We start from the raw sequence: 217,538 nt of genomic DNA, 5'->3' as shown, positions 1-217,538 counted from the left end.
TTTAATTTGCAAAGTAGATTTTCACTTAGCTTAGTGAATAAGGTGAAGCTGTGCTGACCTCAAACACTCAATCACCTGCAAGGAAAACTCTTTGCATGTAATTGAGCATTCTTTGCAAAGTGGATTTTCTCTTAGCTTCATCTGATTCACAAAGCCAAGTGAAAATTCATTTTGCAAAGTGAACTTGCTCTACTCCTTTAGTAAATAAAAAAACAATGTGTGGTTTAACAAAGCTGTTATACATTTTATGTTGTGAGCAAACCCTAAGTTATGTGGGGCTGGAATGTTCCTAAACATAGCAGACTTTTTTCAGCAATTCCACTGAGCCTGTAACCTGCCCAAAAAATGACGATTTTTTTGAAGTATGTACCGTTTGTGCAGTTGGTTACAAAGGAAAAGCTGGTAAAGTGGGGACTATTTTGAAATCTAGAAAAGCATTGGACTAGTTTAAGAGTTAACATTTTCTAACATTCTATCCTATTTAAATGAAGACATATTCTTCTGAAATGTAGGAAATATTGCTATAAATATTGTGTGTAAACTGAATTTTTAAATGACATTGTTCCCACAGCCCATGCTTTTACAAGAATAGTTCTTGGTTCATGTTATAATTAAAAGATTCCATCTGTAACAAGAATAAACAGGTAACCTTACTGAAATGCTTTTGAATGTAAAGTAACAGCTGCACAGCCTTTTTCCTCTTACAAAAACAGAACAACTCATCTATATGGCAGCCTGACCTCTCACTGCATCATACAACTTGTACTGGGTAAAAAGTCCTGTAGGTAACTGGCCACGGCTTTGGTCAAGTAAGTCATTGTACCAAAGGCCCCACTGGGAGCACTGTCATAGAAAAAGTTGCAGATCCCCGTTGCTGGATCTTGCTCAAGGTAAAAATCTCCAGCTCCATAAGCTTTCTGAAAAAGAGAAAATTGAGAAAATAACGGAAGGTTTTGAAGAAATGTATACATGGGAGTAGTATATTTAAGGAATATAATATAGACAGCCTAAAGATTATTTACTTGGAGTTTAGAATTAACAAGGACCTGGAAAAAAGGTTATATGATGCTACTCCTTGATTAAGGGTGTGAAAAAGGTCCCATGACATCTACAGCTGCAAGAAAAAGTATGTAAACCCTTTGGAATGATATGGATTTCTGCACAAATTGGTCATAAAACGTGATCTGATCATCATATAAGTCACAACAATAGAAAATCACATTCTGCTTAAACTAATAACACACAAAGAAAGAAATGTTGCCATGTTTTTATTGAACACACCATGTAAACATTCACAGTGCAGGTGGAAAAAGTATGTGAAGCCTTGCATTTATTAACTGGTTGAACCTCCTTTGGCAGCAATAACTTCAACCAAACGTTTCCTGTAGTTGCAGATCAGACGTACACAACGGTTAGGAGTTAGGACCATTCCTCTTTACAGAACTGTTTCAGTTCAGCAATATTCTTGGGATGTCTGGTGTGAATCGCTTTCTTGAGGTCATGCCACAGCATCTCAATCGGGTTGAGGTCAGGACTCTGACTGGGCCACTTCAGAAGGCGTATTTTCTTCTGTTTAAGCTATTCTGTTGTTGATTTACTTCTATGCTTTGGGTCATTGTCCTGTTGCAACACCCATCTTCTGTTGAGCTTCAGCTGGTAGACAGATGGCCTTAAGTTCTCCTGCAAAATGTCTTGATAAACGTGGGAATTAATTTTCCTTCGATGATAGCAATCTGTCCAGGCCCTGACGCAGCAAAGCAGCCCCAAACCATGATGCCCCCACCACCATACTTCACAGTTGGGATGAGGTTTTGATGTTGGTGTTCTGTGCGTCTTTTTCACCACACATGGTGTTGTGTGTTTCTTCCAAACAACTCAACTTTGGTTTCATCTGTCCACAGAATATTTTGCCAGTACTGCTGTGGATCATCCAGGTGCTCTTGTGCAAACTGTAAATGTGCAGCAATGTTTTGTTTGGCTTCCTCTGTGGTATCCTCCCATGAAATCCATTCTTGTTTAGTGTTTTAGATTCGCTAACAGGGATGTTAGCATTTGCCAGTGACTTTTGTAAGTCTTTAGCTGACACTCTAGGATTCTTCTTCACCTCATTGAGCAGTCTGCGCTGTGCTCTTGCAGTCATCTTTACAGGACAGACACTCCTAGGGAGAGTAGCAGCAGTGCTGAACTTTTCTCCATTTATAGACAATTTGTCTTACAGTGGACTGATGAACAGCATGGCTTTTGGAGATACTTTTATAACCCTTTCCAGCTTTATGCAAGTCAACAATTCTTAATTGTAGGTCTTCTGAGAGCTCTTTTGTGCGAGGCATCATTCACATCAGGCAATGCTTCTTTTGAAAAGCAAACCCAGAACTGGTGTGTGTTTTTTTATAGGGCAGGGCAGCTGTAACAAACACCTCCAATCTCATCTCATTGATTGGACTCCAGTTGGCTGACATCTCACTCCATCTAGCTCTTGGAGATGTCATTAGTCTAGGGGTTTACATACTTTTTACACCAGAACTGTGAATGTTTACATGGTGTGTTCAATAAAAACATGGCAACATTTCATTATTTGTGTGTTATTAGTTTAAGCAGACTGTGATTGTCTATTGTTGTGACTTAAGATGATGATCAGATCACATTTTATGACCAATTTGTGCAGAAATCCATATCATTCCAAAGGGTTCACATACTTTTTCTTGCTGCTGTATTTGGTAATAATATCTGACATATACCAAAACTCATTCAGAAGCTGGTGATAGCTTCCAGAGATCAACTGAGCTAGACAAAATTCCTACGTAGAGTGTACTTTACTCCATAGAGGTTGCACAAAAATCTATCCACAACTGTCCTCTAACTGTATGGCTACTCTACGGCTGAAGTTACTTATTTTCACATGTTCTGGACATGCCCATGGGTGGCACAGTTTTGGACGGAAGTTTTTGATTTTATCAACACCCGTTTACAACTGTACCTCCCTTGTACTCCAGAATTTGCACTGTTGGGCGTACATGATGATGAGCAAAGATCCAGGTATACCAAGCTGCTGATATATTTACTTACATATATACTTCCCCCTCCCTTCCCACGTTATCTTCTTGGAAATCTATCATAAATGTGTGATATGTATATATGAAAGTGAAACAATAATGTGTCAGCACCACAAAAAACTTAAATACAGCAGCATGCAAACAGTGTATATATACTAACACTAACAGTGAACAATAAAAGAAGGTTGCAGCGCTGTGATACAATAATAAAGTGCAATCGACCATATCCCAAGGCTAAATGAGACATGAACAGGCTATATATATATAAAATCTAAAAGACCAAATATCAAAATACAAGTGAAAATAAATTGTGGTAGTTCCCGGTGTTCAATGATAATTCCAATGTGTCACCACGGTGATATCCTCCACCAAGTAGTAGGATTGCGAACTCACCGGAACCATATACTGTCTAGATTATAGGACAGCAAACACGCCATGGTATAAATAATATCTCTCTCTGGAAGTGGTCTCAGTAACCAAAATATATGCGCCCCTGCGCTTTTAAATGATGTCCTCATACAGGGTATACGAACCGATCATAAAGGATGAATCACCAAACATGAGAAATAAAATCTCATAGTGTAGTATTTATTAAAATAGTATGAAATATAATATAATAAAAAAAAAAAAAAAAACAGTGACTCACTGTGCAATATCAGTGGTCAGAATAAAATGTAGGCACAATATTATTACAGATCCAAATACAAGGTCCATAAAGTGCAATGCAGCTGAAGCAGAAAAAAATGCACTCACTATGAAAGCCGCCAAACTAAAAATAGGATGGTGGCTAGGGACATTCAGACATGTGTCTCTGCTCTACGGCCTTTTCACATCACACGCTTCTTCAGAAGCTTCAGACCTTCATGAGCGCTTATCCATTATTTTTCCTTTCTACTGATTTGTATGTCGTGACACTACAGGGATTGGCTGCTGTTTGCTGGGTCTACCTTGTTATTATTTGGATCCCCCTCTTTCTTTATTCAAATTTTTGGAACCGGCTTTTTCTCACAGTGGCTCGGTGGATAGCCTAAAATGCCTGTAGCCAGAAGCTGGGTTTGTTGAAAAAAGACCTATGTCACTACGTGACGTACTTTTGAAAAGTCGCGGTTGGACCAGGAGTTACAACTAATTGGTGAATATGGTCTGCGTAACAAGCGTGAGGTTTGGCGGGTGAAGTTCACCCTTGCAAAGATCCGTAAGGCTGCCAGAGAACTGCTTACGCTAGACGAGAAAGATCCAAAATGTTTGTTTGAAGGAAATGCCCTGCTTAGACGACTGGTGCGTATTGGTGTGTTGGATGAGGGGAAGATGAAGCTCGATTATATTCTGGGCTTAAAAATTGAAGACTTCTTGGAACGGCGTCTCCAAACACAGGTCTTTAAGTTGGGTTTGGCAAAGTCCATTCACCATGCCCAGGTTCTCATCAGACAGAGGCATATCCGGGTTCGAAAGCAAGTAGTGAACATCCCATCGTTCATTGTGCGTCTGGATTCTCAGAAGCATATTGACTTCTCCCTACGTTCACCTTACGGAGGTGAACGTCCTGGCCGCGTGAAGAGAAAGAATGCAAAGAAAGGACAGGGAGGGGCTGGAGGAGGAGATGATGAGGAGGAAGATTAAAATTTGAAAAAATATTCCTTTCATCCCTTGATGAAAACATGAATAAAACAGTTGTGTTCACTTAAAAAAAAATTAAAAATTTGGAACCGCATTGGTTTTCTGTACCAACCTCATGACTATACTGTATATTACCAATGGGAGAAATCCAGAGAAGGTACATTAGCTGCAGCGGGAAGTCACTCACTTTGGGGAACAATGTGAATCAACATATTGTTGGATTCCTCTAAAAGTAAACAAGTCAAATATTATAGTATATTCTACTTTCATCTGTCACCTGCTGTTGCTTCTGCCTCTCCACTTACTTGTTTCCAAATGCATAACAATAAATGTTTCAGATTTGGAGATGGGATAGAATGAGGTTTTGTATAATGTATATAGGCTTGAGGTGAGTCTAGGTGGTGGTAGGGTGGCTCATGGTGTCCTACATTTTCCTAGGATCAGAGCTAAGAAAAAATGTAGATATCAATCTGTGCTATATACCAAACTATAGTTAAGGAGAGGGACACATCTAATTTTACACTGAAGACTCTGAAACAGGCAATACGGGGAATTATGGCATAAAAATAAAGAGAAGAAGGAAGAGAAGAACAGATTTTGTTTCAAAGCCCAAGAGAAAGTATTCCATACCTGGTCCTGAAGGAACAGATCACTGGCCATGTGGACAATACGATCCACATGGATGATGCCTCCAATGTTATTCACGTCCATGTCTGACACTAGAGTGAGAACATGTATGGCCTCCACTAGCAGCTGCCTGTACTCAGGCTGAGGAACATGATTGAGGACAGACTCCACATGGACAGCAAACTTTATTTCACAAGCTGTCATCTATAAAAAAATAAAAATAAAGCCATTCTAAGGTGTTTGTACAAATAAATACCGTATTTTCCGGCGTATAAGACGACTGGGCGTATAAAACGACCCCCCTATTACATGATCTACTCGTAAAACTTATACTTAGGTTACCTTGGAGATATTATACTCGGCGTATAAGACGACCTCCCATTTTCGGGGGATTTTTTTGAGGTTCAAAAGTAGTCTTATACGCCAGAAAATACAGTAATGCAAATATCTAACAAAAACAACTGGTAGCTTTTAACAATATGGGTATAAAAAATGTCAACTTCTTTAGACTTTGCAAATATAGCAGGTGGGACTATAGAATAATTTATAATTATTAGCTGCCATGAGCAATAAAATGATTTTGATTATTCCAACATAACGTAATCAACGTCTTTGATCCAATTTTGGAGCTCCAATCAATAATGTGCTCAGATAATAAAGTGATCTGCAACCTCACTCGTGCTCCCCCCTCCTGAGTGAAGGCTCACCTCAAGAGATGTGACCCCACAAATAAGCTAAGTTAGAATGCGCTTGTGAACCTCCCTGAGTACAATCAATATGATGTAGATCTCATGTTCGCTTGTGCTCACACATACCCCGATCTCCCAGTCAGATTTGATGATACAAAAATTGAGAGGGCTCCAATAGTGCTTATATCGTTTAAAATCCTGCCTTTATTTATTCAAACAATTGAGTTCTCACATGTTCATGGTGTTTCCAGCACACCAGTCTATGTCGAACAAATGTTAAAAGTCTCCAAAGCCGCACAACCATTAGGATAATCAGACTCCTCAACCTCATACGAGTCTGACTGCCTTCATCATCCTTGCCCCTCCCCTACGCGTGTCGACACAGGGTCACGCGCCTTCCTCAGGGGATTCCTCAGAGGAATTCACTTTTGATGTCATTGAATATTCCAGAGGGATCTGGGGACAGTTGTATATGTTGAAGCGCTGGAAAGTTCAGGCCTGAGCAACAAAGATAACCTAAAACTGTTGGCATATGCAGAATGTCTGGTCTATAATCTGATGAAATGCCCAGGATGATACAGGCACTTCCAGTGCTTCAACATATACAACTGTCCCCAGATCCCTCTGGAATATTCAAAGACATCAAAAGTGGATTCCTCTGAGGAATCCCCTTGAGGAAAACGCGTGACCCTGTGTCGACACGCAAAAGGGAGGGGCAAGGACGGTGAAGGCAGTCGGACTCGTATGAGGTTGAGGAGTCTGATTATGGGATTATGCGCTGGAAGCACCATGAGCATGTGAGTACTCAATTGTTTAAATAAATAAAGACATTTTTTTAAAGGGTATAAGCACTATTGGAGCCCTCTCAATTTTTTGTATCAACACGTCTGACTGGGAGATTGGTGTATGTGTGAGCAGAAGCGGCCATAAGATCTACATCATACTGATTGATCCCAGGGAGGTTCACAAGCGCATTCTGAACTAGCTTAATTGTGGGGTCATATCTCTTGAGGTGAGCCTTCACTCAGGAGGGGGGGGGGGGGGGAACACAAGTGAGGTGGCAGATCACTTTATTATCAGAGCACATTATTCATTGGAGCACCAAAACTGGATTAAAGACGTTGATCACGTTATGTTGGAATAATCACAGCATAGGGGAATATATGAACTGTGGATTACATAACACTTATACTATACTGCATGTTTATTACACATAATTTAAGCTACATTATATTTTATGCACAATTTTATGTTTTATTAATTGTTGTTTATGTTTGCACATCATTGATAATGTAGCGCGGCATTTATATAGTTTTGGATTAAGTAAGCAAAATAATAAGAGTGTGATCAGTGTCAGCATCTGGTTCCGTAGGTTATTCTTACTTCTACTACTAGTGAATTTACATGGTAGCTTGTGAGACTCTCTTTGCATAATGTTTTTGTTTGCTTACATCTATGTATTTTTTCAATTCAACATCGTAATTTTATTGTATTTTGTACATTTAGGTGTTTAGTATACCTCTCTTGTGCTTGATGATGGAAGAACATATCCATCAATTGACAATCCATGACACTGTAAAAAAAAAAAAAAAAATAATCACACAGTTAAAAGGAAAGGGTATAGGAATATTAAGTATAATATTAAAGTATGAATTCAAACTAGATGTATTATCTTTATCTCACTTTTATTGTCTACATAACCATGCATTGGTTTGACAGGATTTATTACATAATATACTATGAGAGACCATTTTTCATACAAAAACTGCAAGATGTACCCACTAACACAATCAAACAAGCAGAATGCCAGCACATTCATCTCCAGAATCACTCTCATAAAGGAAGATGTATGGCCATTGAAGGTTGACTAACTTTATTTAATCTGAGTTCTCTGTGAACCACTGCCAACAGAATTCAGATCTCTATGGTTTATAGTGACTGTACTTGCTGAAACCTATGATGTCTATCTTCCATTTTCTGCTTTGAGTATCATCAATTAGCATCCAATGCAAGTCTAAATCTGATTGGTGGCTGTAAAGAGGCGTTAAAATGTTTTATATCAGGCTTTCCATATGTAAAAGACAGCTAAGAGCCTGCAGTGTTTTTTTTTGGGGAATAGCTCTCCAGTATAACAATGGGTTCTCAGATCACCAAATTACTGGCAAAAGGGAGTGGATGGTCTGGAGCACTAGAGCAGTGATTGGATTAAAAACTACAGTATTAAGGTACACAAAAGTGTACCTTTAATGCCCAAAGGTCAGCACCGGTCTTCACGTCTGTCCACCTGATACCAACAATCAAAACATACAATGATAAAAGTCTGCAGTATAATGAATACTTTTTCAAGTAGACCCTATGTTTCACACACATTGAATAGAGAAGGATCTTATTTTTTTTTTTTCTGATATCTTTTTTGGCACCTCTGGCATAAGCTGGCAATACACAGTCATTATTTTTTTTTGTTTGTTTAGCTTTTAAACCCGTCTAAAATTTACATTGCATGTGGCCAGCTTCACAAAGCTGTCAAGATAGCAGAACTTTACTTTCCATGTTAATTCTACTCAAGATAATTGGCTCATCTGCTTCATCTTCACACATGCCCTTTGATTTTTTTAGATTAATTTGTAAAGCTGAAGTTTAGTGAAAAACAAAAAACAAAAAAACAAAAAAAAAAAAAATGGCAACAGGAACGCTACTTATCATGAATAAGGAGCGTTCCATGTACTGGTGGCTGCTGTGTTAGGTTAAAATCCTATGTCTCCTACCCCTAGATACCCCCAAAATGGTGCTTTTCTAGTGCTGTTGGTGTTAATAACAGCTGCAGCTGTAATAGTCACTCGTCAAGAGCTGACTTTGCCCATCCTTTCTGCCCCCATGATATACATAAACACTGTACTATTAGTTCCCACAAAGAAAAGCACTCTATGAATAGAGGATGGGTAGATGAATGAAAGATCTACGTCCTCCATTTAAGGTCTTTAAAATAGTCCTAAAGACCTCAATGACCTCCTTTCTTCTATTCGTTTAATGGCTTATTTATGACATCATCCAAGATACACAGGATGAGCATTAGAGATATTAAACATACCTGCCTGATGCAGAAAAGGACAGCAAAGGACTCAAATATATTCCTCTTATGTTCTACATATGTTTTATATATTTCTTTCATGAGAAGAATTTAAAATGAACACAAGCTTGGCTACTATTGCATTCAAATGCTTTCTCATAGTCCAAAAACTGAATATTTTGGGTTGTACTGTACAGAAATGGCAGAAATTACAACAGTGTAATAATGCATCTGCAGCTTTCACTGTCCCTAAATTGCCCTTTGTGGAGTATTATCAATAATTCTTTCTTCCATTCACCAGCATATATTCCTCTTACTAAATTCATGAGAAGATAGGAGGGAGAACAGTCAATAAACGATTGGCTTCAATAATACATGAGGCTCTGAAGGCAGGGGAAGCTCCTTGGCTCTGACAATCTCTTTATCTTTTTAGAAGGTGGGCTTGTGTGGAGGTTATAGGTGGCAATTTTAATGTTTGTTTTCTGCGGTTGTCCAATTTTTCCCTTTAGGACCAGCAGAGAGTAGCGTACTGGTAATTGTAAACTGGATTTCTGCATAGGAATGTGGTGATTGCTTAATTTTCTTCTTATGGTAACGCGAACTTGCATGTTGATGGGTCCAATATTAGTGCATCTTTCATTAATTTAATCTGCCTTTGTACGTTTCCATTCCCAATCCTCCTTAGCCGTTGTACTTCTCCCGCCTTGGTAATAGGCCTGTTTGTGCATTTCAGCATTAGTAATTATTTGTAGAAACTCTCCATGCAGCATTGTACATAGTACCCCTACTCATTCACCAATAAAAAAATAAATGTGTAGTTAATAAAAGACATTAGACAGTTTCTGACAAGTCCTCTATTTAAAAAATAAAAAAACAATGTCCCTGGTGTAGATCCATCGGTAATCACGATGCCTGCCAGCACCACAAACACAAAAAAAAAGGTCAACTCATGCCGAAGGCTTCTGCTGTCTGTCAGCTCTGACAGTTTTAAAATAACTAAGAGGCAGCGCCACCGAAGGATCCTACACCCTTGCAACGTCATCAGCAGGGGCATGCTGGGTTGATGACGTCACAAGGGGGTGGGGTCACCAGGTGATGTCACCAGGTGTGCCGACCCTTAGATATTTAAGAACTGTCAGACGGCGGAGCTTGCAGATGGCGGGGGCCTTCGGCACAAGCCAACCTTTTCCTTTTATTCAGGTCGGCAGTGGCAGCGGGTGTCATGATTGATGATAGATCACCGGGAATATTTTTTACATTTTTCTTTAATAAAGGACTTGCCAAAAACTGTCTAATGTCTTTTTTACACTACACATTTTTTTTTTTTTTTTTTGGTGAATGAGTATGGGGTACTATGTACACTATACTCATTCACATAAGGGGGGGGGGGGTTGTGATAAGCCCCTTGCCTACAGATCCCCACAATCACTGTCCATGGATGTGGTGAAGAGGCCCTTGTCTCCATCAACATGAGGACATGAGGATAAGGTGCTCTGGGGCAGCCCCTGCCCTAAACCACCCCCCTCCCACATTGAGGGCATGTTGCCTGGTATGGTACGGGGGGGAAGCGTTTGCTCATCCCCTCACTTTTCTGTACTGCCAAGCTGCATAAGGTTCCGTTATGGATTTTGGGAGGGGCCCCATGCCAGTTTTTTTTACATTTTGGCATGGGGTTTCCCTTTAAAATCTATACAAAGGTATGGATTTTGGGGGGGGGGGCTCAAAAACATTTTTCCCGATGTTGTAATTGGTGGAAATTTTTCTTTGCTTTCAGTTGTCACCAGGGGACCCTGCTGACAGCTGATGACTCATTAGTTGTTAAGGACGTGGCGGCCACCCACTCCTTAACAACCATAACAGTTACTGGTTGTTAAGGACCCCAAGGGCCTTCTGCTCCTTAACAACCAGTTAGTGACAGTTTGTAGTAAAGATTACCACAGGGTTTCACTTCTAAAATACCACATAACTTCCTAAAATAACTCATGCGATATTTTAGTAGCGTTTTTTAGTGAATGCTAAAAAACCTTTTGAAAAACGTTATGCAGTATCTTACTGCATACTCGGATGCCTTAAAATACCACTTTGTGAATGGAGTCCAATGACTCTTCATGTGCTATTGTAAGTATATCTAAAATGATTTTAGCTCAGTATGAGGCTTTTCATTGCAGACCATCACCTTGATGAATCTATGCCATGAAGAATTAACACACTTCTGAAGGCAGAAGGGGGTCCAGCCTGGTACAAGCAAGGTGTACCTAATAAAGTGGCCAGGGAGTATATATATATATATATATATATATATATATATAATCTCACAAAAGTGAGTACACCCCTCACATTTTTGTAAATGTTTCATTATATCTTTTCATATGACAACACTTAAGAAATTACACTTTGCTACAATGTAAAGTAGTGAGTGTACAGCTTGTATAACAGTGTAAATTTGCTGCCCCCTCAAAAAAACTGAACACATAGCCATTAATGTCTTATCCGCTGGCAACAAAAGTGAGTACACCCTTAAGTGAAAATGTCCTAATTGGGCCCAATTAGCCATTCCCCCCCGGTGTCATGGAACTCCTTAGTATTACAAGGTTTCAGGTGTAAATGGGGAGCAGGTATGTTAAATTTGGTGTTATCGCTCTCAGTGGTTTAACAGGACAGGTTCCACTCAGAACAGGCCTCGCCATGGTCGACCAAAGAAGTTGAGTGCACGTATTCAGCGTCATATCCAGAGGTTATCTTTGGCAAATAGATGTATGAGTCTTGCCAGAATTGCTGCAGAGGTTGAAGGGGTAGGGGGTCAGCCTACCATTGCTCAGACCACATGCCACACACTACATCAAATTGGTCTGCATGGCTGTTGTCCCAGAAGGAAGCCTCTTCTAAATATGATGTACAAGAAAGCCCGCAAACAGTTTGCTGAAGACAAGCAGACTAAGGACATGGATTAATGGAACCATGTCCTGTGGTCTGATGAGAGCAAGATAAACCTATTTGGTTCAGGTGGTGTCAAGCGTGTGTGGCGGCAACCAGGTGAGGAGTACAAAGACAAGTATGTCTTACCTACAGTCAAGCATGGTGGTGGGAGTGTCATGGTCTGGGGCTGAATGAGTTCTGCCGGAACTGGGGAGCTACATTTCATTGAGGGAACCATGAATGCCAAAATGTACTGTGACAAACTGAAGCAGAGTATGATCCCCTCCCTTCGGAGACTGGGCCACAGGGCAGTGTTCCAACATGATAACGACCCCAAACACACCTCCAAGATAATCACTGCCTTGCTAAAGAAGCTGAGGGTAAAGGTGATAAATATGCCAAGCATGTCTCCAGACCTAAACCCTTATGAGCATCTGTTGGGCATCCTCAAACAGAAGGTGGATTAGCGCACGGTCTCTAACATCTACCAGCTCCCTGATGTTGTCATGGAGGAGTGGAAGAGGACTCTAGTGGCAATCTGTGAAGCTCTGGTGAACTCGATGTCAAAGAGGGTTAAGGCAGTGCTAGAAAATAATGGTGGCCAAACAAAATATTGACACATTTGGACATTTTCACTTAGGGGTGTACTCACTTTTGTTGCCAGTGGTTTAGACATTAATGGCGGTGTGTTGAGTTATTTTGAGGAGACAGCAAATTTACACTGTTATACAAGCTGTGCACTCACTACTTTACATTGTAGCAAAGTGTAATTTCTTCAGTGTTGTCACATGAAAAGATATAATAAACTAATTACATAAATGTGAGGGGTGTACTCACTTTTGTGAGATAATATATATATATATATATATATATATATATATATATATATACGGCTACAGAAAAAAGAACTGATAACAGAGGATATATGGCCTGGCCTTCCAATATCACAAATGGTGCTGTGTATGTGTTTATTCACTTTTTCAAAACATACCATCATCATACGTGAAGACTTAACTTGCTGCTTAGGTTTGATGATCTTTAGTCTACAAAATAAGAGATCCTCAAAAGAGCTTGGAACGCACAGAGGTTTATTGAAATGTAAAGCACAGATACATTGGGAAAAAAACAGCTAAAGCTTGATGCATTTTGTACCAGCAGGTGCTTAGTCATATGGCCATATGATTAAGCATTATGATTAAGGACTTGCTGATGCGAAAAGCACTAAAACATTAGTTGGTTTTCCTGGATGTATCCGTGCTTTACATTTCAATAAACCCCTGTGCGTTGCATTGCTGATCCCAGAATCTCTTTCTTTTGTGGATTTGTGAGGACAGCCTAGGCAAGTCTAAGATATACAGGAATGGTTACTTATGGCACTTTTCCACTGCAAGTACCGGCTCGGCCCTGCTTGGCCCGGTTTGCTTTTCCACTGCTGGTACTGCATGGTGCGGTGTTGGAACGGTTCGGTACGGTACGGTATGGTTTGCTTTTCCACTAAAGTAGTACTAAAGTTAAGTGGGTGGGATAACAACGGGGTGGGTGGGATTCTCTGACCAATCAGTGGCTAGTAGTGACTGCATGCAAAGGATTGTGGGATATGGTACCGGGTATGGTACCTCTTGGAACCACAATCGAGGTGGTACTGTTTTTGAGAGCCGTACCGTTCGGTTCCATGCAGTGGAAAAGCGCCGCCATACCGTACCGAACCATTCCTACACCATACCATGCGGTACCAACAGTCGAAAAGCACAAAAGCGAGCCGAACCGTTCGGTTCCATGCAGTGGAAAAGCGCCATATGTGTTTTTATAGTTTGATGATTTTTATTTGAGAGTTGTTGATAAACTGCAAAATAGTGATATGGCCAAAATGAATAAGTAACCATTGCCATGTACTGTATAAAGTAGTTTAATAAAAAGTCTCTAGCCAATTTCTTTTCTATTATATAATATTGTACTGTCCTGGTAAGCTCGCAGAAAACAGATTTATTTTTATTTCTTACCTTTTGAAGGAGGCTCCACACTTTCTGGTAAAAACCCATTGGTACCCTATTAATGGCTCCATCGAGTCTTCTCCTTCTTAGCCACTGGCCTTGGTGATCATCCCATATAAGCTGGGGTCCACTAGATGCTGTTGGAGACAAAGTTCCAGTAGGAGATGAAGGACTGCTACATCTCTGAAACAAAACGTGAAAGCCCCATCAGTTATCAGCTTACATATAGACATTAAATCTAAAGTTTGGGGTTAGTAGGATCATCCAAGATTAGTAATTCCATGAAGAAAAGTAATAACTGTGATTTTCTGCAATATAAAAAGAATTAACACACTGAAAAAGATGAACAAGAGAAAAGTATCATGAATAGTCAACTAGTGGCTTCCCAGTACTATGGAACTACAAATCCCAGCATATCAAGTTAGGTAACATATAGCACTTTAGACTCTGGAAGGCCAAATGCCAGCATGTCCTGACATTTGGAAGCTCACATGATTATTTCCTCTGTAAACACTGCATACCATGCACTGCCTCTATGTACACAGTTACACATTAAATTGAAACAGTTAATGTCAGCTTCCTCTACAAAAGTCATCACTGAACCATACACTAAATCACACTTTGTAGCCAATTTTATATTAATTACAGTTTTATAATATCAATGGTATAAGCATATGTTCTGGGTTCAATTCCCAAACCTGTCTTTCTCTTGTTCAGCTGTCATTTCTTTGATACCACACCTTGGTTACTTCATATCCCTCAGATATCAATTCACAAACACATACTGTTTTAAAACTTTAGTTTTGTAAGAAGTTGTATTTTGCTGCTACTCTTGCTATCGCCATAAGTAATATTTTATCATCTCATGTCACTGGCATATGGCATACGTCAACACCAACGGGGGGTGGGTGGGGATGGGGGTTCAATGTGTGTAAACCTGACAAGCCAACTGTCAGGTGGACATCCGTGGTCCATTCACCCCCCTCGCCCCCCCACGCATACCTCTGTCATGTATCCTGGGCTCTATGTTCCAACCTGCAGGTCTGGGAACCCAATGGTGGATGCTGCTGGGTAGAGAGGAAATAGACCAGCAAACATCACTGATCTCCCTAACCTAGGAAGAACCCAGAAACTATGTGTATTACATCACTGCTGGGTTTGGCTGTTTATTTTTCCGGCTGCTGTGACCAGGAAGAAGCTAACTGGTCCCAATCTGTGCTCCATTAGCTTTAATGGAGGCCAGGTGAGACATTAGGGGTCGAAAAAATGTATCTTTAACCACTTGCCGACTGCTCACAGTATATTTACTGCGGCAGTCAGCCCCTCACAGGCAGAGCGACGTAGGTCTACGTCGCTAGCCTGTGAGGCTCTGGGGAGCGAGCGCGCGCCCGCGGAGGCGCGCTCCCGGACCCCCCCGCGCGTGTGACCGGCGGACCCGATGTCCGCCGGTCACTCGGCGATCGTCGGGGGAGAGGGAGAAAGTCAGGCGGCTTGTGTAAACAAGCCACCTGTCATTCTCCTCGGTGTAAAAACACTGATCACACGGATCTACTATGTAGAACCGTTGATCAGTGTCCTTACAGCTCAAGCCACAGCCAATCACAGTAGAAAGCATGCCCCTAGGGACACACACAGCCCCTCCCTCCCAAATAAAGTTAACCCCTTCACTACCAGTGTATTTTTACAGTAACAGTGCATATGTATAGCACTGATTACTGTAGAAATGTCACTGGTAACCCCAAAAGTGTCAAAAATGTCAGTCAAGGGTCCGATCTGTCCGCCCCAATGTCGCAGTACCGCAAAAAAAATCGCAGATCGCCGCCATTACACGTTAAAAAAAAAAACAACAAAAATGACAGAAATCTTTCCCTTTGTTCGTAAACGCGATAACTTTTGCGCAAACCAATAAAAATACGCTTTTTGCGATTTTTTTTACCAAACATATGTAGCATAAAACAAATTGGCCGAAAATGTTAAAAAATTTTGATTTTTAAATTTTTTTTTGGGGAATTTCATATAAAAAAATGTGAAAAATATTGTTATTTTTGCAAAATTTACGATCTTTTTTTGTTTATAGCGCAAAAAGTAAAAAGCGCACAGGTGATCAAATACCACCAAAAGAAAGCTCTGTTTGTGGGAAAAAAGGACGTCAAATTCGTTTAGGTACAGCGTCGCACGACCGCGCAATTGTCCGTTAAAGTCACGCAGTACCGAATCGCAAAATACCCCCTGGTCGTTTAGCAGGAAAATCCTCCGGGGCTAAAGTGGTTAAAGAGAACCTTTGACAAAAAAATCACATCACTAAAGTTAAACTAAGGGCACATCCATTACCCAATTTGTTTTTTAAATATACAAGATGAGGTTACACTGAGTAAATTGATACTTAACATCTCAAGCCTTAAAACCACGTGTGTGCCCATGAAATGGTGACAACTTTAAGCACCCTAAATTATCCGCTCCTGCTCCTTTTTTGGGCAAAAAACTTCACGCGATGCTATTTGCGGCGATTGCTGCATGATAAATCGCACGACAATCGCAGCATAACCGCACAGCGCTTTAGGTGCCTTTGAAAATAATGAACATGCATTTTGCAATTGTAGTGGGTTTTCAGATTGCAGGCATAATCGCAGCGATTCTGCCGCAAGCCCAAAACTCCCAGGTTTGTCTGGGGTGTTAAAGGGTCAGTTTGTCACCATTTCATGAGCACACATGTGGTTTTAAGGCTTAAGATGTTAGGTATCAATTTACTCAGTGTAACCTCATCTTGTGTATTAAAAAAAAATTAAAAATTGGGTAATGGATTACTTTTGTTTGCCCTTTATTTACTGTAACTTTAAGTGTATTTTCTACTTAGTCTGTCTTAACTGATTTTCTTGAGCTTGATTCAAGAAGAAAGTAATCAGCGAGGATAAAACGATTTGACATAGGTGTGCGCAGCCTATTGCATTAGGGTGAGCACCCCAAAACTCAAATACACATGCATGTGTGTGTGTGTATGTATATATATATATATATATATATATATATATACACACACACAAATACACACATACATACACACACACACATATGCACACAGTATATATACTGTATACACACACAAACCACCCATTTATGTGCCTGCCTGACCCAAGTGCCTTCTCTGACACTCTTGTTCATAATAAAAAATATATCCTTGCAGTAGGGCCCCCCATACTGCATGGCTTAAATGCTCATAATAATAATACCTAAAGGATAGGTTCACCTTTTTATTAAAAAATAATAAATGCAAATTTTTTGCTGGTGCATTATTATTTATTAAAACCGGAGATTGCAAAGTATTGTGCCTGCAATCAGCTACAGGTGTGCTGATCTATGTGCTTGCAGCTTTTTTAAACTGCAAGTCTGTCTGCTGCAGTGGAGGATTGAACTTGTAGTTTATACATTCACAGATTCCTATGAATTAAAAGAGAAGTATAGGCTTCTCTTTGTTTCCCCAGTTATACCTACCTAGGTGGATGCAGCATTGGTCCGATTCTGCATCTGTCCCCCTGGCGCACCATTGAGATTTGAGCGATCAAACACCGCCGACTGACAGCTCCCCAAGAAGAGAGCTGCTGACTGTCAGTCACCAGCTCTCTGCTCTGCCCCCTCCCTGCTCACTGGAGTGCTGAGGTGTGGAGAGCAGGGAGCTGAGAGGCTGAGCCGGGTGCCAGTCTAGGCACCTGGTGGATCCCGATTCCGTGGTCGGGATGACGCGGTGCCTGGGCTGACTTCTGTGATGCCAGCAGAGAGCACACTTCAGACCACTCTCTACTGAAAACTTCACTCCTGTGATCCATAGGAGATGTACAACCAAACAAGCTTTGGCTGTACATCTCCTTTAATGATGAGGCTGCGTGGGTGGGAGTGCAGGGGAGGGGAGAGGGCAACTAAAACATGTTACACCCTGTATATAGGTGTAACATGTTCTAAAAGGTGAAGTCATCCTTTAGGCCTGGATCACACCTATGCGGGTTGCAATTGATGCATATTCTAGGTGCATTTTGCGTTTTTCAATACATGTTTTTGATCCATTGATGTCTATGGAACCAAAAATACAACTTGCTGGTCCCTTGCCCTTATCATACAATGCACAGATAACTTGACCCTTAGGAAACCATGTTAAATGTACTGTAGTGTGTTTCTGCAAAACTGAAAACTCACAACAAAATGCATAGATGTAAACCAGGCCTGAAGTGGTCATACAGGCACAGTTTTTTTTTTTTTTTGCTTAGATCAATAGTTGACAGGCTCTTGCATCTACACAAGCTATGTGAATGCAGGAATTCCCCCTGCTGTATTCTGACAGCGGGGACTCCACATTGTCCTTATACACTGATACACTGATTAGTGCTGCAGGTCAAGGTTTTCAGCAGTATGATATGCAATGATGTCAAGGCTTTGGGTGAAGGAAGAGAGCTTGGAATCAGGTAAGTGAAAGAGGATATCCCCCCCAACACTCATACACTGCAAGGATTTACTTTTTCTATTCTTCCTTGAGTTTGGACTGTATTATGCGAATTATTTTGGATTAGGTTAGGAATTACTGGGGCTTCTGAGGTGCTACATAGATGTGTTTTGTTTTTCATTTACGTCCACTATATCTTCTTACTAAAAAAGAATGATTTTAATAAGATATAATGGGTATGTGAAATGCACCCCAGAAGCCCCAGAAATTCATAACCTGTTCAAGAATGTTTTCTCTTTCAGTAAACTTGCCCTGCAAAGTGCAGATCAGGTTTACAGCACAGACTTTTATAGTGAAAAAAGGCAGAGAAGTTCAGGACTCAAATGTAAAAGCTGCAATCTTTCCTGTAAAATGTTCAGTCAGCCCCAGGGGGCGCTCTGGAGTGTGCTGGGCAGGAAGCAGTAATCGGGGGAGGGACTGCACTGTGATGATCTCTTCCTGCTCCGCCCCCCTGTACTGGAGCTGTAAAAGCTCTGACTCAGCCAGACAGGAACCCAAGGAGAGACAGAGTTTTTCCCTGACTGCTCCCTGAGAGAGGAATCCGGCAAGCTATCTAATAGCAACATGGGGCATAGGGTGGTGGGTAACTCCTGTAAGCTTTGCATCCACGGCTATGGAGTAGGCAGTCAGGAATAGTCTGATGCTGCCTCTGTAGTTCACATGCTACAGCATCCCTGACAGCAGGCGGGGGAGTGATATTCAGCTGTCAGGGATGCTATAGCCGGAACTATTGAGTCAGCATCGGAAGATGCGGCAGACTGCCTGCTTACTCCGCAGCCAGTGGCTGCAATGCTCACAGGAGGTAAACATCCACATGACAAATAGTCCCACTTGCAGCCACCAGTGTCAATTAGCAGAAGTGCCGAAAAAGAGTTCACACACCTTTTGACATCAAAAAAGCCCTGGGGTGTGCGCACGCCTATGCGATTTGATCATTTGCAGCACGGCATATTGATGATTGTATTACATCTTACTGTTTTAAAATTATTATTTGGTCATAATTATGGAGGGAATTTGGATAAAAAAGCAAATGTGGGCGGAAGGGTGAAAGTGGAGAGTGAGCAGTTTTTTGGCCTTTTTTTAATTCCTTTTCTCTCTTTTTTTGAGGCTTTTCTATTTCTTTGGAAATACATGGATACCTATCCTCTGTTGTAAAACACGCTTTTCCTGTCATCAGACCATGCAGACAAATCAGATCCATGCCAACTCAACCTAACCATGTTCCTAAACATACACGTCTTCTTATTCTCCTAACTCATATCCATTCGAATACTCGACAGCCAGGCTATCATGATGAGGGCTGTCTTGCCCTATAAAATACCATGTTCTAGGTCGCTAGGTCTTACACAAATAGGAAAGAATGATATGGTCAGGGATCCTGAAAACGGCCCTCTTCAACCATATACTGGCTTTGGATCCCTTATCTTTATCACTTGGATATATCCTATTGTTAAAATGTACTTCACCCTGTTATGACCACTATGTAACCATTCAATTTGTATTTTAATAACTATAAATCTGTATATGAAGATAGAAATTTGATCTGTGAAGTTTCAATAAAAACTTTAAAGAAAAAAAAAAGCAAACGCGTGTTAGAGCCGGTTCACACTGCCACGACCATAAAGTCGCCCCATGTCGGAGCGACTTTTTACAGCGATTTTACCGCGACTTTACCGCGATTTTACCGCGATTTACCGTGATTTTACTGCGACTTGTGAATTATTTTGCAGGACTTATATGACAGACGACTTTGTGTTTGGCCAATCAGAATATGATGTGTTGTGACCTAATTCCCCTTTTCTGTTTTTATTTTTACTCATTTCCTCATTGCCCACCAGTGCCACGTATCAGTGCCATGAATCAGTGTCCACCAGTGCCACGTAACAGTGCCACGTATCAGTGCCACTAATCAGTGTCCACCAGTGCCACGTATCATTGCCACGTATCATTGCCACGTATCAGTGCCACGTATCAGTGTCCACCAGTGCCACCTATCAGTGCCACGAATCAGTGTCCACCAGTGCCACGTATCAGTGCCACATATCAGTGTCCACCAGTGCCACGTATCATTGCCACGTATCAGTGCCACGTATCATTGTCCACCAGTGCCACCTATCAGTGCCACGAATCAGTGTCCACCAGTGCCACGTATCAGTGCCATGTATCAGTGCCACGTATCAGTGCCACCTATCAGTGCCACATATCAGTGCCACAAATCAGTGACCACCAGTGCCACGAATCAGTGCCCACCAGTGCCATGTATCAGTGTCCACCAGTGCCACGTATCAGTGCCATGAATCAGTGTCCACCAGTGCCACTTATCTGTGTCCACCAGTGCCACTCACACAGACCAAGCAGAGATAATGGAATATATATACCAATATATATATATATATATATATATATATATATATATATATATATATATATATATATATGTAATGGTATATATATTCCATTATAGGCATGGCTGCAATGTGGGGAATGCCTGGCTAATCTCTTTCTTCTTCCTGGAAAGTCTGATAACAAGTCGTGTCAATTAAGATAAGGAGGCGACTCCCATTGAAGTATATGGGACAGGTCGGATCACAGGTCGCCTCAAAGTAGTACAGGACCCTTTTCTGAAGTCGGAGCAACTTCAGTAGTGCCAATTAAGACGGCACTGATTGATTAACATTGCTTTTGTTATGTCAAGCTACCTGGGGCGACCTGGGGCAACACAAGTTGCCTCACAAGTCGCGCTAGTGTGAATGGGCTCTTACAATGAAAATGTCTAAACAAAATTAAATGTTTTCTTTAATTTCTAAGAAACACTCGATACAAAATTCATATATGTGTACCCTTAAGAGCCGGTTCACATTAGAGCGATCCGACTCGCCGGGGCGACCTCACAAGTCGCGGTGCGCTGCTTGCGCCGCGACCTCGGAGCGGCCGGCACAGACCTCATAACATTGAAGTCTATGCAGGTGGCTCCGGGTCGCCCCAAAGAAGCTCCGGACCCTTTTTCTAAGTCGGAGCGACTTGTGTCGCTCCTATTAGAACGGGTCCACAGCTTCTCTATGGAAGGCGACCTACGGCGACCTGTCAGGCGACCAGGTCGCCTGACAGGTCGCCCCAGTGTGAACCGGCTCTTAGACTGAAGTACACACACTCAGAAATCAGACCTTTACTCTCTGGGAGAAATGTCAGTCAAATATACAGTATATAGTGTATTCTGTATATATATTCAGACTTTCTAGTAAGGAGATGTCACTATTAAGGATTCCAAGGGACCTGGGGAAAGTACCCTAATTAGCTCACCTATGAGGAATATATCAACTTTGAATTGACTGAGAAGGAGGCACATCCAATGGTCATTTGATGTGGATGCCCCCTTGATGTCTTTCGTCAGCTCTAATTTGTAGGAAGCCCACAGACATTAGGCAATAGGGGGTGGTCAGTTGTTAGACATGATCCATCTACCCTCAGTGGAATCTGTCTTTGCAAAGCTGAGTGCCCTAAATACCTATAAACTGAACTTGCCCAAGCTTACAAGTACTGTCAGCGCTGAAGGAAGAAGGTGTCAATGATGAGAAAGGGAGGCGGTGTCAATAATCAGTGGGACGTACAATAGGTACCGGGGCAGATCAATTTATTGAACAGCCATAGCATCTTCCTACAAGGACTCCCCATATATGAGCTTGTCATCTCTTGTTTATGGGTAGCTCTAGTCAAATATGGCCCCTCTGAAGGAGACATATATGAATATGAATAGACAATGTAAATATAAAATAAATGCAAGTCCAGGTATCTTTTTGCAGGAACATGAAAGAAGAGGAAAACTTCAAAGGTGCATCTGGCTCTTTGATGTTTGGTTATTGCCAAGAAAGATCTCCATATTCAGTGATGTGTAGTCTTATTAATTTCCTTCATTGAGATTCAGTGCAGATACTGCCAACCGCCTTATTATAGATTTCGAGGGAAAGGGATGTCATACAACTCACACATAATCCTGTCGTTGGTCAGATTAGCCCACTGTACATTGATTATGCCAATAAATGGTCAATATATAAGAGGCCAACACCTCCGGATTTGTATAAAATCTATGTGTATATTGAATAGGCATGTGAAAACAGTATTGTGATGATCACAAATGGCACAAAAGCACACAATGAACATTTATTTATTCATTCTGGCCATTGAAATGAATTAACACTCATGAGCTATAGACGTGTTTACACATGTCAAACGTTTTTCTGCCAAAATGCTGCTGCTCCTGGATTCCTTGACAATGGGTTTTTTGTTCTGCCTCTAAATGCCCCTGCCTCTAAACTCCTCTGTGTGCATGGATACATAGGCCCACATGCAAGGGCATTTAGAGGCCAAAAAGAAATGCCAGACGCCCCTAACAGTCACGTTAAAAACATTTAGTGTGCATGGGGCCTAAATATGTACAATGCCTTTCATTTTTTGTCCAGAGAGCCAAAGTTGTCTCAATATTGCTCAATGTATTTACCTCTTTGATTACAAGAGCACTGCAGCTGCTGAAAACGCATGAACTGCCTAGAAGGGCAAGGAAGGCTCAGTTACAATAAGCTACTTGAGTTAATTCATCTTCATTATTAAAGCATGTCTACAATGTAATCTCCTATCAACTATTCCTAATGACAGATCAGAAGTTTTGGCTGGCTGCTAAACATCCAGACCTCATAATATAACTATGAATGAGAGTATCACGCAATTTAAATGTCTACAGATATAATTTCATTGGCAGTGTGTGAGTCAGAGCTGTTTCTTCTCACTGTTGTGCTATAAGCTGCATTCCTGAATGTCATATTAGCAGCCTTATTAAGAATGAAGCCTATTTATTTCAGGTTCTTATATAGCGCTGTCAATTTACGCAGCGCTTTACATATACATTGCACATTCACATCAGTCCCTGCCCTCAAGGAGCTTACAATCTAAGGTCCCTAACTGACATACATACCTAGTAGGGCCAATTTTATACAGGATCCAATTAACCTACCAGCATGTCTTTGGAGTGTGGGAGGAAACCGGAGTACCCAGAGGAAACCCACGCAGGCACAGGGAGAACATGCAAACTCCAGGCAGGTAGTGTTGTGGTTGGGATTTGAACCAGCGACCCTTCTTGCTGCTAGGTGAAAGTGCTAACCACTACACCACTGTGCCGCCTATTAAAAGTATTTTTTGTGTAAAAAGTCAGAAATGAATACATAGCCCATGATGGTTATGCTGTATATTGTACAAGCGACAGAGAAAGACAAGGCAGGAGAAACATAAAGAATTTACCGTAGATTTTGATGAATGGATGCTGCTCACAGAATGCCCAAACAAGAACTACAGAGGAACGCAAAAATAAAGGGTGTAAACAATAATACTACTAGACATGCCATTGAAGCCAATGGAAAGCAGACAGTAAATGGATATATAGACAGTAAGTAAGCGTCAGTATGTTAGCACAAAGACTAATATGATATTCATGCACTTGAGATTAAAGAATAACTTCAGCTCTCGTTATTATTATCTTACTACTAAGGATAATTGCATATGGGTAATCCAATGTTATTGAAAGCACAATTGTATTAATGGTAGAGTCCATGGGCGCTGCTGAGCAAAGGGTGATAAAAGTGAATGGAACAAGTGGTATTCTTTTTCATTGTCTAGTTTTCAGCAAAACATTTATATGGAGAAAGCATGGTGTCTGTCAATGAAATATATACAATATCAAACAGCGCTATGATGATCTTGATGCTAGCAAATCTAAAGAGAACCTGTTAGGAATAATCATTTGTAAGAATCTGAATCAACAATGCTGCTGTAATAGCACAGTGTTATTTCTCAGGGATAGGCATGTGTGCTGTTATTTAGTTGTGTTTTCTCCCTGTCAAGGCAGCTCAGTGACAAGCTTGTAAGGCTTTCATGGAGGTTGACTTGTCCCTAGCTGCAACGTAGGGCTGACAATAGACACTCTGGAGTTGATTTACTAAAACTGAAGATGGATTCAAATGACTAAGCTCCATGGATGTGGCGAAACATGTCAGGGGCATGGCCCAGACAGCGTCTAGGCCAGTCCTATCCAAAGTCAGGCCTGCGGGCCAGTTGCGGCCCGTCCTTTAGTTCCATACAGCCCCCAGAGCAGAGATGTATAGTAACTAAGTAGAACTACTTCACTACTGTACTTAAGTACCGAAAGGCGGTATCTGTACTTTCCTAGAGTAGAATTTTTTTCTCCTACTTCCACTTTTACTTCACTACATTTTTTCGATGATTTCAATACTTCTACTCTGATATTTTTTTTTGTGCTGCATAGTTACTCGTTACAATTATAAAAATTACCACTGCCAGAACAGTAGATGGCAGGTTTCACGAAGGTCAAAAAATGTGTATAATGCCATGTGTATTTTTGACTTCTTTTGACTTCTTTCTTTAATAACTTTAACTTTAATAACTTTAACTTTAATAAACTTTTGACTTCTTTTTTTAATAACTACATAACACAGTACTTGTACTTTTACTTTCAGTACTTGAGTAGCAAATGTTTTTAAAAACTACTGGTACTTTTACTTTCAGTACTTGAGTAGCAAGATTTTTAAAAAAACTACTTGCAATACTTAAGTACAAAAAATGTTGAATACTTTAGTACTTCTACTCAAGTCACTTTTTGATCGAGCACTTCTACTTCTACTCAAGTCACTTTTTGATCGAGCACTTGTACTTTTACTCAAGTATGGGTTTTGAGTACTTTATACAACTCTGCCCCAGAGACACCGCTGACTTTTGTCAATGTCTCTCTCTGAGACATCTCACATCCCCGCCCCGATGCCGATGCGATGGCTCGGGGACGGAGCCTCTGGCCTCCCTCGCCAGCTTGGCTGCTCCCGTGTCCCGCTCCACCCCCCGCTCTGCTCTATCTGGCTGGCGCCGCCCACGTCTGCGCGAGAGTGCAGAATGAATTTGAAAACTGCCTTCCTTCTCTCCTTCACCGCACACAGCCACCTGTACAAGCCGACCGAGGGTCTTGTGGAGCTGACCGAGGAGGTGTCATCTCTACAATTCTATTGCCTGTTTATGTAAGTGTGATTTTATTCATAAAGCACGGATGCTTTTTATTATATATATATATATATATATATATATACACATATATAGTTGGCCCTCAAGCATGTTCACTTCATCTAGTCTGGCCCCCTCAGTTTCTACAGTATGTATGGGTTCACAGGAATTAGGAAGGTTCTACTGCCAGGCACACACCCAGCCTGGCACTCTTGCTAGAGCAAGGAGAGCATACAGGAAAAAATAAAACAAGTTTTAAAGGCACTATTATAAAAGCTCAAGAATGAAGATTCAGTGTATTGCAAATGCCCAATGATGGTTGGTTCTTTTTAAAGAAGGGCTTTATTTCCTTCACACAAATCTGTGAAATTGGATTTGGTGCTGTTCTCCTTATATGCTGGATAACAAGGCCTCTTGAGCAAATCTGTACAGCACATTTACTAAGGGTATAGGTAAGAGAGCAGGTGCCTCTTATCACGTGGCTGCTATTAGTGGATGGTGTGTCAGGGGACACTAGTTTGACTCTTGGGATAACCTGAGAGTCCTCCGAGAGTACAGACTAAGAGTGTATCTCATACAGTAAACATGCTCAGGGAGAGCATTTTACTGTACATGAAAATCATTTCAGGCATAACTACCAAAGCCCACAGAGAAACAAAAGTTTTCACAGAGCCAGCAACTCTGACAAAAACACTGGTGGGCATACAAGATATCCAAGAACTAATAAATAGTCTTGGTAATGCACGTTCTACAATATCCTGACTGCAGACTGGTCACACATTGCTAAAACTTTTTCATCATGTTAACTGAAAAACAAATACTTTGATATTTACATATTGAACCATATAAGTGAAAATCTTCCTGGTTGTATTTGGCCACACAAAATGATGCCAATAATCTGTGTGGGAGGAATTACCTGTCTTAAAGGAGTTGTAAAGTCAGAAGGTTTTTTATCTTAATGCATTCTATGCATTACGTTAAAAAGCCTTCTGTGTGCAGCAGCCACCCTAATACTTACCTGAGGTCCCTCTCTGTCCAGCGATGTCCAAAGGGTCTCAGCCATCCAACATTGTCTCCCCTGAATGGCTGAGACACAGCAGTGCCGCCATTGGCTGCCGGTGCTGTCAATCAAAGTCGGCTAGCAAATCAGGGGAGAGAGGGTGGGGCCGGGTCGGGGCTCCATGTCTGAATGGACACTGTGACTCAGCTCGGGTGCCCACATAGCAAGCTGCTAGCTGTGGGGGCACTGAACAGGATGGAGAGGCCAGGGTCACAGAAGAGGGACCTGAGAAGAGGAAGACCTGGGCAGCTCTGTCAAATCCACTGCAACAGAGCAGGTAAAAGAAAGGAGACTTTACAATTGCTTGCTGGTCAGTTGACAATTCGAATCTGGGCCAGTTCACCAGGGACCTATTAAGATTTGAGATTGTATGGGCTGGGCAGGCTGAATGTTCACGAGGTGATCGACTGATCAACTTGGGAACAATCAACTTGTCAGATTTTACATGCGATTATTGCTATTGGCTATTATAGCCACTAGCAGTAATCACTGAGTTCTGTTGTTATCTTAAAGTATAACTAAAGGCAACATTTTTTTTTTTTTAGTTTTGGCAAAGAGATGAATTAGGTTTGTATTGCTGTCTGTGCCCCGTTAGGGAGATTCACCCTCTCTATTTGTCCTGTTTACCGTTATTATCAAAAGTGAAAGTAAAAGAAAATTCAAAACTTTGGGTGGTTCCCAGAACAGTAATAGAAGAGAAATCTTCCAATGGGGACACTAGTTCTTGAGACCTAGGGGCCCTCAATGGATTCCCTTACTTTGCAGGGATTTCCTCTCACTTCCTGTTTTGGCTTTGGGACAGGAAGTGCAGGGAAATCTCCCCAAAGGGACACAGACGGCAAAAAAAAAAAAAAAAAAACTGACAGGGGTAGAAACCTCCCTTACTCTATCCAAAATGAAGAAGAAAACATTTTGCCTCTAGTTCAACTTTAAGTTAAAAACAGCTTTGCTCTCTAGCAGAACTACAGCAGCCACTGGAAGCTTAGATGTGTTAATGGGGGAATTGAGCAATTTTGTATAACATTGTGCAAAATTACATGGCTTGCCTAAGGCCCCATTCACATTGCCGCGATCCGACTTGGGGGGGGCGACCTCCGAGGTCGCGGTGCGAGCAGCGCGCCGCGACCTCGGAGCGGCCGCCACGGACTTCATAACATTGAAGTCTATGGCGGTCGCCTCCGGGTCGCCCCAAAGAAGCTCCGGACCCTTTTTCTAAGTCGGAGCGACTTGTGTCGCTCCTATTAGAATGGGTCCGCAGCTTCCCTATGGAAGGCGACCTACGGCGACCTGTGAGGCGACCAGGTAGCCTCACAGGTCGCCTTAGTGTGAACGGGGACTAACACTAAGTATATAATAATAATAATAATATAATAATAATAATAAATAGTCAAACTGGGAAACTATACAATTATTAGGAATATAAAACACGTTAAAAATTATAAACAAGGGATGTTTTTGGAGACAAGCTTGTTAAATCTAAAAGCACAAAATTATGTTAAAAGTAAGAACTCCACACCACCAGAAGAAACAAAGAGCGGAAGGCAGGAATTAGGTTGGCCATACATGGGTCGAATTCCGAAAGAATTTTCTTTTGAAAATCTTTCCTAAGAATTTTCATTAGTATTTCGCACCAATAGTGGGCCACAGCAATGGGCAATTTTTTGCGTGGCCATTGAATATGAGCGATTAGGCACATTGGAAAATTTTTGAAAAACGAACGACTTTCTAATCAACGCTGGGAGAATCGTGTGAGAAATATATTTGAAGATAAATGCGTGTGAGCACAGGAAAAGAAAATCCATGGAAAGAAAATTCCCAGAAAGAAAAGAAAATTCCTGGCTACAAAACTCTTTTCTGTAGCAACAGGAGGTGAAATTGAAGGCTTAGTTGGTCGAATTTTAAAATCAATGGTGGCACAATCGAATCACAAAATGAACAAAATTTCTGATTTTGCAAAAACAATTTGTTTCGGAATTCAACCCATGTACGGCCTGCATTAGACCCAACAATAGATATTTAGAAATGTTCACGCTATTAGGAACACATCAAAAATACAAAGCGCCTCATCAGAATTCACCTGATCCTCAGCACTAAACCTCCTATCCATCTGAAAACAGAAAAAATTACACCTTCATTACAAGAACAAAATCAAGTAAACATGAAATAAGAAAAAAAAAACGTCATTATTTACATAAAATGGTAATTTTAGCATAAGCCCAATGACATTTTAGAAAAATATTTTTGTGAAAAAAGATGAATTCATTATTATTGTTTATGATGTCCACATATCCCTAACAATCAGACACATGTCAAACTATGAGAAGCTGTGTATGGCCACTAGGTGGCGAGCACAGTCAATGGGTTGATTTACTAAGGGAATAGGGGCCAGTGATGGTGAACCTTGGCACCCCAGATGTTTTGGAACTACATTTCCCATGATGCTCGTACACTCTGCAGTGTATTTGAGCATCATGGGAAATATAGTTCCAAAACCTCTGGGGTGCCAAGGTTCGCCATCACTGGCGGCAGTTCACTTTGCTTAGTGAATGAGATCAAGCTGTGCAGACTTCGGCAATCTTGTGCAAAAATCTAGTGTTATATTTTTCTCTGCATATAAATGGGTAGGTTTGCAAATTGAATTTTAAGCTTAGCCTTTAGCTCATTTACTAAGACAAAAGTAAGCATGCTTTGCTCCTTTAGTAAATCAACTCTAATGACTTCCAATAATCCTAAAGCAAAGTGACCAAACTGGAAACTATTTTAGGTGTTTGGTTTAGAGTGTTGACTGATTTGGGCAGCACAGTGCCTAAGTGGTTAGCACTTCCGCCTGGCAGCACTGGGGTGATCGGTTGGAATCCCAATCATGGCACTACTTGCCTGGAGTTTGCATGTTCTGCCTGTGTGGGTTTCCTCTGGGTACTCCAGTTTCCTTCCACACTTCTAAGACATGGGTAGGATAATTGGCTCTAGTATGTGTATGTATGAATGCGAGTTAGGGACCTTAGATTGTAAGCTCCTTGAGTGCAGGGACTGATGTGAATGTGCAATATATATTTCATATATATATATATATACACATATATAGTAAAGTTCTACATAAACTGATTGCGCTATATAAGTACATGTAATAAATACATTTGCTTATTCACTGCCCTTCATGCTTCAGAACATCATTTTTAATAGAGTATATTTTGGCAGTTTACTTCCTTGCAACTAGAACCTACAGCAAACATTTCATTTTCTGACGCAGGTCTGCTGTAATAAAGTATTTTATCTTTCTCTTTTCTCGCTGAGAAACTGCATGCACATATGTTCCATGCGAATGGGGACAAAATCTCCTCGCTAGGCCAAATGTTATTCTTCATAGAGCACACAGTGAATCAGTAAAATACCACATTATAGCGAATTAGATGGAGCTGATGATTATAGTAAATAAATACCTATTTACTATGATCATCAGCTCCATCTAGTGGCCATAATGTGGTATTTCCTGAATCACTGTATGCTCTATGAAGATTACATTTGACCTGGAGAAAAGAAATAGGCTACCGTATTTTCCGACATATAAGAGGACTTTTTAACCTTTAAAAACATCCCCCACAAATTGGGGGAATGTCTTATACTTGGAGTATAAAATGTGAGGCCCAAAACAAACGCCCCTATTAATCTCCAAGCAGGGTAAGTACACAGGGTGTAATCTCTCAACGTGCTAGATGTGCGGGAATCCATTACCGGTATGTACCGTAGCTTCGGCTACATACAGTATACTGCGTTGAGCCAATCACGGTGAGCGAAATATTCTATTAATAAATACAAAGCCCGCTCGGATTGGCTGAGTTAGAGAGAGTAACATTATTGGCCTGCTTCTCTGACTCTGCCAATCCGAGCAGGCTTTGTATTCAATAATAGAATACATCGCTCACCGTGATTGGCTCAACGCAGCATACTGTATGTAACCTAAGCTAGGGTACATACCGGTACAGTATTAGCCACTCAAGCCCCGGAAGATTTTACCCCCTTCCTGACCAGGGCCTATTTTGCGATTCGGCACTGCTTGACTTTAACTATTGCGCAGTCATGCGACGCTGTACCTAAACAAATTTGATGTCCTTTTTTCCCCACAAACAGAGCTTTCTTTTGGTGGTATTTGATCACCTGTGCGATTTTTTGATCACGCGCTATAAACAAAAAAAGAGCGACAATTTTGCAAAAATGACAATATTTTTCAAAATTTTTTATATGAAATTCCCCGAAAAAAATGTAAAAATCAAAATTTTTTAACATTTTTGGCCAATTTGTTTTCTGCTACATATGTTTGGTAAAAAAATTATAGCGTATTTTGATTGGTTTGCGCAAAAGGTATTGCGTTTACTAACTAAGGGAAAGATTTCTGTCATTTTTGGTGGTTTTTTTTAACGAGTAATGGCGGCGATCTGCGATTTTTTTTGCGGGACTGCGACATTGCGGCGGACAGATCGGACCCTTGACTGACATTTTTGACACTTTTGGGGGTACCAGTGACATTACTACAGTAATCAGTGCTATACATATGCACTGTTACTGTAAAAATGACACTGGCAGGGAAGGGGTTAACTTTATTAGTGATGCAGTGGCTAAGTGTGTCCCTAGGGGCGAGCTTCTTACTGTGATTGGATGTGTACATAGCAGGACCGTAGGATCTCTGCTGTTACACAAGGGAGAATGACAGGCGGCTTTGTTTACATTAGCCGCCTGCCTTTCTCCCTCTGTAACGGATGATCGCAAGTGACCGGCGGACATCGGGTCCGCCGGTCACTCGCACGGAGATGTCCCTGAACGAGCGGGGGCGAAAGCGCGCCTCCGGCGGTGCGCGCTCGCCCCCTATTAGCTCAAAGGCGAGTGACGTACCCATACGTCACTTTGCCTGGCCGGGGCTGACCGCCGCAGTATATGTACTTGCGGCGGTCGGCAAGCGGTTAGTATTACCACACATCCAGCGTGTTGAGAGATTACACTCTGTGTACTTACCCTGCTTGGAGATTAATAGGTATGTTCGTTTTGGGCCATGTAAAGTACCGTAGTCCTCAAATTTTTTACTTCGCTACGGTACATACATTATTAACGCACCTCCAGCGGGTTGAGAGATTAATAGGCACGTTTGTTTTGGGCCATGTAAAGTAGGCCTTACATTTTATACTCCGCTACGGTACAGAAGGGGGGTAGTCTTATATGGCAAATATAGCCCAAAACCTATGTTTTAACTTGAAAATTAGGGGGTCGTCTTATACGCCTAGTCGTTTTATATGCCGGCAAATATGGTAATAACATTTGTTTTTTGCCCCCATTCACACAGAGCAAATCCACATGTAGTGTCACAGGAGCTCCGAAATCTTTTTTTAACCACTTGCCGACCGCCGCACGACTATCTACGTCGGCGGTCAGCCCCTCACAGGCAAAGTGACGTAGGGCTACGTCACTAGCTTGTGAGGGTCTAGGGAGCGAGCGCGCGCCGCCGGAGGAGCGCTCCCGTGTGGTCACGGACCCCCCCGCGCGTGTGACCGGCGGACCCGATGTCTGCCGGTCACTCTGCGATCGGCGGGGGAGAGGGAGAAAGTCAGGCGGCTTGTGTAAACAAGTTGCCTGTCATTCTCCCCTGTGTATGAAGGATGACCATACGGTTCTACTATGTAGAACCGTTGATCACTCTTCATACATCTGAAGCCACAGCCAATCACAGTAGAAAGCACGCCCCTAGGGACACACATAGCCCCTCCCTTTAAAAAAAGTTAACCCCTTCACTGCCAGTGTATTTTTACAGTAACAGTGCATATATATAGCACTGATTACTGTAGAAATGTCACTGGTAACCCCAAAAGTGGCAAAAATGTCAGTCAAGGGTCCGATCTGTCCGCCGCAATGTCGCAGTACCGCAAAAAAAATCGCAGATCGCCGCCATTACGCGTTAAAAAAAAACAACAAAAATGACAAAAATCTTTCCCTTTGTTAGTAAACGTGATAACTTTTGCGCAAACCAATCAAAATACGCTTTTTGCGATTTTTTTTACCAAACATAGGTAGCATAAAACAAATTGGCCGAAAATGTTAAAAAATTTTGATTTTTACATTTTTTTGGGGGGGAATTTCATATAAAAAAATGTGAAAAATATTGCTATTTTTGCAAAATTTACGCTCTTTTTTTGTTTATAGCGCGTGATCAAAAAATCGCACAGGTGATCAAATACCACCAAAAGAAAGCTCTGTTTGTGGGAAAAAAAGGACGCCAAATTCATTTAGGTACAGCGTCGCACGACCGCGCAATTGTCCGTTAAAGTCACGCAGTGCCGAATCGCAAAATACCCCCTGGTCAGGAATGGGGTAAAATCTTCCGGGGCTTAAGTGGTTAAAAATGCACCCCTATATGTTGTAACTGATCACAAAACTGTAGCATAAGTATGATTAAACTAGGTAGCCAAACTATAGTAGATAAACAAAGCCTCCACAAAAAGAAAAAAATATATATTAGGCATATGACTATTGTTCTCTTCCTTTAGCAACGTTTCTTTGAAGGTCAAATTGAGACTAATATCATAGCCCATAAAAGTGGAAAAATGTATAGATAACTGGGAATGAATGAAACCTAGATTGTAAAACTGGTGAGCGCTGATAATTCAAATTAATTATCTGCCTGCATGTTAATCACAATGTGGAACAAATTTTTTTACCTCCTCCCAGTAAGAAACAGTACAACGCATGACCCATGTGAGAAGGCAAAGGGCATATATAAGGCCACCAAACAGTTGAGCTAAAAGCGTCTATTTCATCTCTATATTGCTCCCTCTGCTATATTATCAAATAAAGCCTAATGTTTTTTTTTTCACACCTTCACAAACTGCCCACAAATGCAACTTTATTTCTGTATTTGGTGTGTTTCTAGGGATACTAAACGTCTATGCTTTATGACAATTTAGCCTGACAATTCCGTTGCTAGGGAACACACAGGAGGAAATCCCATAGAGATCACTGATCCCTTTATGTATCCATGAAATGTGCCACATTTATTACATTTTTATGATTTATTAGAAGGAATAAATGGGGAAATATATAAACTCACTTGTTTCATTTCACTCCGTAGCTTAGTAATCCCGGATCTTTCAGTCTTGGTGACTCCTGTGTGTCCCATCTCATGGATTGAAATAGCTGGGCTGGTTGCACTTGAATCAATCGGACGCACTAGGGAGGTGGCAACAGAGAATTATTCTGACACAGCAAATGTTGCAGAACACTTTTTCAACTTTACTATCAAGTAGACCCAGAAATCCTTATAGAGTAACACTAATAAATTAGAATAGGGCACCTGGCATCAAAGTAGGCTGACGTTAAAATCAAACTCTATAATTTCCCCATTCCTCCCTTTCAGCAATATCTAACCCATCCTTCCAGTTATTCAATTTTCCTTACCTGGTAAAGCCAGCCATAGATGGTTAAAATCCTGACCAGTTTAGCAGGAAAGGGCCAAGATTCGAACCATCTATGTGCAGGCTGATTGTATCCAAGTCGATCCATCAACCGACTTGGGTACAACTAGTATGTCCAATTTTAACAGGCGATTATTGACGGCGGCTATAGCCACTAGCAATAATCAGTGTGTTCTCCTGGCAGGAATGACTTCTGCGACCTGTGGTTGTAGGAAAGAAGATTGCATCATCTATGGCCAGCCTAAGTCAGTTATTCTCATCTGAGCACCCCTATCCAAGTTTTGCAGTGACAACATTTATGTCTTCGGGTACTGCTATTCCAGTGCCACAAGTTAAGGCTCGCTATCCTATCCCCTTCACCCTTCTCGGACCCAGGGCAGCAGTTTTCTATATGTTGAGACCCCTCTTCTAGCTGGCCATTGAGAATTGTCCACGTCACACCAGTGAAGTGGACACCCCGCACGGAGTAAAAAGAGAGGAGAAGGACTTGGTACTGGAGAATTACGGGTAAGGGAAAAAGAAGTTTAGAAAGGGTTTTCTTTTTCAACTCAGCAATCAGATAGTAGGGTTGGAAGGGGAGTTAAATTCATACCAGAATTTGTCTTTTAACTGCTTAAAGTATATCTAAAGCCCAAACTTTGTTTATTTTCGTAGAGTTGGAAGTGCTTAAAATTCCTTTTTTTCTGTGTCCCATTTAAAGATTTACCTTCACTTTTGTTCCTGTAGAGACAACAGAAGGTGGCCAAAAGTCTCTCTAAAGTGAAGTAAATCCCTGTTCCTGTTCTGGTGACTCAAAATGTTTTGTTACGCTTCACTTTCAGTCCCAGGGGTCACCAAGACAAATAGGTGATTCTGCCTAATAGGGACACAGACAGCAACATAACCCTTAGGAAAACAAGAAGAGGAGCCCAGGAACCCTAGGGTTATTCTTTAATTATGGGAGAGGTGATGATATTTAGACAATGGGGGAGATTTACTAGAACTGGAGAGTGCACAGCTCTGCACAGAAACCAATCAGCTTCCAGGTTTCATTGTCAAAGCTTAATTGAACAAGCTGAAGTTAGATGCTGATTGGCTACCATGCAAAGCTGCACTAGATTCTGAGTACTCCTGTTTTAGTAAATCCCCCCCAAAGTATCTAGAGTATGTAGATTTTCTTTTCTGCAACCACCGGCTGAAGGAAAGAAAACTGAACTGACAGTGTTGATGGGGGAATCCCTCCCGCAGAGCCATTGTGTTCTCCCGGAGGGGCAGAGGAAGCCATCCCTGCTGGGAGAACACAGTAATTATTGTTAGCGGCTATATTAGATGCTAGCAATAATCACATGTAAAATCCGATAGGCTGGTTGTACCCAAGTCGATTGATTGATATATTTGGGTACATTTAGCCTGCCCATGCATGGTTCGAATATCGGCCAGTTCAGCAGGAACCGGACAAGATTCGAACCATCTATGGCCAGCTTTACTTTTGGTTTCCTTAGTCAAGGATTTACATTTTAGCATGTGACAATGCTTGAACTGGAAAACTAATGCAGAACTATACAAAACAAAAAACAGAAGTGGGTGGACTGGGCCTTACATCCATTCATCAATGGCCTGTTGGACCACCCAGTAGTCCATTTAGTGCATCACTACATAGTGACCATGGTGATTTATATCACTTTGTTTCAACATTGATGCAACATATTCACTTACCGCTCCGTTCCACACCAAACTCCTTTCCACTCAAGATGTGATAAAGAAGATTCTTCATGTCAAAAGGACTAAGACTCATCAGGCTTTCTGAGGCCTCCTCACCTGAAATCACATAATGCAGGACACATAATAAACAGATAACCTTGGGAAAGTGTATATTTTTACTGTTAACCACTTGCCGACCGCCGCAAGTACATATACTGCGGCGGTCAGCCCCTCATCGGCAAAGTGACGTATGGGTACGTCACTAGCCTGTGAGGCTCTGGGGAGCGAGCGCGCGCCGCTGGAGGCACGCACCTGCTCGGTCACGGACCCCCCCGCGCGTGTGCCTGGCGGACACGATGTCCGCCGGGCACTCGCGATCGTCCGTGACAGCAGGAGAAGGCAGGCGGCTGTCATTCTCCCCTGTGTAAGAACAGTGATCATACGGTTCTACTATGTAGGACCGTTGATCACTGTTCCTACACCTCAAGCCACATCCAATCACAGTAAGAATCACGCCCCTAGGGACACACACCACCCCTCCCTCTCAAATAAAGTTAACCCCTTCACTACCAGTGTCATTTTACAGTAACAGTGCATATGTATAGCACTGATTACTGTAGTAATGTCACTGGTAACCCCAAAAGTGTCAAAAATGTCAGTCAAGGGTCCGATCTGTGCGCCACAATGTCGCAGTCCCGCAAAAAAAAAATCGCAGATCGCCGCCATTACGTGTTAAAAAAAAAAAAACAACAAAAATGACAAAAATCTTTCCCTTAGTTAGTAAACGCAATAACTTTTGCGTAAACCAATCAAAATACGCTTTTTGCGATTTTTTTTACCAAACATATGTAGCATAAAACAAATTGGCCTAAAATGTTAAAAAATTTTGATTTTTACATTTTTTTTGGGGGAATTTCATATAAAAAAATTTGAAAAATATTGTTATGTTTTGCAAAATTGACACTCTTTTTTGTTTATAGCGCATGATCAAAAAATCGCACAGGTGATAAAATACCACCAAAAGAAAGCTCTGTTTGTGGGAAAAAAAGGACGTCAAATTCGTTTAAGTACAGCATCACACGACCGCGCAATTGTCCGTTAAAGTCACGCAGTGCCGAATCGCAAAATACCCCCTGGTGAGGAAGGGGGTAAAATCTTCCGGGGCTTAAGTGGTTTTAATGCACATCTAATTAGTGAAATGTTTAGTTAATGTATGTAACTTGTTAATGAGTTCTTTTCATAATACCAGCAATAAAACTGAATTCCAGCAAACAGGAGATTAAAGGCATGTGACTAACCTGAGCAGTTTAAGCTGCGGGCTAGCTCCGTGGCCATCACCTGGATGATTAGACCAATCCGAAGTCTAAGCATTTCTCCAAAAAGAAGGGGCTGGGAACGGACATACATGGCCAGATACAGCATGATCTCCTGTAAAATGCACATATTAGAGTCTGTTGGCTTTCAAAATACTTCAATGTCTCCTCTATTAAGAGTGTCATTAAAAATACACATCCCTATAATGAGTAGAACGTATCTATATTTTTATGTAAATAGTTGACATTTAAGTTATTCTCTTTAATGTAAAGTGCAATCTTTCAGTTATTGCAGTAAAGATTTTTTGGGCCCCCCAAAAAAATTATAGGTGAGGTCAGAAGAAGTAATAATTAATAATTTAGTAAACAAAATCACCATCTTGCTTATTTTTAAATGACAAATAAATACCTACTATTTTAAGAAATGATTTCTAAGCATCTATTTCAAATATGGGGCACCTCTGTTGATCTTATCTCCAATTTTTGGGGGGATCAAAAATCTGTATTTTTCTTATACCCAGAACAAACAACTGCACTGTGCAGGATCATTCAAACCACCCTGAAGAGATGGTCATTTAGCATGACCACTTACTGTATCCAAAAGGAGACTTATTATTATACAGGTACTTATATAGCACTGACAAATTACACAGCACTTTACATATACAGTATCTCACAAAAGTGAGTACACCCTTCACATTTTTGTAAATATTTAATGCTTAGTATATCTTTTCATGTGAAAACACTGAAGAAATGATCCTTTGCTACAATGTAAAGTACTGGCCAAGCATGTACTCACTTTTGTTGCCAGCGGTTTAGACATTATTGGCTGTGTGTTGAGTTATTTTGAGGAGACATCAAATTTACACTGTTATACAAGCTGTACACTCACTACTTTACATTGTAGCAAAGTGTCATTTCTTCAGTGTTGTCACATGAAAAGATATAATAAAATATTTACAAAAATGTGAGGGGTGTACTTACTTTTGTGAGATACTACATATTGTACATTCACATCAGTCCCTGCCCTTAAGGAAATTACAATCTAAGGTCTCTAACTTGCGCCCATCCACAGGCCAATTTACAAACTAGCATGTCTTTGGTCATGGAGGAAACCCACGCAGGCACACGGAGAACATGCAAACTCCAGGCATGTTGTGCTGTGGTTGGGATCTGAAGCAACCACCCTAGTGTTGCCAGGCAGAAGTGCTAACCACTTAGCCACTGTGCTATCCATATCCTCTGCAAGAATAATATCAGGTTTGCTTTAATGTCCATTGGGCTTCTTGCAACTGAATATATGTATATAGAGTATAAACACCAGTATTTCTTTGATCACTTATTCCTTTTTTCCTTTTAAATATTACACTTGTACCAATCTCTTGCATGGCATTTTATCACCCTTTTTCTTCCTTTCCCTCATCTTCTGAAGGAATTCTGTATTTAGTTTTAGATATTGGTCTTCAAATATTGACTTCCTTTTCTAATACCTGAGTGGTACTTGTGCCCAGTGTGCAACCCCCTATGTTCAATTAGCAGCAGGGCAGCTGCTTGACACAGAACCCAGAAGCTAGAGGCAATCACTATAGACCCATGATGTATCTTTGTGTGCTGCTGAGGCTCAACTGATATGGCATATATGTACAGATTCTTCTGCACCCAACGCTGGGAGTGCTGGCGAGGGATGGAGCCTGTCCCGGCTCCTACTGTAGCACAAGGGAGAGGTGATCCCTGACGCCACACATCTGTGTGATCCTATGGTAGTAGTAAGTGTGGCAACCACAGCCTAGGATTTCGACCGGGCCGCACCTCCACCTCCCAGAGCTAAGTCATTTGCAATCACTTTAGAAGTGGTGCCTACTACAATATTGTGCAGATTCCACGGGGCTCCCACGTGTATGTATGGCACATACTGTACATACCTACATTGATCCAAGCTGGGCCAATCTTCCCTGCTGGCTACTGTATTCTGACAGCCACGGGAATAGTAGCTGTCATAATACAGTAGCTAGCAGGGGAGATTCCCCCATCCATGCTGTTTCTCTTATTTAGCCTGTGGATGTTAACAATATAAATCTTAATGTGTATGCCTAGTCTAGATCTGTAGAAAACTACCAAAATCTTCCTTTCAATATTTTAATATTTGATTTTATTTTAATACTGGGAGTGTTTTTTACACCTCACACATACAGTCAGGTCCATAAATATTGGGACATCGACACAATTCTATTCTTTTTGGCTCTATACACCACCACAATGGATTTGAAATGAAACAAATAAGATGTGCTTTAACTGCAGACTTTCAGCTTTGAGGGTATTTACATCCAAATCAGGTGAAAGGTGTAGGAATTACAACAGTTTGTATATGTCCCTCCCACTTTTTAAGGGACCAAAAGTAATGGGACAATTGGCTGCTCAGCTGTTCCATGGCCATGTGTGTGTTATTCCCTCATTATCCCATTTACAAGGAGCAGATAAAAGGTCCAGAGTTCATTTCAAGTGTGCTATTTGCATTTGGAATCTGTTGCTGTCAACTCTCAACATGAGATCCAAAGAGCTGTCACTATCAGTGAAGCAAGCCATCATTAGGCTGAATAAACAAAACTAACCCATCAGAGAGATAGCAAAAACATTAGGTGTGGCCAAATCAACTGTTTGTTACATCCTTAAAAAGAAAACGCACCGGTGAGCTCAGCAACACCAAAAGACCCAGAAGACCACGGAAAACAACTGTGGTGGATGGCCGAAGAATTCTTTCCCTGGTGAAGAAAACACCCTTCACAACAAGTGGCCAGATCAAGAACGCTCTCCAGGAGGTAGGTGTATGTGTGTCAAAGTCAACAATCAAGAGAAGACTTCACCAGAGTGAATACAGAGGGTTCACCACAAGATGTAAACCATTGGTGAGAATCAAAAAAAGGAAGGCCAGATTAGAGTTTGCCAAACAATATCTAAAAAAGCTTTCACAGTTCTGGAACAACATCCTATGGACAAATGAGACCAAGATCAACTTGTACCAGAGTGATGGGAAGAGAAGAGTATGGAGAAGGAAAGGAACTGCTCATGATCCAAAGCATACCACCTCATCAGTGAAGCATGGTGGTGGTAGTGTCATGGCGTGGGCATGTATGGCTGCCAACAATGAAACTGGCTCTTGTATTTATTGATGATGTGACTGCTGACAAAAGCAGCAGGATGAATTCTGAAGTGTTTCGGGCAATATTATCTGCTCACATTCAGCCAAATGCTTCAGAACTCATTGGACGGCGTTTCACAGTGCAGATGGACAATGACCCGAAGCATACTGCGAAAGCAACCAAATCGTTTTTTAGGGAAAGAAGTGGAATGTTAGGCAATGGCCAACTCAATCACCTGACCTGAATCTGATTGAGCATGCATTTCACTTGTTGAAGACAAAACTGAAGGGAAAATGCCCCAAGAACAAGCAGGAACTGTAGACAGTTGCAGTAGAGGCCTGGCAGAGCATCACCAGGGATGAAACCAAGCGTCTGGTGATGCCTATGCATTCCAGACTTCAGGCTGTAATCGACTGGAAAGGATTTGCAACCAAGTATTAAAAAGTGAAAGTTTGGTTTATGATTGTTAATCTGTCCCATTACTTTTGGTCCCTTAAAAAGTGGGAGGCACATATACAAACTGTTGTAATTCCTACACCGTTCACCTGATTTGGATTTAAATACCCTCAAATTAAAGCTGAAAGTCTGCAGTTAAAGCACATCTTGTTTGTTTAATTTCAAATCCATTGTGGTGGTGTATAGAGCCAAAAAGATTAGAATTCTGTCGGTGTCCCAATATTTATGGACCTGACTGTATGCTCTTTACTTTCTCGGTATGATCAAAATTACACTTGTCTTCAATACTTTTTTTTTTTTTTTGATCACTGATTGAATCTGATTGGATGAAGTCACTGCTCCCTCAAGAATTTTTAGATTTTTTTGATTTAAGGTGGTCGAGTCAGATGGTGCCGCATACGTCATTATATCACATACCAGCATTACTGAGACATCTTTTAGACAATTGTATAATGGGGTACTTGGTTTTCCTAGCACAATAGGAACTCTCCCATAATGTCCTACCTGTGTGAGTACAGCAATACTGATATCCTGTCCACTAGCTTCATAGATCAAGGCAGCCAGCTCTTCTGGAGGTAAAGGCCTATGTGGGGAAAAGTAACATGCACGTTTCCAAGACAATTTCCATCTCAACAGCATACTTTAGCTTTATACAATTTACAGTCCCAATGTATTATTCAGCTTACCTTTTCTTCTTTAATTAAGTTACTTTCACACTACTCTGTATGAAAAATTCGTAAAAAACACATATATACGTTTTAGCCATGTTTTTCCCACATTGCGTTAAAATTAAGGCAACGCATTATGCTTTTTTGATGCGGTATTGCCACGTTTGCGTTGCATTCTCCCCATATCACTTCCCACTATTCTAATGTGATTTCGGGTGGAACTCACATGAGAACTGAAGTTCTCAAACCTGGGTTCACAGGATTGCATAACAAGGGAAATCACATTATACTCTGACTTCAGTGCGATTTTAGCCCCATAGATTTTGATGTTACTTGGCAGAAGTGGCATCAGCATAGATAAGAAGCATTCATATGCGACTTTGATGGATCAGTGTTTTTATTTTTAACCCTCACCTCTCCCCCCCAGTCATCCTTGCTGCATAAAAGCTAGGTTCACTTTGAACCAGTTTTGATCCTTCCTTCAATCATTCGATCCTTCCTTCCTTCAATCCATCCTTTCTTTGTTCGATCAAACAACTAAAGGTAGGATAGAGCAATAGAATAACGCAAGGATCCATTGAAAGAATAAAGGATCGATCGACCAAAGGGATTTATCAAAGGAAGGAAGGATTGATTGATCAAAGGAAGGAAAATTGATCGAAGGAAGGAAGGAGGGATTGATCGAAGGAAGGATCAATCGATCAAAGGAAGGGTCAATCGATCGAAGAAAGGCTCCAAAATGGCAGCTGTATCACAATCAAGAAAGGATGACTAGGAAGGAGAAGTGACGGTTAAAAAAAAAAGAAACACTGAATCCATCAAAGTTTCATTGGAATGCTTATTATCTATGCTGATGCCACTTCTGTGAGATAACATAGAAGTCTATGGGGCTGAAATTGCACTGATGTCCACCAGGAACCTTTTTCAACTTTGCAATGTGATGAGCTGATTAGAAGGATACCATTGAATAGAATGTGATTTTCCTTGTCATGCGATTTTGTGAACCTAGGCTTGAGAACTTCCCACAGGTGGGTTGCATTTTTGATGCGGTTTCCATTCATTTCAATTGAGGCATACGTTTTTGGTGCATAAAAACCATAAAAAAATCCAGCAAGCAGAATTTTATTAACCACAACTGTAGTGCAATGGACCAGTGTGAAGAGCTACATAGGATTAAAGAAATGCAGTTTTTCTTTTTTAAATGAAAAGAAATAGATCAGAGTGAAAGCAGCCTTACGCAACTTGAATGATAAAATACGTGCACAAAACCAAACTTTTTTTTCCTGATCACACCCTTATATTTTCCTGGTGTGTGAAACAGCCTTTAACCACTTGCTGACCAGCTGCTGTACCTGTATGTCGCTTCGTGAGACAGCTAGTGGGGGCATGCACGCGCCGAGTGGCCACAGGGGGAGCCAATCAGCGGGTCCGGCGGACGCAATGTCGGCCGGCCACCTGCGATCGCTCCCCATGGAGACAGAAAGTCGGTCTGCCAAAGTAAACACGGCACACTGCTATTCTGTCAGTAATGAACACAGGGATCCTGTGTTCCCCCTGTTTCGGAACACAGGTCTCTGTGTTCATCCAGTGAGTCCATCCCCCACACAGTTAGAAAGCACCTCCTATGCACACATTAAACCCTTTGATCGCCCCTGGTGTTAACCCCTTTCCTGCTAGTGTCATTAGTACAGTAACAGTGCATATTTTTAGCACTGATTTCTGTAGTAATGTCACTGGTCGCCTCAAAAGTGTCAGTTAAGTGTCCAATCTGTCTGCCACAATGTCGCAGTCCCACTAAAAATCGCAGATCGCCGCCATTACTAGTAAAAAAATGAATAAATAAATAAAAATTACATAAATCTTTCCCCTAGTTTGTAGATGCGATAACTTTTGCGCAAACCAATCAATATACACTCATTGGGATTTTTCTTTACCAAAAATATGTAGCAGAATACATATTGGCCTAAACTGATGGAAAAATTTGATTTTTTTTATTTTTTTTATTGGGCATGTTTTATAGCAGAAAGTAAAAAACATTGTTTTTTTCTTTCTGAATTGTTGCTCTTTTTTTGTTAATAGCGCAAAAAAATAAAAAACGCAGAGGTGATCAAATACCACCAAAAGAAAGCCATATTTCTGGGAAAAAAAGGACATCAATTTTTTGGGTACAGCGTCTCACAACCTCGCAATTGTCAGTTAAAATAATGCAGAATGGCATAGTCATTAAGGGGGGTAAAACCTTCCAGTCCAGAAGTGGTTAAAATACTCCTGCACACTTAAAGTATAACTAAAAGCAAAACTTTTTTTTTCTATTAGTTTTTGATAGAGTTCAGTGGGATTAGAACACCTGTCAGTTTTTATTGCCGTCTGTGCCCGTTAAAGATATCCCCCCTCTCTATTTGTCCTGTTTACCATTATCATTAAAGTGAATGTAAAAGAAAATCCCAAATTTTGGGTTGTCCCCAGAAATGTAATAGAGGGGAAATCTTCCAATTGGGACACGAGTTCTGGTGATCTGGGGGGCCCCAAGGAATTCCCTTAATTTGCAGGGATTTCCTCTCACTTCCTGTTTGGCGATGGGACAGGAAGTGAAGGGAAATCTCCACAAGGGGACACAGATGGCAAAAATAAATCTGACAGGTTATAACCCTCTTTTGTTCTTTACTTTTTTCTTACTAAAAATGAAAACCCCTCTAGCAGGAACTTAACTTTATACCTTTATAACTACATAAATGTAAAGCATCACACAGATACACAGGCCTATAACAGCAGTATTGTGGTTCTGTAAATAGCTATTTCAGACACGTACCATGACTCCCATTGGTTTACATAAAGTCGTTAGAATGTTTTGGCAAAATGTAATCATTTATTAGGACTTCCAAGTTTATGTCTCATCAGAGGGAAGAACAGACAATATTCAGGGGAAAGGGGGAGCTAGCAGACAATATGAAATATGATTTGTGACTGGAGGAAGTTTTTGACAGGTGTCAATTGAAATAATTGGCCATTCACTAGCCTGGGAATTGTTTGTTTGTAGATCCCACTACGATGCATGCACAGTCATCCAATATGAGTACATGTAGCCCCCATTGCCTATTTCTGGCAGATTGTGCATGATATGATTGCTGAATTTTGATTTAAGGTGTCTAGAGAGGTCAGAAATTACTAATTATCTAGTACAGGGGTCTTCAAACTATGGCCCTCCAGTTGTTCAGGAACTACAATTCTCATCATGCCTAGGCATGTCTGTAAATGTCAGAGTTTTACAATGCCTCATGGGACGCGTAGTTCCGCTGTGTAGATAGAAGTAGATAACCGCACTCCGACTTGAAAGTGAAAATGAATAAAATGTGTTTATTGAAAATTCCAAAAATCCATAATGTACAAAAAATCAGAGACAGGGGACAGGCATAGTTGACGCGTTTCATGAAATTAGATTCGCTTAGTCATAACTATGAGAATACATGTGGAGATGCTGCATAAAAAGTAAACTGCAACCTGAAATCAATTCTCGTTAATTAACTGCAAGGTTGCCAGCCATGAAGGACTGATTCCCTACAACAGTGAAACTAGCAGTTTTCTATGATAGGAAAAAGAAAAGAAAGCTACACATGAATGAAAAATAAAAAGAAGAAAAAAGGAAAAGAAAAAGAAGAAAGAAAGAGAAAAAAGAGAAAAGAAAAAAGAAGAAAAGGAAGAAATAAAAAATGAAAAATGAAAAGGCAACAAAAATAATAATACAAATAAATAAAAATAAATATAAAAGAAAAAATAAATAAAAATAAATATAAAAATGAAAATAATAATAAATAATACAATAAAAATAAAACAAAATAAATTAAAAGTAAAAATAAGAAAAAATAAAAATAAACGAAGAAAAAAGCAAAAAGAGAAAGAAAAAGAAAAGAAAAAAATGTACCTGATGGTAAACACGGTCTGAATGAAGAATGTAGTTCTGCAACAGCTGGAGGGCCATAGTTTGAGGATCCCTGATCTAGTGAAATTCCACTCTTTGTCTAATCGGATTGAGATGGCAGCTGTCCTGAGATTCTCTACTGAGGATTTTCACCCACTGCCAAGAGGCGCTGGCAACTGGGCCGTGGGAAGTGTTTAGTTATTTCTATTTTCAATATACTTTGGGTCATGGGATGCATGCATGTTACTGGAGTACTGCCATTTTGTAACTAATCTGACCTGTACTATGCTGATTGACAAATGTGTTTGTGATTTATTAGGTCCACTGTATATACAAATTGTAAACTTTGGCTGTGAAAAATTAAAATAAAAGTTGACTTAACATTATCACTTACGCTGTAATGGTCTTTTCACGAGGTTCGGGGGGAAGTCCCACTGTTAGCTGCTTTTGGTGTGACAAGATATCAGTGCATGCCTAGCGGAAAGGAAAGTGGCGGTTATATTATCTTTACAATTACAGAAGCTGATCTGGTAATGTTTGGAGAGGTCATACAGTAGGAATAAAATAACAATGTTCTGATATACCTCAGCAAGCACTTCCACTTTCTTTTTTAGCAGCCCGGAGATGTAACGGATCAGACCCCACTCTCGGTTCAGTCCGGCTTTGTTGTAGAGCTCACTCAGTAGGCAGCGCACGGTCACTCCACATTGTCCATTCAGATTGGTATCCCAGTCTAGTCCTCTGTATAGCATTAAAACAGGCTACTGTTATAGGTGTATTATATGTGTTTTAACAAACATTCTACCAACATTGATTAGAAAAAAAAAAAAGAATTATTGCTTGCTTTTACCGTTGCTCCTTGCTAAAAACAAATTCCCCAATGTTGATTTAGAATTTAGTTAACAATGAATAATGAAAACCGATGGGTTGGAGCTTGTAATGATAACAATGGATAATGAAATCTGATGGGTTGGAGTAAGTAAGGAATTGTGAAATTGAAATAAATGACATGCCAGCTGAAGCACATAGAAAGCACCTTCAGGTTTCTGAATACTTACATAGTTGTCTTCTCCTCGGGATCCCCTAATTTTGGGGTTCTCTGACATGTAAATGCTGACCCAGTTACTTGTTCCAGCCTAGCGTTGCATACTCTTAAGCCTTACTATTAGCTATTACCAATTACTGCAAGGGTGACCTTACCAGCCAAAAGCAGGGGTGCCCGCTATGTATACCATCAGCACTTACAGTGATTGATGGTAAACGACCACCTTGTAAAACAACCCATTCAGTTTAAAATAGAAATGAAAGGCAAATGTTTTTTGTATAGATATATAAAAAAAATTACAAATACCTTTTTTCCCTTTTTTTTTTTTTAAAGTGATCATATTCCCTCTGTTCTCAGCTGCATAAGAGAAGGGGGGGAGAAGTAGCAGCACACTGAGCTACCCAGTGAAAGGCTGTGCAGTGGGGGGGGGGGGGTTGGACATGTCTGATCATTGGAGGAGAGCAGGCTGAGTTCCCAGCATAGTTAGAGAACTGACCACAGTGTGTTCTCCTGCTTAGTGTGGTCAGTTTTTAATAGGAAAGCAGGGGGACTAGCAGGAATTCCAGGGATTTCACACAATGGAAGCAATACAAGGAGAACAAGATACTTTTTCATACAAGTACATGGTACAGCAGGCACATATCAGGAACAGGAACTGTTGGGGTAGCCAACGCTTTAAAGCAGGAGTAAACACCGCTTGCTCACTTGTACCTATAGGTAAGCTGGTAAGCTTATAATAATGCTTACCTGTAGGTACAAGGGATATCTCCTAAACTTGCACGGTTAACCTCCCTGGCGGTATCCCAGAGCGTGACTCGGGGTGGATTTTTTAGTCCAGGATCGGTATCCCCGTGTCACGCTCGGGGTAGATGTGCAGAGCGCGCAGCGGTGTCTCTTACCTTCTCCTGGCGATCCAGCGATGATCTCTCATTGCTGTGACCGCCAGCCGAGAGTCCCGCCGCTCGTCCGTCGGTCTGATGACTTCCTAGTTCCATTCCCTGCAGCAGCAATGCTGCATGGGAGCGGAACTGGGAGGGAAATTCAAACGTTGCACAAAACACAAACACATAACACATTTTATATTATATATATATATATATATATATATATATATATATATGCATATATATATATACATATATATATATGCATATATATATATATATATATATATATATATATATATATACATATATATATATATATATATATATAAAATTATATTATTGATTTGATTATAATTCATGCGTTTGTGTTTCAAATTTATCACATCTGGGATGTCTACTAGACTCTTGTTTTGGTCAGGTTTAAGTCAGTAATTACTAAGAATTGTAGGCCTATAATACATAACGCCAAATTTCCATGAAAAAAATTGTACCGCTTTTGGTACATAATTCCTGACATAATCATACCGCCAGGAAGGTTAAGGAGATACTTACTACTACTTCTGCAGCCAGTGATGTCATTGGCACATGCACACTGTGCTTTGAAGGGACGGCATGTTGTCCCTTCAAAGTGCGCTGCTGCCACAGCTCCTGTGCACATGCGCGGGAATGACGTCATCGTAGTTTGGCCTTTGAAATGGCTGGAGCCTGGGAACTCAGAAGGAAGACTGGGTGAAGATGGAAGTCCGGTCAGTGGTGCCAGTGCACCGCTGGAGGGCTTTATTTTAAGGTAAGTCTCTCCTAATATGCTAGAAAACTATGCATACTAGCACATTATGCCATTACCTTAGAGGGGTAGGTTTTTTTCTTTACTTTACTACCGCTTTAAAGGGTATGTATAGCTAAAACATTTTATTTTAGTCTTGGATAGAACAGGCAAGGGTTACAGGAGCTGCTGGGATCCACAGCTGATGTGGGAGAATCTGTCCACAGGACAACTATTAGTCGTGCACTCCACAAAACTGTGGTATATAATAAAAGCCTTTATGGAAGAGTGGCAAGAAGAAAGCCATTGTTGAAAGAAAGCCATAAGAAGTCCAGTTTTCAGTTTGCGGGAAGCCATCTGGGGGACACAGCAAACTTGGAAGAAGGTGCTCTGGTCAGATAAGACCAAAATTTTACTTTTTGGCCTAAAAGCAAAACATGTGGAAGAAGGTGCTCTGGTCAGATAAGACCAAAATTTAACTTTTTGGCCTAAAAGCAAAACGCTATTTGTGGCGGAAAACTAACAATGCACATCAACCTGAACACACCATCCCCACTATGAAAGATGGTGGTGGCAGCATTATGTTGTGGGGATGTTTTTCTTCACCAGGGACAGGGAAGCTGGTCAGAGTTGATAGGAAGATGGATTGAGCCAAATACAAATCTTATAAGAGAACCTGAAAAAGACTTGAGACTTGGGCAGAGGTTCACCTTGCAGCAGGAAAACGACCCTAAACATACAGCTAGAGCTACAATGGAATGGTTTTATCCATGTGTTAGAATGGCCCACTCAAAGTGCAGACCTAAATCCATTTGAGAATCTGTGGCAAGACTTGAAATTGCTGTTCACAGACGCTCTCCATTCAATCTGTCAGAGCTTGAGCTATTTTGCAAAGAAGAATGTGCAAAATGTTTACTCTCTACAGTAGATGTACAAAGCTGATAGAGACATCCCCAAAAAGACTTGCAGCTGTAATTACAGCGAAAGGTGGTTCTACAAAGTATTGATTTGGGGGGCTGAATATAAATGCACTCCACACTTTTCAGATGCTTATTTGTAAATACGTTTGAAAACCATTTATCATTTCCCCTCCACTTCACAATTATGTGCCACTTTGTGTTAGTCTATCACATAAAATCCCAATAAAATACATTTACATTTTTGGTTGTAACATGACAAAATGTGGAAAATTTCAAGGGGTGTGAATACTTTTTCAAAGCACTGTATATGACAGACAGTGAAATCAGCATCCTTGCTAAATGAATGATGTATGAAAGCTAATTACATGATAATCCATCTACTGAATACACTGCTTAAATTACAATTTATTTTATTTTATTTTTTTCCATAAACTAATTTATTTTCAGACTTTTGACCAAAGACATGTAACTGAGGAAATTAACCTAAACATTTTTTTGGGTGTCATCTAATTTGTATATTGACAACCCTAATAATTTCTGAGCTGACAACCACATTTATAGGTAACATCTTTTTAAAAGAATCCACGGCTACCTACTAAGGCCCCTTTCACACATACGGTCTATTTAGTTCATCAGTTCAGTCACGTCAAAATGTATCAGTTTTTTATCCGTTTTTTCATCCGTTTTTTTCATCCATTTTTCATCTGTTTTTTTTTTTTACATCCACTACCAATGCAAAAACGGATGAAAAACTGACCGTTTTTCCGTCTACATCCATTTTTCCTCCGATCCGTTTTTTGACGTATGAAAAAAGGGCATTCATCAGTTCCAAAAAACGGACATTGACGGAAGCGGATGAAAATGGATGTTAACGGATGATCATCCGCTGTCATCCGTTTTTACATAGAGATGCATTGATGTCTGTTTTTCATCTGTCAACGGATGGATGAAAAATGGACAAACAGACCGTATGTGTGAAAGGGGCCTAAGGGTCCTTTCACACGGGCTGTCCGTTTTTTCTCCCATCCATTTGCGGATGAAAAACGGACATAATGCATGTCAATGGGATTGCGGATGTCAGCGGCTGACATCCGAACATCCGACTTGCATCCTTTCCGTTCAGTTCCGTTTTTTGGAACAGAAGAGAACCCTATTTTTCTTCCGTTTAAAAAAACGGAACGGACGCAAAAACGGATGTCAGCGGTGTCATCCGCTATCCCATAGACATACATTATGTCAGTTTATTATCCGCAAATGGATGGCATGATAAATGGACATACGTAACGGACACACAAAAGTGTCATCCGTGTCCGTTTAAAAAAAAAAATGCCTGAGCGGATGAAAAAACGGACCGTGCCGTGTGAAAGGGGCCTAATACTATTATCTCTTTTCTTTTTCAAAAGATAGCACCTGGCTAACCAGCTAATCTCATAAAAATCTCCAATTTCTTTTCTAATAATTTTTATCAACAATTAACAGAAAGGTACAATAAGTACAGCATCCATTTCTCGGTCATTCGCGCCATATAGGTTACATCTACAATGTAAATGGCAGTGTGTTGTAACTTACTTTATGACATAGAGTATGTACAGGATATCTGCCTGATCCTGAAGGGTAGGGCATTCTTTAAGTTGTTCCACCAGTTTCTGACAGTCGACATTACCATGCGAGTCCCTGGGTAAGTTTAGCTCAGGTTCTTTATTCTGTAGATTAATCACATAGTAAACTGTGTAAGCACTTTGATATTGGTACATGTATTGTTTAATAAACTAAACTCCAACCAGCTGCATGCTGATAGACTTGATGAGTATCACAATGAATTTTATAATATCTGCCCACCCTTTAAAGCGTACAGAGGCACGCTCTGCTGCAATAAGTAAGAAAATCACATTATAAGAGGTTCTGCAATTTTTTTGCCATAATGCAAATACAGAAGTTTCAGTAATGAAAAAAATACATTAGAGTTCAATGTAACTTTATATATATATCTTAGATTGTAAGCTCTATTGAGCAGGGCCCTCTGATTCCTACTGTATTAAAGTGTATTGTAATTGTACTGTCTACCCTCAATTTGTAAAAGCGCTGCATAAACTATTGGCGCTATATAAATCCTATATAATATTATATATATATATATATATATATATATATATATATATATATATATATATATCTTGTAAACATAGCCCCCTTGCAGATACAAAAAAGAATGCTTAATTACGACTCTTGCTAATTCTTTTAGTAAAAAAATGTACTGCGTAAAACAGTTCAGATATTTTCCATTATTTAATAACAATAAAAAGAAAAGGGCGCAACCTAGCACATTACCTCAATAAAATGTAGTTGAAGATAAAAACACTACCTAGGCTCTGATGAAGAGTGTTCACCCTTGAAATGCGTCAGCCATTTTCAGACGCCTCCAGGTCTTCCAGCAGTAGCGATGGATTTGATTAGACCTCCAGGCAGTCGACTGCAATTGCTATGACATGCGTTTACTTAATTCACGTTTGTGAGTAGATTTATTGCTGTTTTTATCCGGGAATACATTTTAATGCGGTAATGCAACCAACACCAGCAGATGACATGGCTCCCCAATACATCCCTGACTGTGGAAAATGTTGCATTTTATTTGGAAAATTAAGGTCCCAGAGTCTGGAGGAAGAGTGGAGAGGTAAATAATCCAAGTTGCATGAGGTCCAGTGGGAAGTTTCTACAGTTGGTGATGATTTGGGGAGCCATGTCATCTGCTGGTGTTGGTCCACTGTGTTTTATCAAGTCCAAAGTCAACGCAGCCCATTGCCAGAAAATCTAGCGCACTTCATGCTTCCCTCTGCTGACCAGCTTTTTGGAGATGCTGATTTCCTTTTCCAGCAGGACTTGGCACCTGTCCACACTACCAAAAGTACCAATACCTGGTTTAATGATCATGGTATCACTGTGCTTGATTGGCCAGCAAACTCTCCTGACCTAAACCCCATAGAGAATCTGTGGGGTATTGTCAAGAGGAAGATGAGAGATACCAGACCCAACAATGCAGACCAGCTGAAGGCCGCTATCAAAGCAGCCTGAGCTTCCATAACACCTCAGCAGCGCTACAGGCTGATCGCCTCCTCGCCACGCCGCATTGAGGCAGTAATTGCTGAAAAAGGGGCCCAAACCAAGTACTGAGTGCATATGCATGCTTATACTTTTCAGAGGTCTGATATTGTTCTATGTACACTTGATTGCATGTAATATTCTAATTTACTGAGCTTGTGGATTTTGGGTTTTCATGAGCTGTAAGCCATAATCATCACAATTATGACAAATCACGACTTGAACTATCTTGCTTTGCATGTAATGAGTTTATCTCATATATTAGTTTCCCCTTTTAAGTTACATTACTTTTCGAGTTTCACCTGTACATGCAACTAAATCTTCTGTCCCAAGGGAGAATGACTCACCTCCATGCCAGCACTGGTTTGTGGTCTATCACTTGCCTGTTCATCAGTTGGCACTCCTAAAGAAACAGAGCATACACTCTGGGGGGGATTTACTAAAACCTGGACAGTGCAAAATCTGGTGCAGCTGTGCATGGTAGCCAATAAGATTCTATCTTCAGCTTTTTCAATTAAGCTTTGACAAAAAACCTGAAAGCTGATTGGTTTGTGTCGTGTCTCGCCCATACAATTTAATCATAAAGCTGCCTATTGATTAAAGTGTAACTTCACTTTTGTTGAGAAAAAAACATTCCCCTCTGGGTGATCTCTGTACATTGCCAGGATTTTTAAAAACCTTTTGCAGATTCCTACCTTTTAATATTCAGAAAAAATCACGGTTTGTTCCTCAGTGCCCCTGTGCTGAGTGAGTCTAATGGGAGTGGTTTCATAATTATCAACCAGCTGCTGCAGAATCAGGATCACATGGGCTCTATGATCATTTCAGGGAGAAGAACAGTCGGCTGTGTTTACAACAGCCGACCGTCCTTCTCTCTCAGCGGGGAGCGATGGTGGGTGTCAGGCGGCAATTGGAGCTGCCTGACCCGTGCATTGGCTTTCCCGCTGCTGAGTGGGGGCAGGAGCGCGCCGCCGACAGCGCGCGCTCGCCCCCTAGCTTTACGCGTGCGACCGACATCAGTTTGCGCAGGGGAGCCACCCTGCCACAGTAAAAAGGTGGCGGGTGGTCGGGAAGTGGTTAAGCTTTGTATGGGTGAAACACATCAAAGCATTTTAATGTGATAGATCTATCTATGATCTGTTAGTATCTCCGAGCCCAGATATGCTACAGTATGTGCGGTCTGTTTCTTTTGGACTGTCAAGAAGAATCAGCGAATTAGTAAAGCTATACAGGAAAAGCTGCAAGTATACTAAAATGTGAAAAATGCGCTTAAATGACCTTAATCCTTGTAAACGACTGCAGCCAGAATCCTGAAAGTACCCCACATGTTTACTAGGAGTGTACTGTCTGAAGCCAGTGCATTGGGACTTTTTAAATTTGCGGGTTCTGTATGGGAATGACAGCAGAAGGTTCTGTCCTGTTAAAAGTCTGGCTAACACAACTGGCCTTACCTGAGATTTGTGCGTTTGGGGAACTTCTAAAAGATTTAGAGAGCGTCGGTGACCACTCAGATTTTTAGCAGGCAGGAACAAAGATGAATCTGAAATGATGAAATCATTATACAGATTGGTATTGTCATGCAATAAATACAACGCATAAATAATAAATATTACAGGCGGTCCCCAGGTTACAAACATCCTTCTTACAAACAGAGAGAGACAACAGGAAGTGAGAAGAAATCTACCTCTAGGGAAATTCACTCCTGTAAGAGTTCTCATGGGAAAAGGTGTCTCCAGTGAAGTTTTATCACTAATCCTTCTTTCCACAACAATGCAAAATTTTCAAAATCCAATTGTCACGGGGACAGAAAGTGAGGTGAGATCTTCTGAACAGGGGTGCAGACAGCAAAACAAATGTTAGAGGGGCGTTAACCCTTCTCTATGCTATCCAAAAACCTTAAAAATTGTTTTCTTGGCTCGAGCTACACTTAAAAAATGTACCGGTTCTGACTTACAAACAAATTCAACTTAGGCCCCTTTCACACTTGTGCGACTTGTCCTGTGATTTGGGACTGCAAAGTCGCATGACAAGTCGTATTCCATGATTTCCAATGAGTACCGTTCATATGTGTGCGACTTCAAGCCACAATGACTTCAAAGTAGTCTCTGCACTACTTTGGGGCGATTTTAGTGTGTTTTGAGGTCCAAAGATATAGGCATTGCTTCAAGTCCAGTAAAATTGCATCAAAATCGCGGCAACAAAATTATGGTAAAATCATGCGACTTTTAGGTGTGAAAGGGGCCGAAAGAACAAACCTACAGACCCCATCTTGTTTGTAACCTGGGGACTGCCTGTAGTATCTTAGTAAATAGTGACTATTTATCAATAAATTTTGATACTGTCATTAACATTTAAAAAATGTTGCCCCTCCTAACTAATCCTGTTTGTCAGTGTATGATAAAAGATATTTTACTCTTCCTGAATCAGATTCCTCCCATCATTTTCTTTTACAGTGAGCCTAGGTTTACACTGGTGCATGCAAAACACGCATTCCTGTGCACATCACATGTGATGACATTTTGTATGGCTCAAATCCCATCCGCACCAAAATAGTGCAGGATGCGATTCTGGCAATCGCACTGCGTTTTGTGATCTGTTTCGGTGTTGTTAACCTCCCTGGCGGTATGATGTCTGTCTGCAAATGGTCCCTTGGGTAGATCGATTCATATAGTGGGCCCAGTGGCCAGCGACCCTCGGAAGTAAAGTGCTTACAATAGTGCAATATTGCCAGAAAAATCTATTTTATTGCCAAAGATTAAAAAGACTTACATTTGTCTTTAAATAAAAGCGCCTTGTGTGTACAAACACTCAGAATCGCGGTCCTCACTTCCGCGTCCGTACGTCACTTCCGGTAGCGGCCCTACGCGTTACGCCACTTCCGCTCACGTGGCTTCTTCAGGGGAACTGGCCACTGGGCCCACTATATGAATCGATCTATCCAAGGAACCATTTGCAGACAGGCAAAGAGTGGAGAGGATCCCAGGGTCTGAGCTTAAAAGGCGTGTAATAAGATATTCGGAGGTGAGAGTTTAGTACACCTATAGGGGCACGAGGTGAAAAAGCACCCCACTTTTCTTTACACTGTTTGAGGTGGAGGGCATAAAACCCTATTTGCTATTTCTCTTTTTTTGGACACACTATTGGAGCACATCTCCCCCTTTCCCATTCTGGAACTGTTGGAGCTTTCTACATCATTTATAAAGGACTGTATAATAATATGCACATTTTAGTTGATGCACTTAATACTTCACCTGGCACTTGAATGTTTACACATTTGACCATTGTCATTAATGGTTTATGATCTGCACTGAGCACTTTATCTATTGATTACATTATTTTAATATATTTATTGAGATAAGAGTGTATATAATTTTTATTGAGTCACCCATTTTTACACGTTTATTATATGTTTCTATATGGTCCATTATAATTTATTGAAATCACTCATGCACTTTATATTAAGTTTATGGTTACACAAATGAGATACACAGTTTAATTTTATATCGATTATACCCCTATTAGAGTTTACCGTAGTTTTCTCTAATACTTCCAAGAAGCGCTGTACCCCCCAATCTTCACTACCAATGTCTTGAATGTAACTGTTTTGAGAATCAGTTAAATGGATGGGTTTAGTTCTGCCTAAGGCCCCTTTCACACTAGCGAACCGTTCAGATCCGCCTGTCAGTTTTTCAGGCAGATCTGAACGGATGCCCCATGCATCTCTATGGGGCATCGGATGTCAGCGGAGACATGTCCCCTGACATCCGATCCGGACCGTCAAATCTGAACGGATGGAAACCCTATTTTCCATCCGTCCAGTGGATCGGATCGGATGAGAACAGACAGACGGTCCGTTCCCATCTGATTCCCCCATAGAGAAGAATGGGGACCTGACAGCTGTGTCTCTGCACGCAGCGCGGAGACAGAGCTGCCATCCGCCTGCTCAGCGTGGGGATGAGCGGATCGATCCCCCGTTGAGAAAAACGGAGTCCGCTGATAGACTCCTATGTGTGAAAGGGGCCTAAATTTGAGTACTCTTTTTATACAGAACAGGAAAACCTAGAATGTCCTTTTGACTCTCTCAACGCAGCATCAGATAATGAAAGGGAGAATGAGTGACAGTTACTGTTTCAGACATAAGACCTTTAGGTCTTGCTCACACCATGGTGCAGAGATGTGATTTTTTCTGCACGTGTTCTGCAAGGAGACAATGAAAACAATTGTTCTCTATGTGCCCTGTTCTCACCACAACACTGGTATCACATGCAGAGTTTTTCTGCACAATGTATAAAACTCATTCAAATGTAAACTCCTGTCTCTGCAAGTGAAATCTGCGCATTTTTTCCATCAGTTTTTCTGCATGTATGGTGTAAACGAGGTCTAAGACTACATTTACACTGGCGATTAGGGCCAGTGCAAATTGTAGCGGCAGAAATCTTCTGTGGCTTTTAGCGGCTAGGTGCACACAAAGCGCATCCAGCAGCAATCAACAGATGTACGAATACCTGCAGCAGCCAGAGACCTGTCATTATAGTGAACAGGGCGCTGTCGGCCGCACCTAGCTGCTGTGAGTCGCAGCAGGAATCGCTGGTGTGAATGTAGCCTAAAACTCTACTGTACCTTTAAGAAACTGTAAGCAATAAACTGATGATAAATGGAAACGGTATGTTCTGAATATCTTCGTTTTTTTGTTTTAATGGCCCCTCATCCCAACTTAAAACTCTGTGCCAGTCTCAATGCTGCAGGTAAAGACCACTGTACTATGTGTGAGAGCAGAGGTCTCTGTCAAGTTTAACATGTCCGCTACTATGTTACTGCTACAATGCACCAGTCAGCAATGCTAACATTCCCTGCTAATTTACGCATTGTACTTGAGATAACATAAGGAGGGTGCATTGGATCTCTATACAAACACCACTTCTCTCACACAAAGCACAACTGCAGCCTCATGCCTGGCTTGGAATTTTTACCTGGGGTCGGGGAAATTGAGAAGGAAAAAAAAAAGTAGGAAATTAAAAGTGGTTAACCCACTATACTATGATGATGCCATCCACTCTGTTATATAACGCTATGTGTCCCTGTGCTATATAAAAAAGAATGCAGATCATACCTTATCTCAGAGCATCTCCCAACGCTCACGTGACTTCTTGGCCCTCTCCTCTGCCTGGCTGACAGTGGGGGGGGGGGGGGGGGGAGGGAGCACTCCCGCTGATGTCAGCTGGGGGGAGGGGAGGAGAGAGAGCTGAGGAGTCACGTGAGTGCCGGGAGATGTTCTGATGTAACGTATAATAGGCATTTGTGTTATATAGCTCAGGCACGGGGACACATAATGGTATATAACAGAGGGGATGGCATGATCATAATATAGATAGGAGAGCAGCAGGAGGGGAGGGGGAAGGAGGACACAGGAGAGCAGAGCAGCGGATGACGGAGGCAGGTAAACTGACCACAGTGTCAGGGCTCAGCAGCCACGATAAACCGTGGTGAGTTTACAGGGAAATGGTAAAGCCAGACAGGATCAGCCAGGTATTTCTACAGGGAGCCAAATTACACAGCAACAGGATCCATTTTTTTTTTTTTAACAAACACTTTAAAGCTTACTAATATCATGCACTCTCAATTTATTGCTAACAATATTTTTTAATGACAATTGGGCTTTTTGGATCCATTCACACTTGTGTGACTTACAAATCGTGCGATTTCCATTGTAATATTACCCTGCGACTTGATGCGACCTTGATGTGACTTTAATGCAACTTTGGACGAGTGCGACTTTGGCTACGACCAATGTGATAGTTTTGTTTGTGCTCCATATAGTGATTAGACGTGTGCAGAATAGAAAACATTTGTTTTTCATTTCGTTTGTTTTCTTTATTTTCAAACGGATCCTCAATTTGCAGAACAATTTGAATTCTGTGTGAAGAACAGCTGGTTGTGAAGGAGCGGGGCGGGAAGTTGGCCACCGCATCCTTAACAACCGATGATTTATCAACTGTCAGCGGGTTTCGCTCACCGACGGGTGAAAGGAATGCCGGCAGTACAAAAATAAATGAAAAAAACAGCGTGGGGTCTTCCCCCCCTAAAGCATACCAGGCCCTTGGCCCACGCCAACATGTAAAAAGAAAACGGCATGGGGTGCCCCCTAATATCCATACCAGACCCTTATCTGAACATGCAGCCCAGCAGGCCAGGAATGGGGGGGTTGAGTGAGCGCCATTCCCCTTCCTGAAGCATAATAGGTCACATGCCCTCAACATTAGGGGGTGCTTTGTGGAAGGGGGAGGGGGACCTGTTATCCAACTATACTGTTAAATACCTGTGTAATAAGATGAAGCTCTATTTTAGTGCAATTATGTTACCTCCTTCTCTTAATGTATTTATTATCATGAGGATTGTCTTGGGAATGTGAATGCACCTTTTTTGAACCATTTTTAGAACAACACTCAAATCACTTACTTGGTACTTCAATGCCTTTAGATTTGGCCATGATAGAGAGAATATCCCGGGTGGAGTGCAGGGCACTGAAGGCATGGTGATTTGCTGAATTAGCCACTATGGGGGGCAAATGAGTGGTAGAAGCCACACTTTGCTGTAGTTGATTTATGTACTGGTCCAGCTCATCTTGTGTTTCATCTGAAAAAAAAAAATTAGTCAACATTTACTTTTCCAAAAGGCAATACTGCTTTTGTGATGGGACTGACTGCAAAAATTATGCATTTTCTACAACAGTCTGCTGCTCCGAAACTCCCCAAATAGATGGCAGCAGCCCTAAATATACTTTGTTCTATTATAAATCAGTCCTGTTTGCATCTAATGCTGGTGATCCCATTATCTTCTCAGAAAAAGGCTGAAATAATTTTGGATGCCCCATTTACTCTTGAGGACCCGAAGGTAACGGAAAAAATCTTCTAATAATAAATCACTGGGCTCTAATGGCCTCCCAATAGAAATTAAAAAAAAAAAAAAGCAGTGTTCGTTCACGCGGTTCTCAGTCTTAGAGCCGGTGAGGGACAGATGCAACTTAGGTAAGTATGGTTCTACAAATATTGAATACCCTAATTATATATTTTATATGATGTTAAAAAAATTGAATACAAAACATTCCCACTGCCAATAATTAGCAAAGCTCCCCTCATCTACACTCCTGCATCCCCTCAAAACCACACTATACAAAAATAAGGAGGACGGAGGGCCTGTGTGCTCCACCTGGCAGCCATCCATGGTTCCTCTCATCCCTATCCAAAGAGAAAAAGTGACCACACTCAGAGGTAGATGAACTTGAAGTGTTTATTCCCAATCGTAGAAAACAACGGTGCATCGAACAGACATGGACACGGTTAACGCGTTTCACGACTCTATGGGTCGCTTACTTATAACTATATATATAATTGGTTATGAGTAAGCAACCCTTAGAGTCGTGAAATGCGTTAACCGTGTCCATGTCTGTTCGATGCACCGTTGTTTTCTACGATTGGAAATAAACACTTCAAGTTCATCTACCTCTGAGTGCGGTCACTTTTTCTCTTTGGAAATCTGATCACTGGACGGCGGATCCGACCAGCACCTGGGTGCCTTTGCCTCGCCTGAGCGGCTTTTCCTGTGCTGTTTGAATGTCCTCTCATCCCTAAACAAGGAATCAGTGTGGGATTCACTTTGCTTCTTTAATCATACTGAATATGATATATCATTTATATTGCTTCTCTTTCTCTGGATACCCCCTTTATATACATCAGTGGGATGAAGACTGGGAGGGCTTCCCCCCGTTCCTTCCTTTTCCCCACTCCCCTACCTTTCCCCCTCCTCCCCCTTCCTGCCCCCCCCCCAAAAAAAGAATTTCAATATACCATTATGTCACCATATGGTTGGGGACGGGTCCTGGACACCACGTTGGTTGGGAGTCTCGGTTCAATCCCCTCATTTTCTCCCTTTCATACAGCTATATCAACACTTTCGACTCCAATGAGCCCTGTTGATGAACTATCTATTATTCCCCCCTGACCTCAAGCCACGAGACTCGGACTATACCATGGACTATAGTGACAGCACCCACTTTGCAATGCCCCAATATCTTCCCTTCTCAACACATGTTAGCTCTGCACCCAAGATCTTCTTCTGCTTTTTTCTTTCTTTTACATATATACGGACCAACGCATGTGATCGATATGTTTCTGTACAGTATTGACAGTGTTTAACTGGTTTATAACCACACTCATTTGATTGCCTTCTTTTTTGGCTATAGAGTCTTGCACCGCCATGTGTATACTCTGTTTATCCTCTTTATTTTGTTGATGCAAATTTCATGCTCATCCTGTCTCACTGTATGAATTGTTTTATACTTTATAACTCAATAAACATATTTTGGCTGGCTTTACTGGCCCAACGAATAAAATTCAAAGTGTTAACAATAGTTTACAAAGCCATCCACAACTCTGCCCCCAGCTACATCACTAACCTGATCTCTAAATATCAACCAAGCCGCTCTCTTCGGTCCTCCCAAGACCTCCTGCTCTCTAGCTCCCTTGTCACCTCTTCCCATGCTCGCATCCAGGATTTCTCCAGAGCTTCTCCCATTCTTTGGAACTCTCTACCCCAATCTGTCCGACTGTCCCCTAATCTATCCATCTTTAGCCGATCCCTGAAAACCCTTCTCTTTAAAGAAGCCTACCCGGCTACTAATTAATAACACTGTTTCACTTGCTCCATCAGCTCATCCCCCACAGCTATGGCCTTTTGTATCTATTGACCCTCCATTTTAGATTGTAAGCTCTAACGAGCAGGGCCCTCTGATTCCTTTTGTTCCAAATTGTATTGTAACTGTAATGTCTGCCTTCATTTTGTTAAGAGCTGCGCAAACTGTTGGCGCTATATAAATCCTGTATAATAATAATAAATAATAATTTTGGAAAATAAAAATATTGAATACCCTACTTCTATACTTTATACAACTTCCCTGTTTGGATCTCCCATAAATGGTTTCTTAGAATCAACTCTCTATTCAGAGACCTTAAGGGAAAGGGAAAAGAGCAAATGGGAAGCAGATCTGGGGTCTCTAACTAATGACTAATGTTCAGCTATCTTGCAACCCCTTCTCCCTTTCTCTATCCTCAAGGTCACTACTTTGACTGGTTGATTTAGTCCATCAAGGCAAAAACCACACCAGCGCTGATGCCTTGCAGCACCAGAATCCTGGATTCAGTTCCCACACGAATTACACTACTTGCATGGAGCTTGAATTACTTTTCATCCTAGTTTTAAAAGCAATTTTAAAGAGGTTGTAAACCCACTCTTATAACTTGTACCTATAAGTAAGCCTATAATGAGACTTACCTATAGCTACTGTAAATATCTCCTAAACTTGCACTGTTTAGGAGATATTTACTTTTCATGCAGCCGATGACGTCATCGGTGCATGCGCTCTGAAGAAACGGCCACCTGTGCCCTTCCTTCAGAGCCCTGTTCCGTGAATGGCGGCTCCCGCACGCATGCGCGGGAGTGATGTCATCGTGCCTCCGGCCAATCAGGTGACCGGAGGACGCAAACTAGGAAGTAGAACGGCCGAACATGTCGGCCGTGTCATTGGTGAGCGGGCGGCACTGCAGGGGCTTCGTTCTAAGGTAAGTATTTATTAATTATGCCTTTGTCTTACAGGGTTTTTTTTTTTTTTTTTGGGTTCACAACCTCTTTAATTTTCTCCCATATCTACAAACATACCAACAAGGTTATCTGATTTTCAAACTAGCTCCAGATGTTTTTTTTGTGTTTGAATGGATGTATAAACATGCTGTAGCAATAGCAGCGAACTCTGCATCACAATGTGGGAAATTGCCGAAAGTATATTTTTTCATAGATTTAAAGTGTTGCTAAACCCAGGACCCTGCATTTACTATATCTGGTCCCCCCAGAGTACATGGAAATGCAATTATGTTAGTAATTATAAAGGCTAAATATCTTTTCTCATCAGCAGTATATAGCAGTATTGTGACTTCTATCAGTGTCTGCTTAAAGCTTGTAGGAGGAGTTTTCATTTTCCTCTGACTGTCCTATGAGACTGCATGACCCCTGACTGTCTGGACAGTGCTGATTGGCCCTGTGCTGATCACACGCACGCTCCCAAAAACAAAAAAAAACTCTCCAGCAATACACACTAAACTGAGGATGTGCAGAGTGCCCCCAAGGCTCTGTACTATGAGCAGATGGATTGGGGACAGTAAAAGAATAGGAGGATCAGAGAAGACAGGATCAAACAGCCTTTTTACACAATGCAGAGGATTAACCCCTTAGTTTCCACAATGAGTATAACAAGCATGCTTTACTGCATATACAGACTGATTTTACTGTTGTGGGTTTAGTAACACTTTAACTTCAAGGAAATGTCATCTGTGCTGCAGATTTTGTGATGTTGTGAATCTAAAACAATGGGAAATGTGTACAGATCCTGTATATCAGTGCTGATACCCCTTTACCTTTTTTACATTCAAAATTGTGTTGGAAATATTAGACCATAAGCTTCTTTGGGTCAGATGAACAGGGACAGAAGTGCCAGGTTAAATGATCATTGTAAAGTAATGAGAAAGATGTCAGCACAATCTTAATAAAAAATAAAAAAAAATGTAGCTCCAAGGCTGAATACACAGACCCACAATAAAAATGAGGCACTGTTTCTCATAACCGGGAATAAGTGTACCATTTGCCATTTCTTACCATTTTCTGTTGGCTCTGTTTGAAATCTAGCCAATTCATAGTCATAGTCATTGTCTGGACTATAATATCCCTCGCTATCTCCATCTAAAAGCTTTTCATCACAGTCAATATCCAGGAAACTCAGATGAGTGAAGAAGGAGGTAGTAAGGAAATCGGACAGTTTCCCCTGTTTTACCCTGAAATAAATATAAGTTTATGAGTTAGATCTGGAGAATCTTATACATGTGTGAAGGGAAAAAGACAAAAATAGGTTATGTCAACCGAAGCAAAAATATTTCTACGGCGCTATTCTGTCTACAGTATAGAGTCAATGAGGGGCTGCAATGGCTAACCCCCTCTGTTGCCTGGCTAGCTATGCAGACCCTCTGCCCTATACTTTATGACCACTGGCCTAGAATCAGTATGCAGACTGGGAAATTCTTAGAAAAGTCACTTTTAGATTTTTCTTGTTCAGCTTTCGAAAGAAACGTGCTTCTACCATCTATGCCAGGGATTCCCAAAATATGGCCCTCCAGTTGTTCTGGAACTACAATGCCCATCATGCCTAGTCATGTATGTGAATATCAGAGTTTTACAAAGCCTCATGGGATGTGTAGTTCTGCAACAGCTGCAGGGCCGTAGTTTGGGAATCCCTGATCTATGCTAAACAGCATGAATGGAGAGATCTCCTCTGCCAGTTATTGAATTCAAGCAGCCAGGACACATGTGAATGTCTGAATACATGAACATTGACTGCATCTGATAAGATGAATTCACTATTAACCACTTGCCGACTGCCGCACGACTATTTACGACGGCAGTCAGCTCCTCACAGGCAAAGTGACGTAGATCTATGTCGCTAGCCTGTGAGGGTCTAGGGAGCGAGCGCGCTCCCCCGGAGGCGCGCTCCCGCGTGGTCACGGACCCCCCCGCGCGTGTGACCGGCGGACCCGATTTCCCCCGGTCACTCTGCGATCATCGCTGCAGAGGGAGAAAGTCAGGCGGCTAGTGTAAACAAGCCGCCTGTCATTCTCCCCTGTGTAGAAACAGTGATCATACGGTTCTACTATGTAGGACCGTTGATCACTGTTTCTACAGCTCAAGCCACAGCCAATCACAGTTAGAATCACGCCCCTAGGGACACACATAGCCCCTCCCTCTCAAATAAAGTTAACCCCTTCACTACCAGTGTCATTTTGCAGTAACAGTGCATATGTATAGCACTGATTACTGCAGTAATGTCACTGGTAACCCCAAAAGTGTCAAAAATGTCAGTCAAGAGTCCGATCTGTCCGCCGCAATGTCGCAGTACCGCAAAAAAAAAATCGCAGATCGCCGCCATTACGCGTTAAAAAAAAAAACAACAAAAAAGACAAAAATCTTTCCCTTTGTTAGTAAACACGATAACTTTTGCGCAAACCAATCAAAATACGCTTTTTGCGATTTTTTTTACCAAACATATGTAGCATAAAACAAATTGGCCGAAAATGTTAAAAAAATTTGATTTTTACAGTTTTTTTTTGGGGAATTTCATATAAAAAAATGTGAAAAATATTGTTATTTTTGCAAAATTGACGCTCTTTTTTTGTTTATAGCGCATGATCAAAAAATCGCACAGGTGATCAAATACCACCAAAAGAAAGCTCTGTTTGTGGGAAAAAAAGGACGTCAAATTCGTTTAGGTACAGTGTCGCACGTCCGCGCAATTGTCCATTAAAGTCACGCAAAATAGGCCCTGGTCAGGAAGGGGTAAAATCTTCCGGGGCTTAAGTGGTTAAGTTGAGAATTTTCTACCCAGCTCAGTAGATTTTTGCCAACAGGGCCACCCATGTTTGCAATTTCAACCAATTTCACATCACTGAAAATTTGAACAGTGTATGGCTGAATTAATCCTCTGAAGCTTTGGCCTTATTTACAAAGGCTTCTAAAAGGAATCCGTTATTGCTTGTTACAGCAGCCAACAACGTTTTCCCTTTACATGCATTGGGAGATGGATAAAGAGATTCTGGTTGGTTGCTTGTAACGGCACAGTTACTTTCTAAACACATCATGACAAACAAGGCTTGACATCATGTTTATGTAAATACATCTTTAAATGTAGGTTACGTACCTTGCTCCTCCAAAATATCCATCATCAAGTTTTCTAATAGTTGAAAGAATAGCAGGGTCTATGTCAGAGCCATCCTCATCTAAGGAAATAGTATAAAATGATATTTTTTGGTCATTAAAAAAATAAACTTGTCAATAAACAAGATTCACAACAAATGTGCCTAAAAAACACACTTGACTTACTGGAGGATGTACTAACACTGGTGCACACAGAATATGGTGCAGATGTGCATAGTAACCAATCAGCTTCTAACTACAACTTGTTCAATTAACTGCTTGCCGACCATCCTACACAGATATATCCCAAATAATCACGGACTGTAGAACATTTTGCATTTCATTGGTGGCACTTTTCCACTGCAAGTACTGGCTCGGCTCTACTCGGCCCTGCTTGGCCCGGTTTGCTTTTCCACTGCTGGTACCGCATTGTACGGTGTTGGAACGGTTCGGTACGGTTTGGTATGGTTTGCTTTTCCACTAAAGTAGTACTAAAGTTAAGTGGGTGGGATAACAACGATTCTCTGACCAATCAGTGGCTAGTAGTGACTGCATGCAAAGGATTGTGGGATATGGTACCGGTATGGTACCTCTTGGAACCACAATGGAGGTGGTACCGTTTTAGAGAGACGAACCGTTCGGTTCCATGCAGTGGAAAAGCACCGCCGTACCGTACCGTACCAAACCGTTCCTACACTGTACCATGCGGTGGAAAAGCACAAAATCGAGCCAAACCATTCGGTTACATGCAGTGGAAAAGCGCCTTTGGAAATCAAGGTCCCAGAGTCTGGAGGAAGAGTGGAGAGGCACAGAATCCAAAGTTGCATGAGGTCCAGTGTGAAGTTTCCACAGTCAGTGATGATTTGGGGAGCCATGTCATCTACTGGTGTTGATCCATTTTATTTTATCCAAAGTCCAAAGTCAGCGCAGTCCTCTACCAGGAATTTCTAGGTCACTTAATGCTTCCATCTGCTGACCAGCTTTATGGAGATGCTGATTTCATTTTCCAGCAGAACTTGGCACCTGCCAAAAGTACCAATACCTGGTTTAATGCTCATGGTATCTCTGGGCTTGATTGGCCAGCAAACCCGCCTGACCTAAACCCCATAGAGAATCTGTGGAGTATTGCCAAGAGCAAGATGAGAGACACCAGACCTAACAATGCAGATGAGCTGAAAAAAGCCGCTATCAAAGAAACCTGGGCTTCCATAACACCTCACCAGTGCCACAGGCTGATCGACTCCATGTCATGCTGCACTGATGCAGTAATTCATGCAAAAGGAGCCCCGACCAAGTATTGAGTGCATACTATACTGTACATGGACATACTTTTCAGTAAACCAGCATTTCTGTATTAAAAATCCTTTTTCTATTGGTCTTATGTAATATTCTAATTTTCTGAGACACTGAATTTTGTGTTTTCACTAGCTGTAAGCCATAATCATCAAAATTAAAAGAAAGAAATGCTTGAAATATATCACTCTGTGTGTAACACATCTATATAAAAAATTTGAATTTTACTTTATGAATTGAATTACTGAAATAAATTAACTTTTTGATGATATTCTAATTTTATGAGATGTACCTGTATAATCTGAATAGAGAATCCAGGAGCATGAGTGAGAATCCTTTGTAATGCTTGAAGCCATTGTGAATGGTAATCTTACTGTAGAATCCATGAAGCATTAGTAGAAGCCAGGAGGCAATTCAATGTACTTCATCCATTTAAATATATGTATATATATATATATATATATATATATATATATATATATATATATACATAAACACACACACAACAGTTATCAGTATTAATACCAGTTTTGTTAAAAAATATTTATGAGAGTAATTACTGAGCATGGAGTGGGTAACGGGAAACGTGAGGGTAGGTCTTCCAGTCATTCTCCAGCAAGAGGTCAGATAAGCCAATTCAGTTCGGAGCATCTCAACAACCATTTTGCTGTCCAGAGCCAGGTAGAAATGGTGCTGGTCTGTAAACTGTGGAAGGAAAGAAATGTCATGGAATGCAAACAATGTACATCCTAGTTCATGATGGATATAAAATGACCAATCTTGGTAGACCCCACCTGCTAATGCAGTCATATCACAACCACTTTAACATTTATAATACCACCTGCATGATACTAATTCATCCCCATCAGGAAATACCCGTGTATAACAAAACCTGATAAAGAGTCTACAGCCTGGTAATAAGGAGGAAAGTACAATGCCATTGATGTATTGACATCAGCCTCATTCAAATCACAGAACCCAGTTTCCCCATTAAAAACGCAAAATTACAAAACTGAACACAGATTTGGCATTAGTAAAGCCAGCAATACATGGATCAAAATTCTGCTGAACTGGCCAAATTATGATCCATGTAGAGGCAGGCTGGTGGTACAGAAGTCTATCAAGTCAACTAGTCACCACAATCACCTGTATATACAGCTCTAATGTGTCATCATAAAGCCTCGTACACACGCATCGAAAATCGGCAGGGAATTTTCATCCGACGACCGATCTGCCGATTTTCGGCTTATTAGTATGATGCTTCCGACAACCGACTTTTTGTCTGCCGTCAAAACACAGCCGATTTTCGTGCAGTCAGTACAGATTTCGACAGGGAAAAATCTAATGAGCAAGACTGGGCATGCTCAGTGAAGAAAGAACACAAAGAAAGCAAACCAACACATGACATCACTTCTGAAGTAGAATTTTGTTGGGCGAGAAAATTCGTGTGCAGTCTAGGCACATTCCAACCAACAAAACACAACTCTGGACAAAAGACGGACGATCGGTCGGCCGATAATCGTTGCGTGTGTACTAGGCTTTAGGTTAAAGGGGAGCTAACCAATTAACCACTTTCCGACCGCCCACCGTAATATTACTGCGGCAGGGCGGCTCAACTGCGTCCATGTCACCTAGTACTAGGTGACTGGAGTGCATGTGTTTTTTTCCCGATCAATCAGCGCCACCGGCTATGCCAGCAGCGCTGATCAGTGTATTCTGATGGCAGGGAAGTCCCCCCACCATATACAATACAACAACTCAGCAGCAAGGATTCCCCAATCCACATTGAGTGTGTCAATGGGATAATCGGGTAATTTTTTTTTTTTTTTTTTGTTCCGGTCTTTTTTTTTTGTAACTTTTGATTTGGTTAACATAAAAAAAAAATCTAATTACACAGATATACTTGTTTTCTTACACCCACCTGAGGAGTAAAAGCGAAGATCTGATTTCTAATTGTGTACAGTTTAGATGTTCCCAAGACTCCAATGTGGCGGTAAGGACGTCCACTCAGTTTCATGGCCCTATTAATGCCTGTAAACATGGGCAGAGTAAGATTTTTACTACATGCACAATATTGCTTGGTTTACGACAATTGGCAAATTCATTTATCAAAGGTCCATTAAACTAAAAAATAACGCAAAGCTGCTTTAGTACTTATTTCTGTCAATTGACATGAATCAACCGGCATATATAGAGGCTCATTTACTAAAGGAATTGAGAAGCTTCACACAATAAACTGTGTTTATGTTTTCTTCAGTTATCCAATCAGATAAAAAGCACATTCCTCTTTACCTATTTCATGTGCACATGAATGGAGTGAATATTCAGACAATTTATTGTGTGACGATTCTCAGTTCCTTTAGTAAATCAGCCATATGCAGAGATGAGCATTTTCTCTGTGTTTATTGAAAAGTTGCTTATGATGTCTACTTTGTGGTAGAAAAGTGTTTAACCACAGAAGGAGGAAGGAGGGAGGGTGTTCCCATTAGACCATTTGTACTAATCGTACATTTTGTTAAACTTCAGCTTCAATGCAGCTCTGTATTTAATAATAAATCTTTAAGTGGAATACCAGCTTCATCCTAACTACTCCTAAAACTGTCCTGTCCCCACTCCTAACACCTATGCTAACTACGCTGTATAAGAACGATACATTTACTTACCTATATTCAGGCTGCTCCGGTCATGTAATCCCGCTCCCCTGTATCAGCCAGTGTTGCTGCAGGGGAGAAGAGGGAGTGCCGACAAAGGATGGGCCATTGAAGCCTATGGGTGATGTCACCGCCTTAGGCTTTACTAGCTTGTCGGCTCTCTACTCACCCCTGAAGTTACCAATGGCAGACTGGACCAGAGCTGGTTGCAAATAGGTAAGTATATATTTTTTCAGATTAGTTAGCATAGGTGATAGGAGTGTGTGTGTGTAAGTGTGGGGAGAGGGGAGAGGTGATAGGTGATGGGTGATGGGGGCAGTTTTAGAGCTAGTTAGGATAACACTGGAGTTACACTTTTTGAAAAAAATAAAAAAATAAATGTACATTTTTTTGCAGGTACAAAAATGTGCATTTATTATATTTTGTAGTAGGAGCCGGGAGAGACAGACGCTAAGTATGTCGGGACTTGTAGTTCATTCAGACACACAGAGGTGTGGCTGAATGAAGCGCCGTGTGAGCGGAGTCCTGCACGGCGGCATTGTTTTTTAAATAGTGACAGCTAGTATGGGTAACGTCTCCCAATACTGCTGCCACGGATTGGGTGAGGGGGTGGGCAGCAGGCAGCTGCTGCAGATTGGTAACATGTTACATGTTCCCGCCTAAAATCAGGTGAAACATGTAACATGTTCTCAAAGGTGAACTTATCCTTTAACCACTTCCCGACCAGCCACCGCCTTTTTACTGTGGCATGGTGGCTCTCCTGCGCAAACCGACGTAAACCTACGTTGGTCGCGCGCGGGAAGCTAGGGGGCGGTGCGCTCCCTCCCCAGCTCATCAGCGGGGATTCCGATACACGGGTCAGACGGCTCCGATTGCCGCCTGACACCCGTGATAGTTCCCCGGTGAGAGAGAACGGTGAGCAGTTGTAAACACAGCTGACCGTTCTTCTCCCTGAAATGATCATAGAGCCCCTGTGATCCTTCTATATAGGATCACATGTCTCTATGGTGATTTCACAAGCCACACACCCCCACAGTTAGAATCACTACCCTAGGCTCACACTTAACCCCTTGATCACCCACAGGGTTAACCCCTTCCCTGCCAGTGTCATTATTACAGTAACAGTGCATATTTTTTGCACTGATTACTGTAGTAATGTCACTGGCACCCCCAAAAGTGTAAAAAATGTCAGTTAGGGGTCCGATCTGTCCGCCGCAATGTCGCAGTACCGCAAAAAAAATCGCAGGTCGCCGCCATTACGCGTTAAAAAAAAATAAACAACAAAAATCTTTCCCGTAGCTAGAAGGCGTGATAACTTTTGCGCAAACCAATCAAAATATGCTTATTGTGATTTTTTTTACCAAAAACATGTAGCAGAAACCAAATTGGCCTAAAATGTTAAAAACGTTTGATTTTTTAATTTTTTTTTTTTTGAGAATGTCATATAGCAGAATGTGAAAAATATTGTTTTTTTTTTTTTTTTTCAAAATTGGTGCTCTTTTTGTGTTTATAGCGCAAAAATTAAAAATCGCACAGGTGATCAAATACCACCAAAAGAAATCTCTATTTGTGGGAAAAAAAGGACATCAATTTTATTTGGGTACAGCGTCGCACGATTGTGCAATTGTCCGTTAATGTAACGCAGTGCCAAATCGCAAAATAGGGCCTGGTCAGGAAGGGGGCAAATCCTTCCGGTCTTAAAGTGGTTAAAGAAGAACTATGGGCAAAACTTTTTTTTCATTTTTGTTAGAGTAACAGAGGGTTATAACCCTTATCAGATTTTTTTTTTAATGCCATCTGTGTCCTATTGGGGTGATTTGCCTTCACTTCCTGCCCCACAGAGAAAACAGAAAATGAGAGGAAATCCCTGCAAATTAAGGAATCCTTTGGGGTCCCTGGGTCACCAGAACTAGAAGTGCTTGATTTATTCTCCCTGGAGAAGAGACGCCTGAGAGGGGACATGATAGCAATTTATAAATACCTCAACGGTGATCAGAGCATAGAAAAAAACTATTCAGTCGCAAGGAATGCATGAGGACACGAGGGCATACAATGCGATTAGAGGAGAAGCGTTTTAACCTCAGGCAACACAGGGGGTCCTTTACTGTAAGGGCTACACGACTGTGGAATTCTCTACCACAAATGGTAGTAACTGCGGGGAGTATGGCTACCTTTAAAAGACTTTTGGACATACATCTCAAGGATAAAAACATTCAGGGGTATGGGAAATGATCACACCTACACCGGTTGAACTGAAAGGACTATTGTCTTTATTCAACCTCAATTACTATGTAACTATGTAACTAGTATCCCCATTGGAAGATTTCCCCTCTATTACTTTTCTGAGGGCATTCCACAATTTGTTATTTTCTATTATTTTACTTTCAATGAAAATGGTAAACAGGACAAATAGAGAGGGTCAATCTGCCTAACAGGGACATACACAGCAATAAAAACTGTCAGGGGTTCTAATCAATCACCACTCTATCCAAAACGAAAACAAACAAAAAAAAAATGGTTTATCTTTAGTTATACTTTAAGTGAATTATTTTAAAATAAAACCCGGGATTTTCACTAGAGAGCTGCTGCTTGCAATCTACTATATGGCAACCCATGAGCTGGAAGAGCAATGGGCAGCACTGGGAGCCAATCAAGTATGTTGCATGCAATTGTGCTGACAAGGAACATGCTGATAGGAAAAGAGAGCACAGTGGGGGTTGAGGTTACATATTAAGCCTCCTGCTTCTTCTTCCTGCTTCTGCAGCTCCTGGTGTGTGACACAGCTGTGCTGTGTGGCAAAGCTGTGCAAATTTGAATAATGGATGGACAGAAATACAGATTCTTTGCCAGGTAAAACGGCTCCATTTTTATAGCATCTGTATATTAGGCTGCTTGCCTGGAGTTCAGCTTTAGGTTCCTATAAGCGTTTCTTATGTTATCCTGGCTTAGTAGCAGTTCAAAGGAGAACTGTCCTGAAAGAAATATGGTGGCCGCCATTCCACTCCTTTCCGGAAATACTAGTTGCCCAGCTATCACAATCTTCAAAAATAATCACAATCACAAATCACAATAGCTTTAAAACTTCAACCACCTAATCAGGTGCAAGAAAAAAAAAAACAAATGTATTGTTGTATTTATTTGCACTTGTGATACTAATAAAATTAGGAAATATTTTGTACTGTGTTACTCTGTCCCATGAATTACATCTTTTTGTACCACACACACACACGCTGAAAGTTTGTAAGATGCTGATATTGCAGGGCCCTCTGATTTCTTCTCTATTGAATTGTATTATAACTAGGGTTGAGCGAACACCTAGATGTCCGTGTTCGACGGGTTCGGCCGAACTTTAAAAAAAAGTCCGGGTCCGTGTCCCGGACTTTTACCGAACTTTTCCCGGACACCGAACCCCATTGAAGTCAATGGGGACCCGAACTTTAAGGCACTAAAATGGCTCTAAAACACCAAAGGAAAGGGCTAGAGTGCTGCAAAGGGCAGCAAAACGTAATTAAGAGCATGGCAAGTGCTCTGCAAACAAATGTGGATAGGGAAATAACTTAAAACAACAAAAAAAAACAGAAAAATAAAACAATGTTCTTCTTCATCTCTGAAGGACGAGGCCCATATGGAGTAGGAGGGAGGTTGAGGTGGTGGTGGATGTGGCGGTGACTAGACATATGCCGGTTTTCGGTAATTCGATAGCCACGGTATTGTTATTGTGGCATTTTTAAAATACCGAGTTTCTCTGTCAAGTCTGCCTGACTTGTGAATTGATACATTTCAGTGAGCTGGATGACTCATTCACTCACTCAGCTAACACCTTTCAGCATTAAGTCTCCTAACTATAAACAAAAATGATTACATTTGTATCTTTTCCTTCCCTCTGCCAGGGAGAAAGGAAGTTTAACCTCTTAAAGACTGGATCTTTTTCTGACACTTGCTGTTTGCAAGTTAAAATCAGTTTTTTTTTTGCTAGAAAAGTACTTAGAACCCCCAAACATTTTATATATTTTTTTAGCAGAGACCCTACAGAATAAAATGGCGATTGTTGTAATATTTTATGTCACACTGTATTTGCGCAGCAGTCTTTCAAACGCAATGATTAGACTTTAATGAATAAAAAAAAAAAAAAAAAACGTAACAGTAAAGTTATCCCAATTTTTTTTTTTTTTGTTACACAGAGAATCGTGAGAGAATCGTGATCTTTATTCCAAGCTAAAAAATCGTGATTCTCATTTTGGCCAGAATCGTGCAGCTCTAATAAATATATATATACACACACACACGCCTAGCAGCCCACATTACATTATTATATAGCCATCAAGCAGTGTCTGGCCTACCTGGTGATGACTGGTCCTGGCGCTCTGATCCGATGGCCTGGTCTTTAAAGGGGCAAATCCTTGCGATCCAGAAGTGGTTAAACCTGCAGGAGGACCGGTGTTTTTATCTATTAATGACTTTACTATTGCTTTAGGCCTGGTTCACATGTATGCGGGTTGGTGGTTCACATGTATGCGGGTTGGCGGTTCACATGTATGCGGGTTGGCGGCCCACATTTGCACAGGCATAGCAGCCCATTGATTTGAACGGGCTGCTATGCCCTCATTTTCCGCAGAAAAAAGGTGCATGCAGCATTTTTTTTAAATTCAGTGGCCTTGAAATCCATCCTGCTTTTGCACCATGCGACTAACCTGCAGTTCCTGCTCTGGCAAGCTTTCTGCATTTTTTGTATACGTGGGCACGGCATTTAAAAATAAACAGTTTGCGTGTGCAGCAACGGCAGGTAAGTCGCATGGTGCAAAAGAAGGATGGATTTCATGGCCACTGCATTTTTTTAAATTCTGCATGCACCTTTTTTCAGCTGAAAACGCAGGCATAGCAGCTCAAGCCCATTCACATCAATGGGCTGCTATGCCTGTGCAAATGTGGGCCCCCAACCCGCATACATGTGAACCAGGCCTAAAGCAATAGTAAAGTCATTAATAGATAAAAACACCGGTCCTCCTGCAGGTTTAACCAATTAATGACTTTACTATTGCTTTAGGCCTGGTTCACATGTATGCGGGTTGGGGGCCCACATTTGCACAGGCATAGCAGCCCATTGATGTGAATGGGCTTGAGCTGCTATGCCTGCGTTTTCAGCTGAAAAAAGGTGCATGCAGAATTTAAAAAAATGCAGTGGCCATGAAATCCATCCTTCTTTTGCACCATGCGACTTACCTGCCGTTGCTGCACACGCAAACTGTTTATTTTTAAATGCCGTGCCCACGTATACAAAAAATGCAGAAAGCTTGCCAGAGCAGGAACTGCAGGTTAGTCGCATGGTGCAAAAGCAGGATGGATTTCAAGGCCACTGAATTTTAAAAAAATGCTGCATGCACCTTTTTTCTGCGGAAAATGAGGGCATAGCAGCCCATTCAAATCAATGGGCTGCTATGCCTGTGCAAATGTGAACCACCAACCCGCATACATGTGAACCAGGCCTAAAGCAATAGTAAAGTAATTTATAAACAACACCTCCTTCAGGTTTAACCACTTCTTGACCACAAGGATTTGCCCTCTTAATGACCAGGCCATCGGATCGGAGCCGAGCGCCAGAACCAGTTATCACCAGTTAGGCCAGACACTGCTTGATGACCTATTTTAGGCCTGGTTCACAGAGTCTGTACTGACTGACTATATAATAATGTGCATAAGTGAACCAAAGCCCCTAAATTCAGCAATGAAATTGAAGTGAGGTGGAAATTTAATAATTTAAATTTAATAATAGAATACCGTGATAATACCGTATACCGTGGCAAAACCTTAATCAATTAATCGCAGCATGAAAATCTGATACCGTCACAAGCCTAGCGGTGACATAGGCGTGCGCACAGGGTGTGCTGGGTGTGCCTGGGCACACCCTAATCACCTAGGGCACATAGCATTGCCAGTGAGGAGATGGGAAAGATCTCCCTGGGACCTGCTCTGCTCTATTTCTCCTTGCCTACAGGTACATGGCCCCGATACATTACTCTCCCTGCTGGCAAACACATGCATGTGTATTTCAACTTTGGGGTGCACACCTTAATGCAATAGGCTGCGCACACCTATGGGCGGTGTAGGTGGAAGCGGCGGTGGAGGAGGACCAGGGCCGGATTAACAGCATCATGGGCTTGGTGCTGAGGATTTTGAAGGGCCTTAAGGGCCGTGCCTTGCCATGCACCCAGAGGAGGAAGGGTGCAGCCATGCATGCCTAATTCAACATGGGATGCTGTCTCTGAAGCCCATAAACACATCCATGCATCGCCAACTGTCCCTCCTTGTCCGGCCTTCACGCTGTGTGGGGAGGTTCTGAGGGTGCTGCCTGGGGAAGCGAGCATAGAAGCCAGACTTCTGTGTTTACAAGTGACAGAAGAGCGGTAACAGTGAATATGGCCAACCCGGGGCCTATATAAAAGGTAGGGGCCTGGAGCTGCAGCTCCAATAGCCCCTACATTAATCTGGCCCTGAGGAGGAGGACGAGGTAGCCAACACTGCTTCTTTTCAAAAATTTTAAATGAGGGTACACCCCAAAAGAGTGAGAAAGAGCAAAAATGGAACAATGGGTGGGTAAGGTCGGTATCCATTGCTATTCTGCATAAGGTACGGAAAAGTCCCGTGGGATCCATGCCTGGTTCATTTTAATGAACGTGAGCTTGTCCACATTGTCTCTGGACAGGCGGCTGCGCTTGTCTGTTATAACGCCCCCAGCCGTGCTAAATACCCGTTCAGATAATACACTGGCTGCAGGGCACGCCAGCACCTCCAAGGCGTAAAGGGCAAGCTCAAGCCATGTGCCCAATTTGGAGACCCAGAAGTTGAAGGGGGCAGACCCGTCATTCACTACATGTAGGCGTGTGCACACATACTGCTCCACCATGTTGGTAAAATGCTGCCTCCTGCTAAGACGTTCCATCTGAGCTGCTGGTGCTGCTGTTTGTTGTGGCGTGCTGACAAAGCTTTTCCACATTTCGGCCATGCTAACCCTGCCTTCTGAGGTGCTGGCGGTGCCCTGGTTGCGTTGGCGACCTCCTCCTCCTCCTCCTCTGCCTTGTGCTTCCACTGTGGCCCCGCTGTCAGATGGGAATGCCAGCAGCATGGCGTCTACCAGCGTGCGCTTGTACTCGCGCATCTTGCGATCGCGCTCCAGTGAGTGAATTAAGGACGGTACGTTGTCCTTGTAACGGGGATCCAGCAGCGTGGCCACCCAGTAATCAGCACAAGTTAGAATGTGGGCAACTCGGCGGTCGTTGTGGAGACACTGCAGCATGTAATCGCTCATGTGTGCCAGGCTGCCCAGAGGCAACGAAAGGCTGTCCTCTGTGGGAGGTGTATCGTCCGTGTCCTCTGTATCCCCCCAGCCACGCACCAGTGATGGCCATGAGCTGGCCTGGGTGCCACCCTGCTGTGAACATGGTTCCATCTCCTCCTCCAGCTCCTCCTCCTCCTCATCCTCCTCATCCTCCAGAACTGTGCCCCTGCTGGACAATTGCGTCCCTGGCGTTTGCGTGTGCAGGAACCCACCCTCGGAGCCCCTTGCGAATGACTGCCCTGAAAGCCTTGGAAATGTTACCTCTTCATCCTCCTCCTCCTCCTCATCCTGTGCCACATCCTCTTCCATCATCGCCCGAATTGTTTTTTCAAGGAGGCATGGAAGTGGGATAGTTAAGCTGAGAACGGCGTCATTGCCACTGGCCATGTTGGTGGAGTACTCAAAACAGCGCAACAAGGCACACAGGTCTCGCATGGAGGCCCAGTTAAATTAAATAGCGGAATAGAAAATATGATCCAAAAAAAGTGTATGTATATCACACGTACACAACCACACTGGGCCCCAATTACTATTGTTTGTACCCCTAAAAGGCTAGATGAGGAGTAGGGGGAGTATGGAACAGGCAGCACCCTCAAACCTTCAGAAGTATGAGATGAACCCCAACAACTTGGAAAGGTGGATCTCTCTCACACGTACCGACACAGACTATCCCGCAATTCAATTGATCCTCAAAGGTTTTTATTGAATAGCGGAATAGGAAATATGATCAAAAAAAGTGTATGTATCTCGCACGTACACAACCACACTAGGCCCCAATTACTATTGTTTGTACCCCTAAAAGGCTAGATGAGGAGTAGGGGGGGTATGGAACAGGCAGCACCCTCAAACCTTCAGAAGTATGAGATGAACCCCAACAACTTGGAAAGGTGGATCTCTCTCACACGTACCAACACAGACTATCCCCCAATTTAACTGATCCCCAGAGGTTTTTGATTAAATAGCGGAATAGAAAATATGATCCCAAAAAAGTGTATGTATATCACACGTACACAACCACACTAGGCCCCAATTACTATTGTTTGTACCCCTAAAAGGCTAGGAGTAGGGGGAGTATGGAACAGGCAGCACCCTCAAACCTTCAGAAGTATGAGATGAACCTCAACAACTTGGAAAGGTGGATCTCTCTCACACGTACCAACACAGACTATCCCCCAATTTAACTGATCCCCAAAGGTTTTTGATTAAATAGCGGAATAGAAAATATGATCCCAAAAAAGTGTATGTATATCACACGTACACAACCACACTAGGCCCCAATTACTATTGTTTGTACCCCTAAAAGGCTAGGAGTAGGGGGAGTATGGAACAGGCAGCACCCTCAAACCTTCAGAAGTATGAGATGAACCCCAACAACTTGGAAAGGTGGATCTCTCTCACACGTACCAACACAGACTATCCCCCAATTTAACTGATCCCCAGAGGTTTTTGATTAAATAGCGGAATAGAAAATATGATCCCAAAAAAGTGTATGTATATCACACGTACACAACCACACTAGGCCCCAATTACTATTGTTTGTACCCCTAAAAGGCTAGGAGTAGGGGGAGTATGGAACAGGCAGCACCCTCAAACCTTCAGAAGTATGAGATGAACCCCAACAACTTGGAAAGGTGGATCTCTCTCACACGTACCAACACAGACTATCCCCCAATTTAACTGATCCCCAAAGGTTTTTGATTAAATAGCGGAATAGAAAATATGATCCCAAAAAAGTGTATGTATATCACACGTACACAACCACACTAGGCCCCAATTACTATTGTTTGTACCCCTAAAAGGCTAGATGAGGAGTAGGGGGAGTATGGAACAGGCAGCACCCTCAAACCTTCAGTATGAGATTGTGTTCACTGTACCCCACAAAGATTGAGTTCACTGCACCCCACAATGATTGTGTTCACTGCACCCCACAAAGATTGTGTTCACTGCACCTCACAAAGATTGTGTTCACTGTACCCCCCAAAGATTGTGTTCACTGCACCCCACAAAGATTCTGTTCACTGTACCCCACAAAGATTGTGTTCACTGCACCCCAAAAAGATTGTGTTCACTGCACCCCAAAAAGGATGTTGTTCACTGCACCCCAAAAAGGATGTTGTTCACTCCACCCCAAAAAGATTGTGTTCACTGCACCCCACAAAGATTGTGTTCACTGCACCCCAAAAAGATTGTGTTCACTGCACCCCAAAAATGATTTTGTTCACTGCACCCCAAAAAGGATTTTGTTCACTGCACCCCAAAAAGGATGTTGTTCACTCCACCCCAAAAAGATTGTGTTCACTGCACCCCAAAAAGATTGTGTTCACTGCACCCCACAAAGGATTTTGTTCACTGCACCCCAAAAAGATTGTGTTCACTGCACCCCAAAAAGGATGTTGTTCACTGCACCCCAAAAAGGATTTTGTTCACTGCACCCCAAAAAGATTGTGTTCACTGCACCCCACAAAGGATTTTGTTCACTGCACCCCACAAAGATTGTGTTCACTGCACACCAAAAAGGATTGTGTTCACTGCACCCCAAAAAGATTTTGTTCACTGCACCCCAAAAAGATTGTGTTCACTGCAGCCCAAAAAGATTGTGTTCACTGCAGCCCAAAAAGATTGTGTTCACTGCAGCCCAAAAAGATTGTGTTCACTGCAGCCCAAAAAGATTGTGTTCACTGCAGCCCAAAAAGATTGTGTTCACTGCAGCTCACACACAGAAAAATGGATGTGGATCACTGACACCTGCCTATCTCCAATCCCACACCACACAGCAATATCGATTGTAGTTTGTAGAACACAGTTTCCCTAAAATTCAGCAGACTCTGTCCCTAACAGGATTGAGAAGAGATCGTAGATCAGGATTGAGTGCAGACCCCACCCCCCACACAGCAATATCGATTGTAGTTTGTAGAAGACACTGACCCTATATAATTCAGCAGACTCTATCCCTAAAATGCCTACAACTCGCCCTGCCTAAACACTCCGACCTGTCCCTCAATTCTATCCGGACACAAATGGTTTTTTCCTGCCTATCTTTCCCTAATCAGCAGCCAGCACGTTGATGTGTGCTCTGTCCCTGAATCTAAGCAGCATAATGACGCCGCTGCGGCTGCCTCGAACTTATAAAGACTTGGTCACATGCTTCAGACGGCCAATCACAGCTACTGAGACATTTGCAGGCATGGCTGGGATGGCTTAAGGCACACCAGTTAAACGATTGTTGATTGGCTGTTGAAAGCCCGCCATGAAAAGAGCGCCAAAGCATGCAAAACCCGGAAATAAAACGACCGAACACGGATTTTTACCCGAACATACAGTAAAGTGTCCGTGTCCGTGTTCGGGTACAAAAAATCCAATTATTCGGTACGAACACGAATAATACAGTCCGTGTTCGCTCAACACTAATTATAACTGTACTTTCTGCCCTCATGTTGGAAAGCATAGCGCAAACTGTTGGCGCTATATAAATCGTATATGTAGCACCCTCCTAGGTAGGTGCTAGTGAGAGAGTATAGTTTTGAGCTCTGTCTGCTTACCAGAAAGGGATGCAGGTAAATCTATATTGTTCTCTGCCTTCCAGAAAACAGGAACTGTTAGTGAGGTCTGCTCATTATGTTCAGTATGCAACTCATTCAGTCTAGAGAGTGTTTCCCGCTGGTCCAATAGGGAGGCATGTTGGACAGTGGGAGGAAACCTGACGAATGGGTGCATGGGTTTTTGATACAGTTCTGATGATTGGCAGAGGGCAGGTCGCACTGGTGCATGTTGGGATACTGTATAAAAGCCAGGAGTACATGTGCTCGGGGTCTTAGGTTGGAGAGCGGAGTCCCGGAGGGAGGGGGCGGGTGCCTCTTCCTCTGTAGAGATGCCATGTGGCCTCAGGAGGTCATTCTGAGGGCCGAATGAGTGGTCAAGAGGGTAGCTGACTGAGAGGGGAAACACTGGAGGTCCTGTTTCGGCAGTATCGTGAGTACAGGAACTCGTGTCAAGGGGCCTGACCTGAGGGGGACCACTCCTGCTCTTAGGATAGTCAGTGGACGGGTGTCAGCTGATAGGGGATGCTAGTGAGAGGTGAGAGTGTCCTGAAGATAAATTATAAATCCAAAGTCATCTTGTCAGAGTGTGAAGAGAGCAAGAGACTTAATCCCATCTATACTTGTGGCAGTGTGGATTAACGGCCTGGCCGTTCCATGAAATTCTGAAGGTAAAAGCCCTCGTGTATGTGAATAGTTCAGTTGGAGTATCCCAGTATTCCCTTCTCCTATCCCAATTACAAAATAAACAACAAACAAAACCAACACACCTAGACTGTTTATTTCTGTGAAGAGCCAACAGGAGCAAGGAGGGATTCAGGAACTTTATCTACTTATAATCGTGTGTTGGTAACCAGGGGAGCCGGCAGAGTCAATATCCAGCAGTCCCTGCGGGGGCAGTGCTACATATATAATAATAAAAATTAAAAGCAAGACACTGTGTTGCTCCAGGACAAAAAGCCTCTGTTCAAAGTTCAGCCTCAGAGAAGAAATTCAGGAGCACGCCCTGGTTGCAGAAGAAGCATATGAAAGAAATGGACTGGATGGCAGCACTCCAAAAAATGAGTCCTTTATTGAAGAAAACAAAAATGCAAAAATACATGAAGGATAATCAGCGGAAACACAGCGGAGATGATGACACTGGCAGCTAACGCGCTTCGCACCCAAGCTGGGGCTTAGTCATAGTCAGTTATGACTAAGCACCAGCTTGGGTGCGAAACGCGTTAGCTTCCAGTGTCATCATCTCCGCTGTGGTATGATTATCCTTCATGTACTTTTGTTTTCTTCAATAAAGGACTCATTTTTTGTAATGCTGCCATCCACTCCATTTCTTCAATAACAAAAATGACATGATTGCCGGTGTGACTGTGAACTGCACTGCATGTAGAATGTTTGCTGGGCCAATAAAGGGTACTATAAATATATTCCCTACCACTTACCCAATTTAGCATAGAGATGACTCAGAATTCTTGCAGGCTGCACTCGGAATGGCCGGATATCGCTGAAACTTTGAACACTAAGATCATGTTTCTTTAGCATTTTCTTTATTTCATTGGATTCAGCCAGAACGGAAACTATAAAGTTAGAAAGATAAACAAAAATGAGAAGCAGAGATATTTAAATTAATCATATTGCGCAAAAAAAGCTTACTTAGAACTCACAGGTATGTGAAATTATCTGCATCCCTTATACTCTGCCCGTTGGTTGTCAGTTCCCTCTAAATGTGTGTATACGGGTCCCCAAATAGTCTGCCTTAAGAAAATATGTAAAATATGGGGGCTGCTGTTACTGGCTACCTTCTGAAATAATTAAAAAAACATTTCCTTTAAAAAAAATATATATATATATATATATATATATATATATATATATATATATATTTATTCTCATTTTTAGTGCCCAAGCAGCACTTCCTGCTTTCTTGCCTAGGCAAGAATGTTATAAGGCCCCCATTGTTTCCTGGGATGTCGACGTCACATCCTAGGAGGCAGCGCTGGCGGGCTAACGGGTGCCACAAGATTCTTCACATGCGTAGACATGCTATAGGTCTCTAAGACCTGACCGAGACCTACAGTACAATCTTTGCAAGTGCAGGGAATAACCACGAATGCATACACATAGCTAGTGTCTAAAAGGTCCCAGATACCAGAACCCAGCGCCGTGTGTGCGCATGTGTGGGAATTCCCTGCAAATGCACAGATTTGCTGCCAGGTCCCAAAAGGCGCTTTTCCGCTGCATGGAACCGAACGGTTCGGCTCGCTTTTGTGCTTTTCCACTACATGGTACCGCATGGTACGGTGTTGGAACGGTTCGGTACGGTACGGCGGCAATTTTCCACTACATGGAACCGAACGGTACGGCTCGCTTAAACAATACCACCTAGGTTGTGGTTCCAAGAGGGCCGTACCGGTACCATATCCCACAATGCTTTGCATGCAGCCTTGACTGTTTGTCACTACTAGCCACTGATTGGTCAGAGAATCATTGTAATCCCACCCACTTACTTTAGTACTACTTAAGTGGAAAAGCAAACCATACCAAACCGTACCGAACCGTTCCAACACCGCACCATGCGGTACCATGCAGTGGAAAACCAAACCGGGCCAAGCAGGGCCGAGTAGAGCCGAGCCGGTACTTGCAGTGGAAAAGTGCCAAAAGACCTGCCAGAGACCTATCGCACAACTGCTCATGCTCAGAATACGTAAAAAAGGCGGCATGGGAAAGGAAAAGTATGAAAGGTCATTGCAGAAGTGCAGTTCCTCTTTAAAGTACTGAAGCAAAACAGTCAGCATAACAACCAGGCAACTAACAGCTTTTTTGAGTAAAAATCGAATTAATTGGATTCATTCCAGATTATTTTTTGTGCAGATTATGCAAAGCATAAAAAAGGTGCAGACTGTAAAATATAAACATCCTTACTAATAAATCTTTAAACCAGCACATATCTTTTAGATTGTAAGCTCTAACGAGCGGGGCCCTCCAATTCCTTCTGTATTGAATTATATTGTAACTGTATTGTTTGCCTTCAAGTTGTAAAGCACTGTGCAAACTGTTGGTGCTATATAAATCTTGTATAATAATAATAATAATATTAATAATAAGAAGAAGAATACCTTGCACTACAACATCAGGCTTAAAACCAGTTGAAAATCTTCTATTTAGAGGGTCGATTTCTCCAGGAGCTACAAATCCCTGAAAACCAAGAGCACAAACAGACCTTAACAAATGAACTGAATATTTTATATATATATATATATATATATATATATATATATATATATATATATTTATTTATTTATTTATTTATTTATTTTTTCTTTTTGTGGGGTACCTCAGCAAGAAGAGATCCCAGAATATAAAGAGACTGTCCCCACAAATGTGGCGTCTTCCCCAAGGGAATACGATCAACTGTATGGGGGTTGTGATGCTCCTCTTCTATCTAAAGAGACAAATTAAAAGTGGAACATCATCTGCAGTGAATTATGCTGTTTTTTTTTAAATTATAATTCCATTAAAAAAGACTTGAATATTTTCTATAAAACAGTAAAGTTCTCTGTTTATTAAACAGATTGATTAATGAACATTAAACTTTATACAGTATGTGATCATGTTTATTACCTTATCATATGGGACTGCATACAGTTCAGGCACCAGGTGAATTCCATGTTTACCTCGAATTATTATCCCTTCTAGGGCCTCTCTGTATTCCTGCACCTTTAAAGCATAAGAGAGAAAACATACATATTTCACATAATCATAATTATATCTTTATATTTTATTTATGTGGCTCTTGGCAAATAAACAGTCTCTGTACAAATAAATACACGTGGGTGGGTGTGTTTTACATTGCATAATATCGCTTGTTAAATTGTAACACCTACTCAGCATTTTATAGTTAGCTTTGTCCCTATGTACTATGTTACATTCAGCACCATCTGCTGTTTAGTTTTATTACTACTTTTATGGTGGTGGTGGTTTTGTAACATACAGTAAATATATATATATATATATATATATATATATATACATATATATATATATATATATATATATATATATATATATATATTAGTGATCGACCAATATAGTTTTTTTATTGCCGATACCGATATTATGGTCATCGCGTATCGGTATTGGCCGATATTGGCCGATATTTTCGTACATTTAAAAAAATGTTCATTTATTATTTTTTTTTTTTTTACTTCACAGGTACTCTTGTGGGGGGATCTGGGGGTCTAAAAGACCCCAAACCCCTCCTATGCACTTAACCTCCCTGGCGGTATGATTCTTTCCGATTTTAGGTGCTGAAAGCGGTACCATTATTTTGCATGTAATTCTTAAGAATGAGCAGCCCAAACCAACTATTTACATATTATTTTCTTTTACTGTGCTTTCTTCTTTATAACATCTCGGGTATGATAAAGTTTGAAACACAAAATAATAAATTATAATATAATAAATAACTATAAATAAGTTAAAGTATGTATGTATATATATATATATACTGTATATATATATATATATATATATATATATATATACATAAAAAGTACAGTAAAACTGCAGGAAAGGGCACTGGGGGGCAAACAAATGTGAATTTATTTTATTTTGTAAAGTATCAGTGTGTTTGGTGTGTTTTACTTTTTGAATTTGCTGCCGGTTCCACCCCCCTGCGAGCGTCACGTCGCCGGAGACGGAAGCCGGGGGCACACAGAGCATCAGGAGGAAGATCTGCCGCCGCACACTGCCAGGATACATCGCTGGATCCCGGGGACAAGGTGAGTACCCTCTCTTCCAGGATCCAGCGATCTTCCTAGCGGTACCCCGAGTGTGGCTCGGGGTTACCACTTTTGGCACTAAAATTTAACCCCGAGCCACACTCTGGAAAACCGCTAGGAAGGTTAAAAGCATTCAAAATGCCAAGTTTGGCTCTTTTGAATGCTGTCATTTTTTTGAATCTGGCGCCGAGTACCTGGAAGTGATGTAATGACATAATTTCCGGGTTTTGCATGGAGACCCGATCACAGCCAAATTCAGCTTTGATCGGGTCTTCGGCGACCGTGCAGGCTGGTTGCCCGGGTCTCCCGGTGGGTGGACTTCCCCTCCCGCTCCTTGTAATGACAGTTGAGCGGCTTCTCAGCCGCATCGGTTGTCATTGCAAGACAGCCGACCGTGGGCTATGGATCCAGATACCAGGGTGGTGCCTCTAGCTGCAGGCATCACTCCGGTACATGCACTTTTGGAAATATCGGCAATATCGGTAACCTCAAGGGCCGATTCGGATATATTGGAGAAAGTACATATCGGCCCTCGATATATCGGCTTTGCCGATAATTGGTCGATACCTAATATATATATATATATATATATATATATATATATATATATATATACACATATACACACATACAGTACTGTGCAAAAGTTTTAGGTAGGTGTGAAAAAATGCTTTAAATTAAGAATGCTTTCAGAGATAGAAGTGTTATAAGTTTATTTTTACAAAAAGGGAAGTAAACAAACAGAATGGAAATTCAAAGCAAATCAATATTTGGTGTACCTACCTTTTTCCTTTTAAACAACCTCAATTCTACACTTGCACACAGTTTGCAAAGGAACTCAGCAGGTAGGTTGTTCCAAACATCTTGGAGAACTCACCAAAAGATCTTCTGTGGATGTAGGCTGCCTCAAATCCTTCTGTCTCTTCATGTAATCCCATACAGACTCGATAAGGATGAGATCAGGGCTCTGTGGGGGCCAAACCATCACTTCCAGGACTCCCTGTTCTTCTTTATACTGAAGATAGTTCCTAATGAGAATGCTAAGAAATACAGGCAGATACTTATCCTTCATACCATCAGGGAGGTGTGTGATTGGCCCCAAATGTATTCTGCAGCAGGACAACGACTCCCAACATACAGCCAATGTCATAGGTGTAAAGAGGAACAAGGAGTCCTGGAAGTGATGGTTTGGCCCCCACAGAGCCCAAATCTCAACACCATGGAGTTTGACTGGGATTACATGAAGAGACAGAAGGATTTGAGGCAGCCTACATCCACAGAAGAACTGTGGTTAGTTCTCCAAGATTTGTGGAACAACCTACCTGCCGAGTTCCTTCAAAAACTGTGTGCAAGTCTACCTAGAAGAAATAAGGTTGTTTTGAAGGCAAAGGGTGGTCACAGCAAAATGGGATTTTTGACTTACCGTAAAATCCATTTCTCTGATTTTCATTTACGGACACAGCTCCTGATCTTCATACCCATTGGGTTATACTGCCCCCTACAGGAGTAGGACACTAGGCAGAAAAAGAATCTGGCTACGCCTATGGGCAGTCCCAGGGGGTATACTTCGTCTCTCTGCTACAGGTACTCAGTTTTGTTACAAGCAGTGTCAGAAGGGGTGGGAGCGGTGTTTGTCAATGAACATCAGAGAAATGGATTTTACAGTAAGTCAAAAAAAACATTTTCTCTCTTTCGTTCATTGATGGAAACAGCTCCTGATCTTAAAAACCATTGGGTCATCCCAAAGCAGTGTTAAACTTGAGGGGTGGGAACAGCAAAAAAATCCCCAAGGCTTAACAGTAGCCAACCAGGCAACAGGAGCTCAACCAAAAAAAACTGGAGCCCACCTGAAACAAACAATATACCCTCAAAGAGGATTTAGTCCTCTAAACAGCAGCCAGCAAAACCTTGAAGCCAAAGGAAGCATCCGGAGATGCCAACACATCCACTTTATAGAACTTTGTGAAAGTGTGCACCGGCGACCAGGTGACCGCCTTGCAAACCTGCATCACTGACGCCTGATGACAGAAGACCCAGGAGGCACTAAGTGCCCGAGTAGAGTGTGCCTTGACAGGGAGAGGGGGAACCTGACCCTTGACGGAATAGGCCTGAACCACCGTCTATCCGATCCATCTGGAAATGGTCGCAGAGGAAGTGGACAACCCTTTACGAGGCCCATCTGTGAGCACAAATAGTGAGTCTAATTTCCTAAAAGACCCCGTACCTGCCAGGTACACCCTAATCGCCTGGATCTCATCCAAGGCATGCAAGCAATTTCCTTTGGATGTTTCAGCCTGGGACACAGGCAAGGCAACACAATGTCTTCATTCAAATGACAATCAGAGACATCCTTTGGAAGAAACAACAGACAGGGGCGCAGAACCACCTTGTCTCTGTGAATCACCAAGTAAGGCGAACAACAGGATAACGCCACCAGTTCCGACAACCTGTGCACCAAGGTGATAGCCAGCAAAACAGTCACCTTCTGAGACAGCATAAGCAAGGGAATCTCCCGAAGATTCACAAGGGGAGGCTTCTGGAGGACCGAAAGCACCAAATTGAGGTCCCAAGGCGGCAATGGAGACCGCACTGGAGGAACCAAATGTCGGACAACCTGAAGAAAGATACGCACCAGGGAGTGTGTGGCCAAGGGATGTTGGAAAAAGACCGCCAAAGCCGACACCTGGCCCTTGATGGTACTCAAGGCCAATTTCTGTTCAACCCCCCATTGAAGACAGGTCAAGATCCCAGCCACCGAGAAGTGGCGAGGATGAACCTCGAGAGACTCAAACCACGCAATGTACGTCTTCAATGTACGATGATAGATCTTCCTAGAAGGAAATTTTCTAGCTTTTAACAGTATTGGAATCACCGACTCAGATAAACCTCTATCCATCAGCACCTGCCGTTCAACAGTCAAGCAGTCAAAGCTAGCGACTGTAAAGCAGGGTGGAAGATTGGTATTTGGGACAGTAGATCCTCCCTGAGGGGAAGCTTCCAAGGAAAGACGGTGACCAGCTGCACCAGATCTGCGTACCAAGCCCGGCGAGGCCAGTCCGGAGCTACTAAGATGACCGGAATCCCTTCTGCCTCAATCCTGCGTAGAAGCCTTGGCAGAAGCTTGAGAGGAGGAAAGGTGTAAATCAGACGATACTGACCCCATGGGGCCACCAGTGTGTCTGTGGCGTCCGCCAGAGGATCCCGTGATCGAGCCTCAAACTTCTGCACCTTTCTGTTGAGCCGAGATACCACTGGAGACACAACTGATGAAACACCACCGGATGAAGAGACCACTCTCCTTGGTCTAACGCCTGCCGACTGAGGTAATCAGCATGACAGTTTCCCACCCTGGGAATGTGTACAATGGAGGGGGCTGGAATGAACCGTTCTGCCCACCTTAGAATGCCGGCTACCTCCAGAGCCGACAGGACACTTCTTGTGCCCCCTTGGTGATTGACATAAGCCACAGCCGTGGCATTGTCCGATTGAATGTGCACTGGATATCCCTGAAGATGATCTGTCCAATGGTCCAGGCACAGTCTGATCGCTCGGAGCAGAGAGACTGTGGATTCTTGTCCTATGTGGCCAGAATCTCCCTTTGCATGGACCTCGTACGGAACTGTGCAAACGGAACTGCTTCGAAGGTAGATACCATCAGGCCCAGCACCTGCATGCAAGTCCGGAGGGATGGCCATCTGCTGGACAGCAGCAGACGAATTGCAGCCTGCAATTTCTGGAATTTGTCCAGAGGAAGGAGCACTAAGGCCGAGTTCAGAGTCAGACCCAAATAGTCCAGCTTTGTGGAAGGAACCAGAGCAGACTTCTGAAAATTCAGAATCCAGCCGAACTCCTCAGAGTTCATATGGAGATTTCCAGGTTTTCAACCCGAGCCGTAGGGGACTTCGCTCGCAGAAGGAGGTCGTCCAAGTAGCCCAGTACCACGATCCCCCGTTGGCGTAACAATGCTAGCACCGGGGCTAACACTTTTTTTAAGAGGAGCAAAGGCGAGACCAACGGGTAACGCCACAAATAGATAATGCTCCTCTCCCACGGCAAAGCGGAGGAAGCGCTAGTGACCGGAACATATTGAAATGTGAAGGTAAGCATCCTTGATGTCGATAGAGGCAAGAAAGTCCCGCTGATGCAGGACTCCATCCTGAACTTCTGCACCCGCACAAAGCAGTTCAGCGCCTTCGGGTCTAGGATTGGACGCATTTGGCCTTCTTTCCTGGGAACTGTAAACAGGTTTGAGTAAAAACCCTGAAAATCTTCCGAAGTTGGAACCGGGACAATCACCCCTTGAAGCAACAGGTCTTGTACTGCCCCAAACAGACCCTATAAACCGTCTGGGGATAGGAGCAAGTTGGAAGGAAAGAACCATGCCTGGGGACAAGAGTGGAACTCGATCTTGTACCCGAACTGAATGACTTAGTGGACCCACTTGTCTTGTATCAGGGAAGTCCACGGGTCCAGGAAACCAAGGGAGACGCCCTCCCACCCCTGATACGGGTGAGAGAGCATCTTCATGCTGAAGGAGCCTTTTTCGCGGATCTGGAGAAGCCTGCTCTTGGCTTGCCAGACCAGGTTCATTTGGATCCTCCAGAGGAGGCCCTGAAAGGCTCTAAGCCCTTGTCAGTCGACTCTGAGGGACAAAAAAAACTTCTTATGAGCCGAGAAGGAGGGCCCACGTCTACGACAAGGTTCCTTGCCCTTAGCCTGCGGAAGAAAAGTACTCTTTCCCCCTGTGAGATCTTTAATGATGTCACCCTGGGTAGCCCCAAACAGGCGATCCCCATGAAAGGGGAGATCAGTCAAGGCCTTTTTAGAAGTCTGGTCTGCAGACCAGCATTTGAGTCAAAAGACACGCAGAGGGAGCACTGCCAAAACAGAGAGCCAAGCCACTTGGGGAGCCGCATCCAAAGAGGCATCACAGATGAACTGCAGCCCCTAAACCAGCTGGTCCGCCAGCTAAGTAAAGGCATAGGGGAGCTGTTCCCCTTCCAGGTCACGGCGTAAAAGCTTAGCCTACTCAGTCAGGGTTTGTGACACCAGGGCAATGGTGAATACCGGCCTTAGTGCCCAAAGAGCCAAAGTGTACATATTGCAGGCCACAGCCTCTGCCTTCCTGTCAGCCGGATCCTTAAAGGCCGGGGACTCTTCAACCAGAATCATAGTTGCCTTGTACAATCTGGAAACTGGAGGGTCCACCACCGGTGTAACAGTCTACTTCTTAATAAGGGACTCCTCCAGGGGGTAAAGCTTAGTAAATCGCTTAGGGACCCCAAGGGGACGCTTTGGTTGTCCTCACTATTTAGCGACAATTCTGTCAATATAGGCGGGGAAAAGAAATACCTATGCCCCTCTGGATGGCTTGTGAGTGCCAAAGGGAACCTGCACCTCTGTCGCAGCTGCAGCTGCCTCCTCCATCTTCAAGGTCTCACGCACAGATACGATCAGTGCTTCCACCAGCACCTTTTAGTGAGCGGTTGCAGATGTGGAGGAATCATCCTCATTACCTGAGGACTCCAAGCGCGTGGTCGCAGACTCAGCAGGGTGACCCACATCCGCGGTGGCTTTTTGCTAGCCCGTTGCCAAAAAGTCACCCCCCACCCGGAACACAAAGGACTTCAGGACTGCCGCCAGTGCATCCATGGATGGTTGGGACCTGGAGGGCCCCACAGCCTCAAAGAGGGTGTCAGGTGGGGAGACATGCTCCAAAGACTCCATGGGTCACCACGGAGACCCCACAAAAAGTGTAAAACACTGCAAGCGACAACCCCCACCACGCTGGCAGGACTACTCAATCGAGAGGCACAAAGCACCAAGCGATCCTCAGCAAAGAGGGAGAGAACCCCACCACTCACCACCCAGCAGAAACAGGCACCTGCAGCCATCAGTATAATCTGCATTCCAAGAGCGGCAATCAGGAAGTGAAAAGACCCAGGAGCCAGCAACAGGGGATGAAATGTCATAGCCGCTGCTATTTTCAATGGCAAACCATAGCCACAGGACTACAGAAACATGGCCGCTGTGCATAGAAACACAACACAGGCTACAGCAAAATGGCGGCCTCGAGCGGCATCACGAGGCTCCTAGGGACCCAGGAGGGATCCATAGGCCTCAAGGACAGGCAGGATGGGGGGCCCTGACAGGAGCCCCTACCAGGTACAATCCCCCCCACACAGTCGATCGTCCGGTAGCCAGTGGCGCATTCCCCCCGGCCCCCATCACCAGCATAGCCTCCTGCCCCCATCCCAGGAGGTGGACCAGACCACCCAAACAGCCCCAGCATAAGTGGATGTGGGGGGTTAGATGAGGGACAGATGAAATGGGGGTGCCTGACGGGAAGGAGTGGAACCTGGGGGTCCAACTGTCTCAAGGAGGGGCCCACGTCCTCCCGAAAAACCCTCCAGGGGGAGAGAGCTAATCACCATACTAGGAACCAGGCGGGCACTGCTGCAGACAGAACCCCTCGCCATTGAAATGGGGAGCTGTCAGCCAGGAGAAACGCTGCTGTTTGGGCCGAGACTCGGTCGTATGCAACCTCGCGAGGCATTTAACTCGCAGGCCAACCCCCGTCCAGTGGGGCTAAGTCGCAGCTGGCCTAGCATGGAGCTGAGGTCTGTGCACGCTCACTGGCCAGACTGGGGTCACCACTGGATCTAGATTATCCAGCCCATCACCCAGTCCGGCAGTTGACTGTAGCTCTCACAGGAAAAAAACAGGAGAAAATATTTTTATCAAAAAGGAAAAAATTTGCCAGGACCAGTGATCCCAGCAAGGAACTAGATCCTTACTCCTGACTAGGCAGAAAAAAAAGTACCTATAGCAGAGAGAGGAAGTATAGCCCCCCTCCCCCCCCCCCCCCCAGGACTGCCCATCGGCATAGTCAGATTATTTTTCTGCCTAGTGTCCTACTCCTGTAGAGGGCAGTATAACCCAATGGTTATGAAGATTAGGAGCTGTGTCCATCAATGAACAAAAGAGAATATTGATTTGATTTAGATTTTTCTTCTGTTTACTCACTTTCCATTTTGTAAATTAAAAAAAAAAAACAATTAAAACTTTTTATAGCATTTCTTCATAACTGCCTAAAACTTTTACACAATACTGTATACAATAGCAAAAGTGTGCCTGCGATGATAACAGAAGGAAAGCACCAAAGTAAGTATTGATAAAGTGATGGTGAACGCCGTGGCATGTATCAGTGTAGTCGTGGCAACTGCAAAGGCAGTTGAAGTGGGGAGATGTGCGAGAGGTGGTTAGCACAGTGGGGGAGGATAGGGGTTATTTGCAGTGATTAAACTAGGGGTTTGTGTGCAGGTGTGCTCTGCAGAGAGGAGGTTGGTGGTCAGCTGCGGTGGTGAGGGCACAGTGATGAGGATGTTTTAGGCAAGATGGTGAGAAGGAAAAGGGGGCAGGCACAGTGGTGGTGGTAGGGGGGCTGGTGTAGTGGTGTGGGGGGATGGTTGCAGCAAAAATATACTCAGTGAATTCAATCCAGTCATGTCTCCTTTGCAATATAGAGTGCCAATGGGCTATTTGGAACATTCATCTGAGCATTTTATTGCTGTGTGTTTTTGCCCTGGTATTGTAGCACTATATCACTGTGAGTAGAATGTCTAGTTATGTCTAAGAGGCTTACACTATGGGAAGAAACAGCAATAAGTATGTGTAATGGAACGACGACCCACACTGTGTTTGTGGGCTTCCGCAAGTATACGGCTTCCTCCAGTCTTGAACATAGATATCAGATATTACAGCCGCCCTACATACAAAACTAGCCTGAACTTAGGTTGTATAGAACTGGGACCTTTATTGAACAACTCACACCGAATATATACAGCCAGGTCCATAAATATTGGGACATCGACACAATTCTAATCTTTTTGGCTCTATACTCCACCACAATGGATTTAAAATGAAACAAATAAGATGTGTTTTAACTGCAGACTTTCAGCTTTAATTTGAGGGTATTTACATCCAAATCTTTTTAATACTTGTTTGCAAATCCTTTGCAAATCCTTTGCAGTCAATTACAGCCTGAAGTCTGGAATGCATAGACATCACCAGACGTTGGGTTTCATACCTGGTGATGCTCTGCCAGGCCAATACTGCAACTGTCTTCAGTTCCTGCTTGTTCTTGGGGCATTTTCCCTTCAGTTTTGTCTTCAGCAAGTGAAATGCATGCTCAGTCGGATTCAGGTCGGGTGATTGACTTGACCATTGCATAACATTCCACTTCTTTCCCTTAAAAAACTCTTTGGTTGATTTCGCAGTATGCTTCGGGTCATTGTCCATCTGCACTGTGAAGCGCTGTCCAATGAGTTCTGAAGCATTTGGCTGAATATGAGCAGATATTATTTCCTAAAACACTTCAGAATTAATCCTGCTGCTTTTGTCAGCAGTCACATCATCAATAAATATAAGAGAACCAGTTCCATAGGCAGCCATACATGCCCATGCAATGGCACTACCACCACCATGCTTCACTGATGAGGTGGTATGCTTTGGATCATGAGCAGTTCCATTCCTTCTCCAAACTCTTCTCTTCCCATCACTCTGGTACAAGTTGATCTTGGTCTCATCTGTACATAGGATGTTGTTCCAGAACTGTGAAGGCTTTTTTAGATGTTGTTTGGCAAACTCTTATCTGGCCTTCCTGTTTTTGATGCCCACCAATGGTTTACATCTTGTGGTGAACCCTCAGTATTCACTCTGGTGAAGTCTTCTCTTGATTGTTGACTTTGACACACATACACCTACCTCCTGGAGAGTGTTCTTGATTTATCCAACTGTTGTGAAGGGTGTTTTCTTCACCAGGGAAAGAATTGTTCGGTCACCCCCCACAGTTGTTTTCCGTGGTTTTCTGGGTCTTCCTAATGTTTTTGCTATCTCTTTAATGGGTTGGTTTGTTTTGTTTTTTCACCCTAATGATGGCTTGCTTCACTGATAGTGACAGCTCTTTAGATCTCATATTGAGATTTGACAGCAACAGATTCCAAATGCAAATAGCACACTTGAAATGAACTCTGGATCTTTTATCTGCTCCTTGTAAATGAGATAATGAGGGAATAACACACACCTGGTCATGGAACAGCTGAGCAGCCAATTGTCCCGTTATTTTTGGTCCCTTAAAAAGTGGGAGGCACATATAAAAACCATTGTAATTCCTACACCTTTCACCTGATTTGGATGTAAATACCCTCAAATTAAAGCTGAAAGTCTGCAGTTAAAGCACATCTTTCAAATATATTGTGGTGGTGTATAGAGCCAAAAAGATTAGAATTGTGTCGATGTCCCAATATTTATGAACCTGACTGTACAGGATGGACATCCCCTCCTGATCAGATTACCCCACCAGGTCAGGTGCCTGAGTACATTATCATATGCAGATGAAATTGTATACAAAATATAATTAACCTGAACTAATTATCTAAGGAACCACCAACACAAACAGTATTCTACTTTTCTACCAGTAACTAATAGATGACAATGATTTAATCAACCTGAGCCAATTAACTAGCAGACTGCTGACCTCAAGCTCCTAAAATACAATACACATTATCATACGTGTAAACATAGAACCCACAGTAGATAACAGGTGAGTAAATCAGCATATTCAAGATTGTGTGGAAGACAGGTGGTTGAGCTGATGATATTAGTATCTGCTATGAGTCTGATTGTGTGAAGCAGTCTTCATATGTTTCTTGAGCTATATGTTTGATAAATATTACTGTCCCATTTGAAGCAATTCAAACCATATTCTCAGTGTCCATTAAGTACCTGTTCATCATTTCCTTGGTCACCCTGTGTCCCTTAACGACACAGAGTGACTTGCACATAAGAGGGGCAGAGGGGCCTGAGAGAAGGATTTCTCAACCTCTTGAAGGTAAGCTGGGTTTCACGAACCCCCAAACAAAGTGACTCCCGTCACATCTCTCCACTTTTAGAAGGAGACTAATGCAGGAGGAGACCCAAAAGGGGTTGACTTCTAAGCTAGTCTATAATTCCCGTCCCCCAATGTCTGTATCCACACAGTACCCCAAACAAATTGTCCGGAACACAGCATTACTCACTGGGGAGAAGCGTGGACTGGCCCTTCTCCCGGGAGTCCTTTCAGCCGCTGGAGAGAAGACAGGGTGACAGGGCTCAATTCGTCAGGCTGTTGGGGATCTGGGCCAACTGCCCAGCATCCCTGGGGTATACGAGTGAAGACTGTAGTCCCATCCACTTTCTCATCCTTTGTTAATTGAGGGCAGAGGACAGCAGCACTCTGCCCTGTTGCCAGCTCTTCTGCTGGGTTGGTGTCATATTTCTGGGGCGCCGTCTGCTGCTGGGAAGGGGAGTTAGCTGCTCCATCTTTCTTGCCCTCATCTGGCTGTTGGGACAACCTTTCTCTGGTACCATCTCCCAGGAGCACAGACTCTGGCTGGGGAGAGTTTCCCTCGCTCTTACTGACTGTTGGGGAGGGAGGACGACAACCTCCTCTCCCTTCTCCCCCTGGATCCTGATCTGCTGCTGGGGAGTGGCCCCCACATTCTCACCCTGGGCCTCTGGAACTGCCGCATGTGTGGGGCAGAGGTTTTGGACCCTCTATCCAGTTGTCAGCGCTTCAGGTGGAGAAGTTTTTTGTAACTCCACAGATGCTGCTGGCAGGAAATCCCATGTCCCTGTCAGTGGTGTAGCAGAAACCCACCTACCATCTTGCTCATTGCATTTTGATCGCAAGGACACTCGCACCCACCAGATGTTTTTAACCGTGCAGGCTACCTGAGCACAGTTATTTTTCAACCCTGTAAGTACTTGTCATTGCCATCATAACTACTATGTAAAACTCTAAAGAGTCGTGTTGGAATGTTTTCTTCCTAAAAAACCTTCAAAAATTCATGGTTTTTGTATTGCTTATATTCTCTTATTCATTAGAGTACCGTTTGAACCTTCCCCTGAAGAAGAAGCAAATTTTCCCTTTGGCTTCGAAACATGTTGGGTTTCAGTTCAGACTACCACGGTTGATTTATCTGTCTCTTTTCTTTGCCTGTACTGTTTTTAATTATTAATACATATCTGTGTTTATAATAAAATTTATATTTTTTCAAATACCTTTTTTCATATAATTTCATATATATTATACATTTTATGTGCCTACAAAGTCCCACAAGGGGAACCCCATTTTCTGTGGTGTAGCAGAAAGGTCAGCTGTCTCTCCTCTCTGGGAGCGTGAAGCTGCTGTTGGTGTTGGGCAGAGATCAGTAATGTTAGGCCGTAATGCCAGCTGTTCCGCAGGGAAGTAAACTAAAAAGTCAATGACCTTGCACACATTTTCCTAGGTCACCAATTGTTGCAGGCTGAGGTCAGCAGCGCTATGCCTGGGTGCCCGCTCTTCTGCTGTAGGCTCACTGGGTTGTTCCTTCTCAGTCGAAAAGTCTATGAAATCCCCAGTCTCTGGAATTGCTGAAAGTCCAGGGCACGGGCTAGTGGCCCTTGGGCCCAGTGCCAATACCTTGGCAGATGACTTATCATCCATAACATCCCCTGATAAAAAGTCAATAAAATCTGTGATCTGTGGCTGGGGAATGAGGAAGGCTTCCTCTTCTCCTGTACCTTTATCCTTGTGCTGAGCAGAGTCTATCAGCCGTCTGTAGGCAATCTCCAGATCCCATTCCTGACAGAAACTCCATATCTTCCAGTGCCCAGAGCACTTTTGAGATGCTCAGGATCTCTTCTCTGTAATCCATAATTTCCTCCAACCGCCACTCCAACTCGCTCTCAAAGTCGGGGTCCTCTGACCACTTCTCTAATGACAGCCCCAGGCTGCTTTAGCAAAAGCCTTCCGTTGGGCTGTCATCCGCTATCCATAGGCACACTTGGGCTACATACCAGCGGAGAGCTCTGTAGCTCTCGTCCATCCGCATCTCCGCCTGGACCAGCCTACTTAACTCAGCTTTCCATTCCTTGTGCGGTTTATCTCCCAAAACCATACTGCGACCAGTACCTTTCCTGGATAGAGGGGAGTATTTTTCCCTGGTATCACTGTTAATGGGCTAACTGTGCTGTATTTGCATTTCTCACAACCTCCTTCCGAATTCCTCTTCCATGGCGGCTGGTATCTGTACCTCTCCTTTTCTGGATGTTTGAATGTCCCAGACTTCAGGAAGTATCCCACTGCTGCCACCAATGTAGGGGAACCACAACCCTCACTGTGTTTGTGGGCTTCCGTCAGTATATGGCTTCCTCCAGTCTTGAATATAGATATCAGATATTACAGCCGCCCCACACACAAAATTAGCCTGAACCTAGCTTGTATAGAACTGGGACCTTTATTGAACAACTCACACCAAATATATACATAATAGACATCCCCTCCTGATCAGATTACCCCACCAGGTCAGGTGCCTGATTACATTATCATATGCAGATAAAATTGTATACAAAAATATAATTAACCTGAATGAATTATCTAAGGAACCACGAACACAAATGGTATTCTACTTTTCTACCAGTAACTAATAGATGACAATGATTCAATCAACCTGAGCCAATTAACTAACAGACTGCCGTCCTCGAGCTCCTGAAATACATTACACATTATCTTAAGTGTAAACACAGAACCCACAGTAGATAACAGGTGAGTAAATCAGCATATTCAAATTGTGTGGAAGACAGGTGGTTGACCTGATGATATTAGCATCTGCTATGAGTCTGACTGTGTGAAGCAGTCTTCATATGTTTCTTGAGATATATGGTTGATAAATATTACTGTCCCATTTGAAGTAATCCAAACCATATTCTCGGTGTCCATTAAGTACCTGCCCATCATTTCCTTGGTCACCCGGTGTCCCTAATAGACACAGGGTGACTTATACATAGGAGGGGCCTAGGGAGCTGAGAGAGGGATTTCTCAACCTCTCAAAGGTAAGCTGGGTTCCACGGGCCCCCCAACCAAAGTGACTCCTGTCACAGTATGTGTCCCTGTACACCTGTGTATAAATGCATTTTTGCATAGAACTAGCAACAGGTTCCATTGCTTTGCACAATGCTGTCAGTCAACAGTTTGACAAATGCTTACAAGAAGAAAGAACAGAATGATGACTTTTCAGTGTGCCATTTCTCCTTCATTGTCAATTTGCAGGCAGGAGGTAGATCAGTATCCAAGCTGTACTGCCTAAGTACAGTTGGAAAAATTAGTTAACCAATCAAATGAGTTAATCCAACAGTGTGTATAGCCTGGGATTCAGCCTTAAAATGCTGGCGATTCTGCAATTATAGACCCCAAAGCTAGAAATGCTATTTTAAATAATGATAATAATTGTCATAATCATAGAAGCCACAATCCAGTTTATTTAAAGTGGAACTACACCCTCTTTTGGTTTAAGCAGCCATTTTAGACTGTTTGATCTGCAGTTGCCATGGTGCTGCAAACGTGAACAGCTATGACACCAGCCATTTGATGGCTTGACAATTCAATTGAGAGCTAACATAAGCAACCTATTAACTGTAATAATTATTATCCAAGGCATGCCTTCAATATAACTGTTTTGGGAAACAAGTAAATTGGTGGGTTTAATTTTGCTTTATTGTCCTTTAAGAAAGGGTAATAACAGGTGTTCACCGTGGGGATAAAAACCTTTCCTTCTTACCTGAACTTGGTCTCCATTAAAAATTCCATCAATAATTAGGTATGTCCAGAACACAGGCCACTCACACTCAATGTTCTCAAACAGCTTCAGTTCTGTTGAGTCGTAATGTAATCTGGTTGGGTCCTGAGAATATTTAAAATAAACAATCATTTATTACTAGACATGGTCCAAATGAAGGTAAAGCTACTGTTTTTTTTTTTGCATAAAACTTAGTAGTGGTCCTTATTTTATGTTGTAGACATGCTTCTAGTCTTCCTTTTAGTGGCAACACCACAGCATTTGACAGCCAAATAGGTCTGAAAATGGAAAAAAAAGCTTAGCTCCCATCATGCAATACAAGCTTTTAAGGCTTTTGATGTTTGACGAGGTTAAGATGATACACCAGATATAGGGGCTAATTTCTTGGGCCTCAGACACACAGACATTTAGAGTCTCAGATAAACTCAAATGGCAAAATCACAGTATTTCTGTGTGCCAGAAGCCGCAGGTGGTGCCTACAGCCAGCTTTATAAGTGAATGGCTATACACGGCTGTACTCATGTAAATGCAGATGATCCTGAGCATACTGTAGGTGTTTATCCATGTGTGTACGCTGTATTTCCTGAAGGTGCAAAATCTGCTTTGCTGGATGGCAAACCAAACATGCAACAGAAGGGGTTATTTGGTGCCTCAGACCAAGAGGTGGGACTTTAAGGGCAAGTGATTCTGTACACGAGATCAAACATATCCCGCCAAACATGCAACAAGCAGGATTTTCTTTATGAGCTTAGACTAAAATGTATAGGCATGAAAGAGGCATGAAAACAGCCCTATAGAGAAGCATACGTTCAAGACCTAAACTACTGTTTATCTTACCACCATTAAAGGAAATATATCAGTGAAGGCATGGATGAAACAGATAAATGTCCTACTCTAATCACTCCATTCCTCTGTATTTGTATTTGACAGCCATAGGAAAACAAATTGTTTAAGCTTCACATTTAATCACATTTAATTTTTGGTTTACCTCTCTTGGAGTTTTATATCCGTCACGCAGAAATCTACAGCAGCCATATCTTCCCTAAATAAAAAATAAAATATTTATAATGACAAACATACAATTGTCAATTGTTTTATGAAGAAAGGATATTTGAAATAAATGGTTGTGGCAGCTATAACAGCAGGCAACAATAACAGCAAGGAACAAAGAATAAAAAAAGGAACATATGCAGTAATGCAGTATATTAGTATTGGATGAGGTCAATAAAATGCACATGCAAACACACACAAATGATTGCACAAATATAAAGATTGAATATTCTACATATATCATACTTGTAGCTTTGTGAGGATTTCATTTTTGGTCGCATTCACCAGGCTTATATCTTCCACTGCAAATGCTGGATATGAAATGATAGACAGCAGACCAGCATCGATCTCTTTGGAGGTAGATGCTCGAGGTAACATAGAGTACAGAATAGACTGAAAAGAACAGAACACATATGTGTAAGTCCACATTTCACAGAAAAGGCAAACTTTATCCACTATAAAACTTTAACAATATACAGGACAAAAAAAAAAAATCACAAAAACGTAAATTAACGGTAGTTTTAATATTGTTACTATTATTGATTGCATACAGCCAATACTGTCCACCAAACTGCATAAAGTAATAAATAGGAGGGTTTAACAATAAAGGTACACAAAAAAACAAAAGATGAGAATCTTGCCCAAAACAGTTTACAGACAAAAGTAAAAATTGTATTCTTGTGGAGGGAAAATTGTGTTCTTGTAGAGATGTACTTATGGGAAGCATTCAACTGTCTAGTTTATAAAGATGGCAGTACTTTTGCAGATCTGAAATATATTCATTCTTGAGATTAACAAGATAAAAGCATTTAGAGTGGATACCAATTCTAGCAAGATGGAAGATTTTAGCGCTTTTAACCTGGGAGTGATTGAAGTCTTTTTGCAAATTAAGGTTCACAGCCACAGCTTTTACTGTGCCAACCAACTGGCTACACCATTCTGCAATTGAAAGGGGCTGGTTTTGCTAAGAAAGCATTATGGTATGTCTCATAAGCATAGTATATAGAGTTGTGTAATGTTTACCTGGCAATGTTCTACATCATCCGGTAGAACATGGATCACTGACTTAGGACCTCCATGAGCTCCAAACAGGTCAAGTTCATCTATAGCTTCAAGAGCAGCCTACAAATGGAAATACATCAGTTAGATCAGTGGATTCCAAACTGTGGCCCGGGGGCCGTATGTGTCCCCTTGCTTGTCTTTATCTGGCCCTTGGCACATTATTCCACCAACTGAAACCAATGATGGAACACCATTCCCCCTACTGATACCATTAATAGGGAAACTATTCTTCTCATTGATATTGACAATGGGACACTATTCTTCTCATTGATTTCGACAATGGGTCACTATTCCTCCCATCAAAACCAATGATGGAGCACTGATGCTGGGGCATTCTCTACTCCCATTGGTCACAGTCCAGCCCCCCCCCCCCTCCCCCTAAAGCCCGAAGGCCAGCAAACTAGCACTTTTGCTTAGAAACGTTGAAGAGCCTTGAATGAGATCAATTAAACTGTATGCCGAAAGCTGGTGACACATGCTACAATATAAAGGCTATACCATGTATTAGCACATTAGAGCTGCTTTATTCAAAAAGGGAACAGTGGAGAATTGTCAATGAGGTAACAGTATTTTTCCAATACATTAGGAAAATATAAATATAACAATGGTTTGCATGAGACAATACATGTACTTTTGTTTCTTTCAATTGTAGTTAGATATATTAATGATCCTGTCTACAGACTTTCTCAGAAAATAAGCCCCTGCTGGACACATGAGGAAACACTGGTGGTGATTTACTAAAAAAAAAAAGTAGAGAATGTTCACTTTAAAAGTGGATTTTTACTTTGCAAAAATCATTTTCACATGTTAGTGAATAGGGTAAACCAGGTAAAAATTCATTTTGGAAAGAGTACCTGAACATGTGCAAGGAAAATTAGAGAAGTGAATTGTTGCTTGCAGCAGATTGGGGGACACAGCTAACCCTCATTCACCAGGCTATGTACATTTTCACTTAGCTTAGTTTTTTGCTGTCTCTGTCCCTGCCGGTGTTCCGTGAGAATTACCTACCCCGTGAGAAAAACCTACCCTCTTCACTTCCTGCCAGGAACAGCTGAGCAGCGCAGCAGTGCGCATGCTCACAGCCCCGGATACGTAATGGAACAGCTGAGGAGCTGACTAGTGCGCATGCGCACTAGTATGAAATGATCGCGGTGTTCCGTGAAAAAAAACCTACCCACGCGGCGGTTACATTAAAACAGCTGTGCTGCGATATGAGTCATCTCCACTCCTATCCCTGTCACTTCCCTGATCTTGGCTAGTAAATATAAAAGCGGCTCTCGGGTCCGTGATTTATTTTTTCATACACCCGCTGCCGCTTTTATATTTACTAGCCGAGATCAGGGAAGTGACAGGGACAGGAGCGGAGATGACTCATATTGCAGCACAGCTGTTTTAATGTAACCGCCGCATTACACACACTGCCGTGCACCGGAAGTGACGAGGGTAGGTTTTTCTCACGGGGTAGGTAATTCTCACAGAACACCGGTATTTGATATGGCAATCATTGTCACAAAAACAGAAGTGTGGGGAAATCAAACATCTAAAAATTTGTATGAGAGCACAAAGGAAACCCCTTCAATTTGGACACCTGTTGATATGGCAACTCCCTAAGGTGGGAGTCCCATTCACTTTGAGGAGATTTCCTCTCATTTTCTGTTGTTTCTTCAAGATCACAAGTGAAGGAAAATTTCCCCAGTGAGATACAGTTAGCAAAAATAAAAAAATAACCTGTTCAGGGATAGTAAAGGGTTAAACATAGGTTACAACTTCAATCCTAAAAAATGTTCTTACATGAAGCTAATTATGTGACAAAGAATTGTTTTTTTTTTTTTTTTTTTCCACTACAGCCTCCCTTCTTTTTCCCAAGAATGACTGTAGATTTTTTAGCTATCTGCTATTCATCTGGCTTACTAAATAAACTAACAATGCTTTGTATTGTACAGCAAATATTAAGGTGAGTGGAGGGCCGTAGTTTGAGGATCCCTGCTTTAAAGAGTTCAAAGTTTGCCAGTTCACAATTCCTTATTTGAGCCTTTGTTTAAAAGAGAAATGTGACTAAAGCTTTTTTGGCCTTACTTCTGTTCTGGGTGCACTTATTTCTGCACTCTTGTGACCCAGATTCAGCTTAGAGTGGGCTAAAGCCTGCTGTCGACTAATAACACAGAGCCAATCCAGGCTCTGCAAGGATCCTAACTTTAAGATTGGGATCCACCCAGATGCCTGATTGCAACTGAGAGCCTGAGCCAGCCGCTCCTGCCCCCTTCTAAGTCTAGCACTCCAGTGAGTGTTGGAGGGACAGAAAAGAGAGCGGTGATTGACAGTCTTTGCTCTCTGCTCAGTGAAGCCTGGGGACTGAGTGATCAGCAGTCATGTGATTGCTTAGTCCTTGGTCTTAGACAGGTGACAGATACAGCATCAGACCAATGCTTCAGTCATAAAAGTGAGCATGTATGTTAGTTTTTTTTTTTTTTTCTTCCTACACTTTAATACTTTTAAAATAGTAAATACTTGTACCTCCACTTGTTTTCTGATTTGCTTATTCTTTTTTTTACTTTTGAATCTGACACCCTTGGGATTTACAGATCCTGCCACCTGTGCCCTCCCCCCCCCTCCCCTTTACTGCCATGTTAGGGCTTTGTGCTGATACCCAAAGTGCTGAGATTGACAGAAGAAGCCTAATTGAGCGTGGGAGGTGCTTAACCAGCATAATCCAAAAAGTGCATAAATATTACTTTATGTTGTAGAAATTATAAGATCATAGTAATAAGGTAGTTTACAGAAATGGCACTAAATATATCACACACTTCTTCAAGCAGAAATGTTATATCTGTCAACAAGGCATGTTTTAATAGGTTTATAATATAAGCTTACAGACCACAAAAAGCCTGAGCAATATTTGCCTTGGAGGAGGTATATAGATTATTGAGTTGCCATAACATCTCCAAAGTCCTTGCAATTTGTCTGGCTAATGGCAAAAGAAAAACAGTTCCAAGAAGCTGGCAGTAGAGATACCCCGTAAGGGGAAACCTACTCTTTCCCTCCTTGTAGGGTACCTCCCCCTAAGAGGCAGGGCTCTATCTCTAATCTTTTTCCACACTGCAGGCACATTCATAATGAATAAACAGGTTATCTAGCAAATATTATGGGATTTAGGAATCCAATAGAAGATGCTGACCTCCCAAGATGGCCTCCTATGGGCTCTAGGAGGGGCGATTGGGGAAAAACAAGTCTCCAATGGTTTCCTGCTAGCCTGAAGAAGCAGCGCAGTGTCATCTTCAGGTCAGTACAGAAACTACACCCCAACTTCTGCCTACATGCAGGTCACTCTGGATAGACTGAAAGTCACCTGTATGCATTAGTGGCCACAGCTCCCAGCAAAGCCTCAAGCTGTTCCTGACAGCACTGAGCTGTCTGCAAGTGCTCTCCCACTTTCAGTATCACTATAAGGCTTTTCCAGGAGCTGCGGACACTACTGCACAAATTTGACTCCAAAATGCCTCCGGTGCTGTCTGCAAGTAGGGCTCCTGACTGTCAGACTCAGTGCAAGGCTTCACTGAGAACTGCTCAAAGATCCAGATGACTTAGCAGCCTAAGGAGGGAGGTTGGATAGCCGATGGAGGTGTTGGATTATTAATGACTTTGCTGTACTTTAAAAAAAAAAAAAAGAAAAAAACAAGTTCGTACACAAGTATGTATTATTTTTGCTGTATTGAAAGATGGGTTCAAATTAAGAAGTGTGAACTGGTGGCAGGGGCTTTTTAAGACTCATGAGTCCAAACAACTAGTTTATTAGAAAATTGCATTCAGGTTTAGGATAATAGGGTTAGGGATTCTTTATTGTGCAGAAGTGTGACCAAGTATTACCAAAAGCCCTAGGATATACAGTATATGGCCTGGGTGTACTGGTTGCCTAAACTTCATTCAAAATTATCAGTCTTACTTTGGCCATTCCCACAGAGCTGGCATTGAGCTCAGGAATTCCTTGATTTGTTTTGTCTCCTCTTTCCCACATTCCATAATCCTGAGGATGACAAAATATAGAATTGTTCATTAGCAGAAGCACAAATCAAGACGTATTATAAATTGCGTAACACGCGTAAAAGGAGTAAGTATACTTGTAAAATATGCTATTCTATGTTGCAATTTTTTCCTCTCATTAGCTTTGGTATTAATATTCATCACAACCGACTTCTGATTCGTACAATAAAACTACCATATTTTTGCCTTTAACCAAAATGTTATGTGGTACAATATTGCTATGGACTCTTGGTGTACCTGTATATGACATGCACAGCTATATTTACCCTGCAGTAAGTGCAGGGAATTAAATGATCTAAAGATCTAGTGCATGTCAGCTTGCCTGGCTAAACAAACAATTGCATAACCTGAACCTATTAAAAACCTATATTTTATAATTCTGATTTTTTTTCAGGCTCTACCTACATTCCCTGGGTTTGTCCACCTCCCCCATCCACTTCCAGGCTACACAACATGTCCAATATTTCAGTGTAATCTTCAACTTGCAAAAGGTTGGTGGATGATTGGTGAAGTAAGCGAACACGCAGAATGTGGGTATATCATGCTAACAATTCCTCCTGTAAAGAGAACCTATCACTTTGCAAGTATGAGCAAAATAGAGGTTCGCTTTAATTTTAACACTTCTCTGTATTTCATAAAACCACTTCTCATGTAGCGCTAAAGTTCCACTAAAACCATATACAAGTTCCAAAGTTCTAGTTTATTTAAAGCTTACTTAAAGTGGTTGTAAAGGCTAAAAATTTTTTTTACTTCTCTGCTCTCGGTGGAGGAACCCAGATGAGGAGAGCACAGAGCAGATAAGTATAACATCTTTATTATTTTAAGTAAAAAAATAAACCTTTGCAATCACTTTAAGAATACAAAGTTAGGCTAAGCTGATTTTTATAGACAATAAAACTGATTTTGTCATCTCAGTGGAGAGCAACTTATCAAACGATAACGAGTATGAATAACAGTAAGAAGTGGTTAGAAAATCTCTGCAATCAATGATGGACATTTTCTTCAATGTCCAGAAAAACCTCTCACTTGAGTTGACATAACTTAATATACAAAGCAAATAAGTGTCTCATGCTGAAAAAAATTATTCCAAATCAATGGAAATTGATGGACCAGGTCTTTGGTTTGGGTTTCTCCTCATAAAAATTATCTTTTTTGGCAGGTCAAAAGTAGAATCTAAGACTGTGCTTATATGGATGATATAAGTAGGCACTGAGAGGTGCACATAGGTAAAGAAAAGACAATTTTATAGCTTTACTTAACCTTTATAGCACAAAACCAGCATGCTGAAAAATATATTTGCGAACAATGGCTTATTGCTCCTTTATCTATAGAAAAATGGAAACAAAAACTTTAGCCACATCCATCTTACCAGTCATGGCAAGTATCAATCTTCCTCTGAAGACAGGAAGGTTTTTCTTAGCTGAGACATTTTTCTTGTTCTTGGTGAGACATTAAAGAATTTAAGAAAAAAAAATCCAGTCCATCAAAAATAGCCCTGGGAAGTACTGGAAATGTTGAAAAATTGTCTTCTAGGACAAGGATCTAGAAAGAGGTTAGGAGCACCTCTCGTGTGCCCACAACTGAGGGATGAAGGGACTATCTCGGTACCCAAAGATAACAATGGCATTTTTAAAAAATATAAAGTTTTATTTAAACATAGTTAAAAACAGAGACATAAGTCCATAGAGATAAAATGCATCAGTTACAAAGACATTTCAAAACTCCTTAACATTCTAGGACAAGATGGGTAATCAGTGTGCAAAACTCTGAAGACGTCACCGGAAGTGACGAAACGCATAGCGTCATCACGTTGAGTCAGTTGGAACGCAAGCCGGAAACACCGCTCGCCACTCTGCAAAGGGGACGCACAGCCGGCACAAGCCGACCACTGATCACCACAGATCTACTTTTTATGCAATTCCTTGCCTTTTTAACACATTGTAGTGGGTAATAGTCTTATTTTGAGCATACTGCACTATATGGAGCTTCTATTTCCTTTTACAAATCGCCAAACTACCATGATGTGAGGAGGATCCAGCTTACAATCCTAGACCAGCCTATATGAGGAAAATAGGGGGAATCCATCCCAGCCCAGGTGGGCACCTAAGCGCGAAAGGTCCTAGTGCTGTAAAGCACATAGGACCCACTGGTTCTGGTAAGTGATTTCATCTACCCACAAATCACGGCGAAACGGATTGATGTCACAGAATAATAAGGACATTCACGTTTGAGCACTTGCACCTTGAATTGCATTGAACCATATATTCACCAAAGGACTCTTCTGATCTTCTTGAGCACCAAGTCACTTTATATATATTGGACTTTTTATATACCAACAGTCACGATTTATATATTTATATAATTTTTCATATTTTTTTTGTTTTGATTGCCTCAATATTGCTATATGTATTTTATTGTTTAATATCTATTTATTCTAGTCACCACCTTAATCATTAAGATATTTACTTGGTATCATTTATTTATTATTCATCAGCAAGCGCTGTAGTTAGCTTTTATAAAGCTAATCCCATCCATTTCCTGCATTACCTATAGCTGCTGCTGCAATTATTCATTTTATTATACACATATTTATCTAAATATATTTTTTAATCCTTAGCGCGGGGAATATACTCCGTATATTTTTCTATATACAGTGCCTTGCGAAATTATTCGCCCCCCTTGAACTTTTCGACCTTTTGCCACATTTCAGGCTTCAAACATAAAGGTATAAAACTGTAATGTTTTGTGAAGAATCAACAACAAGTGAGACACAATCATGAAGTGGAACGTAATTTATTGGATATTTCAAACTTTTTTAACAAATAAAAAACTGAAAAATTGGGCGTGCAAAATTATTCAGCCCCCTTAAGTTAATACTTTGTAGCGCCACCTTTTGCTGCGATTACAGCTGTAAGTCTCTTGGGGTATGTCTCTATCAGTTTTGCACATCGAGAGACTGAAATTTTTGCCCATTCCTCCTTGCAAAACAGCTCGAGCTCAGTGAGGTTGGATGGCCATTCTAACACCTGGATATGTTTATTTGTGAACCATTCCATTGTAGATTTTGCTTTATGTTTTGGATCATTGTCTTGTTGGAAGACAAATCTCAGTCCCAGTCTCAGGTCTTTTGCAGACTCCACAAGAAAACAACAAGAGAAGGGCGCACCGACCTTGTGCATTACCACTTAAAAGTTAATTAAAATCAAAGAAGGGTAGCGTACAATATACTCACAAACGTAGCATATGAACAAGCATATAGGAAATGGGCACCGCTCGCTTCCAGGACACTTCTCTACTGCTGGATAGTGTGATGGCATCCTCAAAACCTGATGTGGCTTACGCGTTTCGAGGGAGGACCCTCTTCCTCAGAGCCAAAATCGCCGGAGTGGCGATTTTGGCTCTGAGGAAGAGGGTCCTCCCTCGAAACGCGTAAGCCACATCAGGTTTTGAGGACGCCATCACACTATCCAGCAGTAGAGAAGTGTCCTGGAAGCGAGCGGTGCCCATTTCCTATATGCTTGTTCATATGCTACGTTTGTGAGTATATTGTACGCTACCCTTCTTTGATTTTAATTAACTTTTAAGTGGTAATGCACAAGGTCGGTGCGCCCTTCTCTTGTTGTTTTCTTGTAGTGCCTTTTGGATACCCTTGGTCCTGAGGGGGGCAGCAAGACCACTTCTTTTGTGTCATAAAACCGCCTAGAACATTCACCTTCCCGCACACCACTTGAGCGCAGGAGAGATATTGTTGTTTTTTTGAAAAACTTTTGCAGACTCCATCAGGTTTTCTTCCAGAATGGTCCTGTATTTGGCTCCATCCATCTTCCCATCAATTTTAACCATCTTCCCTGTCCCTGCTGAAAAAAGACAGGCCCAAACCATGATGCTGCCACCACCATGTTTGACAGTGGGGATGTGTGTTCAGGGTGATGAGCTGTGTTGCTTTTACGCCAAACATAACGTTTTGCATTGTTGCCAAAAAGTTTGATTTTGGTTTCATCTGACCAGAGCACCTTCTTCCACATGTTTGGTGTGTCTCCCAGGTGGCTTGTGGCAAACTTTAAACTACACCTTTTATGGATATCTTTAAGAAATGGCTTTCTTCTTGCCACTCTTCCATAAAGGCCAGATTTGTGCAGTATACGACTGATTGTTGTCCTATGGACAGAGTCTCCCACCTCAGCTGTAGATCTCTGCCGTTCATCCAGAGTGATCTTGGGCCTCTTGGCTGCATCTCTGATCAGTCTTCTCCTTGTTTGAGCTGAAAGTTTAGAGGGACGGGCAGGTCTTCGTAGATTTGCAGTGGTCTGATACTCCTTCCATTTCAATATTATCGCTTGCACAGTGCTCCTTGGGATGTTTAAAGCTTGGGAAATCTTTTTGTATCCAAATCCGGCTTTAAACTTCTCCACAACAGTATCTTGGACTTGCCTCGTGTGTTCCTTGTTCTTTTTTTTTTTTTTGAAAATTCTTTTTATTAGTTTTAGAAAAGAGAACCACATACAAAACAGAGCTGTTGGGCATACACTGGCTCAACAACATACACAACAAAACAAAAAAAAAGGTAGAAAAAAACAACCCCAAACAAGGCTGCACCCAGCTACTACGAATATAGTTGCATCATGCTCAAGGAGCGTGTAAATAGTAACATGCCATTCACCGCGGGATAGTCCAGAAGTCCAGGAGGACGACAAAAGTCCAGAGTCCACTGCACATGATGAAAACAGATAGTTATAACAATCAAGGCCCCGAGGTCAGCCCAGCAGAGCCCCCAGCATCATCAGTTGTTTTGCCAGACTCCAGCCAGATGTCCCAAACCTTCGCAAATTTTTGCGGGCAGCCTCTATTTACATAAGTTGCCTTATAGAGCGGAATCACGGAATTTACCAGCGATTTCCACGAGGAAAGGGTGGGCGCACCAGGCTTCCGCCAGTTGAGAACCACCAATTTCCTAGCGTAAAACAGCAAAAGGCCCAGAAGAGTGGGAGACGCCACAGAGTGAGCCAGATCATTCACAAGTCCCAGGATGCAATATTCTAGCTTAAGAGGTACGCAGATGGTGGTTACTCGAGCCACAAAGTCCAGAACCTTGGTCCAGTACTCAACCAAGGGAGGACAATGCCAAAGCATGTGCGTATAGGTGGGGTCCATCGCGCCGCAGCGCCAGCAGGTCGCGGGCGTGTCAGGGAAGGCCCTATGCAGTCTGGTCGGAGTCAGGTGAAATCTGTGTTCCTTGTTCTTCATGATACTCTCTGTGCTTTAAACGGACCTCTGAGACTATCACAGTGCAGGTGCATTTATACGGAGACTTAATTACACACAGGTGGATTCTATTTATCATCATTAGTCATTTAGGTCAACATTGGATCATTCAGAGATCCTCACTGAACTTCTGGAGAAAGTTTGCTGCACTGAAAGTAAAGGGGCTGAATAATTTTACATTTTACATTTTTCAGTTTTTTTATTTGTTAACAAAGTTTGAAATATCCAATACATTTCGTTCCACTTCATGATTGTGTCCCACTTGTTGTTGATTCTTCACAAAAAAATTACAGTTTTATATTTTTATGTTTGAAGCCAGAAATGTGGCAAAAGGTCTAAAAGTTCAAGGGGGCCAAATACTTTCGCAAGGCACTGTAAATCAGTGTGCATAACTACTTTATTGCGCAAAAGGTCATTCTTTCCCAAAGTCTCATCTTCCTTCTAGCTTATTGCTCATTGAAAGTGTAGTTGCAACTCTGGTGAAATGACACCTATATCGTACCTCGGTCTGCCCCCAGTCTCCGCTATAAGTCTTATACTCACCAGTTTCCAATCCATTCACATATCACTGATGCTGCAGAGCACCTTGAAACTTCTAAGCTCTCCATTCAGCCCTATGGAGAGTTCAAACTGTTTGCTCAAAGTATGAACACTGCATAGGATTAAATGGAGAATGTACAGGCCCAGCTTAAAAAATGTTGACTAGCTGCCCTGTGGCTCTCATTGGATCAGGGGCACATGGGTATTAAACTTGCAGATGGGGCTAAGGCCAGGTCAAGACACAATATAAGTGTCATTTTACCAAAGATGCAGATAAACTTTAGGCATGCTCTGTGGAACCAATACATAGACACACATACATACCAGGGTGGTATACTTTACAGCCTGTGAAATATGTGGGTTAAAAGCTCAACTTGTGAAGCGTTTTGCAATGGTTTACACATATACTCACAATATATAAGACTAGAAAGTGCCCTTTACCAAATAACTGGTCTGATATATTTGAAAGATTTTAAAACATTTACTTACAGCAACTTTATAAGCAGCTTCTATATAAAATACAAGATTCTGTATAAAGGCCACTTCATCCAGTGTAAACACAATACGAAGACCTGTACCATGGAGAAATACATGAACACAATTAAACGTGAATTATTATGATATACTATGTAGGGTTACTTTACAAATGTTTTCATTTTGACTATACTGACTACCCTGATCTGCAGTCTAATGCAAATCTCTGCAAATTAGCTCTACAACTATAAGGCCATTTAGTATTACAACTCTTTGATACATGTATAAGTCATAATAGTCTCTTTCTTACAATTGAGGGTCAGCTGGAAGATGACATAAAGGTCTACTGATATGTCCAATTTTTAGACTCTATATACTGATATATATTAAAATGATCCCAACACAATGTGCTAGATTGCATCCAATTAACCTTAATCAATAACTACACCAGAGCTTTTGTGTTTTATGGTGTGCATGCACCATCCCTCCCCCAATGATGAAGCAGTGAAAGAAACAGCTTGGCTTTTCAGTCCAGCTTGTGGTGTCACACTCTGAAATTTATATTTGTGAACTGGTCATTCCATGGAAACCCTATAAAGATCAATGGTAAGGCATTTTTAAACAGATTCCCAGAGGGGAATGTTTTTTCTCAACAAAAGTGGAGTTATTTTTTAACTTTCTTTCTGTCAAAGGCATTGAAGGAGAGTCCTAAGTAAGCAACAAGGCGTTGCAGTACTTCCTGTGTAACAGTGATGTATGACTCCACATTTGCTTCAAAGACCTTCTAAATTCATATAGTACATAATTAAAACCTAAAAAGATTTTTACTTCTAGTAAAGATAAATAATACCTCCTTCTGTGACTAGCCCAAACTACCGTAATCTGCCATTTTTTTTAAATAACCCCTGGAGTGCTCAACACTAACTTTTAAGGTTTTTGGCTGGAGAACTAGCAATGTTTTCCAAAGAAAGTTGATTCATATTACCTGCAGCCGTCATTTCTGCTAGGCAAAGCAGGAAGAGTGAGGTAGCATCAACTTGTAGATGTCCCCATTGGTCATCTCCAACAACAGTACTGCACGTAGAGGTGTTATACTTGGCATGAAGACAATCTTGTGGACTCTGAGAGTGCTTAAACTTTTCAACTTTATCAACCTAAAAAAAAAAACAAATCATCATAAAACATTAGTTCATAAGCAATATTTTCTGACCAAGTACATAGGGATCTTTGTGTTCTGGTAGTGTAAAATGTATGTATAGCCAATTTCTTTTTCTTTTAGTTTTTGCATACAGTGAGGAAATGCTGTCAGGTTTTTATTGCTGCGTCCCTACTGGAAAGATTCATTCTATCTAATTTATCTTCCAAAACATTAAATTATGGGATATAGGAATTTGAAAGTTGTGACCTGAAAAATTAGTGAGGAGAGGTCTTCCAATGGTGATATCTGTTCCATTGACAGCTGTCTACAGCTGGACATACCTGCAAAGATTTCCTTGGTTCAACCTCAAGATTGAAGAATCTCCCCTGCCGTCTACTGTTTTCTGACATCTGACACCTATGGCTGTCAGAATACCCAAACAGTGGCTACATCTGATTGGATGGTATGGCTTGCATGTTGGCCAACATATTAAACAGTAACCACCCATTTCTATCAAGTACAATTGGTGCAGTGCAGAGGATCAGTGGTAAGAAGTCTAGCCTTCCTTGCAATGTTGTCCCTGAGTTCAATCTCCGCACAAAGCATTAACTGCATGAGGCATGTATGTTTTCTTTGTGTAAACATGTTTTGGTTTCCTGCCATAAAATGAAAAAAATTCCGGTGAGTTTTTCAGCTTCCACTCTGGTAGTTTATGGCTCCCTTCACACGGCCGCTCCGTGTGAAAGGTCTGCTGCGGGACTTTTTTTTTTTTTCTTCCACGGAGCGGATGACATTTCTGTCATCCGCTCCGTGTGCCCGCATATCATCCCATCCGTTTGCGGATGATATGCGGACATAATGTATGTCTATGGCACTGCGGATGTCAGCGGATAACACCGCTGACATCCGATTTTCCTTCCTTTCCGTGTTTTACACGGAAGAAAAAATGGGTTCTGTTCCATTTGTAAAAACGGAACAGAACTGAATGGAGGAAAATCGGGTGTCAGCGGGTGGTATTCCGCTGACACCCGCAGTGCCATTCACTTACATTATGTCCGCAAATCATCCGCAAACGGATTGGATGATTTGCGGACACACGGAGCGGCCATGTGAAAGGAGCCTATGTGTTCTGTAAAGTATCTTGTGCACTGTGTTGGCATAAATCAGCCAAGTAAATTATGTCCAGGCAGTCCCTGGGTTACAAACAAGATAGGTTCTGTAGGTTTGTTCTTAAGTTGGGTTTGTATGCAAGTAGGAACAGGTACATTTTTTAAGTGTAACTTCAGCCAAAAAAATATTTTTTTGATTAGTTGGATCAGGCCTCGACAAATCCCGGGCGCCAGGTCGCATTTGCGACTAGAATTAGCGACCTGGCGCCTGGGGTGCCCTGCAGGATGTGTCCTGTCCCTTTTGCGCCCCCCCACCTCCTCTTCGAGTTCACGGACTTCCGCGGCGTCCAAAAATTTAGTCCCCGGCTTTTCGGCCTTCTTCTGTGAGATGAGAAGCTAGGGGAACTGGCGCCCTCTTGTGGTGGCCGGGAGTAATGCATGTTCTCAATGCCAAAGAGGAGAAGAGAGGGAATTTTTTTAAGGCTTCATCTCTCTGTCCAGTTACCTTTGCTTAAAGGTAAGTGGACAGGGAGTGTGGTTATTATTATTCATTTATTTTTTAAATGTAAAAAAAATAAATAATTTTTTCTTTTTTTTTTTAATTATTAAAAAAAAATAAAAAAATGTTTTCTTTTTTTTTTTTTTTTCAATTCTTATTAAAAAAAAAAAAATATATATATATATATATATATATATATATATATATATATATATATATCTTTTTTTTTTTTTCCTCATCGCCGTGCCACAGCCGAAGGCCCCTTTCACACGGGCTGTCTGATCAGGTCCGCCTGTCAGTTTTTCAGGCAGACCTGATCGGACCGTTCAGTCTCCTCTATGGAGCAGTAATCTGCCGCCTTCTGACCCTGCCCGCCAAAAACAGACGGATGGTGGTTCTATTTTCTATCCATCCCGTGGATCGGATCAGATGGCATCGGATGGAAAGAGACAGACAGTCTGTTTCCATCCAATTGCGCTATAGAGGAGAGTGGGGTTCTAGTCCTATTTATGTGTAAATTTAGTATCCGTTTTATTAAATAAAGCTTGGTTGTTAGTTTAAAAAAAAAAAAACAAAAAAAAAAACTGGCTCCTAACTTTTTTAGCTGGCTCCTAGATTTCAGGCAAATTTGTCAAGCCCTGAGTTGGATAGCATAGAGAAGGGTTAACACCCTGTAAGGTTTGTTTTGCTGTCTGTGCCCCTGTTCATAAGATTTTACCTCACATTCTGTCCCTGTGATAATTGGATTTTGAAAATATTGGGTTGTTGTGGAAACAAGGATTGGTGATAAAGTTTCAGTGGAGACACTTTTTCCCCCATGATAACTATTACAGAAGTGAATTTTCCTGCCTAGGGGTAGATTTACTCCCACTTCCTTTTTTTTTCCAAAACACTTCCTTTTTTCTCCCTCCATTTGTAAGTATGGGTCATATGTCTTGTCGGATGCTTGTAACTCAGAGACTGCCTGTAGTGGATTCATGATTCCCTGCAATTAAAATATGAGCATGCTCAACTTACCCTTCTCCCAGCACTGAACTGTCAGGAGAAGCAGCAGAATGTATTTTGGGGTGTAATTCCACATATACCCATGGCATGTGTAAGCAATATATCATTTAGTGACAACCTTGTGTAATAAAAAAGAAAATACATTTGTAATTATATTATTATTAAATTTGTAAATGTCCCGAAACGTATAAAATATTCCATGTGCTCAACATGCCTCTCAGCAAATAGCTTGGGCTGTCTACTTTCCAAAAAGGGGTCATTTGGGGGGGGGGGCTGGTTGAACTGTCTTGGCATTTTATGCCAATTATTAGAACCTTTTGCACACATCATCCAATGGTCGATGTGGATGAAGAAATCTCTGCCAGAAAGTGTGTGGTATGCCCACCATTAAAACCTCCCAACACATCCACACACTTCTAATGATGAGCATACATGCAATGTTATTTTTTTGCTGAACGAAAAAAATAAAAAGAACATAACAGATTCCTCCATTCACATTGATCAATGTGGATGAAGAAATCTCTGCAAAGAAAAGTGTAAAAATGTATGTGGCAAAGCATAGGGGAGATCCGCCCTCTGAGTCCACCCCATCTCATATGCTTCACCATATATGCTCCTTATTTTTTAACTGTGGTGGTGAAATTACCTCCTACAGCGCTACAATCATTGATTTATGTATAGTGCTGCAGCTGATTGGTGTACCTGCAAAGCAAACAATGGTTAACAATAAAACCCAGTACCAATAAGATATTACGATATAATAGTATATAGTACAGTAAAACAGTAGAATGGCGATATCTGCAATGAAAAACAGTAACAATAAAAACATTACAGTATAGCAATATACTATAAAAGTACAGTAAAACAGTAAAAACAGAAAACGAATTCAATAAAATGACAACTATCTTTGCTTTTTTACTTATTTATTTTTTGTGTTTTTTGGTTTTTTTTTAACCCTTTTTTACACTTTTTTTGTAACTGTAAAAAACTTAAAATGTTCCAGGCTAGGGTCTCTCAAAATGTGATAGCCATGTGATACCATCTTTCGAGACTGAAAGTGTGCCCTGGACTGTGCCATGTTGTACCCTATACTTATATTTCATTAGTGTGTTATAGCGATGGAAACAGTCCCCGATGCAGAGACCAGGTCAGGAGGGACAAAAATAGTGGGCGTCACACCTATATCTGCGTTTTCTACAGACATGACATCTTCTTGGGGTGCTTTTTGGATAGAGGTACCAGGGAGGACATCTGAAAACTTAATTTAGGGACTCATCAACGCAGACAGCTTGTTAGGGCGCATAAAAGGCTGCAAATGTTTGGTTTAAGTGATTTACGAGGGGCTGAATTTTGTGGAGCCGGTCATATCCAGGGTCTCCCCAAGGACGACAGAGTTCATTGTCATTGAAATGCATGAACCGCAAGATTTGCCAATATCTAGTCCTGGCCATGGCAGCAAAGAACACGGGCATATGATGAATTGGGTCAGTGGACCAATATGACCGCAACTCACTCTTTTTAGTAATGCCCATGATGAAAGATAGGCCCAGAAAAGTTCTAAATTCGGAAACAGTGATATGTTTCCATGCAAATTCTCTGGCAAGGATCGAATTTGGGTTTGCGGCGATAAATTGATTGGCATATAAATTGCTTTAGTCCACAATAGATCTGTACAGACCCTCCGTAAAAAACATCTCATAAAAACAAAGGGGAGTAAAATCATCTGTTTACACCTGAATTCCGGGTTGGCCAGTGAATGGGGGAGGTACGGGCGCTGCAGAAGTGGCGGGCTCGAAATGAGGGTTTGCAAGCACTTTAGGAAGGACACTATGGGCTCTACAGGCCTGTCTTTGAATTCTTGGTGGCTGCGGGACACTACTGGTGCTAGCCACTGCATCAGCTTGAACTGCACTCATGGGACTCACCACATCACCAAGTGTTACTGCAGTGCTGGTTTGTCTACGACCAGGATGTACAAGGCTGCTGGTGCTCACCAGTTAATCAGGAGGTTGAGTGACACTAGTACAGACACTCTGCAGCATACGAGAACCATGCAATTGTTGCACCTCAGCAACCTGGAAATGGAGTCAGGTACGCCTGACCTTAGCAAGGACCACCACAATGTCATCAGAGCTATCTGTCAGGGTGCAGCTGCTCACTCCAGGTTCGAATACTGAGGCTTCCCCATCGCTCTCATCTATCATGCTCAACATCGTGTAGGCCTCTTTACTACTGTACTACTGTACCTCTGTTTGGAAATTTATTGGCAATAAATTTATAGGTACCGAGTAAAAAAGCACCTGGTTGTCAAGGACGGTTTGAACCGCTACCAAAAAATGTAACTGCTTGTGCTAGCAGAGACCAGGCCTGACTCTGCTAATGCTGCGGTTTTGTGTGCAGTTTATCGGAAGTGACAGTAATCTACTGATAAAGATACTGCACTTCTTGAGGGCTTAGCGGATGGGCTAAACGCAGGTGCTGGCAGGTGTCGGGGCTGATCCTGCTAACGCTGCGTTTTGGGAACACTATACTATACTATTGGGGACGCTAGTATAGTTCTGATCTGAACAAAGATATTGATCCGTTCAGACACTATACCAGTAATGGAGGTGTTTAGTGTGTGTGAGTGTCACTGGCAATCAAAGGGTTAAAATGTATTACTGAATATGTGGCGGGCAATCTGACGCTATCCTGGATTGACGCTAACGCTGACGCTAACTGATGTCACCAGTGACACTAATACAGTGATCAGAAAAAAGATCTGTACACTGTAAACAGGACACTGTGATAAGGCAGTGAAGGGGTTAACTGAGGGTGATCAGGGGGTTAAAACTTTCTTAGGGAATATATAGCAGGTACCCTATACCTATCTGAGACAGACCCTAACTACTGCTAACTTCTGCTCACACTAAATGAAGTCACCAGTGACACTAATACAGTGATCAGTAAAATCTCTGTACACTGTATATAGTGACACTGTGACAGGGTGTGAAAGGGTTAACTGAGGGCGATCAGGGGGTGAAATATATGCCTGTGTGTACTGGTGTCAGTGCACTGTCTGATGCTCTCTCCTTGCTCGCTAGAACCGAAAAGGTCTCCAGGAGGGGAGACTGCAAAATTTCCTGTGCCTGTGTTTACATTACACAGGCACAGGACGTTCTGTGATTCACTAGAACCGATCAGCAGGTCCAAGCCATAAATCACTGGCCTGGACCTGATGAGTGATTGGTTGTGGAATGAATATGATCACTGCTGGGTCGGCAGGCGCGTGCCCCTTACCTGCGGACAGGAGCGACATAGTGGTACGTCGATTCACGCAGCCGCGTCACTTTGCCGCAGTAAATGTGCGGCGGGTGGTCGTCAACTGGTTAATAGGACCATTTAATAGCAGTACTCTTTGCTCGTGTATTGCATATATACAGTGCTCATTATAAAGGAGTACACCCTAACAAATTGCCAGAAAACTTTACTTTCCTTTCAGAATCAACATTTACTATGGGACACTATACTTCAAAATATTCACACACAAAAAAGTATTTTTTTCGAACAAATTAATTTAAGACCATGTTGCAAAAATGAATACACCCCAATAAAAGTCTTAGGAACAAAGCAAAATTTTAGACAACAAAATCCTAATTAACAAGAACTCCACTATAGGTGAGTCTAATTATTCATTAACCATTTCAGCCCCGGAAGGATTTGCCCCCTTAATGACCAGGCCCTATTTTGCGATTCGGCACTGCGTTACTTTAACGGACAATTGCGCAGTCGTATGACACTGTAACCAAACAAAATTCATGTCCTTTTTTTCCCACAAATTGAGCTTTCTTTTGACGGTATTTGATCACCTGTGCGATTTTTATTTTTTGCGCTAAAAATAAACAATATTTTTCACATTCTGCTTTAGGACATTCCCCAAAAAAATAAAATAATTAAAAATCAAAATTAACACTGTAGGCCAATTTGATTTCTGCTACATATTTTTGGTAAATAAAATCGAAATAAGCTTATTTTGAATGGTTTGCGCAAAAGTTATTGTGTCTACTATCTATGTGAAAGATTTAAGTCATTGTTATTGTTTTTTTTTTTTACTAGTAATGGCGGCAATCTGCGATTTTTAGCGGGACTGTGACATTGCGACGGACAGAACGGAACCCTAACTGACATTTTTGGGGGTATCAGTGACATTACTACAGTAATCAGTGCTAAAAATGTGCACTTTTACTGTAATAATGCCATTGGCAGTGAAGGGGTTAACCCTGTGGGTCATCAAAGGGGTTAATGAATGCCTGTATGCTTACTAACTGTGTGTGGTGGGGGGGGGGGGGGGGTCTCTGACAGGCACAGACAGATCGCAGTTTCAGCTTAGCTGAAACTTCAGATCTGTCCCTGACTGTCTCACAGAAGATCCGCCTGCTTTGTTTACATAAGCAGGCGGGTCTTCTCTCCGTTTACCGGACGATCGTGGGAGGAAGGCAGCAATTGCCGCTGCCGAAACCCCTTCCCCTCCAGTCACGTAGTACTACGTGACTGGACCCAGCGGAGCCGCACTGCAACAGTAATATTACTGTGGGCTGTTGGCAAGTGGTTAAACAGGTGTCGAGCAGACGGTTATTTATAAAAGGGCATTACTTAACAAAGAAGACCCCTTCCCATTTTCATGCTTTTCAGCAATGGCACCACATGGATGAGAAATGTCACAAGGCCTGAGGAAGAAAATCATTTCTTTACACTAGAAAAGTGAAGGCTACAAGAAGATCATCAAAGCTTAACTTATCAGTCACGATATAGCAGAATATAAAAATTTAACAAAGATGGAACTGCAAACAGCTCAGACGTCTGGTCGTCCACGGAAGTTAACACCTCGACAGGTTGGGAAAGGTTGAAGAAAATGATCATGGAAGTTTACTACGGTTAGCTAAATAAATAGAAAGCTAAACCGGGGTGACTTTTTCCCGTGACACAATACGCTGTACACTGCAGAGGAATGGCATGCATGGGTGTCATTCACGAAGGTAGCCTCTCCTAAAGCCCATGCACAAACAAGCCAGCTTAGAATTTGCCAGGGCCCATGCTAAAAAAAGAAAAAGACTGGGACTCTGGAGTTATAAGACCAAGATAAATGTTTTGGAACTGATGGCTTCAAAACTGTATGGTGTCGCAAAGGTGAGGAGTACAAAGAAAATGCAAGGTCCCTGAAACATGGTGGTGGCAGTGTCCTTCTGTGGGGCTGCATTAGTGCTGCTGGTGTCGGGGAGCTGCATTTCATTGATGATATCATGAATTCACAGATGTACTGCTCTATATTGAAAGAGAAGATGCTATCATCCCTCTATGCCCTTGGTCCGTGTGCACTTTTCTAACATGACAATGATCCAAAACATACATCTAAGGCAGGGGTGGGGAACCTACGGCCCGCCAAGTCATCTCATCCGGCCCCCTGTGCTTGGGTGAGGACACTGTCCCAGCTTTGCATGGCCGATCCTGGGCGGGGGCGCCCAGGATCGACCCTACCATCAGTGGCGTAGCGTGGGGGGTGCGGGGGGGCCGGTGGCACCGGGTGCGAAATTTAGGGGGGCAAAATCCTGCGCCGGTGTGTCACTCCGCTATGGTGTCCCCGCGCTCCAGGCTGCCATGTCCCCTGTCAGGCTGTGCCCTGTTATTGGGCGAATAGCGGCATGTGCGGCAGCAGGGGGCCTGGCCTGTCTGAGATCCCGGATGGCACATGCGCACGGGATGCTCCTGGAGTCCCGCCTCCGCATCTGAATGTGAACCGCGAAGGGCTTCTCCTCCTCCTCTCCTTAAGCCTGGATCTCAGGTAAGTCAGCAGCCACACAGCCAGACAGAGTGAGTTAGGGGAGAGCAGTTAGGGTCACGCTGTGTAGTTCAGTATAGGAATATTGTAGGTAGGACAGTGTACTGTAATGGTTAGTGCAGTGGGCAGTGTAGTGCAGTGGGCAGTGCAGTGCAGTGGGCAGTGTAGTGCAGTGGGCAGTGTAGTGGGCAGTGCCATGTAGTGGGGAGTGTAGTGGGCAGTGTAGTGCAGTGGGCAGTGCAGTGTAGTGTAGGGTAGTGGGCAGTGTAGTGGGCGGTGTAGTGGTCAGTGTAGGGGGCAGTGTAGTGTAGTGGGCGGTGTAGTGTAGTGTAGTGTAGTGGGCAGTGTAGTGTGGTGCAGTGGGAAGTGTAGTGCAGTGTAGTGTAGTGTAGTGGGCAGTGTAGTGTAGTGGACACTCTGCATTAAGGGGGCACTAATCACTCTGCATTAAGGGGGCACTAATCACTCTGCATTAAGAGGGCATTAATCACGCTGCATTAAGGGGGCACTAATCACTCTGCATTAAGGGGGGCACTATTCACTCTGCATTAAGGGGGCCACTATTCACTCTGCATTAAGAGGGCCACTAATCACTCTGCATTAAGGGGGCCACTAATCACTCTGCATTAAGGGGGCCACTAATCACTCTGCATTAAGGGGGCCACTAATCACTCTGCATTAAGGGGGCCACTATTCACTCTACATTAAGGGGGCCACTATTCACTCTGCATTAAGGGGGCCACTATTCACTCTGCATTAAGAGGGCCACTAATCACTCTGCATTAAGGGGGCCATTATTCACTCTGCATTAGGGGGGGCACTAATCACTCTGCATTAAGGGGGGGGCACTACCAATCACTCTGCATTAAGGGGGCACTAATCACTCTGCATTAAGGGGGCACTAAGAGCCAGCAATACCCACAGCAGAACCAGCAGTACCCACAGCAGTACCAGCCAGAGCCAGCAGTACCCACATCAGTATCAGCCAGAGCCAGCAGCACCCACAGCAGTACCAGCCAGCAGTACATACAGCACAGTACCAGCCAGCAGAACCCCGCCTGAGCCAGCAGAACCAGCCTGAGCCAGCAGTACCCACAGCAATATTAGCCAGCAGTACCCACAGCAGTATCCACAGCAGTACCAGCCTGAGCCAGCAGTAGCCACAGCAGTACCAGCCAGCAGTACCTACAGCACAGTACCAGCCTGAGTCAGCAGTACCCACAGCAGTACCAGGCTGAGCCAGCAGTACCAGCCAGCAGTACCCACAGCACAGTACCAGCCTGAGCCAGCAGTACCCACAGCATTACCAGTCAGCAGTACCACCCAGCTGTACCCACAAGCAGTACCAGCCAGCTGTACCCGCCAGCAGTTCTTTTCAAAACTTACCACCACAAAGAGTCGACTGCGCTCCAGACTGACCGACGCAAACCTGGAAAACCAGTTGCCAGTAGCAACATCATCAATACCAGCTAACATCACACACCTCACCAAAGAGAAGCAGTTGCAGCCATCACATTAGGGGTGAGTTAATGTTTGACCAAATATAACCGGCACATTTTTAAGTTGATAATTTTGTACGGCCCCCGAATGATTTTATAAATACCCAAATGGCCCTTGGCAGAAAAAAGTTTCCCCACCCCTGATCTAAGGCCACTGTTGCAATTCTTAAGAAAAACAGGGTGAAAGTGATTCAGTGGCCAAGTATGTCTCCTGATCTGAACCAAAACGAACACCTATGGGGAATTCTGAAGAGACAAGTTGAGCATCACTCTCCATCCAGGATCCAGGCTCTAAAAGAGGTCGTTTTTGAAGAATGGAGATAGATGTTGCAATATGTTCATTCCATGCCTAGATGATTTGGTGCTGTCCTTACAAATCAGGGAGGTCATACAAAATACTAGATGTAGTAGTTTTTGTTGTGGGGGTGTATTAATTTTTGCATCAACAAACTTGAGTAAAGCTGAAGATTTTGTAATCTGTTAACCACTTAAGCCCCGGAAGATTTTACCCCCTTCCCGACCAGGGCCTATTTTGCGATTCAGCACTGCGTGACTTTAACGGACAATTGCGCGGTCGTGCAACGCTGTACCCAAATGAAATTGACGTCCTTCTTTTCCCACAAACAGAGCTTTCTTTTGGGGGTATTTGATCACCTGTGCGATTTTTTGATCATGCGCTATAAACAAAAAAAGAGCGACAATTTTGCAAAAATAACAATATTTTTCACATTTTTTTATATGAAATTCCCCCAAAAAAATGTAAAAATCGAAATTTTTTAACATTTTAAGCCAATTTGTTTTCTGCTACATATGTTTGGTAAAAAAAAATCGCAATTAGCGTATTTTGATTGGTTTGCGCAAAAGTTATTGCGTTTACTAACTAAGGGAAAGATTTTTGTCATTTTTATTGTTTTTGTTTTTAACAAGTAATGGCGGTGATCTGCGATTTTTTTTGCGGGACTGCGACATTGCGGCGGACAGATCGGACCCTTGACTGACATTTTTGACACTTTTGGGGGTACCAGTGACATTACTACAGTAATCAGTGCTATACATATGCACTGTTACTGTAAAAATGACACTGGCAGGGAAGGGGTTAACTTTATTTGAGAAGGAGGGGTTAAGTGTGTCCCTAGGGGCATGCTTCTAACTGTGATTGGATGTGGCTTGTGATGTAACAGCAGAGATCTACGGTCCTACATAGCAGGACCGTATGATCCCTGCTGTTACACAAGGGAGAATGACAGGCGGCTTTGTTTACATTAGCAGCCTGCCTTTCTCCCGATGTTACCGACGATCGCGAGTGAGCGGCGGACATCGGGTCCGCCGCTCACACGCGCGGGGGGGAGGGTCCGTGAGCGAGCGCACGCTCGCTCCCTAGAGCCTCACAGGCTAGCGACGTAGTCCTAGGTCACTTTGCCTGTGAGGGGCTGACTGCCGCAGTAAATATACTGTGGGCGGTCGGCAAGTGGTTAAATAACTTACCTTACTTTCATGTAATGAGCTAAACAAATGTTCTATAAAACTCAGTTTTGTCAAAAGGTTGGAAATTGTTCTTGTGTTCATTGAGATATTGATTAAAATCTTACTTTTCAAAAGGGGTGTACTCATTTATGCTGAGCACTGTATATATATTTTTCTTAACAAAACTTCATTAATATTAAAGTACCTGTATAAGAAACCACAAAAAAAAGAGGGATTAGAACTCCTGTCAGTTTTTATTGCTGTCTTTGCCCCCGTTAAGGAGATTCATTCTGTCTATTTGTCCTGTTAACCATTATGATTGAAAGTGAAAGTAAAATAAAATCTCAAATTTGGAATTGTCCCTAGAAATCTAATATAGGGGAAATCTTCCAATGGGGACAGTAGTTCTGGTGACCTGGGGGTCCCCAAGAAATTCCCTGAATTTAAAGGGATTTCCTCTCAGTTCCTGTTTGGCGATGGGACAGGAAGTGAAGAGAAATCTCTGCAATGGGACATGATGGCGAAAACAAATCTGACAGGTTATGACCATTCTTTACTCAATCCAAAATAAAAAACAAAAGTTTTGTCTATAGCAGTGGTATTGAATTAAAATTTAAAAAGGTCCAGTCAGTAAAATATTCTTCCAGCAGAGGTCCGATTTCGCATGTTTGTGCAATGACCGCCCCGTATCCTCGCAACCAATCACCTGCTTGTTAACTTGGATAGCCCCCGCCCTCTTTCTATAGCTTTCCTGACTCCAGCTGTTGGCTCTGTGAGACTGGCAGTGGTGATGGCTGTGGGCAGAACGACTCTAAAGGGTGGGACCGCAGGGGTCTGGATGAGACATTAACTGGGTCCGGATCCGGACCGCGGTCCGCCATTTAGTGATGCCTGGTCTATAGCAAATCACAGGTATTCTCAGTTTTTCTGCAACAGTTATTTTCAAAACACCATCAAAAACAGAAGACAACAGAAGTAAGTTACCTGTCTGAGCATGCAGTGCAAAACCCCACGCATCAGCTTCACTACGCTCTGTGAAGGCAAACAAAGGATACGTTAAAACATAAACAGTGGACCATTATAAGATAGGATGACAATAATTCCACATCTGTAAACACCATAAACAGCATTGTAAGCCCCCGTTCACACTAAGGCGACCTGTGAGGCGACCTGGTCGCCTCACAGGTCGCCGCAGGTCGCCTCCCATAGGGAAGCTGCGGACCCGTTCTAATAGGAGCGACACAAGTCGCTCCGACTTAGAAAAAGGGTCCGGAGCTTCTTTGGGGCGACCAGGAGGCGACCGCCATAGACTTCAATGTTATGAAGTCCGTGGCGGCCGCTCCGAGGTCGTGGCGCGCTGCTCGCACCGCGATCTCGGAGGTCGCCCCGGGAAGTAGCGTCGCGGTAGTGTGAACCGGCGCTTAGAGTTGTAAAAAAAAACATTATTACATATGAATATCCTATATGTCAGGGATCCTCAAACTATGGCCCTCCAGCTGTTACGGAACTACACATCCCATGAGGCATTGTAACTTGACATGACTAGGCATGATGGGAATTGTAGTTCCTGAACAACTAGAGGGCCATAGTTTGAAGACCCCTGCTATATGTACTTGCTGGTGCTCTAAAATACCATATAATAGTAATTTTTTCCTTTTATTTTATAAGTAAATAAAAGTATTTAATTCAATATACATAATGGTATATATGTGTGTAGGTGTTTAACCCCTTGACTGCCAAGAATGTGTCCCAAAAATCATGGCAAAGGGTAAAACAAGCTAATAGCAGCCATGGCCTTGCTATAGATTTAGATTATTTTTTTAAATACATTTTTAGATGCAAGAATGCGGCTAACAATGAAGATGGCAGCAACATTTGGCCAGTGGAAGAATACAAAAATAACAGTGTTCATTTTGCTAGTATAGTTTAAAGGAGTGGTAAAGGCAGAAGGTCTTTTTTATCGTAAAGCATTTGTTACCCTAAAAAAAAAAAAAAACACATACTGTTTCCTTAAAGCATATTATACAGCACAGCGCTTGTGCTGTGTCAATTGGCCCCCTGTAACACCTAAAAAACCTGGCTGATCCTGTCAGTTTCTACCCTCCCCCCTGTATATTGACCACGGTATATCATGGCTGCTAAACACTGACACCGTGGTCAGTGTACGTGCCTTTGTCATCTGAAGCCCCGCTCTATGTCTCCTGTGTCCTCCTCCCTCCTCCCCTCCCTGTGTCAGCGCCCCCCCACCCCTCCACTTCTGCTGCTTTCATATTTATCATAAAAAAATCCCATCCACTCTGGAATATAACACTAAGTGCTCCTGTGCCTGTCTTATAGGAAAAATATGCGATCTGTACCTATATCAGAGTGGCTTCCAGCAATCACGTGACCGCTCGGCTCTCTTTCTCCTCTCTTCCCCAGCTGACGTCAGCTGCAGTGCTCGGCCCCGCCCACTGGAGCTGTCAGCCGGGCAGAGAAGAGAGCCGAGGGATCAGTTGATTGCCGCTCTGATATAGGTACAGATCGGCATTTTTTTTCTATAAGACAGGCACAGGAGCAGTTAGTGTTATATTACAGAATGTATTAGATTATTTTTTAGTAGTGGCTTAACAACCACTTTAATGTATCCTATGCATTAAGATAAAAAGCCTTCTGTGTGTAGCAGCCTCCCCAGCACCCCCTTAATACTTACCTGTGTTCCCTCTCTGTCCAGCAATGTTCACGAGTCCCTTGACCATCCAGGACTCTCCCTACTGATTGGCTGAGACACAGCTGCTGCGCCATTGGCTCTTGTGGCTGTCAATCAAAGTCAGTTAGCCAATCAGGGGAGAGAGGGGGCAGGGCCAAACAGCAGCTCCATGTCTAAATGGACACACGGAACTGCAGCTCGGCTCGGGTGCCCCCATAGCAAGCAGCTTGCTGTGGGGGCACTCGATGAGAGGGAGGGGCTAAGAGCACCAACGAGGCACCCAACAAGAGAAGGATCCCAGCTACTCTGTGCAAAACCAACTGCACAGAGGAGGTAAGTATAATATGTTGGTTATTTAAAAAAAAAAAAAAAACGGGACTTTACAATCATTTTAAGGTAAAAACACCTTCTGTGTTACACAATCCCAACCCCCCCCCCCTCCCCGTTTATACTAACCTGAGATTATTCCTGACCTAGTTTTATGCATGAAAGCAGTGGCTTCTACGCTCTCTCCCTACTCACTGGGCAGATTGATAGCAGAAGAGCCATTGGATCCCACTACTGTCAATCAAATCCTGTGATGAGGGAGCAGGGCCGAGCTACCCTGCCTGTGTAACAGATGCAGACAGGGCGGCTCGGGAGTGAGCCTGCATAAGTGTCCCCCATATAAAGTTGTTTTCTACAGGGGCACTCACCAAAGAGGAAGAGCCAGGAGCACTGTTGGAGGACTCCAGAGGAGGAGAAGCCCAGAGTGACAATGGGGGACCCCAAAAGAGGAGGTTTGGGGCAGCTCTGTGCAAAACCATTACAACTTAACTAAACCTATTCAATTTTAGTCTAAATAAATGTATTGGAGATTTTAGTAGACTAAAATATAACTAAGACTTAAATGGCATTTTAGTCAAAAGATTATGACTAAAACTAAATTGAAATTTGACATCAAAATTAACACTGCCTCTAGAGAAATATATCTGTACTCTATTGCTTATACTACATGATGTCAGAACCTTCTGTTTGCATGTATGTAAAATAATACTTTAATGGGATGCAATTAGAACTTGATGTGCTGTGTTATACATTATATACAGTATCCTACTAACGCTGTGCTGTATAATCTCTTCTACTTAGTACTCATAATGAAAAATTGCAGCAAGTGCACTAAAATTGCCTTTCTCAGCATCTACAGAATAGAAGCAAGTAAGTAAGGATATGCAATAATGTTTTCTTAAACTCTATCAATGTATAGGGATGATTTGGATGGAAATATTTTTCTTTCTCAGCAAAAAAATAGTTTTTCCAAAACCAGCATGAGGTTTAGATTTACAGATTCTTTTTTTTTTTACTTTTTTTTTTCATTTAAGAAATCTGTGTGACTGAACTATGGTACTGGTACATTCACACAAGCAATTCCAATTATGAATTGCCGTTTAATGAAGTGCAAAAACATTATTTAAAAGTTATTTTTCCATTTGAGTATAACAGCAGACACGCACAGTGCATATTTTCTTAGCACATTTTTTCTCCAGTACACTCACACCCTAAAGCCAAACACAGACAGCATAACAGCAAGCCAGGATCCCATTCCCAGAGATCCTGAATGCAAACCAATTTTTTCTAGGTTTGGATAGAGTTTAGGAGGTGTTAAGATTCTCAGGGCTGCCCCCCGAAAACATGGGATTGTAGGTCGCACATTCACCATCAAGTTATTAACCTCCCTGGCGGTATGATTCTTTTGGATTTTAGGTGCTGAAAGCGGTACCATTATTTTAGGTGCTGAAAGCATGTAATTCTTGTGAATGAGCAGCCCAAACCAACTGTATACATTTATTATACATATTATATATATATATATATATATATATATATATATATATATATAATGTATACAGTTGGTTTGGGCTGCTCATTCACAAGAATTACGTGTGTATATATATATATATATATATATATATATATATATATATATATATATATATACACATATATATATATATTTATATATACATATATATATATATATATATATATATATATATATATATATAAATATATATGTATATATATATATATATATATATATATATATATATATATATATATATATATATTATGTGTGTGTATATATATATATGTATATGTGTATATATATACGTATATATATATATACTGTATATATATGTATATATATATATATATACATATATTTACATAAAAAGTACAGTAAAACTGCAGGAAAGGGCACTGGGGGGCAATGTAATGTGATTTTATTTTATTTTGAACGATATCAGTGTGTTTGGTGCATTTTACATTCGAATTTGCCGCCGGTTCCACCCCCCGGCGGACGTCACGTCGCCGGAGACGGAAGTCGGGGCTCGCAGACGATCGGGAGAGAGCTCCGCCGCCGCACACCGCCCGCAGTCTTCGATGGATCACGGAGAAAAGGTAAGTAAAACCTCCTCCAGCATCCAGCGATCTTCTTAGCGCTACCCCGAGTGTGACTCGGGGTTACCGCTTTTGGCACTAAAATCTTACCCCGAGTCACACTCGGGAATACCGCTAGGAAGGTTAATGCTTAACCAATTCTGGACCGAAGATTTTCCTGCTTAATGACCAGGCCCTATTTTTGCGATTTGGCACTGCGTGACTTTAACGGACAATTGCGCAGTCGTGCGACACTGTACCCCAAATGAAATCGAGGTCCTTTTTTCCCAACAAATAGAGCTTTCTTTTGGTGGTATTTGATCACCTGTGCGATTTTTATTTTTTGCGCTATAAACACAAAAAGAGCGACAATCTTGAAAAAAAAAAAACAATATTTTTCACATTCTGCTAAATGACCGTCCCAAAAAAAAAAAAAAATTAAAAATCAAAATTTTTTAACATTTTAGGCCAATTTGTTTTCTGCTACATATTTTTGGCAAAAAAAAAAAATCGCAATAATCATATTTTGATTGGTTTGCGCAAAGGTTATTGCGTCTACTATCTACGGGAAAGATTTAGGTAATTTTTTATTGTTTTTTTTTTTTTACTAGTAATGGCGACGAACTGGGATGTTTTGCAGGACAGATCAGACCCCTAACTGACATTTTTGACACTTTTGGGAGTACCAGTGACATTACTACAGTAATCAGTGCTAAAAATATGCACTGTTACTCTAATAATGACACTGGCAGGGAAGGGGTTAATATTGTTGGTGATCAAGCGGTTAAATGTAAGCCTAGGGGAGTGATTCTAACTGTGGGGGGTTGGGCTTTTGAAATGATCACAAAGACATGCGATCCTATATAGCAGGATTGCATGGTCTCTATGATCATTGCAGGCAGAGGGACGGACGGCTGTGTTTACATCAGCCGTCCATCCTTTTCTCTAAGCGGGGAGAGAACGAGAGTGTCATGCGGCAATCGGAGCCGCCTGACATATGCTCGCCCCCTAGCTGCCTGCACGCGACCGACGTAGAGCTGCATCGGTTCGCCCAGGAGCGGCTGCCTGCCGCAGTAAATCTGCATCGGGCGGTCGTCTAGTGGTTAAAATACTAGATAAAATAACCAGACCTATACAGCAAAATGGTATTTAAATGGCCGCGGCACCTTTATTGGTATTAAAATCAAATTAATTAAAAACATAAATAAAGGGAATAGAACTCGAGCGATAAAACATGAATAATTAAATAAGCAAAGTCCCCCCTTGAACCAAGTGTAACAAAACCACATACATGGTGCCATGACAGGGTGGGAGGGGAGCTCGCCAAGTCGATCCAGGACTACTGCGGGGAGATTCAGTCATGCGGGGCCTTATATAGCCCCCCAGAAACATATGCAGGAATATTCCAGAAGGAAACATGTACCCGTGACTAGCACCTTTTTTTTAAATTTAAAGACTGTGGCAGCCACAATCCCATGCCGTAGGCCCTTGAGTTGTGCCCACGTATCATTCTGTCTGCTGTGAGATTACCCTTACTTTATCCTGGGGACAAATGCCATCAGGATAGAGAACAAGGGGACATTTTTTATTTTACAGTTCTTACTGGAGCAGTGGAGGGAAAATATGCCAATGGAGATTGCAGTTCCAATGACCCTTACAAGGGACAGATCTCCTTCACTTTAGGTTATTCCAACTGTGGTGTCTCCGATACAAGAAGTAAGGAAAAATACCCAGTGAACCATAATAGCAGTTTAAATCTAATCTGCTTCAAAATTCTGAAAGCAGTTAAAAGCTAATCTGCTTTAAAATTCTGAGAACTTTCCGTGATCAGCCTATAGTCTGTCCATTTTTACTACTCTTACATCAACCAAGCAAACCAGAGGATTACAACTGTTGGCTCAATGCACAATGTTCCCACAAAAGCCCCGTACACACGCACCGATTGTCGACCGAACGATCGGCCATCTTTTGTCTGGTGCTGTCCTGTAGGTTGAAAAGTGCTAAAGACTGCACACGAATTTTGTCGGCCAACAACAGCCGACTGCGGAAGTGATGTCATGTGATGGTTAACTTTCCGTGTGTTTTTTCTTCTCTGAGCATGCCCAGTCTTGCTCATCTGCTGTTTGTCGGCCGAATTCTGTACTGACTGAGGAACAATCGGCCGTTCTGGTGTTGGCCAACAAAAATTTTAAAGCCTGCATATCAGATTCTGTTCGGCCGAAAAGTCGCAGTCGGTTGTCGGAAGCATCATACTAACAAGCCGACAATCGGCCGATCGGACGTTGGCCGAATATTTACGGCCGACAATCGGTACGTGTGTACCGGCCTAAAGTCTTGGCAGAATACATCTTTCAATATTGCTAGAAGGAATGATAAACTAAAACTGGCCATACAGGGATCGAAATTTGGCTGGCTCTGCAGGGATTGGCTGAATTTCGATCCATGTTGGAAAATTTCTACTTGATTAGCACTGCATGCCATAGACTGCAGCACTGATCAGTGTATTCTGGCGGTAGGGAAGTCTCCCTGCTATCAGAATACAAAGACACAGTGGGGAGGATTTCCCCATCTATAGTGAGAGTGCGGATGAGGGAATCGCATCAGATTTTTCGTGTATGTCTTAAAACCTAAGCAATAAAAACTTAAATTTATAGAGTGGTGGGTTATCTGCAGAGACTTTTCACAATGCAATATACATACCGAATACACAACTTTATATATCTCCTAAACTCCAAATAATACATCAACACAAAGCACCGTACATCATTCATGTAAATGAATCTCTGGCACAGGCTTTTGTCTCTGTTGAGATTTTTTTTTTAGAATACTGCTTACAAAATAATAACAATATATAATACCTACTGATTAAGGTTTGTAGTTTCGAGCTATGGATCTGATGGACTGTCCCCACCAGGACTAACCACCTGAGTGGCTTCTATGAGATGGATATATACAAAAAGGAAATGGATGTTGGCGCTGCTCTATGTTACTTCCAGGTATTGACTTCTATAACAAATCTGCTTGTATGTTTTATACAGTAGTAGGAACTATTACTACCAATCTAACTGTCACCTAGGTAATACCAATTGATAAAATATTTAGAGGGATAATAACTACTACTAGATTTTATGACTTTCTATTTAATTCCATCTGTGAATAAACTATTGGATTAATTTTCCATTGTATGCAAAATTAGTGGTAAGTTTACAGAGTCATTTTTTTTTTCTGTTGTACCTGTTCTAGTTCGTAGGCTTTGGCTTTATCCTCATCCCGGTCGGCATTCTTCCTGTATGCCATCCCCAGACCCCACACAGACAGGATGCCGTACAAATTGTCTCGTACCCAAGCATCTTTCTGTTCATTACTAGCAGGGAGCAGCCCAGTGATTGGATTCTATGGAAACACAAAGAAAATATATATTAAAGTTAAGACACAACTTGCTGTTTAATTGCCATCTAAAGTGGACCTAAACTCAAACCATGAAGATATGTTATAGGAAACATCCGGAAATGTTATTTGTGCCTAAACAGTATCTTAAAAATTCAAGTTAAAATCAAATCTCAAACCATCACAAGTTTGTTATTATTTCAAAAGCTTTCACATAACATTTTTTAGGGATGCACCGAAATGAAATTCTTGGCCGAAGCCGAATAATAATAAAATGTTTGGCCGAAGGCCGAATACCGAACGTGGTGTTTTGCATTTTTTCCATTTATTTTGCCAATTTTTTGTCCTCTCTCTTGTCCTCTCGTGTCTCTCTCTCTCTCTCTCTTGTCCTCTTACTCTCTCTCTCTTGTCCTCTCATGTCTCTCTCTCTCTCTCTTGTCCTCTCTCTCTCTCTTGTCCTCTCATGTCTCTCTCTCCCTAAATATTACTGTAGGGAATGGGATTCAGTGCACACTGCAGCCTTGTACCATAGGGTTAATGTTAGTGACACTGTAGGGATTGGGAAGGATGCTGGGAATGGAAATCAGGAAGCATGCAGGCAGCCTTGTAAATTTTAATTGCAGATACAGGGCACTGGGCAGGTCAGGGTTAATGTGGTAACATCAATTACTCAGTGACAGTCAGTCAGTGTCAGTGTGGACTCGATCAGATTATACAGTGACAGACAGTCTCTCATAGTGGTGGTAGTAGGAGGCTGGAGGTTGACTAGTAGGAGCCTGGAAAGGAGCACAGCCGCATACATACATTACTCACTCGTGCACTGCAGCCCGCCCCACACATTCAGTGAGTCTTACTCTCCTCCCTAGTTTTTTCAATGGCACATTCAGGAAGCCAATCACGCCGTGAGTAGCGGCACAGCGGAACCAATCAGGTGTGCAGGCACGCGTGATTGGTTCGCTGTGCAGCTAATCACGGCGTGATTGGCTTCCTGAATGTGCCATTGAAAAAACTAGGGAGGAGAGTAAGACTCACTGAATGTGTGGGGCGGGCTGCAGTGCACGAGTGAGTAATGTATGTATGCTCACCGGTGAAGTGTCCCGGCTTCACGGAAGTCTGTGAGTCCCCCTGTCCTCCTCCGAGTCCCTTCCCCCTGTAAATATCGTGACCTCGGCGATATGAATATCGCCTACGGCCACCGAACGATAGTCAATATCATATCGACTATCGTTCAGCCCTATTATTCGGCACAAAATTATTCGGCCTTTTGACTTATTCGGCCGAACACCGAAAGTGCTATTATTTCTATTTTCGGCCGAATAATGTTCGGCCGCCGAACATTCGGTGCATCCCTAACATTTTTTCTGTTTTCTACATTATTATTGTGTTTTCATCATTTTACAGATTTGAAAGCATAGAAAACCACACAAGATTATCATTCATCCCAACAAGGCAAGTTTTTAATATGTTACAGCAATCAGAATGTGCACTAGGCCTGCGGTACATACTGCGGTACTCAGAGTTCTGTTCCTGGCCAGGAAATTGATAGCGCGGCGGTGGATTTCCACCCTAGCACCGTCTCACGCTAACTGGATCGAGGAGGTTAAAGTGCTTCTGAATAGGGAACATCTCACTTATAAACACAGAGGGAATGTACTGAAATTTGATCGCATTTGGGGCCCATGGCTGGATGTACCGGGCCTGGCTCCCATTCACTTGGTCTCCAACAGGCTTATGGGTGGTATTGTTTCCTCATCATAGTGTAGCAGTGTGTTTGCAGTTTCTGTCCGAGCAGACTGAGGGGGTTTTGATTGGTGCCCATCACATATCATTTGCCTGTACTGTTGGGACGTGTACTATTGCTAATTTCCACTAGACAGTTCACCGGAATTCACCTCTTATTTGCTAGGTTGTTTGAGATAGCATCACTTTTTATCATATGGAGCATGTTGGGTTATATACCTACAGCATAAGGTTTATGATGGTATGTTGAATGCAATTCTGGTTATGCTCACTTCCGTGGCCTCTGGTCGCTGCTGACACTACTAGTGTGCTGCTGTATATGCTCCCCCCTTTACTCATGCACTAATTACTGTCGTACATTGTTGATGCTATTTCTCATGGTTTTGTCTCCCTTTTTCTTTTTGTGTTTGGTTTTGTTTTGTATAGTGTGCAAAAACTCTAATAAAAATTATCTGATTAAAAAAAGAATGTGCACTAGAAATAACACTCCCAAAAATATTTAATCTTGGAACTGTAGCTAGGGACAGAATTACTTAAGAAAGATACAACCTCTGTGGTAGGCGAACAGAAAGAAGAAAAGGAATAGTTTCCAACAAAGATTGGATAAGGGGGAAGGCCAAGCAGGGGAACGAGTGGATAGGGAAAGCGAGGGGAAAAGGTAAAAAAGAGAAAAAAGGTGGTAGCGGTGGTGGGGGAGTAGTAGGAGAGGGAAGGAATAAATAGTGGTCACTGGAATGGGTTCTCAATGTCGAGGGCCTTCTTAAGAAAATAATATTGACAAGGCTACATACAGTTAAAGTCTACAAATAAATAGTATGTAATCCGGGGCTCCCAGATTTTGTCCATTTATCCAGTATGGCCACCATTTTCTCTTATGTCATGCATAAGTTAATGCAAGGCTTAAGCTCCTCAAAAGAGATATTTGGCTTTCTTCAAGACCTAGCTATGATCTGTTTTGTGGCAGTAAAAATATGGGCAAGTAAACAGATTTCTAATTTAGTAAATTCAAACATTTTTTGATTCCGAAGGGCTTCCACTGTTTTTTTTGGTTGGGGTCTTTCTAGAATACGGTAGTATAAATTATCTGGTAAGTGCAAGAACAAAAATATTAGTTCCACCACATATGTCTACATTGGGCCCTCAGCACTGCACCCACTAAACACTAGGAGAGATACACAGGTATTGTGCATAAAAGACAAAAGGATACAAAATAACATCACATTAGCAACTAATATTTGGCTTCCATGGCTAGGTCGTTAAAAGAACTCTGATTTGTTAAACTAGATTTCTTGCCAGTCTTCTGAAGAGATAGAAGAGCACATACCATTTTTAATATTTTAAAATTTCCTCTTTACACCTGACAGGCTCCTTTGCCTTCACTTCTTGGGTGTGAGAAGTGCACATATTGTATCTTGTGGTCATGTGCACCTCCCTTCTGAAACTATAATGCAAACTATCTACCTGTTGAGTCAACTGTGCATGCATTTACTTTTTGTTCCTTCTATCATGTCGGAGATTGTGAGTGGGGTTTAATAAATGGCCATTTTCTCTGTGCTTTTACATGCCAGTGCTGGATGCGTTTGTAAGTAATATTGTACTCCATGTCGGGAGTGAGAAGAAGAGGGTAGCTGCATTGCCACATACAGTGGACCATTTAGATTAAAAGTGGCCACCCTGTTAAAGGAAGTTCCGCAGCCCGGTACCAGGAAGCCCTCGTCACACGCCGACTCCGCGAGGCTCGCAGCCAGGTACCGGGCTGCGGCCGAACAGGACGGGAGACGGTGGTAGGACTACTGGCTTTCATCATGCTTTTATATTTGTGCATATTGTAAGTGCAACTGTTGAGGGTTTCATGTTTGGGAATAAAAGTGCATCTTTATTGGATTAAGCTATGTTGTTCTATCATTATTCCCTATGCAAATGGTCCATATGCTGGTGAGGTGATCACATTGTGTTACCCACGGGACTCCCATTGAAATTGAGATTGCGAATGGTTGAAGGAGACTAAGAGGTTCCCCACTGACTGATATGTTTGGCGCATAAACAGAATATATCTGGTAAGTGTTCCCACATTAGGGTGCACATAGCGGTGTGGTGGAGGTCTGCTTCTGGTTCCCTACAAGGATTCACCAATTCCAGCATCTATTTCTATTTCTATTTGGGACTTTTTGCATGGACTTTCCTTTGATTTTAACATTTATGTTCATTTAATGTGAACTGTAGCGCTGCTAGTGTATGAAGGAGTTTTTGAGCCATTGGTTCTGTATATCTGTTTTCATGCACCTGTTTTGTTATATTAAACTTGTGTTTAGTGTCACTTAAAATCCCCCTGAAAAACAGTGGTGCATTTCCTGTGTCTTGAGTCCAGTAGCTATATATCTGCAGTGTATCCAAGACTGCTAATCTCACTAGAATTGGAGAGATAGGTGGTTAAGTCACTACTGAAATCTGTTAAATTATTACTATTATTATTAGGGATGCACCGAAATGATAATTCTGGGCCGAAAACGAAAATGCAGGATGCCCTTGGCCGAAAACCGAAACCGAAAATGACTTTTTTCCCCCAAATAATTTTAAAATAGATAGAACAGGGGCATACACCAAAAACAGGCAGGCGTACACTTGTAGCTGCCACCCTGTCGCAGTATAGTGGTAAATTTAATTACCAATGGTATTTGTATTATGCAGCATGAGGGGGTTAATGTATTGCCACTGCTGGTCACTGATGAATTAGTGACTGACCAGTGGCAGTTAATTAACCCCTTTGTGCTGCATTAGTGCAACCAGTATCAGTGTTAATTAACACTGGTTGCACTGCTACTGGTTGCACTAATGCAGCACAAAGGGGTTAATTAACTGCCACTGGTCAGTCACTAATTCATCAGTGACCAGCAGTGGCAATACATTAACCGCCTCATGCTGCATAATACTAATACCATTGGTAAGCTCGCCTCAGCGTCGCCTCAGCGTTCCCCCCCCTGCCTCAGCGTCCCCCCCCCCCCCTGCCTCAGCATCCCTCAGCCTCCCCCCCCCCCCGCCTCAGCGTCCCTCACAATCCCAATGCAATCTCCCTACTCTCAGCTCCAGTCCTCCAGTGTCCTTCCTTTCAAAAGATCCGCCTCTGGCCGGCGGCCCGCCTCCCAGTGATGTCACTACTACTGCGATCTGTACATGAATGAACTATCACACCGGGCGGGCGGGCGAGCGGCCGCTAATAGCTGTAACTATGTGAGCCATCCTAAGTATCGGCATATTTAACCCATTTTCGGCCGAAGTGGAATAAGCCCATTTTCGGCCGAAAATTTCGGTGCATCACTAATTATTATACAGAATTTATATAGCACAGTGCTGACAGTACAGAGCTAACAGTACAGTTACAATAAAATTCAATACAGGAGCAATAAGCGGGCCCTGCTCATTAGAGCTTACAATTTAAAAGGGAGGGTCAAGTGATACAAAAGTTAGTAACAGTGGGGGGGTGAGTGGATGACGAAAATAAAGGTACAGTTGTTAGGTGGGGGCAGGATAAGCTTCTCTGAAGAGAAGGGTTTTCAGAGATTGCCTAATACTGGGCAGAGTAGGAGACAGTCCGACAGATTGGGGTAGGGAGTTCCATAAAATGGGAGAGGCTCGGGAAAAGTCCTGCAAGCAAGCATGGGAAGAGGTGACAATGGATCTAGAGAGTAGGAGGTTTTGGGATGAATGAAGTGAACGATTTGGTTGGTATTTCGAGACTAGGCTAGTGATGTAGCTGGGGACCAAGTTGTGGATGGCTTTGTAAGTTGTTGTTAGTATTTTGAATTTAATTTGCTGGGTGAGCGATAGCCAGTGAAGGAATTTTAAACAAACACACACCCATTATGCAACCCATTTTGAACTTCAAACCCTTAGGATGGCCACAGATATGTCATTTGTTTTTCGTACAAACTGACTCGCGTTCCCCATTCCCATTAAGTGGAAGGGGGGATTCCTACCCCACTGAGCTATTGTATTCTGACAACGTGAAGACTTTTCCGCCGTCAGAATACACTTATCAGTGTTGTAGGCTTTAGCCCAAATTGCTGATCAAGAAGGGAAAATCAAACGAGGCAGTGGTACAGAAGCTGATCGGTAGATTGACAGTAGATTGGCTGCCCGTACATAATTAGAAATGTATCTGGTCCTTGCTGAACCGGTGTTCTGTCGAAAAGTCCAACTTGCCAAGATCTCCAACAACATTACTTCCGGCGAGTGTACACCAGGACTAATTGGAGATTTCGACCACTTGGTTTTTTCACACAACACCGGCAGCCTTTACACTCCGGTAGATGCTATATTTAGTGCAGATTGTTAGCCCGCCCGCTAGTCACCAAAAACATGGCCGCCTCCAAGGCGGCGGCAACTAGACTAACAATCTGCACTAATTATAGCATCTACCGGAGTGTATAGGCTGCCGCTGTTGTGTGAAAACACCAAGTGGTCAAAATCTCCAATTATTCCTGGCGTACCCTCACCGGAAGTAACGTCATTGGAGAATTCAGCAAGTTGGAGTTTTTGGCAGAACACCGGCCACATTTCAATCCATCTATGGCCGCTGTAATATTTTCAACACCTGGATTATTCTAAAGGTCTCAACCTTTTTAATAAATCCAGCAATCCTAGGTATAGATTTGGTTAAACATATGATTTTTTTTTTTGATACCTTTAAATAATTATTACTAGATATCTCAATTTTTAGGGTTTCTTCAGCAATGCTAGTTTATGATTATTAGCTCCATGCGCACTATTTACAATGCAATTATTATTATTGTCCAGACCTGTTTTGGCATTTCTGGAGCCTGTAGTTGCAACCCTCAGTTAGTATCCATTAACACTAGTACAACTTGTCAGGTGACTTGGTCAGCCTGACAAGTCACGCACCGTCGCATCCCATTGTGTGGTACAGGAACGGTTCTAATAGGAGCGACACAAGTCGCTCCGACTTAGAAAAAGGGTCCTGTACTACTTAGGGGCGACCTGGAGCGACTTGCATAGACATTCATTTTATGAAGTCCGTGCAAGTTGTGCCGAAGTCGCGGTGCACGCGACTTTACAGGTCGCCCCGAAAGTCGTGCCGCTTCAGTGTGAACTGGCACTTAGGATCACTTCTTTAAAACAACACTTTCTAGTTCTCCTGGTCATAATAACAAATATAATAATGCTTTATAATATTGGGGGAAAGTCAAGTGTGAATAACCTTATAGGAGATGATTATTCCTAGTGATGATGTAGAAAAAAATGAACATAATAACAGAGAAAAAAACACCTTTTTACCCGTGTTGCCTATAGGCATACACCTACTGTGCCCAATACCTACTCCTGCCCTGGTAATAATACATTATCAGTATATTGTATTAAGATTAGGAATATACCAACAAGATCATTACAGTCTCTTTCTTTGGTATTATTCATTATTACGGTAATCTAAACTGCTTTACACCACCAGCTCGAATTCTACAAAGTGCCACATTTCACTGTGAATAGCTATAGAGATGGACTGAATCGCTGAAAGAGTAAAATGTTTAAAAGACAGTTCCCTGTGAATCCCCCACAAATTATACTTCCCATGCTCCAACAATAACAATATACGACCTCAAGATAAAACATCAATACACAAAGGCTTCCTTGTGGTCAGGAATGCAAAATGTTCTAATCCTTCTCTGGCCTTAGGCAACATTCTGTGGCTTTGTAGGCAAGTAAATTTTTCCAGGCATGTGACTAACATCTTACTTCCAAAAAAATAAAAAAAGACTATAGACTACTAATAACATTGTAAGAAAGGATATTAGCAAATGCAGCCTTGCATTATTCAATTAGTCCTGTAAAAAAAAAAAAAATACAAAAACATTGTTTTCCTGTATTGATTCTTATGACTAATACATACCGTACAATGAGATCTTTTTATTTGGTAACCAATGACAGTACTAACATTCAATCCATGAAGGTTGGCGGAGCTCAACCACACCTTGTTGATAAATTGTTAATACAAAGCTGGCCATAAATGGATCGGGATTTCAATGCATGTATGGGCAGGGGTAGTTGTACAGAAGCCGGTCTACTGATTGACATCAGGTTCAACCACCCTTTTAGATTTTCCACGCATGATCAGCGCTGCGGGCTATAGCCTGCAATGCTGATCAGGGTATTCTTATGGCGGGGATGTCTCCCCACAGTCAGAATACAAAAGCCCAAAGGAGAGGATTTCCCTAGTGTGTGGAAATAAAGTCAGTTTTTTTCGTTCAACCAGCAAAATGAAAAAAAAAAAAAAAAATAAATGAAAGTTTTATAGTTCTACTTTAACCCTACAAGTAAGAATTATTACTGGGATTTCATATGCTTTTTTTTTTTCTAACAGTTTCAGTATTCTATAAATCTTTCCCCATCTAAGCTTTAGCAACAATCAGAAGCTGAACACTGGAAATAAACACATGATAAAAGGATGATAGACGGGTGAAAGCACTTTTTCATCATTTTACCATTTTAGTATTGATCTACATTTGTCCCAAGCATTTTTTAATTCAAACAATAGTAAAGCAGAACTGAAGGTATTTTTTTTTCATTTTGAATAGAAACAGGGAGGGTTATAATCCCTATAAGGTTTATTTTTGCCATCTGTGTCCCACTGGGGAGAATTCCCTTCACTTCCTGTCCCATGGTCAAAACAGGAAGTGAGAGAAAATCGCTCCAAAGTGAGATAATCCTTTGTTATCACGGGGGTTGCCAGAACTATGTTCCCATTGGAAGATATGTCCATTATTTCTGTTCTGGGGAGGACCCTAAACCCAAAATTTGGGATTGTCTTTTACTTTTAATGTCGTTGATAATGTTAAACAGAACCAATAGAGAGGGTGAAGCTTCCTAACATGGCCACAAACAGCAATAAAAAAAAATCTACAGGTGATGGAATCCCTCTTCACTCTATTAAAAAAAAAAAAAGTTTAACATTTAGTTATACTTTAAACCAGTGTAGCATAGTTATTTACTTTCTCAGTGATGACTTTCTCCTGCTTCTCTCTCTTCAGCTCCTCCCTGAACTTCCAGTTGGGAGCCTTCCCTAGGTATGCCAGTGATCTTCAGCACTACCATTCCCTCGATTCCATGCATGCTGTCATACTTTGCATGCACTTGAACACAGCACCAAAGCACTGCCTGTACTGATATGTTTAGATGCATGTACAGAACAAGCAACCCTCTCTTGCTGTGTTCAGGGCATGTGCAGTAGGGCAGCACTCTGTTGCTGTGTTCAGGGCATGTGCAGTAGGGCAGCACTCTGGTGCTGTGTTCAGGGCATGTGCAGTAGGGCAGCTCTCAGTTGCTGTGTTCAGGGCATGTGCAGTAGGGCAGCACTCTGGTGCTGTGTTTAGGGCATGTGCTGTATGAGCAGTGCTCTGTTGCTGTGTTCAGGGCATGTGCAGTAGGGCAGCACTCTGGTGCTGTGTTCAGGACATGTGCAGTAGGGCAGCATTCTGGTGCTGTGTTCAGGGCATGTGCAGTAGGGCAGCACTCTGGTGCTGTGTTCAGGGCATGCGCAGTAGAGCAGCACTCTGGTGCTGTGTTCAGGGCATGTGCAGTAGGGCAGCTCTCTGTTGCTGTGTTCAGGGCATGTGCAGTAGGGCAGCTCTCTGTTGCGGTGTTTAGGGCATGTGCTGTATGAGCAGTGCTCTGTTGCTGTGTTCAGGGCATGTGCAGTAGAGCAGCACTCTGGTGCTGTGTTCAGGGCATGTGCAGTAGAGCAGCACTCTGGTGCTGTGTTCAGGGCATGTGCAGTAGGGCAGCACTCTGGTGCTGTGTTCAGGGCATGTGCAGTTGGGCAGCTCTCTGCTGCTGTGTTCAGGGCATGTGCAGTAGGGCAGCACTGTGGTGCTGTGTTCAGGGCATGCGCAGTAGGGCAGCTCTCTGTTGCGGTGTTCAGGGCATGTGCAGTAGGGCAGCACTGTGGTGCTGTGTTCAGGGCATGTGCTGTATGAGCAGTGCTCTGTTGCTGTGTTCAGGGCATGTGCAGTAGGGCAGCACTCTGTTGCTGTGTTCAGGGCATGTGCAGTAGGGCAGCTCTCTGTTGCTGTGTTCAGGGCATGTGCAGTTGGGCAGCTCTCTGTTGCTGTGTTCAGGGCATGTGCAGTAGGGCAGCACTGTGGTGCTGTGTTCAGGGCATGTGCAGTAGGGCAGCTTTCTGTTGCTGTGTCCAGTGCATGTGCAGTAGGGCAGCTCTCTGTTGCTGTGTTCAGGGCATGTGCAGTAGGGCAGCTCGCTGTTGCTGTGTTCAGGGCATATGCAGTATGAGAAGTGCTCTGTTGCTGTGTTCAGGGCATGTGCAGTAGGGCAGTGCTCTGTTGCTGTGTTAAGGGCATGTGCAGTAGAGCAGCACTCTAGTGCTGTGTTCAGGGGATGTGCTGTATGAGCAGTGCTCTGTTGCTGTGTTCAGGGCATGTGCAGTAGGGCAGCACTCTGGTGCTGTGCTCAGGGCATGTGCAGTAGGGCAGCACTCTGGTGCTGTGCTCAGGGCATGTGCTGTATGAGCAGTGCTCTGTTGCTGTGTTCAGGGCATGTGCAGTAGGGCAGCACTCTGGTGCTGTGTTCAGGGCATGTGCAGTAGGGCAGCACTCTGGTGCTGTGCTCAGGGCATGTGCAGTAGGGCAGCACTCTGGTGCTGTGTTCAGGGCATGTGCAGTAGGGCAGCACTCTGGTGCTGTGCTCAGGGCATGTGCAGTAGGGCAACACTCTGGTGCTGTGTTCAGGGCATGTGCTGTATGAGCAGTGCTCTGTTGCTGTGTTCAGGGCATGTGCTGTATGAGCAGTGCTCTGTTGCTGTGTTCAGGGCATGTGCAGTAGGGGAGCACTCTGGTGCTGTGTTCGGCACTTGCACAGTATGCGCAGCCTTTTTACAGATTGTGGGGGATTAACCCCTTAGGTTCCACGGTGAATATAACAAGCATGCTTTACTGCATATACAGAATGAATTTACTGTTTACTGGGTTTAGTAACACTTTGAACCTATAATCAATGCATGGAACTAAATCCTTTACTGTACATGCTAATTTGCGTATCACAGGGATATTTTATCCAGAGGCCAAATCCATTGCAGGGGTGCCATTTTCAGATTGACCACAAATCATTCCCATTTCACCAATTATAAATGCACCAGTAATTTTTAAGTATTTGTTTTGCTTCAAATCGCCCTTTTGTGACTTAGTTGCACATTGACAGCTGACAGCTGTTCCAGTCCCACCAAATGTATCTGTATTCAGGCTTTATCGCTTGAGCTTCTTACTGGCCTGACAAGCTCTTGTTAATACACCAGTAGATCATAATCTCCTAGTTTATGGTTAATACACTGGCTTTGTCAGCCACACAAACCTCGTATGCAATTAGTCAATTAATAAAGGAAAAACTAAAATGGATATATCTACAGTAGCAAAAACCTGTTTTTCTCATTTTAGATGTTGGTGGAATGTTCTGGTAGCCTACGGAGACCTCAGCTATGTGACATTTCGCAGTCAGCAGATGTTATCTGTTACCATCAACTTTACCTTGATTGGTCACCTGCTTAGTATCAAATGATGGGAATAAATGTCAGCTGCTCTATATTAGTAATCGACCGATATAGTTTTTTTATTGCCGATACCGATATTTTGGTCATCGCATATCGGTATCGGCTGATATTGGTCGATATTTTCGTACATTAAAAAAAAAAATATATATATATATATATATATATATATATATATTTTTTTTTTTACAGGTACTACAGGTACTCTTGTGGAGGGATCTGGGGGTCTTAAAGACCCCAAACCCCATCTCTACACCTAAAGAGGTTGTAAACCCACATTTTTTTTTTTCAACCTGAAAGAGAAACACATAATGAGCTAGTATGCATCGCATACTAGCTCATTATGAAATACTTACCTTAGAACGAGCCCCCGCCGTGCTGCCTGCTTACTTCTATGACGGGCGACATGTTCAGTCGCCTGTCTTCCGGGATGTGATTGGCCGGAGCCGCGGTGACGTCACTCCCGCGCACGCGCGCGGGAGCCGACGGTCACGGCACAGGGCTCTGAAGGAATGGCACCAGCGGCCGTTCCTTCAGAGCGCATGCGCCAGTGATGTCACTGGCTGCATGTAAGGTAAATATCTCCTAAACGGTACATGTTTAGGAGATATTTACAGTACCTATAGGTAAGCCTTATCATAGGCTTACCTATAGGTAAAAGTTGCAGAGGAGGGTTTACTTCCTCTTTAAAAGCATTAAAAATGCCAAGTTTGTCTGTTTTGAATGCTGTAAATTTTTTGAATTTGGCGCCGAGTACCTGGAAGTGATGTCATGACATCACTTCCGGCTTTTTACACGGAGACCCGATCAGAGCCGAATGCGGCTTTGATCGGTTCTTCTCTTCGGTGGCCGTGCAGGATGGTTGCCCGGGTCTCCCGGTGGGACGGGAGACCCAGGCGAGCCACGGAAGGCGGCGGGAGGGGGGGACGTCCCCTCCCGCTCCTTGTGATTACTGCTGAGCGGCTTCTCAGCCGCATCAGTTGTCATTACAAGACAGCCGACCGTCGGCTATGGATGCCGGTACTGGGGTGATGCCTCTAGCTGCAGGCATCACTCCGGTACATGCACTTTCCCTAAATATCGGAAATATCGGTCACCTTGGTGTTTGATTCCGATATATCGGGGAAAGTGCAGATCGGCCCTCGATATCCTGGGTCTTGTGAGATCTTGTTCTCCAGTGGCGTACCCTAGATCCTGAAAGTGGTCCTACAGAGTTCAGTGTTTTTTTGTTCAGGCTGAATGAAAAAAATCTAAATTGATTGCCCCACCTACCTTGAATGTGTGGATAGGGAATCCTCCCCAGTGTGCTATTGTGTTCTGACAGCGGGGAGACTCCCCCACAGTCAGAATACACAGATCCGCATTGCAGCCTATTGCCTGCGGCACTAAACAAGCAGTTTCTATATGACAGGGTGGTTAAACAGAAATTCAATAAGAAGTTTTTATTAAGAAAAACAGAGTATAACAAAACAACTTATTCATCAAACAGTGGTAGAACTCAATATCCTTAAAAAGGTTGGTAACGTTACAAAAAACAAGTCACGTGTAGAAAACCATTCTAAAGCATCCGAGCGGGTGGACAAATGGGCAATTCAGACTCATCATTTGGTTGTGTAAAAGTTGTTGGATAAAGAGAAAAGAAAGAAAAAATAATTATAAAAAGATGAAAATAAGAAGAAAGGTGGAAAAAAGGGAAGAGAGAGAGTGAACAGAAGGAAGGGAGGAGAAAGAAAGATGGGGACACCCTGCTACCACTTCACAGAAAATTACCAATTAGAAGATATAAACAGGTCATGTTGGAGACATATTTATGCCATAAGAGGAGGAGTGGATGAAGAATAACCAGCAGGCCCATATCTTATATAATTTATCTGATAAGTTTCTATATTCCTGAGTCATATCCTCCATACAGTAGATATGGTCCACCACTTGTAGCTATTGCTGTACCGTGGGAAGGAACTGTGCAAACTTTTGATGCCTAAAACGTATTTCCACTTTTGCAGCCAGCAGGGATAACACCAATTTTAGTTTTGTTTGTTTTATTTATTTATTTCAGGTATTTATATTGCACCGGCAATTTAAACAGCATACATATTTTTGGACATTCACATCAGTCCCTGCCTTCAAGGAGCTTACAATCTTAGGTCACTAACTCACATTTATACATAAACATATTAGGGCCAATTTAGACAGGAGCCAATTAACTATCCAGCATGTCTTTGGAGTGCGGAAGGAAACCAAAGTACCCAGAGGAAACCCACACAGGCACAACATACAAAATCCAGGCAAGAAGGGCCGGTTCCTGCTGAACCAGCTGACATTCTGACAATATATGGGCAGGCTAACTGTACCCAAGTGGATTGATTGATCAACTTGGGTATGAACAGCCTGCCAGATTTTACATATGATAATCGCTAGCGTCTGGTATAGCTGCTAACAATAATCACCGTCTTCTCCCAGTGAGGATGACTTCCCCCACGCGGTGGGAGGGATTCCTCTGTCAACACTACCCGTAGCTGCAGGAAAGAAATTTGCTCCGTGTATGGCCTGCCTAGTGCCATGGTTGAAATTTGACCCGACAGGCGGAAGCACAAACCACTTAGATACTGTGTTGCCCATGTTCCCATTCACACATAATGGCTGCAAAAACAAATAACAGCAAAAAAATAAATAAAATAAAAATAACAATAATAATAATTAAACATAATGGACTAGGTGGGACTTTAAGTGAGACCCAAGCAGGTGGTGCCCGGCGTCTCCATCCCTATAACAAGAAAAAAATGAGGTTGAAGGCTTATAAGAGGTGCATGAAAGTCAGCCAGCTCCCAGTCTGATGTACTCACCCTCCAGTCTGTCACCAACCAAGTAGACCTGTCTCTTGATACAAAGAACAGGGGTTTAGTTGACACACATTTGCAAACGCATGTGAAAGCTGCAGAGCCACTTCACGGCACCCTGTTAAATCTGCAGTCCTAACACTCCTAATTTAGTGTCTTCACACTGGAAGCACATGGTTGCTAATGGATGGATGGGGGAACAGGTGAGAGGGAGACAGCCCAACCTCCCAATAATAATAATAACAAAACTGTTGCTTACATTTTTATCCACTCTTTTTAAAACGAATGTGTCCCCCTTCTAGACAATGTTAAAGAGAAGCACCAGTCTCTTAAAATGGAACTGCACTGCATCTGAGCACAACAAACCAAAAATGCTATTTTATTCATTTTTAATATTCAAAACAAACTCCCCCATCCATCCATGTCTCAATACTTTATTTTGCTGAGAAATCATTTTGAAAAACACCCCCTGGCATTTCTGGCAGTGGCCATCTTGAGTAAGGGCAGAGGATTCATGTATCATTTACTTCCATTTGCTTAGCTCTAGGATAGGCTGAGCTTAGAACCCTCCTGTATGACATTTTTGCCTAGGTATGGAAACCAGGAAGTAACTAAAGAAATGTAAAAAAAGTAAACAAGTAAATATGATATTTATATTGATTTATGATATACTTACCTATCTATTTACTAATGCTAGCAGCATAAGGATTAAAAATAGTCCACGTTGATTGAGAGAGTGAAGTTCCACTTTATGTGAAAATTAAAAGTCGTCAGCTATAAAGACTGTAGTTGCTGATTTTTAACAGTCACTCACCTGTCCCAGGATCCAGAGGTGTGCTCACCCCAGCCGTTTTATCTCTGTGTCCCCTCTTGCTGACATCTTTACTATGGGCATCCGGCTGTGACCGCTTGCGGGTTCATAGCCAGGTGCCCACTGCGCATGCAGTCTTCTAGGACCTGTCATGTGTCCCAGAAGACTTCAGGAGGGAGGGGGGGAAGGAGAAATTCCGATTCCCTAGTCACTGTCAAAATCGGGTACCTGCACCCCTCTCCTCCCTAAAAGCTCAATTTAACAAGCAGAAATGGAGGCGGAGGCCTTAAAGCTGAACTTCCCCTTTTGGGTGGAGCTCCACTTTAAGGACAGGGCTGTTAGTGTTTACCATATTTAACACTATTGTTACTATGCTGGCAGATCTTATCAGTTGTAAAAAAGATCTGAACACTGCCTGTCCTGCCTGAAAGGAATAAATATATTTATATAATTGTTTTGGTTCTGCATTGTACAATAATGAAAAGAAACCATAAAGCAAGCCATAGATTATACAATTTCTTCGATTGCCCCATCAACACTGACTGTATTGATGGGGAAATCCTTCCCACAGCACTATAGTGTTCTACTAGCGGGGAGCCTTCCCTGCCGGCAGAACACAATGATCACTGCTAGCGGCTATAGCTGTCGGCAGTGACTGCATGCAAAAAATCAGACAGGCTGGTTGTACTGAAGTCAGTCGATTGAATAACTTTGGTACAAACAGCCTGCCAGTAGATGGATTGAATCTCGACTGGTCCCTGCTGAACCGCCTGAGATTTGATACATCTATGGCCGGCTTAACAGATTCCTTAAACCACACAACTAAAAAGGTAAGGAATATTTTTGTGATCATTTTAAGGCTTGCTATGTGAATGGGAACAACAGAAAAAAAAACATAGTGAAGTTTTCTTAAATGTGACTGCAAAAGTGGAAATACACTTTAAGGTTGCCATAGTTAGTAGCAGTTAGTCAAACACAAGGCCTGCGGGCCGAATCTGGCCAACCAGACCATTTCATGCGGTCCTCCCACCTCTCCTGGAGCTGAAGTACCCCCCTCATCTCCAGCAGAGAGGAGGACAGAACTTCTCCTACAGATTCTGCACCTCTCAGCCGCAGCACCCCCATCATCTCCCCTGGTCTTAGCAGACTCTGTCAGCTAACTCCAGCCCTCCTCTGATCCTCCTCCAGACCCTGCACTTTCTGCTTCTCAGCCCCCCCCCCCCCCCCCAGCTTCCTCCAAGCAGCAGCACAAGTTAAGAGGGACTGTGATGTAAGGAAAGGTGGGGGGCTCTTGACATCTGATGTAAGGGAGATGGGGTGCTCTAGGACATCTAGTCTTACAGATACAACCGGCCCTTTGAGTTCCTCTGAATAAGCAGCCCAGGGGAACAACAACAGTTTTGCAAACACTGTACTAGATGATGGGAAAAACTGAGCTTGGTTTTCTGATAAGGCTTGTAGTTTAGCATTCAGTCTTCAAGCTATGGGTTATAAACAAAGGAATGAGGCCTGTATGAAATCATAACAATTATTTAGATGCAAGCTTATATGGCTTGCCCTCTGTAAAAGGCAAGGAGAGTGGCAATCCTCAAGCTTGTTAGAGCAGAATCCCTGATAGAATCAGCATGTGCCTGCTGAAATAAGAGTAGCTCATAGAGCAATCTTGAGTTAATTACTCAGGCACTGTATGTCTAACTATTAGAAGACCTTGGAGCAGGCCCACATTCCAGCTTTTAATATCCCCCATGCAGAAGAGATTCCAGGTGGAATTCAATAATGACACTTTTTATGACACTTTTCTAGTGGTATTAAACAGTTCTTTCTGCTGAAAGCCTTGCGACAGTTCTATTTGCTGAAAGCCTTGTGACGGTTTGGGTAGCACATGTGACAGATTCGGGAAGTTCTTATTTGCATCACTATCACAATGTGTGGCTGGGGGTGCAACAAATTAAAACAAAATGACTGCGGTTCACAGATAAGAAAATTGCATAAGACCAACTTAACCACTTCTGGATCAGAAGAATTTTCCCCCTTAATGACCAGGCCATTTTTTTTGCGATTTGGCACTGCGTTACTTTAACTGACAATTGCGTGGTCGTGCAGCGCTGTACCTAAATTAAAATTGTGTTTTTGTGATGTTCCCCCCACAAACAGAGCTTTCTTTTGGTTGTATTTGATCACCTATGCGATTTTTATTTTTTGGGCTGTAAACAAAAAAAGAGCAACAATTCTGGAAAAAAAAAAACTATATTTTTCACTTTCTGCTATTTAATATTCCCCAAAAAAACAAAATTTAAAAATAATTTTTTTTCATCCTTTTGGGCCAATTTGTATTCTGCTACATATTTTTGGTAAATAAAATCCCAATAAGCGTATTTTGATTGGTTTGCGCAAACTAGGGGAAAGATTTATGACATTTTTATTTATTTATTTATTTATTTATTTATTTACTAGTAATGGCGGCGATCTGCGATTTTTAGTGGGACTGGGACAATGCGGCGGACAGATCAGACCCCTAACTGACATTTTTGACACTTTTGGGGGGACCAGTGACGTTACTACAGTAATCAATGATAAAAATATGCACTGTTACTGTAATAATGACACTGGCAGGGAAGGGGTTAACCCAGGGATGATCAAAGGGTTAAGTCTGAGCCCCTAAGTGTGAGCCTAGGTGTTTTCTAATTGTATGGGGGAGGGACTCGTGAAATGAACACTCCATAGAAGGATCACAGGCACTGTGATAATTTCAGAGAGAACAACGGTCTGCTGTTTATAACAGCAGACCTTCGTTCTCTGTCAGTGGGGAGCGATCGCAGGTGCCAGGCAGCAATCGCGGCTGCCGGCCCCGTGGATCGACATCCCCGCTGCCTAGTGGGGGTGGGCGCTCGCCCCCAGGAGCACTCCCGAAAACCATTGTACAGGTAAGGCAGTTTGCGCAGCCGAGCCAGCCTGCCGCAGTATATCTGCGGCGAGTGGTCGGCAAGTGGTTAAAGTTGACATACCAATAGGCGAGAGCTAATGCCTTTTACACACGATCAGAAAATCAAATGATAAAAATTGCTTACGGAGTGATCATCCGATAATCTGATCATTAGTACACAGCTTTCAAGAGCGGATCACTACAGTTCATCGAACAATATCTGAAAAGGACAAGTACAAAGACTTTTCTTGTATGATACCAGATTGTACGATTTTCGTTTAATCAGTCCAGTATTTGTCCGAAAAACAATCGGAAGACCAAGACCATGCATGCTCGGAAACAGAAGAATACATTACAATACAACTCAATACATCACTTCCGAAGTTGTATTCTGTCATACGAGAACTTTGTAACTTTAGTAACCTTACCTCTTCATTTTCGATATGAGACTAGTATGCAACAAAAAACGGACGATCATTCGTAAGTGCGAGGCTTAAGGGCAGTTACCTTTTTTTGTAGTGTGTTTACTCCATTGGCTGCTAGGATGCAGGCCACCAGTGCCTACTAACCAATGACGTGGAGCTGAACACTAAAGTGGGTGAAGCCTGACTGGGATGCTAACAGACTAGTTTCCATCAAGTCTGTCAACCTTATAATTGACAGTGGAAGGCAATGGGCAGATTCTTTAGCAGCTATTGGACTGAATGGAGCCTATGGAATCGAAACACTGCCATATGCTGTCAATCCTTTTTTTTTTTTTTATTCTTTTTATTTGTTTTAAGCATAAGTCAAACTCATGCAGAAGTGGCCGCCCGGAGTAATAAACAAAACAACAAACCTAAATTAGGAAGATGGATAGTACATAAACGTGTGCTGCCTCTTGCTCTAAACCAGGTCAGAGTAAGTAATTCAAAAGGGCCAGGTCCCCCCCATCTCGTAAGGATATAAGCAAGATGTTAATACCAAGGTCACGTCCCCCCTATCCTCTAGCCCAGTGGTCCTCAACTCCGGTCCTTGGGGCCCACTAACAGGCCAGATTTTAAGTATTACCTATGGAAGATGCAGACTAGAATACTGCAATCACTGAGCAGAAAATGAGATCACCTGTAATGAAATTTAGTTATCTTGCAAACCTGGCCTGTTAGTGGACCCCCGAGGACCGGAATTTGAGGACCACTGCTCTAGCCCAAACCCCTAAGTCAACAAAAATTATGCCGTGCTGTTATCTTCCTGCCATTTGGTCCAGATTTTATCAAACTTCTTGGTGTAGCCCCTATTAGCATAGGTGGTTTTGTATAGTGGTTTCCAAGTTGTTTTCAGAAAGCAACTGTCGGGCCAAGGGTTTTTTCCAGTGCAGAAGGCCAATCAGTGTCCTTCCAGCAGTAGTATTGGCAAGACTTTCGACCAGTCCCAACAGACAGATTTGCATGGATGGAGAGAAAGCGGCCTGTGCATCTGCCTTAATGATGTCAACCACATTACTCTAAAACAATTGGATGGCTGGACACGTGCAGAAAATGGGAAAGAAGTTCCTTTTAACACTGTCGCATCGCCAAGATGTAGGAGGAATATTAGGATTGAGCAAGTGCATCCTAGTGTGTGTAAAATAAGCTCTGTGGAGGATCTTGAAATGTATTTGCAGGTTTCTAAGGGAGACCAGCTGTTTAAATGGTGCATCCTACATGTCTGACCAGTCCTCATCGTCCATTTCCATATTATCCAGTAGCCACTTACTAGTAAGAGTAATTAAATCAGGTAATGCAATCATTAACAGATGTGAATAAAGAGCAGAGGTTGGCTTATCGAGTGGGTCTGAGTGAAGGAAGAGTTCTAAATCTGAGCACTGTAGGTAGACAGACTTATGAGAAAATTGGCTGTGGAAAGCATGAGGAAGCTGAAGATGCCTGAAGTAAAATTGAGGAGGTACATTCTCTGTAATATGTGAAAATAATCTTGTATTTTTCCCAGAGTTGCGGGTCAGGGAGTGAATGAAAATGCTGTAAGGGGGGTTATTCCAGGGGGGGGGGGGGTGTATGGAAAGAGAGTGAGGGGATCCCTCTCTTTGCAAATTCTAAAATTTAATCGTGGTCTACATTGAGGTAGTAAGTGAGTAAGGAGCCTTATGGCCAGGGAATATTAATAATAAAAAGGCCTCTAGGGAACCCCGAATTTCCCCCTTCAGCATTGTACAGGAATTGGTAACCTCCAGCTGCAACCACCAGTGGGCAGTTACTAGTTGCGCAGCCAGATTGTCTTTATGACTGTCTGGAAGAGCCAGTCCCCCATGTAGGTTAGGCCGCATTAATGTGGTAAGCTTATATCATGGGGTCTGGTTACCCCAAAAGAATGAAGAAAATTAATTATTTAAACTGCAAAAAAAGGAATTCACTATCGTGGTGAGTGGCGGAAAAGGTAAGCTAATTTGGGAAGTAATTTCATCTTCATGAGATCAATTCGCCCTAACAGCGACAACGGCTGCTTGCCCCACCCCCTAAGCCTGACCTTGGCCTCTTGCATTACAGGCAGTAAATTAGGAAAGATATAATCTGAGGCTTTAAGTGAGACAATTACCTCTAAATATCAACATGTCTCTACCCACTGTAAAGGAAGATCTGCCGAGGCATGAGTTATAGCGGCATCATCAATGGGAAATAAAACAGACTTATCCCAAATTACTTTCAGGAATGTGACAGTTGAGAAGTTATTTAGGATCCAAAGTGCTCCTTGTAGAGAGGGATCCGCATCTTGAAAGAACAGCAACATATCATCAGCATACAGGGCCACAGGCTCTTCGACCCATCCCGCCTGGAGCCCATGAATGTCAGAGGAAACACGCAGAGCCTCCGCAACCAGCTCAATAGCTAGGATCGGAGAGAGGGAGTAGCCCTGTCTGCTGCCGAGAGCTAGATGTAACAGGGCTGATAAACTACCACCAAACCTAATTGAGGCTATAGGTTGGAAATACAAAACTGTAAGTCATTGAATAAAAAGAAGGGGTAGATTCATTCTATGTAGCACTTCCCAGAGATATGGCCATTCAACCGTGTCAAATATGCTGTCAATCTTACAGAAGATGGATCTGATGAGGAGCTAGTCCCCTAGATTTCCTCATAAGTCTCTGCCCACCCAACTTGGCGTGGCGCAGTAGCCATGGAGTTGAGTTGTTGGGTGGGTGGATCCTGATGGGGGACTTTAAATATCAGTAAAGTAGCATTAAAAAAGCCATATGCCTTGACAACATTCACTTTTGGGCATCAATCTGGATGGCTCTATGGTTATTGATGAAAATGTAAAAAAAAAAAAAGTCAAGGAACAAACTGTGCTTCGAACAATTTTGTAAACAAATTACTACCACGCCTATAGGTAATATCTACAGTGAGGATGGGGCAGTTTGTATCTTTCATTGCCCGGAGTTTAGCTTTAAAGTCCCTCAACATACATTTGCAGCTAGCTCCACCAGCCTCAAACCTTTGCCATCAACCCTACGTAAATTTTACTCACTTACATCTGTGGGTGCTGCAGACCCAGGTCTTCTTCAGGTATCAACATCACTGCCTGTGTGATATAGTCACTACCTATTGGTTGTCCGGTAGCAGGATCCTATCAGGATCAGGAATAGGTATCTGGTAAGGAAACCGCAGGGGGATGGTCAGGAACCTGCCTGTGCAGGCACATCTCCACTGCTTGAATACCAGCCCTCTGCAGCAGAGTTGATGCTTCCTCGAAGGCAAGAGGAAGGGTGTGAGGGTGGTGGGTTGGGGATTGAAGCTTTGCCCAGAGATGAGCTTCAAGCACACATGTTTCTCCAACAATGCTCCTGAATAAGATAAGAAATTGACAGATGGCTCAATCTTCCAGCATCTATTAGTATTGTTTGGACTGACCCTTTCATCCCCAGCTGTCCAGAAAGATGTCATTGTACAACATCTCTCTTAGAAAGGCCCTCTGTAGCTTGCTCATTCCAAAGCTACCATTCAGATCTAATCAACAGGGGCACAAGCTATTTCCAGCAGGCAGCTTGGTCCTAATGTGTAACTGGAGCATCTATTATCGGCACTAAGCGTCTATTTATATACATTGCTGGCTGCTATTTGCTGTTAACATCTCTTATTTACACGGCACACAGGTCAAATTTCAGTTAAGGAATGTGAAGATGAGCGTAGAGCTGGCCAAAAACCTCAGCTAGAGGTTGTATTTGCCAAATAATCTTTCATTTGAATGACAGCAACACATAAATTAAAAGCAATATGAAAGGTTGAGTAATATACAGCAAAAAAACAACCAACGGTTCAGACTGCTTCAAGCAGAAAAAGAGAAAAGTTTAAATTAATTAATTTTATTACACAGATATAGATATTGGTTGTCCTCAATTTACATACTCACCTGTCCAGTGGATCCAGAGCTGTCCTGCTGTGATCCGTCGTGCTTCTGTCGCACGCCTCGCCCCACGCCACCATCTTTGTTCCTGACGTCATCTGGTATCATGTTGGTTTAGGCAGCCAGCCCCACTAAAGATGGGCGCCAGGCCTGCCCTCCTCCAACCACTGTGATTATAAAGTGAAGCCTCCTGGGATATGGGGCATCTCCAGAGGCTTCAGAGCTGCGGAGACATCATTCTCACCTAGGCTAGAATGTCGTCAGGGGGCCAGGCAAAAAACAAACAAAGGAAAAAAAACTTTCATTTTAGATTGCTAAGGTGGGGAGGAGAGCAATAATGCCCATTGCATCCAGGGGGGTGAAGGTCCATTTTACGTACTCAGCAGACACACCCAGCATTGCTGTTAGTAGTAGTTACTAAGGCCAGTTATATACACTGCTCAAAAAAATTAAAGGAACACTTTTTAATCAAATTATAGCACCAAATCCATTAAACTCCTGGGATATTGATCTGGTCAGTTAACCACTTAAGCCCCGGAAGATTTTACCCCCTTCCTGACCAGGGCCTATTTTGCGATTCGGCACTGCGTGACTTTAACGGACAATTGCGCGGTCGCGCGACGCTGTACCTAAACGAATTTGACATCCTTTTTTTCCCACAAACAGAGCTTTCTTTTGGTGGTATTTGATCACCTGTGCGATTTTTTGATCATGCGCTATAAACAAAAAAATAGCTTCAATTTTGCAAAAATAACAATATTTTTCACATTTTGTTTATATGAAATTCCCTAAAAAAAAATTTAAAAATCAAAATTTTTTAAGGTTTTAGGCCAATTTTTTTTTTTTTACCATATGTTTGGTAAAAAAAAAAATCGCGAAAAGCGTATTTTGATTGGTTTGCGCAAAAGTTATTGCGTTTACTAACACAGGGAAAGATTTTTGTCATTTTTGTTGTTTTTTTTTTTAACGCGTAATGGTGGCGATCTGTGATTTTTTTTTGCGGGACTGCGACATTGGGGCGGACAGATCGAACCCTTGACTGACATTTTTGACACTTTTGGGGTTACCAGTGACATTACTACAGTAATCAGTGCTATACATATGCACTGTTACTGTAAAAATGACACTGGCAGTGAAGGGGTTAACTTTTTTTGAGAGGGAGGGGTTAAGTGTGTCCCTAGGGGCGTGTTTCTAACTGTGATTGGCTGTGGCTTGATGTGTAAGAACAGTGATCAACGGTCCTACATAGCAGAACCGTTTGATCACCATTCTTACACAGGGAAGAAAGACAGGCGGCTTTGTTTACATTAGCCGCCTGCCTTTCTCCCGGTGTAACGGACGATTGCGAGTGCCCGGCGGACATCGGGTCTGCCGGCACACGCGCGGGAGAGTCCGTGACCGCGCGGGAGCGCGCCTCAGGTGGCATGCGCTCGCTCCCTAGAGCCTCACAGGCTAGCGACTTAGCCCTATTTCGCTTTGCCTGTGAGGGGCTGACCGTCGCTGTAAATAGTCGTGCGGCGGTCGGTAAGTGGTTAAGTAGCAGAGATGGTTGTTAATCAGTTTCAGCTGCTTTGGTGTTAACTTAACTTAAATTAACAACAGGTGCACTAGATGGGCAACAAAGAAAAACCCTCTAAAATAGTAATGATTTTACAGGTGAAAGCCACTGACATTTTTTTTCCTGCTCATCTTTTCTAACTGTTTTTCCTGACTTTTGCATTTAGCTAGGGTCAGTGTCACTACTGGTAGCATGAGGCGATACCTGGACCCTATAGAAGCTGCTCAGGCAGTCCAACTCTTCCAGGATGGAACATCAATACGTGTCATTGCTGGAAGGTTTGCTGTGTCTCAAGAGCATGGAGGAGATTCCAGGAGACAGGCAGTTACTCTAGGAGAGCTGGGCAGGGCCAAAGAAGGTCCTTAACCCATCAGCAGGACCAGTATCTAATCCTTTGTGCAAGGAAAACCAGGATGAGCACAGACAGTGTCCTACAAATTGACCTCCAGCAGGCCACTGCTGTGAATGTCTCTGACCAAACAGACACAGACTTCATGAGGGTGGTCTGATGGCCCAATGCCCTCCAATGGGCCCTGAGCTCACTGCCCAGCACCATGAAGCTCGATTGGCATTTGCCATTGAACACCAGAATTGGCAGGTCTGCCACTGGCGCCCTGTGCCTTTCAAAGATAAGAGCAGGTTCACCCTGAGCACATCTGACAGACGTGAAAGGGTCTGGAGAAGCCAAAGAGAATGGTATGCTGCCTGTAACTTCATTCAGCATGACCAGTTTGGTGGTGGGTCAGTGATGGTCTGGGGAGGCATATTAATGGAGGGATTCACAGACCTCTACATGCTGGACAATGGCACTCTGTCATTAGGTATCGGGTAATCCCTGGACCTACTGTCAGACCCTACATTGGTGCAGTGGGTCCTGGGTTCCTCCTGGTGTACAACATTGCCCGGCCTGAAAGTATGCAGCCATTTCCTGGAGGATGTAGTAATGGATACCATTGAATGGTCCCCACACTCATCTGACCTCAATCCAATAGAACATCTCTGGGACAATATGTTTTGATCCACCCTTCGACACCGCCAGGTTGCACCTCATTTTATTCAGGAGCTCAGTGATGCCCTGGTCCAGATCTGGGAGGAAATACCCCAGGACACCATCTGTCGTCTCATTAGGAGCATGCCCCAACATTGTCAGGCATGCATACAAGCAAGTGGGGGCCATACAAACTACTGAACTAGCCTGCTGCATCATTTTTTCACTTTGATTTTTGGGGTGTCCCTCTGTAGGTTGATAATTTTCATTTCCCTCGAACAATGTGGCATCCTTTCATTCCTAACACATTACCCAGCCCATATCAGTATAGAATTCCAGCATGATATTTTTCTTCATTAAGATCTGATGTGTTTTCCAAAGTATTCCTTTATTTTTTTTGAGCAGTTGATATACACTGGTTAAAAAAATTAAAGGAACACTTTGAAAACCCTTCAGATCTCAACTGGGAAAAATGGTATCTCAACTGGGGAAAACAGTTCTATATTGATAGGAACTGTTTAACAACCCCATCTGCTACTTATCTGACCAGAGTAATATCCCAGGTTTTATTCTTACTTCTTTACTTAAAAAGTGTTCCTTTAATTTTTTTAAGTAGTATATATAATTTGTACTGTAGCTACTATATTTAAACCCAAGAATACTAATGATATATATATATTTGAGTTCTTAGATTTGGTAGCTGCATTCATTTTCAGGCTAAGCACATTGTCTGCAAGTCCAGAAAAATGCTAGCTGATCCTGTCATAAATCTAGTGTGCTAATAACTAACAGTACACTGAACTGAAATTTCAGTCAATGTGAGTAGTATATTTGAGGGATCGGCCTCCTATAGACTGCCTTTTGTCACAGTAATAAATATAAGAGATTGATCTTCTCTCTTCTTCTCCATTGACTTGAATAGCAGTAGCAGATTCATGACTCAACTGCTCATTTAGGAAAAAAATAAATAAATTAACCGAATTAACAGATGAACTCCGGGATGGTAATCAAGTAATTAAACTGTCAATGTATTTTTTTTTTTTTTTGTTAAAATTTCAAAGTTTAGTAAAAAAAATACTGGGGGGAAATGTACTAAACTAGAAACAGAATCTGGAACATCTGGAACGTCTCAGAAGCAGCAATATACAGTGCCTTGAGAAAGTATTTGGCCCCCTTGAACTTTTTGACCTTTTGCCACATTTCAGGATTCAAACAAAAGAAAACTGTAATTTTTTGTGAAGAATCAACAACAAGTGGGACACAATCATGAAGTGGAAAGAAATTTATTGAATATTTCAAACTTTTTTAACAAATAAAAAACTGAAAAATTGGGCGTGCAAAATTTTTCAGTCCCTTTACTTTCAGTGCAGCAAACTCTCTCCAGAAGTTCAGTGAGGATCTCTGAATGATCCAATGTTGACCTAAATGACTAATGATGATAAATAGAATCCACCTGTGTGTAATCAAGTCTCCGTATAAATGCACCTGCACTGTGATAGTCTCAGAGGTCCGTTTAAAGCGCAGAGAGCATCATGAAGAACAAGGAACACACCAGGCAGGTCCGAGATACTGTTGTGGAGAAGTTTAAAGCCGGATTTGGATACAAAAAGATTTCCCAAGCTTTAAACATCCCAAGGAGCACTGTGCAAGTGATAATATTGAAAATATTGAAATGGAAGGAGTATCAGACCACTGCAAATCTACGTACGAAGACCTGGCCGTCCCTCTAAACTTTCAGCTCATACAAGGAGAAGACTGATCAGAGATGCAGCCAAGAGGCCCAGGATCACTCTGGATGAACTGCAGAGATCTACAGCTGAGGTGGGAGACTCTGTCCATAGGACAACAATCAGTCGTATACTGCACAAATCTGGCCTTTATGGAAGAGTGGCAAGAAGAAAGCCATTTCTTAAAGATATCCATAAAAAGTGTCGTTTAAAGTTTGCCACAAGCCACCTGGGAGACTCACCAAACATGTGGAAGAAGGTGCTCTGGTCAGATGAAACCAAAATCAAACTTTTTGGCAACAATGCAAAACGTTATGTTTGGCGTAAAAGCAACACAGCTCATCACCCTGAACACACCATCCCCACTGTCAAACATGGTGGTGGCAGCATCATGGTTTGGGCCTGCTTTTCTTCAGCAGGGACAGGGAAGATGGTTAAAATTGATGGGAAGATGGATGGAGCCAAATACAGGGCCATTCTGGAAGAAAACCTGATGGAGTCTGCAAAAGACCTGAGACTGGGACGGAGATTTGTCTTCCAACAAGACAATGATCCAAAACATAAAGCAAAATCTACAATGGAATGGTTCACAAATAAACATATCCAGGTATTAGAATGGCCAAGTCAAAGTCCAGACCTGAATCCAATCGAGAATCTGTTGAAAGAACTGAAAACTGCTATTCACAAACGCTCTCCATCCAACCTCACTGAGCTCGAGCTGTTTTGCAAGGAGGAATGGGCAAAAATTTCAGTCTCTCAATGTGCAAAACTGATAGAGACATACCCCAAGCGAATTACAACTGTAATCGCAGCAAAAGGTGGCGCTACAAAGTATTAACTTAAGGGGGTGAATAATTTTGCACGCCCAGTTTTTCCGTTTTTTTATTTGTTACAAAAGTTTGAAATATCCAATAAATTTCGTTCCACTGCATGATTGTGTCCAACTTGTTGATTCTTCACAAAAAACTACATTTTTTTATCTTTATGTTTGAAGCCTGAAATGTGGCAAAAGGTCGAAAAGTTCAAGGGGGCCGAATACTTTTGCAAGGCACTGTCATTTCCTGAAAATTAGTGTACAGCTTGGTCAAGACTACAGGCATGTGTGTGGTGCCATTAAAGTGGGCCTTTAGATCTGAGACTCCAAGGTCTGCCCACAAGAGCAAGCTGTGACATAATCACATCACTGCTCGCTTTCTAAAGAACTAAAGTGGGACAATGACAAGATCGGTGGTCAGGGATATACCAGGCATAGCGGTCACCCACCTTATGAAGCAGATCTAAAGGAGACAGAGGGCTTTTCCTGTATCAAAAAAAGACTGGGTTTCCCACTGCCTGGATGACTTTGGAGTCTATTTAAAGAATGTTCGCTGGATGAATGTCACAAGCATTCTCCCAGCCGTAACAAATTTCCCTGGATTTTGTCTATAGGCTTATTTCTCATGATCATCAGCTCCATCTGTGGACATAATGTGGTACTTACCTGAAATGCCTCAACCAGGAAAATACTGCATTATGCCCACTAGATGGAGCTGGCCATCATAAGAAATAAACCTATTAGACAAAATATGGATGTTTTCTCACAAGAAGAAATTTTTAAAAGGTATGGAAACAACTTTATACTCACCTGAAAAAAGTTCTGAGCTCAGCTTTATTACATTCAGTCTATCAGTAACAAACAATCAAATATTAGTTCTCTTTTGGTCATCGTGTTTTTGACTCGCATAGGTTAAATGGTGCACAGAACATTATCCACTAAGATTGTAGAAAATGCCACCCAGCCAGACCATCTTACAGTAAAACTGCATTCTCAGCTTTCATCGTGTCCTCGAATAAACTTTTATTTTCTTGGCTCCAAGCACAAAGCCATGACTCAAGGCACACAAAGCATATTGATTTCTCCTGAATATGCTGGAAATGTACTGCACTGCTATCCAATATACCATGCAAGCCAAGCACCAGGAAAAGACTCCGCGGACCACAGGAGGAAATATCAGCAACATTAAAATATATATAATGTATCTTTTTTATTAAAAATACAGCTCTTTATATGTTTTAACAAAATATTCTTCTAAGCAATATTTTTCCCAAAAAAACTACAAAAAACAACCTATATTTCATAAAAAACACATTACCTAGAAAAAACATTTGAATTTGCAATAGATAGAAAAAGTCTACACACCCCTATAAAATGCCAGGTTTTTGAGATGTTACAAATAAAACCAAGACAAATCACTTCTAAGGTTTTTCCACCTTTAAAGTTACATATATTATGTGAAAATCAAGTAAAAAATAAACTGAACTCTTTAACCGCTTTCCGACCGCTCACATGGGTGCTACTGCGGCAAAGTGGCTCGATTCCGTCCAGCGACGTAGACCTACGTCGCTGGACTCCTCCCCTTGTGAGTCGGGCCAGGAGAGGAGCGGCGGTGATCACCGCTGCTCTTCCCCGATCGTCGGGGATCAAGTGTGGAGATCCGCCCGCTTGTGTAAGCAAAGCGGGCGGATCTCCTAAGTGACAGGCAGGGTCAGATTGCAGGATTCAGCATAGCTGAACCTGCGATCTGTGCCTGTGTCACACAGTCCCCTCCCCCCACACACGTCAGTAAGCACCAGGCATACATTAACCCCTTGATCACCAATAAAAATTAACCCCTTCCCTGCCAGTGTCATTTTTACAGTAACAGTGCATATTTATAGTACTGATTACTGTAGTAATGTCACTGGTACCCCCAAAAGTGTCAAAAATGTCAGTCAAGGGTCCGATCTGTCCGCAATGTCGCAGTCCCGCAAAAAAAATTGCAGATCGCCGCCATTACTAGTTAAAAAAAAAAAACAATAAAAATGACATAAATTTCCCGTAGTTAGTAGCTGCGATAACTTTTGCGCAAACCAATCAAAATACGCTTATTGTGATTTTTTTTTACCAAAAATATGTAGCAGAGAACAAATTGGCAAAAAAAGTTAAAAAATTTTGATTTTTACATTTTTTTGGGGGGAATTTCATATAAAAAATGTGAAAGACATTGTTATTTTTTCAAAATTGTCGCTCTTTTTTTGTATATAGCGCAAAACGTAAAAATCGCACAGGTGATCAAATACCACCAAAAGAAAGCTCTATTTGTGGGGAAAAAAAGGACATACATTTTATTTGGGTACAGCATCGCACGACCGCGCAATTGTCCATTAAAGTAACGCAGTGCCGAATCGCAAAATATGGCCTGGTCAGGAAGGGGGTAAAATCTTCCGGTCTTAAAGCAGTTAAAAATACGCTCATTGACAATTTTTTTGTCAAAGACATGTAGCTAAATACATTTTGGTCTAAATATATGACAAAAATGTAATATATTGGATATTTTTTAACTGTCAAAGTAGAAAAATATTGTTATTTTTTCAAAATGTTCGCATTTTTTTTAAATAATATCGCAAAAAATAAAAATCGCACAGGTGATCAAATACCACCAAAAGAAAGCTCTGTTTGTGGGGAAAAAAAGGACGTAAATTTCGTTTGGGTACGGCATTGCATGACCGCGCAATTGTCAGTTAAAGTCGCACAGTGCCGAATCGCAAAAAGTGGCCTGGACGTAAGACAGCAAAATCCTCCGGTGGTAAAGTGGTTAAAGGGGGAATAAATAAAAATAAGTATTTTGGGGTATGAGTCTATCAGTACATAGCACATTTTACCTTGGGAATCTTTGCCCACTCTTCCTTAAAAAGTACTCAGAAGCTGTCAGATTGTGAGGGCATCTCCTGTGCATAGCCCCCTTCAGGTCGCACCACAGATTTCCAAATCAATTCTAAGCTCTGGCTGGGCCATTCCAAAATGTTGTTCTTTTTCTGGTGAAGCCATTTGTTTGTTGATTTGGAGGTTTTCTTTGGGCCATTGTTGTGCTGAAAGGTGAAATTCATCTTCAGCTTTTCAACATTGGCCTGAAGGTTTTGTGCCAAAATTAATGAATATTTGGAACTGTTCATAAGTCACTCCACCTTGACTAAAACCCCAGATCCAGCTGAATACAAAAAGCATAATGTTGCCATTATCATGTTTCAGTATGGGTATGGTGATGTGCTGTGTTGGTTTTGTACCAAACATACAGTACATGTTTGAGTTATGGCCAAATAGTTCAACCTTGGTCTCATCAGACCCTAACACATTTTTCCCCACATGCTTTTGGCAGACTTGATGTAGGTTTTTGCAAAATGTACTGGGCTTGGATGTTTTTCTTAGTAAAAAAAGGTTTGCATCTTGCCAACCTACCCCACAGCACGGACAATTGAAGAATACGGGAGACTGTTGTCACATGTACATTGTAGTACACAACCATTACTAGCTAGAGATTCCTTCAACAAGGTTAATGTTGCTGTAGGCCTCATGGGAACCTCGAAGACCAGTTTTCTTCTTGTTTTTTCATCAATTTTGGGTTGTGTCCTTGTAGCCGCGTGTCTCAATAAAAATTAATGGGGCGCCGGTACGGTAATGTACGCAACACCTTTGCATCCCTGTGCCATGAAAACACAGGCCTGCACGGGGGCTTCAGTAAAGCCCCCTGTGTGAATGAACCCTAATCGGTGAACGCTCCTACTTCTACAATCCGAGAAAGACAATCTTTGCCCGCAAACCTCCCTTCCCACAGCCTCCTGGGACACATCACATGCCCCAGGAAACTGTAGGACTATTCACAAAGTACTGGGCAAGCTTGCACATATGCAGTGGGATTATTTAGGAAGCCACAGTCGGTTCCTGTATCCAAGATGGTAGCTCCAGGGTAAGAAGAACCAGTTGTGGGAAGACAGCGCAGAACCCCAGGCACTGGGAAATACCTGATTTTAAAGTCAGCAGCTACAGTATTTGTAGATGATGATTTACAAAATAAAATCAAACTGAAGTTCCTCTTTAAGTCTCCATTCACACTAATACGACTTGTCAGGCGACTTGAACAGCCTGACAAGTCGCGGTCCATTGTGTGGTACAGGAACGGTTCTAATAGGAGCAACACAAGTCGTTCCGACTTAGAAAAAGGTTCCTGTACAACTTCGGGGCGACCTGGAGCGACTTGCATAGACATTCATTTTATGAAGTCCATGCAAGTCGTGCCGAAGTCGTGCTGCACGCGACTTCGCAGGTCGCCCCGAAGTCGTGCCGCTTCAGTGTGAATGCGGTGTAAGTCAATTATTTTGAAAAGCCCATAAAATGTAATCCAGCTGTATTAAAACAGTTTTTCTGTGTGCCTAGAACATACACAGTACAATATGTACAATTTTTTTTTTTTTTAATAAAACCACATTCACAATACAATTTTGTTTGTCTAAGAAATATTTTCCATCTTGCTCCTTCAAACGTTCTCATCACTGCAGTCAAAAGTGATCATCGATTTGAGCCCACAAACTATTAGAAAATTTTTATGTTTTGTACATAAAAAATAATTGAAAGGAATTCTACTGGTGTATGGCCAACTTCGGTCTCCAGCCCAGAAGCAGCTGAATTCTTCTTTGAGGTTTTCTTTGTCTGAAAAATAAAAATGTGCTGCTGTGGCATCTTTTTGGCTGGGTTTTGCTGTACCGAGTTGGCTTGAACAGAAGATGGATAGCAGAAGCCAGCATCTTAGAGGATTTCCTAGAAATCTTTTGGCGCCCCTCACACTTCTCTGCTAGCAGCCTGGTTGTCACTAGTACCAGATACTAGAGCAGGCAGCTCTTCGGTGTCATAGCACTGTACTCTCCATCACCCTTTAATAACAGAAATATTTGGGGATCAGAGACTTTGATTCTAGGGAGCCCACATCTGTAGGTAGACTATTATGGGCTTGAGCACGATATGGCCATATGGTGGGACTAAACCCCCATTTTTATTTATGGATTGTCTCCATATTTAATAGTCATTTCTTTTGCATGGTTGCGCTATTCTTTTTTAATATACATGTTGCTTGGTCCATAGCTGCACCGGCTTTAGATATACATGTTCAGGGTTTGCTCCCCCAATTTTTTGCTTGTTTATTATGTATTCGGTCTGACCAGACTTCTGAGGTTGAGCATCCCACCCCCCACACACACCTGTACTCTATCAGAGTCCACCATCAAGTAGATATAGGAGGAGTCCCTTGTAGTGCATTAGCACATCTCTCCCAGCAAGGAGTGTTGTCTCCAAGGGTTGGAGAGGCTGGATTCACCCCTTTTTTATGGATAGTGTAGGACCCACTGACAATGGGGTACTTTGACGCAGTGGTGGGCTTGAGCACGATATGGCCATATGGTGGGACTAAACCCCCATTTTTATTTATGGATTGTCTCCAATATTTAATAGCAATTTCTTTTGCATGGTTGCGCTATTCTTTTTTAATATACATGTCGCTTGGTCCATAGCTGCACCGGCTTTAGATATACATGTTCAGGGTTTGCTCCCCCAATTTTTTGCTTGTAGACTATTATGTGTGCAGGTGCCAACCTGTTTACCCTGTCTCCCTGGCCTCACATCTAGGCAGCCTTGTCCAAATATTCAGGCCTGGTATATTACAACATTATGAAACATTTGTGCTGGAGATGAAAGGATTTGTGCTACTAGATTGGGGGGGGGGGGGATTCCGTGCTGGGAGAGGGGATTTGGGGGAGGGAGAGAATTTGTCCTGGGAGGAAGGATTTGTGCTAGGAGGCGTAATTCGAGTGGGAGGAAGGATTTGTGCTATAAAGGGTCATTTACAGGGGCGTTGTACTAGGTGGAGGGAGAGGAGGGATAGGAAGAAATGTGTGCTACTAGATTGGGGGGGGGGGGTTCCATGCTGGGGGAGGGGATCTGGGGGAGGGAGAGAATTTGTCCTAGGAGGAAGGATTTGTGCTAGGAGGCGTAATTCGAATGGGAGGAAGGATTTGTGCTATAAAGGGTAATTTACAGGGGCATTGTACTACATGGAGGGAGAGGAGAGATAGGAAGAAATTTGTGCTACTAGATTGGGGGGGGGGGGGTTCCATGCTGGGAGAGGGGATTTGGGGGAGGGAGAGAATTTGTCCTGGGAGGAAGGATTTGTGCTAGGAGGCGTGATTCGAGTGGGAGGAAGAATTTGTGCTATAAGGGGTCATTTACAGGGGGGTTGTACTAGGAGGGAGAGGAGGGATAGGAAGAAATTTGTGCTACTAGATTGGAGGGGATTCCGTGCTGGGAGAGGGGGTTTAGGGGAAGGAGAAAATTTGTCCTGGGAGGGAGGATTTGAGCTAGGAGGCGTTATTCGAATGGGAGGAAGAATTTGTGCTATAATACAAAGGGGTTGTACTAGGTGGAGGGAGAGGAGGGATAGGAACAGTGCCATCTTAAGAGCATTAAAGGGCCCGGGCAATGCAGTGCACTGGGGCCCTGCCTACACAATCACCCACGAGAACAAAAATACAAATTATCGATAAGGCACTATTTATTGGTACAGCAGTGCAAGACTAAAAACAGGTTCAAAGTTTGGCGGCTGGGTCTGGTGAACACACACATGGACAGAAGTCAGACTCGACTGCCCTGTGTGTGCCTGTTCCCGTGGAGGCGGACAGGCATTCCTGCAGTTGTGGGCTCCCCCTCCACGGCCTGGGTGGCCTGACAGCAGCACAGGGCCGAAAGGTGATTGTCACCTGCTAAGTTTGGCGGCGGGATGCACACGGGAATCAGGACTAATGCTTGGCTGGGTCTGGGTCGCTGGGCAGGTGGGGCCCCCTGGGCAAGCGTGCCCATTCGGTAAGATGGCCCTGGAAAGGAAGAAATTTGCGCTAGCAGGGTGTGACGAAAGCCGGCATCAGATCCTTGCCCTCCTCACTTGTGACAAAGGATCAGCCAATCTCACACCGCACTGTCAATTGCGTAACAATGTCACTCTCAGCTGCATCCTGCACAAAGATTTCCCAGCTTGCGGGACCCAATCAAGGTGCCAGCAGCCTGAGAGCGATTATCACTGGACTACGTTATTTAACAATTAACTCTTTAGCTACCACCACCTCCTTTGGACCAAGCAGGAGGAGACTCGTAATTTTAGCAATACCAATGATGATTTTAGAATAACCGTCTAACACACACTGTCACCACAGACAGGTTTATTCAGTGATTTATTGTATACAGTAGTACTCTTTAAGAGACAGAGATTCCTTTTTAATTTGCATTAAAGTGGAAGTAAACTCCCATCTCTGACTTTTACCTATAGGTAAACCTATAATGAGGCTTACCTATAGGTAGTGTAAATATTTCCTAAATGTGCACTGTTTAGGAGATATTTAGTGTATATGCAACCAATGACATCACTGGCGCATGCTCTCTGAAGGAACGGCCACCCGGCTGTTCTATCAGAGCCTTGTGCAGTAAACGGCAGCTACAGCCAGTCACAGAGCTGAAGCCTGTAAAACCGGAAGCAAGACAGGTGAAAATAGGAGCGTCTGCAGCCCTGCGATGCATACTAGCACATTTTGACATTATCTTGCAGGGTACGGAGAAAGAAAAAAGCGTCCAGCGGTTAACTGCTTTATTATTCTGATACAGGATTCATATAGTGCCAACAGTTTGCGCAGCGCTTTACAATATAAAATACACCAACAATATAATTCAATACAAGAGGGTTAGAAGGGCCCTACTCCTGCGAGCTTACACTCTAAGAGCTTTAACAATCTAAGCTTTCAAGGCTTAAGGACAAGGTTAACACTTTTAAAAATAGGGTTTGAATAATAAAAATGTTAAATTGGTGTAAATAACAGATATACAGAAAAAAGAAGGTGTTTCAAAGAAATAAAGACATTATACAGCAACAGAGAAATAACACATAGGTTGAGAAGGAGAATACTTGCAGGGTCCTGGGTATTATCAGAGTTCAGTCGATGAGCCAGGCATTATCATTTCTCAAACTTGACAGATGTTCCTGATTTGATGGTACAGGAGAACTGTCAAATTGTCCTGGCATTCCTTTTTCATTTGGGATCAAAGGGATGTTGACAAAGGCCATCTGACCAATTAAGCGTCTGGGGGGTTGGTCGCTGGGAGGTCCCCACAGTCATGACCATGTCCCAGGTACAGTTTGGGATAATTAGTCATATTTCTAAATATCTACTGTTTACAGACTGCTAACATCCATATTATGGTCCAGCGTAAAATTTGCTTTAAACAAATATAAACATGGCAGGTTTCCAATGTCTATTCTACCTAGGAGGAATAAGGGGGTGCCAGTGGTTCCTCATATGATCTGACATAGGGGTGTCTGGATTTGAAACGTTACAAATTACCCAAGGAAAGTAAATATGTCCATATTCTGGCTGTGCTATTGTTATTTTGGAAGTTATGGAATATACTGGAATGATGGATTCTACCAAGACACAGATATGTGTCTTGTACAGATTCCAGCTATGGTATTACGACCCCGTGTCTGTTAGTTCTCTGCATTGCTCAACTTGCAAGAGGTTGACAGTTTTATTAGGGATTCCAGACCTAAACTGTGGAATGGGTAATGGAAAGGTCAGTGTGTCTGATCAATGGTTTCATAAGGTTATGGCCTTAGTTAACAGTTTATATTGTATAACTGAAAGAAAAAGGTGGGGGGCAAGGTCACTGTGGTATGCCCTTCACATGACAACATGGCTGAGATGAGCCGAGACGTGACAAAATGGGTGCTACTAGGGAGCGACAGATATTGTTTTTTTCTGGGCCGATACCGATTTTCCAGCCACCTTTCAGGCCGATAGTTGATATTAGGTGCCGATATTCTGCACATTTGAAGTTTTTATTTTTACAGTGCCCTTTTAAAAAAAATGTTTCACTTTTATTGCTGTTACAAGGAATGTAAACATCCCTTGTCTCTGTAATAGGCAGTGACAGGTACACTTTATGGAGAGATCTGGGGTCTATAAGACCCCAAACCCTTCCTTTGCACCTAAAAGCATTCAAAACACCAAGTTTGGCTGTTTTGAATACTGTCATTCTTTTAAAATCTGGCACCTTTAAGGCGCCAATAACCAGAAGTGATCTCATAACATTGCTTCCGGGTTACTACATTGGAGGCCCAATCAGAGCCGATCCCGGCTTTGTTTGGGTTCACGGCCAGCCAACGTACGCGTCGACTGGTCGCTCAGGCCCCCCAGTGGGACAGGGACCGGGCGGAGCAGTGGAAGCCAGGGGGGGGGGGTTGTCCCCTGACTGTCGCTCTAAAAAAACGGTACATAGGTGATGCCTGTAACTGCAGGCATCACCCTGGTACAACCATTTGAAGCAATATCGGTCATATTGACCATATTTGTGGCCGATACCGATAGTTCACAAAAAGTGAATATCGGCCTCCGATAATCAGCCTCACCGATAATCAGTCGATCCCTAGCTGCTACACACACAGCTAGTTGCGGGTCCAGTACGCGCGACCGTTACACAGGGGATTTGGGGGTAATAGAATTTATGCTTGGAAGGGGGGTGGGGGGGTTTGTGCTAGGAGGGGGGATTGTACTAGAAGGATGGTATTCATGAAGTATTTCAGTGCTGCTGATCAATGCAAAAAAACTGATAACCGTACGCCCTGGCCAATCAACTTACTGCTCCAATCCAATCTTAATCGAGTCCAAATTTATTCTAAATGGGACACCAAACACAGTGTGATTTTGCTACGATTTTCGCACGACAGAATCGCACCTTTAGAATCACTAGGAGCAGGAGCGTTTTGTGGGCAACAAAAGCACAAAGGGCAGCCTATTCAAGTTAATGGGCTTCCGTATGCGCGACACATGGAATTGCGTGAGAATTGCACTTTGAAAATTGAGAGCAGTAGTATGAGTGGGGCCTTAGAGTTTTTGCTGCAAGGTGAATGTCATACTTTTTTATGATTGCTCTTCCATATGCTTGTTTTGAAATACGAAGACTTACAGATTAGACATTAGAGGCAGAGTGGATTAAAGCGGTAGTAAACCGCTGGGGGATTTTTTTTTTTTTCTGACCTGAAAGGTAATGTCATATGTGCTAGTATGCATTGCATACTGGCACATTATGTGAAAGTTACATGAAAACGAAGCCCTCCAGTGATGCGCTGTCACTGCTTAGGGCTGCTTCCATCCTCACTTGTCTTCCTTCCGGGTCCGTGGACTCCAGCTGTGAGTGGCTAGAGCCACGATGGCATCACTCCCGCACTTGCGTGGGGGAGCCGCTGTTTACAGGACAGGACTTTGAAAGATATCCACTTCTGGACCGGAAGGATTTGCCCCCTAAATGACCAGGCCATATTTTGTGATTTTGCACTGCGTTACTTTAACGGATAATTGCGCGGTTGTGCGATGTTGTACCTAAATAAAATTGATGTCCTTTTTTCCTCACAAACAGAGCTTTCTTTTGGTGGTATTTGATCACCGGTGCGATTTTTATTTTTTGTGCTATAAACAAAAAAAGAGCGACAATTCTGAAAAAAAACAAAAACAATATTTTCATATTCTACGATATAACATCCCCCCCCCCAATGTAAAAATCTAATTTTTTTTAACATTTTAGGCCAATTTGTTTTCTGCTACATATTTTTGGAAAAAGAAATTGCAATAGGCGTATTTTGATAGAAATAGCAAAATTAAAAAAACAATTGAAATACCAAATATACATAACAAAAACCAGCAAGAGACTGAATATATACTGGAGTCTCAAGGCCCTTGTAGTCAACCAAGTTATACCTATGACCCATAAAGTAGGTCTCCAGCCGCACTCCACCAACTCAGAGACAGGGTCAGGTACCCATATACTGCCATAAAGGTGCAAAATTAGAGGAAGCCTTACCCAAGACGGATTCCAACCTATTGAGCTTCATTACTGTCTAACTTCTAGAGCCTTGAACCCCACCAGCCACCATGACAGATCCCCCCCCACTGTGGGGGGGAGGGGGGCCGGGCTTGTGAAATTACTATAGAGAACTGTGATCCTATATAGAAGGTTCACAGGGGCTTTATGATCATTCCAGGGAGAAGAACACACAGCTGTGTTTACAACAGCTGACCGTTCTTCTGTCTCGCCCTCTAGCTCCCTGCGCGCGACCGACGTATACCTATGGCGGATTGCGCAGGAGCGGCTGCCTGCCGCAGTATAATTGCGGCGGGCGGTCGTAAAGTAGATATTAGGGCAGAAAACATATTTCTTATTTTATTTTCAAAATAGTAGGTAAGTAGCTCAGGGACAGGACTTATAAAATGGGCAGGCACACACACACATGGAATTGACTCTCACAGAGACACTGACAGCAGCGTGCAGCAGTACAGATCACCGACATGACACGTCCCCTCCTGAGTCACAGTGACAGTCCCTCTCTACGCCAGGTGGTCCCTTCAGTCCAAACAGCACTGACAGTCCCGCTCCTGGCTTACTTGCTCCCGTCCCACAGACCCACACACAAGGCTCGGCTCCCTTGCATAATGACATCACACGACACGCTCAGGCACCGCCTCGGCCAACCCCGCCGGCACCACCCAAACACACTGTAGCAGGCACTCGGATGGTCTTGACTGGCTCCAGACCAGACCTGCGGATGTGCAGTTCCGAGTCGTGCGTCACAGCCATATTTTTTACTGGCAACCTTTTCCTGTCACTGGCATTTACTGGCAAAAGAAAAGTGCCCGTTTTTTAAAAATACTGCCAGTAATAAAATATCTGCTTGGAGACCAGCTATAGATGAATGAACCTGATATAAATAATTTTATCTGACTAATGTGCTCCACCTTTCACTGTCAAGTTACCAATTTGATAAAATATCAACCCCAAGATATCAGCCACACAGGGAATGCATTGTTTTCAAAGAATCGGCTAACTCATAGGGGTAGATTTACTAAATCTGTGCAAAATCTGGTACAGCTCTGCGTAGAAACTAATCAGATTCCATTTTTTTTTTTGTCTAAGCTTGAAGTGGAGCTCCACCTAAAAGGTGAGGTTCCACTTTAAGGCCTTCTCCCCCCCCCCCCTCCTCTTCACCACCTGGCACTTTTATTTTTGGGGGGAGAGCAGGTACCTGGTTTTGAGAGGTACCCGCTCCCACTTCTGCTCCTAGGCAATAGGAGTGAAAGTTCTCCTCTCCCCCTCCCTCCCTGCAGTCATCTTGGACAGGTCACAGGTCACAGAAGACTGCAGGATCATTCAAAATGTGCAGCGTGGCTCGCGCATGCGCAGTGGGCACACGGCTGTAAAGCTACAAGCTGTCACAGTCGGGTGCCCACAGTTGTGATCTTGACTCCGGGGACAGAAGATCGAGGGAAAGAATGGCTCGGGTGAGCACATTGCTGGATCTTGGGACAGGTGAGTGTGTGTTTATTAAAAGTTAGCAGCTAAAGTTTTTGTAGCTGCTGATTTTAATGAACGCAAAAATGACTGGAGCTCCAATTTAAAGTGATATTAAAGGCAGATTTATTTATTTATTTATTTTATTTTTTAAATAACAACAATGTTATACTTACATGTTCTGTGCAGTGGTTTTTCACAGAGCAGCCCTCATCCTCCTCTTCTCGGGTCCTCAGAGCAGCTTGTTATGGGGGCACCTGAGCAGGCTCACTCCTGAGTCGCTGCTCTGTGTATCAATTCACACACAGAATGTGGCTTGACCCTCATTGGCTCACTAGCTGTGATTGACAGTAGCGGGAGCCAATGGCTCCCCCTGCTGTCTCAACCAATGAGGTGGAATACACCCAGGAGAGCTGCTGCTCTCATGCACACTGCTTGCACTGCAAACCTTGAGCCTCTACAGCTACTTTAGTTATACAAGCTGAGTTAGATGCTGATTGGCTATCATGCAGAGCTGCACCAGTTATTGCACTCTCCAGTTTTAGTAAATCAACCCCCAACATATATACGGTAATTACAAACCATGCATGTAAAGAAAGTTTTTAAAAAAATAACACACATTGAAAAAATGAATTATATCAGGTTAATCCATTTGAAGCAGAACTCCAGATGGAAATAAAAGATCTGTAAACAAAACCCATTGTTAAATGTAATTTCTAACCGCTTGCCAACCGTATACTGTATGTATACGACGGCAAGGCTGCTCTCCTGCGCAGGATCACATACCTGTACGTGGTCCTGCACTCCTGGGTCTGGGGCACGCATGCGTACCGCCTGAGATCAGCTCCTGCTGTGATTGGACACAGCAGGAGCCAATCAGCGGGTCTGGCGGACTCGATGTCCGCTGGAACCGCTTGGGACAGAAGCAGAACGGCAGTCTGCCTATGTAAACAAGGCAGACTGCCGTTCTATCAGTAGGGAAGGTAGTGCAAAGCAGGGACACAGATCTCTGCCTTCCCATAGTACAAGCACCCCCCACAGTAACCAAGCACATTTTAGGCACACATTTAACCCTTTGATCGCCGCTGATGTTATCCCCTTCTGAACCAGTGTCATTAGTACAGTGACAATGCATATTTTTAGCACTGATGACTGTAATAATGTCACTGGTCCCCAAAAAAAGTGTCAAAAGTGTCACTTGGTGTCCGATTTGTCCGCCGCAATATCACAGTCCCGCTTAAAGTCACTGATCGCTGCCATTACTGGTAAAATAAATAAATAAAAATTCCATAAAAATATCCCATAGTTTGTAAAGGCTATAACTTTTGCGCAAACCAATCAATAGACACGTTTTTTATTTATAGCACAAAAAAAAAAAAAAAAACGCAGAGGTGATCAAATACCACCATAAGAAAGCTCTATTTGTGGGGAAAAAAGGACATGAATTTTATTTGGGTACAGCGTCCCACGACCGCGTAATTGTCAGTTAAAGTAACGCAGTGCCGTATCGCAAAAAATGGCCTGGTCATGAAGTGGGGTAAACCTTCCGGAGCAAAAGTAGTTAAAATACAAGCAGTGTAAAACCGCAATTTGAATTGGTATCAGCCCTTAGCAATCTATTGCACAGTAGAGTTTGGAGGAGTGAAATTGAAACTGCAGCAAAGTACTGTCAGGTCCCTTGCCCTCACATACCTGACTTTACTATAGGACAGAGCTGTGTTAATCTCAGGACTGCATAGGCAGAAATACAACCCTTTCGGCAGGTAAAACTGCTCTCATACATGTATTTCATCTTTTTTATTGAGCGGTTTGTCTGAAGTTCACCTTAAAGTTAGTTAAAATGACACAAATAACTTCCGGTTCCGGCGCCGCATGAAGAGGGAGTGAAGTGCAGCGGCTCCGCCACACACAGCCTATAAAGCCGTTACATACCCGCTCGCTGACACCCGATCTGCCTCCTGATACTGCCGGTGAGTCACCGCTCACATCCCCGCTCACATGGACCGCTTCCTCGTCCACGGAGCTGGCGGTGTCCCACAGCAGCACCCGGACACCTCTCCTCAGGCTTCTTCACAGCTAACAGCCAATATGGCCGCCGCTCCCGCCACGGACGGCGCAAGCCCGCCACCATTACTGCCTACATCCTCTCCTGCAATGGACCCCCAGGACCACCTCATGGCCCAAGCGGTGGCCTCCATTCTCTCCCCCACAATCACGGAGGTGGTGGAGAGAGCTGTATCTGCCGGCATCTCACAGCTCCAAAAGGAGCTGGGTGACCAGGCTAAACGGCTGTCTGCAGTGGAGCACAGACTCTCTAATCTTGAGGATGAAGTGCAATCTACCTTTACTAATGAGGCCAAGCTTCAACACACTCAGCAATATTTACTGGACAAGATTGATGATTTGGAAAATCGTTCCCGCAGGAACAACTTGCGGATTATTGGCCTCCCAGAATCATTTAATGCGGGGCTGCTCCCCGACGTGTGCTCTTCCCGCATACCTCAAGCCCTTGGTATTCCCTCTCCTTGCACCGTGGAGAGGGCACATCACCTGGGAGCGCCCTCAAATGACCGCAAGACCCCCCGCCCGGTCATAGTGCGTTACCTAAACTACGCAGACAGGCTAGCCATTCTGAAGTCTTTTAAAAATGCCAAATCGGTCACACTGGATGGGAGCAAATTACTACTCTTTGCGGATTACTCACAAGAAGTTGCGCGTAGACGCAAGGCCCTCCAACCGTCTTGCAATGCTCTGTTCCAGAAGGGAATAAAATTCACCCTTGCATACCCAGCCACCTTGCGCTTCACTGATCAACTTGGAGAATCCAAGGCCTTCACTCATCCTGAAGAAGCTATGGACTATATTCAGACCCACTTACACTTGTCCATGGATACACACCCCCCTGCTGCTCCCTCCGCCTCCCCCTCACATGTGGACCTGCGCAGCCCCCGCAAAGATTCCCCCAAGAGGGGAAGGTATTCTGCAAATAATACGTACAGGGACAAGTTACGCTGAGACATCTCCTTCTCATCTGGAGTATGCGGCTGCATATTGTTTTTTTCCCAACGTTGTCCTTGCCTAAGGGCGATTACGGTTTTGTATTCCTACCTGTTCTCCGTGGATCACGGCCACTAACCATCTCTTAGAAATTTTCCCTGAGCCTAGATGTTTACTCATATGGTGTTAAATGTTCATTGCCTGATGTATTGATTCTTGAATCTTGATTGTTATGTTTCCTCACACAGCGTTATTATAGTTGCTGACTCTGTTCGCCCGACATACTGAGGGTATCCAGCCTGACGCGATGTCCGTTTGATATCGCCTGCATGGTCCTCACCCACCCAGCGAGTGGAACCAGCTGAAAACTGGTAACGCTGTCGGAGATAGGATTTCATGCGGAAAAAAGAGAAGTCCTCATGTGTTTCGGTATGTCTCTATATATTTTTGTTCTTACTCCTGGTTTCGCCCCTCTCCATTCTGGGATCCCTGGAATGTAGACGGCACGAAATCTTCCTTATCTATTTACTCTCCTTTCCTGCCATCCCTGAATCCTGGTCCCTTTCCCTGTTCTGTGGTACCCGAGTGAAGTCCTCCTTTCTCAGATTGTTCTTTATTGTTAACAAGCCACTACTCTCCCATCTACGTCCCCCTTGATCTAAAAATCATTTCATGGAATGTGAAGGGTCTCCGCTCTCCGCACAAGAGAATGGCTGTACTCCGTCATCTTCGCCGCCTAGGAGCGGATATTGCATTCCTTCAGGAAACCCACCTCCCCCAGGCAGATATACACCGCATGAAAAAACTCTGGGTGGGCCAGGTTTTAGGCAATGCTCCCTCCACGGGTAAAGCTGGGGTCCTCATGCTCTTTCACAAGAGGCTCACGTTTGAAATATCCCCTCTTCTCGCGGATACAGACGGCAGAGTCCAAATAGTTAAAATCTCCTCCGAGACTAGCTCCTTTATTTTGGCCAATGTCTACGCCCCTACCCCTTCCTCTACCCCTTTCTTTCAACGCCTCACAGGTCTTCTCGCCCCTCACATACATCTGCCACTTCTCCTGGGGGGGGACTTAAACGCAGTTATGGATCCCCTTGCAGACAAGTCGACCAAATCCCCCAATTTGCCCGTGGGCCCTGGGGCGCCTCCCTCTATTCTCCCGACCTTCGTGGATAGCATTCACCTCACTGATGTTTGGCGGCTGGCCAATCTAGTGGAGAATTCGTACACGTTTTACTCATCCCCACATGACTCTTTCTTGAGACTTGATTACTTCCTGGGTAATTCCCTTGCGCTCCGGGATCTACACACCCCTGACATACATGATATGGCAATTTCTGATCACTCCCCGATCTCACGTTTGCCCCACAACAAACACATTTCAGAACCTGGCGCTTCCCTTCCTACCTGGCTAACAACGAAGAGCTACGGAATATCTTATCTGACACTTGGCGTAACTTCCTAGCGGACAACGCCCAACACGAACACGATCCAGTGCTGCTGTGGGAGACGGGTAAGGCGGTCTTGAGAGGCCGTATCATTGCCTTTGCTTCGGCTTTTAAAAAGCGGGCAGCAGCTGGCTTCGTCCAAGCTAGCTCTTCGCTCCAGCTTGCGCACGCCCGACTCCGGCAGCAGTACTCCCCCCACAATATTGCCCTATGGAAAACGGCCAAGCAGGAATTTGATAAGTGGGCGATGACGCAAGAGTCCTTCCATAAGTCTGTCCAAGACCTTCAGTTTCATAAATTTGGCAATAAGTCCGGCAAAATGTTAGCTCGCCTTTGTAAAGGCCCCTTCACCACTACCCCCATACAGTCTTTGAGGGACCCCTCGGGAAAATTGCATTCCACCCCGGAGGGCATTAACCAGACCATGCAACAATTCTACGCTACCCTTTATGGCCCTGACCCTATTGATGAGGAGAAGGCCGGGCTTTCCTAGGTGAAGTGCCCTTGCCTCGGATTTCAGATGCCCAATTGACACAACTCAATGCCCCGGTTACTCCTGTCGAACTCCAGAATACCATATCCACATTATCCCCTGGTAAAGCTCCAGGTCCTGACGGATTCTCTTCTGAGTTTTTCAAATTAGTAATGGACAGTGTATCCCCTACCTTACTGGCCCTATTTCAGCACATCTTAGATGGCGGTTCCTATTTGCCATCAGGCTCCCAGGCTTATATAAAGCTCATCCCGAAACCGGGCAAAGACCCTACCGAACCGGGCTCATACCGCCCTATCTCTTTAATTAATTTGGACGCTAAGTTGATATCTAAAATTGTAGCGAACCGCTTAGCCCTCATCATGCCCGACCTGCTCCACCCTTCCCAATCTGGTTTCACCAAGGGGCGCTCAGCCACCGCCAATATACGAAAAGTCCTGGCAGTCCTCTCCCACCATGGATCTCCGCCCTCTTCTGATGTAGCCATACTCACGTTGGACGCTGAAAAAGCATTTGATAATGTTAGCTTTCATTGGCTATCCCTTAGCTTACGGAAATTTGGTTTCTCGGGCCCGTTCCTACACCTCATCTCCTCTATGTACAAGTCCCCCACAGCTAGGGTTGTTACGTCCACTTGTATATCGCAGGATATCCCCCTTCACAAGGGCACGCGTCAGGGATGCCCCCTCTCCCCCCTCCTGTTTAACTTGGCCCTGGAACCCCTGTCCCGTTACCTCGCAGTCCATGCTCCGCTAACTGGTGTCCGTATTGGTCAAGAGGAGCTTCGCTCTGTGCTCTTCGCAGATGACATCCTCTTGTTCACTGCAGATCCAGCACGGGATGTTGGAATCGTCAAGTCCATTTTTGACAGGTTCCGCCTATGCTCGGGACTACGTATAAATTACTCCCACTGGGCTCCACACGAACCCCTGCCTGGGCATCTTCCTCTCCTTTCCCAATAGCCAAAACCCATATTAAATATCTCGGAATACTAATAGGTCGTACTCCTTCCTCCCTCTATCAACTGAACTACACCCCTCTCTTCGCCAAACTTACCAAGGAATTATCCGGCTGGGCAAACCTCCCCATCTCCCTTATAGGTCGCTGCCACCTATATAAAATGGTCACATTCCCTAAGCTATTATATGTCCTTCAGACTCTGCCCCTCCTCATTAAACATAAAGATGTCAACGCATTCCATAAATCCCTAACCTCCTTCTTGTGGTCCTCCAAGAGGCCCCGCATTGCTCTCCATAAGCTTTACCCTCCCAGGTTCAGAGGTGGCATGAATTTACCAGATATTTGTTTATATAATCTTTGTAGCTTAGCCAGAGTAGGTCTGGACTGGATTCGAGGTTCCTCCAACTTCTCCAACTTCTCGCTTGAGTCTCACATAGTCTCACCCTATAACCTCGCAGCTATCCTGCACTGCTCCGTGTCTGACATGCCATCTACACTTCGCCAACACATTCTGCTGAGAGACACACGGGCGGCTTGGAAGGAACTACGTAAAAAACTGGGATTACCACAACTTATTTCCCCCCACCTCCCCATTAGCGGACATCTCGCTAGAACTCATCTGCAACTGGAGCGGATTTATTCCCACTGGTCATCTTTGGGCCTTCGCAAAGTCTCCCAACTCTATGATCAGTCCTCTGGACTACCTCTCCCTATTACGGCACTGGAATCAAAATATGGGCTACCTAAATCCCATTTTCTTTATATCCATCAATTGCATGCCTTTACCAACGGACTTTGCTCAAGACCACAGGCGCGCTTCGCTCCCAGCCCTCTAGACTCTCTCCCACACCAATCCCCACTGAGGCTGGCGCAACTATATAAACCGCTACAACTCTACCTCCACACTCACTCCAAAGACTGCCACTACTCCTCATGGGATGCAGCATTATCTCTAAGAGCCTCGAAGCCTCTCCTGTTAGCTGGCTTTAATACCACCTGTTCCTTTATCTGCAACGCATTCTGGAGGGAGCAGCAATTCAAAATCCTTCATCACGCCTATGCTCCATTTTCTTCCTCTCCCCAACATACTCCTTATCAAGGATGCTCCTGGTGCCTGGCCCACCGCCCCACATTAGTCCACAGACTTTGGAACTGCCCCCGTGTATCGGATTTCTGGAATCAGGTTGAACGCCTTGTCTACAGAATTACGGGACTGCCACCCACTATGGATCCCTTACCCTTGCTATTTGGTTATCTGGACAGCTCACCTTGATTTCGGGGGCACACACAACCAATCAGGCAGGTATTATTAGGAAGTACAAACCCTGGATTGCCACTTGCTATATGATTGCCAGGAGGGTCATCCTGCGCCATTGGGTCTCCTCCTCCGTCCCGTCCGTACGGGAAGTGAAAGTTGATCTGAATACTCTACTCCACAGGGAACACCTGGACATGCTTCTCCACAAAACCGACCCACTCAAGTTCTGGAACAAATGGTCGGCATATGATGATACTCAGGTCATGACCCACCTTCCTCGCAGCCCGAACAGCTCTACTCCTCAACCCTCCAACCAAGGACACTCTTCACATCCCCGGATCTCATCCACCCTGTCTCTGTTCACGGACCTACCTTGACTATTGTCATCTCTGAGTTATTTTGTACTTAGTTTTATGCCGCTTGCTAACGACTAGTTTTGTGTGCTCTAGATCACTCGGTATCCCCCCCCCTCTCCTTCCCCATTCCCTCTACTTGCCTACTTGCCCAGGTTGCTCTCTTATGAGATTCCTACCATAGTCTTACATTACTATACCATGGGGCATCCTCCCTTGCCTCTATCCCCTCACCACCGAGAGGGGTGCTGTTTTTCTCTCTTATATCTTGCCGAAGGGTTCGCCCGGCGTACCCGCAAGACTATCTCACCCCCTCCCCCCCCCCCTGATGCCCCCCCTTTGAGTTCTGTTGGATGCTTTACAGGTGCTACTTATGGTTTTGGATATCTGCATATGTGTATTCTGATTTCCCTGTAAGTACGCCTATTTTGTTTGAACTTGTTATGTGTATTATTTTGAAAAACAATAAAAAATTTCATTAAAAAAAAAAAAAATGACACAAATAGCATTCTGGAAATATTCCTGGCTCCAGATAAGATGGATTTACTCATTACAAGCACAGTTACTGTACATGCAACACATTTCTGAGACACCGCATCATATATATTAATAGACACTTCTCAGCTGTCACTTCACAAAAACACGGCTACCACATGACACTTTGAAATCTACACAAAAAAGGGCAAGGATTTGTAGTTGCTAACTTCAGTCTAGAGCCCATAGTGTTTTACAAGGGTATACCTTGTTGTATACATAGTATATATGATGCATTTATGAAACGCTGCAACAACAGTTTTTGGTGAAAAATTCTAGGATGAGCCTATGTTGGGTCTGAACCTGGAAGTTGGCTGTCATTTCTGGGTCCCGTGTGCCCATATAAGGTCAAGGATGACATCAGAATCCCCCCATCCCTTTGTGTGTGTCATTTTCAGGGTGGGGAATCCCTGGCTGTTGCTGGTTGGCCAAACTGTGACCGGTAACTTCCAGGTTCAGAGCAAACCCAAGCTCATCACTTGTAGGTAGGCCAATGTCACCTTACTGTTAGTTCCAGGGAAAGAGCTAAGACTAGATTTAGACATGCAACCTCAAGCCTGGAGGAAAACTCCAGAAAGGAAGAGACGGAGGGACGGCATGACTGGGTTAAAAGGGGAGTGGTGGACTGGGGTGGAGAGTTGGTAAAGTTTGTAGGATGCAGAAAGGAGTGGTACTGACCTGATTAGTGAAGTGAACAAGATGGGTGGGGTCCATAGGGGGTTGTATCAGGGTGGTCCCAAGAAAGTTTCAGTAGCAAGACAGCAGACATCAAGGAATTTTCCCACCCCTGTATTTAGTGGTGGGTGATTTTGTTCTTATGGGGTTGAGTTTTCTTGGGAATTGGGGATCTGTCATGGTGGCTGGTGGGGTTCAAGGCTCTAGACGTTAGACAGTAATAAAAGTCAATAGGTTGGAATATGTCTTGGGTACGGCTTTCCCTGATTTTGCCCCTTTATGACAGTATATGGGTACCTAACCCTGTCTCCAAGTTGGTGGAGTGCGGCTGGAGGCCTACTTTATGGGTCATAGGTATAACATGGTTGACTACAAGGGCCTTGAGACTCCAGTATATATTCAGTCTCTTGCTGGTTTTTGTTATGTATATTTGGTATTTATGTTGGTTTTTTAATTTTGCAATTTCTATTTATAGTTTAACTAAAGTGGCTGATGTGGCCTTTAAATCCCAGTTGGTGTCAGTGTATCCTATTTGGTGACAGGGTTGGGTAGTGGAGTGTCCAGGTAGCCTGGGAATGCCTGAACTTCATCTTTTATACCCTAGTCATCCCGCTCAAAGCCAGGGATTCTATTTCCATGATCCACAGGAATGAAGGGACTCTATCCAGAGCAGTGTGTGTAATAAATAGAGAAGACGCCATCTCCCGACCAGCCACCATGACATAAAAGTGAGGATCGGCTTCAGCCTGCATGTCTCTGCCAAGTAACCATGCCCCCCCCCTTATGTGTTTCACCCCACCCACGGGGGCTTAGTCATAGGGTCTTAGACCTACGTTTAATTCCCAATCACTCCTCTGAAAGGCGATCTGTATTTAGATCACTTTTCAAAGGCACCTAGCAGGCAGTGAGAAGGAGACAGTAATGCATGTTTTTTCTGGACAAAAGCACTGTGGTTATTTTTGGATAGTTTGATATGACAGCACCACCACCCCACCTCTCCATCTCATCAAATTAGGGAACATTTTGCCAAAGCTTTCTCTAATAGACACCATGCCAAGTGTTCAAAATCGCTCGGCATGGGACGCTGAAGAAACTGGAGATCACTGGAGTAGCGTCGTCCATTTTAGAGATTTCCAGCTTTCGTGGGGCATCAACATGGCATTCTTCTTTAACACAGAAATGCAATGGTGTAAATGGCATGTTACATTCAGCAGGTGGTGAAGTGAATGAGGCCACGCCGCAGCCACGTGCAATGCAAGTGGTTGAGGTGTGGTTGGTTGGGAGGGTTAAAGTAGTCAGTAAGGAGGCTCCTCTTCACCACCTGTCCCCTAAAAAGCTATCCACCGTCAATTACTTTTACCAGGTATGGTTGTATATCCACACGTATGAACGAACCCTTAAAGAGGTTGTAAACCCCTGGAAGAAAAAAACCTGTAAGATAACGACATAATGAGCTAGTATGCATCACATACTAGCTCATTATGAAATACTTACCTTAGAACGAAGCCCTTCCAGTGGTGCCAGCTCACTGCTGAGACAGCTGACGTCATCTTCGGTGTTTCTTCTGGGTTCCCGGGGCTCCAGCACTGAGTGGCCCGAGCCACGATGACGTCACTCCGGGAGTCATGCGCGGGAGCCGCCGTTTACGGCATGGGCTCTGAAGGCCCCGGCACGGTACGCCAGACCCACAGAGTGCATGAGCCGATCACGTCATTGGCTGCATGAACTCTGAATATCCCCTAAACTGTGCAAGTTTAGGAGATAGTCACAGTACCTACAGGTAAGCCTAATGCCTCGTACACACGATCAGATAATCGTATGAAAAAAGTCGCTAGTATGCATTGTTGAATTCGATACTAGTATCATGCAACAAAATGCGAATGATAAGTCGTCCGATTATCTGATCGTGTGTACGAGACATTATTATAGGCTTACCTGGAGGTACAAGTGGTGTAATAGAGTCTACCACCACTTTAAGCCACAGACAACAGGTAAATATAAGGCAACTGTGAGGAGGCCATGAGTCTGATTTGCTGAAAATAGAAGTATGACAGCGGCCTCCTCCAAAGGAAGGAGAATGTTTCCCTGAAAGAACCCCCAGGAAGGTAATCCTGTCTGGAGTCCGGCTTCAAGTTCTATAAAGATCAGCAGTGTCACCAGAACATCAACAACAACACAAGAACAGTGTCACCACAACAAAGCAATCTCATCCTCTTCACTTTAAAGTAAATGATAAGCTCATCCTTCATGTTTACATTTTAAACAAACCACCTTGTGCTAAGTGATCTTTGCTCCTAGACGGGATTTCGTGAATCATTTCACTGACTCCCTAACAAGGCTGACCTTGTTGTGTTCAGATCTGGAAAGATTGGCCATCCATGGTTCAAAATTCAGATGCTTCTGCGGGAACTGGTCAAATTTGGATCCATCTGTGGCTGCTCCCATTCATGAGAAGTCAATCTATTGATAAACTTCTCATAAACCAACTTGGAAAACTTTGCTTTCACCAGCATATGGCAGCCAATCATGTGCAGCGCTGATCAGTGTATTCTGATGTTGAGGAAGTCTCTACGACACAGCAAGGAGGATTCCTCCATCCACCTAGATTGTGTGAATAGGGGAATCCATTCAGAGTTTTTACATCAGCCCATTGGCTGAATAAAAAAAAGTTGAGCCACTGTTCTAAAATTTTGTCGGACCCATGAAAATTCCGGACCTCGTCACTTCCGGTGACGCTACGTCATAACCCAGCTGGTGTGAGCCCCTGTGCGCATGCGCACAAGACATTTTCAAGGTCCGATGAAATTCTAAGACTTAGCGAACAGCTGATTGAGAGGAAGAGGGGCTGAGGTGGGACGCACAAAATTTTGGGGTCTCCAGCACCTTTGGTTCACCCGTGACAGCAATTTTCCCGCGGCGGTGTGTGCGTCCCACCTCAGCCCCTCCTCCTCTCAATCTGCTGTTCGCCAAGTCTTTGAATTTCATCGGACCTTGAAAATGTCTTGTGCGCATGCGCACCAGCTGGGTTATGACGTAGCGTCACCGGAAGTGACGAGGTCCGGAATTTTCATGGGTCCGACAAAATTTTAGAACACCACGTATGGCCAGCTTTACAATGACAACACTAATCTGTGTTGTGGGACCACACACACTTTGATAAATAATTGATTTCCTTTCCAATCAAGCTTCCCTAGTGGGAATAATTGATCTATAGTAGACAACTCAATCAGTGGTATGCCACTTAGGGAATGTGGATTACAGCTGATGGTTGGAAGTTAGGATCGTAAGTTAACAGAAGGAAAAAATATATTTTAACTACAAAACAGCACATGATACACACATTAACACTGGTTAGGCACACACTTAACCCCTTGATTACCCTGAGATGTCAACCCCTTCCCAGACAGTGTCATTAGTACAGTGAGAGTGTATAATATTATTACTAATCACTGTATTAGTGTCCCTGCCAGTGTCATTTTTACAGTAACAGTGCATATTTATAGCACTGATTACTGTAGTAATGTCACTGGTACCCCCAAAAGTGTCAAAAATGTCAGTTATGTGTCCGATCTGTCCGCCGCAATGTCACAGTCCCGCTAAAAATCGCAGATCGCCTCCATTATTAGTAAAAAAAAAACAATACAAATGACATAAATCGTTCCTGTAGTTAGTAGACGTGATAACTTTTGCGCAAACCAATCAAAATACGCTTATTGTGATTTTTTTTTTTTTTTTTTACCAAAAATATATAGCAGAAAACAAATTGGCCTAAAATGTTAAAAAAATTAGATTTTTATTTTTTTTTTTCTTTGAGAATGTCATATAGCAGAATGTGAAAAATATTGTTTTTTTTTTTTTCAAAATTGTCGCTCTTTTTTTGTTTATAGCGTAAAAAATAAAAATCACACAGGTGATCAAATACCACCAAAAGAAAGCTCTGTTTGTGGGGAAAAAAATGACATCAATTTTATTTGGATACAGCATCGCACGAACGCGCAATTGTCCGTTAAACTAATGCAGTGCCGAATCGCAAAATAGGGCCTGGTCATTATGTGTTTCAGTGATTAACACTTGTTAGGCACACACTTAACCCCTTTATTACCCTGAGATGTTAACCCCTTCCTAGACAGTGTCATTAGTACAGTGAGAGTGTATAGTATTATCACTAATCACTGTATTAGTGTCACTGGTGATGTACGTGTCAGATCCAACCCAGTGTCAGTTAGTGTCAGATTGCCCACCGTACTATAACAGTCCCACTGGTCGCCGCTATTACAAAAAAAAAAAATCAATATACACTTATTGGGATTTTTTCTTTTCACTGAAGACTAATAGCAGAATATATTTTGGCCAACATTTATGAAGATTTATGATAATTTTTTTTTACTAGGTAAAAAATATTCTTTTTTTCAAAAATGTCGGTCATTTTTCGTTTATAATGAAAAGAAAGCTCTATTTGTGTGAAAAAAAAGGATATACATCTTGTTTGGGTGCAGAGTTGCATGTCAATGTCGATTCGACAGGTCAGAACGCATGACAAGTCTCACCCTATTGTCGGCAATGGAACCGTTCAGTGTGACGCCGACTTTGCGGTGCCGCACCGATTTTAAAAAGTAATTCCTGCACTACTTTTGCCTATGTGACATGCATAGAAATCTGTGCATGAAGTCGCACAGATGTCAGCCAAGCGGCACCTGAAGTCGCACTGACATGCAGCTTTGAAATGCGATTTGAAGTGAAGTTGTACGATTTCAAAGCCGCATTAAGTGTGAACCTAGAATGACTGAAGTCAATCAAATGGCAGCCATGACAGGGACAGCCCCACACTAATCTGATTGGTCCCTACTGAACCAGCTGCATTTCGATCAATGTATGGCCAGCTTTAGGGCCTGCCTGATTCGATACATTTATGAAATATTGTTTAGGTTTGTCCTTATATTATATAGTTTAATAAATGTCAAGGATGATGATCTGAGATTGTACAATCAGATTGCATAGTGTATGGGCAACTTTGTGTTTACAGCTGCAACAACCCCATTCTCCAAATATAAAATCCAAAACCAGGCTCAGTCCCGGCTCATACATATGCAATGCGGGAACCCTGCGAATCCACTGCGGGTTCCCGCATTGCATTCAACTCGCAGGCAGTTCACACTGCCATATGCGAATGGCTGGGGGTGTCAATACAAAGGTAACGACACCCCCAGATCAGTTCGCATATCGCAGTGCGAACTGTCAGTTCGGACATAAATCGGATTACATAGGTGTGAATATTATTATTATTAAGGATTTCTATAGCGCCAGCAGTTTACGCAGCGTTTTACAATATTAGAGGGAGACAGTACATATACAATACAATAAAATACAAGAGGATTAAGAGGGCCCTGCTCAGAAGAGCTTACAATCTAATGGATACCCATGGGATCCGATTCTGGTGCAAACCCAAAAAAGGGTCCTGTGCGAGTTGTGTCCGAATGCGAAATCAGCCATACAATCTGTATGGCTGAATTTGCATCGCACAGACATTGCATGTGGTTTGCAGAGCAGTGCGCTCCGAATCATATGCGGTGTCTGTCATCGCATATATGTGAACCGACACTAAAGCTGGCCATAGATGGATCAATTGTTGACTGGTTCCGCAGGGATGGGATGAATTTGGATCCATCTATGGCTGTTTCTGCTAGAGAGATATCCATCTAATAACCCGATTCTCCTGAATTGGAAGGTTGTATATTTATAATTCGATCGATCAGGCTGATTGGCTGCAAAGCTGATCAGTGTTTTCTGACAGTGGAGGAGTCCCTGCTGTCAGAATACAATAGCGCAGTAGGGAGGATTCCTTCATCTACCTCCAATGTGTGGATGGGGGAATCCGTTCGTGTTTTTTTTTTTTGATTAGCCATCTGGCTGATCAAAAAAAAAAACTATCCAGCTTAACCACTTGCCGACCAGTCACGTTGACTGTACTGCGACACAGTGGCTCGTTATCGTCTGGCGACGTAGACCTACGTCACCAGACATTCCCCTCTCTCGGCGGCACGCACGTGCCACCGGAGGCTCGCTCCCGCTGTATTCAGTCACAGCGGGAGTCGGGCCAGGGGAGGAGCGGCGGTGATCACCGCCGGTCTTCCCCGATCGTCGGGGATCGAGTGTGGAAATCCGCCCGCTTGCGTAAACAAAGCGGGCAGATCTCCTAAGTGACAGGCAGGGTCAGATTGCAGGGTTCAGCATAGCTAAACCTGCGATCTGTGCCTGTGTCACACAGTCCCCTCCCCCCACACACGTCAGTAAGCACCAGGCATACATTAACCCCTCCCTCTCCAATAAAATTAACCCCTTCCCTGCCAGTGTCATTTTTACAGTAACAGTGCATATGTATACCACTGATTACTGTAGAAATATCACTGGTACCCCCAAAAGTGTCAAACATGTCAGTCAAGGGTCCGATCTGTCCGCCGCAATGTCGCAGTCCCACAAAAAAAAAAAAAAAATCGCAGATCGCCGCCATTACTCGTTAAAAAAAAACACCAAAAATGACAGAAATCTTTCCCTTAGTTAGTAAACGCAATAACTTTTGCGCAAACCAATCAAAATACGCTTACTGCGATTTTCTTTTTACCAAAAATATGTAGCAGAAAACAAATTGGCCTAAAATGATAAAAAATTTAGATTTTTACATTTTTTTTTTGGGGGGGGGGGGGGGGGGATTTCATATAAAAAAATGTAAAAAATATTGTTATTTTTTCAAAATTGTCGTTCTTTTTTTGTTTATAGCGCAAAAAGTAAAAATTGCACAGGTGATCAAATACCACCAAAAGAAAGCTCTGTTTGTGGGGGATAAAAGGGGCATAAATTAATTTGGGTACAGCGTTGCACGACTGCGCAATTGCCTGTTAAAATAACACAGTGCTGAATCGCAAAATATGGCCTGGTCAGGAATGGGGTAAAACCTTCCGGTTATAAAGCGGTTAACAATACGCTCATTGAGAACTTTTTTGTCAAAGACATGTAGCTAAATACATTTTGGCCTAAATATATGACAAAAATGTAATATATTGGATATTGTTTAACTGTCAAAGTAGAAAAATATTGTTATTTTTTCAAAATTGTCGCTTTTTTAAATTAATATCGCAAAAAATGAAAATCGCAGAGGTGATCAAATACCACCAAAAGAAAGCTCTGTTTGTGGGAAAAAAAGGACGTAAATTTAGTTTGGGTATGGCGTTGCATGACCGCGCAATTGTCAGTTAAAGTCGCACAGTGCCGAATCGCAAAAAGTGGCCTGGACGTAGGACAGCAAAATCCTCCGGTGGTAAAGTGGTTAAATTCACATGACAGCAGACTCCTTAGTGGATTGCTTTTCAGAGTGCGGCTAAGCAGCAGCTTCCAAGCTTTAAGGAGGTGATCCTGCCACCTCCTGAATGCTTTTTATGCAGAATTTTTAACAGGACTAACGAGCCGCCAACTACGCAGCAAGCATTGCGGCATGCCCCATTGACATGAATGGGCTAATAATATGAGTTATTACATGCCATCCTGGCATCGGTCAGTGCCATCTTATGAATGAGACAATGAATGTATATAGAACTCACTTACCTGATTGCAGAGAATGGTTTGTTGGATTAGTCTGGCGTAACCGTCCAGTCGAACCCCAGAGTTGCTCCGACTCCTCATATTGGCAGGCAGGCAGATGCCTTGTCCGGGGTCATCTACTGAGCTACGCCCGATGTCCTCTGCCTCTCAGGGACCGTCCCCATTCATTCACCACTCGATGACAGTGGGAGGCAACTGGTGACCTTGTTCCAAAATAAACAGAGCTGTCAAGAGGGGGCCAGGATTAGTATAGCCGCCTGTGCCTGTAGCCTAGCAATCATCAAACTACACCAGCATACCCCCTATTCTTGGAAAGCAGCCTACAACATAACCTGAGTGACCTACCTTTATTTATTATTTATAAATAATCCTCCTGCCTTGGTGTCACTGAACCCATCAATTATTATTTATAAGTTAACCTGCTCTGGATTCCAGCAATACTATGGCATGCAATGTACAGCACAGCTGATCACTACATACAATCTATGCACTCCCATTGTTATCCATCTATTGTATTATAGAAGAGCATATGATCAAAGCACAAATCCATAGGATGCTATACAATCATTTATTACATGATCTGCCATACAGGAATGTCTTACCTGGCATTGCACAAGGTGACAGTTCAGAGCTCAGATGTCATACATCTTCTGTGTGATGCCCAGTCCCATCATACAGCCATCAAGGGAACAGGAGGGGGACTGCCATGGAGCGATCGTCATCCAGGATGTATAAAAACAGAAATGGTTTCCTCTGATCGCTCTGCGTCTTCCTCCTATGGCTCAAGCTATGGCCGCTCTGCTGTCACTTGTCTGTGCTCGCTGCTGTTCCACACTTGGCCAGAAGAGGGCGAAGGTATGCGATGGCAGTGATCTACGTGACAATGTTCTGTAGGCTGAGGTCCTGGAAGGGGGATAAAGAGGAAGTGAAAGTGAATGGTGGGGGAGGGGTACAATAAACAGGTGTCTGTGTCGTGGAGGGTTATAAGGCACAGAATGGTGTATTTGGAGGGACGTTTAGGACCAAAAGCACGTCTGTTTCTGGCTTGGGACTGACTGTGTAAAACTACATTGTAGCCAAAAAAATAAATTAAGTTTATGCTGGAGCTGTACCTTGTGCATGCAGAGGGTTATTGTAATCCCCCATTCTCAGACATCCCAACCTGCAAAAACTCATTTCAGGGAGGTGAGCCCCCCCCCCCTTCCAATTTAACACTACCAGAGAATAATGAAATGAAATGTAATCAGTATACCTGGTCACTGGTGATGGTCACTGATGCTGGTACTGGTCACTGATGCTGGTACTGGACACTGGTGCTGGTACCGGCCACTGGTGCTGGTACTGGTCACTGATGCTGGTACTGGTCACTGGTGCTGGTACTGGTCACTGGTGCTGGTACTGGTCACTGGTGCTGGTACTGGTCTCTGGTACTGGCCTGGTCACTGGTGCTGGTATTGGCCTGGTCACTGGTGCTGGTACTGGTCACTGGTGCTGGTACTGGTCACTGGTGCTGGTACTGGCCTGGTCACTGGTGCTGGTACTGGCCTGGTCACTGGTGCTGGTACTGGCCTGGTCACTGGTGCTGGTCACTGGTGCTGGTACTGGCCTGGTCACTGGTACTGGCCTGGTCACTGGTGCTGGTACTGGCCTGGTCACTGGTGCTGGTACTGGCCTGGTCACTGGTGCTGGTACTGGCCTGGTCGCTGGTACTGGTGCTGGTACTGGCCTGGTCACTGGTGCAGGTACTGGTCACTTGTGCTGGTACTGGCCTGGTCACTGGTACTGGCCTGGTCACTGGTGCTGGTACTGGCCTGGTCACTGGTGCTGGTACTGGCCTGGTCACTGGTGCTGGTCACTGGTGCTGGTACTGGCCTGGTCACTGGTGCGGGTACTGGTGCTGGCCTGGTCACTGGTGCTGGTCACTGGTGCTGGTACTGGCCTGGTCACTGGTGCTGGCCTGGTCACTGGTGCTGGTACTGGCCTGGTCACTGGTACTGGTACTGGTGCTGGTCACTGGTGCTGGCCTGGTCACTGGTGCTGGTCACAGGTGCTGGCCTGGTCACTGGTGCTGGTCACTGGTGCTGGCCTGGTCACTGGTGCTGGTCACAGGGGCTGGTCATTTGCTGGTACTGGTCTCAGGTGCTGGCTCTCTGGTGCTGCTCTCAGGTTAGGTCACTGTGTCTGTCACAGAGTGGGGTGTCACGATGATTGGTCCCGCGTGCCAAAATGCCTCCTGGAGTAGAAGATGTGGCTGTAGTAGAGAGCAAAGCCGCTGCTTGCTCTCTGCAGCTCCTCCCACAGGCGGAGTGCATGACTCATATCACTCCGCCTGTGAGCCGGCACTACTTCGGCTCCGACAGGATTTCTCTGTGCAGGCTCAGCTTGCTGACAGCTGACACACTCTTCTGCCTGCATCGATGAGTCATCTCATCTGACTCACTGTGACTGACTCACACACACAGCCGGGATATTGCCCTGAGCTCGCGGGTGTCAGTGAGCTCAGGGCGGAAAGCGGGAGTCTCCCGCGACTTGCGGGAGACTTGAGATGTCTGCATTCTCCACCGGTCTACACTCACCTGTCCTAACCACTTACCTACCGGGCACTTTCACCCCCTTCCTGGCCAATTCTGAGCTTTCAGCGCCGTCGTGCTTTGAATGACAATTGCGCGGCCATTCAACACTGTACCCATATGACATTTATATCTTTTTTTTTTGGACAGAGTTTTCTTTTGGTGGTATTTAATCACCACTGGGTTTTTTTATTTTTTGCAAAACACAAAAAAGACCACAAATTTGGATAAAAACAAAAATTTTTCTTAGTTATATAAAAATTTCTCTGTTATAAAAATATATAAATGAGTAATTCTTCTTCACTGATGTGCGCTGATGGGGCTGCACCGATAGACATTGACAGGCATCCCTAATGGGCACTGACAGGCATCCCTGAGGGGCACTGACAGTGTTGGGGTAGTTACTCAAAAAATTTAACTAGTTACTAGTGTAAATTGTAATGAGATTACTTTACTAGTTACTGCATTTGAAAAGTAACTTCACTACTTATTACTTTACTTTCCTCTTTCTTAATTGACCATGTAGAAGAAGATACATGACACTCTTTCTGCATAGAGTTTATTGTATAAACACAGGCTTTGGGAAACATGAGAACAAAACCTGAAAAAACAGAATAAAACATAAAGTGCAACAAAAAGTCATAAACTTCATTCCTCTCTATTCTTCGAAATAACGATTGTATCGCACGGCTTGGGTAACGCAGGAAAGCGCGTTCCTATAGCCTAATAAAGTAGTGTAGTTACTTCCTATAGCCTAGTAAACTAGTGTACTTTCCAATATTAGTATTGTAACTAGTTACTTTACTTTGTTACCAAAAAAAGTAATGTAGTTACTGTAATCAGTTACTTTGTAACTAGTTACCCCCAACACTGGGCACTGACAGGCATCCCTGAGGGGCACTGACAGGCATCCCTGATAAGCACTGACCAGCATCCCTGATGGGCACTGAAAGGGCATCCCTAATGGGCACTGAAAGGGCATCCCTGACAAGCACTTACAGGCATCCCTGATAAGCACTGACAGGCATCCCTGATAAGTACTGACAAGCATCCCTGATGGTCACTAACAGGCATCCCTTATAAGCACCGACAGGCATCCCTTATAAGCACTGACAGGCAGCACTGATAAGCACTAACAGGCAGCACTGATGGGCACTGACAGGCATCCCCAAAGGGCACTGACAGGCATCCCCAATGGGCACTGACAAGCATCCCTATTTACCCCAATCTGTGATCAACTGTGTCTTAAGGACACAGCGATCACAGATGCTTGCTGATGCATGGTGCAGGGGGCATGCGGGCAGTGCAATCATGGGAGGATGTCCATAGACGCCCTCCCAGAAATGTGAGCCCATCCTGTAGGCGTCCTTTGGCTATAGCGCGAGCAGGAAGAGGTTAATGTAGAATTAACCACTTCTGGACCGGAAAGTTTTCCTCCTTAATGATCAGGCCATATTTTGTGATTCGGCACTGCGTTACTTTAACCACTTGCCGACCGCTGCAGAACTATTTACTGCAGCAGTCAGCTGCTTACAGGCAAAGTGACGAAGGAGTATGTCACTCACCCACGAGCCTGTAGGGGGCGAGGGCACGCCCCCGCTCGTTCCCTGGGGAGCCAGCACGTGTGACCACTCGCGATCTCATGCAGTAGAGGGAGAAAGACAGACGGCTGATGTAAACACAGCCGTCTGTCATTCTCACTAAAGTAATCACAGAGGCTATGCAATCCTGCTATGTAGGATCGTATGTCTCTGTGATTACATCACAAGCCACGCCCCCACAGTTAGAATCACGCCCCTAGGGACATACTTAACCCCTTGATCACCAGTAAAGTTAACCCCTTCCCTGCCAGTGTCATTTTTACAGTAACAGTGCATATTTATAGCATTGATTACTGTAATAATGTCACTGGTACCCCCAAAAGTGTCAAAAATGTCAGTCAGGGGTCCGATCTGTCTGCCACAATGTCGCAGTCCCGCAAAAAAAAACGCAGATCGCCACCATTACTAGTTAAAATAATAAACAATAAAAATGACATAAATATTTCCCGTAGTTAGTAAACACAATAACGTTTGCGCAAACCAATCGAAATACGCTTATTGCGATTTTGTTTACCAAAAATATGTAGCAGAAAACAAATTGGCCTAAAATGTTCAAAAATTTAGATTTTTACTTTTTTTTTTTTGAGAATTTCAGATAAAAAAAATGTGACAAATATTATTTTTTCAAAATTGTCGCTCTTTTTTTGTTTATAGCGAAAAAAATAAAAAACGCACAGGTGCTCAAATACCACCAAAAGAAAGTTCTGTTTGTGGGAAAAAAAGGACGTCAATTTCATTAGGGTACATGACCGATAAATTCACGCAGTGCCTAATCGCAAAATAGGGCCTGGTCTTTGAGCAGCCAAATCCTCCGGGGCTTAAGTGGTTAACAGACAATTGCGCGGTTGTGTGACACTTTAAATAAAATTGATGTCCTTTTTTTCCCACAAATAGAGCTTTCTTTTGGTGGTATTTGTTCACCACTGCGATTTTTATTTTTTGCGCTATAAAAATAAAAATAGCGACAATTCTGAAAAAAAAAAAAACAATATTTTTCACTTTCTGCTATATAACATTCTCAAAAAAAATTTTTAAATCAACATTTTTAACATTGTAGGCCAATTTGTTTTCTGCTACATATTTTTGGTAAAAAAAAAATCGCAATAAGAGTATTTTGATTGGTTTGCACAAAAGTTATTGCATCTACTAACTACGGGAAAGATTTATGTCATTTTTACAGTTTTTTTTTTTTTACTAGTAATGGCGGCGATCTGCGATTTTTTGCAGGACTGCGACATTGCGGCAGACAGATCGGACCCCTAACTGACATTTTTTACACTTTTGGGGGGACCAGTGACATTACTACAGTGCTAAAAATATGCACTGTTACTGTAATAATGACACTGGCAGGGAAGGGGTTAACATTGTGGGTGATCAAGGGGGTAAATGTGAGCCTAGGGGAGTGATTCTAACTGGGGGGAGGCGTGGCTTGTGAAATGATCATAGAGACCTGTGATCCTATATAGAAGAAGCACAGGGGCTCTGTGATCAATCCAGGGAGAAGAACGGTCAGCTGCGTTTACAACAGCTGACCGTCCTTCTCTCTCAGCAGGGAGCGATCGAGAGTGTCAGGCAGCAATCAGAGCCACCTGCCCTGTGCATCGGCTTACCCGCTGCCTAGTGGGGGCGGGAGCGCACCACCGGCGGAGCGCGCTCGCCCCCTAGCGGTCTATGTCGGTTTGCGTAGGAGGGCCGCCCTGCCGCAGTAAAAAGGCAGTGGGCGGTCCAGAAGAGGTTAAAGGCAAACCTACTGTCTTTTTACATTTTTGGATTGTGTGAGGAAAGTATGTAACCCCTGCAAGGTTTTTTCTTTGTCATCTGTGTCCCATTGGAGAGATTTTCCTTCACTTTCTGTCCCATAGCCAAAACAGGAAGTGAGAAAAAATACCTTCAAAGTGTCCCTGGATATGTTCCACTCTGTTCCTGTTTTGGTGACAACCCACTCTTTGATAATGTAAAACAGGACAAGCAGAGAGGGTGAATCTCACTAAGGGTTCATTCACACCAGATGCAATGGGATTGAGTTGGGAAGCTATTCTAACGCAGTCCCACCACAAAAAGCCTGGTCTCCTGGGTGCCCGGTTCATACATCTGGTCTGGGGTGGTGTGTGGGCAATGCGCACTGAAAGAAAAGTACTTGCATGCAGTACTTTATTCATCATAGTGCAGTGGAAAGCAATCCATCGCCTCTCACTATGCATCGGTCAATGGAACTTCATAAAATGTTTGTGTAATATTTATTTATTTATTACAGGTACTTTTATCCCAGGTAGCAAGGGTAACTTGCCACAAATTTGTGGCAGTGTTGAATTGTAACTCTGACTCTTTTCCATAGTCAGTCACAGTGACCCCTGTGGTGGGATGACTATTGCACAAGATAACTGAACCAGAACTTGCAACAGACTTGCAGAATGTTTGCAAAGAAAGCTGATCTGGTGTCATGCAATGCAGAATTTGTTGCAATTGTGCAACAAACTTGTAAAGTCTGGCAAGTCTAGCAATAGCTTAGCAGGTCATTTTTTGTTTCAATGTTTTTATTGAAATTTGAAGAGCCATAACAAGCCATAGTCTGCCCACGCAGGGGCGATATCTCACAGGTATGTAAAGAAACAGCGTGTGAACGTGTAATAAGTAACATAACAAAGAACCATTACCAGGACCATAGAGGACCAGGTTAAAAATGAGGCAAATATCATAGACTATATTACTCTGTACCCTGGAGTATAGCAGTCTACATTGCTAGCCTTCATATCAGGAAGGAAGAGAAGAGGGAGGAAACAGAGAAAGGAGAGGAAAAAGAGGAGAAAACAAAAAAAACAGAGAAGAGGGGCCCCAAGAGAGGGCGAGTACCACGGACGCGGAACCTGTACAAACAAGGTTTAAAGCCGACCATAATTAGTCGGGGGCAGGGATGGGAAGGAGTAATTTTTCCACGTTTCCCAGATTTTCAAAAATTTTACATGCAAATCCTTCAGTATGCTGGACATCTCATCAACCATCAGAGCAGTCATTCTGGTTTTCACCCCCTGGAAAGCAACAGATGGAGATTTCTAGGCCTGGGGAATGGCTCTCTTAGCAGAGATAAAAAGGCATGTGGCCAATTTCTGCTGGGGTGAGGCCCGGTATAGAGGCCCGGTATAGGGCAATGTAAGAGAGCCAGCTTGGCATCCTTATGGACCGTCATATGAAATAACGTCTGCAACAGGCCAAAGACCCTGGACCAGAAGCCGATAAATCGTGTGCAGGACAACCATATATGTAGGACATCCCCATGTTGACCACAATTCCTAAAACATCTGTCACTGCTGCCAGGATAAGCATGAGCAAGCCTAGCCAGGACCCAGTACCATCACAGGAGCACTTTATAAGCGGCCTCTAGGGTGGTCGTTTTGAATGAACATTTTGCTATGGTTGTCCAAGCCTTACTCCAGTCCTCCCCCTCAATACCAGATCCAAGGTCTTGCTCCCATTGTGTCGCATAGGAAAGGGTTGATAAAGATGACCTACCATTAAGAGAGGCATAAAGCAATGAGATAAGACCAGGGGACCCCGAGGAATGTAGACAAGTATGCTCAAAAGAGGTCTTGCGAAAAAGGAAAGGGAATTACAACAAAGAGACAAAATCCAGATGCGCAATTGCAAATAGTGTAAGTGTTCCTGCCTGGGAATCTCGTATGTCTCCTGAAGGGCCTCCCACGATGGAAATTAATGCGCAGTTAAAAAGTGATGCTCGCTGGTGTAGCCATGGGAGGTCCACAAGGAGAAGGAGCAAGGTTGCTCCAATCCCGGTACAAAAAGGGGATTATTAACGATTAGTAAAAGAGGCAAGAAAGGGGACATCAAGTTTCTGGAATATCTAACAGAATCCAACAGCTGCAGGCTATGGAGCATTAGAGGGCTTAGCGTTATTGTATGTAGTCTATGAGGGAGCCAGAGCAACGCTTCTAAAGAAATCGGGGCACAATAAGGTAATTCCAAAAACACCCATAATGGGACATCAGAGGTGGCTTGTAGCATGGAAAGTTGAGAAATCTGAGCTGCCAGATAATACTTGGCCATATTAAGAGCTCCCAAGCCGCCTTGTAATCTAGTGTAGAACGTTGACCTGGAAACTGTGGGGCGTTTGTGAGCCCAGATAAGCTGACGGATTCTGTTCTGTAAAAGACGTAGAAAGAAGAGGGGACATGTATGGGCAAGGTCCGAAAGAAATAGAGGGCTTTGGGCAGAATTGTAAATTTTACAGCATGGATCTGACCTATCCTAAAGAGGGAAGAAAATTGCCAGGCATGGAGAAGAGAAGTCAGTGAGCACAGCAGATGATAGTAGTTGGTTGCAAACAAGGGGGAGTAGGAGGATGTGAATTTAATCCCCAAATAATCTATAGAATGGGGTGCCCATCGATAGGGGAACTGGGTCTGTAGATGCAGGACCAGGTCATCAGGAAGGGTGATGTTCAGCGCCGTGGTTTTAGAGAGATTTATACGGAGGCCCGAAATAACGGAAAAGTTATCCAGCGTCCCCTTAAGGTTTGTAAGAGTAACAAGAGGATTAGGGAGGACTAGGAGGGAGGACCTTATAATGGTTATCCCCGTAAGGAACGCTGGAAATGTCTGGGTTTTCATGGAGAGCTGGGGACAGTGGATAGCCCTGCCTCATGCCCCAAAAAATCAGGAAAGGCGAGGAAAGAAACCCAGCATATTTAACGGAGGCTCTGGGGGACGAGTATAGGGCTGTAATCCAGACCAAGAAGCCTCCTCCAAAATACCATCGCGTGAGCGCAAATTATAAGTAATCCCAAGAGAACTAATCAAATGCTTTGTATATGTCGAGAGACAATAAAAAGCCTGGTATCTTGCGTTTGTGTAAAATATGGATCAAGTGTATAACCTTGCATATGTTGCCTGCCAGCCTGGGACAAAGTCCACCTGGTCTCTATGTATGAGCTTGTGGATGTATGTGTTGACACGGGTGCTCAGAACCTTCCCCAAGATTTTAAGATCCACATTCAACAAAGAGATGGATCTGAATACCTGCGGCTCATTGGCCTCATCTGATGTTTTAGGGATCACAGTAATATAAGCCTTAAGGGATTCGGAAGTGGGTTGAGAACCCTGTTTCAACGAGTTAAAATATGTAGCAAGATGGGGAATCAGGAGGGTGGCAAATTTGTTATAGTAAATTCCCGAAAACTCGTCCAGACCAGGGGCCTTGGAGGGCTTTAGTGATTTAATGGCCCTGGCAATTTCCTCCTCAGAAATGTCTGCATCCAAAGCGTTGCAGGCCGCTGTGGATAAAGAGAGAAGATGTAGGTGTTGAAAAAAGCTTTCTGCGTGTTCTAGGTTTTTCCTGTATAGGGCAGACAGGAAGGTAGCAAACTACTCCGTAATCTTCATCGGGTTGGAGGTGAGACCACCACCCCTGGCACGTAACTGGACAGGCTTGTGTGTATGGCCCACTGATTTAAGCTTTTGGGCCAACATGGGTCCGGGTTTGTTACCACTTGTGTAGAATTTATGTCTGGCCCAGCGCAGGGCTTTTTTAGCCTGCTCAGAAGTAAGAAGGTCAAGCTCAGTAGCCAGGGTATCATGGGCCTTATGGTTAGCCACAGTCGGCTGTGCCTTCCATGCTGCATCTGCCTGAGCCAAGCAGGAAGTCAGCTCCCATCAGTGTTCCCTTTAAGGTGCGCGCGTGCGCGGTCGCGCAGTGGAAATTACGTCCCGCGCAAGCACCTAGTTAGACGGCGCAGCCGCAGACGGAGCGGCCAGGGAGCAGAGCGTGCACCCCGAGAGCACGCCCATCGTGTGACAATAGCGAATGAAAATTCGCTATTGTCATACGGATCCTCCTCCTGGCCAATCAGGGAGCGGGTCCTCCCGCTTCCTGATTGGCCGAAAGGCCAACTTCATGCCATTGGCCGAGGAGGAGGCGCCGGGACTCGGGAGGATGGAGACGCGGGAAGCTGGAAGCCGGGGACTGAAGACAGAGTGCCGTGACCGTCCGTGAGGTAAGTGCACGGGGTCGCGGGGGGGCATTGCTGTGGCACTCTGCAGTTTATTGGGGGCATTGCTGTGGCACTCTGCATTTTATTGGGGGCATTGCTGTGGCACTCTGCATTTTATTGGGGGCATTGCTGTGGCACTCTGCATTTTATTGGGGGCATTGCTGTGGCACTCTGCATTTTATTGGGGGCATTGCTGTGGCACTCTGCATTTTATTGGGGGCATTGCTGTGGCACTCTGCATTTTATTGGGGGCATTGCTGTGGCACTCTGCATTTTATTGGGGGCATTGCTGTGGCACTCTGCATTTTATTGGGGGCATTGCTGTGGCACTCTGCATTTTATTGGGGGCATTGCTGTGGCACTCTGCATTTTATTGGGGGCATTGCTGTGGCACTCTGCATTTTATTGGGGGCATTGCTGTGGCACTCTGCATTTTATTGGGGGCAATGCTGTGGCACTCTGCATTTTATTGGGGGCAATGCTGTGGCACTCTGCATTTTATTGGGGGCAATGCTGTGGCACTCTGCATTTTATTGGGGGCAATGCTGTGGCACTCTGCAGTTTATTGGGGGCAATGCTGTGGCACTCTGCAGTTTATTGTGGGCAATGCTGTGGCACTCTGCAGTTTATTGGGGGCAATGCTGTGGCACTCTGCAGTTTATTGGGGGCAATGCTGTGGCACTCTGCAGTTTATTGGGGGCAATGCTGTGGCACTCTGCAATTTATTGGGGGCATTGCTGTGGCACTCTGCAATTTATTGGGGGCAATGCTGTGGCACTCTGCAATTTATTGGGGGCAATGCTGTGGCACTCTGCAATTTATTGGGGGCATTGCTGTGGCACTCTGCATTTTATTGGGGGCATTGCTGTGGCACTCTGCATTTTATTGGGGGCATTGCTGTGGCACTCTGCATTTTATTGGGGGCAATGCTGTGGCACTCTGCAGTTTATTGGGGGCAATGCTGTGGCACTCTGCAGTTTATTGGGGGCAATGCTGTGGCACTCTGCAGTTTATTGGGGGCAATGCTGTGGCACTCTGCAGTTTATTGGGGGCAATGCTGTGGCACTCTGCAGTTTATTGGGGGCAATGCTGTGGCACTCTGCAGTTTATTGGGGGCAATGCTGTGGCACTCTGCAGTTTATTGGGGGCAATGCTGTGGCACTCTGCAGTTTATTGGGGGCAATGCTGTGGCACTCTGCAGTTTATTGGGGGCAATGCTGTGGCACTCTGCAGTTTATTGGGGGCAATGCTGTGGCACTCTGCAGTTTATTGGGGGCATTGCTGTGGCACTCTGCAGTTTATTGGGGGCAATGCTGTGGCACTCTGCAATGTATTGGGGGCATTGCTGTGGCACTCTGCAATGTATTGGGGGCATTGCTGTGGCACTCTGCAATGTATTGGGGGCATTGCTGTGGCACTCTGCAATGTATTGGGGGCATTGCTGTGGCACTCTGCAGTTTATTGGGGGCATTGCTGTGGCACTCTGCAATGTATTGGGGGCATTGCTGTGGCACTCTGCAATGTATTGGGGGCATTGCTGTGACACTCTGCAATGTATTGGGGGCATTGCTGTGACACTCTGCAATGTATTGGGGGCATTGCTGTGACACTCTGCAATTTATTGGGGGCATTGCTGTGGCACTCTGCAGTTTATTGGGGGCATTGCTGTGGCACTCTGCAGTTTATTGGGGGCATTGCTGTGGCACTCTGCAGTTGATTGGGGCAAGCTGGTCACTCTGCATTGACGTCCCCCCCCCCCCCCCCATTGCTCAATCTAAAGGTTTGCGCTCAGAAATTTTTTTATTTGCTCAGCTCAGTAAAAAATTAGAGGGAACATTGGCTCCCATACCCTCTTATTTCCTAACCTGTTTTCTGGAGGTGGCAATGTGGATCAGGCGACCCCTAATGGTGGCCTTATGAGCCTCCCATAGGATACAGCGGAGGTCACTGAACCCAGGTTCTCAGAAAAATAGGATTGAATGTGCAATTGTATCTGGATATAGGAAGTGGTGGTGAGCAGGGACTCATTCAGCCTTCATTGATAAGTAGATCGAGGGAGGTCCACAAGGTTCACCAGCAGAGCCAAGGGATCATGGTTTGACCAGGTGGAAGCTGGGATGGAGATCCTGTCCACCAATGGTAGGTGTCAAAGGTGAGTGATTATTTGGTCGATTCTGCAGCAGCTCTGGTGTGGATTAGAGTAAAAAGTATATTCCCATGGCCCAAGGTGGAGCTCCTGCCAGACGTCCACTGAGATATAGTTCCGCAGAAGAGAGCGTAGGGTATCCAGCGGCCACTAGAGTACAAATATGGTGAGGTGGCAAAACATGTGGTTGGACGAGTGAGGGGGAAGGGACTGCACAACCTTGAGAGGCAAGTTCCTGCCAAGTGGGAAGCCCAGGACAGGCATGGGAAAAGAGAGGGGAAGAAGAAAAAAAAAAGCAAGTCATTTTCAAACTTGCAGCTCAATTGCTTGCTATCTGGGGTAGCGCTGCCAGTTTACGCAGCACTTTACATGTATGTTATACATTCACATCAGTCCTTGCCCTCAAGGAGCTTACAATATGAGGTCCCTAACTCACATTCATACATACACACACTAGGAACAATTTTAAAAGGAGCTAATTAACCTACCGGCATGTCTTTGGACTGTGGGAGGAAACTAGAGTACCTGGAGGAAACCCACACAGGCACAGGGAGAACATGCAAACTCAGTGCAGTTAGTGCCGTCGTTGGGATTCAAACCAGTGACTGTAATGCATTCAAAAAAGTGAACAGTGCGATGTCCCAAGATTGGCACATCAGCACTGCGGTGATCCTACCGGAGCACACCAGTCGCTGCGCTGTAATGCAGCAGCTGGTGTGAATGGACCCTAAGGGCTCATTCACAAGTGCGGCAGGCGCTTCTGCTACACTGAAAAGTGATCCATGCTAAGATCACTTTTCAGAAATATTTAACAGCTGGTGAGGAGGTGAAATGTCACCTCCAAACAAAAACAAGAAAAATTCCCAGCTCACTTACTATCCAGCCTGCAACAAACCAAATTGTCCTTTATAACAGTTCGCATTAAAAACAGCGGTTTAGTTTGCACACATTTGCAAATACATGCGTAAGCTGCAGAAGCCGCGACAAGGCACCCTATTATTACCTGCAGTCCTAACTCTATAAATTTGCAGAGCTTCCATAGTAGGAGCACATGTATAATAATAGATAGATTGAGGGCAAGTATGCTTGGAGGGAGCCCTCTTCTCGTTAAAGGCACAAGGAAGCACCGGATACCCAACATATAGCACAATGCCAGCAAAGGTGTCCAGTGCGCCCCCCCCCCCCATTAAATAACCAATGGTACAAACAAACAACAACCGCCCCAACCTCTAACTGGCCTTAACAGCAAGAAACACAAAGAAGTTCCCTGTTTTTGATGTGAACTGTTAGACAGGACAATTTTGGTTGGTTGGCTGGTAAGTTGAGCTGGGAAATTTCCTTTGTTTTTGTTTGACATACAGTCAGGTCCATAAATATTGGGACATTGACACAATTCTAATCTTTTTGGCTCTATACACCACCACAATGGATTTAAAATTAAACAAGCACAATGTGCTTTAACTGCAGACTTTCAGCTTTAATTTGAAGGTATTTACATCCAAATCAGGTGAAAGGTGTAGGAATTCCAACAGTTTGTATATGTGCCTCCCACTTTTTAAGGGACCAAAAGTAATGGGACAATTGGCTGCTCAGCTGTTCCATGGCCAGGTGTGTGTTATTCCCTCATTATCCCATTTACAAGGAGCAGATAAAAGGTCCAGAGTTCATTTCAAGTGTGCTATTTGCATTTGGAATCTGTTGCTGTCAACTCTCAATATGAGATCCAAAGAGCTGTCACTATCAGTGAAGCAAGCCATCATTAGGCTGAAAAAAAACAAAACAAACCCATCAGAGAGATAGCAAAAACATTAGGTGTGGCCAAATCAACTGTTTGGAACATCCTTAAAAAGAAAGAACGCGCCGGTGAGCTCAGCAACACCAAAAGACCCAGAAAGACCACGGAAAACAACTGTAGTGGATGACCGAAAAATTCTTTCCCTGGTGAAGAAAACACCCTTCACAACAGTTGGCCAGATCAAGAACACTCTCCAGGATGTAGGTGTACAGTGGGGATCGAAAGTTTGGGCACCCCAGGTAAAAATTTGTATTAATGTGCATAAAGAAGCCAAGGAAAGATGGAAAAATCTCCAAAAGGCATCAAATTACAGATTAGACATTCTTATAATATGTCAACAAAAGTTAGATTTTATTTCCATCATTGACACTTTCAAAATTACAGAAAGAAAAAAATGGCTTCTGCAAAAGTTTGGGCACCCTGCAGAATTTATAGCATGCACTGCCCCCTTTGCAAGGCTGAGACCTGCCAGTGTCATGGATTGTTCTCAATCATCGTCTGGGAAGACCAGGTGATGTCACTCTCAAAGGTTTTAAATGCCCAGACTCATCTGACCTTGCCCCAACAATCAGCACCATTGGATCTTCTAAGCAGTTGTCTAGAAAACTGAAACTGAAAATAGTTGACGCTCACAAAGCTGGAGAAGGCTATAAGAAGATAGCAAAGCGTTTTCAGATGTCAATATCCTCTGTTCCGAATGTAATTAAGAAATGGCAGTCATCAGGAACAGTGGAAGTTAAAGCAAGATCTGGAAGACCAAGAAAAATATCAGACAGAACAGCTCGCAGGATTGTGAGAAAAACAATTCAAAACCCACGTTTGACTGCACTATCCCTCCAGAAAGATCTGGCAGACACTGGAGTTGTGGTACACTATTCCACTATAAAGAGATAATTGTACAAATATGGTCTTCAGGGAAAAGTCATCAGAAGAAAACCTCTTCTACGTCCTCACCACAAAAATCAGCATTTGAACTTTGCAAATGAACATATAGACAAGCCTGATGCATTTTGGAAACAAGTTCTGTGGACTGATGAGGTTAAAATGTAACTTTTTGGCCAGAATGAGCAAAGGTACGTTTGAAGAAGGGGCACAGAATTTAATGAAAAGAACCTCTATCCAACTGTTAAGCATGGGGGTGGATCAATCATGCTTTGAAATTAAATGGATTCAATAAAATTTCAGCAAATTTTGGATGGTAACTTGATGCCATCTGTGAAAAAGCTGAGGTTAAAGAGAGGATGGCTTCTACAAATGGATAATGATCCTAAACACACCTCAAAATCCACGGGGGATTACATCAAGAGGCGTAAACTGAAGGTTTTGCCATGGTCTTCACAATCTCCTGACCTCAACATAATTGAGAATCTATGGATAGACCTTAAAAGAGTAGTGCGTGACAGACAGCCCAGAAATCTCAAAGAACTGGAAGACTTTTGAAAGTAAGAATGGGCAAAGATACCTCAAACAAGAATTTAAAGACTCTTGGCTGGCTACAAAAAGCGTTTACAAGCTGTGATACTTGCCAAAGAGGGCAGTACAAGATATTAACTCTGCAGGGTGCCCAAACTTTTGCAGACGCCATTTTTTTGTTTTCTGTTATTTTGAAAGTTTTTGGCTTCTTTATGCACATTAATACAGATTTTTACCTGGGGTGCCCAAACTTTCGATCCCCACTGTATGTGTGTCAAAGTCAACAATGAAGAGAAGACTTCACCAGAGTGAATACAGAGGGTTAACCACAAGATGTAAACCATTGGTGAGCCTCAAAAACAGGAAGGCCAGATTAGAGTTTGCCAAACAACATCTATAAAAGCCTTCACATTTCTGGAACATCATATGGACCGATGAGACCAAGATCAACTTGTACCAGAGTAATGGGAAGAGAAGAGTATGGAGAAGGAAAGGAACTGCTCATGATCCAAAGCATACCACCTCATCAGTGAAGCATGGTGATGGTAGTGTCATGGAGTGGGGATGTATGGCTGCCAATAGAACTGGTTCTCTTGTATTTATTGATGATGTGACTGCTGACAAAAGCAGCAGGATGAATTCTGAAGTGTTTCAAGCAATATTATCTGCTCATATATAGCCAAATGCTTCAGAACTCATTGGACAGCGCTTCACAGTGCAGATGGACAATGACCCGAAGTATACTACAAAAGCAACCAAAGAGTTTTTAAGGGAAAGAAATGGAATGTTTTGCAATGGCCAAGTCAATCACCTGACCTGAATCCGATTGAGCATGAATTTCACTTGCTGAAGACAAAACTGAAGGGAAAATGCCCCAAGAACAAGCAGGAACTGAAGACAGTTGCAGTACAGGCCTGGCAGAGCATCACCAGGGATGAAACCCAACGTCTGGTGATGTCTATGCGTTCCAGACTTCAGGCTGTAATTGACTGCAAAGGATTTGCAACCAAGTATTAAAAAGTGAAAGTTTGATTTATGATTGTTAATCTGTCCCATTACTTTTGGTCCCTTAAAAAGTGGGAGGCACATATACAAACTGTTGTAATTCCTACACCGTTCACCTGATTTGGATGTAAATACCCTCAAATTAAAGCTGAAAGTCTGCAGTTAAAACGCATCGTGTTTGTTTCATTTTAAATCCATTGTGGTGGTATATAGAGCCAAAAAGATTAGAATTGTGTTGATGTCCCAATATTTATGGACCTTCCGTGTGCTCCTTGCTGTTCAGGTATAGATTGTGGCCAAAGGTATAGAAAAGGATCCCTCAAAAGTGGGGAAAATTCAATAAGATATATTCAGTGTAGACAGTCCATACATAGATAAAAAAAATAGGTAATCAAATCTTCATAAAAAACATTAGGTGTAAAGTGAATTGGTGTAGTCCATAATTTAAATAGATAATACAATACTCTAATCTTAAAAATTATAAATAAATCAAGGTAAAGTGCCAGGTAAAGTGCTCAGGGCTTTCAACAAACTGTGCATAAGATCACTCAGTCGGTTATAAAACGTCACTGGTGACCAAAGAGATTCACAAAGTAAAAAATAAATAGTCCAATGATGTATCCAAATGAGCAAAATATCAAAAATGGTGTTAACCCTCCACCTAACACCGTGAACAAATCACGGGGTGCTTCTTCTCTCTCGTGTACCCCTCTGAGTGTGCTAGTCGCTCACCTCAATCTCTCAGAACATGCGCCTTATCAGAAATCCCAAGGGCTTCTCTCCACTCCTACTCTGTTAATGAGTGACGGTATTCATACTGCCTAGGATAGGACAGCCTCCTATCCTCTCCCGGTGGTCAGCGAATCTCGAAATTAAAAGGCTCAAGATAGTGCAATATTGTCATGTAAAATCGACTTTATTTCAACAAAGATTAAAAAGACTCGCATTTGTCGCTCAAATCGTGCACATACAGTAAGATAGCAGGGAAGATCGCGGTCCTCACTTCCGCGTACATGCGTCACTTTCGGTCTAGCGTCCCTACGCGTTACGCCACTTCCGCTCACGTGGCTTCTTCAAGAAGAAGACAGGGCTTTTGAAGCGGGGCCCCATCCACTTAAATGGGTCACACTGGGCGGGTGGTACAGACCAACGAATGCAACAAGGGGGGGGGGGGTGTTCATTTTTGGCTCAGTGTGCATATACCCCCATACAGATACCTTTGCAGCTAGGGGGATAAGGTTGTAAACCACTGCTAAACTGCCTGTTTTTACCACCTAAATCTACAACTAGGCCTTACCAAATTAACTTAAAAATAGGAAATTTTAGGATCTGGAGAAAAGAGGGGAAAAAATTGGATTTAAGGTTTACCTGTTCCTTGAGTACATCACTGTACACAGAGGACATCATTTTCATGTACTATACTTGGTTATGCTGCCACCTTCAGGTGCATGGACACTGGCCAAAACCGCAGGAATCCCAACCCCTCTCGGCTCAGCTAATCCTCAATTTTGTAGCAAACAAGCAATAACATAAAAGTGTGTGGGGGGTGGGTGTCTTTTCAACACCTCATCCTCCTGCAAAAACCAGGAGAGGAAGTAGAGCATCTACGCTTGCCTCCCAGACAGGGCCGCTGTTAGAAATCATGGGGCCCATATAGCCCCAAAAGAAAATTGTGATACAAAGCATCTAACTCCTGCGCTCAGATACAAGGCTCCCACTTCACTCCTATCACGGGACTCCTACTTGGCATCCTCAATGGCAAGGCCTTGCTGCCCACTACGACCTGGGTGGTCGACCACAAGCTACAAACAAAAACAAAAAGAGGGCGCACTGGCCTAGCGCATTATCCTCAATAGGGCTTTATTAATGGCTCTGATGAAGAGGTGAAGCCTCGAAACGCGTTAGCCGTCAATTATCTTGACTGTGGACTGTCATTTGATGGATTGTGTCATATGTATCTGATATGCTGGCTTACAACCCATGTTTGTGAGTATTTATATTTTTACTTGATATTAATAAAGCCCTATTGAGGATAATGCGCTAGGCCAGTGCGCCCTCTTTTTGTTTTTGTTTGGCCCCATATAGCCCTCCTGACAGGGCCCCCCAAACCCCCCGGGTGAAGCAGAAAAAAAGCACAGACTTTATCTGCCTACACTTTGAAAATAGAAAAAAGTTCCTCCTCTACTCCCACCTTCTGGACCCCTCTGTTAACCTGATGGGGCCCAGGGCAATGAATTTAAGTTCTGGTAGGCAAGTAGGAGTGAGGGTTTGAGCTAGTAATCCATTTTCTTTTTTTAGGCACAAATGCACAATTAAGTTGCTCTGGACCCCCCTGTTTAACCACTTTACCACCGGAGGATTTTGCTGTCTCACGTCCAGGCCACTTTTTGCGATTCGGCGCTGTGCGACTTTAACTGACAATTGCGCGGTCGTGCGATGCTGTACCCAAACGAAATTTACGTCCTTTTTTCCCTCAAACAGAGCTTTATTTTGGTGGTATTTGATCACCTGTGCGATTTTTACTTTTTGCGCTATAAACAAAAAAATAGCGTTTATTTTGAAAAAATAACAATATTTTTAACATTTTTTTATATGAAATCCCCCCCCCCCCAAAAAATGTAAAAATCTAATTTTTTTTTAAATTTTTGGCCAATTTGTTTTCTGCTACCTATGTTTGGTAAAAAAAAATCACAATAAGCGTATTTTGATTGGTTTGCGCAAAAGTTATTGCGTTTACTAACTAAGGGAATGATTTCTGTCATTTTTGGTGTTTTCTTTTTTAACGCGTAATGGCGGCGATCTGCAATTTCTTTGCGGGACTGCGACATTGCGGCGGACAGATCGGACCCTTGACTGACATTTTTGACACTTTTGGGGGTACCAGTGACATTTCTACAGTAATCAGTGCTATAAATATGCACTGTTACTGTAAAAATGACACTGGCAGGGAAGGGTTCATTTTATTGGAGAGGGAGGGGTTAATTTATGCCTGGTGCTTACTAACGTGTGTGGGGGGAGGTGACTGAGTGACTCAGGTCTACGTCGCTGGACGGAATCGAGCCACTTTGCCGCAGTACAGTCCCAGTGACTGGTCGGTAAGTGGTTAACTGATGGGGCCTGGGCCCAGTACAACAGGACTGGTTGCACTGCCTCATCAACAGCCCTGCTCCCAGACATTCCAAGCCAGTAAGAACCCCTGAAAGCCAGAGATGGCGTCAGAAAAATTCTCCCTTAAAAGAAAGAAAGCCAGAGGATTGTGCCACTATGAAAGTGTAAATACAAGATAAGGGCAGGGACTCCGAGCGAATCTGCCTCCTTGGGGAGCCATAGGGATTTGGGAACATACACCCCACCATCCTTTCCCATACTACTCTGTTCTGGAACATTTATCGTGTTTCCATTTCATTTGCATTAGGTTTCATTATGTATGTAGAAATAGTTTTGTGTTGGCATCTAGTGGCAATTCAGTGTAACCACAACTTGAAATGTCCATTTTTATGAACAGCCTCTGCATGGTGAGGCTAGTTGGTCTAGTCCAGTGATGGCGAACCTTGGCACCCCAGATGTTTTGGAACTACATTTCCCATGATGCTCATGCACTGTAGTGTAGTTGAGCATCATGGGAAATGTAGTTCCAAAACATCTCGGGTGCCAAGATTCGCCATCACTGGTCTAGTCCATGGATAGACCCCTCTCTTCTTCATCATGTTTTCTCAGTAAGTTACCAGCCTTCATAGTGTGCATAAGGCTTAGAAGATTGTTGTCTCTTTAAACTTCAAATAACGGTTGAACATTCCATGTACTGCATTTTAACAAGTAAAACGTTGGATTAAACTGCCGTGTCTTATTGGAGAGTTGAGCTGTCTGTGAAGAGTGCTTATTCAGCAGGTCACCATACTGGCCAGATGGACTGAGGTCTAAAGTAGGCATGCCATTGCATAAAGCAGTCTGCAGCCTGCCTAAAAACCGGACAGATGATTCAAAATTTGGACTGTCCGGGTGAATCTTGGACAGATGGCAACCCTAGCTGCAGGCCCAGTTTTACCCATCACAGCACGCACACCACAGAGGGCCTTTAGGAGGTCAACTACCTTCCCCCACCTAGGGGTGTCACTGCCCTGGACATTTAAAACACTCTGCCAGCAAGGTCACCTTTTACACAGTACAAAACTGAGGATTAGCTGAGCTGGCAGGGGTTATGCATGGGCGGAGATTCCTGCATTTATTTTTTCAAGTGTAGTCAGGAATATAAAATCTCCTGTGATTTGGGTTTCCTATTAGGAATTAGGAAATAGAAACACAGGTTCTGCTGTAGATATTCCTTAACATACTTTACTATCCTATTGTATACTGCTGCTGCCCCAACCTAAGTGGTCTCTTGGTAGAGATGCAGTTCATTTTTTAACCCCTTGAGGATCAGCAAGGTACACCCCCTTTCTGTGCATTATCTTCAAACACAAAGTGATGACCGCACACCGATGTAAGTGAACATGTGGAGTTTATTCACCACAAGGTTAAGAGTAAGCGAGTGTAAACTCGGGAAATGCGTCAACCTTTTGTCCTTCTCCGTGATGTTTTGATGTCCAGTTTTGGATCTACAGTGGTGAATAAACTTCACATGTTCACTTACATCGGTGTGCGGTCATCACTTTGTGTTTGAAGATACTGCTGGAGACTACGGATCTGACTTGCACCTGATTATTGTTGTTGATATCATTTTCAGTGCTGACTGACAATTACTCCATAATCCAACACTGTACCCAAATCAATTTAATATAATATATGTTAGGGCAGATATAGCTTTGTCTTTGTCTTTATCGCCTTACCAGCTCTGTAGATGCAGAAATGTAAGAAAATGGGTTTAAATTACCTACCAGCTGGTAAAGGGTCTCCTCCAAACTTTCTAGCATTTATCCAACCCTTTTGGATGCTTGATGTAGAGATTGTGAGCCATGGGGCACTTTCCTTCATGTTTGGTGGAAGTGCCCCAAATTGGGACCCTACTGGCAAGATATCAGGACTCAAATTAAAGTGATACTAGACATTGAGCTACCTGACTCCCCATTGGTGCTCTTGCTTCGTGCCCACCCCCCATCCATCTTTTTTTTTTTTTTTTTTTAAAGGTATTTTATTGAACAAACAAAACAATACATAACAGAAAAATAACCGGAACCATGTCAATTGAGGAGCCAAAAGAGACACACACAAGACTCCATTTCACAACAAAAGCCATGACAAAAATAACATACATAACTGTCAGCCGTACCATTAGTATAGAACCCTAGTCAGAAACTGAAGAAGCAGTCCGGTCAGAGTCCACCCAAAAAGACCAAATTTTCCGGAACTTCTTGGGGCAGCCTCTGGCCTCATACGTCATTTTATACAGAGGCAATGCCTGATTAATGAGAGCAATCCATAATGGAACGTCAGGGGGAGCAGTAGACTTCCATCTAGTAGCTATAGTCTTCCTAGCATAAAAGAATGTCAAGCGGAGAAACAATTTAGTACGAGCAGGGACGTCCTCGTCATCCACATAACCCAGCAGACAACGAAGGGGGCTACAAATATTGGATAACTGAGAGATATCTGCAATAAAAGCTGTGACTTCCGACCAAAAGGCCCGGACAGGTGGACAGTCCCAGAACATATGAAAAAATGAACCATCAGCAGCATTACACTTGGAGCATAGCGGAGAAGGCAATGTACCCATTTTGTGCAGGAGTACTGGGGTATAGTACGCCCTGTAAAGAAGCTTCAATTGGATAACCCTATCCCTAGAGGAGATAACAACAGGTATTTGTTCCGGAAGGACGTCTTGCCACACCTCATCCGACAATTCCGGAATATCCTCCCGCCACTGAGACTCAACCACCGCGAGCCGTTTGGAGTGAGAATGTAAAAGTCGAGTATAATATGTAGAGACCAGCTTCTCATGTGAAGAGTCAGAAAGAAGGTTTTCCAAGGGGGTCGGTTCAAGCGAGACATCACGGAGGCCAAACTGTGCGGCCGCCGTGTGTCTCAATTGCAAGTATCGGTAGTAAGCCGTGGGGGGCAGACCAAAGGTAGATTGCATGTCCGCAAAGGACCTGAAGGTTCCCCGGACATACAAATGAGAAATAGATTTCACCCCTAGGCGGGACCAGAAAAGGCCATCATCCCGACTAAAGAACTCCTTCAGCCGCGGATTGCTCCAAAGGGGGGCATTGGGGGAATGCAGCTCTGGAGGGTCGGAACCATCCAAGGCCGCAGCCGCGAAAATCCGCAGGGTGACAGAAACAAGAGCAGTGTTCGGTCTGCCCATAACGGACCTTCGATGTACCAAGTTTTGGAGTGATTCATAGGAGGTGAAAATAGCCGCCTCCAATGAAGCCGCAGCATTAGCATCCTCCGGGTGGAACCACCAATGAGCATGGGCCAATTGAGACGCGAAGTAGTATAGACGCAAGTTAGGCGCAGCCAGCCCGCCCGCGAGAACCGGCAGCTGCAGAGCATCCCTGGCCACACGCGCCGCCCGACCCCCCCAAATAAAGGAGGTCAGGAGCGAGTCAATGGCCTGAAAGCGGCGCTTAGGGACATATACCGGGGAATGGCTGAGCACATACAAAAAACGGGGGAGAAAAATCATTTTAAAAATATTAATCCGGCCTAGCACCGTGAGGGGAAGCGTAGACCAAAGCCGCAGCGAGGACCTAAGACGGGCAACCAGGGGATCCAGGTTGTTGGAAAAGAATCGAGACAAGGGGAGCTGAATCTCAATCCCCAAATATCGAAACCGATCCACAACCTGGAGGGGACAAGAGGCAAGGGAAGGGGGCAGAGCCTGGGGATCCAGGGGGAACAGCGTGGACTTACTCCAATTCACCCTGAAACCAGAGAAGTGACCAAAGCGTTCAATAACATTCAACAGAATAGGGAGGGATTGATAGGGATCCGCCAGATATATCAACATATCGTCCGCGTACAGGGAGACCTTTTCTTCCAAGCCATTGATCACAAAGCCCGCAATACCCTCACAAAGGCGGATCTGCGCAGCCAAGGGCTCAATGGCCAGGGCAAACAACAGCGGAGATAGCGGACACCCCTGCCTGGTGCCCCGAAAAATGGGAAAGGGGTCCGACACAAAACCGTTCACCCGAAGACGAGCACGAGGTAGATAATACAGAAGGCGGACCCAATTTATAAATCCGGGCCCAAAGCCAAATTTCGCCAACACTTCCAATAAATAAGGCCATTCCACGGAGTCGAAAGCCTTATGAGTGTCCAGGGTCACAACGACCCTGGACCCCACAGAGGCATGAGTCGTCTGAAGGTTAGTAAAAAGTCTACGCAGGTTGATCGATGTAGAACGGCCAGGAATAAATCCCGACTGATCCGCACCCACCAAGTCCGTGACAACCGTATTCAGACGCCTCGCGAGGACTTTGGCGAGAATCTTGACATCAGTATTAATAAGCGAGATCGGGCGGTATGACTCACAGAGAAGGGGGTCTTTACGTGGCTTGGGGATGAGCACAATGAGAGCTTCCGTCATAGAGGGTGGCAGACGTCCCTCCTTCAGAGCACAATTGAACACAGTCAGTAAATGGGGGACCAGCAATTCTCTATAGTGCAAGTACCATTCGATAGGAAAACCATCCAGGCCAGGTGTCTTATTGTGTGCGAAAGTGGCTAGGGCCTTGTTTATCTCATCCGCAGTCAGGGGCGAATCCAGAAAACTAGATTGGCCGGCCGACAACTTAGGCAAAGTAATATCATATAAGAAATCATCAAGTTCAACAATGGTATAATGAGCTCTAGATTGGTACAAGGAGGAATAAAAAGCAACAAAACTGGCCAGAACATCGGGGGTTTGTTCCACAATGACACCGGCGTGGCTGGTAATCCGAGGGATGACACAGGGCTGGTATTCCGGCCTAGCCAAATAAGCCAAGAGGCGACTGTTCTTATCGCCCAGTTCAAAAATGCGCTGATTTTGATAAAGGAGTTTCTTCTGTGTACGCTCCACAACCACCAGATCCAAGTCCCGAGCCCTGGCCCGCCAAGAGGCATGGTGCTGGGGAGTAGGGTCATCAGTATATTGTCGTTCAGCCGCATGCAGCGCCAGTTCGGCGTCAACCAACTTAGTCTGGCGAGCCTTCCTGGCACCGCCCACGGCAGACGAAAAGGTACCTCTCATGGTCGCCTTAAAGGCCTCCCAGGTCAACAATTCAGATCCAGCTTGTTTATTGAGTGCCCAATATGAGTTCATCTCCGCCGACCCCTGGTCAGTCACTGCCTGGTCCGCCAGCCACAGGGGGCTGAGCCTCCAAAGTTTATAATTAGGGGGGGACCCCAATGCGAGATCCACCAGTAAAGGGGAGTGATCCGATACTGCGCGGGGCAGATACCTGACACCCGAAAGAAGACTTAGCAGTTCCCGAGGGAGCAGGCAGAGATCAATGCGGGACAATGTATTATGGGAGCTGGAATAACAGGAATACTCAGTAATCCCCCCATGTTTCCATCTCCAGGCGTCCAGGAGATCCAATTTGTCCAAGTAGGAGCATAAAGGAGTTGGTGCGGAGGAGACAGCTCCAGACCTGTCCATAGCAGCATCGAGGACCGTATTAAAGTCACCCGCCATAATAAGGGGACCCTCAGCCATTTCCAAGACCAGACCCAGCATACGGTCAAAAAACTGTCTAGTAAACGGCGGAGGGACATAAACGTTAACCAGGGTATAGGGCTTACCCAGAAATTCGAAGACAAGAATAATAAAACACCCCGAAGGGTCAGTCTTCAAATGCTTGATGGTGACAGGGGCTGATTTTGCAATTAGAATCGAAGTACCGCGAGCATACGAGGAATACGTAGAGTGTAGCGCGTACGCCACATGCGCCCTCTTTAGGGCCATCACCCTGGACCCCTGGAGATGGGTTTCCTGCAATAAAACAATGTGTGGGTTATGACGTTTTAAATATTCGAAAACCAGGGAACGCTTGACTTTAGAATTTAGCCCCCTGACGTTCCAAGAGACTAAACGGAGAGTAGACATAGTGATATGTTAAAAATCAGCGTTGGTGACCGGGGGGGTCCCAAAAAAGGGGGAGGCCCCCCCCCGAGCACCAAGACCTCACAATATGGCAGGCAAAACCACTGGCAGGCAATATGCATAGGAGGAGAAGGCACAGACAAGAACCAAAATATTATCAAGTACAGCAAGGCAGAAATGAAAATCGTAGCACCTAGGCGTAAGAAAAATCCCTGATAAGAGTCCAAGAAGACATGACGGAGTAAACGCAAATCAAAAAAAGGGGGGAGAGACCCCCACAATCCCAGATAAACACAAAAACAATAGTAACCCAACACCCATCCCACCCTAACCCACCCGGCCCTCAGTCCCCAACAGTTGAGAGCTTGAAATCCCATAACCAGAAAACAGTGTAGTTCAGGGAAACGTGGATCTGCTCGTCCCGAAGCAGACAGGAATGGTAGCAAAAAAAAGGAAAAAAGGGGGGGAAGGGGAGCAACCATCCCCAAAAATGCCCTTCCAGAGGAACAAGGAGGGTCCCCCCATTCAGGAGGACACCCGACAATCACAAAAAAGAGTTGCAAGGAGGATCATAGAGTATAAAGGTGTATCCCAACGACATCCAGGAGGAAGAAAGGGAAACCTAGCAGCAGTTGCAAGACACAGGCCAGCGATCACCGACGAGGAGACCTATGATCCTGGGAGGGAGGGGAGCGGCGTCCCAAGGAATCCACCCACTGCGCAGCGTCCTGAGGATCCTGAAAAAAGTGGGCTTTACCTTGATAGATGACCCTCAAACGAGCCGGGTACAGGATACTATACGGCAATTGTAAATCCCGCAGTCTCCTCTTAACTGCCATGAAGGAGGCCCGCTGTTTCTGGGTCGCAGCAGAGAAGTCCGGGAAGATAGATACAGCGTGGTTATTATACAGGATTCGGCCCTTGTCCCTAGAGGCCCGGAGCACAGCCTCCCTATCACGGAAGTGCAGGAGCTTGATGAGAAGAGGACGGGGTGGGGCCCCGGGCGGCAAGGGGCGCAATGGCACTCTGTGCGCCCTTTCAATGGCAAACAAGGGGGAGAAAACTTCCTTCCCAAAAGTATCGATAAGCCAATGTTCCATGAATGATTCAGGATTTTTACCCTCCGATCCCTCCGGAAAGCCCAAAAAACGCAAATTATTGCGCCTGAGGCGGTCCTCCATGTCCGTTAGCTTGTCTGTAGTAGCGACATGACCCCTCTGTAACTCTGACACAGTGGACTGCATGGGGCGGTGGGCATCTTCCATGTCACTAATACGCTGCTCCGCGTTGCCCACCCTGTGGCGAAGGTTGTGCATATCCTGTTTGAGAAACGACATGTCCATCTGGACAGACTCAATCTGTGTGGCAAGCGAGGTCTGACAGTGCTGGATAGCGTCCATTATGGCAGACAGGGTAGGTTCGGGCCTATCCACAGACAGAGCAGGCTCCGAGGGTACGGGGGAGCCCAGGGGAGGAGAGAGGGCATCACTTACAGTCACCGCCAGCTGAGACGATCCAGGAGAGACCGCTTCCCCCTCCACAGAGGCCGATGCCATCCGCACAGCCGAAGAGCGAGCGACCTGGGAGGAAGGGCCCGCAGCACGCGCCGGGCCGGCGCCATCTTGGGATCGTGGCAGCGTGAGGTCCGGCGGGCGGATACCGAGTGCCTCTGGACCGGGAGGACCTATTTTGACCATCGCCGTGGGTGCACCGGGATGTCAGGAGACAGGAGACGTCGGAATCAGGTGAGTAGGATGTCGGGTTCCAGCAGGATCACGGAAGGATCAGGGCAGATGGGACAGAGCTCCGGAGCCGCGCTGCTTTCACATCCGAGTTCCGGCCACGCCCCCCCCCCCATCCATCTTAGCCATTATTGCAAATCGAACCTGCCTCATCTTCTGAATGCGGCTAGATGTCTCATTCCAGTCTACTAGAAATCAGCTCAAATTCCAATGAATACGTTTGGGGAACAATATAATGGCTGTGGAGGAGTGGATGGTGACATGCAAGGGTAGACATGACAAGTTCTACGGTATATGGGCTACATGGATTCATTACACAAGTGTGAGACCCAACACAGCTCCCAACCAATCGTTTCTTGATCTATGGACATAGTTGACTGTTTAAGTTACACTAGATCCGATCTAGAGAGATTTTTTATTATCTATCTAAAAGTATTTTGAACCAGAGTGCTGTTTTTGTTACCCCCCCCCCCTTCCTTCCCTTTCCCCACTCTCCTATATCCCCCACCTCTGTTCTTTCCCCCTTAACTATCGCATTGATTAGTTATCCCTGTTATTACTTTATATTTCCTATGCTTCATACATGGCAAGGTGCTTTCATTGATTCAAAGACCTGCTGATGAGAACAAGGCTATTTATTGATGAGATGCTTCAAGGAGTTGTAAAGTCAGAATGCCTTTATCTTAATGCATTCAATGCATTAAGATAAAAAAACCTTCTGGGTGTAGCAGCCTCCCCAGCCCCCCTAATGCCTACCTGAACCCCTTCTCTCTCCAGCAATCCTCGGCCGTCCAGGACTCTCTCTCCTGATTGGCTGAGACACAGCTGCAGCGCCATTGGCTCCCGTGGCTGTCAATCAAAGTAAATTAGCCAATCACGAAAGAGAGAGGGGCGGGGCTGATTGGACACACAGAGCTGCAGCTCGGCTTGGGTCCCCCCATAGCAAGCTGCTTGCTGTGGGGGCACTCAATGGGAGGGAGGGGTTAGGAGCAGCAACGAGGGACCCGAAAAGAGGAGGATCTGGGCTGCTCTGTGCAAAACCACTTCACAGAGAAGGTAAGTATAACATGTGTGTTATTTATATATAAAAAAAAAAACAACTTTACAATCACTTTCATCTGATATCGTGCCTGTTCTGCAGTTCATATGCCTTCATACCCCCTATGTAGGATGGTCAACCTGACCTTTTGTGATCAAGAATGTTACCTGATTAATCCGACTATCTACTGGACGACTATCATTTGCTTGTTTCTGTTTTCCTTCTTGTTTGTTCCTATGCATATATTGCACTTTTGATAAAAATAAAGATTACTTTAAAAAATAACAGTTATTTAAATGTGGTTCTTACTGCTTCATGGTTGACTGTCCATAGTAGGTGATGAGATTCATCAGCTAATGCATAAAATAGTTGTCAAGTTACATATTGCACCTCCTCTACTAAATCTGCTTGTAGGTGCACAGGAAAAGCCATGCAATTCCACTTTAAACTAATCAAATCATTCACAGAGACTTAGTAACTTTAGCCACATAAGGCAAATGACAATTTATTCAGCAGCAATAAAACAAAAGTAAAATAGATATTCCAGCTGTTTAGATAGATGTACATTGTACTGAAATTTCACTAACTGCTTGAGTATTTTTTCCAACATTGATTTTAACAGTTTTTTTTATGCAATGATTTAGATTAAAACAAAAAAAAGCATTTCTTTACTTAGTCATCAGCATGCCATGTCTGTCTGAGAACGAACAAGTCCATGGATGAATACATGATAAAAAGGTTGAGGTGTTAAAGTGCTAATTCCAAAAAAGTCAAACTTAAATTTAAAATGATAAAAAAAAAAAAAAATCCAGATAAATCCATTTATAGTAATAGACTGTTGCTGGTATGACAAATTTCAGATGACATGCAGCCAGAAGGCATGTGGGGTACAGACAGTCCAAAATTATAACCCCAGAGAATGTTGTCTGATGAGATCCATTAGGCAGGAAGTCTTCATGTGGTTCTTTATTGCTAGCACAGACATAAACCAAAGGCACTGTCCATTGCTTTAGTTAGCTTGTCTGCCTTGTATTTAACAGAGAATGTCGGATGAAGAGAAAAGATCTTCAAAGTGTATATTATTCCAAAACCCTTGCACTGGCTGGTTCTGGATACAAATGTATTGCTGATAAGATTAATAATACATAATAAAATATTCCACGTAACAAAATTAGTAACAGCATTTAATTATTGTAATGATACATAAATATTATATAAATAACATAGGACAATGCTTTAGGACTGCTTAAAGTGTAACTCCACTTTAACACTTTTTTGGGCTACGCCAATATTCTCAGCCAGGACATTAACATAGTCTCCTTTGCATTTAATAGTTATTGCCTATATTTGCTTTATTATATTTATACAAGGCATTGGAGTTTCTACTACGTACGACCAGCTGATAAGATTCTAATTGTAAGTATAAGGATCAGTTCTCAACAGTTAAAGCCCTACTCCAGTCAAAAATGATCAATTTATTGGCAATATCCTCTGTCAAACTTATTGTTCCTTCCACTATCAGTCATTTCTTGTATACAGAAGATTTGTCACAATTGCCCACTCGTTATTCTCAGAGGGAAATGTACCCTCACTGGCCCCTGTAGTCTTGTGTCCTGGCTCCCATGTAGTCCCATGCAACAGAAAGAAACTACTGTACATAGTGCAGATGCATGCAAGTCCCTCTTCCAGTCAAAGGTAAAGCAGTGAAATCAGTGGCTCAAAAATGACATCACAGGTAGAAGTATTCTG

General features: G+C 43.2%; 2 protein-coding genes across 4 annotated transcripts; one reads left to right on the top strand and one right to left on the bottom strand.

Moving 5' to 3' along the window:
- Positions 1 to 466: 466 nt before the first annotated feature.
- Positions 467 to 188,137, bottom strand: PHKA2 (phosphorylase kinase regulatory subunit alpha 2). 3 transcript variants are annotated; one of them, XM_082247709.1, is made up of 34 exons: positions 188,049 to 188,137; positions 187,450 to 187,649; positions 131,232 to 131,390; positions 123,872 to 123,919; positions 111,344 to 111,512; positions 110,374 to 110,456; positions 103,985 to 104,065; positions 100,006 to 100,104; positions 99,229 to 99,375; positions 98,921 to 98,974; positions 97,915 to 98,037; positions 83,115 to 83,210; positions 82,828 to 82,935; positions 82,610 to 82,688; positions 80,936 to 81,070; positions 67,898 to 68,007; positions 66,537 to 66,681; positions 64,688 to 64,766; positions 62,599 to 62,774; positions 58,354 to 58,530; positions 53,349 to 53,437; positions 50,371 to 50,504; positions 45,771 to 45,927; positions 45,581 to 45,660; positions 41,107 to 41,185; positions 36,995 to 37,124; positions 35,712 to 35,813; positions 33,653 to 33,771; positions 28,640 to 28,669; positions 23,739 to 23,786; positions 13,970 to 14,143; positions 7,506 to 7,559; positions 5,301 to 5,501; positions 467 to 917 (listed from the first exon to the last, which is right to left on the bottom strand). In XM_082247709.1, the coding sequence occupies exons 2-34, from the start codon at positions 187,525 to 187,527 to the stop codon at positions 744 to 746; spliced, it is 3,717 nt and encodes a 1,238-aa protein (XP_082103835.1). In that variant the 5' UTR covers positions 187,528 to 187,649; positions 188,049 to 188,137; the 3' UTR covers positions 467 to 743. The 3 variants fall into 3 exon arrangements, with proteins under 3 accessions (XP_082103835.1, XP_082103836.1, XP_082103837.1); XM_082247710.1 differs by having other exon boundaries at positions 187,450 to 187,670; positions 188,069 to 188,115; XM_082247711.1 differs by lacking the exons at positions 23,739 to 23,786; positions 28,640 to 28,669.
- Positions 4,086 to 4,752, top strand: LOC309547735 (small ribosomal subunit protein uS4-like; the record flags this gene model as incomplete). Its single annotated transcript, XM_082247712.1, is given in 3 exon segments — positions 4,086 to 4,112; positions 4,116 to 4,136; positions 4,140 to 4,752. Coding segments are annotated over 3 exon segments (582 nt in total). The 3' UTR covers positions 4,674 to 4,752.
- Positions 188,138 to 217,538: the final 29,401 nt, after the last annotated feature.

This window comes from Pelophylax lessonae (assembly GCF_965119305.1).
Source record: "Pelophylax lessonae genome assembly, chromosome: 2".
NCBI classification, from domain to species: Eukaryota; Metazoa; Chordata; class Amphibia; order Anura; family Ranidae; genus Pelophylax; species Pelophylax lessonae.
Note: the sequence above shows the minus strand (reverse complement) of the source record. Positions and strands in the feature narration are given on the sequence as shown.

Excerpts from the sequence above, each read along its gene's own strand:
- PHKA2 (XM_082247709.1), bottom strand. The coding sequence starts at position 187,527 with ATGAGGAGTCGGAGCAACTCTGGGGTTCGACTGGACGGTTACGCCAGA. Across the intron at positions 14,144-23,738 it reads TCCATTCATCAAAATCTACG|AGATGTAGCAGTCCTTCATC; the intron begins GTAAATTCTTTA and ends GTTTTGTTTCAG. Across the intron at positions 918-5,300 it reads ATCTGTTCCTTCAGGACCAG|AAAGCTTATGGAGCTGGAGA; the intron begins GTATGGAATACT and ends TCTCTTTTTCAG.